The 284958-nt window shown below is 40.5% G+C and overlaps 3 protein-coding genes and 1 long non-coding RNA gene across 10 annotated transcripts; 2 read left to right on the top strand and 2 right to left on the bottom strand.

Moving 5' to 3' along the window:
- Positions 1 to 60188: 60188 nt before the first annotated feature.
- On the top strand, positions 60189 to 112431 carry CD44 (CD44 molecule (IN blood group)). Of its 2 annotated transcripts, XM_077784235.1 has the most exons (15): positions 60189 to 60364; positions 78399 to 78564; positions 81734 to 81870; positions 83290 to 83361; positions 83996 to 84232; positions 85097 to 85192; positions 95136 to 95240; positions 96926 to 97096; positions 98642 to 98803; positions 99940 to 100098; positions 101340 to 101573; positions 102447 to 102632; positions 105593 to 105697; positions 106952 to 107030; positions 109035 to 112431. In XM_077784235.1, exons 1-15 carry the CDS (start codon positions 60301 to 60303, stop codon positions 109249 to 109251), a joined length of 2190 nt encoding a protein of 729 aa, XP_077640361.1. In that variant the 5' UTR covers positions 60189 to 60300; the 3' UTR covers positions 109252 to 112431. The 2 variants fall into 2 exon arrangements, with proteins under 2 accessions (XP_077640361.1, XP_021410834.2); XM_021555159.3 differs by lacking the exons at positions 95136 to 95240; positions 96926 to 97096; positions 98642 to 98803; ... (1 more) ...; positions 101340 to 101573; positions 102447 to 102632.
- Positions 112432 to 118170: 5739 nt separating this feature from the next.
- Positions 118171 to 206476, bottom strand: SLC1A2 (solute carrier family 1 member 2). Of its 4 annotated transcripts, none has more exons than XR_013340184.1 (11): positions 200568 to 200701; positions 153419 to 153558; positions 152116 to 152268; positions 151238 to 151488; positions 147640 to 147799; positions 144521 to 144647; positions 141840 to 142073; positions 140174 to 140368; positions 136414 to 136548; positions 128192 to 130939; positions 118171 to 127283 (listed from the first exon to the last, which is right to left on the bottom strand). XR_013340184.1 is itself a non-coding variant. In XM_077784234.1 (11 exons), the coding sequence occupies exons 2-11, from the start codon at positions 153546 to 153548 to the stop codon at positions 127209 to 127211; spliced, it is 1692 nt and encodes a 563-aa protein (XP_077640360.1). In that variant the 5' UTR covers positions 153549 to 153558; positions 206458 to 206476; the 3' UTR covers positions 118171 to 127208. The 4 variants fall into 4 exon arrangements, 3 of the variants coding, with proteins under 3 accessions (XP_077640360.1, XP_021410856.1, XP_021410855.2); XM_077784234.1 differs by lacking the exon at positions 200568 to 200701 and adding an exon at positions 206458 to 206476 and having other exon boundaries at positions 130708 to 130939; XM_021555181.3 differs by lacking the exon at positions 200568 to 200701 and adding an exon at positions 205185 to 205649 and having other exon boundaries at positions 130708 to 130939.
- A 3573-nt stretch (positions 206477 to 210049) lies between these two features.
- Positions 210050 to 264523, bottom strand: PAMR1 (peptidase domain containing associated with muscle regeneration 1). 3 transcript variants are annotated; one of them, XM_021555126.2, is made up of 12 exons: positions 264317 to 264523; positions 255652 to 255828; positions 254991 to 255119; positions 248874 to 248988; positions 243369 to 243586; positions 238535 to 238642; positions 219999 to 220169; positions 217258 to 217470; positions 215639 to 215705; positions 213294 to 213526; positions 211644 to 211939; positions 210050 to 210687 (listed from the first exon to the last, which is right to left on the bottom strand). In XM_021555126.2, exons 1-12 carry the CDS (start codon positions 264387 to 264389, stop codon positions 210151 to 210153), a joined length of 2337 nt encoding a protein of 778 aa, XP_021410801.1. In that variant the 5' UTR covers positions 264390 to 264523; the 3' UTR covers positions 210050 to 210150. The 3 variants fall into 3 exon arrangements, with proteins under 3 accessions (XP_021410801.1, XP_077640359.1, XP_021410800.1); XM_077784233.1 differs by lacking the exon at positions 219999 to 220169; XM_021555125.2 differs by lacking the exons at positions 219999 to 220169; positions 243369 to 243586; positions 248874 to 248988.
- On the top strand, positions 262072 to 284262 carry LOC116183748 (uncharacterized). Its single transcript, XR_004148440.2, has 3 exons — positions 262072 to 262184; positions 264212 to 264354; positions 284166 to 284262. It is a non-coding gene; the product is annotated as an uncharacterized LOC116183748 (long non-coding RNA).
- Positions 284263 to 284958: the final 696 nt, after the last annotated feature.

The following is a 284958-nucleotide window of genomic DNA, read 5'->3' as shown; positions in this document are numbered from 1 at the left end:
GCCATTCTGTATTTCCAAGAGTTTTTTACAGATAAACCATGTTAAAGATTGGTTCCTGAGGATTAATTTGCAATATGAAACTTTTGACTTCCAATTTTTCCAAAGCTGGTTGTTAACCTCGTATTACTGTGCAAAAAAAAAAAAAAAAAAAAAAAAAAAAAAAAAAAAAAAAGGAACAATTTCTATATTGTCCTTAATGTACAAGAAGATCTCATTGCTGAATCTGCTCTGCCCAGGAGATTTTTCAGGCCAGTTATAAATCTGATTACCTGCTTTTCACTTGTGCACGAGTTGCTGCCCTAGGTGGTGCTCCTGCAGGTGAGGGCTGCATGGCTGCTGTGCGCCGCTGCAGTTCTGCATGCACTGCGATCCCCTCTTGCAAGCCAGTGCTTTTCCTGCGCCCTCGGAGCCACTGGAAGGCGCTGTTACATGTAGGGATGGGATGGGATGTGTGTCCCGTCTCACCCGTGTGGGTGTTCACGTCTATTGTGCTGTCCCAGCAAGGCAAGGCAGCTTCTCCAGGTTAAATAAAACTTTGGAGCTTTGGAACTGGGCAAGGCTGACACGAGGCTGAATTACAGTTTCTTTACACCTGCCTGCTTTGCCAGCATTGTTACTTGAAGCAGATAAAATTTGTCAGTCGTCAGTCTGTGAAGGAAATGTGTGGAGTTCAGATGTGTGACAGCAGTCAGATCTCCGTAATTCAGAGGAAATGCACCCTTTGGCAACATCTCTCACTTCAGCAGAAGTGAGACAGCAAATACCTACCTATGCAGATTAGATAGTCAGTATATTCTTGATGATTTAGGATAGGAACAATGGGTAATTTTACAGAAAGAGTAATTGGTAATGGGTATGCTTGCTTTTGAAGCAAATTTTCCTCAAAGTAAAATTTTCACAAATGAAAAATTCAGCTTTTTGTGTTTTATTCTTTCAAATGTCTTCTGGCAGCCTATTGTTTACATACCAAAACAAGAAATACAATGAAAGCATCTACTTACTTGAGTAATTTTTTAAAAAACATAAAAATGTTGTATACTAATATGTGCTGGAATGCGTGCCTTTAGGATACATACTATCTTTGTATCATTTCCCATTGCAGGAGGCATGGCTGGAAAAAAAATAGCTATTTTGGACTTCGTGATTGTTGGCAAATATTGAATTGCATGTCACACTTTAATCCCTAATTGCAATATCAGAATATTTGACTTTTGGGGTTTTTTTTTTGTTTTTTTTTTTTTTTTTTTTTTTTTTTCCTGCAATCTACTCCTTATAAAATAAAATTTCTGTAATTCCTGCTTGATGCTGTATCCTGCACCTCAGGATGCAGTTTGCCCTTTTGGCTGCCAGGGCACACTCTTATGCAGTGATGTTCTATTCTGTTTGTCCCTAAAATGTTGAAGGCATAAAAAGCAGATTCCTCTAAGCTGGCATAGCAGTCACATCCATAATAGATTAAACAGGAAAAAAACCTGATAAGCTGAAAGTATCTTTCAGCATGTCTTTAGTTAAGCATAAGTTTTGAACTTTAAACTTGGGATTTCTTTCTGTGTAGTCATGCTTGAGTGAAGCAGGAGGTGTTTGTGGTAGCCTGCTAGAGATGTGTAGAAACATGTCCAAGAAATACAAATTTAGGATTAAGCTGATTAACTGTTGATTAAACTGGGGTGAAAATCTCTTACTGGAAGCTTCACAGGCTACTTTACATGTTTACTTTACAAAATCTGCATCTTTCATCTTTATCAGTGAAAACCATCACTGTTTGCTTCAACTCCTTTTGTGCTCCTTCACTTTTACGTCAATTTTGTTTCAACCTATTGATGTCATGACACATAATTATTCAGACACAATAATCATAGTGTTCTTCCCTTTCTCCATAATAATGGCCCTACCTGTCAGGTTAAACATTTGTGTCATTGTGAGACAATAAGTAGCTGGAAAATGACGGACATTTCTCTTTGTTCAGTACCTGTACTAAGGAAAGTGATTCATGCTACATTAATGAATGCCGCTATTTATTGCCTTAAAAGATAAGAGAACAAGATTCCCTTTTATACTTTGGGAAGTTTTTCTCCTCTCTTAGTCCTAGACGGGAAGAAAGGGCAGCTGTGAGCATTTATAATTCTGCTCACTGTTGTATGAAGAATGAAGTTAATTGTTAAAGGAACATATTTCTCCTGCAGTTTCATGATTTTAGCATTGTCTGTGTGTTGTGCATTACAGCACACTTCACTTTGTAGGGATTGAGCAATTGGAGGATATTCTCCATTGACCTAGCCATCAATTTATTCCTGTTTCAGTTGCCTATTTTAAGAAATAATTATGCTTCATTTTGCAGCTTTGGTACACTTTTAATTTCTTCTCTGCCAAATAAATTATAAGGTTACGTATCTGAGGAGGCCGTTTGTGCAGATGCTTATACTTGCTCTGTCACATCCCAGTCTGCATTAGCAGCATGCACTGACTTTCTGGAGGTTTCCTCAGACAGCAGCATGCTGTTTCCTTCTCCTTGCCTGGAGAACAGAACTGCCACAGATCCTGGGTAGATCAAGAAAACTCTTCTTACACTCTTCTGAAGTTTGAAACTTTAGACTTACGGTGTGAATTTCAACCTGATATTCTGAGTGCAATGTTACTTGCTCATTCTAGGATACTAGTAAAGAATTCTGCAGCACCTTTACTATTCCTTTAAAGTGCAAATAATGCACAGATTCAAATGAAAATAACATTCAAATTCCACCTCCACCCCCAAGAGTATTTAGAGAGAGAACTAATTTGCAGTTATTTTGGAGTCAATTCAGAAGTTAATTGGTTGCACCCAGGGAAATTCATCAGATGTTTTAACACCTTGCATTTTTCTGTTGATAAATTACAGCTTCTTCTGATAATTTTGAAGTCTTTTCTCTGTTCATTCATATTTTGAACCTACTAAAACTATCCCAGTCTTCAAAGCAGTCTTACTCAAGCTCACAGCGAGGGCTAACAATTCTGAGTGACTCCCAATCTGGAGCAGAAGAAACATTTCTGGATATGTGAAGTTATCTGAAGCAATGCTCTAAGGTACATCTTTTGCTGCTATCCATATGTGTTTGTAGGTTATCTGACAGCTGCAGACAGAGGCCACAAACAGAGGGTCGAGGCCCTCTTACTAAAGTGGGTAATACTCATAGAAGAGAAGTGATTATTGAAATTCACCTGTCAGGGCTGTCTCAGGTACTCACATGGCTTAAATTTTAACTGTAGTCTGAGCTGAGAGAGACACTTTAGCCAAAGACTACATTTAAGCAGTTGCAGAAAGACTTCTTTAATTTTGAAGACAATCCCTATTGTGGAGGGTAGAAGAGATCAAAGAAAGTCAAAAAAAAGGAGTCTTTTTCACCTGTATATGATCAGCATTCTTTGTGTAGTATTATCTCTATTTTATTCATTATCAAGGAGTGCCTGGATTACTTTAAACCATAAAGTATAAGCAGATGATCTTTGACTGTGTAATTGTTGTAGGGAAACTAAAGGAAATAATACTTCAAAACTTTAATATTCCATAATGCATTTAGAAAGGGAATTTTACTTCTTGGACCTTCTTTTAAAGCAAATGCATAATTCCTGTGTGTGTGGACCCAGGTACAATCTCTGTATGTGCAGAGAAGGACAGGTAAAGACCATCTCCTGCTTTTTCAACCGTGTTTGTTAAAGCCTTTGAGATTTCAGCTACAGGATGAACAGGGGCAGGCTTCTGAATTCCCCTGCTGAGACTTCAACATTTCTGCTTTAATGTTCGTGTTTCGATGTGTGTGTACAGGTACAACACTGGGGGAGGCCTGGGAGAAACCTGCCCTGATTACATTTGAAGAGAGTAATTGCAACATTGCATCTGTTGCTCAAACACGACTGATGAGACAGGTGCAATGATAGCTGGGAGCAAATACTCTTGGCTAAGAGAGATACCCTGAAGAATCTGTGAAGCAATCTTTGGGTAAGAAAGCAGCCTTCCCTTGTACCTACCTCATTACAGTAATTTGGAGCTGTGGAGGGAGGAAGAGTTGTCTTGTGTGAGAATAATTTGTCCAATTGAAGAGGTTTTAAACACTTTTGTTTTTTGTTAAATAATAAAAAGACATCTAACCAAGTCAAACCTGCAATAATTGCATAGTATTCCACTTATAGATAAATCTAACAGTCTAGAAAAGATATAGTATTGGGATTGATTCAGGCTAAGCCATTATTTTTCTCTGTGCTTTTCTAAGCATGAGTCCAGTTTAATTCTTAAGCTGCCTAATATAATTGTCCTCCTGTGAATGTGCACTATATGCAGCTCAGTAGTGTGTGTCTGTGTATACCATTCAAATCAAACTGGTCATGGATGGCAATTAATTTACTTTTAATTTCAGAATTGTGACATCAGTGCCACAGGAAATGCCATCTCTAAAATAACAACTAGAAAAACAAACCAAAAACCAATCAACCAAAAGCCCCCCTCCTGAACAGCGGTAATGCTCCACTGAGAAAAGGGTTTGCCTACCTCGTGGCAGAAAGTGACATTTGGACAGGAGAACAATAACTCTGTGGAGAACTCAGTGACATAAGAACTCTGGATTCTTGCATACCTAAACACTGAGAGACTGGGGAGTGTTTTAGTTTTTTTTTTTTCCTTCAGTTTTTAGATTAGTTAAATACATAAAAATGTGGCTTTGTTATAAGTGACAATTTTTTTTCCCATAGCAACCACAAGTTCTAATTAAAAGTTCTACAGTATGTTCTTTTGACTCTGGAAGTTTTAGAGGTTTCTTCTGAAGTTCTTGTGGTAGTAAAAATAATTGTCTTCATGTGGTTTCCCATTATTTTTGTGGTAATTTAGAATGCTTGGCTGGAGTTTCATAAGTGAAGAACAGATTAAACAACCAGAGATTGCAATTTTCTTTGCTTGAAGTACGTAACTGCTAGGTAAGTTTTCTGGTGCCTCTGTCACCAACAGCAGAAAATGTAAAGATGGCCTTTTTGTAGGCTCCCAACCATGTGAGAACAATATCTAATTTTCTTCTTGCCCAATTTCCTTTTTTTTTCCAAGTTAAAAGTAACTTCAATGTACTGAAAGAATTAGTGACCTAGTTTACCAACACAGTTTTAAACACAATTATGTTTTTACAAAATTTTGAATTGGATATATGCATAAAAATGTTTTCATTAGAATTCTGAAGGACATTCCAAAGATGCTCAATTGCGCAAGCTTTGTTTCAGATGTGGATTTATGTAAGTAATAAAGTCTATGCATAAAAATTATTTTGGTACTGACCACCACTTTTAAAGTAAGAGGTCATTTAGTAATAGGTCATTTATGTGTCAGCTGTTTAAATAACTTGAGGAATTTCTTATCTGGCAATGTGTAATCAGTTTTTGCGACAATCCCAAAACCTTGACTCACCTCACTGTGAAGTCCTAAGAATTTGTGTTATCTCTGAAATCCTTATACAAACAGACTTTTTGACAATAGAAGTATATTTGGACTTGAAAGAAATCGTCAACTTTTTTTGAAGCCTGTGAGGAGTCAGCTTTCTCAGAAAGAGTTAAGTTTTTGTGAGTTTCTGTCTATCCTTTTAGTGACTGTTTTCTTGCTAATATGCAGAGAATGTAGATTTCTGAAATAAAAATAGTGCTGGGACTGTCCACAGAGGTGCCAAGAGACTGAAAAGATTAGGATAGCAGCTCCAACTACATCTTAAAGAGCTGCCTTTGGCTTCCAGTGATAATATGAAATATCAGTGAGGAAGCCCTTTGTGTTCATGTGTCTGAGGTCTCTTGGGGCTGCCTCACCTCTTTCAAATGATCAGACTGTGACGAGACACAGAAAACAACTACGCAGCAGAAAGCTGAAGTGCCTCTCAAATGTTTACTAGAAGCCCTGGCTAAACAGGGAGGCCTCTGCTGGCTGGAATTCAGCAGAAGAGTCACCCATCTATAAAATGGGTTGGAAAGAGGATTTGTGGAACTACAGCTCTGTCAGCCTGACCTCAGTGCCAGGGAAGGTGATGGAGCAGATTGTCCTGAGTGTGACCACACAGCATGTACAGAGCAACCAGGGGATCAGACTCAGTCAGCAAGGGTTTGGGAAAGGGAGGTGCTGCTTGACCAAACTGATCTCCTATGACAAGATGACCTGTTAGTGGATGAGGGAAAGACTATGGATGTTGTCTACCTTAACTTTAGTAAAAATTTGACAGCATTTCTCACAGCATCCTCCTGGAGAAGCTGGGAAGCTTGGACAGATGTTTACTGGGTAAACAACTGACTGTATGGCTGAGCCTGGAGATGGTGGTGACTGGAGTTATAGCTGTGCTGTCAGGCATTGGAACAGGCTGCCCAGGGAAGTGATTGAGTTGCCATTCCTGAAGGTATTAAAAGACATGTAGATGTGGCATTTAGGGACATGGTTTAGTGTTGGACTTGGCAGTGGTAGGTTTACATTTGGACTTGATGATCTTGAGGATCTTTTCCAACTAAATGATTCTATTATCTAGTTCAGCTACCTGGGGACATTTTAAAGATTCCAGAAATTAGGGTGAGAGATATTTTACCAGAGAACCTTTGTTTTCTATGTGTTGATTTCAACAGTGCTCCGCAATGTATCCTAAATTATAACAATTTCTCCACCACCAGAAATGTGAAGTCTGGTTGTTCCTGGGTTAGAGCTCATTCTGTTTTGATTGAGATAATCTAGAGGCATTTGGTTTGTGTTCGTTAGATGTAGGGCTTGAAATTTCAAGCAATTTGTGGATCTTATTTTTATGGCAAAAACCCCACAGCCCTGCTGCCTCCCTCTCTGTAAGCCCAGGCTGCTGTCCCTTCTCAGTCATTAGGTCCCTTCCCACTGGCTCTGGATAAACCTTGCTCATGCTGTTTCTCCCTGAAGCTATCTCCTGTCTTATCAGCACTCTGTCAGAAACTGGTTGATATTTATCTTCACAGATCTGCAAAAGGAGTAAAGCAGTGGCTTTAAGTAAGAATTGGTGACTATTTTCTATATATACATATGTTTGTGCTGTTGTATTCATTTGCCTAGCCAAAAGATGGCTTTGAGCTTTGAATGGTTTGTTATGAGCTAAGTACTGAAAGCCTGTGAAACAGGGAGAAATATTAAGATTACTTTATGTCCTCCTTTGTAAGCTGTTCATGTAATCCAGCAGGATTTGCCACTCCCTCTAAAGAATTCCTTTGTCTATCCATAAACTGGTTTAATTCTTTCAGATTCACTAAAGCAGGATTCCTTAATGACATAATGTGTTTTACATTTTAGAGCAGGATTCGCTGACTGATATATAAAATACATCGTTGAAGCTAGCATGGTTTATAATTTTATTTTACTGTTTTAATTTTTTCTTTACTCCTCAACCCATATTGTGATTGTAATGGTCCTTTAAGTCTGATTAAAAAAAAAAAGAAAAAACCAAAAGCTACAGGAATAGGGGACAATAGCTGCTTTTCAGCAGTGGCAGCTGGAGACCAGGTGGGATATCCAAAGGTGTGTAAAATAACACAGAGGCTTGCATGTAAACAACAAACTCATCGCTGAGTTACATCACTAAGCATAAAGAGAAACCACTGTTAGGTTTGGACTTGCCATTCCTTGCTTCCCTAGAGAATAAACTTGAATGATTTTTTTTATTGAGTGTTTGTTTTTTTGACAGGACTTTGTACTTTCACTGCAAAAGGTAAGAAGTCATTTTGAATGTTACTCTCAACTGGATAACAAAGGATTTGCTGGAAAACAGTTTAATTTTATTATTGTTCTGATAGGTTTCAGATCTTTCATAGCAGTGAACTAAATTTCAATGGAATAGAAACAAGAGACACTTTCATCTTCACTTTTGATTAAATTTCATCCAATCTTCAGCATCAACTACTGTTATATTTAACTTGGAAATTTGGATCATGACTTGAAGGGGAGGAAAGTTCTGTCTAGTAAGTCCTGGCACAAAACTGTATACAGATGACTGTTGAGATTTAATTTTAGGTGCCCAGGAAACTCCAAACTTCAGACGTAATATCACTCCAGATTTCCAAGGACTGCCTACTCACCAGGTGCTTACCAGATGATTTACTGATGCATATGAAAGAAAACACAGAAATTTTTGAAAATCGGGAACTGAAAAACACGTAACTGGTACGAAAACTTTATAAGGTATGTGCAAACAATAAATTAGAAGCATGCACTGATTTCATGATGAACACATCCAGCCAAGAAGACAATCATTTTTTTACTGAGTATTAAGAGTAGAAATAAAAGTTAAAATGTAATAGTTCTCCTCAGTGTAAGTGCATTACATAGTAAATTAATGTGAAATATAGTTATTTCTTCTGTATGATTGTTTTTTTTATTTTCTTAAATGAAAAAGCCCTCAACCTAGACATAAAAAAGACAAAAATATCACTAAAAGTATACAGACATTTTGCAGTGTACATCACTTTCCAAAACCTAAGGATAATCAGCTAGGCATCTCTTAAATACTTTGCATGTACGCAATAAAACATTTCTTTAGTGAATATAGGCTGGCACTGGGACAGGAGAACAGCAGGGGAAGAAAGCAAGAGATGCATGTACATGTTGGTGCTGATTACAACACACCAACTTTGTTGTCTTAAACCAAGAACATCATCAAACCAATGCCTTTGTTCTTAAACACCAAAGCAAACAAATTGGTATAAAATACCACACAAAGGATTTTTTTTCCCACTACCATTCCAGCTGATTATTTGGAATAAGAATTAACAATTAATTAACATTATTGTAATTCAAAGTTAGCTAATTACATCTGTAATTAGGCCTGATTTTTAGAACAGATGAGAATGCAATTCTGACTGTATTCCAAGGAAGATAAATTGTCTGGAGGGGGAATACATGATGGCATTTGAGACAAAATGCTCCAGAAAGAGACTTGCTTAGAGAGTTATGGATTTCCAAGAAGAGAAACATATGCCAGAGACTAGAGATGAATATCAAAGATGGAGGTGCAGGTGACCTGGCTGGCACTGTAGGAAGCAGAGCAGATCTGGGGAACCAAGGAAGAAGTTTGCCTTAGAGTTGTTCACTGTCCACTTGTGTATTCCCAATGAACACTGTGCTTCAAAGATTTTCTGCCTTTACATTCTCCAGCCATGTTATTAAATTGTGACATTTCAGAGAGTCAAATCTCTTATCCAGATAGCAACACCTTCTATGGAAGATTATTTTATAAAATTGCTCTTGCTCTTTAGCTGGAAGAAATAATAATCTGGATTTTACACAGAAGACAATCTTTTCAGAATTATTAACAGAAGGGTGGGTACTTGTGAAGGAAGGAGTTTCTCTATAATAGCTAAATACCTGTCATTGTATGTCATCCCCAAGGTAGAGTGATTAACCTCCAGTGGGGGTATCATTCATTCTTTCTGGAACTTTGGGAATGGTTGTAACTTTCCAGGCTGCATTTCAACAGTGTACTGTTTATCATTAACCTGCTGGAATTTTAAGCAGGCATACTCTTGTGTTCTGATTCTGCACCTATGTCACCAAGCAAGTTCAGTTTAATCTACTAGAAAGTAAGCTCTGTTTTCTGGCATGCACCAAAGGGTGTGGAAAAGTCTCTAAATATGCCTGCACCAGGGACAGAAAATGGAATTACATAGAAGGAAGAGAATTGCTGATACCTAAGACAAGTTAAAAAAATCCACCTACTAACTTACTCTATTACCCAATAACAGCTGGAGTGATGCAGAGAAGGATGTCTGGAAAATAAGTCATTTGCAATTAAGTATGGACATAGATACATCATTCACAAGTTTTCAAGTTCTAGTATGGAGAGAAAGAAACAGGAATCAAAGCCTGTAATGCAGCTGTTCCCTAGATTTGGAAGAAACTTGCTTGTTGTTGTGACCTAAGTTTTCCACAGCTTTTTTAATCTTCAGCCTATAATAAAATAAAAAATTTACTATCTTAAACTTTAAGAATGTCAGGATTTCCATCCCTGACATTTAGATCCACTGCCAAACCACCAAAGTAACCGTTATCCTTAAAACAGCAGATTAATTTCTGTGGCAGTAAATAAGCTAAGGAAAAGATAGCAGTGCATTAGAGAGCGCCAGCACTGCTGGGTCTTCTTGTGAAAAGTTCCATTGTGCTTCATAAAAAATAAGCTTCATCTGCGATGTTTACTACAGTGTTACTGTGTCTCACTGATTCATTATTTCAGTCTGTTTCTGAGAAAGAAAAGTGCTGTCATTACTCTCCTGTCTCAGCAGCAGAATTGTTATAATATGCCAATGTGTTTCTAACAGCACAAATGCCCTATGACCTGTGAACACCAACTCCTCTCTGCAGTTTTCACAGACTCCAGAAAAAGCAGAAGCTTTGCTGTGCTGGGTAAACTTGTGGTGGTCAACCACAACATTGTGACTGCTGACTGCAATTGAAACAAGGCAAGAGCTATCAACTCAATCTTCCACTCAGGGACCATTAAGTCAGGGGTAGATAGCCAGAACAAGGGTCACATTTCTGCTCAATGCAACCAGAGGAAGGTTCTTTGGTAGTTAATGTTTTATTTGTATGGAAGTAGCCATAAGGCCTCTGTTTGCAGATTGCTTTGCAGAATCTACCTGTCCTACCTGTTGCCAGCCTTTCCAGTTCCAGCAAGCTGTGTGCACTCACTGTTCTATTTTCCAGACGGCTTCGTCTTCTTTTCTTATATCTCTTTCCTTACCTTCTTCTCTTGAGGGAGTTTTCTTCCTTTGCTCTGTTTTGGCATCTGTGTTTTGCTGGATGGGTCTTATGCTCCAAAAGAACCATGGAAAATGATAAATGCAATATTGCTGAAACCCTCAGAGGGCTTCAACAAAAGACATCATGTTTATAAATTCGTGAAGAAGAGAGCTCTTAAGGAAAGCCACCCTTTTCAGAGGGCTTAAATGAATTTCTGAGGGTGTATGCTGCCTTGCAACAGCCTCAGGTTGACCAGGGAGTGAGTACGGAGAAAAGATGAAGAAAATAATCTTGTTGAGCATGTAACTTGCAGCGAAGTCCTTAGCTGGAGAAATAGCTCCAGAATAATTTAAATTCCTCATGAAGCTTCTCAGACTACAGAAAATAATTTGTTAAGAAAAGCAAATTGCAGACATTGGACCCTGGCTGTCGGTAGCTTATCTCCTGGAACAGACCCTTTGTACATTGATGTACATACTTTTAATTATGGATTTTCAAATAAAGATGTGAAAATGCCAGTTCCAAAGTTCAGGCCTACATTCTCCTTCTCTTGAGCCCATTCGCAGCTGTAAGAAAAATGAGTTTTTTCAGCTTGCTGTGGATGCAGCTGCCTTGATGCGGGCCAAAGGAACCCTATGACATCTTCAGGTGTTCTCCTGCCCAGCTGACCATGCAAGTCTGTGGTTGTTGTTTTATGCTCTCTCCACTACTTCCTTTTCTGACAGGTGGGCCTGTCTGCAGAACAACTGCAAAGCTCTTTTCATTCAAAGCTCTTTTTTTTCACTGCTATCCAGGGAATTGTTAGCAGCTTTCCACTGTCTGCAGCTCACCCATGTGCAGGCAAAAGCCTGATGCAGTGATCTGCCTGCTGGCAGTTCTGTGGATTCATCCAAACTGTGGGTGACCTTCACCTACAGGAATCTAGACCACGATTCTGTCTGCTTTCTTCTGTGGCATCCAGTCCCTGTATATAGAGGTAAATTAGGTTATCTTTTTGAAGTCTTTCTGAGTACAGAAATACTCAGGTGCAGAGAGCTTAGGTTCATTAGAGTAGGAGTTTCAGCCACTTGTTTGGGTCTCGCAATTCAGTCCGGGAGATAACAGTTCACCTCTGCATCCTATTCTCTGTAGTGTGGTATGACAGATGAGCTAAAGTAAAACAGGAACAAGACACATGAAGAATCTATTCAAAGTTATACATAGAGGTGGGGAGAGGGAGGGAATTTTCCAGTGATTACACCCTGGCTCATGAGACTTAATTATCCAAAACAGTCTGATAGCTAATGAAATTTGTTTGCATAGCTAACTCCCGTGATTAGTTTTGAGGAGGTGTGTGTCTTTTTTTCCACTTCAGGAAATTTCTTGTGTAAATTTCTTCTGAAGGTGGCAAATATCTTATTTCCCTAAATGCAGCAGGCTCAACTGAATTTTCAATTTCATATTGTTTAATATTTTCATCTGCTCTCAGAAGTTTTTCTCCTTTTCAATGCATACCTTGTACAAGTGATTAGCTTACATTTCAGCCCATGTTATAATATCTTTAAAGTACACCTTTTTCAGAGTAAACCTATTCACCTGTGAGACCTCTTTCCATAATTTATCCATTCAAATCTCTAGCATCATATAAGAAAAGACAGAATTATCACAACCACTAGTTTAAATGGCAAAACATCTTTGGAACACCAATCTTTCTGTCCAAAACTTAATAAGATTGTCATCTCAGTTTGGGTTTGTTTTTGGACAGATCAGCAAATTGTAGTGTTCATGCATGGTGATCTAGACTATAAATTGTTCAGTACACAGAGCAGATGATCTCTTGACAACATCAAACTCTACAGGTCAATTATTGTGAGATATCTTTGGTAAAGTAATTTTTAAGACCTTCTATTTTGATGTTCGTTTCACTAATCTAAACACATTTCTGGAGACTTAATGGAAGATTTTTTTTTTTTCCTTCTGAAAGTCAAGGCCTCAGCCTGGCATAGCAAACTGAGTGAAATCAGTAAGAAAAAAATTAGAACGTTAATAGTTCCTCTTTATTCTTGTCACGCCTCCTTTGAAAGTAACTATTTGAAATGTTGACTGCAGCTCCGTATTAACATGGGGAAAGAAACAGAGATGAGTAAATCCTCCCACTGACTTCATGTCATGCTGGCATTTTTACAAACAGAAGTCATATTTTCAGGATGAAATGTGCTGCCTCAGTTCACCTCCTCTCCAGACATGGCTGTTTGCTAGTTCAGACAATGCAATATTGGCTGCTGTGTGTGTGCTTACATGTTGTGTTTTCTGCTGCCTTAACAGAGCTAAGGGATCATAATCAGGAGAGCACACTCTAGTGATGTTGACTTCTCACCTGACATTGTCACTAATTGCGGATATAGAAGAAGGAAAGAGTATTGCATAATAAAAGCTGACAAAGCTCAGAAAGGCATTTTTCTCCCTCTCAAAGGCATACAGAGGAAGAATCCACTCATCATGAGAACAGGATGTAACACTCCTCAGACTGGCATCAGAAGTGAATGCAAGGAGGCTTCTCATTCCAATGAAATCTTGTGGAGTAAATGTTAGCTACACATGAGGGAAGAATGTAGGTTTTGGTCATGTTTTTATTATGATTGTAATGGTCTTGCCTGGTGAACTTTGAATGAAGAAGTTGATTTTTTTCTTGCCATCCAGCATCTGAACATTATGAAGGGGCAAATAAGACATGCTTGACTTTCAACACTCTGCTTTACAGATTTTGAGAGAATATGTGCTTCCAAACAAGGCAGTCAATTCACTGTTTCTTTCAGAAGGAAGAGACTTTGGTACATGCTTTTATAAGAGACCTTCCCACATATATTTTGCACACAGCTGTCCCAGTACTAACAATTATATTCCTGATTCATCCCCTAGGATTTCTTAGTCTCTTGGGCTGTCAAAATTACTGAAAATCTTGGACGCTAATAAGAGAAGTCTCAGATAAAAAAGGAACATCTGGACATTAAGCATCCTGCAACACATGGACAATTGGGCTAGAAGTCAGTCTGGTTGTTGAAAGCAGATTTATAGAGGCTAGTAGAGAAGTAATTCTTAAATCTGGCCCTTTTTTTCTGTGCTTGGAATCCTACCTTAGTCATTCCTTGAGGTATATGAAAACTTGAAATTCCTGGTTAGAAACCCCATTCTGGAGTTCAGAGGCCCATTTGCCCTTTCAGTCAGGATTCTGGCTCAGTGGGGTGGAGTTTTTAGCATGCATTCCTCTGAAAGGAAATCTGACAGACTTGTTCAGGAGTAAGTCCATGCCTTATTAATTATTACTTCCTCTAAAGAAAAATTATCTTACTGTTCAGTTTTGGTTGAAAAGTAAAAGTGGTATTTCCCATCCTTTTAACTCTCATGATCTTGGTGAATTTTGTAATTGGACTTCCTGAGCATATTCAGTAGTGGGAACCAAAATTATTTAAAGGACACAAGCCATAGATCTAATCTCTCTCCAAACTGAAATTAGATTGTTGGCAGTCACAGCCTTCAGCTGAGACCTCCCTGAATCCTTTCTGGTTTGTAAGAGTCTGTCTGGTTCTTTGTAGGCACACATTTCTTGGGTTTGCTGTCTAATGATGAATCAGTGCTCTGTCATTTCAGGTCTTAGAGAAAAGAAGAGCCAAACATTTATCAGAGAAAATAGACATAATTCTGCATGCAGCCTGGTTTTCAGTGGGAAGTGATGTGTCCTGCAAAAGAAAGGTGTAAATATCTTATATTCTTTCTTTCAGTCACAATGTTTGATGGGAGAAGGTGTAAGTGTTGTTTTCTAAATTATTCCAAAGGAATTGCAGCACACTGTGGCTTCACTATTAGTCTTTCTGGGTGGAATAATCCTGGCCAAAGATGATGTGTGTGTCAGTGAAGGAATTTGTCAAATACTGAGTGTGGTAGTTCACAGCAAGTGAAGCCAAGGGAAGCCTTGGATTGTGAGGAGCTAGACTGAGATAACTGCAAAGCCTGTGTGCATGGGTTACATGAGGATGATTATCTCCCTGCCACAAAGTTTTCCATGATTGTACTACATAGCTACGATCCACGCAAACGTTGTCCTGCTATAGCAACATGACTCATTTGTTCTTTTCAAGATATTTTTATTACATCAGGGAGACAATTTTTGGAAATCTGATAATTTTCACTGAGTCATTTTACTGTCTTGTCTTTTCCAGATGTGTCTGGTTATCTTCTGAGTAAGCTTGGAGAATGTGAGGCTGAAGTGCTATTGTTGGGGTCTATCTGTATACTGGCAGAAAATACCCAAAGTAAATACATGGTTTGTATGACGTGCTGGTATTATTCATGCACATACAAACTAGGAAAGAGAACAATTTAGCAAACCAGTAAATTTTTTTTAGTAAATTGAAGAACGCCCTTTAGGGAAGAGAGAACTCCTCTTTCTCAAAGGATTTTTCCAGGTTGTTTGTGCTTGAAAAAATAATTTTTAAATTGGCACGTAATCACTCCATGACAGAAGTCCAAGTACTTCTTTGTGTTTTACAAACTACACTTTATGAAAAAGCAACTTTGTATCATAACAGATAAATCATAGGTAGTAAGCTTTAAATAACTTTAAATGTTCATGAGATAAAAATATGAAGTTGTTTATTATCATGTTGTCTATTTCAAAATTATTTTTTATAACTACACAGTCCAGGGTATTTTCTCTGAATTTTTGGAAACTTCTTAGCTACAGTTTTTTTACCTGAAGTCATCAAGAATTTGGTTTTATATAAATTTTTATGCATATATAATTTTATGGGAGAAGTTTATAATAGAAAGCTATCTGTGTGAGAGCACACTGATATGTGTGCTATTTAACAGAAAAGACAGATTTCCTTTTTTATGAAACATTAAGCCTGCAGTAATCATTTGATATAAATCAGAGTAAGCAAACAGATAAACAAATCCCACTGAGTTAATTGAAAACATTCCTGCCTGCATGCTGCCCATATGACTTGTGTGTAAATGGACAACTATATACCCTTGTAACTGGAAAATATACAAATTAGAGTGATGCAAGGCTAGGTTTATTTTTTAAAATAAAGTGTTTTCTTAGAATGGCTGTAAGGAGAATATAGGCACTGATTTTTAAATACTGTTGTTGTTTTGTTGTTTCATTGACATAACTATTCTGCAACAACAACAAAAAAATGTGTGTTCAAGAGGAATTCAAGGAGTGGTTGTTGTACTTCTCATTTTCAGGTAAATCTCAGGCTAAGTACTTGTGGAATGGTTCGTGACTGTCTTGAAGCTGGTAAGAGTTACAGTATGGAAACAGAACAGCAGGGGAGTCCCCAGGCTTGGTGCTTGGTAACTTAGAAACACTGATTCCCTTTATTTAAATTGCTTACAAAGAGTCTCCTCCATCTCTGGAAAGTTGTGTTAGGCAAGCTTGGAACCAGCAGATCACTGCTGTATTGGGGTGTTCTGATGTGCTGCTGGCACTGCAATCACTCCTGCAACTGAGTGTGGAGCTACCAAGCAGGAGCTTTGCTCAGCATCACAGCAGGCTGGAGCAGCTGAATTAATAATTGCTCAGCTATTAATGCTGCTCTCACAGCATCACCATAACCAGCTCCTAGGAAATAACATGCCTCAGCTTGCTGGGCTGCCTTTAGTTTTCTGCTTGCAAAGGCAGCTCTTGCTGCAAAAATAGCAGCATTTGGGGCTTCAGTTTAATCTCAAAATACACATAAACTTTTAAATTAAATGATTCTTTCAAACTCTTACTTTATTTTAGGACTATTTATAAAAAAGTTTTTAATGCCCTTTGCTGTTTGCTGCAGCAAGAGCAAAATTAGATGAACCTGTGAAATTTGGAACAGAAGTTGCAACTGCTCACAGTTATCTGGTGTCTGCCTGGCATTTAGCTGCAGTTAAGTCAAGATTAAAAATAACAACAGAGAGCTCCTAATTAACACATAGGTGCTGTTTTGGCATCCAGGAGCTCTTAAAATATAAATTCACTGGATAAAGCTCTCTCAAATCTTGTCTCCCCTGTACTCCAGCTTTATATGAAAGACACAGCTGCAATTTGTTTTCTGCATTTATGCACATTTGTTTTCAAATGTAGTATGTCTAGTACCTCCACAGAATTTTGCATGCAAGTCACTTAAGATTCAATTTTTCTAGGCATTGATTGATCATGTTTATCAGTTGTTTGGACCTAGAGCAATTGAAAGAGCAAATAATGAGTTAAATCACTCTGGGTTTTGTTGGGAGACTACCACAAGCTTTAATCCTGCTGATGCAAGCCAAAAAACAAGCAAGCCTACAAGAGGACACAGAAAGCACCTGGGAAAAAATAGCATAGGGAGTGCAGGTACTAAAATGTCTATGCATATGGCTGGGGGCTGGTTTTGTATTTCTTCAAAGCAAACTTTGTTTTAAAATATTTTGATGTGGAAAAAGACCAGTTAGGATCTTTAACACTTGAGAAAACAATAATTTGTTTTCTACATATTTTCTCTTTTCTTTTTTTTTTCCACTCAATGAATCATAAACTTGTTTTGGATTTTTTTTATTTTTTTAATCATTACGAAAACAGGCCAGAAAGAAGCGGTAATTATATAATGCATTACAAAATAAGGTACTGTTGAAACCAGAAAAGCAGCAAAGCAACCTGCTTGTGGTTTATTTCCTGGGTGAGAAAAACAGCTTAGGGTGTGACTGGGAAGAGGAGGTTTGTGCCATGGAAGTGTAACAATTGCCACCCATGAATGAGGAGCTGTTGAATAATGGACAGTGAAGTTTTGGGGTGTAGGTGACTAACACTGGACCTTATTTCATTCTCTGCATCCTGCCCGTGGCTCTGAGAAGGGTTCTCCATATATTTTGCCCATCTGGCTGTGCATTAGGTTATAGCCAGGATTAAATCAGCTGCACACAGCGTACTGATGATTAACTTGCTGTGACTATACAATGAACATTCCTTTGCATCTAAGAGCAGGACCCAGAATTCTGATCAGATTTCAAGTCACCATGTTCTTCCTCCTTAAATTCTAGCATATATTCATCTGAAATAAACAACTGTCAAAACGATATGCTTTCAGTCAGTTGTTGTATTGCAAATTTATACTCAAATGTAGCCTACAGTTAGAGTAAGTAGATTATGATGGACTGCCAAATAAATAGCAATTATTGTCCATTATTAGTACCCATAAAATAAACATTGAGTAGATATTGCTGTGTAAAACTGGTGGATAGAGAAAATGAAATTGATGTGGTTCATATTTTACTTGGCAGTTTTAATGTTGAGATGTGAATTTTGTATCATATCTCTTATGAAAGCCAAACATCATCCTAAGTTAGTTTACTTCATGCCAGTCAAAAGGTAACAGCAAAATCCCGTGATCCATTAACTACAAAATATTAAGGACACTAAAATAAAGTTCAGGTCTCTTAAGGAGACAAAACTAGTGGTGCTTGGAACACAGTGATCAGAAAATTGAAAAAAAAAAAAAGAAATCTAGAAATCTTGCTAGAATGGAAAGTAAACCTAATAGGAAAATGAACTTGACTATTAGAGGCTACTTGTTAATTAAATTTCTGATGATTAATGCTGGATTGGCAGCTTGGAATACAAAGGGATTTTTAATTAAGAAAAGAAATCCTACCCACTTGAACAGTGCTTGAGAAATGGCATTAGATCAGTAGTGTTGAGCTCTATAAGTAGAAAAGATAAATAGCTGGATTGCTTGATTCTTGGTACTTGAAAGAATGTGTATTGCCAGGTCTTCTTCTCTTCCCTATTAGACTGCCACATTTTGCTCACTTACGATATTACATTAGACTGTCCTTTAACTTAACTCCTTCATTCCTTTAAAACTTCAGATTTTTATATATGCCCTGAAGAATTTTTTTTGAAAGTCCATGTGTATGTGAATCATAGGAATCTTTACTAGTTCGTGTTTTGGGCAGTTGTCACCGATATGTAACTTGATTGATCTGCCTTTAGCAGATGCTAATTAAGGGGAAAAACATTTAAAACACCTTCAGAACCCAGGATTTTCCCAGTTTGGTGTGATTTCCCACTGTCAACTTAAGATAATTCTGTTACAATCTGCTGTAGTAACAATCAGGTGATGTGAAATCACATAAAATATTACTAATAGTCCACAGAGCCTTCCTTAGTTTCTCTCTCTGTTTCTCTCTTGGCACATGTGATCTGCTGTCTCTCCTGTGACAATCTAAATTAAACTTTCTGCTAATTGTATCAGGACATTCCCCAGCTGATACGGGATGTTGGAACTGGAAAATATCCACTGTGGAGCAGGACAAGAAAATCTTTCACAGTAAGGCTTGGGTTTATTTCTTTGTCAAGAATTTCCTCTCACTGAGCAGTACAGAAAGAATATGTTTACTGGATTTATTTATTGAAGAGGCCAGATACTGTCTAAAGATACTCTAGCTGAGGTATTAAAGTGACATTTTCATTTGAATCGGCCTCTGCTGCTCTGCCCTGCAGTGGTGCCTCACTGTGAAATTGGTGTTTGGAGGAATAAATGAAGAAAAATTTTCTAGGCTTGCTTGGAAGTGGGTGTGTGCAGGCAGAGCAGTTTTAGCTCCTTAGCAAGAGGCTATACTTTATTCTAGATTAAGGAAATAAGAATTTTCTTGATGAGAGATGCTCCAGTGTGTGAAAGTTGTGTTCATTCAATTCTATCTTGTCTTAGAGGACACAGCCAGTTTGATTGTGATAGCTTCTTTGCCTAAATGTGAGCTTGGTAAATAATCCAGAAACTCCAGGGAAAATGGGGAATTCTGGAGGTGTTCTTTATTAATCTCGCTCCTTTCTAACCATATGTGAATATTCTCATCTCAAAAACTTAAAACTCATCACTCTCTCTCCCTGTTGCTTATTTCTGGTTTCCCCACTGTCACTGTCTTTAACCTGGCAATAAATGACCCAAGGTGCCCCAATAAGTATCCCAAGAAACCATTTGAAACCAACTATAAAAGGAAATGAACTAATAATTATAGACATTGTTTGAAGAGAACATTAAGACAGTCCCAAAGTCAAACATTGAAGCAGTAGAAAATAGCAGAAACAGGTTTGTTACACAGGTTGAGCTGTGCTTCAATTTTTTCAGCTTCTTTATACATCTGATTACAATTCTCTTTTTCAATGCATATCACATGTTTTCTTCTCTCCCAACCCTCCCAGGACCCCAGGGACGTTTACTGCATGGCATACAGTGCTGTTCACCTAACAAGCATCTTTTCAGCATTTTGCTTATGCCTCATTTTTCTATGATTGGTGTTTAGGGTTGTGTCTGATGGCCAAGATGAGCTTTGAGTTGACTTGTGCTTTTCTATACTGCCTGAATGCTTCAAAAGCAGTTTTTCTTCACAAAGGCCCCTGAGACAAGCAAATCTTATCATCTCCAGGAGGTTTTATGATTAAAAGAAACAATTAGCTTGATTTGAGACAGTGTAGTTCTGACAAATCTGAAACATGCAGGGAATCTTATTTAAGAATGTGTAGGAGTAAACTGAATTTCAGACTTTCAAAGCATAGCTTGCTCAAACTTCACTTGCAGCTGTGAGCCAATGAGATTATTTCTTTACTGGTGCTGCAGCTGCAGTTCAGATACCCAGAAATTAACATGCAGACTTCACTTGTTTTTAAAAAATAAAATATTAGATCAAGCCGCTTCTCCAGTTTCAGGCAGAAAATATGAGACAGAGAGAGGAATTCAGTTTAACCTTTAATTCTCAACCCTGAGCACACCTTTTTCTCCTACAGGCCCTTAGTCTAGCTGCTGCATACCTCCCAGTCTCTGTGAGGATTATGGGTGCCACCAACAGAGTAATCCCTTTTACTTCAGAGCTTTCCTGCCTTCCCAGAGTGTCCTGTAGCATGCATGCTGAGTAAAGCATTAATTGCGAAATTGTGAAGGTGGTTTCTTTATGCATATAAGGAACTGATCATCAAGACTGATTCATGAATATACACAAATGAATGCTAGTTTCCTCATTTTCATAGAATCATAGAAATGCTTGAGTTGGAGGGGAACTTAAAGATCATCTAATTCTGACACTCAGCCATGTGCAGGGACACCTTTCACTAGACTAAGTTGCTCAGACCCAATCCAACTTTGCCTTGAACACTTCCAGGGATGGAGATTCAGAACTTTTCTGGACATCCTCTTCCAGTGCATCAACACCTTCTGAATTAAGATTCTGTTCCTAATAAATAATCGAAATATCTTTGTTTCAAACTGTTTTCCTAACTATCTACCTGTGGGAATTGTCACTCCCTATTTTTATAAACCTCCTTTAAGTACTGTAAGGTGTCTAAGGGGTCGCCCTGGAACCTTTTCTTCCCTAGCTGAGTTGTTATCACAGTCCTTGCATTAATAGGACTGTTCATCTGTGGTGAGCTGATGCTTGTGACCAGACCATCACTGCAGGGAGAATGAAGGAGTGGTATCTGACACTGAGGCTGTACTGTAAAGTGACCATATTTCTGGAAGGCATTTACTCTACATCCAGTGGGACACAACTTCTGGTAGGAGAGAAGGGGTATGAGTGTGGACACAGCTGCAATATTTATTTATTTCAAAACAGAGAGGAGCTTTTCTACTCCTTCTGTTCTATGCTGTGATCTCCCTCTTGCTTTCTGCCCTTCCCCCTTACTGAGTCAGCCCAGGTTTTCTCTCCCTGCCAGGTCTTTCCACATGCTTCTTTTTGCAGTCCACTTGCATATAGGTCAACTTTTGTCCTCTCCTTAACCCTGGCAGCTCCTTAATTTCCCTGGAGTTGGTGTGGCTGCGAGGATTTCAGCAGTTTCAGGGATAGTTGTGCCTAGCCCTGTGCTTGGGCATGCCCTGTGGAGGTGCAATATTTGGTAATCATAGCTGCAAAGAGCCACGGGGTGTACATGGGAGTCAGCTACTCTTAGAATTTTAGCAGCACTTAGAGGATTGGAATATGGCATACTCCTGATGCAACAACCACTACCACATAAAACTGTGAAATATGTGGGTGTTAGAAGAATTGGGAAAAAAAAAAAGTCAAAATAAGGATATTTGAATAAAACACTAGATTATTCAAATGTTATGCTCTGAAAAAGCCCAGCTATTCTGGCTGAAATTTTCCAAAACCTATAGTTACTTTACACAGCAAACACACAAACACACAAAAAAATTTCAAAACTTAGCAGACCTAAAAATATGATTTTTTAAATAGATAGAGTTACATGACTTAAATAGGTAGAACTATATATATGGTAGCTACTAAGCTACCAGCACATAGAGCTATGCCACTGTCTACATAAGACTAACCTGGAAGCCAAAAAATAATCTAAAATTATAGGACTAATTTTATTTCCAATCTCTGAGCCTTAAAACATATTTATTTCATAATTTTCTTTCCTCACTAGAAGGCAATTCCCAACATAGCCAGTCTTGTCTCTTTCTCCTTTCTTCCCCTTTCCTTGCTGTAATAAATTGTTTTGCTTGATCTACAGTATTGAAATGAGATTGAGTCCTGCAGGCATCCTTCAAAAAGAGAGATGTAAAAGGATACTGGAGCTATTATTTAAACCTTGTATATAAAATTTCTAATTCTATTTTAGCTATGCTTTTTCATTTTCTTAGTGCTGTTATTATTTGTAATAATATAACCTAAACATACTTCACAAAAACCAAAACATATAACAATTAAATCCTTGATTCTTAAATGGAGGGAAAAAAAGAAATATTCTTGCTGAGTTCTGACACATACAGGCAAAGAAAATGAACTAGATTTCATTCTCCTTTGGTACATTTTGTTTCAAAGTGGCGGGCAAAGATAAAAAAAAGAGTCTTGTAACTTCGCCAGGTTTCTTAGGATTTCTGTGAGTAGCCAGTGTTTCCTTTAGAATGGCTGAGGCATTTTTAATAAGGTGATGTACAGCATCATACCAAAATAAGTCAAATACAAATACTGCTGACAGTGAATAGCTCAAGTAGCTGTTGCACAGTTATATGTACCTAAATGTACTTCAGTGTCAAAAGTCGCTGGAAGGATTTTATGCTTTCTCCCCTTGATTCCTATTCCTCCTTCCCTTATTTTCCTACATTTCTTCTTTTTTATTTATTCACTCTCTGTTTTCCACAACCCTCTAAATTAAAATATTGATAAGATTAGAACACTGAACAATTATGTCATTACTTGTAAGTCAAATGAGTATATCTTTGTTAAAAAGGTTAAAAAAAAGAAAAAGCCCCAACTCTTCACTATATGAAAATTCCCAGCAGATTGTCTCCTGGGGCGTCCAAAGTGATGGCAAGAGGGCTCAGCCCCACGCTCTCCCCGTTCTGTGTCTTGCAGGAGAAACGCCAGAGCCCCCCGGTCTCTGCAGGGCGGTGCTGCTGCCGGGGACGCGGCTGCAGCCAGGAGCTGCTGCAGCTGCAGAGGCAGAGCCGTGCCCTGATGCGGCTGTGCCTGCGCCTCAGCTCTCTGCAGAGGCCCGGGCAGAAGACAGCGGCAAAAGGGGGCCAGTGGAAGAGGACGAGGCTGCGCTTCTCCCCTCGGCTCTGAGGTCCCCAGCTCCAGCTCGCCTCTCAGCTGGCAGAGCAGAGCAAGGGGATGTGAGAGCAGTGCTCAGCCCGGGCACTGCGACGTCCCCCACTCTAGGTTTTAGTGATTATCCCCGTTTGTTAGACATAGTCTCCTGTAGGTTACCCGTAAGTTCCCCAAAAACCTTTTTCCTGAGATGAAGTTTTTCTTAGCATGCTAGTTCCAAGATGTTGTCAAGTTGTTTTAGGTATAAGGCTGTCCCCATGTAGATTTCCCACCCCATAGTTTTAGATGTTTGGAGTAGTCCATTTGAATAAAGTTCAGCTTTTTTTTCACCTTGTTGTTTTATTTTCTTGATATTCCATCCAAGTAGGGGCAGAGTGACTGATGGCCATACACGGCAGCTCCAGCCAAGCTGGAATGGGAAGCCTGAGGGTCCCAGCAGGGCTTGAGAGAGTATTGAGGGCATCTGGAAAGGAAAGTGGGGGGGCAGTATCCACCTGCCTACATCTTCCAAGGAAGCTTTGCTTGGAGCCCAGCCTGCCTTATGCCGGGAGCCCCAAAAGGTGAAGGAAGCTGTGGGGGGTGGCCTGAGAAGGTGCTTGCAGGACCAGTGAATCTGTCTGGGCTGGCTTAGAAGTGGCTCCTGGCCAGGCTCAGGCTGTGCTAGACATTGGTGCTGCATCCCCCCTGTTGATGTCTGGGCCCTGGAGGTGTCGCCCAGGGATCGGTGCAGCAGGGCCCAATCCTGTTGCATCTGTGTCCTGAGTATCTGGTGGAGGGTCTGGGTGTCCCATGAGGAAATGGGTGAGGGCACCAATTGGGCTGGGAGCGTGGCATGCTGGAGGGTGGGAAGGCTCTGCAGGGGCACCTGGCCAGGCTGGCTGGGCCGAGAGTGGTGGCAGGACGTTCAAGAGAACCAAGGGCTGGCTCCTGCACTTGGGCCACAAGAACCCCCTGCAGCTCCAGGCCAGTCCTTCCTTCCCGCAGGGCTCTGTGTGAGGCTCCAGCTCCCTCCTGTGCCAGGGCCACTTGCTCCAGCTGGCGCTGCCACCAAGGCTTCACTGAGCACCACTGCCGTCTCTGGACCTGCAGTGTGCTCCAAGTGCCAAGATGGCAGAGACATCAAAGAATAAGAAGAAGCAGCCCCTTGGGATGGCCAGAAGGTTGAGCAGCAATCATGGGCCAAGCCTCTTCTCCTGCCTAGAGGCAATTTCTGATGAGGCAGCGCCTGAGCATTCTCAGAGATGGGAAGGACATGAGAGAGCAAATGCCAGCAAAGATGTTAAGCTGTGACAAGGGACGTGTGGGTTGGACACCTGGAAGAACGTTTGCCCAGAGAGGGGCATAATAGATGGGAGCGGGCTGCCTGTGGCAGTGTTGGGGTCCCCATTGGGGGAGGGGCTCAAGGAAAGAGTGGGCGTGGCCCTCAGGGCTCTGCTGCGGGTGCCATGTTGGGGATGGGTCCCCAGCTGGGCTCAGTGACCTCACAGGGCTCTCCCAAGGCAATAGATTCCACGGTTCTGTGACACCACAGCCTCTGGGGCCAGCAGGGTGGCTGGGAACTGTCCCCCGCCTGTCGCTGTGCCCAGAGCACGCGCAGAAGCCGGTGTGGAGACACGGCCAGAGTGGGTGCTGAGGTGGCAGCTCAAGCCACAGCAGCACCATGGCTGGCGACGGCTCCCTGTGGCTTCTGAGCGTCTTTGTGCTCCTGATACTGGCCCTGCCCCTCAGCCCTTCCAGACATGCTGAGGGGGACATGGGCACCTCGGGCTCGCTGCCTGAGGAAAGGGAGCAGCCGGCCACGAGCCCTGAGACGACCCCCTGGTGGGTCATGGTGGCTGCACAGGCTTTGGTGGCCAAAGTCGTGGAGATGCTGCTGACGGCAATTGTCGACAGCCTTGGCAGCAGGCTCCGGAGCTTCTGGGGAGAGGTGAGGGAGGGGTGTCAGGCAGCTGGGATGGGGGCAGGGGTAAGCATGAAAGAAGGCCTTGAATCAAGGCTGCGTCGAGTGAGGGAATGGGAGCCGCCATGGAGGAGAAAAGCTGGTCAGATCCCAAGGGTCCTGGCCCTCTTGGGCAGCACTTTGCCCAGGCCCCAAGGCAGAGGGGGACTTGAGGCCCAGGGAGGGAATCAGGGCCAGGGGCTGAGCCCCAGGGACACCAGGCTGAGCTGCTCAGAGCTCTTCTTTCTGCAGCCTCAGCTCTTGGCAGCCTGGCCAGGCCAGAGTGTCTCCTGGGGCGTCCAAAGTGATGACAAGAGGGCTCAGCCCCACGCTCTCCCCGTTCTGTGTCTTGCAGGAGAAACGCCAGAGCCCCCCGGTCTCTGCAGGGCGGTGCTGCTGCCGGGGACGCGGCTGCAGCCAGGAGCTGCTGCAGCTGCAGAGGCAGAGCCGTGCCCTGATGCGGCTGTGCCTGCGCCTCAGCTCTCTGCAGAGGCCCGGGCAGAAGACAGCGGCAAAAGGAGGCCAGTGGAAGAGGACGAGGCTGCGCTTCTCCCCTCGGCTCTGAGGTCCCCAGCTCCAGCTCGCCTCTCAGCTGGCAGAGCAGAGCAAGGGGATGTGAGAGCAGTGCTCAGCCCGGGCACTGCGACGTCCCCCACTCTAGGTTTTTGTGATTATCCCCTTTTGTTAGACATAGTCTCCTGTAGGTTACCCGTAAGTTCCCCAAAAACCTTTTTCCCGAGATGAAGTTTTTCTTAGCATGCTAGTTCCAAGATGTTGTCAAGTTGTTTTAGGTATAAGGCTGTCCCCATGTAGATTTCCCACCCCATAGTTTTAGATGTTTGGAGTAGTCCATTTGAATAAAGTTCAGCTTTTTTTTCACCTTGTTGTTTTATTTTCTTGATATTCCATCCAAGTAGGGGCAGAGTGACTGATGGCCATACACGGCAGCTCCAGCCAAGCTGGAATGGGAAGCCCGAGGGTCCCAGCAGGGCTTGAGAGAGTATTGAGGGCATCTGGAAAGGAAAGTGGGGGGGCAGTATCCACCTGCCTACATCTTCCAAGGAAGCTTTGCATGGATCCCTGCCCGCCTTATGCCGGGAGCCCCAAAAGGTGAAGGAAGCTGTGTGGGGTGGCCTGAGAAGGTGCTTGCAGGACCAGTGAATCTGTCTGGGCTGGCTTAGAAGTGGCTTCTGGCCAGGCTCAGGCTGTGCTAGACATCGGTGCTGCATCCCCCCTGTTGATGTCTGGGCCCTGGAGGTGTCGCCCAGGGATCGGTGCAGCAGGGCCCAGTCCTGTTGCATCTGTGTCCTGAGTATCTGGTGGAGGGTCTGGGTGTCCCATGAGGAAATTGGTGAGGGCACCAATTGGGCTGGGAGTGTGGCATGCTGGAGGGGTGGGAAGGCTCTGCAGGGGCACCTGGCCAGGCTGGCTGGGCCGAGAGCGGTGGCAGGACGTTCAAGAGAACCAAGGGCTGGCTCCTGCACTTGGGCCACAAGAACCCCCTGCAGCTCCAGGCCAGTCCTTCCTTCCCGCAGGGCTCTGTGTGAGGCTCCAGGTCCCTCCTGTGCCAGGGCCACTTGCTCCAGCTGGCGCTGCCACCAAAGCTTCACTGAGCACCACTGCCGTCTCTGGACCTGCAGTGTGCTCCAAGTGCCAAGATGGCAGAGACATCAAAGAATAAGAAGAAGCAGCCCCTTGGGATGGCCAGAAGGTTGAGCAGCAATCATGGGCCAAGCCTCTTCTCCTGCCTAGAGGCAATTTCTGATGAGGCAGCGCCTGAGCATTCTCAGAGATGGGAAGGACATGAGAGAGCAAATGCCAGCAAAGATGTTAAGCTGTGACAAGGGACGTGTGGGTTGGACACCTGGAAGAACTTTTGCCCAGAGAGGGGCATAATAGATGGGAGCGGGCTGCCTGGGGCAGTGGTGGGGTCCCCATTGGGGGAGGGGCTCAAGGAAAGAGTGGGCGTGGCCCTCAGGGCTCTGCTGCGGGTGCCATGTTGGGGATGGGTCCCCAGCTGGGCTCAGTGACCTCACAGGGCTCTCCCAAGGCAATAGATTCCACGGTTCTGTGACATCACAGCCTCTGGGGCCAGCAGGGTGGCTGGGAACTGTCCCCCGCCTGTCGCTGTGCCCAGAGCACGAGCAGAAGCCGGTGCGGAGACACGGCCAGAGTGGGTGCTGAGGTGGCAGCTCAAGCCACAGCAGCACCATGGCTGGCGACGGCTCCCTGTGGCTTCTGAGCGTCTTTGTGCTCCTGATACTGGCCCTGCCCCTCAGCCCTTCCAGACATGCTGAGGGGGACATGGGCACCTCGGGCTCGCTGCCTGAGGAAAGGGAGCAGCCGGCCACGAGCCCTGAGACGACCCCCTGGTGGGTCATGCTGGCGGCACAGGCTTTGGTGGCCAAAGTCGTGGAGATGCTGCTGACGGCAATTGTCGACAGCCTTGGCAGCAGGCTCCGGAGCTTCTGGGGAGAGGTGAGGGAGGGGTGTCAGGCAGCTGGGATGGGGGCAGGGGTAAGCATGAAAGAAGGCCTTGAATCAAGGCTGCGTCGGGTGGGGGAATGGGAGCCGCCATGGAGGAGAAAAGCTGGTCAGATCCCAAGGGTCCTGGCCCTCTTGGGCAGCACTTTGCCCAGGCCCCAAGGCAGAGGGGGACTTGAGGCCCAGGGAGGGAATCAGGGCCAGGGGCTGAGCCCCAGGGACACCAGGCTGAGCTGCTCAGAGCTCTTCTTCCTGCAGCCTCAGCTCTTGGCAGCCTGGCCAGGCCAGAGTGTCTCCTGGGGCGTCCAAAGTGATGCCAAGAGGGTTCAGCCCCACGCTCTCCCCGTTCTGTGTCTTGCAGGAGAAACGCCAGAGCCCCCCGGTCTCTGCAGGGCGGTGCTGCTGCCGGGGACGCGGCTGCAGCCAGGAGCTGCTGCAGCTGCAGAGGCAGAGCCGTGCCCTGATGCGGCTGTGCCTGCGCCTCAGCTCTCTGCAGAGGCCCGGGCAGAAGACAGCGGCAAAAGGAGGCCAGTGGAAGAGGACGAGGCTGCGCTTCTCCCCTCGGCTCTGAGGTCCCCAGCTCCAGCTCGCCTCTCAGCTGGCAGAGCAGAGCAAGGGGATGTGAGAGCAGTGCTCAGCCCAGGCACTGCGACGTCCCCCACTCTAGGTTTTTGTGATTATCCCCTTTTGTTAGGCATAGTCTCCTGTAGGTTACCCGTAAGTTCCCCAAAAACCTTTTTCCCGAGATGAAGTTTTTCTTAGCATGCTAGTTCCAAGATGTTGTCAAGTTGTTTTATGTATAAGGCTGTCCCCATGTAGATTTCCCACCCCATAGTTTTAGATGTTTGGAGTAGTCCATTTGAATAAAGTTCAGCTTTTTTTTCACCTTGTTGTTTTATTTTCTTGATATTCCATCCAAGTAGGGGCAGAGTGACTGATGGCCATACACGGCAGCTCCAGCCAAGCTTGAATGGGAAGCCCGAGGGTCCCAGCAGGGCTTGAGAGAGTATTGAGGGCATCTGGAAAGGAAAGGGGAGGGGCAGTATCCACCTGCCTACATCTTCCAAGGAAGCTTTGCTTGGAGCCCTGCCTGCCTTATGCCGGGAGCCCCAAAAGGTGAAGGAAGCTGTGTGGGGTGGCCTGAGAAGGTGCTTGCAGGACCAGTGAATCTGTCTGGGCTGGCTTAGAAGTGGCTCCTGGCCAGGCTCAGGCTGTGCTAGACATTGGTGCTGCATCCCTCCTGTTGATGTCCGGGCCCTGGAGGTGTCCCCCAGGGATCGGTGCAGCAGGGCCCAATCCTGTTGCATCTCTGTCCTGAGTATCTGGTGGAGGGTCTGGGTGTCCCATGAGGAAATTGGTGAGGGCACCAATTGGGCTGGGAGCGTGGCGTGCTGGAGGGTGGGAAGGCTCTGCAGGGGCACCTGGCCAGGCTGGCTGGGCCGAGAGCGGTGGCAGGACATTCAAGAGAACCAAGGGCTGGCTCCTGCACTTGGGCCACAAGAACCCCCTGCAGCTCCAGGACAGTCCTTCCTTCCCGCAGGGCTCTGTGTGAGGCTCCAGCTCCCTCCTGTGCCAGGGCCACTTGCTCCAGCTGGCGCTGCCACCAAAGCTTCACTGAGCACCACTGCCGTCTCTGGACCTGCAGTGTGCTCCGACTGCCAAGATGGCAGAGACATCAAAGAATAAGAAGAAGCAGCCCCTTGGGATGGCCAGAAGGTTGAGCAGCAATCATGGGCCAAGCCTCTTCTCCTGCCTAGAGGCAATTTCTGATGAGGCAGCGCCTGAGCATTCTCAGAGATGGGAAGGACATGAGAGAGCAAATGCCAGCAAAGATGTTAAGCTGTGACAAGGGACGTGTGGGTTGGACACCTGGAAGAACGTTTGCCCAGAGAGGGGCATAATAGATGGGAGCGGGCTGCCTGTGGCAGTGTTGGGGTCCCCATTGGGGGAGGGGCTCAAGGAAAGAGTGGGCGTGGCCCTCAGGGCTCTGCTGCGGGTGCCATGTTGGGGATGGGTCCCCAGCTGGGCTCAGTGACCTCACAGGGCTCTCCCAAGGCAATAGATTCCACGGTTCTGTGACACCACAGCCTCTGGGGCCAGCAGGGTGGCTGGGAACTGTCCCCCGCCTGTCGCTGTGCCCAGAGCACGAGCAGAAGCCGGTGTGGAGACACGGCCAGAGTGGGTGCTGAGGTGGCAGCTCAAGCCACAGCAGCACCATGGCTGGCGACGGCTCCCTGTGGCTTCTGAGCGTCTTTGTGCTCCTGATACTGGCCCTGCCCCTCAGCCCTTCCAGACATGCTGAGGGGGACATGGGCACCTCGGGCTCGCTGCCTGAGGAAAGGGAGCAGCCGGCCACGAGCCCTGAGACGACCCCCTGGTGGGTCATGGTGGCTGCACAGGCTTTGGTGGCCAAAGTCGTGGAGATGCTGCTGACGGCAATTGTCGACAGCCTTGGCAGCAGGCTCCGGAGCTTCTGGGGAGAGGTGAGGGAGGGGTGTCAGGCAGCTGGGATGGGGGCAGGGGTAAGCATGAAAGAAGGCCTTGAATCAAGGCTGCGTCGAGTGAGGGAATGGGAGCCGCCATGGAGGAGAAAAGCTGGTCAGATCCCAAGGGTCCTGGCCCTCTTGGGCAGCACTTTGCCCAGGCCCCAAGGCAGAGGGGGACTTGAGGCCCAGGGAGGGAATCAGGGCCAGGGGCTGAGCCCCAGGGACACCAGGCTGAGCTGCTCAGAGCTCTTCTTTCTGCAGCCTCAGCTCTTGGCAGCCTGGCCAGGCCAGAGTGTCTCCTGGGGCGTCCAAAGTGATGACAAGAGGGCTCAGCCCCACGCTCTCCCCGTTCTGTGTCTTGCAGGAGAAACGCCAGAGCCCCCCGGTCTCTGCAGGGCGGTGCTGCTGCCGGGGACGCGGCTGCAGCCAGGAGCTGCTGCAGCTGCAGAGGCAGAGCCGTGCCCTGATGCGGCTGTGCCTGCGCCTCAGCTCTCTGCAGAGGCCCGGGCAGAAGACAGCGGCAAAAGGAGGCCAGTGGAAGAGGACGAGGCTGCGCTTCTCCCCTCGGCTCTGAGGTCCCCAGCTCCAGCTCGCCTCTCAGCTGGCAGAGCAGAGCAAGGGGATGTGAGAGCAGTGCTCAGCCCGGGCACTGCGACGTCCCCCACTCTAGGTTTTTGTGATTATCCCCTTTTGTTAGACATAGTCTCCTGTAGGTTACCCGTAAGTTCCCCAAAAACCTTTTTCCCGAGATGAAGTTTTTCTTAGCATGCTAGTTCCAAGATGTTGTCAAGTTGTTTTAGGTATAAGGCTGTCCCCATGTAGATTTCCCACCCCATAGTTTTAGATGTTTGGAGTAGTCCATTTGAATAAAGTTCAGCTTTTTTTTCACCTTGTTGTTTTATTTTCTTGATATTCCATCCAAGTAGGGGCAGAGTGACTGATGGCCATACACGGCAGCTCCAGCCAAGCTGGAATGGGAAGCCCGAGGGTCCCAGCAGGGCTTGAGAGAGTATTGAGGGCATCTGGAAAGGAAAGTGGGGGGGCAGTATCCACCTGCCTACATCTTCCAAGGAAGCTTTGCATGGATCCCTGCCCGCCTTATGCCGGGAGCCCCAAAAGGTGAAGGAAGCTGTGTGGGGTGGCCTGAGAAGGTGCTTGCAGGACCAGTGAATCTGTCTGGGCTGGCTTAGAAGTGGCTTCTGGCCAGGCTCAGGCTGTGCTAGACATCGGTGCTGCATCCCCCCTGTTGATGTCTGGGCCCTGGAGGTGTCGCCCAGGGATCGGTGCAGCAGGGCCCAGTCCTGTTGCATCTGTGTCCTGAGTATCTGGTGGAGGGTCTGGGTGTCCCATGAGGAAATTGGTGAGGGCACCAATTGGGCTGGGAGTGTGGCATGCTGGAGGGGTGGGAAGGCTCTGCAGGGGCACCTGGCCAGGCTGGCTGGGCCGAGAGCGGTGGCAGGACGTTCAAGAGAACCAAGGGCTGGCTCCTGCACTTGGGCCACAAGAACCCCCTGCAGCTCCAGGCCAGTCCTTCCTTCCCGCAGGGCTCTGTGTGAGGCTCCAGGTCCCTCCTGTGCCAGGGCCACTTGCTCCAGCTGGCGCTGCCACCAAAGCTTCACTGAGCACCACTGCCGTCTCTGGACCTGCAGTGTGCTCCGACTGCCAAGATGGCAGAGACATCAAAGAATAAGAAGAAGCAGCCCCTTGGGATGGCCAGAAGGTTGAGCAGCAATCATGGGCCAAGCCTCTTCTCCTGCCTAGAGGCAATTTCTGATGAGGCAGCGCCTGAGCATTCTCAGAGATGGGAAGGACATGAGAGAGCAAATGCCAGCAAATATGTTAAGCTGTGACAAGGGACGTGTGGGTTGGACACCTGGAAGAACGTTTGCCCAGAGAGGGGCATAATAGATGGGAGCGGGCTGCCTGTGGCAGTGTTGGGGTCCCCATTGGGGGAGGGGCTCAAGGAAAGAGTGGGCGTGGCCCTCAGGGCTCTGCTGCGGGTGCCATGTTGGGGATGGGTCCCCAGCTGGGCTCAGTGACCTCACAGGGCTCTCCCAAGGCACATGTGATGTTTTTTTTCATGTCCATGAAACAAAAGGTAGACTGAAAATAGTAATTTTTCTCTTTGGAAGAAAATAATTCCAAATGTTATATTTGTGTTTTCACAGCTGGTGACTACATGCTTCATGGTACATATCTTAGAATGTGACTTCCAGGTGTTGGGTTTGTACAGTAATAGAACTGCAAGGAAATTCATAACAATAAATGCTGTGTGAGAAAAGGACAAATCAGGGTGTTTCTAATAATGTCTTACTTCCAGTGCCTTTGTAAATAGAAATTAATTGCTATTTTTGGTCCTTTTTTCTGAGATTAAGGAACTTGGAAAACTTCATCTGCCAATTACCACTGCAGTTGGAGGTTAATGCAAGTCCTTAGGCCCCCTTTTTCTGAGCCAAATGGCCTTTGTGAAATGCTCTAAAAGCAATTTTTCTCTCACTAGTGTTGACTTTCCATTAAGATACCTGATATTTGTTTGAGCCATCATTATTATAATTATTTATAACTTCATGATAAGAACAACCTTTGAGATTTGAAGCATAGATTTAGAAATCTTGGATAATTGCACAGTAACAAACTCTTCAAGATCCTTTGTACTGTGTAAGTACCAAACCACCTTTTGTACGTTTTTCCATGACAAGGAGTTGAAAAGAAATAAACTCAATAAAAAAGAAAAACCAGTATTTTATTTTCTAGATTCATACAAGGTATTGTGGTGTGGCCACTGTATGTTCTTTTCTGATTAATGCTTGTTGTCCCTCTAATGTATCAAGGTGTCATTTTATCATGTATGACACAGATACAATCATAGAAAAAGATCTTTCCTCATCCCCAAAAGGTGCACTCCACTGTAAGAAACAAAGCTTGACTAAGACTGGGACAACAAAATCAAGCAGAGCTTTAGTAAATTTTTGGCATGAAGAGTATTACAATTATATGGTTTCATTCTGCAATGAGGCTGTACATCATAAATATGACAGAGGAAAAAAATCAGCATTACTTAAAAATAATGCATGTTTGCATAAGGCATTATAATGGTTATGCATTTTTGCATAATAAACTGTAAAAATCCTAGAGTAAGGCACGGCAGCAAAATTATTATTGTCTGTACTTGGAAGGAAAAAGTGAATGACAGCTCAGAGAGAATAGTGATAAGAGTCTGCAAAAGCTGAAACATATTAATGTCAAAGGAGAAGAATGTTCTATGATGTAGAGGAAGTACTATAAGGATTAATGACCTGGCTAATTTGGAGGAAGTATAACTCTAAGACTGCAAAATGCTCTAAAGTAGACTTAAAAAATAAGACTGGGCACATATCTAAAAATTACAGTTCAGGAACCAGGCTGAACATCAAAATTGGATATTTTACAGTCATATCTGAGCCTTATAGACTTCCTGCCACCACAGTGTTTTTCTACCAGTAACCTCAACACTCGCAGAGAACTGATATGTTGCCCTTCTGCCTGTTATATTATTGATCATGAACTGTTCTTTGTTAGGCCATGTAAAAAAAAAAGGATAAAAAACCTAAGGCCTGACCTACTAAAAATAATCTTTGATCCAATTCCAGGAGAAATCTTTGCAATGATAATGAGAAATATGAACTTTAAACTGAGGGAGAAATAAAGTCTTGTATGACCTTGAGGCTCAGTATTTACTCACCAAGGGCCTAAATCAAGTAAGTAACTATACAGCAAAGTGCAAAGGAATATGACCAATGGAGAGAAAGTCAGCAAAGAGAATGTGCAGTTGAAAACAGGGAACAGTATAGGTACTGAAGAAACTCCGTGTCATCTCAGAGACTGGGTGTAGTCAGTGAGAAACCAAATGTTTATGCACCAACACCACAGCATGATAACACAAGGGAGGAAGTTGAGCTGGTGGGGGAAATGAAACTAGACGAGTGGAGGACAAGAGGAACATGCTGGAATAAGAATCATGTTGGTACCAGTTGTTGGCACTGACGTGTGCCATATGCAAACCCCATTCTTTATACATTGTTAAGGCAGATGGAGTGCAACAGACTCAGAATATGATCAGAAATAAACAAACAAAAAAGTAGTGTGGCTTTAGTGAAATAGGTTTGAATCAAAAGTAAATCCATTTTAAAACAGTAAAATAATTTCTTGTGTGTCAATACGAAAATCTGTATAGATTTTTTCAGATTTTAATGGTGTTAGGAAATACATTTGGAAATTGTTGATTAATATTTTTGCTTTTCGTGATAGAGTTGGAAGTCTTATTTACAATGATGAGCCTTAGAAATTCTGAGATTTGATAGTAGCACATCTTGTCACATACCTGAATTAGAAAGGGATGATGTTACTTAGCTTGTTTTGGGGGCATAAAAAATTATGCTACAAATATACTATAGAGGAGTTGGTCACAGAATTTACTTGTGGCTTGAATTATGTCAGCTTGATCTGCTGTAAATCAAGGGAAAGATAAAAGAAGATCTGTAAATAAGACCTTCAGTTTTGAGAGAGAAAATGGAATAATTTTCTTGTATGAATGAATGGGGATGAGTTAGTCAAGTTATTTGAGCAGGAAAGCTGAGAATCTTGCATGTAGACAGTACTGGCACCTGCTTAATTAGAATGATGTGGAACCATCAAGAATTGCTATGTTGTACAAGGAAAAACTTAAGGCATTTTGTACCTAACTAAATTATAGGTACCCACAGAGAGATATTACCATTAATAGAACTGCAAAAGAATGGAAAATGGTCTGCCTGCCAAAAATATCCCATGTCTTAGACATGAAGTATATAGCTACAGTAAGAATCAACAGAAAGCCAGTTGAGACAGACCTTGTTAAGAGCGGGGTAGATTTCAAGAGCTCTTTTAGCCATACAAATTGAGAAGTTTATAGTTGAAAATGTTCAACACAGTGAGTATGTGGTCAGGAGTACAGCTATGTCTCCATTGAGATTCAAAACCTAAATCAGTGCCCAGTCTTCCACAGATTTCCAAGTTGGCCAGCATGCAAAAAATTGTCAGGCCAAGTTGCATCATTTTATTAAACAATGGTCAGGTTAACATTAAAGACACACATGGTTTTTTAGCACTTACAGAGGAAAGGGTATTATCTACATATCTGTAGGTGCATTAGTTTAACCTGGATTAGTAACAAGCATTTAAGAGCAAATTTGAAGGACGAGATTACTCAAAGATTGAAAACAAGGATGCATTCAAACAGTGATTTTGCAAACAGACAGCTGAAGAACCACATAAATATTTTCTCTCTTTCTCTAGAAGATCAGACAATGGGGAGAATATTATTTATTTGAATTAAATGCAACATATATAGGATCACATTAGAGGCTATCCATGAAGAAGACAATGTGTGCAAAATTTAAAGCTGAGAAGAAGCTGGTAAAGGAAAAAAATAGTTAAAGGAGGACCTTGGGAGGGAAGAGTTAGACAGATAATGACAAAGGTCTTAATCTGTCGTCATCACAATTACCCAGGTAGGCTTGATTGCATTGGATACTGGAGCAATAGAAATGAGATAAAATTCAACAGTACTGCAGAGAAAAGCACTTTATAGAGAGAGTAAGCACAAAACAACTCTGAATTGGCACTGCCACAAGGGTAGTGGACAATTAGGGCAGCTTACAAAGAATATGAATATGAGAGAATGGACAACTATCAGTTGATGACAAGATATAAAACCCTGGGAAAAGACAAAAGTCTTGGGAGATATCGTTCAGAGCATTGCTAGTAATGATGGAGGGTATTTGAGCAGCTGATGGAAACTGGAAGACCTGCAATTAAAGGCACAACAGACGCTTAAGGGAATGGAGAGAATCAGGAGAAATTTGCATTCATTGGCCTAGACAGACAAAGAGGAAATTGCTCTCTGCACATGAATGATGAGGATAACCAGTACCAAGAGATGACACCTTACCCCAAGGAACACATGATCAAATAGATAGAGGTGCTTTGTCTACATGGAATCTGAAAATGAGAACAAGAAGGCTCTGGAGGAGACCTTCATTAGAGATAGTCCAAAGTACTCATGGGACTTCTAAGACAAAGATCAGAATAATATGAAAAATCACTTTTGTGCCTTGGTGACTGTTTAAACAGGATATTGCTCTGAGTGAGCTTGGACATTGCTCTGAGTGATCTTATTTCTAAATTTGTAGTCTAAATGTGTATTCAATTATTTGTGAATAGTCAGTCTCTGCTTCCTCTCTCCAGTTCCCTTAGTCTACAATGTAGGAACTGTTTAGTTCTTTCATATAAACACACTTCTCAGTAAACATTTCCCAAGATTCATCTTTCTTAACAATGAAGTTATTCCTAAATGTAGTGGGTTAAGTAGCATTTCCCATAGTAGGTAAGATGAAAAAAATACTCTTCACTTCTATCAATGCTATGGAAGATCCTGCAAGTAAAAAACCCAAACCCCTTCATTTTACTTAATTTGAATGGCCTGTCAGCATTTTAATGACACCAAAATACTGTCTCCTCAGAGAATTGCTGGCCTGCTGTGTCTGAGGAAATGCACAGGTTAAAGTTTGAGAAAGGGAGCAACATGCAAATTTCATCCTGCTGAGCTTATCTGAATTGCAAGCAAAAAATGCCCCTCTTAAATATTAACTGTATTTATTTTATACTAGTCTTCCATTAATCACCTCTTTCTCCTCTCTTCCCCCTATTTAGTAATAGAAAACATTGTTTTACTCCTGCAAGTAAAACATTGTTTTACTCCACTCAGTGTGGCGCAGGACATCACCATGTATAAGTGCACAGGTGTGAAGTGAGTGGCTTTGCTACATCAGCAGTGTTGTTCTGAGTGGCCCAAGTGCATAGCAATTGTGTGCTAAACTCTTGCCTTCCACGACCAAGCTCTCTCTCACCTCTTTCATGTATGTATCTTGCTAGCGTAGGTATGTGCAATACCATTTGGAGATGTGGTGTTTGGGGTTCCAAGCGCAGCCAGGGTCCTGGTTGCTGGCAGCCTTAGGCTTGGGAGGAATTCAGCAAGGTTGTGGTTTTAGGAGTGGCACCTCACTGTTGGCCATGTGCAACTGGACACAAATGGTGGCCATTTTTCGTGGGGGAAAAAACCTTATTCCCCCAGTGTCTCAGGCTCAGCTCAGAGCTGGTATTTGGGACTGCAAGGGCAGTCAGGGTCTTGGTGGCAGGCAGCTTTGGTTTGGGAAAAATCCAGGAAAGTTCATGATTTTAGGAGGTGGCACCTCAATCTTGGCCACATGTGACTGGACACGAACGGTGGCCATTTTCCACAGGGGAAAAATCTCATTCCCCAGTGTCTCGGGCTCAGCTCAGAGGTGGTGCTGGGGGATACAAGGGCAGTTTGCCACTCTTAGTGTCTGAGTTAATGGTGTGTCCAGAGTGGCTATGTCAGCCAGGAATTTTTATGTGTTAATAGTGCATAAAATGATGTATCATGTAGGAAACAATAAAATACATGAACTGTTGATCTAGTAAAGTAAATACTACATTATTATTCATTATTGCTCATCAGTTCACGTTAGAAAAGTCTTGCAGAAGATTTCAGTTTGTCAGTGCATTACATTGTCAGGAAGTGGACATGTATTTATAGCCACAATTTAGTTTTGCTGTGCTGGATGTAGAATAGGGGAGACAATTGTAGCTGATAAAAATGAGAAAGTGGTAGAATTGCACAGAACTATCTTATGCCTTCAATGTAGGAAAGCCATAATCAAAGGGAAACACTCTAGGATGGTTGTGGAGAAGCTTGAACAATGCAAGATAGATAAAGAGAAGGGAGTATAGAACAGGGTACTTGGTCTCAGCTGCTCTGATATTTCACATCATGTATCCTAGCCTAGCAAGAGATTGAATAATTTCACTGGCAATGTCTTAATCTAAATGTTCAAAGCCTAAGTTAGAAAAAAATCTTCACTTCTACAAGGCATTTTATTTCTGAAAAAGCAACACTTAATGCTCCTTTCATATAGAGTATGAACTGACATAAAACTTTATTTTTCTCAGTGAAATTGAAAACTCTGAGATTCCTCAAGTTTCATTGTAATAAATTTTATACGGGAGAAGTAACTAAATTTGTATGTTTGAGAAGAGAAAAGCTGTGTCAGAAATTCAATAATTTTTCATATGTCTGCTGAAAATTTTCTGGAAACTATTTTAGAGGTTTTGAATGATGAAACTAAGTCATCAACTTTCTGCTCATTGGAAACTTCCCCATGCATAATATCAGCTAAAATGATGTAATTCTTTTCTGGAAGGAACACATCAAGGTTAATATACAAAGTGCACAAAATAATTTTTCACATGGTGATTTTCTTTTGTAGATACAAGTCCTACAGGATGATGACAGGTCATGATTAAATGAGAGTGGAAGAACTAAAAGGCAGGAACAAAAAAGTGTTTCCATTTCTTTGTCTCTGATTGCCATTCTAGTAAGTAGTCCAGGGGTAAGATCTAATATGATGATTCCATAGAGGTGTGGCAAAAACCGAGGAATGGAGAAATGAAGTTCTTGCGGATGAGGTATCTGATTCGTTCATATTTTTGTAAGTGGAGGAGGTTTAATGCAGTCAGAATGATTTCCAACCTGATTATTCTATATTACTCTTCATGAATTTTTTTTTGTTTTCTGGAATACTTCAGTTGCTTTTAGTACTTAAGCAGGTTGATTTCATCAAGAGCAAACAGTGAGACACAAAAATAAATGAAATGTTCTTGTGAACATGCAAGTTATAATTTCAGTGGGTTTATGTTTATAAATAGTGCCTAAATTCTTTGCACAAATCTGCATAGCAGTAGGATTTGATCATACTTTCAGCTGCTGCATTCAGACATGATTATTTGCTTTGTTTCCAAGGGGTTGCTTCACTATTCTGTAGTACAAGTGAAAAGTTGTGGTTTAAAATTGACCTTCAGTCACTCTCTCAGGTCCAGAAGAAGAGCTGATAGAACTGTTTATTATATATTTTTGAAAAAATTTCCCTATGTCCTTTCTGGGCTTTATGTCATATGAACCTGTTTCTAAACGTGGTTTTAAATGTGCCTTGGTTAAATGCCATCTGATCACTGATTATGTTCGTGTAAATTTGAACTTCTGTATGTGCAGTGACTGTTCTCTAGGTCATCTGACACAGAACAATCAAACATAATCCACATTGAGGCTTATCTCTGAGTTGCTATCCTACAAGACTTTGCACTTCTGTTGTTTTTAAGAAACCTGGTTGAGATTGGAATAGATCTCTTGAGATTGTTTAGTCCATCTGCCTTGCTCTCCTAAAATATGTGTGATGATGTGCATTTGCATATAGAGACATGGCACAAAGAGCCAGGCATGAGGTGTAACATATTAAGAAGCCAGCTGAGTGCAGAGCAGTGAGGTGGTGAGCCAGGCATGCCTTGCTCCTCAATCTCACTGCCTGTTGAAACATTGCCTACACCTAGAATGCCTGTACTATTGCCTGCAGTTTCCTACACTTTGGGGACAAACCTAATTGTTCTATTTTGGAAGTCCTACTTCCCAGAAGTGATGGAGTGCAAGTGCAGGGCAGAAGACACAGGCACCAGAATCCTTGAAAGAAACTGGCAGTGGAGGTATCACCAAAACACAGCAGAAGAGACTGAGTAAAACATAAAGCTTGTTCTACTTCCTGTTGCTTACCAGTCTGAAATCAGCCTGGAATAACTCAAAAAATGCAGCAGTAGACATGATCCAGAAGTGATAATGGTTTCTGGTTTCCAGACTCGGCTCCTATATAGTTGTTAAGGGATAACTTTCTAGTCTTGACCTGTACTAATTTTTAATATAATTTATTTGAAGGAGTTTTGCGTGCAAACCTTGCTTTTTTTTTTTTTTTTTCCTTTTCTTTTTTTTTTTTTTTTTTTTTTTTCCTTCTAAGTTGCAGTAATTTTTGAAAGAACAGTTTGGCATACTATTGAATCCCATTTAGAATACTATTCATTGGAATTCAAAGCATATCTGAATTTTGGAAGTTTCCTCACTAGTCCAACAGATGTGGTAAGCAATTATTACATGCTAAAAATTCTACCCTTAACCTTAACCCTCTGTTGTTTCTGGGTGGGTTTTTGGACAGAGGGCAAAAATTTTTTTTATTTTAATGCAACTGAGGCAAAGAACTTCTGATCTGTTGCCAGAACATTATAGTGTGTTCCTCCTCGGGATAGTAATCCTTTACATTTTACAGTTTATATTTTTGCATAAACAATTTGTAGTTGCAGAAGTGCACAAGCATAGTCATTAAAATCTGGTTAATATGGGGCAATATAAGTGTGAAGTTTAGACAGCTTGTGGTTACAGAAGAGATAATATAGATTGTTAATATAGATTGTACAAATGGAAATGTGGCATAAAGCTTTATTCTTTCTTTGTCAGCTTCTTAGTAACCTAATCCCATTTAATCAGACCTGGTAGAGATAGCACCACTTTTCACCAGTAATTTTTAACTAGGAACAAATTCTGCAGTATTTTTTCTATGCCTGAACTAAATAGGAAAATACAGTGTGAAGATTCAGTGTTTCCTGGGTAGCACGTGGGAGGTCAGTCATGTGGTGAAGGAGAGATTTAGCATCAGTATTTTGGTCCCATTCCAATGAAGGTCAAAAAAATGAATTACTTTCTTCCTTGGCACAGCACCACTACAACGAACAGCTCTTGCATGCATTTGTGGAGTGAAAACAAAAAGACTACTGGGAGCATTCTCTGTCTTCATTTAGAACACTGTCTGCCATTAGCTAAATCTGAGCTTCATCTTTGTGCTCCTGTTAGTGCTCCATGGCAAAGTTACTTGGTAGTTCCTGGGGTGGGAAGGACTGCAGTGACATAGTTCTGAGGATTGCACATCTACTGTATTTCTTCATGGAAATCTGGGAGAAAGCCATTGCTGTCCAGGTGTGCCACTATTGTTTTGCCTGCTGTAAACATTTTTAAGTTTCTTCTAAGATTTTTAATCAATAGAAACATGAAGTCTAGAGCTCAATGATCTAGAGCTTTATAGAGACATAAGAGGGGTGATAGGAGCTGTACCCAGATGTCAAGAATCAAACTTTTCCTCTGTTAGCTCTGAAAAGCCTTTGGTTGCTATGGCAAGGTAGTTTCCTCAGGAAACCTCACAAGTTCATTGCCTCCCTAGCTTGGTGTTCTTTCCAGTGGGAGCAAATAGTCTTTTACGTCATTCAACTTTCTTTTTGCTTGGTTCTTTTTGTTCAGCCTTACAAACCACAGAAACGGGAAGTCCAAAATCTGAGAGCAATTTTTTGAAGATAAGAGTTTACTGTGATATCATGTTAAACATAAATACACAGAGTAAAGCAAACCATCTTAATTATATCCTCAAATGTGTAATGTACTAAGTACATTTCTTGTAATAAATTTCTGGTGAATTCAACAACTGAAGAGAGTAAATAAGAAAAGGGGAAGTAAAGGAAGGGGAACTGAAACACAAAAATCAGTCAAAGAGAAAAGTTTTAGTTAAATAATCCCTGTTGCAGTTGAATAGATGAATTGTATGAATGAAGTGGCTTGTTTTAATAATAGCTGGCAGGGAGAAAAGCTGATCTACATTACTTTCTCATAAACAGTATTTAAGGACAATTTAATTGAGAACTTGCTGAAGGCTTAGCAGATAAAAGCACTCAAAAATAGTTTGAAAGTGTTTTTAATCTAGATTATCGCAATGTTTTAATAAAGTGGCAGTGTTGATTTTCAAACTGAATTCTCAATCCTTTTGATAAAATTGTAATACAACCTTTGCTAACATTTTTTCAGTGACTTTTAGAGTGAAAAAATCTGCTACATCTTCCACGGATATCTACTGAGTATGGGAGAGAGCTGATACCATCCAGTTCTTGTATTAGCAGATGGTAGAGTTTTGGCAATAGGAAGAACAACATAAAAGCACACAGACTTGAGATCTGTAGGAACCACTTCAGTAAAACTTGGGAGAAAATGAATGGAAGAGATCTCACAGAAGCAGAACATGTGTGAAACAAAATCTGACTAATTGAGGTATCAGAAAAAGTAACGGTAAAAAGAGAATGATTAGAACACGGAAAAGTTTCTAGAGGACTCTTTTTTCTTGGCTCACTTGTTATTTAATATTTTCCTCTTTAATGAGTATTAGAATATAAAGACATTTCCAATAAATTTTGTGGAAAAGAGGGTGCACTAAGAATGGTCATACAAGTCCATTATACAGAGTCCATTTTAGTTCACATGGTTGGCCTGTACCTTTTATTTTAGTACAGCTTCATGTGATATTTTAAAACTGTGAGCAGAGAACGTTTACTACACAGGAAACTGAATCCCACAAACAGCAATGTGCATTTCTGGGTTTTTATGATTGATGGCTAACTGGAAATGAGATTGTGGTATAATTTTTGTCTTAGACCACACCTACATCTAAACTATTATTCTCTTTTCCGTTTTTTCCTGCTCCTATTGATTTGATACTAAGATCTTCTAAACAAAAAATTCACACAGTGACATTTGAATTGTTTCTTCTTTCTAAATGTAAATATTTTTATTTTTTCCCTTCCTGTTTCAACACTACATTGTTACAGACTGATTCAGCTGTTTCATTTTGCTCAAAGTCTTGCTCAATTAAGTATTAGCTTTACTTCTAATGCAAAATCATCACTTTTTCAGAAGTGACTCTGTAACTTTCCATTATTAGAGCTGAATGATTAAGATTATTTTTCCCTGATTACTTGCAAAAACAATACAAAAAATTTAGTAGCTTTTAAAGACATCTACTAATTGTGGGAGGTGCTTGGTGCCCTGTTTGACATTCTAGGTAGCAATTAAGTTGACCTTTAGACCCCACATCGTTTTCTCCAGGAATTACAACAGCAACAAAACACTGAAAATAATGAGCAGACTGGGTAAATGAGACAATAATGTGCCCTTGTGTTGTGGTTTAAAGCCCAGCTGGAAATTAAACACTACCCAGCTGTTTTCTCAGACACCCTGCCCCCCACAACCTGGTGGAGTGGAGAGGAGAATCAAAAGTAAGGCTTGCAGGTCAAGATAGGAACAGTTTGATAACGGAAATCAAAATAATATTAATAATAACAACAACAACAATAATAATAATAAAGAAGTGATGCACAATACATTTGCTCTCCACCCACTGACTGGTGCCAGACCCAGCTCCTGAATCCAAATTGCCCTTTCCCCCAGCCCTTCATTCCAGGGCACTCCCCCAGCTTATGTACTGGACCAGACATTCTATGTCTATGTGTGGAACATCCCTTCGCCCAGTGCAAGTCACTATTCCTGGCTATGCTCCCTCCCAGTTTCTTTTCCTTGGTGTACCTCCTCTCTGGCAGAGCATGAGACACATAGAAACAAAAAAATCCTTGACTTCAGATAAACACAATTTAGCAAAATCCAAACCTTCAGTTTATTATCAACATTACTGTCATTTTGAATCCAAAATACAGCACTGTACCAGCTACTGAGAAGGAATGAACTCCATCCCAGCTGAAACCAGGACAACTTCCTGCAGAGAAGGTGAAGCTGTTGTGGGCTGCATCAGGCGAAGAACTGCCAGCAGATCAAATGAGGCAGCCCTTCCCCTCTGCTCAGCATTGGCGAGGCCACAACTGCAGTGCTGTGTCCATTAGCAGGTCTTGGCCTCATGGAAAATTACTCCCTTGTCCTGTATTTAATTCCGTGACAATTAAAGCTGAACAAGCTTTTATCTAATGTATGTCCTCCCAGACCAATAGATAAAATTAATGATGGACCGAAAATCAGCACTGATACATCAAGACATCAAGAGCAATACATTATTTTCAATTCACTTGAAATGGAGTGATGTGAAAATAAATAAGGTAGTATGAACTAATCTGAAGAAGAAATATAGAAATCCTGGAATCAAGATTGTAAGTAGATTATTTTCATTTGCATTGTTTTAAATTTCAAATAGAAAGATCCTAATACTCCTCTGAGATCTGCTGTTAGAGTGACTAAAGAAAGCCTTACAGATAATGTGTTTGACTGGTAGTATGATCTTTCAAATTACTTCAGTTTACCATACTGAAAGCAAATATGATGTAATTGCTACAACTGGTTAAACTCATAACTTTAATAATGTTCTGGGAAAAGTAATGTATCAGTATCATACACAAGCATTATTTATATTGAACAAGAATTCTAAACAAACATCATAGAATAGCAAAACTATGGCCATATAAACTATGAGAGCTGCTTTGAAGCAGTAGTTCTGCTGCTCCCATCCTTTTGGGTAACTGCAGGATCTTTTGACTAAAAACTTATTTTCATTCTTTAATTTAAGACCCCAAATGGATGTATATATTAAAATTGAGGTTTTTTGGGTGGCAGCCAATTTATTTGTGAGAGCAAAACGTGTGATGGAATTGGTGCAAATGTTGGATTTTCCTATAAAACCTATTATTTTTGGCTTAACCAAAATTTTCTGGGCTTGTTTGTTGTTTTTTCCTGAAATGAATATAGAAAGGGCTATCAGTGGCTTCAGTAGATGACATACTGAATTTTTAAATTATTACTGACTCTTTAAAATACGAAGGACATCTTCCTGTGGAAAGATCAGGTTTGTTCCTGAAACTTTTAAAAACAATTGTTGCATTCTCAGTCATTGAAATAATTTAGTTTTGCTTAATGTAAGCTGGTAGAAAAAATGTATGAAGATTGTCAAATTATCACTTGCATTAGTATTTATGTATATAACATAATCTGTTTATAAACCCCTGATCTTCTCTAACCCTGTGGAAATAATTTTCTTCATTATCATAGAGGTAAATATTCACAAACTGGCAGAATTTTTGCAGTGCATCTTCATATTTTCTCAGCAAAGTAGTCTATTTTAGGTCATTTTTAAACTGGACATCTCTGCATGTCACCAAAGCAATGTGGCTTAAACATGCAAATTAATCTGTTGGTCCTGGTGAAGAAGAGTATTTTCAATATTCTGTGTTACCCACTTCTTTGCTAGGCTCTATTAATACTGTCATTCCCTTTGCCACTTCTTGTGTAAAAAAATTTTTCTCAAATGCTGTGAAATTATTGTCACTATGTGCATTCCCTCTCAAGCCAATGGAGCCACATACATCAGCATAGAGCACAAAATCATTTTTTTACTTCTCTTTAATAGTGCTGTGAAGGATTTTTGCAATACTGACCCATCCAGTTATTTCCAGTTGCAGTAGGATATAATTTCCTTTCTCTGGCCAACATAGTAAGAGAGTTGATGAATAAATAATTTAACTACATCTCTTCAAATGAGATGGAGGAATGGTTTTGTTTGCATTGCACAGATAAATATCTAGGCCTATCCTTTGAAGGAGAAACTATTAGGCTCAACAAAACATTTCTGTACTGATTATCACTGCTTTACTTTCCTGTTTAATAATTTCTTCCATTAAGATCTGAATATTTATAAATGGGAACATAAATGTAAACACATATTCTTATAAACATAAAATCAAATTAATTTCTAGGTCACAATGGCAAAATTCCTTAAAATGCAGCATTCTAAGTTGAGAGATCCCTGGGAGGGATTTATATCCACTTTGCTTAAAGTGCTCAGGGAAATAGATATTCTATGCTCAGGTTTTGTGTTTTAAGCCAGAAGAATTGGGGAAATAATAAAATAAAAAGAAAGAATGTTGTAAGTAATGGAAAAGGAAATTATTTAATTATGGTTGTGATCTCACGGGTGGTGGAAAAGCTGCAGTCATTGCTGCTTTGGGAGTACACGTCTTACAGTCTGCTAAGTGAGGGGAGAAATAATCTCATCACCATCCAGTAACTCCCTCTCTGACCATGTATTCTGTACAAATACAGTAAATGGGTATGCCCTGATGTGCTGTGAGAAAATAAAGTGGGGAAAAAATTGTCTTTCTAAAAAATTATTTTGACTATGGTGATAAAGAAGGAATCTCTTTTTCTACTGTTAAATATTTACAAGTGTCCCAAATCATGAAGATACATTCTCGTGTATATCTCTAAAGAAAAGTGAGGGCATGCAAGAAGATTCTGTGTTTTAATTTTTACTTATCAGGAAGATAAAAAGGCAACAGACTGGGCAGAATGTTTCTCTAAACTAGCATATCAATGCAGCTTCTTTTTTTTTTTTTTTTTTTTTTTCTCTTTTGACATAATTCTCCTTAATCCAATGAGTAAATCACAATAAAAAAGAATTGTGCCATTGTTGATTGAGTGGAAGCACAGGCAGAAAGCACAGTACCTTCTTGTAAAAGGTGATAATATGAAAGGTAGCAAAGAGTTATGTTTCAGAGATTCTTTAGCAGGTTAACAATTGTCTTTCTCTTTGGGAATTTCTTTTTGTCTTGAGCACTTTTATTTGAATATCATGTACAGTCATCAAGGGTTTCTCAGCAGCAGTTACAAATAAATGAAGCTGCCTGGAGTATGAAATAGGCACTTGATGAGCCAGGATCATGAGGCATTGATGACTGTACGGGAATACAGGAAGTTGCACTCCAGAGGGAATGTGACAGAACATGTCTCTGTCACATGTCTCAGGGACATGTTCTTGGACAGAACATGTCCCTGCAATGATGTGCTATCAATCGTTGCAGGTATCTTGAGAATTACCACATGCTGCAGTGAGGTTGTTCACTGTGTGGAAATACCAGTGAATTCGGATAGCTCACTGTTGAACACATCTTCTCTTAAAAATTATAAAGAATTTTTCAAAGACTAGAATATGAACTCAATTTTTAACCTAACTTCCTGCCAGAAGAAAAAACCAGGCTTAACACGAGTTTGGTAAAACCTAAATAAAGACTAAAAAATTATGATCCACTGACTTCTTAAATCTAGGCAAGAGTGTTGGGTACTTTTTGTGATGGAAGTGATGAGATTACTCTTTCTTGTCACAGGGTGAGGGTGGACTTTTTAGGGCTAGAAAGGGGAAATTCAAAAATTAAAATAATGAGATATCAGAAGTTCCTTCAGTGAGTTGTTAAGAAGAGTCACTGGACAAGAATGAAGATTTTAGACCTTTTAGACAAAAGGCAAAATAGGCCCCAAACATGTGCTTCTGTATAGTTTGTATGGCTACTGCAGCATTATAAATTCTAGTGACAGGACTCAGACATAGGGACATTCTCCATGCTTCCCACAGCACTAAACACTCAGTTTTTGACAGCAGAAAAATGCAGTAATGTGATGTTATAAAAGGGAAACTTATTTTACTGTATTTTGAGTCAGCAGCTTAATCATTATAATTCCTTGATCTATGCAGGTTGGAACAAGCCACACCTAAGTTCCATCAGGAATTCAGAAAGCAAGGGGGTTCTACTCTGAACCTTGTGACTCAATGAGGGTGTCTTCCTTATCTTTTTGCATCTTTGTTTTTGTGTAAATCGTTCTACATTGATTTTCCTTTGTATGTTTCATCCATGTAGTAAGCAACAGATGGAACCTTGCCATCAAGCTTCGTTAAAGTTTCATTTTTATAAATTTCTATTAAAATCTTTTTTGCTAATACCTTTGATAGTCATTCTTTGAGCAACCTGAAACACTCTTTCATGACAAATTGGCATAGTTGGCAGCATCCTAAATGGGAATTCACAACTGATACAGAGAAGTGTTTCCTTGATTTGGCTTAATGCTGGATTCTAATACAGTCCTTCAGGATTTTCATGCATTCTAGTTTTTCTCTGCTTTTCTTGTAGTTTTTCTTTTTAAATATGTGATGGGCAATTCACAAAGTTTCTTGTTTTACACATACACACAAGCATACATAGTGCTAGAAATATGTACACATATATATACATATACAAGTATACTTGGATGAATGCATGCTACTGTAGAGGTTTCAGCCCTTACTTGCATCTCAAAATGAAAATAGATATGAAGAGACCTGGTATCACAATTGTATTTTTTCCTTTTTCTTTTTAAGGATCATTCATATGATGGGCAAACCTATTTCTGTTATAGTTTCGTTTTGAAAGAAATGTCTCCACAAAAATAAAAAACCATTAATAGTTGCATAGGAATTCAAACAGCACAGCAACAGTGCTATGAGCACAGAGAAATACAGAGCAATATTTAAACCAACCAATCCTTGAATGCCAGTCTGGCTCTCTCTGTAATTTACTTGCATAGCTGAGACTCTTGTCTCCCTTAAGAGGATGCTGAGAATATCTTCAAGTTTAAAGTAAATTGTAACTGAAAACCACCCAAATAAGCAAACAAACAAAAACCTAACTGAAAAAAAAAAAAAAAAAAAAGCCCAAACCCAGTGGTGTAATACACTGTTCTGCAGCTTCTCATCAGATGTGCAATTTGTTGACTGTAATTGAGAGAGTTCATTGCAAAATACCTGGCATGTTATTTATGACTTTCCTTTACTCTTCATGTAGCCACATGCAGAAGAAAGAAATTACTGGACTAAGGTGGTAGCTGAGAAATAAGTATTTGTTCCTTTGGAAACTGGAGTTTATTTATAAACCCCACACATGGCTTCTGATTCCAATTCAAAAAACCTTTAAAAATAACAAAGCAAATGTGTTTGATGCTGAATTAAAAAATAAAATTAATAATTGAAGTTTTGTTTTTCCAGAATTAGGGTGGGTAGGCGGTGGTTATATGCAAGTGATTACTGATAGAGACAATACTGTTTTAATTGCTGGGTGGAAATGAGTTCCATGTCCATATTGTAGTTTTTGTCTCCTTTATGGATCTTGAGATGTTATGACTTGTAGCAGGTTTCTGAATTCTCTCTAGGCTTCCTTTTTTTCTGCTTTGCACATCTCCTTCGGCTTGCACCTCTTTCCACCTCATAGCAATCACCAGCGATGCAAATTCACTCATGTCTTTGATTAAACAGAGAAGGCAAATTGAGATTTATAGTAACTCTTGAGATTTTGGAATTTCTTTTTCCCTCTAAAGTTGGTCAGGTTTTAGGACATACATAGAGAGAAAAGTCAACATAGTATCAGGCCTAATGAAGCAGATTGGTTTACTGAACATAATTCTGCATTTGTAAGTGTTCAGCCTTAGGCATAGGTTTCAATTCCTAGACAAAGCTGAACTTTACAACTGAAATGGGGAAAACAAGCTCCTTGATTTTAATACTTCCAGCATGGAACAGACCAAACTTCTAAGCCTTGAATTTATATCTTATTTTCCTTTTATTAAATTAAGTTTGAGGTCATTGACAGATACAACTGGTTGCCTTTTGGGTTGGTCGTAATATTTTTGAAGACAGGCTGAACATTTGAATTCAGACTGCTTTCCATGCTTGAAGACTGTCTGAGAGACAGTATCCAGATCTCAAAATGTTGAAAGGGTTCAAAGTGTCAAAAATGGTGGTGTTTGTCTTGGAAAAAAGGTATTTTTACACTGACATGGAAAAGGAATCTTTAGTCAAACCAAAAATTACTTTTCTAGCCTTAAGAAGACAAATCTGTCTTAAAGTTTTTACATTCAGGAGCCAAAGCCTAAACATAGATAGGACCAAATTCTGTCTCATTTTGGGACTATTTAGAAATAGGGAAGGCACAGGCTGGCACAAAAATTCTGGTGAATTTGAGTATCTGTCTGAAGGAAGGAAGGGCTGAGGACAGTATTGCTTTGTAAGCCTGTGGTCTATCTCAAGAAAAAGCAGCCACCGTCATGTGAACTTCTGTAATTCCCCCCTTTTCCCCCCTGTTTTTTATAACTTCTCTTGTGACTCCCAGATGCTTGAGTGTTGCTTGTATGACTAGCGTTGCATGGCTGAAGCTGTTCATGAATGACCATTGCGAAGAGTCATCTGAAGAGTGTTATATAAGTACATTTTGCTTCTCTCCAGACTTGATATTTTCAGTGACTGTATATCTCCTGACAGATCTTTTACTTTTTCCTTACTCTACTACCATACATATAGCAAGAGATCATTATATATTTCATGTTTCTGAGCTGCAGCTCAGAAGGGATTCACTGACCTCAGTAGAATAATGCTAATAAGAAAAGAATGTGTTCAGCCCAGTCTTTATTCCCTTGTTTCAAATCCTGTGTCCCTTTCATTTTTATTTTCTTTCTCTCTGTACCACTCCACTCACAGGAATTTCTGAAACAAGTCACAGCTGCAGAGTTATTAATTCCAATATTTCTTTAGCACTGCCTGCCATTCTAAAAAGCAAGTATTATTTGCAAAGTAATAGCTCAGCATGCAAAGCACTGACAAATGTGTAATAACAGCACAGCAATGAGAGTGTGCTTGGCCTAGGAGATCACTATACATCTCTTTAGAAGACCTCTTTTTTGTACAAATGTTTTTCTTTAAAATGCCTGTGTCTTGAACTCTCCATTCAGTCATGCAGCAACCCACAGGTTTTCTCTGTGTTAGAAGCAATTACTGAATCTGTGAGGGAGTAGAAATTATTCTAAGATCTTGATCTTGTGCGGTTCTAATGGCATTGCAGAGCCAAGAGCATAATGCCCTCTTTCCATGACAATGGCACTGAGTGAAGTGAAAATAAGTTGGTGTTTCTGTTGGAGTAAAAAAGTAAGAGATGATTAAAAATGAATCTCATAAATTAAATCACAGACTATTCCTAATTTTTCAGTCAGTAATTTGTTACCTACTGATAATATCCCATCCATCAGGGATGTTTAATTTATAGTTGAGAAATGTAAAAGTAGGATGTCTGTGAGACAGTTAATAACAGAAACAGAGATGGTTAAAATACAAATGTCCCTTCCCATAAAATAGTTAACCTGTGTTTCAAGAAACAGAAAAAGCTACTAGCTGAGTTTTAGTCTGAAAGCTGTATGACTGAAAGTACCCTGTGTCTGCAGCAAAGTCTCTGAGGAGTGGCAAATCCTACCATGGTGTGACTAATTCACAGTACTGGTTTCAGTGACTGTTCAGATATTCCAAGTATAGCACTTGAGATCTGGGATCCTCTTAAGTGAATCACAGAGTCATAGTTAAAATAGTTTAGGCATTTCATCTATTCCTCTTCAAGGGTGACCATGTTCCCAAAAGCTAATCCACTATGTAGCTGGTCTCACAACAAGACCTTCCTAATATTCAAATTAATTTTTTTCCTCTCTGAATTTTACCACTTACTCCATTTAAGCCTCAGGAGAAATTTTTCCTAGTCTTGCTTGGCTTCCTAGACTTGCTTCCTGCTTGGCAAAGAATTTATTTGGCAAGACCAAAATCTGTTACTGAATAGGCTTTACAATCTGTTGGCTTTAGGCTTTAAATCTGTTACTGATTTTGGCTTCAGTCGAAATCCATACTTCTGAAATCCTGCAGATCCTTGCCAAAGAAAAAGAGGAGGGAGGTGGGGGAAGCACAGACAGCTCATTTCATGTAGTCTTTCTTATCTGACAGGTCACAAGCTACCTTACATGTGACCTGGGACTAAATCCTGCAACGAGATGTGTTCTTTAGGTAAGCTCACCTCAAGGGATGAGGGACATGACTTCAGTTTGCAGTAGAAGAGGGTGAAAACCTGTACCCAGCTGGTACTCCCACATGCTGTAATTACCAGGTATGTAAAGACATGAGTTCCTGAAAGCCATAGATCGCTACCAGAGTGTGGCTGGTCCTAGCTAGTTAGGCTTATCTGCAAGGCTAATTAGCTCATCTGCAATGCCAAACAAGCGAGGCTACAATGTTTTCAGCTCTGAGGCAGGCTTGGCTGACAGCAGGCTAGAGCTGCCTTTGCTATGCAGATGTGCAAATACATGCTAAGCTGCCTAGTCCCTGAAGGAAGGAGGATCTTGATTCTCACACGAGTGTCAAACAAAGCCATCAGCCATAGGTTCAGTCTCTCTCCAGCCTAGTATTTCTCTGTTTAAGCAAAATGGAGCAACTTCAACGTGACTGCTCAGGAGACACCCAGGGGACCAAATGTCACTGGCAGTTGTGGTTAGAATGTTTATAGCAGGTAAAGGCAGCCCCAGCCTCCTCGGGCATCCAAGTAAGGGCTTTGGCTGCTTGTGACTAGCAGAGTGTGCTGTATTTTTGCATTCTTATTTCTCAGATTTCTATGCAGGCTTCAGTTAGTTCTCCAAAGCTAGTCTAAAGTATTCTGGAATGGCTAAGTTCAGCAAGGCCTGGGCCATGTGAACTGCATTTCAGATATATCTGTCTGTACAGAACTGTGTGATTAAGAAGAGAGGAAAAACTAGCTAGACTGGGATTGAAGAACTGAATTTGAATAGGGGAGGAGAAGTTAAAAAGGAATCCTTAAATAGTTGAGATAAGCTTTAGTATCCTTATATCTGTATTTGAACTAGTCTTTTGAACATTCATAGCCTATCTCACATCTGTGCCCCTTGAGATATGTCTTGTATAATTCATCACTTAGGGAGTAATATATTTGTCAGACATCATGTTGATGTTGATGCAGATCTGTCCTTCCAGGGCCAGCTAATACCAAGCAGCAACTCTCCTCCTGCATATGGGAAAGAATCTTTGCAGAAGTGCATTCAACACATTCCTTTTTGTCTCAAGACTCTCAAAAAACTGCATAGTATGATTCATTTTGTGGTCTTGTCTAGCAGTTCCTGCTTGCTAGATAGGGGTGTGTGGAGTTTATTATAGTACGAGATCTGTCAGACTAACAGAATAGATTTTTATTCCTTCTATTATCTCTGCCTCTCTGCTCATTCCCCTAGGGAAAATTTTCATTAAATTATTGCAACATTTATGAAAGGGTTGGTTATAGAAAGCAAAGTGAGGGGAGTAGGAACCTCAGATAAATCTTCATGTGTACAAACTTCTTAATCTTAATGCGTCTTGCAAAGGACAGGAAGAGGGCCCTTGTACTGATGAGACTTTGGGTACAATGGACAGCTGATAAACTACAGATTCTCTTGCTAGTTTTCATATCTGTTTGTCCATCACTGAATTTGGTCGCATAACATGTATCTTTGAAATATCTGGTGACTCAGAGATAATTTCTTGTAAATTCAGTGCAAGCTGGCTGAAACTAACATCTGAAGGAGTCTTAATAGCTTTCCAGATCTGACTTGTTCAAAAAGCTGTTCAGACATGACCTGCTTAATTCTTCCAACACTTCAGTAAAATATTTAGACAATATAAGTAATGTTTTAGAGGTGAATTAATAGCTTATAATATATTTATTGCCAGTTGTATTTCTGCAAATGAAATGGTTGTGAACACATTGCAAATATTTTAGACATGCACTGTTCTGAAGAATTGATGAATTAATGAACAAATATTTTCTTTATCGATGTAGCAAAAATTATTGAAAAGGCAGTTTTCAGGAACCAAAAGATGATATGGAATTGTTTAGCTATGGTGTTCATGTCATACTTTGTAATTTGATGATTATTTATATAAATCACCAGCATAGTGCAAATTTTGTAATGTACAATTGCATAAAACACTGAATTTCTTTTTTCTTTTTTCTATATAGAATTTCTGTCTGGCTAATATCTGTGGCTGATAGATCCTGCCAAATGTCCCTCAAAAGGTAGCCCAAAAGGACTGCAAGTGAATGCAAGCACATTTTCAAAATCATACTGAAAATAATATTTTTTATTAAATTTAGTTAGCTATTGTCACTCAATATTACTAAAGAAAAAGAAAATAAGCCAAATTTTGGTCAGTAAGAAAAGTACATTTTCAAACACAGCTGTGTTGTTCTAGGTATGAATTTCTTGCTAATGTGAGAAATTTAATCCATAACTGAACTTTTACCAACTACGTAATAATATCCCAAATGAGTGTTTATTTTTGGATTCTAAAATGTTGGCTTTCATTGTTGCTTAAGCCAAGTTGTTGAGCAGGCAATGAACGTGCAGTCTAGTGTGACAATTGCCAGTTCCAAGAAAAACTCATTATCTGGTAGCAGCACTCAGCTCCTCCCTTACCTATTTCTATAGCAGAGATTCAGGCACATGAAAATGTGCAAAACCAGAGTTTCTGTCTCACTAATTTTATGTATTCTATTTTCTGTGCCTCTGTCCCAGCCTCACATGAATCTCCTTCCTTCAGTCACCCAGAATTACCTTCCTTTGCTTGTTTACACTACAGAGAAGGGAACTTCCCTCAGAAGTCCAAGGATTTGCTACTTGACAATTCCAACATACATTATGTAGAGCTCAGAAATGAGGCTCCAAGGGGGGAAACTGGGAGGAGTTTCCTGCCTTGTGCATTCTCCATCCATGGAGGGGCACTTGGTTCCACCTGGACTTGAGACAGCTCCTTTGGCTCTCTGTTTTCCAGTTGAGCTCAGGGAGACAGCATTCCTGGCTTTGTCTGGGTATATCCAGGTGGAAAGGTTCAAACCTTAGGACATATGCAGCTGCTGCTGTTCCACCAATTCATTAAGTCTTGGCTATGTTCAACTTGCATAACTTACAGTGTTTAGGGGGAATGCTGGTTGCTGCTGATGTCTGCACATCCAACATGGGAAAAGGACTGTCCATTTGAGGAAGAAGATGCCACTGCTGGAGGAATTCCCTAAAAGTATACAAGTGCCAGGCTGCTTTGTGTGTATTTTCCCAGCGAGTTCAGCATTTCCAAACCTAGCACTGCTGTGCCTGTCAGCCTCCTCAGCCTGTTCACGCTATGATGTGTGCACACCTGCACCTTCCCTCCTAGAGCCACACTGGAAACAGCTGAAACTCTTGCCTCTGAAAACAAACATGCTTATTATGGTCTAAAATTAAGATGCTTTTCCTTCCCTTCCACCTTTCAAAGGAATCATAAAAGTGACTAACAAGGAGGCTACTGAAATTTAGTAAGTTTCTGTTTATATACAGATGGGCTCTGGTTTTACTGCTCTTTGTAACTGAAAAAGATAGGGTTAGCTGCTCATTCCCACACTGCTATGTTTAAGACACAGTCTAAATGTGGATATGTTGTGTGTGACTATGGCAAGAGTGGCACAAACATATCTAGTGTGAACAGAAACTGTTCCAGCTAAAATTCGGGGTTTACTTTCGTTAGATAGGAAAATATTTGGCTCTGGTCAGGCCTGTATTAGGCACAAGCGCCCCTAAGCATTTATCTATATATAACAGTTAACAGTTTGGTTATGCAAATATGAAGTGTTTCCTGAGTTTCCTGAATGTTTGCCTTTTGTAAGGCTCACCTGCTCTTCTGGAGCTTTAGATGTTTGATATAATAATTCCAATGTACTGTATGGAACAGAGAATGGATGAGAAAGAATGGGGGCTAAGAAAAAGGAGAAATTAGTGGACATGACAGACAGAAGTCAAGGTAGAAATCACAAAGCAAAATCAAGTAGAAGAAAATGGAAAGGCAGCAGGGACAAAAGAGTACATCCAGAAAGTAGCTTTGCATAAGCTCGATTCACCTCTTGTATAACTGCAAACAAAAGAAATAAAAGTGGGAATACAGAGCTGCATTCCCACTTTCGTTTATTTTGCTCGCGTGTATCCGTTCCAGCACTTCTTGCACGGTGTGTGCCAGCCAGGGGAAGGAGGGGCAGAGGCAGACAGCAGCCACCTGCAGAGAACGCGAGTGTTCTCCCCTCGCTTTCCCCGCACGCCCCACGCCCAGCCGCGCAGCTGCTGCTCACTCGGGCGGTCACGAAGCGCTCTGGTCTCTGCGGCGGGCTGGGACAGCTGGTGGCACTTTCCAGCTCCATCCCCAGCAGCAGCCGAGGGGGGACATGGCATTAGAGCTGTCCGTGGGGACCGGGGTGTGCTTTGCTGCACACGAGGGTCAGCCAGGGACTACGTGGCTGCGGTGGTGCTGCGGACAAGAAAGATGATGGGGCCGCGGACAAGAAAGATGATGGGGCCGCACGGGCTGGCAGGGCTCCTCACAGGCGGCTCGAGCCGTGCGGGCTGCGGAGGTTTCTGCCTGTCTCGGATTCAGGAGTTGTTTAGGGATCTGGGGCAAACCAGTAGAACAGGCTGATGAATCCACACGCTAGGTGCCAATCTGGGTTGCTGCTTTTTTTCGGGAGTAAACAACTAGGAGCCATTGTTCATCTTCCTAACTTTCTGCAGGACACAGGTTGTAAATTACATCCAGGAACAAAAGCTTGATGGGAGTAGAACCGGGCGCTCAACTTCCCAAGGGAGTGCTTTGCCCTCCAGCCAGAAGAGCAGCTTTTCTTGCTTAAACCAGCGCAGGCTCTTCTTAGGGCTTCCCATCAGCACTCAGAGCCCACGAAAAGTGTGCAGTTCAAGATTTGCCACACTGGAGCATTTACAACCGTTGCCATTACAAAGCCTGTTTTCAGGATTGATAATGAAAATTAAATCTACTCTGAAATTGAATCCAGTCTGAAATGCAGGAAACCAGATTGCAGTCTAGAGACATAGAGGAAATATTATTAAAAATAGCATATTTTATTGATATTACGGATAAGTGGGTATGAAATCCTCCCTGCTTCCCCAAATCTGATTTTCAGCCAGTCTCACAGATCACCCGTAGTCTACACAAAACATACACAGCCATGAGCAGAACTACCTAATGACATTTTGCTTTTTTTATATTCACTAAGACCAGTTGCTGTTCAGCTCCCCATAACAAGCTTGAAATATTCACCAAGTTATGCTCATAAACTTCTTTTTTTTATTTCAAAAAATAGTATTTCTGCTGATAATAGAAAAAAATTAAAATTAGGAGATCTGTTTCTTTAGAAATTTTAAGGCTTGAGAAGACAAATGCCACTATTTTCCAGAAACAGAATTCCGTTCTACTCTTCTTTCAATTTCTTCCATTCAATAGTGAAATCAATCTCCATTTCTACTCTTTTTTTTCCATCATAAGTACAGGTTCATTCAGGTACATCCATTTTCTTGTCTGTCCACAAAATAAAATCTAAATATTCATTCTAGGGAGAGGCTGTGTCACTGAGTTCAGTGGAATTTTGTTCTTTCAATTAAGCTAGGCCAGAATTTAATCCTCTATGTGAATTCCTGCAAAAAAAACCTACTTCTTATATAGTTGTAAGCTATGCATGTTACTTTTCTAGGACTCCAATATATGTACTTCCTAGTAGGAATTTTATCAAAATTAATTAGTGCTGGCTACAGTTCACATATGTGATAAAATCACAAATGAGTTATTTTGGTGTTCCTGTGCTATATTATACCATCACAGATTCAGTATTCGCAGTATCAAAGATGTCACAGAAAAACACTCTTTTAAATTCTAGGGTTTTATCCTTTTTCAGTCTTATTGTTTCATTTTCTTTTGAAAACTTAATTCATTAATCATTTTACAAAATTTTGGTGTCAGTAGTTTAGCTTCTTGTTGCCAAGGAAGTAAGCAAATTCCGGATCTCAGATATTTAGCAGTACTGACAGGCTCAAAAGGGATGCTCTGCTGCATTTTTTCAGCTGAAGATTTGCTTCAGGATTTTTCTGTTCCTATGTAATACGGTTTTCCCAAACTAAAGGAGAAGTTACGTATTTCTCACAAAGAAATCCCCCAAACAAAACCAAAACAAACCCTGAAAAACAAACCTCCAAACCCAACAGTTTCTCCAGAATTGTACATCTGCTTTGACTAAACCTTCTGGGCAGCATTTTGCCCTGCAGCCAGGCTAAATTTGGACTGCTGCTGGCTACCTGAGACCAACATAAGCTGACCATGTTTGTGTGGGAAAACAGGAAATTTTTTGTGCCATTTTTTTGGTGGAATGCACATGTGTGTTCTAGGCTGCCATGTAGGCAGGCTGATGGCACAAAGAATGGCCAAACTCACATGTCCCATACAAACAGCTCATTAATTGTTTTTGTGATTTATCACATGAAATGATGTAAAGTTATCAATTATTTTTCTTGTGTAGATCTATCTTTTCCTTTTGCATGAGGTACTAGCACCTCCATGCTGTGGTCTAAATGTGTCTAATCTTAGCCCAGTTTTTCAGGGCAACAACCCTGAGAGTCTTTCCAAAGCAGAATACCACCCACCCTTGCTGAACACATGCAGAAATTATTGAAAAGACTGAGATGAATAACAACTAATATTTTGGTATCTAGAAAACAACCTTTACATATTCAGTTGTCAGAAGGGCTATAGAATTAGAAACTTCACACCATGAAGAGACCAGGAATTTCCACTCCTAGTTATCTAAGATTCTGCCTCTATCCCTAAAATGGATGTTATTCTCCCTTTACCTGTACCAAAGAAAACTTTTATTTTTTTTTTAATTCTGTATCATTATAAATACAGGATATTAATGGAGAGTCATTTTATGTTCATAAAAAATAGGACTCAAAATTTCCTAAATTTAAATGAAATGTTTAACTATTCTGTTTCATCCATAGGACATGAGTTTTAAAAGTAACTTAGCAGTTGAAGAAAAAGATATACTTAGTAAATTTAAAGCATTTGTTAACTGTGTGCCAGCATTTTGAAATCCCACTAATCTTTATTCATGGATTTTGATGCCAAAACATTTACAGATATAAATACACAGGATTTTACAGAACTATTTATCTTTCCACTTTAGACAATAACGTATATAGGAGATTGCTTTCTAATTGGTTTTAAAGCCATTTCTTTAAAAAAATAAAAATAGCATATTAACTAAAGAAAAGGTGTTTTATCCATAATTTCAAAGTTGCTAGCTTCATAATAAAAATATACCCTGTGTTTAAAGGAAAAATTTTTACTTTAACTTTGTCCCATCAGATATTCTAGACCTGTAGGAAAAGCCTGTTGGAACCTGTTGCTAAAAATTTGCCTGGTTGAGGAAAGGATAGCCAGCCATCTCTAAGTCAAAAGGCAAAACAAAGGCAAAGTCCTGAAAACCTCTTTATGTGACCTTCTTCTGCTTGTGGCTGGAGATACTTGTCTGTATTTTTCCACTGTTTGTGTTAACAGAGATTAAATTAATGAGAAACTTCTTTCAAGTGGGGAGATCAACAAAATGGTAATCTGATATAGGACTATTCAATCCAGATTTGGCAAGGGAAGCTGAAATCCAGGCATTTATGGCTGTTAAAGGTGAGAAGTGCTGGCTTTGGTGATCCCTGACCAACCCCTCATCCCAGGGCACAGGAACCACTGTTCCAATTCTTCAGCTCTAAGAGAAGCCAGTGCATGGAGCCACCACAGGAAATCTCCAAGGCACACAAGAGACAAGAGACAAGCCTTTTGCTTATCTACAGAGGCTTTGGGGTTTTCGCCAGAGGTTTCATGAAGAGCCAAACAAAACCACACACTGCAATGAACATATGTCCCTCAGGAACTGAGACCTTGTTTGAACCTCAAAAATCTCGTAACTTTTCATCCTGCTTCTCTGCTTTCTGAATTGGGAATAGGAGGAAAAATTCCTTCTGTACCTTATTCCATCAATAGAATAAATATCAGCCTTAGTGCTCAGCATCACTCACTTCTGGCACTGGCATTATTCACTACTTTTTGTTCATTCATTTCTCTTCTTGGAGCAGCGTGTGCAGGGACACCAAGGGTAGAACGGGCTGTGGGAAACTGAACAGCCTCAACTTACCTTCTGCATGATGTTATCCTCCAGCAGTGAACAAAAACATTGCAGAAAGCTTCACTGCAGAGCAGGCATTTTACTTGCTCTTAATAGAACCGCACAAAGAGAAAATGGCAAGATAGGAATAAATAAGCAAAATGTTTTTGGAAAATATCTAGGCTGATAAGATGCTTTACCAGGGTTTAGAAACTCGAATGCTTTTATGTTCACTTGGTTTGCAATAATGAAGAGATTTTAAAATGCAGGATGAAATGCTTATAACAAACAGTGCATTTCTGAGAGAACTCAGGAGAGATGACACAAATTTTCCTACAAGCACACTAAGTATAACTTTTGACTAGCCTAGTGTAAGAAGAGAAGGTTTAGTGGCTCTTTAAAACTCAAGTGTGCCTGCTTAGTCAGTCCTAGCTCTCCTTCCACTCCCCCTTCTTCTGCTGCTGGGTAACTTTTGTTGCAATATGGGTGTGACTTTTGATGGAGCTTCCCCCTCCCAGTTATGTCATTACTTCAGTTCCTTTGAATCAGAATAAAAAGTGCAGCAAACTTCAGACTCATTGACTGCAGGCTTAACAAGCGTTGGTGCTTTCCTTCCTTCTGCAGCTTGCAAGGATCTTTGGATTTTGCAAAACAGTTCTAAGAAAACAATGGCCAACTTCTTACGGACAATTTTTGGATTATTTTTGCTGAAGCTCTGTCTAGCAGAAACAGGTAAGATTTTTATGAATGAAAACTCTTATGATTGTTAAGTTAATGCTTCAGACAGCAAGTGTGCTTCTGCTAGATAGCTAACAGCTTTCTTGCATCTATAAACTTTACTTATTTCAAGTGTTATCAGAGATGTTTTAGAAGTGTAATCTCAGTTGTGCTGGTCTGTACAAGCACGGAAAGCTGCGTATTGCTTGTAAAGGGCAATTCCAAATATGTAAAAACTGAATTGTAGAACATTAAAGAACGAAGTTTAAATTAGGAACAGAACTCCATCAGGGAATTCGGAATGGCTCTGGTAAAGCTCAGTTTGACAATGTGACTGCTGTTCCACACGCAGTTTTTTCTCCCAGCTCCTCTTCGGACGGCAGCGAAAAGGGGGCGGAAGGAAGGGGGTGAGCCCCCACCCCCCATCCAGTTTACAGCTGCATTCTGGAGTTTACATGAGCTGAACCAACAGCTGAAACAAGCTGCATTTGGGCACAGCCTTGCTGAACAGGAGAAAAACTGCAGGGAGCTCTGCTGAAATTTGGAGAGCTTTTATGCCAAGCATGCTTGCTTCTGACTTTCTAAGGTCTCTGTGGGGCTGACTGATGAGCTTTTGGAACAAAGGGGGTTAGAAGGGACAAAGTTCAGCTGTTTATCACTTACCTTCCTGTAGCTTGGTTATCTGCTTCAAATATTTGTATTTAAGTATCTAAGGTTAATACAGAGAAAAAAATAAAAAAATTATGTCCAAAGTGACAAAAAGCTTTTGAAATTTTACATGGTGTAGGCTCAACCATGTTTTAGGGGAATGACCATACTTTTAGCAGACTCTCACTGTGACTGTAACTGCCTCGAGGCATTTTGTGGTTGGGGATAACAGTTGTGCTTCTGTATTGTTTTTGTACTCATCAGTTTCAGGAGTCTAACAAAATGCATTTTTCATGACCATCGTCACCCAGGGCCGTGTGCGTGTCTGTGTATGTACAGTAAATATGTGTCTCATTTGCTTGAGCAGCAGGGGATACTTCTGTTAATGGTTGCAGCGCTGCCAGGCTGTGAATGGGTGTGTCAGAGGGAGCAAGTTCCCAGTGCTTCTGTGATAGCTGAAGCAGCCTCATAGCTTTTCTTCCTAAAATTGTGTGTCCATTGTATCAAAATGCTCTTGCTAAGATGAGGTTTATAGGCAAAGTCTTAAGAGCAAGGACAGGGCTGCTCTAGGCAAGTAAAGTATGTCTAAGATAAGTTTAAATCCTTGGCTTGGTCCACGTCTGTGCACTGTGTAAATAACTGCTTGACTGATTTTTACTTCTATGAGCTGCCTGAAGTGTCCTAGAGAGCAGGGTCTGCACTGACTCTGGGAGTAATGTGTTTTTACAGTGAGACAGAAAGCCCCATTATTGAGCCATCAGTGTAGTTACAAAAAGTGTGTCAAGCTCCACATATGCCCTCCAGGGAAGTTTCTTTACTGGCTTAGTAAGGTACTAGAATATAGCTACAGTATATTTAAGTTGGTATACAGTACATTCCAGCATGACTTTTTAGTCAGTAATTATTTCAAAACAGCAGTTGATGGTGGTGTTTTCTATTTTTAGCCAGTGATTTTGCTGTGTATCACAGACTAATGGCTATTGATGCTGGGAAACTCCTGAACTGGAATTTTGATTCTTTTAGTACAGAATTGTACAGAATTAAAAAGGACCTGGAATTACTGTTAATGTGATTTCAGAAGGAAAAATGAGATACAGAGAAAGCTGGAAAACTTACTCATCCTGATTTCTGTGCTGTTGTGACTATACTGTCACTGATATGTTTCTTACTCATAGTGTTGACATGACTTGTTTAAGGAGTCTGGATCCCAGAGAATATAGATGCTGACATCTTGGTTAATGATGTTTTGCAGGAGATTTTCTCCTGCAAACATTATGTATTTGTAGAAATATTTTTCTTAAAGTTTTCCTTGATTAATACAAATCCTAGAATTTTGACCCCCAAACTGGAAGGGGTGGGGCGCAAGAGAAGAGAAGTAGTAGTGGTAAGCATGAAATGGAAAGAGGGACAATGAGTCTGCCTGTGGGAGGAAGGAGCTTACCTGTTAGCACTGGAGAGGTTGCCAGAGCCCATTCCAAGGTAATGCTGTGAGACAGGGCTCCTGCAGCTGCTGGTCAGTCACAGAGGAAGAGACCTGCCTGCCCCTTGGTTTACATATCTATCATGTAAATTTGTAAATAAAGTAGTTTGAAGAAGCTCTTTGTGCTAGTTTATTTTCACTCGGTCCTTGCAGTGTCTATCTTGGCAGTTTCCCAAAGCTATAAAGTAAGGAGACTTTATTAAGAGTTCACTTGAACGTTCCATCATTGTTTAGTGGAAGGGTTATGGAGCTGTCCTGGAAACACTCGCACACGCAGAGCCAACAAAGCATGGTGGGGGATTGTTTTCGAGAATTTGGAGAAATGTTTGAAGATTCTTTAGGTACTGGTGTTCACCACAATGAAGAGCCATTACCTTGAAAATAGGAAGTCGGAGAAAGGCTTAATGAGGACAGATAGCATCGGACAATTGAGGAAGAACTTTTTAAAGTAAATGCTTTTAAAACCACTGATAGCTCTAGCCAAAGTTAAACAAAATGTTCATTCATATGTGGTGTATCTTTCTTTCCAGAAGAGTTCCCATTACTTTTATAGGTCTGAATTGAAGATAGTGTGAATATTGCAGTTATTCATCTATCACCTAAACATGCATGAGGTTTGACTGTATCAAGAATGTGCCAGGAGCCAGAGACATCATGACATGCTGTGATAGACAGATACACACCAAAGAGAATCATGAGCTCATTACGCCTAAAATACTTGTTGAAAAAAATGTGATAATATTTGATAATACTAGTTCTTAATGTAGTTGACTGATAGTAAAACACCTTGTAGAAGAGCAGAGAAAAAGCAATGTAGAGTTCCTTTATAAGGAGCAGATAAATCAGTCAAAGAATTTAAAAGTTTTTTGGTGTTCCAAAGCTGTAAAAAGGTTACTCCATCTGCTTTCTGGTCTTCTTGCATCATGTTTTTGTTCCAGAACTAAGGGGTAAGTGTTTGAAAATACAGTCAATATGTAAGATGATCATTCTTCCCTTCATATATCACTGTTTGGTCTTTATTTTCAAGAGAATACTATGTAAGAGAGCAAGGGAAGGAGTTCTGCAAAACTCGTCTCTAAAATTGGTCTTTCAGGACCAAGGCTAAATGTATGTAATTATCTGTGAACTATAACTTCATAGAGAGGATAATTGTGAAACAAACATGACCCATCACAGTAATCTTGCCTACTTTGAAAACAATGCAACATTGCACTGGAACAATTAATTGTGTTCAAAACACATCATATTTTAGAATCAGCTGGCATCTGGCAGTGTGCTGATTCAATTTGTCAGCATTAAGCTGAATTCTGAAAATAGAGAGATGGAAACTTACAACTTGCTAGCAAGTAGAACACATCCACAGCCTAGTTTGTTCTTTGCCTTTACCTGTCAGGGTTTCTGTGTGATAAACCTGGTGGTTTGGACCATTCTCTGCGTGTTATCCACGACTGTGGGCGGGAAGCCAGTTTGGTGTAGCTGCTGGTCATTTTCCAGGAGTCCATCATCTCTTAACAGACAGTCATCTCTCCCTCCCAGAGAGGCAATAATAATTTCAAAGCTATCAGACGCTGTAATTATCAGTGGCCATGATAGGTGCTGCTAATAGCAGTGGCAGAGAGGGTTGTGTCGGTGCTGTGTATTTATCATTTCCTCCCCGCAGTGCCTGGGCAGTAATATCAGTAGCAGCTGGCTGTGATTTCCCTCCCTTGCCGGAGCTGCCCCCGCCCAGGGGCGGCAGAGCAGCTCATGCTATGAATGAGTCTGCAGGCTGTAATGTCAAGTGAAGGCTGAGGAAAAGAGGGGATTTTCCTTGGAGAATCTTTCCAGTCAGACAGAAAGTTCAGCTAATTGCAATTTAAAGTTCAAACCTCCATGACTGTTTCCTGCATAACTAAACCTGCAGTCATTTTTTGAGTCTGTGCTTTCAATTAGGAACATAATTGAACTTTCTTTTGTAAGCAATGGCTTTGGGACTTTCCAGTTCCTCTACATGAGAACACTGGCAACTTTATGTAATGCAGCTGGCTTATTTTGGTACAATAACCTTTAATTCTCATATTGTGAAACATTAGAAAAAACCCACCCCAAACAACAAAAAAACCCCAAAAAACCCTAAAAAGAGTTGAAGGATAATCTACAGTTATAGCCCTTAAAAACACGAAAGCAGAAGCAGGGTATGCTAATTCAAAGTAAAAATCACAGAGGCGACCTGAATTCTACTTACATTTGGAGTTTGTATTTGAAAAATACTTTGCTTCACTTTTTTTTTCCTCTTGATGATTGATGTAGCTTAGTAGCTGGAAACTCTTTAAGAGACTGTGTTGTGTCTTTAAAAAAAAAAAAAAAAAGTACACGAGACGTGCAGCAGCTGTGTTAAAACTTCATCTCTCTGCTAGTGATACTGTTCCAGAAGCAGTATGAGAGGGTTGTAAAAGAGATTGCCAGGGTACATACTGACAGCTGCCCAGGAAAAGGGCATTAGCCTGCAATCCTCAGCTTCGCAATTAGTGTTTTGCTAAACACCTGCTTTCATAAATAAGATGGTGCCTCTGACAGAACGTATCATAGTGAAAAAAAAAAACCTACCATGGCACAGCTTTTGTTAATTATGTATGTCTCACAGTGACAGCATGTTAGCAAAACAGGTTCTCAGAAGTACATTTCCCTAGGGGGCTTTTTTATTGTTATTTTTGTTAATGGATAGGTGTCTGTAAAGAAGCAGGGTGTGGTGTGTGTGGGTAGCTGTAATGAATAGTTTCTTGCAGATTTCCCATACAGAAGTGAGAGGTGAACTGAAGCTCAGTGCGTGTTCTGTGGGCGCCCAGGCCCCTGTGAGCAGATGTGAGGGAGTGCACAGGCAGAGAGCAAGCTGCTGGCCAAAGGGGTGTCCAAAAGCTGAGCAGCAGCCTTGGCTGGCAGCCTCTCCAAGGGAACGCATCAGCGAGGGATGGGGCGATGCGTGCCAGGGCAGCGAGGCTGCGGCTGCTTGCTGGGAGCGCTCTGAGCCCACATGCCCACTCAACCAGACTGAACAGGCTGTGCTGTGCTCCTGCTGCAGCATGGAAATGCAATAGTTCAGCTCTGCTGGGAGTGCTTTACCTGCTCTTTGCCATCGCCAGCTCACGTCTCTTGAGTTGAGTATCCCTATCACGGAATGAGGAGACAAAGGAGTGACACAACATGCCACTGCTAAGGACGGCCAGGTCTTGCCAGCTCCATCCTGGTGCTCTGGATAAAGCTTCTGCACAAGGAAGATGGAGTAGTTAACCAGGCAGGTTCAAGGGAAAGTGGTATTTGCCAATTATAAAGAAACATGATCCATTCATGATGAAGCCACTGAAGGTGCGGCCTGAGCACATCTTTCACTTGCTTCCTTATTTTTCCTCCTCCTGCTTGATTAGGTGTCCTTCATTATTTACATATATATCCTTTCCCTTTTCCAACATTTACACAGGTGTGTAAATGTAGAAAAAAAGCTTATTTTGCTAATGAGTCTTCATATTTATAAATGTAGGGTTTTGTTCTCTGTTCTTATATGTTGTGTATGCATAAATTTGCACATATAGAAGCCCTTAGAACATGGAAGGGAAAAAAATACATATTTTGTTTAAATCAATATTGCCGGTAGCAGTGCTGTAAAAATCAGATAAAACTTTATTGCTCTGACAGTTTTATCCTGTTTACTTGTGTGTTTGTTATCTACACGCAGTGAGGACTGGCAGCTTTTTTCAGTTCAATAGCAATTGTTTCCTGTTAGACAACAGCAAATGCAAAGTAGAGCTTCCTTAAAGAGTTCTTATTCCATGCTTATCTTTTTATGATTAATGATGTTTGAAGCAGTTTGCTAAGTGAGAACTGACTTACCTCTTTTGCCTTCCTGTCAGAATGAATATTTCTTTAGGTTCAAGAACTTGAAAATTTCTTTAATACTTAGCTGAAGAATAGTGTCTTAAATTTAGTCAAGTTTTGCTCCTGTTTGAAGCAATACTCCTAGTGATAAATATCAACTGTCTTAATGCTTGATGCTCTGGGAAAGGCTGTAGGGCTGGAGTGTCCTGCGACTTTGGAAGATTGGTATTAACAAAATACTACTCTTCCATTGCTGTAGTCAGAGTAACTTTGTCTTGTGAGGAGCATAGTCTCTCCTAACACAAAAAATAAAAATGTCCTTCTTGAGGAGGGGGACATTTTGCTCCTTGCACGTTGAGCTCTAAACTTTTAAACTCCTCTTTTCCACATTGCAGCCAAATCATTTTATGGCCTACTGAGAAGAGATACTTGGTGGTTCCAGTTCATCACTGAGTGGGCACAGCTAAGGTTTTAGAGAAGCACTTATCCTGTTGACAATTCTTGTATTAAAAGCAGTAACTGCCAGACATTTTGAGCATGTGAGACACATTCCCATGGTGACTGCCTAGGGAAAGTTTCTTTCCTGCTTTTGTGGCTTGCCTCAGTAAAACCCTGGATCCATTTACTCCCTGTTGTGGTATAAAATATTGCAGAGCACTTCTAAAGGCGTCTGTGATGATTTTTGTGTCTTGTGATATTTCTACAAGATCAGTTCTATTCACTCGTTTTTTTCCTCCTTTTATTCTTATGGCTTAATTTCCTGGCTGCTTTTTGGATGGGAAAAGTTTACAGTAGTTTTGTTTTATTTTCTCAACATACTCTTGACCTGCCAAGTCTCACACATTATCCAGTAGTGATATTATTTGTGCTCACAATGAACGGAGCACAACATTATCTGTTTTTTTTTAAACAGCGAAGAAGAGGCAATCTTAGAGCATCACAGAAGAGTAAGATCAGCACAGTTTTTCAGGTGATTTTCAAGGGCATCTGTAGGCATATACACTAGACAGTGTTTTCAGTCTCTGTGTGTTCACGTGGATTAGAAAAAGCCCAGTTGTCCAGTTTTCCATATGATAATGCTTTGATGAGAGCTTATTTTAATTCAGGTAATACATGTAACAAGTACTTTGTGTTTCTGGAGCTGGAGATTGTTTTTCTTCTTTTATGTATCTTAACAACTTCTATTACTTATATATATGTCACTGGGGCCAGACCTATTGTACATTAGTGCAGCATAAATAATATATTGCATAAAGAATACTGCAAGACTGGTAAGATGTTTCTACAGTGCCCTTTCTAGAACAGTAGAATTTCTATCCAAAATTTTGTGTTTGCAAATGAATAAACTCTTTAATTAACTTCTTTTGCTGAGGAAAGGAGAAAAAAATTAAAAAGCTCTCTCTGCCTGACCAGGCTACCCTTCAAAATAAAATATGAACAAATGTTATTTGCTTCAGTTGCTTCTGTGTTATCACAAGCCCATTAAAAAACATAGTGACAGCACTGAAAGTCTTGGGCCCAGCAAGGTTTATATCTGTTAATAACCTGCAAAAGTATTTATTGATAACATTTACTTGATACACATCCACATCTTCAAAGCTCAATGTAGACATTAGTAACAAAAACAAATGGTGTCCCGTCAGTACCTTAAACATTCAAACATCTCAATGCCAGCACATGTCTGAGATGTATTTATTCTGTTTTTCTTCTGCTGGATTCTTCTGACTCTTGTAGAATTCTTGAAACAAGATTTGCCATATTAGGCTTTCTTAATGCATTACTTCAGAAATAGATGGTGTCTCTGTTGAAATTTTGTTCTGTTTTTTCTTTTTTTTTTTTTTTTCCTTCCATTGCATGGAGTTTACGTAAATATGACAACATTTGGTCAAGAGGGAGTTCCTTATCTGGTGGATTTCATCAACACCTTCAGCAGAGCTGGAGTTGGGTTGAATGTATTAAATTACCCTAGAACTTAAAATTTGAAGTCTAGATATAGTAGTATTTAACAGAGAAAGAATATTCCCAAGTAGTGAGAAAGAAGTGAACTGACAAACATGCTGCCAGCAGAAAATAATAATTTGTGATTTTTGTAGCCCATAGGAAAACATTGTTTTTATCCCCACTTCACCAGTAGGACAACAGAGAGACAGCAATGTAGCTGTAAACAGAACATCTTCTCCAAAGTCCCAGCCCCTTGTCCCATCAACAAGCAGGTATCATTTCACATACAGGGTTTTTTCAGATGAAAGAAACATTATGATTAATTGTAAGAAAAATGTTCTTGGGCAAATATTATTCTACTGGAGAGGAAGTGAACAAGAACACAGAGGACCAGAGCATTCTCTGAAAACTGTTACCGTAAAAATAGGAAACTCTCTTCAGTTACTGTTTGGCAATCCATCACTGAGTCTGGTTGTGCAATCCTTCCTTCAGCTGAACATAGTGTGAGAAAATACCCCTTATGAGTAAGAGTAAGTGTTTTCCTAATTTTTGAAACACCCATACTGATGCCTTAAGTTTTAGCTTTAATGTTTTACAGATTCTGTACTGCATTAGTATATAATGCTGAACTTCATATGAAGTGTTAGCAAGTTCTCCTCACAGTTTAGTTAGACAAAACAATCCTTTTCCAGCCTGAGAACCAAGGACACCATTACAGCTTCAGGCCCAAAAAGTATAAATAACAGCAAACTGAGCAGAGCGGTCTGGGAGGATGGGACTTCATAACCTAAAGCTGTAATTGGACAATTAACCCCAATATGTAAATGAACCAAAACTTATAAAAGTGTGAAAACTCGTGACTCAAAGTCCATCTTGGGTGTAGCCATGGCCAGGCTCTTGTACTGCCCAAGGTGTATACTTTGAAGGCCTTTTAATAAATACCTACTTTACTCCTTTAACACTGTCTAGCCTCTGTTCTAGGTAGCCTCTCAAGGCATCAATACACCCAACCTTTTGTAGACCTGAATTTCTTAACAGTATTAGTCTTCTGTCCGACTTTATTACTCATAGTGCTCAGGTCATGCCATTTTATCAGCACAGTCACAATCACATCACTGTTGACTCACAGCAATTGCAAGGCAATGTATTGACACCTTTATTCCACCCCTGATGTGATACAAATATATCCACAGTGATAGTCATGGCAACATGACTAATTGAAATACATCTTTTGCTTTTTTATGTACTGGTTTTGGTATCTTGAATTGATTTCTATATTGGGAAGTTGCCCAATATCTCCCACCCTTCCAGAGAAAGTAGTTTTATGAGTCAGGTCAATTAGCAGTTTGTTATAGCAAGGTGTGTCTAAGACATGTTTTTAGGCTGTTTGAGAAAGACAAGAGGATCTATGCACGGTGAATGGTAGTAAATCACCTGGAAAAGTGGTTACTTCTGCCTTTTTTAAGACATCAGAGAATCACAGTAGGGCTTGGGTTGGAAGAGACTTTAAAGATTTCCTTGTTTCCAATCCCCTGCCATGGGCAGAGATGCCACCCTCTAAATGAGGTTGCTTAGGGCTCTATCAAACCTCGTCTTGAATGCTCCCAGGAGTGGAGCTGCTCTGGGCAACCTGTTCCAGTGCTCCCCACCCTCACAGTAAGGAACTTGTTTCTAACATCAAATCTGAATCTTTTCTCTTTTCATTTAAAACTGTCCCCCCTTGTCCTGTCACCACCTGGCCATGCAAAAAACTCTCCCTCTTAAAAAAACCCAAAACTTTAATTACTGCTAGGCTGCAGTGAGACCTCCTCAGTGCCTTCTTTTCTCTGGGTTGAAGAATCCCAGCTCTCTCAGCCTCTCTTTGTAGGAGATGTGCTCCAACCCTCCAGTCAATTTCATGACCCTCATCTGGACTTGCTCCAAAAGGTCCATGTCCTTATGTTGGGGACCCCAGAGCTGGATGCAGCATTCCAGGTGGGGTCTTACAAGGGCAGAGTAGAGGGAAATCACTTCTCTGCCCTGCTGGCCACATTCCCTTGGATGCAGCTCAGGATGCTGTTGGCTTTTTGGGCTGAGAGCATACACAGGACTCATGTCCAACATTTCATCCATGATAAATCCCAAGTCCTTCTCATCAGGACTGCTCTCAATGAGTTTTTCTCCCAGCCTGTACTCTTATGTCCTGGATGGATGCTTTGTCTAGTGCTCTTGATAAACCGCTTGATGAATTTCGCAAGTACTGTCCTTGCTGGGGGAAAAATATTGTGGTGCTTTATTAATTAGTAACTGTCTCAAATTTTGTATTTAATAAGATAGCATATTCCCAAACTGATGTTTGAATTGACTCTTGCTCAGAATGAATCCAGTGTTGTAGAACTCACTGTACCTGAACTGAGGTCTGCCACTGTATTTACCATTCAAACGTGGATTTAGCTCTGGATCTTCTTGTAAAATCCAGCTATATCTCATGAAATAAAATTACTAGAATCAATGAGCATCACAACAAAATCACTGGCTTCACAATGATTCCAGCACTTTTGGAAAACAATGATGCTTCACTATTTGAGGATGATTACATGCAAGCAGTAGTGCATTGCCTTTATGTATCTCCACTGCCTAAATATAAGTAGTATTTGAAATCACAGAATATCAAGGCCCCACTGCCAGTTCTTCCCACAAGCAGGAGAATCTTCATTGCTTGTCATGAATTGTCAAATTCAAATAAACTTTTATTTTTAAATAGGAAAAATATCACTATTCCCACCTTATTTGTGATAGCAGTAGCATTGTGTACATCTAATGTTTATTGCAAACTCTAGTTATTAAACATGCCTTTTAATGAAACCAGTTGGAAAAGATTCATAGCTAAGACTATAAGAATTATTAAAGAAATTTAACTTTTCATGTAGCTTAGTGTATGAATAACCTGCATACATCTTAGGAAAGTTACTTGCTAGTCAGCATTTTTAGTATAAATCTCAAGATTCTTGAAACCCTAGTATATGCGTGGATAGAGCCACGAAGACTCCAAAAAATGGAAATATTTTGCCACCAAAAATTCCAGGAGAAGTTGCCTGCTGGCCTATGCAATCTGATTACAGGCTATGGGATCTCTGTCATTCTTGTATTAGGGGAAAAACAAAGGGAGTAGTGGATGTGAAAATATTCTCTTCCATCATCAGAAGCTTGCATAAGAACTTTCCCTTTGACTTCTACAGATCATGTCCTACATTGTAAGGCATATTCTGAGCAGCCTTCCTTTCTTAGGCATGTCTACCTGAGTACCTTTGTTTTAACTGGCTGGCTTTCAGAGCTTGTGAAAAGATTCCTGAGGTTCCTTTCTTTGATTGGATAAGTGACAGAGCAGTGATTAGGAGTAAGGTCCTTTGGGCTCCAGGCTGGGGATCTGTCTGCTGAGCCTCTCCATGCGTGTTGACTGCTTTTATCCCAAATAACTAAATCAGTCAAACAGTGAAAGTCAGACTCCAGCTATAATTCTCCAGCTTTGTTTCATGTGTTTCTTCACCTGGGTTGCATGGAACTGATCCCAGCTGATTCTCCTCACAGCCCTTGTTACTCAGCCTTTGGCGTTAGACTTCTCACTGTACAGCCTGGAGCTCTCCTCATATCGGCAATGTTGATTATGTTTTCGTCATTTCCAGGGGGGCATATCAGATAACTAATTGCAGACTGTGATATCACTGCCTGCAACTTTTCCCCCGAGGTGTTGCGCAGCTGTAGCACATTCTACTGGAGTCTGAAAACTTTCAGCTCCCTATTGGGTGAGACTATTACAAAAAGACTAATATTAATGTCAGCAGCAAGGAGGTTTATCATAAGTGATGACACAGTATAGGCTCACTCAGGATGTTTACCAGAGCAACAGTTGCCGTGCAGATAAAGTATGATTGGAAGATCCATTAGGAGATTCTTTTCTTCCTATAGCAACTGCTGAGGACTGAAGCATATTTCTTGTACTTACTTGCATTTTGAGTGACTCTGTGAATGCTTGATTTATTAATAGCAGTACCCCCACACCCCTTGTTTTAAAGCAGTAGCCAGGAGAGCTGTCAGTTAAGAGACTGGAGATTTTTGTCTGTCAGCAAACAGTGACTTCGATGATCAGTAGGCAGATTCCTTAGGAACAACAATTTATAAGAAAGCCAGCAGCTTGAGCTTTGTCTTACATCCCATTTCCAGTGTACACTGCCAGAAGTAAGACAGAAATGCAAGCAATACTTGTATGCTGCCCTGGCCTCTGTGCATACATCCAGCCACATTTCTTTTTTCACTGCAGAGATCCACGTCAGCCCACTTGGACCTCAAGGTTAGCATGGCTGTCTCATGACTTTTCATGCAGTTAGCAGCACAAAGGAAAGGGAGAAAGCTACACTCTTATTTGCTTTTTTAGACTGAATTACTAGGTACCCAAATATAACTGGATAATAGGAACAGCTTAGGCACAACTTCAAAGAAAGTTCTGACTTTACACCTTTGGATCTGTGGAGAGTCATCTTCACTTTCTTGTCACCACACCCAGCTACTAAGAATACTTTTTCTCTATTTATAGCAGGAACACCTTGCAAACATGGAGGTAAATCCCTTTTAAAATGTTTTCCTGGACATTGCTGTCTTTAAAAAGCCAGGTGTGCAGAGAATTTTTTCTTCCCTGAATATCACGTATCTATTAGGGATATAATTATGTGGGATTTTTCTCTCCCATTAAAATTGTCTAGGCTTAGAACATTTTTCTATGCCAAACTGAAATGAAAATATGATATTTTAAAAAATCCCTGAGGGAAACTTTTGTTTGGGTCCCTTAAACCATCTACATGTATTGCAGCCATGTAAACATTTAAACCTAACTTTATTAAGTAATTTTATTTTATTTTATGCAAATGAATTTTTTAATTTCAGAATTAAAGGTAGTTTCAAACTGAAGAACAAACCTCTTATTTTGCTTTATTTAAGTATCCACAAGGGATACTTTGCAAACCAAAAATACAGTGTATTGACACTAAATCTGAAAATGTATTTCCTATAAATCATAGTAGGTGTCATAATTTGGCAATACTCCAAGGAAAGTATTTCATTGGACAACTCCCAAGAATCTGTGAAGATTTACTTTCATTATCACTATTTGGAAAAGCCTTGCTTATGGTGCAGGTAGTCTATTTCTAGATTTATTTCTCTGCTTTCTTTAGAGAATGGTGGTTAGCAGAACAAGAATATCATAACTGGAAAAACACAAAACCAGCCACACTTAATGATGATACATGTGGCTTGATCCTTGGCACTTTTGTGTTGGGATGGTAAAGGACTGCTGGCTTCATTCACATGGATCTTGCAAATTTGATTTCTGAATTTTGATCAGTGTATAGTCATCCCAGTTTTGAGTCCTATTTTCCCAGCACAGTTTTCCTTTCCTCATCAAGCCCTGAGGGATTCAAGTATAGGTGTGTTTTAATGATGTCGACACGTGTCTATTAGTGACTGTGGCTGGGATTAATGAATCATTTTACATAACCTAGCAAACAGCTATCCAGTGGTTTTCATCACTGACTTGGGCTTTAGTCCAACTTCTGACATAAAGGTAAAAGCCCTCTGTATCCTGTTACAGTTGCCTGGGCTGCAAGTTACTTGAGTGAAGTTTTTTACTAATAGACTAAAAAAAAGGTAGAATACTCAGCAAATAATGCTTTCCAGGTCCATGTGTGTTGTAGTAAATTAGGTAATCACTGGACGATATTTTTGTACATTTTAAGTTCTAGCAGATGTCAAAATGGCAGTAATCAGACTTACGTAATATATACATTGACAAAATGTTTTGGATCCTGAAATGTTTTATGAACCCATCCTATGTGAAATTTTGTATTCGGAGGCCGTTTCCTCAACTCAGAAATAAAATATGCATTCTTATTTAGCCATGATGTAATTTTCTTGAGAAACAATTAGAAAACCAGGCATAACTAGAGATAGGTCTGAACTGAGAAACAAGATCTGTCTTGTCCAGACCTCCTCAGATTTCAGGACTCATATGGCCCAATTCATAGATTTGCCTGAAGAGGAATTGTAATGACTAGGATTTTCTTTTAAATATATTTTAATCTGTTTCCAGTATGTTACTTTTTGCTACTTCATTACTAGCAAGCATTTAAAGCAGGTGATGATATTTATAATGTAGGTATCAGTGCTAAGCTGGTGGTTGTTCCTGTTCAGAAGTGTCAGTACAAAATTCAGTAATCTGTGATTATAAGGAAACAATTATCCCTGTATATCTGCCTAGAGCTAGAAATCAGCTTAATAAATATAGAACCAAATTCTTACAGTAAATGTAAATCCTATATCTATTAAAACAAAGATAATTAAAACTATATGCACTGTCAAGCCTCTAGTTCTGTCCCTGTTGTCAGCCCCAGTTTAGCACATCCTGGTGAGCTATCAATCATCTTTAACCACAAACTGAAAAGGAAAATCCCCACCAAAACATCCCCCTAACATTTCCTGGTTGCTATGCAATTCAGCGTGTGGTTTTACTGAGAAGTCTGTTAACACGTACGAGTCTTACACTTGCTTTCGTTCAAGTGGGCAGGGTGTTCGCAGATCTTCCACTTGGTTTGCTTTGATGTATCTCTGCAGTTGCTAAAAGAACTGCTGCCTTTTTTTTTTTTTTCCCTCAAATAAAAGACAATGTCCACCTTGCGAATGAAACCTCCAGGTGGTGTGTTGAAAACAGTGAAAATTGGGGAGTAGTGCATGAGGCATCCATACAGTACACCAAAAATCTTAATGGAAAATTAATTCCAGTGGGAAGAGTTAGCATGAGTCAGTGTTACTCACTAGACATAAGGGTTGCAGAATCAGGGTGGAAATGGAAATTGCACCTGGTTTCTTACAGTGACAGTTTCTAACAAGCCTCTCCTATTAATTATCAGGGTGTAACTCACACTTCTCTGACAGAACAATGCTCTTTAGTCTATGTGAGGCAATTCTACCCCACCAGTGGGCTCTAGCTACCAAATTGTCTGGGGAATCAAAGTTAGTGATTTTGGCTGACAAGTATTAATTGAACCTGGTTTAGATAAGTGAATGAAGATATCAGAGAAAGGTTTGCATGCAGCTTCTTGAGAGAAGGCACCAGAAATCCCAGCAAAGATGGGGGAAAATGGCCTATGTGGAAGTTTATGTTTTCCATGCTCATAAAGCTCAGCACAGACAGGAGCACTTCATGGTCTGGGTGAGATTATGGATTATGACAATTCAAATGTATTTCGTACCGTTTGCCTGCTTCAAGGACTATTATTAAACAGCTCTAGCAAATCATGTGAATGAAGGAAGATAGGAAGGATTGTTTCCTGTCAGGCCCCAAAGCCAGACAGCTCTGGTGGGGGAGAGGAGGGAAGGTTTGCGTGCTGTTGGTGATTTCACTGTGAATCCACTCTGAGTCAGCCCCTTTGAAGCTTCAAAAATGTTAAAAGGATTGGCAATATTTGTCATGCAGAATGAGTTTTACATTGCCTTGGCTCTTGGAACAGAATAAAAATCCATCTTTTGCATAACTGTGTTAAAGCCAGCTAAGTAACATCAACAGAAAATTAATGGATTTGACCTCCCTGCCCTATGGGAAAAGGTGAAATACATTTTTTGATTTAAATTTGACAGTCATGTTTCTTCCTTACTTCAAAATTACACTGTAAGCCTCAGCATGGGAAAAAATATTGTGATTTTTAAAATGTGGCAATTACTGCCTTCAAAGAATAGATGCTGAATTTACACAATTTGCTTAGACTGTGAAGTTCCATGTGAGTTTTGGGTACTGTTTTGGTCCTTTTTCTGTACTCAGCTCTTCATGAACAGTGTCTCTGCTGCAGCAGTGGTACTTTTGAAATAGTAGGCGTAGAAGATACCATCGAAGAAAACAAAGATGCTGTCTCAGCATTACTTTAGGGCACAGTGCCAACGAATTGGATGGCCTTAAATCCAGTTTTGAGAGCTGGATTGCCACGTTTTTGCCTGGGGTTTCCTGGACACCCATGTGATCTCTCACGCTGCACAAGCAAGGCTTCCTGGGAGCTTTGGCTTTGCTGCTGTGCGTGCATGCAGTGCAGCTGGGCAGCACCCATGCAGTCAGCCTGGTACCTCCCAGCCCTGCCCTGGTGTGCAGGGTCTGCTCAGGGAGAGCATTTCCATGGACAATGTACACACGTTTGGGCATGGAGCCCATGTGTAGCTCCATTAAGCCTATCTGTGTAAGTACGCCTGCTTTTTAAACAGCAGAAGTCTAAGTAATTGGCTCTCTAAGTGGAATTCTGACTGTGAGTGAATCTCAGAGTGATAATAGAGCATAAATGTAGTGTTTAAAACCAGGAATGGGCTGAGGTTTGATGGTTGCTAAATCAACTCACTGTAAGCAAAAGTGAACTTCACTTTATAATTCAGTGAATCCAGGATTAACTGCAATCAAATGGAACCCAAAGGAAATGTATATGGCATCTGCTTTCACAGTGAAAAGCTTTTTAGAAATTAGCCTAAAATTATAAGAAAAGATGTTGATGATCCAAGAAAATTTATCTCCAGAATCACTGAGCTTGTTACTTTAAAGTAGTTAAATACAACTTTGTGATCTTAGCCCCTATTTAAGTCCTGGGCCTCACAGAGTATGTTTAGGAAGAGAGAATCAAGAAGGGAAAACTAAAGAGAAAACTTTTTCTTGTCTAGGTCATTTATGCTTAATACAGCTACTGCCTGGATGACTTCCAAGACAATCTCAAACTTCGAATATGAAATATTTGGAGCCAAAGTAGAAGTCACTTGCATGGCAGATGTGAGAGCAGCTCCATCCTAGCAGTAGTCAAGCAGTGACAGACAGGCCATATTTTTTAATTATATGTGATAATAAAAATATTAAAAATACTAAGAACTGTATTCAGCAAGACTGTTAAACAGCTCTGAAGGGCAAATTTTTTCTAAATTAAATATTTTTGTCAGCCAGTATACTGGAGAAGGTGGAATGATTGGAGAAGAGTTTTTTTCCATTCGTTTTGTGGGAAAGCTATCCAAGTAACAATAATTATTATTTCTGTTGCCTATGGTGCAAGTATTCAAGATTGGATGCATAGCTTTTGAGCTCCTTTGGACAAGCTAACATCAATGCTGTTGAACTCCTGTGCTGTGAATAGTGGTTGTCCTCTCATGCATCACCCAGCCTGCATCCAATCTGATGTTTTATCTCCTTGAGAGTTTCCTGTGAGCTATGTAAAGGAAAGTTCCTTGAGGATTACAATGAGTAGATACCCTGTACACAGAATAACATCACTTTATGAATGCACTAAATTAAAGGAAGAGTGCATACCTTGAATACTATAATTTGCTTTCGCATTTGTGTTATAGAACAAAATAGATTGTCAAGCAAAAATTACATTAAGAAAGTTGTTCATTGTTTATGTGTCAATGTAAATGTGCATGAATTGCTTTTTGTGTCTTTTGGAAAAACAGTTTTTATATGTCATCTTTTTATTTCAAATAGACAGTAAAGACACACCCTTTTAATATTAGAGAAGACTGGTCTATTTATCCCTTTCTTGCACATGGAACTTCCATTAAAATTAAGATAGAAATGAGTCATGCTCCTGTTTGCACTGGAAATAATATCTACTCCTATGAAGTGTGCTTTGCAGTTGTCATTCTAGTCCAGAGTAGCAACTGCTTTTTTTTTCTTGAGGGAAAGGTGTGGCAGAAGCAAAATTAATTAACATTGCTTTGAAGTGTCCAGTTGTTTCCCCATTTCTCTCTACACACATGATTATACTTACTTGTATTGATATTATTATTATTAACCCTTTCTTCTGCACCTTAGTGTTAATGGTACGTTAAATGTCCTAGATACCCTAAAAACCAGGTTGTATTGCTATTTTTGGGAAGGCTGGAGATTTGGCTCATGCCTCAGCCCAAAGAGGGAAAGTATGAAAAAGGTGATTGAAAGTGGCACTACTTTTTCTGAATGAATTGGTAGCTGGTACTTGTTGCGGGTTTGCTTTGAAAGCATTACCCTTGAAAATAAATAATTTCCAGGTCTTCAATGAAGCATTAGGTCTAAATTTTTTCCTTTTTTTTCTTTTCTTTTGCTAACAGAATTCAATGTAAGTTGCAGATATGGAGGAGTTTTTCATGTTGAAAAGAATGGCCGCTACAGTCTCACACGATCTGAAGCAGTTGAACTCTGCAGAGCTCTCAACAGCACCTTGGCAACACTAGAGCAGCTGAAAAAAGCTCATGAGCTTGGATTTGAAACTTGCAGGTAAAGAAACTCTTGAAAACATAGTATATCGTGACACCACTGGTGTAGTAATTAGATTTGACTTACTGTAGATGCTGTGATTATCTAAACAAGTTATATTCTGTAGTGAACAAAACATCTTTGTGCATGTGGATGTTTGCTATGCATCCAGTAATAAGTCCTTGATGCATATAATTTTTTACCATTTATCTTTAAAAAAATCATAATCTCTCACAGATAAAATCTAAAGGTAACAAAAGACTGACAGTATAATAAGCTAATTGGGAAGATGTTCAGATCCTAGCATGTCACTGAACAATTGGTAAGATAAGTATGTGGAAAGTAAAGCCCCAGTGTGAGGTCAAAGGCTGAGGATGGTGTGTGCAGTGTATGAAACTCAGTCTTGCCAAGGAACAATAAAAAGCAGCAGGTGGTACTGTGAGGGGTCAATCTTGACATCCCTGTGAAAAAATGGCCACTGTATTAGTGCATTCTTGTAATCTGTGAATGAAGATGTTTCAGATGACAGCTACAGTAGTTATTAAAAATCTCAAAACCACTTTGTCAAGTAACCTACTTACCTTCTGTAATTAGTGATATATAGGGCAATAAATGTGGGTGATGCACACTCCCCAGTTCCTCAAAAAATAACTAGACCAAGAGACTAGAAGTTACAGAAAACTTTTAATTCAAAAAAATTGAGTCCTAATATAAAAATATGTGAGGCTGAACAATCCAAATTTTCTCAGCGTTTCCTCATAGCAGAGGTGCTTTGTCCCTCTGATCAACTTCATGACCAACTTCATGATCAACTTCAATTGGACTCCAGCAGGTCCATGTCCTTCTTGTGCTGGGGACCCCAGAGCTGGACACAGCACTTCAGGTGGGGTCTCAGCAAAACAGAGCAGAGAGGGGGAATCTCCTCCCTTGACCTGCTGCCTGCACCGCTTTAGAGGCAGCCCAGGATGCATTTGGCTCTCTGGGCTGCGAGCAGGCACTGCTGGCTTGTGTCCAGCAGCTCATCCAGCTGTACCCTCAGCTTCTTCTGGACGGGCTGCTCCCAGTGCATTTATCCCAGCTGGTATTGGTACCCTGCTTCCACAGCCTGTGCGTTTCCTTCCTGTGCTTTAGTCCCAGCACAGCCACGCTGGTCTCTTGGCTTGGCCTGATTTTTTAAACTGGTATCAAGAGCTCTTTCACTCTATGGAAGGAATCCTTGAAGACCATCTCTGCCATCTCTGTCCTGTGCCCTTGTTCCTGAGGGCAGTTTCCCAGCAGGGCCTATTGACTACCTCCTTGAATTGCTGGAATTTTATTTGCCTAAAATTCAGGGTTTTGACTTTACTCTTTACTCACCCATTTCTCTCAGGATTTCAAACTCCACCACTGTATGATCACTGCAGCCCAGGAGATTCATGGTGGCACACCATTACGGAGTTTATATAAATATCAGCAGATTTTAAACTTTATTGGAGTCTAACTTAAACAGCAAACATGGAGAAATGGAATTTATCTTCTAACTGGCACTGGAAAAATCAGTAGACATTTCTCCAAAGTTTTAAGACTTTCACTCTGGTACCATGAGAAATAGAGCTGTCGTCAATACTGCTTGCAACTATTTCCTGTTCCGGCACGTTCATTTCACAGATATTGTAGAGGTGGAATATGTGAACAGAGAATACTTAGAGGATTCTTCCATCAGAACTGGAAAGGCAATTTAAATTTGTACCACATAAAGACTAGAAACAGTTCTTGACTCTGAGGGGAAAGTCCATCATAACTCAGTAGGCATGTTCTTTTTCTGACAATAGTACATGAACATATATAGCATTCTGAATTGCCCAGCATTACAGAATATATAAAGATCAAATCCTAAAAAATGCGTAGGGGTAGAGACTTCTATGCAAGCAATTATGGAAATACTATGGAAAGTATTTTCTAAAGCTAAAATATAAAGGCAATTGAAAGAAGAAGAGGGATTTTTTTTTCCCCAGGGGAAAGCTTTAGTTTTTAATTAATGTTACAATTTTCCCTAATTCACAAATTACCAGAGGGCAGATTTCGACATGTAAGCCATGTAGATAAGATTTCTTCCTCCCTTCCTTCTGGCCAACCCTCCCACCCTATTACTTTAGTTTGTTGATCCTGTGCTAGAAGTGGTCACTGTCAGTAAGCTCTTGCTCTTCTTAAACGTGAGTAGGAGAGGGAAAATATGCTGCATATAACCATCACATGCATGTAACAATCCAAATGTATGTGAATAAGATTAATCAACAGGACATAACACAAGTAGGTCAATAATGGTTTGTAAAGTGTCAGCATTGTAAGCTTAGTTGGGAGTGTAAGTAAAGTAATTTATAATTCCACCTACAAGAGTTTCAGAATTGCAAGTATCTGCACATTAGACATGAAACTCAAATGAGGCTCCTAGATAAAAAACTGCAAAGCTGTGACATTTACTCCTCCCTGATAAATCATTCCTCTCAAGAAGTAAAGCAAAACCCAAACCATACCCCAGATTTTGTTACCATTTTGTCACCTCTCTAGTTAAATATATTGGAATCAATCAGGTGATACAGGATTGCAAAATAGTAATAATGTATTGTACCTTATGTAACCACAGTCTTCACTGAATTATGTGAGCTCTGTGCACAATAATCACACTGTTCAACTGAAAGATACAATAAGAATTTGTGGACAAATGATTCTTGCATTTGAATATTTTACTAGGCCATCAGTTCATGCAGAAAATGATGTGTATTGCAATCATTCTTTAAACTTGCTCAAGTACCATAAACTAAGCCCTGGACATTTCTGTGTGAAATGTTTTGGTGTGTTATGTCAAAGCAATGAAAATGTGAATCTGTGAATCCCTAAAGAATGGGAATTTAGTGTCAGGCAATACAAACTCACACTGAACAAAAAGTGCACTCGCATTCCTCACTTTCACTCCTTTGATCTGAAACTGATCACCCCAGCTAGCTAATAAGACACATATTTAAATGGGTTTAGGTCTAGAAATTAAACACAAAATTATATTGTGATACGGGAGACTGATGTAGCTGCACGTGAGAAAGGAGCATTCAAATGGAAAAGGAACTAAAATAATGGCTTCTTTTTAGCTTCTTAATCCTTGAGGTGACATCTGCTATAGTAAGTAATATGGTTTATTTACCTCTGTTCTTGACAGGTATGGTTTCGTGGTGGGGCATATTGTTATCCCACGGATCAATCCCTATCATCTTTGTGCAGCAAATAACACTGGCATTTACAAACTTTCAACAAATACAACTGCTCGATATGATGCATACTGCTACAATGCAACAGGTAAGGAGATGATTTTACGATGCACTTTAGCAACAGATTAACTTAAAATAACATATGTAATCTATTTAAGGTACTGGAATAAGGGCTTATATAATAAACATAGCTTGGTTTTCAGCTAGAAGAAATACCTTTTGTCAACCTCTAGAAGTGTATCTGTCATGTCAGCAATGACCATTTTGTTATCAGTGTGTTTTGAGCTAAATCACTTTTCTGGCCTTGGGACAAATTTTGCAGCTCCAGAGCAGTTCATGATAATGGCTTAGTGAAGTGAACCACTGCAGCAGTGATTCTGAAAGACATAACTGTTGTCAGCCGTTGCACTCAGCTCTTCTGTTCATGCAGAGATGAGCTTTACAGCCAAGAGTAGTTTTTTGTGTTTTCGGAGTGGCTGCCACCTGCAGCAGCTCCAAGGCTTCTGATGTCCATCCCAGGCCCATGGACACAGCTGCTGCTCTGCTGTTTGCAGATTCATTCAGTATTTGCTCAGGCAAATCTCCATTTAGACATGAGGCAGCTGGACAGCAACATGCATCAGCAGCAGACCACTTTCATCTAAAGTTTTGTACTTTCTAATATTTGGAGATATTATAGTAAATTATTAGGGAAGTGTATATAGTCTGTGACAGATGCTGAACACACTGCTTGAAAATAAAATCCAAACTAACTTCAAGGAACTTGAATTTCAGTAGACTGTGACATTCCTAGTGGAAAAAGAGAGTTCTTACAGAAAGTTGTAGGAAAAGTTCATTGATGATTTGAATGCCGTGATATTTTTTTATTTTGTATTTGGTAGTGATATAATGAAAAATATCTGCATTGCTGTAGTATCATGTGAGTTGCCATTGTTTGTCACTCACAGATGAGTGTTCACAGATGACTACAGTGGTGATGTCCATCGCCTCCCAATCTCTATAACTCCTCCCAAGTATTGTTCCCTACCAGCAGCATGAGCAGGTAGCTCTCACACCAGCCCCAAGCGGGGCACTGCAGCACACAGGGGCCAGCAGTGCTCACCAGAACAGGGCACACGCTGCCTCTGTCGAGCCCTCTATAGAGGGGACAGAGTCTTGCCAGCTAAAAAAGATTAGAGTTCCCATTGCCACAATGACAGTGGGTCTGACTGCATTGAAATTGTGTCATAAGGCTGTTTTAACTGGCACTGATTGCAGACATTTTCTGGAATGGTTATGGAAATGGAAAATCTCATTGCTAGCTGATGGAACAATCTTGAAGTGCCTGGAAAGGCACTTCCACCTGGGAAGGTGGTACATCAGCGAATAATATTTGTTTGGAAATTTGCTTTCAGTCCTCCTCATCTGAAATGGATGTTTTGTCATTATGTACAATTGATATAGGTATACATGTGATTTTTTAAATCAATTTTTTCATATTAATGTTTTCTATTTCCCTTCTTCACAGAAACAGAGGAAAAAACATGTGAGCCAGTTGTAAAAATAGATACTTCCTTACTCAGTAATCAGGATGAAACAGGTACTGTACTGATTAGAAGGACATGCACTTGCTCAATTTTTAGTAACTGGTTATCTTATTTTATATAAACAATCAATAATATTAAAAAATCCAAGCCAAACATAAGAAGAAGAAGTTAAGAGATGTTCAATAGAAATTAACGCAACTAGTCACTTGTCTTCCCCTAAAGCCTATGGAATTTGGTTTATCTCAGGGTACCAAACGTTTTTTATATAGGTGTTTGACATTTTTGGTGCCTCAGAGCTGCTAACATCTCTTTGATGTAAAGGAATTTGCTTAAGACTGCAACCTTCATACATCTAATTTAAACTGTTTGTTAGAAAAGTTGCTGGAAGCTGAAAAAAGGCTCATAATAAATTATTTCTTCCAACTCTAAATTCTGATTGACTTTACAAATGCCAAGACATTATGTTAAAATCAATCAGTTTGATAAAACTAAGTGATTCAAGTCAGGCCCCACAAAAGTGAAAAATATACAAATTAGCATATATGCATTAGACATATTTTAGTGATGTGTTATCTACGTTAGATAGGAGGGCAAAAATGGGCAAACTGGTGTAAATCCACAGGCATTACTCTTTATTATAGCTGTGAAGCTCCTTGACATGAATTCCGTTTAATTCCGTTTCCACAGTCATTGACAACGCGGATGGCTCCCGTTACAATGCGGATGGCACACGTCACACTGGTGGAGAGTCCTCAACCTCAGGGGTGGATGATGAAAATGCAGGTAGTGGATCAACTCATGAGACAACTCCCATGGATGCCTCCATCAGCAGGTCCAGCCCCTCATATTATGGAAGTCCTACTCCAGTCTCACAGCTGCCAGATCATTCTTCTGGAGGAGATGGAATTCCTGGAAAAGACTATGGTAAGGACAGTAGGCTGACACTAATTTCATGGGGCTCTGCCAAATACAAATGCCATGTTCTTTTCTACTTATTTAATCTTTTATGTTGCTTGTGTGACTGAAATTATCAGAGGTCTGAAAGACTTGGTCCCATTTAACATTAGGGTTATAAATCATCCTCTAGTACAGTAAAGCTTACTGTGTGACTACAGGCTTTTTATCAAATCACCAATAAATTACCAGTGAAGGATACCAGTATTTTGCATCACTATCCTCAATACATACTGAAATTAATAAAAATAAAAAGCAAGAGCATTAGGATTATAAAATTACTTTTGGCTGGTGGTGTACTCATAGCATATTATGCTTGTTTTGACATGTAGCTAGCACCATGAACGGAAATCCTAAGACTGTCTTGCTAAGGAACTAGGATCAGAAACATTCCCCACATTCCCCGGGGTGTGTGCTGTGTATTTCTGTTCATTGCTGTTCCAACTGTTACAATCTCTGCTTGCATGCATAATCTAGATTTTTGGACTAAACCTCAGAATATATCTCAGCAGAGGAGAATATGAATAACTTCACTCACTGCTCTAGAATCCGTGTCCTCCTGTCATACAGATACAGTGAGATCTTGTATCACACAAACAGATCATTGCCAGAATGTTCATTATCACTGTAATACAGTCTCCTCTTCAAATGATCTGTTTGGATGATATCCTTACTGTGTGAGTGAGATAACTTATGTGGGGCCTCAATCTTTCTTCTCTCTTGGACCAATAAATGAAGGAATGAAGCTTGCAGAGTAGAGTAGCTGAAGAACTTGTGAGTATTGTATTGCAACTGAGCTTATGAAACAGTAATGATTTATCTATCACCATACAGATGATGAATTTACATCTGTATCACCTGACATCTCTCTGAGGACGGTGGCCAGTGATTTCCATGAAGGAGATGACGGAGAGTATCCCGCAAGTACTAGTAAGATTTATGTTTCATAATAACTACATTACACATAGATCACATTAAAACTGCTTTCTTCTTCCAGAAGGGCATTCTGGTAAGTGGTGAAGCATACAACATCTCAAAAATTGGAAAGACATTGAAATAGACTACTTTCTAGACTGCTTACGTGGGAAATGAACTTCAGTCTCTGAGACAAGGGGAGCAAAATCATTTACAGTATGTTTGCTTCAATGCTTGTACCTGAGTTCAGAAAGATTGCTGTTTTGGGTTTCCCACAGTTGGTTTATCACTTTATGAGGAATCACAAATCAGTACAACATATTATCACTAGAAGTAAATTTATTTCTGAGGTAGAAAAGGATATTTTTGTAGATTTGTGATGTTATTCTAATATGTTTATGGTTGTGAATGTAGATAACCTGTTTCAAAACCATGACCTTGCTAACCAAAGCTGTGCTTTATATGGTAGTTTCAGCTACGAAGCCATTTGTGCACTGCAAAAACTCATTTCATCCTTGCTGTTGGCAAACTGCATAAGAAAAAACTGGGGATGGGTGCTGGCTCCACAGTCTTTGAGGACCCAAAGGAACAGTAGCCATTTTCTTTTCTTTGTTCTTAAATAGCTTTACTGGGTTGGAAAAACTGCTTGTGAGGTTTTTATCAAATATGTAGTGCACAGCAGCTACAATAAATAAAAAGCTTTTGAAGTCCTCTTCCACATTTTAAAGTGGTAATAACATACATATGTTCACACTAGATCTTATGGTTAGAGTGATAAAGATCTTTGCCTAAGAAAAGAAAGTGAACCTAAAGGAGAACATTTTAATTATACAGGGGAAATCTACAGAAGCGTGTTGTAGTAAAGATCAAACTGATAGAAATGAAAGTTCCTTCCCACTGGTTCTTTTCTTTTTTTTCCCCCATCAGGGGAATCCATATTGCTTGATTGTTGGTTGCTGATAGTTGGTCAAATGACATGAGTGACTTGGGGAAATGATGCCCTCATCACTGGATTTAGAGGAAGAATGTTTGTATGCATTACCGATAGCAAAAGCTTTGCTAAAAGACGTAAATTATTAAATCCAAGCATTTTTTTTTCAGAAAAGGATTAGTAATGCCTTATAAGTATAGATAGAAAAAGAAATATTAGGTTGATTGTACCCCAAACCTTGGAAAAAAGTAGAGAATTTTCTGGTGCTTGTTTCCAGTGAAAGCTTTTGTTACAAAATGTTGCCTCTAAGGGGTGGAGAGTTCAGAAAATCCCACCTGGTAATAGTGGGGAGTTTGGTTGACTCTGGTGGTGATTTTTGCCTTCCTATATGTTTGCTTTTGTGTGCACATGTGACTTAATGTTTCCTTGTGCTGGTGTTTCTGTACCCACTGCAAAAGTCTGTGTATTGTTTCTGTACAGGAAAGCTTTCTGTTTTCATTTTAATACTTGATTATCAAATGTATTGGTCCTGAATATGTATGTTCCCTCCTCTTGCTAGCAGCTCTCTCTCATGGGCAAGACTGTTTTACAGAGGAAAAACTGGAGATATTTAAGATCTGAAAAGATCAAAGAAACTATACAGCAATGTGATAATATGTGTCAGTACTGATAAATGTGTATCGCAGAAGTGATAGCACTGGCATGTTTGTTTACAGGGTTAGGATTGATAAACTGGTTCTCTGGAGGAAAAAAAAACAATTATGAAAGTAGTGCTCCTGGGCTTTTCTGATAGCTTTGGTTTTTACCCAGCAACATCACTTTAACACAGAAGTGTGTAACTCTGTGTTTAATTTAGTTTAATTTTACTGCATTATAAATGAATCAGTAACCTAGCACTCCTTTTAGAAAGATGAAAATTGTAAGCTGTGCATCTCTCTGAGAAGTCATCAAATATTCAGTAGCACAGGAAAAAGTGACATGGAGAACAGTCCAAAAAAGAAGGAATAAAGCTATGTCCCAATATCTGTTACTTAGTTTGTGTTGCAGTGCAGGCTCAGTGGTATATCCTGGCCACAATTTAATTTTCCAGAGAAAAATCCCACAGACAAGGAAGTAGAAAATTAAGAAATAAGTAAAGAAAAGTATTTGTTGTATGTCTTCAGAGAGATGGCTGAAAATCTATCTATCTAGCTATCTATCTAATTCTGTACTATGTTAAAGTGAGAAACAAAATTGGTGGCTCTTCACTCTACTACAATTAATTTGTAAAGTTAAAGTTTTTTTAAAGATATCTAGCTTAATATAAAGAATTCTGTGCTATGGTTTGAAATGAGCAATTTGCACAGCTCCTTCAGATGATACACATTCATTCTTTCTCTGGATTTGGGCATCACTGGTGGTGTGCTCCATCAAGTGAAAGGGCCAGATCATCAACAACAACATCAACTCTTTACGACTGACTTTCTCTCCTTGCCCAAAAAGGTTTTACTCTTTATTATTAGCAAATTTTGATTCATATCTAGGTGTGCTATGAATCAGATGTAGAACTATTATTGGTTAATGAGAAACACACATGAAGAGTAACTCTGATATTTTTTCATCCATATGTGATAGACACATTTATATCTATTTTCATACCATTGCCATTTTGGATGCAGAGTGGAAGAAAAGGGTTGTAGATTTCTGTAATTTTTCAAAGCAGAAACATCTTTCCATTTGAAAATATCTATCACAAACCTGTAGAATTTAATATTTGATATGCTGTGTTCTGAGGAAATGTGGTGGATTGGTAATGTGAAAGGAGTAAAGCTGCGCCTCTCTCCCTGTGGTGTACTAATGCCGACCTGGAAAGTGGTTCTGGTGTAAAATTGGCTGCCAGCATGAGGACAAGGGGAGTGCATGTGCCCTTTGAATGGAATGGCTTCAGTTCTGAGCTCAGGTTCTTGGCTTTGTGGATAATTCTTTATTTTTTGATTTATCATTGTCTTGGTGGATGTTGCCCATTCTGGGCTCTATTTCATGGACTATCTACTCTCTCCTGCTGTCAGAGCCTGTGAGGTTCTCATTAACCTTATGGAATGTGGAGGCGTGAAAAGCCCCACAGGGCTTTCTGGTGGCTGTTCTCAAAGGAGCCTGTTCTTCCCTGGAACTGCCAAAAGTGCTTGCATCTGGCTAGGCATTGGAGGAATGTAATGACACCATGGATTCATACATTCGCCCTGCTCTCACATCCATCTCTGGGCATGAGCATGCTCAAGGTGCTGGTGCTGGTGGACTTGACTTTGCTGGAGGAAAAGTTGCTTCTCAAGAAATAACCACAAGATCATGGTTAAATGAGCCGTGTCCTAACAGCTCCAGGGCCTCATCATGACAACCTGGAGAAAATCACCACCCAAGCTTGGTGGAATCCCTTCCCAGACAACTGGTGGTGGTCAAATCCTGGAGAGAAGACGCAAGAACCCACGCCAGCAACCAGGGGTAAAGAATGTCATGCTGAGGTGCTGCTTTGATTAGGGGCAGAATGAGCAGAGAGCAGGGCAGCAGGGTGCACAAACTCTGAGTGGAACGGGGGATGAATGTGTGGCATTTCTCACTGCTGTTCATTGCACCGTGCTTGAAGTAGGAGAAGCAAAGTCCTGGGCTCTCTGTCACGGATTGTACACGTGGTAGCAATTGAGCAGTTGTCCACACTGCCCATGTGCCATGGAGGCATTCTGCCTGTCTGAAAGGGATGAGAATGGGACTCATTATGTAAAGCATGTTCCTGGGTCTTTCCTTCTTCCTGTTTGGAAGTAGTTTAGGAGCAGGATGTTCCAATGAGAAGGACGAGTAAGGGAAGGGGAAGGAATGGTTTTCACGCCAGTATGCTCTACTCTACTTGCTAGAAGAAGCTGGGGCATGGTCAGTGCTGTGAGCATGCAGAGGGGCCCAAAATGTATCTAGGAACTCTAGAGGAGCAGCTTCACCAGGGCCATGGCAGAATGATGAACCCCGTGTGAGTGAAAAGGCCAGGAGCAGCTGCAGCCCTTGGGCAGCACGGGGCTGTAAATTCTCCTGTGTGATTGTAAGGCTGTGGGTAGGGGAGGCAGGAAAGCTGAACTGCCACCAGCAGAAGGCCTTGTGGGTTAGGGCTTCATGGCAGATTTAACATCATCACAGCAGATGTGACCTCCAGTGGCAGTGATTCAGATGATGAAGACTCTTCTGAGGAGATGATGTACCCTACAGTGTTTCCAGACTGGGGCAGGAGTGTGGCCAAGGACGAGACTGCTCCGAGTACGAGTAAGGAACTTCTGCTGTCTTTGGTTGGTTTGCTCGTTTTTCTGTCTACCTGATACTTCTCCTCCTTAGATGCACATATATTGTTTGAAAATTTGATGGTTTCATCAGGTCTTTTTCAAACACATCTCCCATTTCACAAAAATGCCCAATTTAGAAAGTTTGGGCTCCATATAGCTGGAAGAGCCACATTCTATTGATTCTTGAATTGTTGTCTTAATTCTCATTTGACTTGTGGATTTTCCTTGTGACTTCTTGGGAGCCAAGGACTAATTTCACTTTGGAAGGGATTTCCATCCCCCTACAAGTGGCATGATTATTTCTCTTTGCCTGTGAACAACTAGTTGGCTTGCCTGGTATGGTGGATGAAAGGGTTGTAGATTTCTGTAATCTTTCAAAGCAGAAACATCTTTCCATTCGGAAATATCTATCACAAACCTGTAGAATTTAATATTTGATATGCTGTGTTCTGAGGAAATGTGGTGGATTGGTAATGTGAAAGGAGTAAAGCTGCGCCTCTCTCCCTGTGGTGTACTAATGCCTACCTAGAAAGTGGTTCTGGTGTAAAATTGGCTGCCAGCATGAGGACAAGGGGAGTGCATGTGCCCTTTGAATGGAATGGCTTCAGTTCTGAGCTCAGGTTCTTGGCTTTGTGGATAATTCTTTATTTTTTGATTTATCATTGTCTTGGTGATGCTGCCCATTCTGGGCTCTATTTCATGGACTATCTACTCTCTCCTGCTGTCAGAGCCTGTGAGGTTCTCATTAACCTTATGGAATGTGGAGGTGTGAAAAGCCCCACAGGGCTTTCTGGTGGCTGTTCTCAAGGGAGCCTGTTCTTCCCTGGAACTGCCAAAAGTGCTTGCATCTGGCTAGGCATTGGAGGAATGTAATGACACCATGGGTTCATACATTCGCCCTGCTCTCACATCCATCTCTGGGCATTAGCATGCTCAAGGTGCTGGTGCTGGTGGACTTGACTTTGCTGGAGGAAAAGTTGCTTCTCAAGAAATAACCACAAGATCATGGTTAAATGAGCCGTGTCCTAACAGCTCCAGGGCCTCATCATGACAACCTGGAGAAAACCACCACCCAAGCTTGGTGGAATCCCTTCCTAGACAACTGGTGGTGGTCGAATCCTGGAGAGAAGACGCAAGAACCCACGCCAGCAACCAGGGGTAAAGAATGCCATGCTGAGGTGCTGCTTTGATTAGGGGCAGAATGAGCAGAGAGCAGGGCAGCAGGGTGCACAAACTCTGAGTGGAACGGGGGATGAATGTGTGGCATTTCTCACTGCTGTTCATTGCACCGTGCTTGAAGTAGGAGAAGCAAAGTCCTGGGCTCTCTGTCACGGATTGTACACGTGGTAGCAATTGAGCAGTTGTCCACACTGCCCATGTGCCATGGAGGCATTCTGCCTATCTGAAAGGGATGAGAATTGGACTCATTATGTAAAGCATGTTCCTGGGTCTTTCCTTCTTCCTGTTTGGAAGCAGTTTAGGAGCAGAGTGTTCCAAAGAGAAGGATGTGTAGGGGAGAGGAAGGAATAGTTTCCAAGCCAGTGCACTCTGCTCTACTTGCTAGAAGAATTTGGGGCATGGTCAATGCTGTGAGCATGCAGAGGGACCCAAAATGTATCTAGGAACTCTAGTAGAGCTGCTTCAGCAGGGCCATGGCAGAGTGATGAACCCCGTGTGAGTGAAAAGGCCAGGAGCAGCTGCAGCCCTTGGGCAGCACGGGGCTGTAAATTCTCCTGTGTGATTGTAAGGCTGTGGGTAGGGGAGGCAGGAAAGCTGAACTGCCACCAGCAGAAGGCCTTGTGGGTTAGGGCTTCATGGCAGATTTAACATCATCACAACAGATGTGACCTCCAGTGGCAGTGATTCAGATGATGAAGACTCTTCTGAGGAGATGATGTACCCCACAGTGTTTCCAGGCTGGGGCAGGAGTGTGGCCAAGGACGAGACTGCTCCGAGTACGAGTAAGGAACTTCTGCTGTCTTTGGTTGGTTTGCTTGTTTTTCTGTCTACCTGATACTTCTCCTCCTTAGATGCACATATATTGTTTGAAAATTTGACGGTTTCATCAGGTCTTTTTCAAACACATCTCCCATGTCACAAAAATGCCCAATTTAGAAAGTTTGGGCTCCATATAGCTGGAAGAGCCACATTCTATTGATTCTTGAATTGTTGTCTTAATTCTTATTTGACTTGTGGATTTCCATTGTGACTTCTTGGGAGCCAAGGACTAATTTCACTTTGGAAGGGATTTCCAGCCCCCTACAAGTGGCATGATTATTTCTCTTTGCCTGTGAACAACTAGTTGGCTTGCCTGGTATGGTGGATGAAAAGGCTGTAGACTCCTGTAATTTTTTTTTTAAGTAAAAATCTTTTTCTATCTCTAAATACTGAGCCTATGTACCCTGCTATTTGATGTGCCATGTTCTGAGAATATGCTGTGCATTGGTATTGGGATACAAGTAAAGCTTCTCCTATCTCTCCATGCTGTGCTGATGCCTATTTTGAAGGGTGTTTCTGGTGTGCATTTAGCAGCTAGCATTAGGTAAAGGGGAGTGCATGTGTCTTTTGAGAGGAATGGCCTTAGTTCTGAATTCAGGTGCTTGGCAGCATTGGATACATGGGCTTATCAGGAGATCAGTTTGCTTGTCTGGGTGTGCTCATCTCTGGGTATCCTTTTTGCCTAGCATGGATACTTCTTACATGTTTTGCATGTGATTGTGTGTCATCTTGGTGGATGTTGCCCATTCTGGGCTCTATTTCATGGACTGTCTACTCTCTCCTGCTGTCAGAGCCTGTGAGGTTCTCATTAACCTTATGGAATGTGGAGGCGTGAAAAGCCCCACAGGGCTTTCTGGTGGCTGTTCTCAAGGGAGCCTGTTCTTCCCTGGAACTGCCAAAAGTGCTTGCATCTGGCTAGGCATTGGAGGAATGTAATGACACCATGGATTCATACATTCGCCCTGCTCTCACATCCATCTCTGGGCATGAGCATGCTCAAGGTGCTGGTGCTGGTGGACTTGACTTTGCTGGAGGAAAAGTTGCTTCTCAAGAAATAACCACAAGATCATGGTTAAATGAGCCGTGTCCTAACAGCTCCAGGGCCTCATCATGACAACCTGGAGAAAACCACCACCCAAGCTTGGTGGAATCCCTTCCCAGACAACTGGTGGTGGTCGAATCCTGGAGAGAAGACGCAAGAACCCACGCCAGCAACCAGGGGTAAAGAATGTCATGCTGAGGTGCTGCTTTGATTAGGGGCAGAATGAGCAGAGAGCAGGGCAGCAGGGTGCACAAACTCTGAGTGGAACGGGGGATGAATGTGTGGCATTTCTCACTGCTGTTCATTGCACCGTGCTTGAAGTAGGAGAAGCAAAGTCCTGGGCTCTCTGTCACGGATTTTACACGTGGTAGCAATTGAGCAGTTGTCCACACTGCCCATGTGCCATGGAGGCATTCTGCCTATCTGAAAGGGATGAGAATTGGACTCATTATGTAAAGCATGTTCCTGGGTCTTTCCTTCTTCCTGTTTGGAAGCAGTTTAGGAGCAGAGTGTTCCAATGAGAAGGATGTGTAGGGGAGAGAAAGGAATGGTTTTCAAGCCAATGTGCTCTGCTCTACTTGCTAGAAGAAGCTGGGGCATGGTCAGTGCTGTGAGCATGCAGAGGGGCCCAAAATGTATCTAGGAACTCTAGAGGAGCAGCTTCACCAGGGCCATGGCAGAATGATGAACCCCGTGTGAGTGAAAAGGCCAGGAGCAGCTGCAGCCCTTGGGCAGCACGGGGCTGTAAATTCTCCTGTGTGATTGTAAGGCTGTGGGTAGGGGAGGCAGGAAAGCTGAACTGCCACCAGCAGAAGGCCTTGTGGGTTAGGGCTTCATGGCAGATTTAACATCATCACAGCAGATGTGACCTCCAGTGGCAGTGATTCAGATGATGAAGACTCTTCTGAGGAGATGATGTACCCCACAGTGTTTCCAGGCTGGGGCAGGAGTGTGGCCAAGGACGAGACTGCTCCGAGTACGAGTAAGGAACTTCTGCTGTCTTCGGATTGTTTCTTTCTTTATTTTCCTACCTGGTGTTCCTCCTCCTTTGTCACACATATATTTGGTGAATATTGAATGTTTTTCTCATCAGCTTTTCCCTTCAGAAATACCTCTTTTGTGACTTGAACATTATCCCAGGTCCCTAGGATTAAAATAATGTCTGTTCTTTTACTGCTTAAAATTAGTATCTCAGTTTCATGTTTATTCAAATGTTTATATTTACTCATGTATTTCCAAGACAAAAAAGTTTATATTTCTTTCTATTAATTTATTTTAAGTATTGAAATAATTCTAGTTCATATTATATATAAGCTACATCTATTCCGTAGCTGACTTCCTTTCTGTGGAATACACTCAGGCACAATTTCAAAAGGCCAAACTCCAAGTCCAGTCCCTTTTTTCATTGGGAACTGTCAACAAAACAATCTCATGTTTTCTACCTTCTGCATGCTTCCCATTCAGTTTTCTAACATAATCTTATTTGTTTTGTGACCTCAGATGTCTCAGCATCATCCAGTATTATAACTAAGATGTTTTAATACATAGTCTTATTGTCTCATATGAATAGTCCCACAGTGATCATCTGAGAACTCTTTTTTAAATTCAAAAACCATCCATATATGAAATAACTTTGTCTGAAAACCAGAAAAACACCACATATGGAGGTCAAATATAAATGCCATGTATCAGTGAAGTAGACAAAATGCTACTTGGCCTTATGACCAGGGAATGGCCCCAGCCCTGGGGTTTTTTAGCATAGATGTTGCTGTTAATGACTACACTCTAATGCTCTTACTTATACAAAGATATTAATCTGTTCTATTTCTGTAATTTTACTTAATTTAAGAACATCTTAATGTGTCTGTTGTCTGTGCTCTTATTTAATCAGCAGCCACTGTTCATATAAGCCTTTTATATTTTTGAAGATAGTGCAGTATTTGTGGTTTTTTCTAGCAGTGGTTTCCATTTTTAGTCGAAAATGCAAAATCAGGAATTCATCTTGCTTTGGGACTTCTTATATTTCTTCCTACGCTTTGGATAGTTTCGGTGTTTATTTATCTTTGAGACTCTGCATTGGTAACTTGTCCCACAGCTGTACTGCATTCCATACCTTTGACAGCCGAGTGGTCTCTGCATGATCCATGGGTGAAACTGTATTCAGTCTCTGGTCACAGACTCTTGTAGAAGTTCTGTTTTATCTTTTTAATTGTATTATAACTTTCTTGACTAATACTGACTTCCTGGTGCTTGTCAAGGTGCTCTCATTTTTTTGCTGACCATGGCTTTTTTGCCCTGTTATGGATAGTCTAACATGGTACTTCTTGAGTACTTCTTGAGTACTTAGCAAGCATGTTTTACATGTATGGAGATATCTGCCATATTCATTAGGTCCAGCATTACTGCTAAAACATTAGTTTAATTTTATGCAACTGCTCTAATGGTTTTGCATTGCTTCTACTGTACATTATTCTTCTGCTGCCTGTTTTTTCCATTTTTCTTGGGAAACTTTGCATCTGTCAAATGCAAAGAAAAGAGCAACTGGTGTGATGTGGAGGGATTTGATAAGAAGAGTAAAGAGACTACAGCTAGGCTATGCAAGAAGTTCTGTTTTCCATCACCTTTATGGTACACCCAGAGAGTAGATTTAGAGCATAGTCAGCATTGAATCCTCCATTGTCCCAACAGCTGTGGCCTCACAACACAAAACACTTCTGGAAATCACCACCCAAGACCATTGGAACCCCACCTTTACAGATGAAGAGGAGCAGTATCCTAGCTCTGCTAGCAAGGGTAAAGCAATCAAGCATTTCAGATAATGCTCAGATTTCTAATATAATTCAGTGAAGTGTGACACTCGGGGTGCAGCTGTTTGTAATTCCCATACCATTAGCCTCAGCTTATCAGTTCAATGTAAACCCTTTACACTGTTTGTACTAGAGCCCTCAAAGGTGGCATCTGTAACATTCATCTGTCATTTAAAGTCTATCTTACGTATCTAATTTCTTGCTACTTTTCCTCACATTTCTGGTATTTTAAAATTTGCACTGCCAGTAGTGTGCAATAAAACTGAGCAGACTGTAACTTTTGGTGAGAAAAAAAATCCCTTTTTCCACTTCAAAAATTCTATTGTAAAATCTGAAGACAAAAGAAAAAAAAGGAATCTAGTGTTTTCAAGACATAAATTGTCCTATGAAGGCTAATATATTATCTCCAGATGAACGTGAACATTTTGCTATCAGTGTTAGTGCCAGTAGCCAACTGAGATACCAAAATGTTCAATTCTAAAATCTTTTGTAGGCAAAAGCTTACAGAGTGCATTCTCAAGCTATTTTTCTGTATCTTTCTGGTTCTGAGATTGTTTTGAACAGCAGTTTATACAATTGGCATTAGAACAGGTTCTGTAATCACACAGAAATGTTTTTTGTGATAACTTCCTTTTAGTGGTGAAGTATTGTTAGATCAGTTGTATTCATACATTTATTAATATTGACTCTTTTTTGTGAGATAATATGTATGTACTAGGTTTAATTTAAAAATAATGAACTACATTTACATGAGTGCTGTCTTTACAAATATTTCATTGCCTGAATGTGAAGATGAATGTTCCTCCAGTTTTTGTCTTCTTGGGAAATAGCATACTTTCTCTCTCTGGTAACTTATGACATATGTAACATATTCTTTGCATGCTCTGAATAAGGACCTTAGCTTTACTTTTATATACCACTTATGGAATTGTTTGATACTCAAGGCAAATATATTTCCAGCTGAGTTCTTATGCTCATCTTAGATGTATCTTTTCTTGATGTATCTTTTCCAAACCTTCATTAGAGCATCTCTTATGGTGGTGGTACTTCACCTGATTTCTGACTGCGTCTTCTGCTGTGTAAACAACAGCAAGTTAAAGAGCAAGCAATGAATTAATTTTATTGGTAAGAACTTTAATTATTATTGAGTTCAAAATAAGTATGCTTATCTACTTATAGGAACCTATTTATTTAATTCATCCAATCTCATCCAAATCCAAGAAGAAATTTACAATTTCCTTAGGGCCAGTTTTGTAATTGTGCAATTGAGATAACTCAAAAGAGAAGGTTCATCAGTGTTTTACTTTAAAAACCCAGAATACACAAACTCAGGAGTTAAGTTTGTATTAATAAATATGATGTAGAGATGCTAGCTGTTGTTTCAGTTGAGCTCTTCTGGTTCTTAGATATCTTTTATCTTCAACTGGTCATTGGGATCCTTTCTAGTGTACTTAAATCTTCTGCTGCTCCTGGTGATGCTTTTGTGTGGTGGGGTTTCCAAAGGACTTCTGTTTTCTTTCATCTTTCATTTCACATGAAATGCAACAACAACAGGAAAAAGCCAAAATGCAAAAGCCAAACGTGGTTGTTATGTAGACCATGATGACAAAGAAAATATGACAATGTGTATTTTGATCATTATTGATTCAATCACAATCTTACCATCACTAGTTACAAGTGAAAATGAAAAACATCAAGGACCAACCCAACATCCACTATTACACAGCGTTCATTCTGGAGAGATCAGTCAAGAACAAAATCCTGCAAATACCACTGGCAGTATTGAACAACATGAATTTACTACTGCAGGTGAAAATTATTTTGGAAAGGAAACTTCTACAGGTAATATTATAGGTCACATTTTAGTAAATTTTCAGGGTTCTCTAAAGATTTCGTTTTGCTAACATTTTTGCATTCTGAGACAGTAACACAGGTTCTGTGAACAAACTTTAGCAATTTTGATATTATATAATTATTTTTTAAAATTACTATATTCTTCAGACTTTTCCCAGATGTTTCTCTTTTATTTGTCTTGCATGTCAAGACCTTTAGTAGGTTAATTCTGTAACTGTCTCCTATGTTTTGTGTTGTGTGTCATGCAGTCGCAAGCTGTCTACCAGAGTTTTGTCCACAGGAAACAGAGAAGGTTTAAATTAAAAAAATATAAGGTGTTAAATTTTTCACTCCTTTGGGAACTGTGTTCACTTCCCTGTTGCAAGCCATTATTGGACCTGGGATTTTTTTTTCCCCAGTTTTTGTTAATCACAGTTATAGTGAAAAAAAAATTATCTGGAGTGTCTACTCATTCCACTTTTGAGCTATGGCAAGATGATACTGGTGATGAAAGGAAGAAAACAAAGCATAATGTAGAATAAGAGAGAGAGTTCTCATTTTCATTGGTTGAATAAATTGAAACATGAAAGATCAAATTATACTGTGAAGGTGGTAACTGAAAATGGATACATTTTAATTTTTGTTCCTGTGAGCATACCAAACTTATGAGTTAATGACAGATGTGCTGTACTAAGCACTGCCAACAGTGAATGCACCACAGTCATCATCTGCTCTTGTGAATTATCAAATACAGGTCTCTGATAATATGTTATACTACACTACTGCAGCAATACATATTGGCCTAATTGCAATTAAAATTGTAACAGTGTGGCAAATTTTCCTTTTTTCCTCCTCTTATTGGGTTGAAGGGGTTAAGAAGATTTATACTTTTTAGACAATTTGTGTACTCTTTTGCTATGATTGTGTAATAAAATATACAGGTTAGTTGACATGGATAGTGTTTTTCTAAATAACTACAAGATCAGATATTCTCCAGCTGAATGCTGTCTTATTCATTGTATGCACCATTCACAAATCTGAACCATGACCTAGCATTAACTTTTGTCACACCTCTTTGTCTGTTTTCCTGGAAATGCTGCAACTAATGAAACAGTGAAACTTTGAGGGCAAGAAATTGGATGTAGTCAACACACTCAATTTATATGTTTGAAATCTTACTGATGGGTCATATCCTTGCAGTTACTTATGTCTTCAGGGTTTTTAATTCTGCATCAGTGAATTTTGCTTTAATATTCAACAATACAAATTTGACAGCAAGATTCAGAGAAATATTTTTGAAAAACAGTAAGACACCTTGATTCTGAAAAGCATATGCTCAGATTGAGGAAGGAGTTGGTCCTACTAATGACAGTAGGCAGCATTTCTAAGTATAAACCAGGATGAGAAGCAAATCTGCTTTACTTCTCTTTGCCATTAAATGTAGTAGACATGTGAGCAAGACCTGTCATAGAGACAAGAACTGAAGAGAAGAATAATGTGAGAAATGGATCTTTATATACTGAGTTCATAATTGCTTCACCATCATCATAACAGCTATGGTCCCCAGCCATGGGGCCAAACAGAACAACTCAGAGCAAGACCCGTTGGTGTATCCAGGCTGGGATGAGGGAGAGGATTATGCCACACAGCCTGCTGTAACGGATAGAGATACTGCTTCCAGAGAGAGCCATCATGAAAGAGAGTCTTCCACTACAGGTACTAGTAATATTGTCTGTTATGTATGTTCCAACACTTCTGTCTCTCAGATGGCCTCTCCTGGAAAGATATTGCAAGAACTTGTAGACAGGAGTAATCACTGATCTCTTAAAATAATCTCATAAACTGTAGAGTAATTAATTTTCTCTGCACCCTGTCTGGATGGTGGTGAAACAGAAGATTTAAATTTTAGCTCTTGTTTTTTACTTGCCAACACCACTTATAGAGTTTTTAATTCCTTAGTGAAGCACGGCTGTGAAATTTCATCCAGCTCATTATGTAAGTTATATTATTTAGTGCTGCCAGACTGACTTTATCATGAAGTCAGATCCATACTTACATATATTTTTACCTCAAGAGGTTAATCCATACAATTTTTGAATATCACACCTGGAGAAAGAGTGTTCTTTTCATAGACTTTATTGAAATATTTATCCTTCTGCGTCATTCATAGAATGATGAAAGGCAGGAATCTATAAAACTAGCATGACACAGCATCATGATGCATTTTCATATAACATAGTATTTATAACATTAAAATAATATTCTAAAAACATGGTGTGATCTCTTCTTCTGGAGATCTCCCCTCTCCATCTGCCACTGGAATCTGTGTATTGCTAAACACCTTGCTCCAAGATGCTGAGCTTAAATGTGGAGCTTAAGGGTCTCTCAGAAGCCAGTGACAGTGTGGAGGAAGAAGCAGAGGCCTTCATGTCTTCTTGACTGTCGGTATTTCAGAACTGATGCCTGTAAGGTGAAACACACTGTAACAGCAAGTGACAGTGCTGAGGAAGCTGAGACTCTGTAGGTAGCCTGGGATGCAGTCAGGAGATCCTTCTGACTGCTGCCTCTGTATTTCCCTGGGCCCACTGCCCTCGGGAGTCTTTTTGATTAAGCACAAAAGCGGGCGAGGACAGCAAATGGGTATGTCTGAGCAGAACTGTGAGAGCGCAGTGACGATGCACACAAGGTCTCACTTCTCTGCCCTTTTTGTGGAGTGGAAAGGGTAGCAGTGCTTTAAGGGGAGCAGAAGGCTTGGGATGGTAATGGGAAGGCCACAGCAGCACACACATGGAATGCACAGCTATTATATATAATCTGTGTTTAAATCATCTGTTATTAAACCATGATAGCAGCTGTTGCCTCTCCTGATGAGACCCACCACAAAGAGCCAACTCAACCACCTCGGCCTTGGGATTATGAACCAGAAATGAGCACTGAAGGCATCATAAATCTCACGGATGCCCCTGGGGATGAAGATCTCCACAGGACCACAGCCACTATGATCAAAGATGGTAATGACCCTCCTCCGATGGGTTCCAGTAAAAATAATGGATTGTACTCATTTCTCATGTCTGGTGTGAAATGAGACATTATTTCTTCTGAAACTGACTTCTTTCCCTGTCTTTCTCATCTTCAAAGTGTGCATTCTTGTTGTGAAATTGCAGTGCAAATGCTTTTATAATTTTGTTGCATGTGGATATCCCAACAAGAATTCCTGTCTCTTTAAGGATATTTTTTTTCCTGTGTGCCCTGTTTCTTATGTCCCCTGACTTGGCTCAGGTGTATTTTTAACTGAGAAAACAGTTGCTTTTGGAGGTAGTTGGTAGTGTAAATGTTTGTTTTTCATGTCTGGTCATTTCTGGTCTTAATATTTCAATATATTCTCTTAATACTGTAAAATTTGAAATAATTTATTGGAGTTTGTTAATGTAGTTCTGCAAGGTTCTCACTTAAATTCTCAAACTCTGCATGTTATCAATTTAAAATTGTCTTCATTCAAAATACTTGGATTTTTTTATTCAATACAATAAGGTATTTTTTATCACACTGCAGTTGTTTGGAACTTCTTGCATCTTTTCTTCCTGCACTTTCTAGAAAAGACATTCTAAGGAAAAATTTGCTGTTATCCTTTTGCTTTTCTTCCTCAAAATCTGTTTTTATATGGATTATTTAATCCTCAACATTTAGGATTTGACAGAGAGCTATGAAAGCTAAAAATTGTGTGGATTATAAATACAGTCTGTAGATTAAAAAGCTTGTGTTCTCTTTCATCTGCTCATATTTTCTAAATATGAGTGAGATTCTGTAAAGTTTCCCAGTTCACTGTTTTCAAGCTTTATGAGGTTTGAAAGGTCAGTTGCAAACATGAAAACTCAAGTATGATTTTGCAATTTGTTCAAATGTTATTAATTGTCATTCCAATCTGATTCCTGTGTAACAACAGGAATTCTTATACTCATCCTGAAAATAATATTGCTGTTTTCTCACTTCTAAGCAGTATTCACTAGGTATTTTCAAAACCAACATTTTAGGCTGCATTTTGAATATTAGTGAAGGAAGAGACAAGAGTGTGTCATTTGCAAAGGATATTCTTTGCTTGTGGCTTTGTTTTGTTTGTTTTGTTTTTCTTACTGCATAGTCCATATAAGCAAATAAATTAAAAAGGTAGAGTATACTAAAAATAAAGAGGGAGTAATATGTAAGGTGCATTTTTAAAATGTTTTTGAAGTTAACTTGGCCATCACCACAACAGTCACAGCCTCCACTGACATTCTGGCACCAGAAGATATAACCCAGGGAGCGTGGGCACCTCACCTTGTGGTAACAGCTGCTTCCTCTCCTGAGGGTGCCCACCACGAAGACACAACTCAGACACCTCTGCCTTCAGATGATGAACGAGGACAGGGCACTGAAGGCATCACAAATCCCACGGATATGCCCAGAGATGAAGTGCTCCACAGGACCACAGCCAGTGTGACCAAAACTGGTAATGACTCTTCTGATGGGTACCAGTAAGAATAATGGATCATACTCATTTCTCATGTCTGGTGTGAAATGAGACATTATTTCTGCTGAAGATGACTCCTTGCACTATCTTTCTCATCCTGGGGAATCTTCATTCTTAGTGTGGACTTTCAGTGAAAAATCTGTCATAGGATCTGTGAACGAGGCATAAGAGGCTCCTTGCCGGTGCACTTGGCGGTTTCTAACCTTTGCTGAAGCGTGTTTTTGGGTGATCTCCCAAATGTTCTGCAAGACATGCACTTTGGTGATTCTGAATCCCCAGCCTCATCTTTCTTTCTTGCGCATCAGTGTGATCAGGCTGGATATGCTTTGGCACCTTGACTGGTGTGGTGGAGGTGCTTTGGCAGGTTAATCAGCTGACTTGGTCCTGCAACTCAGCAGCAGCACCATCACTGGGCAGTGGTGTCCCAGTGGTGAGGGCAGTGCATTCATAGAAGAATGACTTCCCTTAAATTCTGCCATCAGTTTCTTACTTCTCTTCCCCTGTGTACTGCCAGGAAAGACTGACAGAGCTGAGGCCACTCACTCCTGAGTTCCAGGGTCAGGTTGTTGCTGCTAAAGTCTCTTCTAAAGGTCTCCCCTTTCCATCTGTCACTGGGCTCTGTATATGTTGCCAGCATCTTGCTCCTACATGCTGAGCATAGATGTGGAGCTTAAGGGTCTCTCAGAAGCCAGTGACAGTGTGGAAGAAGAAGGAGAGGCCTTCATGTCTTCTCTCTTCCTTCTGTACTTTGCATGAGGAAGGTGAAGGTGCTTTCTGGCTTGCTGTAGCCCAGGAAATTATATTGGTGGTGGTTTTTGTGAGTGCTCCCTGATCATGCCACCATCATGGCAGTTGTAGAATCTGTGGATGATGCTGACCTAGAGAAAGCAACCAAGGAGCCACTGACACCTGGCACTGCACCTGGAAGGGACGGGGAACCAGCAAACACCACAGATGGTTTCCATGTCCATGGGATGCCTGGAGTTTTTTCAGACATTGAGGACCGTTTTATTCCCTTGCAGACTCCGCTTACTACCAGTAAGAACAATGTATTATAACAATTTTCATTTATCCGTCAGTAAGTTATTGTGGACAATGGCTATTTTCTAAAAATGTGTACTAAGCATAATTGTAAATTGTTGTCATATTATGATTTCCTTTTTGGGTTTTGTTACTAGTTTTAACCTGCTGATAAGATGTCATTAATGGTATGTCTTTCTAGTAAAAGCATTAGCTAAAGGCTGAAAATAGTATTTCGCAAATAAGCTTTTCTTATATGCTGATATCAGCATGTGGTAACACAACTGTTGAAATGAAGAAGTGCAAGCTTTCTGCTCATGCCCATACATTTGTGAGAGCATTTTGTCTTTCTTTTTTTCCTGGGCATGAATGACAGCTATGTAACCCTTAACTATCTGTCACTTTCCCCCCATTTGCAACCTTCTAAATTAGTTGAATATGTACAAAAGAAAGGTAATTCTCTGTAACACCATTTTTTCCCTAGCTATATGTGCTGTTGGCATCTTTCCAGTGATTAATTGTAGCTGTTACTGGGCTGTAACTGACTTTTCATTTGTGAACAGCCTTGTTTTTCAAAGGGTTATTCTTCTGATGAAGTTAGTGCAGTTACCAGTGTTTGCTTATGATACTACATGCCTTTGATATTTTTAATGTGTGGTCACATACCAATAATATGGGAAATTAAGGGATTTTTCCTTATTCCCAAATGTAGCTTCCATATGAATGACCATGCTAACAGTAAAAGGTTTTGTCCCAATTCAGCTAATCCAAAGACTGTTTTCATGCACTTTCTTGGAAGTTAGTGGAACCATTCCAGAGTAGAATTTCACCAATGCCCTGTGGACATTCATTACCTATAAACAAGATTACATACCTATATTTTTTACAGCATTATACAAAAAACACTTGAAAGGTGATTATTTTAATAATTCATTAGTATTGATTAATATATTGTGCAGTAGAACTTGGGCTAATTTTTTTTCAAGAATTTTGTACAAACCAGTAAATTCAGCTCTAACAAAATTGCCTGGTTATAGTATTTTGACATAGGCACAGCACTATAAATGCAAAGTACGTATTTGTCAGAATTTTATTGGAAAGATAAATCTGTTTTAAATAATGTCTTCCTAATAAAACTATTTTCTTTCATTTCACAGGCCCTATTCTCTTAATTCATTTAAGCTGCCTTTTTAATTTTATATGCAGACATTACAGACTGTGAAAAAATGTTTGCTACCTTTCTGTTTTATGCACATAAAACCTGTAAGAACTGGTTTGAGTCTTTTTCAGTGGGAATATTTTTCTCAGTGGGAACATTTTCAGTACCCTGGCAAAAGGCTCAGAAGGCCATTTTCTCTGAACTCTTCCTTTTGTCATTTACCTTCTCTTTGTGCGTTTTAAGAACACAGTAAACAGGAATTACTAAGGCACTACCATTGTTATTAAAAAGTATATTGAAGGGTTCATTCATTTGTAATGTTGCCCAGTATAGGTGAAATGGAATGGAAGAGATTCAGGAATGTATTGGTAAAGGCCTTCTCTGATCAAATGAATGGTTTGATGTACTGTAACACTTTTTTTTTTTCACTTGCTTTTTTTGTACAGCAATGTTTAAGTTGTGGTCAGACATCACTCTAAGTGTCAAGCATCCACAGAATAAAAAATCAGTCCACTGAAAACAAAAAATAATTTCCCATAAAAAAAAAAATGAAATCTTGAGATCTTTTGAGGTTTCCTCCCTGCCACTTGCAAGCAGCTCCCCAGAGCCAGAACAGCAGGGAACGTGGCTGACCCTTGCTGCTTCTTCTCAGTGCTCAGGGGAGCAGCAAACGTAGCAGGTTTTGGAGCACACAAATTTTAATAAATGTCTGAATGCCTTCCTAAGGGGTTTTGTGGTGAAAAAGATTGGCATTTTTCAGAGATGATACAAAGCACTGAAAAAAAAAAATCTGCTGAGATGTAGTGTAGACAAGTTAGTAGGTCCCTCTTGGTCAGCTTTCTTTGCTGCTAGATCAAGACTCTTCATTGTTGAATTTGTGTTCTATCCTTTGTTGTGAGATAGCACCAAACAACAAGCCAGTCAATAAGTTTCTTGTTAATAAAAATAATAAAAACATCTGGAAAACTCATGAACTGCTTGCTGGATATTCTTCACAGAGGGAATAAAACATGCTTGTCTGTTTTGCATTTGCCAGCTGTTACTAGGAAATGAGATCAGAAATACTGGACAGAAATTAGTTGTGTGTCAAAGAAAAATAACTTTACAGCTGATTAGAGTTTAGTTCCTTAGAGTCTGGAATAATTCAGAGAGGTGGAGATCTATAATATTTTTTTTTTGCAGTGATGATGAAGCAGTATTCCCAAATGAAATTACTGTATCTATAGTCTGCTGATAATTTTAGACTTGGGATACCCTTATGGCAATAGCATGTGCCAGGAATATAATTGCCTAAACGTTTAAGCAGTATGACCAGCTTAGAAAATATAAGAGACTTATTTAAGATTTAATACCATCTTGGAATCAAATTACCCGACTTCTTAAAAAGGGCAAGAGTATCCAGATCTAAGTTTGCAGAGAACAATTTTTTCTATTAGGAAAAAAATATTTTTAATTTTTAGAGTCTCACTCTGTAGCTCCCAAAGTCACAATCATTCAGAGAACTATTGTTCAATTTTATGACATCATTATAGTTTTAGGTGTTCAGTTTTATCCTGCGTCATAATAGAATTGAAACACACGAGACAAGAGAGGAAAGCCATTAATTTTTCTTCTCAAAATAATAAATTAGCTGTAGTTCAGATGAGTGTCATGCTTATAGTCTATGTGATAGTTTTCAGTATAAACACTCATTAACTGCTTCAGCATGGACTTTCCAGAGTTTGATTTTTACATTGTTTAAGTTGCAGTCTTCATACGTTGCTGTTAAATATCCATCAAGCAGATTTGGCCTAATGGATGGGATGTTTTTATTCTTTAGGCTCTACCCAAGGACCACACAAGGGACATTATGAATCCACTACATCCTCTGGAGAGACTGCCACAACAAAAATAGATTCACAACCAAGGTCGGCCCGTGTACCAGGTGGGTCAAATGTTTTAAAAATCCAAGGACAGAATTGTCTTCATATGAACTGAAGTAAGAGATGAAAATGAAGGTCTAATGCAGTTGTTCAGCCTTTGTTCTGAATCAGAAAATATTAAGCATTTGACAAGTAGTCTGAAAGACAGAGCATGTTTGACTAATAATTTTTCATCAATATTAAGATGAGAGAAATCATGCATTTGGGGAATAGGATTAAGATTCAATTAACTTTTATAAATTGAAATGAAATCAGGCAAAACTCAGTAAAGTTATATGCATAGTATCATATCCATGAGAATGTTCAGAGAAAATCACATCTGAGACAAGCTCTCCAGAAGAGAGCGTGCAGAACTAAAACAGGATAAAAAGAAGCCAGCACCATGATACAGCTGCAAAAGAATGCAAATATATTCTGGAACTTATTAGTGATAAAATCATTTTTAAAACAGAGAAAGTAATTATTCCACTGTACTTAGGCCAAGCAAGTCCAGAGCTGAAACTCTGTGTTCAGTTCAAGGCATTGCATTAGTCACATGGGAAAAAAAATGGAGAAGAGTACACATAAAATTTTGGGAAGGTAACCTTTGGAGCACCTTTTGAAGAACTCATCATTTGCAGGGAAAACTGAAGGGAGATATAAGAAGAGCATGCTACGAAAATAATGCTTATCAGTTTTTCACCATGGAGTACTAGTAATTAACTAATTAGAAGAGATAATTTGTTGCAAATTAAATGTATGAGTCTTGTTAAACAAGGAACAGTTGTTTCAAACAAAGAAAATACAGGACATAGCTCTTGAGAGAGGACCCCCATCTGTAATGGCAGCAGAGCTGTAATGGTAGTAGAGAGGAAGCTACTGGGAAGGTTGTGAAACCTTCTTTATTAAAAATGTGCTAAAACTCATCTTGCTTCTGTGCCTGAGATTGTAGGTGTGTCATGCTAAGCCTTTTCTTTTGCCATTGGGGTAAATCAGTGAAACAGCTCCTCTTCACTTATGCCCACCAAAGTGCTTGCAGGTGACAACAGTGATGGAGTATTTAATCTGAGCTGGCCTGTGTATGGCTGAGTGATGAAAATGTCTTTGATTTGCATGGAAAGACTTCATACACCAGACAAACATTCACGGGAGCTAGGAAAAGAGTGTGACAGCTGAAAGGAAGTAGAAGAGATGGTGTTTCTGCAGTTCTGTGAAATGGCAAACCCTCATTAGCTACATTCACACGCTCTCTTCCCCTCCCTCACCTGTCCCTGCAGACTGGCTGATCATCGTTGCTGCTCTGGTGGTGCTTGCATTGATCCTTGCAGTGTGCATTGCTGTTAACAGTCGCAGAAGGTAAGGCCACCCCTTTACATTTCCAAAACACACTGCCTTACTTTTTCCTTCCTTGAGAGTCTCCAAAGCTTTCTCAAAGAGCAGAGTAGCAAACCACAGGAAAGAGCATCCTCTGCAAAGTTCTGTGGCTTGTAGTGTGGTGACCCAGGTCACCATGTCCTGCACAGGTGCCTTCACAGTCACCTGGAAACACTCACATGAAGTCAGCCCCTATATGAACTGTTTAATCTTTCAAATGGAAACTAACTCTGTGTAGATCACAGGAAATTAATTACACTCTCTATTAGTTATTAATGGGAAAACCATGTTCACAGAGAGCGGAAGTTGTAAGATGAATATAGACAGTAACAACCACAGGATGAGCCAGGAATAATCCTCCACCATTAAAGTGTTTGTGTGCAGTGTGAAGGGCTATCTCAGACCATCACAACCTGTTACTCGCTTTCTTCTGAGCAGCTGCCAATATCACAGCTGGCAGCCACAAGCATATATGCTAACATTGCTCTCAGAGCTCTCAGTAGCTTTACATGCTCCATTTTACAGATGAGGAAGCCAAGGATGGAAGGAAATGCAGTGATCTGTGCAAAGTTAGCTGGGAAATTGGAAAAACCCTTGCCTGAAGGATGGGCTATAATATTTTTACCTCTTTCTTTTCTCTGGGGCCTGTTCTGAGGTTGCTTCCCAATTGTCTTCAACAGCCTTTTGCTGCTTGAATGTTAAGATTGAGCTTTTTAACAGAGTAACTATTTGCTACTTGAATGTTGGATTTTAACTCCATATTTTTCAGAATGACCATATAATATGTGGAGATTTTTGTGCAGGAAGCAGTGAGCACATTTTTTCCTAGTCTGTTGGTTGCGGAGCACTCTGAGCTGCTCTTTAAGAGGCTGTGGAGCTCCACAGCTCCTCACTGGCGTCTTTTGGCATTTTATGGCTGCAGAGCAGGAAATCATTCCCAAGGGTGTGTGTAGCATTAGCAGAGTGAACCAAGCTACTTCAGATAAAATCACCCTCATCTGTGAGTCAGTAGACATGAAAAAAACGGTATTTCAGAAGCATAATATTAAAATTGAACAGCCAGATTAGTCCTTCGGGGAAAAATATGCTTCATTTAAGAAGAAAGCACTTAAAAGTCCAACTTCACAGACATATTGTCCTTCTTAGGCATGCTGGGCTCTGCATATTCAATTTACACAAGGCTGTTTGAGGACAAGCAGGTTGCCCAGCACTGTGTAGCCAGAGAGTCATCTAAACAGTAAATCTGACAGCTGTGCAAGTGGTGCTTTTGTGCTATGCTGAAGGATACCCAGCCCATGATAACCAGTGCATCAGCTTTGGACTGGTGACTCTTTAAAAGATTGTGTGTGTGCGTGTTTTAATTCAGAGCTACATATAAGGTTTATTGGACAGCTCTACAGTGAGTGTAACTTTAAAAACACAGCACCTATTTCCTACCTGAACATCACAAGGAGCTCTGCTGCAAACAGCAGCAAGACTAGCTCTCTGTATTTCCTTACTGTTGGCTGGCTTCTAAGCTTGACATGCTAATACAAAAGAAAAAACAGTTGTCCTGTTGAACGAGATGAGAGCTTGATCCAGATTTCCTGCTTGTTTAAGAATTTGTGCATTTTCAAAGCTGTGGTCCCAAGCCTGGATTTTGAAGGTGTCCTCATAGTAGGGCTATTTACAAAGTTCATAAATGTTGATAAATTCAAATGATAGAAAAAAAAATTTCTAGCCTTCAGTAATGAATGTTATTGCTACATGTACTAACAGTAAATACAAATTACATAAGTGAGCTCCTGATAAATTTTATGCATATAATGATGGATGCTTTCAAAAATAAAATATGCAGTATGGAGAAGCTTTATGCTTTGTATGGTGTAAGTCTGCACTGGCAGACACAAGTTTAATTTTCAATCACCTTTTCCTGAATATTGACCTTCAGTTTTTTATTATTTTTGTTAGACTCTATTTGTAATATTTAATTTTTTTTCTTTCTAGATGTGGGCAGAAGAAAAAGCTAGTGATTAACAATGGCAAAGGGGCAGTGGAGGACAGGAAGACAAGTGAATTAAATGGAGATATCAGCAAATCACAAGAAATGGTGCACTTGGTTCATAAAGAACAGTCAAATGACCGAACACAAGCATGTGATGAATTCCTGACTGTTAATGAAACACAAAATCATCACGAGTTGGAGATGAAGACTGGAGTGTAATGGTACCACACTGCCAAGCAGATCAGGGCTGGGGAAACCAAAATCACGTGGAACTTGAACAGGAATTCACAGATGCACTGTGCTACTGATGTCTTTTGAACATAAGCATAAGTTCTGTTTCTTTTTAATCACTTTGCAATGATGCCTGAGTTTAAAAATTGACATGTGCTTTCTGAAATACACCCCCAAGAGTTGCATAATGCTTTCAGTTCCCAGTCCCTTCACAGAGGACTCTCACTGTGTCCTGGATGTTAGGAGGCATACAAGTTTACATCATTATTCCCCAGATGGAAGGTCTTCACTGTGTGGAGCTAACGAAGTATCCAGTCATTCCATCTTACAGATATTTAAAGTATTAAGCATGCCATGGCACAGAAGTAAGTGAGGAAAAATGTCAAGAGTAAAAAAATCAAATTTCAACCCAAAAGGCATCTTCTACAATGTCTGCAACAGCAGAATCCTTCAGAAATGCCTTCCAGCCAGGAATAGCAGTGGGTACATTGAGAATCTGCCTGGATAAACAAAAAGTGACATTTTATAATTATGTGTGGCTTGGTCTGCAACAAGAGAAACCCAGAAGGACAAAGTTTATTTATCTTTGTTTTTAAATATCTATGGACATAGTCCATATCTGTGGACAAGTCTTCTCTGGAGGGGTAATAAAGGCATGAAAACATGAGCTGAAACATAATAAACTTCTATTCTTTATTATCCTAGCAACCTGTACAATTATCCTTCCATTTCTGAAGTGTTCGTTGCTCTTCTCCCTCATTCATTGGTCCATGTTTGTGCATGTTTTTAATGAGCCTGTTAGTTAAGATAATGAATTAAAAAAAATGACCCCAGCTCTATCACATATGCACAAATCAAGCAATTGAGATCACTAGGGAAGCAGACAGTATTTTACTCCTGAAAATGGGTCTCTATATTCTGCTCCATTTTATTAAGGAGATGCTGAGCCTATTAAATTTTTTTCCCCTATAATTATTACATTATACAAGATTGCTGATATTATAAAAGTTGCTTTTCTACGATTTCCCTCATTTCCTCTGAATTCTACTTCATCTACATTTTTCCATCAGCTTTTTAAAAACACAAAAAAAGAAATATTGCTTGCATTTTGGTACCAGAAGTTCAATTTCTACAGAAAAGATAAAAGCAAATGAAAGGAAACTCTTCCCAGCCATGTAATATAGTAGAATAGCTGAGCTGCATTGTTACATGCTTTTGTTACATCCTTTTGTGTCTGTTATGTAAAGTATTTGTATTAAGCTATGATGCTGTGCATTATATTGATATGAATTGTCAAGAAAAAAATTATTTGCTACCAGTGATCTGTGCCATTTTTAAGAAAGCTTATTGGAATGGAGGGAGAATTGTAACTTCTAATTGGATTGCCCCCAGGAAATGAAGGGAAAAATCAGCCATGGGATGTGGATGGTCTGTAGCAGGGCTGTTCAGGAGTTCTGCTCACTGACCATAGCCCCTGTCTCTGAAACTCTTCGGCTAAAGTTTGTAATATTGTGTTCTCCAGCTGAAGCAGTTTGGAGGATGAACATTCAGCTGGCTAAATACTGACTTTAGCTAGCACTGATCTTTACTGGAACATAAAGCACAAGACTGTTGATTATATTTTTGAGTCACAGCCCTCCAGCAGTTTCCCATGTGCTTCATGGAAATGCTCAAGTGCCCTGGTATCTGCTGGCAGATCTCCTCAGGGCAATTTGCACCTGGGCAAAAAGTCTCAAGACAAGGTGATGTTTTAAAATACACATAGGATGTTTTCTGACTTTATGCAGGTCAGATATTTCATCTGTGAACAGATTTGTTTTTGTTCAATGTTTTTAAGCACACCTTTCTATTTGTCATTAGAAATCAAAATTATCTGCTGAAGGCTGTGTTTAAACTGCTGTTACGTACTCATTCCACTAAGTATGGAGATCCAGAGTAAGAATTAAAAATCTTTAAATCCTAACTGAATATAGGTCTTAGTGAGAAGGACATGTTTCACTGTCTTGGAGGCTGAACTTCTCTTTTAAAAAACCAAAAAATCGGTGTCACATCATTCATCTTCCTGTTCAGATGCTGAATGAAGAAGTTGGCAAACTTCTTCATAATTTATCTTATAATCAGTAGCTATAAAAGCACAGGCAACACTGGCTGAGTTCTTTGTATATTTTTAAATGAGAGATGCTCAAGAAGCAATGCCATTATTTTATATATGCTGATTCTTTCTAGGTTATGTCCTGTGACTTATGTGTAATTGTTTCATTATAGTTTCAAAACTAGATGGCCATTTCATATGTATAATACAGTACATATTTTTATTCATCTTGCTTTTATTATGAGGGTTTGTTTGTTGTGTGTATGTATTTTTATATAGAGCACTTGATATATTTGCATATTTATTTAACAGATTAATCAGAATTAAAGAAAATGCCATCTCTAAATTGTAACTAGAAATAGTATTGCTAAAAACACATTGGACTTTAAAATAAGCTTCCAAAATAAACCTGATTCCACATTGAGGATGAAATGTATGTCCAGCTGTTAGTGGGAGAGAAGTTAGTTAGTGGATAGTCATGTTGAGTGCTGTGATCATTTTTTCTGCTTGCAAAATCCAAGCCAGGCTGAGGTGAATGCTGTGTGACCTTGTGTGCTCTGCTGGCCTCCCCCGGGCTCCACGGATGCTCTGGGAGTTAGTGATGAGCTCAGCTTTACCCCAGAAGCAGACAATAGCTACAACAACTCGGTTCAGTTTAAGATTGACCCAGTAAGATCTTGACAACCATTCCTGGCTCACTGAATTAACAACATTTGAAGAGTGCAGCACCCAGCAAGATCCAGCCCTTCCTTCTGGGTTCTGACAGACAAATCAGCTGTGACTGACATATCTCACTGTGTCTTGGTGGATCCTTGCTTGGTGCCTAAGAAGAATGAGGATCTCTCCTAAAAATGCTAAGGAGCCTGCGATCAGCTTCTGTTATTCCTTTGTCTTAAAAAGTTTCAAATAAATGTGATCCAGAGCAGTGGAATACTGTCTAAAGAAGCAAGCATATTTAAGAGTCTCTGTATGTTTTATGGGAACGTGATATTTTCATGAAGCAATGCAGGCTGATTGTTTAATTTGTATTTTCTTAAAGTTCTGAAAAGAAATACTTGATTAAAGCAGAGAAAGGATTTACAGCTGTCATGTCTGCCTTTATGGATGTGAAACCCTTTTCACAATACCAGTTCCAAAATTGTACTTTTGCAGTTTTTCACATGGTAGGGATGTTTTTTGTGTACCCCTTGTCAACAACAACAGCCTCTCTACTAATTAGTTTGAAGCATTTTTCCTGCAATATTTTTAGGAGACAAATGCCAAGTGTCTCTTTAGCACATATCATTCTGCTTAGGGCTGGCCCTAATTATTCTTTCTGTAGATGAAGGAAATAAATCCTCTGACAACTGTGTTCTGCCTCCGCATACAAAGACACCAGGGTATTTTGTAAGTCAGCAGTTAATGGGTTTATTTTAAGCCATATTAGGCCATTAGACAACAATTATTTCTTAAGCTTTATTAAAAAGTTCAGGGGTCTAATGCCTCTGAGTTTTTGCAAGAGCTATGATTAGTGAAATACCAGCCCTTTTGGTAACCACAGGTTCTGACTATTTCTTCTCTGTGGAGGGGAAAAGGACAAAAGGTGGCAGGAAAAGGCTGTTCCCTGGGGCACGGTTCCAGCTGTGTGGGAGTGGGTGACAGAATTCCTGTTCCTTAAGGTGGAAAAAATTGTGCAAAGGTGTTTTGGGCATGAATCTGGGGGATTCAAGACAGAGGGAGAGCACAATTTCTAGGAAAGTATGTAAAGGGAGAGTGAAATTTCTGTACTACAGCTGGGAAAGTACCTTCAACACCCCCAGCACCCTGGCACTCAAATGTTTCACAACTCTGAGTAGGAAAAAAGAGCCTTTTCCTGTGAACCTCCCCATCTCCAAGTCATCCTCTACATCCACTACCTCATTTGCAAACTGAGTTTGAATTTTCCCCTGGTAGCTTATTTCTCATTGTTGCTATGCCCTGCTGCATGTGGCATCCCCCATGCTGGGGGCAAGCAGCTGTGGCAGTGAGAGGCAAAATTAAGCAAGATGAGTAACTGTGTTTTGTGCAGCACAGAGACTGCACTTTTTGTCTTCTCTTTCTCACCCCTGTGGAGTAAGGCTAGTAAAGGCAAGATTTCAAAAACATTTCTGAGAGGGACTGATTTGATTTTTATTTTTGCCTTAACATATACTACATGTGAGGTGAAAAATTACTACATGTGCTGAAAGCCCTAACACATGCCAGGTGTCAAGGATGCCTGGGAAAAAATGCCTGAGAAATGGAACTGTGGGAGCAGCCTTGGCAGATAAAAGCAGTGACTCTCTCCATCTCCCTTTTTCTCTCTCTGGTCTCTTTTCTATCCCACTCAGGTCAGAACCATATCCTTTCTCCATCAATAAATGGTTCTTGAATATTTGCTGCTTTTGGGCATTATTTTCATCCAAGAAATCTATCAAAATGAGTCCTCCCTGACTCCTCTTACAGTGGGATGGGACAATTCCACCTCTTGCTTATCTTCCTGTTCTGAAAGTGCAAGACTGATACAGATCTCACATTGGTCAAATGAGCTGCTGTGGAGGGGTTTTTAAAAGTTAAAACTGTAGAAGAGAATCTACCATCAAAGCAGCTCTCCTGACCTCAAGACAGTTGATTATTGTTAAAATGCAGGTAAAGTAAGGGCAGCAAAAGCTTTACCTATGCTTTAAACACACCCTTCCAATTTTGGCTGGATGGTTCCAGCAATCAATAGAAAGGTTTTGTCTGAGTGACACCTTCAAGGAGTCTCAGACTTTTTATTTAAAAAGTTTTATTAAAAGGAATTTATTTATTCCTACTCTACAGGCAAAAGGGTTTTGGATGAAAATGTGGGGGAATGAGACCACCTTTATATACATTCTCTGCCACCAAAAAGTATGCATTGAACACTGATGTGAATGTCTTTAGTTTTTCTTTAAAAGAAAATTTTAAAAATTATGAAGTTTTCGATCAAAATAAGTCCACAAAAACTGTCAAAAAAGATTTCTTTTTTCTCTCAGAAACAGACATGGTTTCAGCTAGTTTTAATATTCCAGATAGAAGGTACAGCTGTACAAATTTTTTTTTTTTTTTTTTTTTTTCAGGGGTTAGAGGAAGATTCTCCATGTCTAATACATAATACATACTATAGCTTTCCCTGTGTACTAAAATGAAATTCTTAGAAGTAATTTCTGGTCCCACTAGAAAACAAGATGTGCAAATTTACCACAGAACAGAATTGTTCAAATCTAAGATGTCATAAATTTAAGTGCATTTATCAGAAAAGCCTGCAGCATTTTTCAGAAAATTTAGGAAAAGTCTCACTAAAACACCCACTTAACTTAGAATTTAGGTCAACAGCAGCTTTCTGCTGCTGCTGAAGCTGAGGCACAGCTGAGATTAGGGGTACGTAGACTGGAAGTGGTAAATCAGCACAAGGCTCATAGGCAGTGGAGACTCTGTATGTCCAGAAACTTTTAGGTCTTCTGTGTTTGTCCTGAAGTCCTTGTGATTCTCAGAGTAACCCAGGGCAGAGGAGGATGCAATAAGGCATTTTACACTTCTCTGGAGGCTCTAAATTTTGTACCTGTCACCTGAAAGCCTTGTCTTGGGCAGTTGTGGTAGGATGGACTCAGATTTAACACCCATATTGGAAGTCTCATGTGGAAGTGTATTAATTGTTTAAATGGCTTTGGTACAGCTGAGTTTTAGCTTTAATTCTAAATTTACTTGTAGTCATGGTGTGTATCATCTAGTCATCATCTAGCTTCCGGCAGGGCAGAAGGCTTTTCTTTCCTGTGTAAATCTGAAAAAAGACCACTTAGATCATTTTCAGTGACCACATTTTCCTTTGCACGAATTGAGACTCCACACTTCCATTTTTCTCATAAGAAACAGTAATAAACTGTTCTGCCCCATGATGGGAGTTAAACTCTGAGTTAAATACAAATATTTCTATTTAATCAAAGTACTTTTTTTAAAAAGCAAGCATCCTGCTCAGGGCTGCTGCTGCAGATTGCTAGCAGCACCTCACCAGAGCTGGCTTAGGGAGACAATTTCCTGCAGCTGAGTTTATGACAGCTGAGCCCCATACACGAGACTCAGTGATCTCAGTTGACAACAGCACACCAAAGGGAGAGAAGAATGTTCCTGCATGTGCTGTGGACCAGAGCCATCAGTGATACAAACCTCAGAGCAAATGCTGGGCTCCTTTTCCTTTTTGGATCCACAAATTATTCTCCATTCTGGCTTTGTTCAAGCATTGCCTGTCTATCTGTAACCTCGTGTGCAAGTACATGGAGTTTGTCTTCCTGTAAAACTGTGCATGTTTTGTTTTCCAGCAGTCGATCTTCAGATTCACTAGATTTACAGCTCTTGGGTTTTTTCTGCAGTATTTTAGTGGTTTATTTTCTAGTTAATCTTTCTTTCATTAATCAAGTCAACATCTGAAATGAACTCAGGGTAGGGATGCTTGTTTGTTCAGCCAGTGATTTAAAAACAAACTTACCCTTTGTTCAAGAATGTTGACTTCCTCCCTCTGCCCATGAAGAGGACAGGTGTAAAGCCTGCCCATTGTTTACTGGCTGGTCAAAAATGGGAGAAGCCTGGTTCAGAAACAAAGCTGAAATGATCCAGTCCATTTAAACAACACCAGTAACCTGGGTGAAATAGTGGAATAAATTTTGAGTGCATTTCCTTGCTTGGTCTCTCTTCTTGTGCTTCACTGAGCTGGGAGTCAGCTGCCTTTTCTGCCTTGCACATCTGCACAGCAGCATTTCTCAAGTGGTGTCCAGGGATCACAGGAGAGTGATCCATGCAGCATTTTCAGGCATCCCAGTAAGAAAACAGCCAAATGGGAGATTGATCTGCTTGACAAATGACTACATGAAAAGCAAACATTTTTAGTTCAGTCACGAATGAGAATGACTGTGTAAAACAGACCCTATGTTGATTTTCTAAATGCCCATCCCTGTATTTCAGGAGCCCTACCAAGAGTGTGAGGCCTTGCTCCTCCAGACCTTATTCCTGCAGTTTTGGTGGGCAGCAGCCAGTTTTGTCATTTATCTGTGTACATGTACAGAATGTGCCTGCCCCAACCACCAGGACCACAAGCCCGTATCTTGCATGCAATCTGTTTTCCTCCCTGCCTCTGCTGCACGCTGCACAAGTGAGACAGCAGCAGTCACCTGCCCAGCCTGGGAAGCTGCCTCAGCTTTGGGTACCTGCACAGGGCTCTGCACACATTGTACATTATTGCAGTCCAAGTGCTTGCTCCAATAACTCCTTCCAGCCCAACTGAGTGTAATTTTTAATCTGTTTTCCTCCTAAAGCACTGTATGTTGGGGCCACCTGTTTCTTTATAACCTTGTCCCGTTCACCTGTACTATCTAACACAAAGGAGAAGATTGTTTCCGATCTAACAACCCCGAAGTATTATCTCAGTTGTTCTTTCATGCCTTAGATGAGATACAGAAATATCTCTTAATATGGGTCCATGATTCATAACTCACTGGCTTTTATATCCCCTTTTAGCAGACTATTTCCTGTAGAGAGGAACACATTCCAGACACAAACACACTTCTGAAATAATCCTTTTCTCTAAGGCTATGGACATGGAGAAAAGGAGTACAAGGAATTTGCAAGGGCTTAGAGAATCAGCCGTTGGTGTGTGCATTTTCAGAAAAGTCAGCTTCATGTAATTACAGCACTGGTTCCTGCATGGGTTGGTTATTTTAAGTAATTTTGCAGAAACATTGCTTCAAAAAAAGCAACGTACACTGGTTGGCATCAAGACTTTAAACTTTTATTCTGATGTGTAACAGAAGAACAGACAGATTCCTTTTATGGAAGGAATTTGAACGTACAGAGTGCACATGAAGTATGTGAGTGATGGGCATCCTGGAAAAACTTGAGCAAGGAATTTTATATTAGCAGAATGCATTTATTAACAACACTTGTTGATGAGGCCAGCTCAGGACATTTTTGCTCTGGTATCAAAATGGCAGCAGATAGATTTACTATTTCAGTAAATCAGATTTACTTTTTGCCCAAAGATTCTCCTAGCACCACATCAGGACTTAGTTCGTTACTGACTCAGAGGGCAGACTGCCAGCTGAGGCACTGCCAAAGCCACTTCCTGCCATGCCTGGATTTCTTTGGAAATTTCTCAAGTGGATGATTAAGAAGAAATAAGGGCTGTGCACACTGCTATTCCTCACAGCCGAGGTTTCGGTTGTGCCTTTATCACACACCGGTAGCTGTGCTATTTCCGGAGCGCTGCTATTCCGAGCTTGCATAAATGTTAGAGCTTTCTCTCCATACTTGGCAACTGCCTCTCCACTGGGCCACGGTTCACTCCATGAGATCTCTTAATTTATATGTTAAATACTGTCAATTTATTTATAAAGAACTCCAGGAGTTCCGCTACAGGCTTTGTTTATTTTTTTTTTTTTAGAAAGGCTATGAATAAAAGATTGATTTTTTAGCAGCCAGGGGAGGGAAGTAGGTTTCTAAAGCAACTGCAGCCATTGATTTGTGTCCTCCTACTCTTCTAACGTCTTTTCACTTCTCTAGGCTTCATTGCCAAAAACTGAAGTTAGTGAATCCTGGCCTTTGTGGAAAATGAGCTCATTTGCAGCCAGCATCCTGGAACATTTGGAGGATAAAGTGAGTGCTCTTTGGCAAAATCAGGTCCATCTTCTACCCTGCATGTAGTTCTCAGAACAGGGAGCCTCTCTCATCAGACTGCTGTATCTAAACTCTTACACAAAGCATTCCCATATTGAGCCCAGGCTGAAATGAAAACTCACAGATGTAAACCGTGAAAATTATGAATCAACATTTATTGATGATATGTACATAAGAGGTACAACACTTAGTGAAATATTATATTCATGACTATTTCCAGTATAGAAAGAATGTCTAGTTTGTTTTATACATGAAAGTTACAGAAATCAGTTCACTCTGTAAGAAAGCATTAAAAGCAAATGAGTAACAATCCTTGTAAAGAGGAAAGGATCTGAACTACAAAAATAGAATCAGTCTACAGGGCATTCCAACTACAATATACAAGAACAGAGCCCAGGGTTGGGAGAAATTTTGCCATCTGCATTTATTAATTTCTAAACAAACTGTGCTATAGATACTGTACAGTACATAATTTCAAAATCTCAGGAACTTTCTGAGTGTAAGACTAACCTTATCCCTCTTTTTAATCCTTTTTACAATAGAATGTATCAAAACATTCCAGTTCATTCCTGGTCACCTTAAAGAAGGGGAAGGGACGATGAGCAGGCAGCACAGAGTACTCCAGTGTGCAATTCATCCTAAAGCATCATAGTGAGGCTCACCAAGCAGGATAGTTTCTGTGCTTTGGGGCCTAATTTTTATTTCTTTCTGCCTAGAGGGGATGATTATATGATCCAGGTCCAGAGTATCTAGGAATGGATCAGCTTCCTGTTGCTGCAAGGTTCTATTTTCTCATAGATCTGAACTGTAGCTCTGATTTCAGATTTTTGCCACTGACTATATAGTTGATCTGTCTTTTTTTTATGACTAGACTTTTGTAAACAACAGGCCTGTACAACAACTACAGTAGCTTTAGAAGTATTTAGCTTGGCATTTATTTTCCAATAAATACTAATATCCCTTTTTAAAAATTAAAGAAACAGTGCCCCTTTGCCCATGAGTATTCATCTCTCTCAGAGACTGTTCCTGCTAGGGGGATGAAGCAGAGGCTCCTACTTGGACTCCTCAGGCACTCTGGAGAGAACTGGCAGCCCCTTGCTGCCTGCAGGCTTGCCCAGTCACAGCAGGGACTGCCCTGCTTTCCTGGCATCTGTGGTCAAGGAGTAACTGGAAGTGACTCAGAGGGATCCTGTGATGCCGTGAGTGACTAAGGGCTGAATGATGCTCAGAGCCAAAAGCAGTCTGGGCATCCAACAGGAATGCAGTTAGATGGACTTCCCCTCATTCACTGTGCCAATTTAAATGGTGACTTACTAAGATTCTGGTCATAAAGAGTCCAGACATTTGAAGCAAACAAGAATAAAATAAAACAGAAACTTATCATTCCAGGTGAACATTAATTCTTTAGGTCATAACAAGTGTATTCACCAGGCAGCAAATCTATGCTAGGATCACTTTCACTCACTGCCAGGGAACTACACACATGCAGCTTCTAACACCCACCATACTGATTAGATATTGAAAACTAAAATTAACATATTTACAATGAGCTGGCTGCATACATGATTCTGAATGTTATTAAAATTGGGTACTCCATAAGAGACAGATAAAGTAGTTACTAAGCTGTGGAATCTAATCAGTTGAACGGTCAAAAAGAAACAAACCCAGATACAAATGAAAAACAGAAAGTCAAACAACATTTTAAAACACAGTCTAATTTTCTACTATGGCTCAACACACGGATACCAATTAAATTAATTTAAAGCACAGCTACACATACTGTATATACCATTTCACTGAAATTACGTATTGATAGCTACATTATCTACACTAAGTGCAGAGAGGCACTGGACATCATGCTTCAACAAAATGTCAAAACTGGTATCAATAAGGTTTTACAGCTATTAGTAACTCAGCACTATTCTACCTGCAATTCCTATTAAGTTAATACCTGTTACATCTGATTTAAAATACAATACAGATCAAAATACAAGGGTATATCAACACACTTCCTACATATATATCTACTAAAAACTTAGGCTTCAAAACCTCAGTAGAATAACATGGCCCCACAGATTTCTGAATAGCTGAAGAGATACCCAGTATCAGTCACACTGGGACAGCAGTCCTTCCTATTCAATGTTTTCTTTGTTTTGAATTACAGTCAAAGAACTAGTAGGCCATAGAAGATTTTTTTGTTTGTTATATAGTTGTTATGAATATTTATATTATTTTATTTTTATTCCTCTAGAAACATTTGTTAATTAATTACGTTGAAATTATTATAGCCACGACCTTAATGCCAACAGGTATTTGCCTAATGGGAAGAAATTACCAAAATGAGAAGTAACTGTCATTTGGGTTGAAAAATATAGTGGTTATTCTCTTAAAAATACTTAAGAAAACAGGAGGTATTTGTATGGATGCTACCCAGTTACATTGGTCCCATGGTGGTTCTGTTGGTCCTTTTTCAAGAAGGCAAAATTAGGTGGCAAAATCCTGAACTTTTTCCACAGGCTGAACTCACACACAATGTATTGTAGCAAGATGGATGGGGGCTGACAACATATTTTTTTTGCCTACCCAGGTCTATTTTCTATAAACTGCATTCTGAGCCAGTCAGTTATACATTAACAGGTCCTAAGGAAGAACTGCAGGATTTGGCAAAGGTAACATCAGGAAAAATTATAAAAGTGAGGGACGATTGCCCAAGACAGTCAATCTAGAAGATTGCTCAGATTATTATAGTATTGTTCCATCATGAACTGCAGCATTTAAGGACATCTTGAAATTCCTATTTGCTTCTTGCATTTTGTGCTTTGTCTATAATTCATCACCAAACATAACACAAAAATATTTCATTGATCCTAAAGGTCATAAGAAAACTGATTTTGTTCTAAGGTATAGATCACATTTAAAGGATTATTTCCCTACCTAACATGATCCCATAGAAAACATTCTAAGAAAATATTTGTGTGTCTGTAAATTACAGATACTAGGTAATTTAATTCAGTCTACACTGTAGTTTCCAGAGAACAAGTACAAACCCCTAAAACCTGTATAATTCTTAATTAAATCAGTGTTGAGCACACAATATTTAACACTATAAATACATATTCAGCTTTTTCTGATGCATTCTACAAGCAAGAGTTCATACCGGGTCATAGGAAATAAGATATATTTAAGAAAGGAGCAGGATATACTGGATGGAAGTGTATGCAGTTGTCTTTAAGCATATAGGAAAACCTGTAGTACACAAGAACTCACAAGTCCATGAAAAATGCCTACATGGAAACACTATAATCTACAACACTGACTGCAAAATCAATATGCAAGCACAGTTTGCTTACAGTCTTTGAAAAACTGTAGAAAAAATGAATGGAAAAGAATAACAAAAGTTCCAGCAGACTACACTTTTGTACTACATTTATGTACAAAGCAATATACAGGTACAAGACAATCCAGGCCGTATGATGCTGCCTATGACAGCTTCCCTTTGTGCAATGGTGTGTGCCACAGAGCATCATTAAAAACAATGGCAGGACTCCTGAATGTTGAGTAGAAGGACTGGATGCTCTAGCATTGATCAGCATTGGCTCTGCAGCAGGATGGAGTTAGAAATGAAAGGAGAGCAAAGGCTGGGTTAAGTGAGAAATCTCACAAGTCTTCTTGTCTCCCCAGATCTTGCATTAGTCTGTTGGTTATTTCCATTGGACTAATAGAGACCTACTCAGTGGCTCAATCGTGCTCTAGGCTTTTCCAATGTTTGTAACCTGGCTTTTTTGTAAGACTCATAGTTGCAACTGCATAACCACTCTATCTGTTACATTTATATCATCTGTTAGTGGGAAGTCACTGGGTTTCCCCTAAACAGGAGATGTCTCTGGGATGGTGGGCACCTGTGAGGGACAGTTCCTCAAGATCCTTGTGCCAGGGAGGCCACTCAAAAGAGAAGTAAAAGAATTACCAGGACCTGGACACCAGCAGCGGTGTGACTCACTCATAGCAGCAGATTTCCATTGAACATAAAGTGTGACCAGGAGGAAAAACTGAGGGAGGTACTCACTGTAGAGCCTGTGGCAGGCACTGCTGCTGGGGGCTTCTCCAGGAGCCCTGCCCCAGGTCTGTGCATTGTCTGGGGGGAGACAGCCTTGGGGCCCATGGGGGAAGAAAGACTGATGACTTTGGAAGGAATATGCACCAAATACATTGTTTCAGGAAAATCAGGAGCAAGAACAGAACATTTTCAAAAACAGCATGGCAAAGCTGAACAATTCATTTACACCTTGACTGCCTTCTTTGACACTTCACTACTGTAAATACTTTGTTCTTTTTACTACTTGAAACTACACTCTCTATACTATTCTTTAGACAAAGGAAACTGGGTAAATATTTTCCTTTCAAAGACGCCAATATTATTTGAGAGAAGAAATTAACTCATCTTTCCAAGAATGCTTTCTGCTGGGAACAGGAACTTCTACATAATCTTACATGGTGAATTATAGCTGAGGTGAACTGTCCCAATAGACTACACACCTATCATAATGGCTAATATGAAAAATATCTTAATTGTGGCCTTAAAAGTCACAGTAATAAAATCAAGATAGTCTTCAGGCTCATAACAGAATAATATTACAGTACATTTTTATAAAGTGCTCTTATTCATCCTTCTGTAAATTAATTCAAATGCAGCAACAAAAAGAGCTGAATGGAAATTAGAAAGATGAGAAACAGTTATACCTTTATGCCTCCACAAAATGATTCTTCTGAGCCAGGTACTAAAGCTCAGAGCCTTTTTAAAGATAAAAAAGAGAAGTGAATGTTAGAGGGGAGGTTCAATGTTGCTTATAGTTATGGGGATTTGTGCAACTGCTCCTGTGTTGCTACAACAAGGCTGCAATAACACAAGTGAAGGCAAGGAAGCAAAGAAAATCCAGGCAAGTCACCAGAATAAATTTGTTCACATGCTGATGCCTCAGCTTCTCAGATGAACAGTCTGCTCTTCTGCGTGTCTGCTTCTGAAAAACTAGTGACCCTGGGAGTGACGGAAAACAAATTAGAAATTGATATTACTCCTACTTTAAAAAGTGGCATAAAGTCTGGAATTCCAAGAAATGGAGATCAGCTATATCTCAGAAAAAAACATGGGAAAAACCTGTAATGAGAATGTTCCTTATTTTTGTGTTGAGTTTAAATTCAGTGCTGGACTTGTAGCACTGAAATAATTAGGTATAAAAGAAGTATCTTGGCAGAAATCTTTGGATGTGAGAATCAACTTCATTATAAATAGCAGACAAAGACTATTCCCTGGTATGGGATTGTGAAATGTCTTGTAACTTAACAAAGACACGAAGGGACTTGACTTTTCCTGGAACATTATGACTCCCACAGATTTCAGTGGGGCTTTCACATAGTCAAAGCAATGCAGGCACAGTTTTTACTACTGCAGTTTTTCAAAGACATAATGAGTTTCTCACCAATTCAAATGGAAAGAGCACATCTTGTAATAGGTACCAAGTGGATTTTGCCCTACCTATTTGAAGAATCTTTGTGTATAAGACCCACACACATTTCTTACAAGGCTGGTGCAGACGTTTTTTTCCAAGGGAAGCAGTGAAGAAAGAAGTTAAGTGGCAAAGTGCTCCACCTCTCCTGCAGTTCTAACATACAGCATCTTTACTTTCAATGAACAGATACTATGAGAATACTGACCCAGCTTCAGCAGCAAATGCATGAAGCAAATGTGTAAGCATGTATGTCACTTGGCATGCAATGAACGGAGTCTTTGCCTGGTCTAGACGCTTCCATGTGCCAATGTGCTGCCAGCAATCAAAGGCCAAATAATATCACAGATACACAGACAAAGGTGGGGGAACTGACAAGAGCAGCAAATGCAAAAAACAATGTTAATATGAACTACACAGAAACCAAATGACTTTTCACTGAGCTTTTTCTTTAACTTTGCCACCCCAGCACTGTGAGCAGATACAAAAAATTTGCCAGATATAAATGAATGCATTGAGACTCTTAGTGAAAGTAAAAGGAGGCTGGCCAATAATCAGCACTGCCTGCTGAAATGTGAACCTTGGATTAGCTGAAGTGGACGGTCCCTGGGTTATTTTCTGTTTATTTAGTTAAGTAGCAACCCAGCCTCATGGAATGAGCAAATCGAGAAATGAAAGCCAAGAGTGAGTTACATTTTCCCACATAAATGGAAAGCTTTTTGATTATTTAATACAGTGCTGCACTGGAGTAACACTACATTAAATATTCAGTCAGGCTACAAGCAGAGGAATATATGAAATCCAACATTTCTCCTTCTCCCACATCCATATTTAAAGAGAGAAATACCGCCATAATTATATTTGAAAAATCCCTGAGTTACTGTATCTACAGAATTACCACTTTAAAATCACAGTCTTTTATTCTAATCCTATCAAAAGATCCAAATTTATCCTCCCATTTGTGGGTGGGGTTTCTCTAGCACTGCATTCCTTCCTTCCCTAGTCTCCATCCAAAGAAGCACTCTTCAAAGGGCATTACATCCCAAGTGGGTAACTGTAAGCATATTCTAAGTGTTTCTCAATATGTAATTTTGTGGAGCTGCCTAGTCACATGTTGCTGACATTCCTGTTTGTTTCCAATTGCTAAACAGTTTCAAATGACAGCTAAAAGTATATGGAGCAATTTTCTAAAGCTACTTTCAATGCAAGCAATCGGTGTGGCTGCTCCTAAGAAACTGCTGTGGTGAAGAGGACAAAAAGTCATCTATTAATGGGTGAGCTGTGCCATGAAACAGCTCAAGAATGCTGGATATAAATTGGGGTAAATGCTGTATGTTCATTCTTGGCTATAACTACCACTGGAGTGACAACAAATTTCACTTGATGAAAGCCAGGACCCTCAGAGCAAGGAACATTTTACAGTACCTACACACCATCCCAGGCACATTCCTGACCCATAACCCAGTGAATGCTACTTGGGAAGCAATTCCTAGACAGAGGTTAACTCTGGACATGCTAATAGCAATGCCTGAAGAAAAGAGAATACAACCTGCCCGCCACTTCTCTGAATAAGCTACAATTCCATCCTTCACAAAAAAAAAAAAAAAAAAAAATTCAAATCCTCAAGATCCATCAGGAGGCCTTTGGGAAAGGCCTCTCCCTCTAATACAATACATGTTAGAGGCTTACAGAATTCACAGTGGTTCAATATTGGTTAAATTATATAGGCCATTTTGCTCAGGATTTGCTTGGCCATGGCATTCAAGTGATGACAAAAATACAGTGGTAAGAAAAATATTTCATGATAAATGCTTAAATGAGGGATACACTGACAATGGACTTGATCTTGCACATCATTAATCATGCAAGTAGCCTTGGCTGGCTTAGGTCCGTGTGCAGTTTCAGAAATATTTATATTAATGCAGATGAACAAAAGCAGATTATATTTTTACTTTAATAGCTTCTACAGAGCCAAATAACACTCTACAGTTAAACACATTATTCCCCTATAAACCCATGACAGGTCTGAGCATAGACACTGAATGGCCTATTTCCATAAATGTTTGAACTCTGTTTCTTGCCATTTTTAGGTTCATCATATGCTTATATTATGATTCATTCTAAAAACTTCTGAGAGCTCCCCACAAAATTGCACAAAGCTTGTTCTGTGAGAAGAACCTTCCAAGACCACAGTGGCTCAGCTTTGCTATGGAACACTGCTAACAGTATAATGTTATTCACCAGTATCTTAAAATTGCTAAGTATTAACAAGCACCTTTAAAAAAATTTCACAAGGTGTTTCTTCTCACTGCAATTTCTTCTGACAAGTTGAGTCAGATATAGTCTGTTGATCAAACAATGTCTCATTAATTCAGATGCCATGTGCTCAAAGAAACATTTCTCTGACATGAGAGAGTTATATACTTATTACTCTGCAAAAAGAGACGGAGATGTAATTCAACATACTGGCCTAAATCCTGAAATTCCGGTTTCATTTTCGTTCAGTCCTAACCCTGGACAAACTCTCTCAACTTTATATGGAATTTGGTTTAGCAATGAATTCAAGATTTAGCCACTCTCTGCAACATGACATACTTGAAAGATGGCTTTCACTTCATAGCAAATGCTCCTGATGCTCACATTCAAAAATTCTGTAAGAATAGTGGATTCAGAACTTGTCTGCAGCTCATTATCAAGTACTTAATCATAACATCCATAATCAATCTTAGTAGTACCTTACTTGAGTATCTCATCCATGTGAGAAACCCCTCTGACATCAGTGGAGCAGGGTGAATAGTAAAGTACCACCTACTTTGATTAAAAATGGCAAAACCGAGTCCATGGTTTTCTGTATTTTGCACATCAGCTACAGATTTAGTGAAAGAACTACTACCCCTGTAATTATACTGACTTGTATTGCATGGTGGATCGTGGTCACAAAGCAGCACAGCCCCAGCATAAAATAAAGGCTGCACCTGCCCTGGGACATCTGATAAAAACACACCACATGCACATAGAAATTGAAGGTCTTCTCTTGATGCTAAGTTCTAGTTGTACTGATCTAACAAAATGTCTGGGACAATTTATTGATTTCTATGCATTAATCCTGCCCCCGGATCTAAGCTCAGTTTAAAGTACAACTAGGCACAAAAATACAGTGCTTGTTATTATCAAAACAAATGGAAATCTTTACAGATGTTTTCAAAAGGTATTTTAGCCATACAGTGATAAACAGATCAGGAATGCCACAAGAGTCACCGAAACACTTGAAGGCTTACGTGGTGTTATGTTTCTCTTGTATGTGTGACCCTGAGTCCCTGTAGTGAACTGTACTGGCACTTTGATCTTCCCATTTTGCAGCATTTACATTCTCTGTGTCTTGAAAGAAAGGGGAAGTGGGTGAGAGCACATTGCACTGCATGGAGCATTCTCCAGGTGCATCATCCAAACAGTAACACAAGGGAGACAGATGGCTATGGAGCATTGCTTGGCAAAGACACTACAATGACTTGATGAGATCTTTGCTAAGTTTCAGTTACAAAATTAAGCAGAAATTGTAGATGTTAAATAGGAAAAAAAAAAAAAAAGAGAAATCTTCTTAATCATGGTATCTTCTGCCACAAGATAGCTTCAGGATTTATTAAGGATGCAGCTAGGAATCTCTTCACTTAGTTTTCCCGTTTCCAAGGCTCTTCTTCAACAACATTGAAGTCTGCAGATTTGCCATTGGTTGCCAGTGTTACCTGCAAGTAATTATCATCAACAAGCAACTTAAAGGCCAAGGCACTTTGACAAGAAAAGTAGTGAGTTTTATATGGAAGATTATGATATTTACAGGAATTACATACACTGTCAATTATTATGTAAGTAAAATGTATTTATTCAGAATTCACAACACTCTCAAATAGTGAGACTCCTGTTCATTTATTTATTATAATGACTAGAAAACATCAGTAGTAGAAAAATGTTCCACATTTTCTTAACCTTCACTGCAGTTTTGGGTTTTTTTTTTTTAATAAATATGTCCGATTCTACCCCTTTCTGTCTCTTGTAGATTTCTCTGGATTATGTAAAAAACAGATTTTTTTTTAATTTAGAAAATAGTATTTTTTTCAGTGGAATTCCTTAGCAAAGCTGCATATCTGATGCAACATGAAAAATGTGCAAGGCCAGAATAATCATAGATGTGTATCTATACAAACTCACCTACAATTACACCACCTTTAAAGAAATGGAAGAAAAGACATATTGTGAAGGTATTGCTCATCATACCACTATTACAATGTAGTGAATGATTTTGACTACAGTCCAATTAAAAATTCATAGTAATGCTAAACTGGTCTCACATGATGTACAGCAAACTTCATTCTTTCCTATAAAGATATATGCTGGAAATTTTAGGCTTTAAGTTGGTAAAAGACCTATAGAGATCTACCAACTCACAGCGAACACTGGACAATATCTTCCATTCCAGAGACCAGCATAAATGAACCTGTGCTTCAAGAAAGAATCTCCAGCCAAATGACTTTAAAAAATCAAAAATAAAAAAAGTAAAATGTCAACTTAATTTTACAAAAGTGATGTAGATCTTAATTAAGTGAGAGACTCTTTCACTTATTTCTAAATGAATGCTTACTTTTTCCTAACTTACCTTGTAAGTTAACATCTTCAGCTTCAAATGAAAACTTAAAGACAGAGCTGAAATTCCCCATGCTGGATAAACAGGATATATGGAAGCATTGGGACATGGAAACATGACAAAATGCACTGATTTTTGAAACAAAGTCAAGCTTTTTCTTAAATTATTGGAAGAGGAAAACATGCAAGTACAGGAATGAACAGCTTATTCAGAAATGAAAATCACAGAGAGTCATGTGAAATATGATAAAAAAATACAAAAATATCATGCAATAACAACCACTCTAACCCCATACAAAGGTAAGCTACTTATTAATTATGTACATTGACCATGCAAAATTATAAACTACTGGTGTTATACATGGAATATATTACAGAAAGTAAATAGAAAGGGCATGCTAGTAGATTAGCTTTTCCATATCCTGACCAGAGTTGCAGTAAGCTTTTCAACCCACCAGTGCATTGGACAGGATGAAGAGATGACTTTTCAAATTTAACAACTGGCTCTTTTAAAGCCCCAGATCCTTCCTACTCTCTGTTGGCTTTGCAAGTCTAACACTTGGGAGTCGTAGACCACTTCAACATGATCCCAATGTTTGGCAAGTGCCAGCATATATTCATAGCTCATCAATTAGGTCACAACAACACATCCTTTTGGCAGCTTGCAGACAGACAAGAGACTCAAAGTCAGTCTTCTGCTCAATCTGGTAAAGCCTGGCTCTTTTCATGAGTTTAAAAGTGCAAACTGAGACTGTAAGCAGAGCAAACCTAAAACAATTAAAAAGAACAAACATTTCTTGATCAAAATCACTGGTCTCAAATTTGAATTAAAGGGTGTGCTTGGGATGACACACAGCACCATTAATCCATGGTTTTGAGACAAGCTATTGCCTCAGTTAGGGAAATTATATGAGAAACTGAAGGAGAAGAGTAAGTGCAGCAAGTATTGATTTAATCAACAAGCTACTACTTTTTAACTTGACTTGGATTTCTCCGCAAATCTGAGAAACTGTGAGCAGATAAAACTATCAGTATTCAGTTCCATAAACATAATCTTAAACCCAGCATTGTCTATTTAAATTAAAAACAGTTTTCAAAAAATTCCAAAAGAAGTTATCCAAAAAGTGTGTGTGTGCACATGCTCTTTATCTTTCTTTCCAGAGAGTTTCTTTTTTCTTCTAATTTTAATCTCTTGTGTCCTTGCCTTTTTTGAGAAATATAAATTAATGACAATTTTCAATTTTGTGTAAGCATGCATTCTCTTTCCATTTCAGAACCTATTTTTAAAATTTTCCAAATGGATAAAGAGTGGGTCTGAAGAGAAAGGGGAGAACCAGGTCAGAAAAAAGTATGATTTAAAAAAAAAATCACTTCATTGAAACCTTGAAAATTTTTTACAAAAATTAAAGATAAGATGAATGCTGTTTGTTTTTTTTCTGAATTCAGTATTATTTTTTCCCCTGAAATTTCAAGTTTGATCTGCATTTTCAGGAAGTAAGCATTAGGAAAAAAAGTATTTCTAAAGAACATTTCCAACCAGGCTAGAGACAAGTGAAAATGACAGCATAGGATTATATTTCCCATATAAATGGTGATCTGCTAATGAACTTAGTGCAGTCATTAACAGCTGGAAGATACAAGAGAATCTGTTTGGATAAATGGCTAAGGTAGGCTGATTGGCAAACCCACTGTCTCAAAGACAGCATACAGCATCAGACTGGAGGAAAAAAAAAAGACTGTGAAATTTGAAAAAAAGACTATGAAATTAGAAGTTCCACCTTGTTTTACTTTCTTTTCTCCCCCTTTTCAAAAGCCCTCTCTGGATTTTAAACAGCTCCATCCCAGTGGTGGGTTCTTAGTGAACTTTTAACCACTAACCTCCTGAGCTGTCTTCACATTAAGCTGGTGGGGTTGCTCAAGCTCACTTCACTCTGATCAAGACGTCATTATTAGTATTAATATTGCATGTTAGTTACAGCAAGGGTCACAGAGGGGAGAGAGTGTTTGTGCCTTAGTGCCTTGGGAAGGAACAGTGACAGAAGAGAAGCAGAAGCTGCTGTGTGAGTGCAGGAGCATTCTCATGCTAAAGCGCATTCAACGTGTTGACCTCTGAACAGCATATCATGAAAGCAGTCAGCAAGTGACAACACCTGCATCTGAATTGCAGCCATCCTTCATTTGGGCTGGCAATTAAGTTCTCTGTTGCCACAGAAAATTAAGTAAATGTCCATAGAAGGTGATGCCATATTCTCTGTGTCTTGGCATATTCCATAATACGCTGCATCTTGCCTTTTGATATGTAAACAAAGCACATGATTTTTTCCCATCAAATGACAAGTTTTAAGAAGAGTGCAAAAAAACATCTTTTGAACTGCTCAAACACATTCAAAATGTCTGGGGTTCATGGACCTTGTTGTCACATTGTTATTTGCAGAACGATTTGAAAAATACATGCAGGTTAAAAAATAAGATAAAATAAAGCATGCAGTGCTATATACATGTCTCAATATCCATAAATGTGAAAGGTACCTTGCACTCATCTACCATGACTGAGTTGTGAGCTGCAAAAACACATTGGTTTGAGTTGTTTTCCCTATGATTTTTCATGTCGTCATAGATTGACTGAGTCTTGGTCATTTCAATGTCTTCATGCCCTTTATGATGGGAATCAATGGTGTCAAGTTCTGCCTTGGAAAGATGGTAGACAATGCCAGCACCAAAAGAATCCCCCACTACATTGACTGACGTTCTCATCCGGTCCCTACAAAAGAAGGAAAAGGCAGAGGCTGAATGGCATGAGAGGAAGAAAAAGTAGGGCACAGCAGTCCTGTTTATGGTACAGTTACTGCATTTGTTTTAGGAAGCTTAAGGTATCTTTTGAACTGAGAGATGGGAGGCGATTTCAAGGGAAATGGGAGAAGTCTGCTTTCCAAGGGACTTTTTCAGACAGTGAGGATGCTCAAACTCCTATGTCCCAGCTGCTTATTCTCATGGAGCTTGGCAAAGAATGTATGCTAGATCACAGCCAAACTGCAGAGCTGTGCTTTACTGAGATACCTCATGCCTGCTTCTGGAGTTGGAGGTTTCAATATCAGGGTACCAGGCTCACACCCAGCCCTTTGTTTAATCTGAATTTATCAGAGCACTGAACTTAATGCAGCCAGAGAAAAGGATTTTGGTTCTGATGAGCTGTTCTCATTTCTAGTGAACAAAGGCCTCTCCCCTTGCTCATAGCAAACTATGGGGAACAAAAATGCCTGAAATATCTCCATAATGCTTAGGCCATTGAAGCTCCTCTCCTGGCACCATCTTTACAGATGGCCATCTGTTGGTGTGGCAGCATGCCCACTCACACTATGTGTGCCAGAGCTTGGCATATGAGCAACCCAAATATAGGTCATGGCCTACAAAATTATGAGCCTGTGACAGCATTTCACTAACGAGTGCCCCTTGTTGTAGGAGGGTGCCTACAGAGGCCAGCATGCTTCATTACAAAGAAATATGTTTGTTGGCACTTTCTGGACAGGATGCCATTAAACAGACATGCCACCTTTCTCCTGTCTTGTCTTTAGTGTGGCTCTATCTGACAACAGTGAAGTCACAGTTATGGATTTTCCCTGACTTCAGAATTCTGCCCCAAACATGACCAAAAGTGTGCAAAAATGGGAGATGGGTCTTGCTATCTTTTCTGCTGCAGCACACATGTTAAAATCATTTACAATCTCATTTGCCTCTTCCTATCTGCACTGAACATAAAACTCCTAAAAACCTTCTGACCAAGGGTTGCAAATTAAACCGACTGAAAGAAACCGAGTCTAGCTCTGCCAAATAGGTCAGCGAAGTGATTACACTGATTAATTCTCAGAAGTATATTCATGAAGATTCATTTACAGAAAAATGGCCAGGTTGAACAGTGTGGACATTTGCCAAGTGACAAAAGCTAGCATGTAAGACCTCATTTCCCAAGACAGTGATTAATTTCAAAACAATCTTTCTAGTATTTCTAGTACTAGATTTGTGTGACATCTCCTTTTTCTGTAAAAGACTGAAAAGAAAACATCTAAATATATAAAGCCTCAACCAGTAAACATTCATTATTCATGCTTATTCATGACCATATAAACCATATTTGAGCCCATATTAACATCTTTACTCTACACATTTCTAAGTCTTCCTTTCTCAGCTGTGGAATAATAGTCCCATTCAAGTTTCTCCTCTCCCTCTCAACATTATTATGCTTATGTATTTACAGATTTTGTGGTGTAATATCTTTGCTGAAGCAGTAAATTTTCTTTTTTTTTTGGCTTCAAAGAATACCCAGAAGGGGAAAACCTCTACAGTAATTCCCCCAAGAAACAAATCAACAACCCATAGGAGGAAAACGTCCTTCCAGTTTTGCTTCATGCAAATTAAATGCTTTATGCAGTTCTCATCCAATGCTTGTGAAGACTATTTAAAATCTGATCAGATGGTAGAATAGGAAAATAAGACTTTCTGGTGTGATTTTTAATTAAGACCATAAAATACACTGAACCTGGCAATACAACTCTACAAAAATAATACCTACTTAATTTTATTTGCATGAATGGTATTAAATTTTGAAAGGATTCACTGATGCCAGGTGACAGACTGATAGTTTAGCATGCTAAAAAACCCAAGGTGGAGAGAATACATATAATTGAGGCAGAATTCAAATTCTGAAAGGGTCATTTGAGGAGATGACATTTGAGGTCATGCACACGTGCTACTAGCTGAGAGATAAAGCAATACAAAGTGCACACTGATGCACAATGTGTTACACTGCGTGATCCCAAGGAAACAAGGAAGTTCCTTGCAACAGAAACAGCAACGTCCCAGCTGTCAGGAATCAACAGCAAAGTGCTACTGACCTCTTTTGGGGCAAAGAACACCCTATGAAGAACAAAGACAATTGTACATACTCTTTTGTTAAAACCAGCCAATCAATTAATTCCAGGCAAGTGGGATGATGTAAACAAAACAAATATAGGAAAGTTGCAGTCTAGACCCTATTCATAACATCCAGACTTCAACTGGGTCTGAATATTCTGAATCTAGATCTAAGCCAAAGCTTAGATCAGAGTTAAAATATTCAGACCCAGAGTCAGAACTGAAGCAATCTTTTTCTGAGTTACTGAATGAAGCTTTACCAGATCAGCTGCCCAAGCTCATTTTCCCTAATTTCTCTCTCTTTGCTGCAAAATGCCACTAATCTGGTACCACTGATACTTGCTAAGCTTGTCAGCTCACATCTGGAGAGTACCCAGTTTGTGGCTCAAGCAAAATAAGCTCATTTTATTCCATCTGTTGGCATACAATTGCTTTCCTATTAAATGTCACTGCTGTGTTGTGCTTGGTTTTAAACTGTAAGAGTTGTGAAATCCTGGGAAACTTGCCTGGTTGAAAGAGCTTACACTGAGTATGCAAGCATGGGAGGTAGAAAAATTGAATAACTCAATACATACCGCAGAGGCTTGAGAAAAAATCAATATAGAAATCTTTCAGCTCCAGTTTGAAGGAGAGAGTGCCAAGTCTTAGGATTTGACATAAAGTGATTTTTGTGTTACACAATAACACCAATAATTTGTTTTTGTGTAAAAATTATTGTTACACAATAATGACCAAATAATGCAAAACTGTTTTTGGTAAGACCACAATTTCAGATGGTGGTAGTACTGTAAAATCAGCTGATGTTCTGATATTTGCTTTTATCAAAATAATGAAAAACTCAGAGTAGAATATTTTTAAACCCTTTTTTATCTGAAATTGTAATGTTATTGAAGGGATGTTCTAAGTATTTGTACATGCTTGGTTTCATTTACTCATGGGTTCCAGAAAAGCGGCTGGTATTGGGTCTTAAATATTTTATTAACTTTCTCTTCTACATTCTGTTAGAAATACTGCTGTAATTAACATTATTTAATGTTTGTAGGTAAATAAAATGTGGTTTTATGACATTTCATTTCAGATATTCTTTATGCCTGGTTTGTGTGTGCAAAAGCTTGCTCAGAAGTTGGCCTGTATGCCTTTTCTTAATGTAGCAATATCAGCAGCATCATTTTTCATAGTTCGTTAAATCATTATGGCTACCACAACACAGCCACTGGAAGATGGAAAATGAAGTTCTTAGCTGTTGAACATAGATTAATAAGTACAGCACTTTCACCAACAAACAGCATCTTGACTTCACAGCACCAGTGGCATGACACAGAGCTTTTCACCTCTTCTTTTCTCACTTTTCCTTTTACCTCATGAATCATGCTGCACTGGCACTGCTGATCAGTAGGCCATGAGGATCCAAACCCAACCATTCAGGCTGAAAGTTCTCTTGCCTTTAATTTATTTTGGAAAGCTATCTTGAAGTATTTCTTTCAGAATTCCTATCCTTCCTCTTCCTACATTCATCATGGCTACAGCTCCACAGTACAGAAGTTTTTATTTCCTAAGCAAGGTTGGATTAGCCAGTGGGGACAATGCTGCTGAAATGCTACACTCACTAATGGATCAGAACTGCTGATAAACTTACAGCTCTGAGGCTTGCTAGTGTAGGCAGAGCTTCTCAGTCCACAGGAATATTTTAAAAATACATTTCCCTAAAAAGACCAAACAAACCACAGGCTCCTTTTGCACATCCTCCTACCAGCTGCAGAAACCTACCTATTTGCCTTACTTGGAGAGCAAAGAAACACAGATATTTAAAGTATATATTTTTTTTCTCTCCTTCTTCCAGCTGCAGATTCCTATAGCACTTTCCTGTTTTCAACTATGACATCATAAATATAATAAACCCACTATATCACATCCTTCCCTATGCCTGCACCTTCTCATTTCACCGTTCACCATCATGACATCATGAGATTCAGTTTTATATAAATAATCTAAGTCAGGTTTTCCCTTTGCCTCCTCAAGCTGTGAATTCCTTTTTCTTTCTTCCCTGAAGCAGAAATCGGAGCTGCATATTAGCCTTCAAAATTCTTAGTGACAGATAGACCATGCCAAAATACATGTGAGAGGATTGATTTAGTTCTTGAATTCTTCTCAATAAGCCAAGAGAAAATGACAGAAAATTAAACTTCTATTTTATCTGCACATGAACATTCTCAACTCTGCTATTTCTTCTTGCATAATTTTAATTGTGTATCTGGAACTGAAAGTTACCAGAAGCAGGCAGCTGAGGCTGCTAGTGTAGGAGAAAACACACAAATAGTAACTTATATTTATGTATCCCTTTCTGTACACCACAGCTGGAACAACAAAAACTAATGTCTTTACTGCTTCAAAGGATATTATGGGAGAGCTGGCTGTTGACCAGAATAAACCAGAATATACTGTGCTGCAGCAGTACAGGACAATGTGAAAGTTTCTCTAGAGGCAAGTACAACTTAAGGGCTACTGAGTCTCTTTCAGCTCTGCACAGGTGACAGAAGGATATCCCAGCTGTCAAATGACAGCAAGAGAAAGGATGTGGCCTGGCATATCCTCTGCCTGCATTTACAGCTTCTGTATTCAAGTGTTGAAGACCAATAGCTTCAGAAAACAGGCTTAGCTGTTTATTGCTGGAGGACCTACAATGGCACTGGAGGACTTTGATCACAAGTTCTTGGAAATTAAAGCCATTCTTTCTAGTCTGAATGATCTGCCAGTAAAATGAAACTAGGGAACTACCTTCTTTATTTCAGTTTTCATTCTTATTTGTCTTTGGTCTTTGTCCTGCCCTGGAACAGGCTCTTTTTAAAGGTATTTTGTTTTATTATATACAAAAAGAAACCAACTTTCCCCCCTACAAGTATAAAACATTTGATACTACAAATGCCCACATCACTCTATAGTCTGCTGGCAACATCCTGATGGAACTTGCATTTTCAGCGTTCATCCTTCAGAACTATAACAAATGGAAATATGAAAGCAGAGATTAGAAAACTGCTTTTGAGTGATGGAAAAGCAGCATTAGGGAGAAGATAATATAAAAGTGTGAGCTCACAAGTGTGCCAAGATCCTTGGCTCACAGAAACTGACTTCAGTAGCTCTGTAACAGTTTGTAACAGCTGAGAAGCTGCTTTCAGTGCCTCCTACTTCACTGAGTAGCCCAATTCCTCCTTTGATTTATCTGGAGAGGAGAGACTTACAGTCCTTTAAGACCGATGGCTGTAAAGCACTGTGGACAAACATTACTTCACTACCTTTTCTGCACTGAGCAGTGGAGTCAGCACAACTTACAAAAGCCAGTCAACAGCAACAAGCAAACTGATGTCCTGGGTAGGGAGCCCCACGGCAGTCAGGATCAGCAGCATAGTGACAAGTCCTGCACTGGGAATGCTGGCAGCTCCAACACTGGCAAGGGTGGCGGTCAAACTGCAAAACCAAAAATCAAATGGGAGTAGCAGGAAGAGAACACACACTTTACTTAAATACTCATGTCACCATTAGGAAGATCATATTTTTACTATGTTCTTCCCATTAAACACAACTATATGATAAATCAAGGTAAGCTCTGGTCATATTTTTCTCTCTTGTGTTTCTCTAGAAATATTTATTATGGGAGGTCAGATCTATGGGGTTTGTTTCAAGAGCTGGAAGAGGGCTGTCTGCAAGCTAGTTATGACACTCAAGTCTGTGTTCTGGTGTTTTCTGAACTCGATAAACTCATCCAGTGTTTTGAGTCTTGAGTTTTGACCATCCCAACATGCCAAAGTTTAGTGACTAGAGGTTGGATTTTCAGGGTGATTAGTTTCTGTTTATTTATGTTACCTGAGGACTGAATTGTGAGTTAAAGGCTGAGAGAAAGCAGTTATTATTAAATACAGAAGAATAAAAGTCTGGTATCCAAAACTCCCAAAATACAAGCCAGTGGTCTAACAAGCCTAGATACAAATCACCCTAGATGAAAAAGCACAATTTATCTGATTGTTTCATAAATCCAGACCTGTGTTTGTTTTTGCCTCATATATTTTGATGAAAATCAGTAGGATGAATGTCTGAGCTTCAAATATTTGTAAAAATACAACATGGACCATAACAAATATCAACATAATTGGGCAGTTTTATAAAGAATGGAAAATAAATTTGTCAGAGAGCAAGTTATGGGGAGAAAAATAGGAAAGAGGAGAGGGAGAAGCAGAGGGAGAGGATGAGGGTAAATAAGAAGGAAAGCAGGTGAGAGGGACCAATTTGATTTTTGTTTATGCCACAATATATGCTATACACGAGGTGAAAAACAATTACAGGGGCTGTACACATGCTGAGAGCCCTAACACATGCCAGGTGTTAGGGAGGCAGAAAATGGGGGGACGCTCTGTCTCTAGGGGGACTTCACCTGGCAGGCAGTCAGGGCAGAGAAGAGTTCCACAGCTGGGCTGCCCAGCAATAAAAGCTGGGCAATGGGGCTGTGGGTGGAGCCTTAGCACAGGGAAGCATGAGCTGTGCTAGTGAGTGCCATTTCCTCTGGGCTTCCTGGGAGAACCGGGGCTCACCCCTCCACTCGTACCCAACACATCTGAAAGTGCTTCCAATGCAGAAGTAGGGGAGAACAGACTCTACAGGAAACACATGCCCATTAGCCCCAGAACTCATCTGTTAGCCTGATTTAGAGTTGCCAGGTGCTGTCTGGCTGGGTCTGACCCAGGCTGCAGTGTGTTTGTCAGGTGTCTGGGTTAGAGTGCAGCCTGGCTCACTAAACATCCAAATAGGTCCAGCAGATGTGCAGGCAGGATGCTCGGCTCTGCTGTCAGGCTTTGCACGTGATGCCAGATCCTCAGGCACTTCCAGCCTAAACTGGTAGGGGATTCCTTCCAAGCTCCGTGAGGAAATGCTCCTGCCTGCCTTCCCACAGCAGCACTTAGAAACCTGGAGGGGAATGAAGCTAAACCTGGAGGGGAATGAAGCTCAACCTAGAGGGGAATGAAGCTAGCACCATTCAGAACTAAACAGAACCTGTCTTAGCTACCAAGATCACCCCTTCCCAAAGAACACAGAAAATCAGAAGAATTAAATGACCAGTATGACATAACTAAGGCTGGTCAAAGGCTAATTAAGTCTTTATGAGGTTATGTCTGGGTCATTTGAATATTGTCAGGATCACAAAGCGCATATTTCAGACAAAACCTAATTATCTTTCCTTCATCTGTATTGCCATCTCAAGAGATAGTTCTTGTCACATTGCTGTAGCAAAAATGCATGAAGAGGAAAAACAGTGGTTTTGCATATTGACCAAAATTGCTCCGTGCTTTGTAAATGTCAGTCACAAAGTCGGATACACCAGCCTTGAAATGGTGAGGTCAGGAAGAGTCAATTGCTCAACCCCTCAGAGGAAGAGAAGATGAGTAACTCAGGTTCAGGCCTACCAAATCTCCTGGACAACAGCAGATCCTCGAGTTGAATTTCCCTGGTCTCAATTTAGTTTAATATGTGGCATCTCTGAAATGACAGTTTCCAATTTTAGGAACAAATATGGATCATGCAGGTCTAGCATCTGCCTTCATTAGAAGCAGTCCTGAATACCTTTTACAAACTTGGCTTTACTATTTCAGGAGTCAGGGCAGGAAATAAATGAATGGAAAATATGGGACTAGTATAGCTGGGCAAGAAACATAAAATTAGACATCCCTTTGCAAGAGTTTCTTTAGTGTTAAAAAGGTTTAATAAAAGAAAACTGTGTAGGTGAAAATGACAGGAAAAAGACAAACTTGGCAGCCTTGATTTGTGGTTTCCATTTTAACTATTCAAAATGTTAGACTTGCTGTCTTCATCAAGTTAAAACTCCCCTACAGTAAACAATCTTCAATCACTCTTATCCTTTTTTAATGGGTACTTTCTTATGTTCTTACAGATGCTCAGCTTTCTTCTGGCTAAGAAAAATTTGATATGAAAAGACTACAGTTAATATTTGCTGGGTTAGAGATGAAAGGTCTGGGAATATCTAGACCATGCCACAGACAATCTCACCCTCAGGGTGGGCTATTCTCAGTTCATTATTTTTTTCCTGTTCATCAAAGTCACAGAAAAAGCACAGGCAAATATAAACACATAGAAAGATTTTTTAGGTATGTTTTTTTCTTCTACTATATTTAAACAGATATATTCTAGAAAGTGAATGGCCCATAGATGAGTTGTAGCATACCCATAACAGAGAATGCTTTGTATTACAATTTACATTGTTTTGTGTGCTGGTTTTGGCTGGAGTAGAGTTAATTTCCTTCACAGTGGCTGGTATGGGGCTGTGTTTTGGATTTGTGCTGAACACAGGGTTGATAATACAGGGATGTTTTTGCTATTGCTGAGCAGGGCTCACACAGGGCCAAGGCTTTTTCTGCTTCTTGAACAGCCACAGTGGTGAGGGAGCTGAGGGTGCAGGGGAGGAGACACAGCTGGGACAGGTGACCCCAGCTGACCAAAGGGACATTCCACACCACATGTGGGTGGAATCATCAGTGCATAATGTGGGAGGAGGAAGGAGAAAAGGGAAGCTTGGAGTGATGTTCTTTGCCTTCCCAAGTGACTGTCACGTGTGGCGGGGCCCTGCTCTCCTGGAGGTGGTGAGCACCTGCTCACCTGTGGGAAGCAATGAATTAACTCCTTGGTTTGCTTTGCTTGTGGGCACTGCTTCTGCTTTTCCTATTGAACTATTGCTATCTCAACCCATGAGTTTTCTTTTACCCTTGTGATTCCCGCCCCAGTCTTACTGGTGAGGGAGTGAGTGAGTGGCTGTGTGTGGTTTGGTGTCTGCCTGGGGTTAAACCATGACAATTGTGAACTGCAGAAGTGTAAAACACCACCAGCATGCACTATGGCTGCAAATGATAGACAACGCACCACCAGAGAGCCAGGAGCCATATATAAAACATTCATTTGCATATCATTATTAGAAACCCATGAATTTCATACTGAATCCAACTGAGACGACTCAGCTACTGAGAAGATATCCAACCCAAAGCATTCACATTTTACAGTCTGTAGAAACAAAGGACTCTTTTGAACTGACCTCACAGTAACTATCTGGCCTCCATCCAGGTCAATTCCATTCATCTGTGCTATGAAGATGGCAGCCACAGCTTCATAAAGGGCAGTCCCATCCATGTTAATAGTTGCTCCAACAGGAAGAACAAACCTTGTTACACGCTTATCAATACCAAGATTTTCTTCAAGACACCGGAATGTGACGGGTAATGTTCCAGCACTAGGGAGAGAAAGCAAAAAAACCAAAGAAGACATAATTAAAATCAATATAACACATACACAGAAGGGAGAAAAATCAGAATTTTTAATACCATTTTAATACCATTGTTTACATTTTTTACTTCCACTTTCTGCTGTGATTTAAGCGTTTTTTAAACAATTTTTAAATTAGGCCTACATTTAGCTGGAAGTGGGACCGAGGCCAAGACATGAGCGTGGTTTGATCTGTTCTTGGCCAGACCAGATCTCCTATAATCCAACATTGTTTATCACAGGGGACAGAACTACTGAGGTTGGAGTGTATCTCTGGAGCTCACCCCTCCCGACCACCTGGCTCAAGGCATGTGCAGCTAGGGCAGGTTTCCCACTTTTCCCAGGACTGTGGCCAGACCAGACAGGCTTAGTGCATCTCCAGGGATGGAGACTCCACAACTCCTCTGGGTAACCTATGCCAGCATACATGCACTGTCACAGTAAACCACAGCAAAAAAGAGTTTTCTTGTGTTCAGATGGTTCTTCCTTTCAGTGTGGCACCACTGAAAATGGGTATCGCTTTATCTTCTTGGCATGTGTCATCAAATGTTTATGCACATCAGTGAGATCCCTCAGAGATTCTCGTTCATCAGAACGAGAAGCTGTTCAGCAGAGTGGTTTGGATTGACCCAGAAAAACAGCTATATTACAGCTCTTTCCAGGCATTCTTCAGATCAAGAATGCTCAGTTTTCTGGTGGTCCATTTTGAACTATGTTTTTTTGTTTTCACCTTTTTAATTAAAATGGAAGATTAAATTATCTTCAGAAACAAAACACTGATTGAAGGAAAACACTTCTAAATATGGCATTTAGCTGAAAAACATTTTCAACTCAAGATCTACTGACTACCCCAATGCAAGACACACATTTTTGATTTTTAAAAATTTATTACTGAGGGTTGTGTTACTTACACTTTTTCGAGCCTGTTCTGTGCATTGACAAGTCTAAATGCTCAGTTTTTCACTGAAGTATATTTTGCCAAAATTGATTAAAATACAAACTGAGAGGTTTTTTTCCTTTTCTTTTGTGAAACCTAGAAATGTTTGTTTTTTCTTTCTTGAATGCAATGAGACTGGTCTTAACATGCTGTCAAAATAAATAGAATTACTACTTACCCTAGTTGAGGAAACAAGCACAGAATTAACACCATTTGCACAAGTGATTAGACAAATGTCAGAAAAGAAAACTAAAGAAGAAAGAAAACAAAAATGTAGGTTTCCCAGATGTCTGCAGGTCTCTGCAGAGATACAGCCTCTCTAGAGATTTCTGAAGGCAAGTGGTATTTTGATTTATTTAAACACAGTTGTATTAAAAATAGTTTTCATTCAATGGCATAAAATGATTTTGCAGTGAAGGTTAGAACAAGCAGATGTACCATTTCCAAAAAGCAGGTAATAATCTGCTAAAAAATAAAGCCCACTGGTATTCCTCAGGTGTACCTGGAAGCTGTGCCTAGTGCTGTGATCCATGCCTGGAAAATCCCAGCAAGGAAGGAAAATGGACTTTTCCTTGTTATCACAAAGTAGAGCAGAGGCAGGAAGATCCCTCCATGGATGACAAGACCCACAATCACAGTGACCATGTACATGCCAAGTTGTCTAGCAACTACTTCTAAGTCCTTGATTGCAATGATTTTTCCACAGATGAGGCAAGCAATACCCAGTGGGGAATACCTGGAGAAAGAAAACAAGCATGGACAGAATTCATCTTGGCAGTGCAGTCATAAAAACTGTGCTGAACAAAACACAGACAGGAGAAGAGTAGGGACCTCTCAGGCTCAACAGCAAGGTGCACATCAAGAATTGATGGAAATTCGAGGGATAGTTTTCACATCTTTTTTAAAAAAGAATGGCCATCTCCAGCAATTTCCCCATCAACTCCATTTTCCATCCTATCAAAAGGAATATGTCTTTCCTAAATAGTTCTCAATCCTAAAGTAACATTGTACAAGAATATGATAATGTAACACAGGCTTGTATCATTATAAAGAATGGTGCAGATTTGTTCTTAAAATGTAACTTTTACACCCCATTGTTTATCTGGTTTCAGGGGATTGCATTATTTACTTCAGTTAAACTATTTATCGACATGAAGTGTTTATATCTTGAAGGCTGAAAATGCTTCCACTATGTTCTTTCAATAATTCAGACAAGTGCTTTTTAATTTATGGATTCTTCATTAATTATGTACTTTTGTTACTTAGGGTAGGGTTTTTGTGTCCTCAATCATTAGAACAATACAAAGGAAACTGACTTTCAGAATAAAAGTGCTTCCTGGCTTTTGTTGGAATATCTCATGGTTTCTCAAGCAATGTGCCCAAGGCCTGGAAGCCTTCAATCATTTCAAATGCAAGGCCAGCTGTTATACCAGTTATCATAAAATGCCACGTTTCAATGAACTTGACAAAATGCAGTTCTTACAGAGAGTTACATGTTGTCAGAGCCAGATGTCTGTTTTGTTTTATGCTTGTGTAGCAATGCCATGCTCCTGAGAGTCTCTAGGTGCCATAGGAGTTGCAGATGTCTGTCTGAGCAATCACAAACCAAACAGAATGTAACTCTGCATAAGGAAGTGCTTTTTTCTTTATAAACACACACTAAAATCCCCTTCTTCTGGCCTCAACAAATCTTTAAAAATTCTAAACAGATATGAACAAAAGGAATTCCCAACATCAATTTCCTTTTTTTAACGAGAAGAGAAATAAAAATCACATCAATAAAAATAAATATTTACAGTGAATTTCTTGAAAATTGGAAGAATTCCTGCTGTTGCAACATTGACTACTAGAGAACGTTATATTGTAGGCAGGGTATTATGTCTTGGGTTTGCCAAATGGTGCTAAATAAGAGTAAGTTCTAGCTCCTGGAGGATTATGGGGGTATAGTAACCATCTCTCTATTGAGTGGAGATTTAGAAAATATTGAAAGATTTTTGAATGAAAACAGCTTTGATTTTATGCAGCAAGATCATCTAAGGATCTTGATGGATCCTTAGGAGAAGCATAATGAAACTTGAAGAAATGCAAGGTCATTGCTTCAAGTTCTTGCTGTTACTCTGCACATTCCCACACTGTTGTTACTGCCTGCATCACTCCAGCCTGACAGCGTCCCACTGAAACGTTGATGGTGCTGACGACTCGCGCTTCAGGCACCCTACTCCCCTTCCTCCACCCTGTGTCCATCGAGCTCTAGAGAAGGGGGCAGCCTTGGAACTCAAGGAATCACTCCCAGGGACACCAGGGAATCCCAGGAGCAATGAGCCACGAGATGTGTGTTATGTTGGAGTGGCTATTTCTGCTCTCAAAGATCTAGGAAACACACTAGCTCCATGCCAAACGTAGCAGTGCATTTTTATGTTCTGGAAAGCTGGCTTTATGTGGCCATGCTTGTCATACAAATAGCTCTGGGGAAACACTCAGAAGAAACACTTCAGAAAATAAAAAAGTGTCAGAGAGAGCCCTTTCTCAGAAGTTAAACAAGGGCTCAGATTTAATTGCGTAAAGCCACTTCCTTAAAGGCAAGTCATGCCCCATTATTACAAATGGGTATACCTCAAAAACAGGGCAGATATCTTCCAGTGACCCCACTGCAGCAAGGTTGTAAGACACATTCTGCAGAAACTGAGTGAAAGGATTCCACATCACTGAAAACTACTGGAATTTTATTTGATGCCAAAGTATTTTTACTAAAGACCATGAATCCAGTGTGCCAACAGGCTTTTTTTGTAATTATACCTCCTAGGTAATATCCTGGGATCATGCTAACCTCCCAGGAAGATTGGGATGTTCTTGTGTGGGCCATTCTTGCTTGCTTAGGTGTTCTCCATTATAATGAACTTCCATAGTTAATGTGGCATTTGAAGGGCTTTGCTGGTACATACATGTGTTTTATTTCAGCACACAAAAACTAGAATCTCTTCAGAAATGTTTCAAACTGGGTCCCAAATAATCTGCACCAAGTGGAAATAATGCTGCTGTGGTTCTAATATAACTTACAAGGCTTTAGAAAATCAACTATTTAATTACGCTGTTTACTAACAAACTGGCATCACTATATTAAGGTCTTATAAGGGCTTCTTAAAAATTACTTTTTTGTTCTGTGAGTTAGAGCTACAAACTTACCACATGATCATGGTTACTAATTTCATTACAATCTCATTCAGGATGTTGAAGAAATCCACCATCATCTTGGCCTGGTCTCCCATTTTCCCCATAGCAATGCCAAAAGCAATAAAGAATCCTATCAAACCTATTGAGAAAAATTGCAAGACAAAAAGAAGGCTCTTATGAATTTTCTGCACTTAGTCAATGTCTTGATGCTACCTGCAAATCCAGATTTCAAGAAGCACAGAATCACAGTTTAGGTAAACATGGAATGGACCACAGCTGGGTCATCTGGTCCAACCTCCCTGCTCAAGCAGGGCCATCCTAGAGCACATGGCTCAGGATATCAGAACTGTAGGGTATTACACACATCTTGGGACTTTCTAATATGTACTCATGCTCAACTACCATAATCAAATCCAGAAAATCTTTGATTCTTCAATGTTTTACTAAATTCCAATTTCACTGTCCAATTACAGTTTTGTTGGGCTTTTTTTCTATAATGATCTGACCATCAAAAAATGCATATGCAGTGATCTTCTCAGTGCCATTCAGCTATTAAAAACCTCACATGCCCTGGCAAATGGGAAAGGCAACACAGTGCTGCACTGTAACTCTCTTGTTCAAACAGTTGCTAGAATCAAAGAAGAAATTTTCTCAGGCTTTACAAAAGTGCCTTGACAGACCAATAAATCCTGGAGTGCAGAGAAAGGTAAAGTAGCCCTAGAATTTTTGTAGGCCAGGAGTATTCCTGTTAAATGAAGAAGGTAGAGGTGGGAGGAGAAGGTGGGTATTGCATTTAACCACAGAACTCCCAATAGGCAGCTTAACTTCACTGAAAGGGCTATCAGTTGATACAAAATTGTAGCATCCAAAATGGGTAACATTTGGCTCCTAAATGTAGATTTTAAGGTGTGAATATCTGGAGTATTGGACTATTAGTGTGGAAAAAAAATGGATGCATCTGTCATGGATTACTTTAGAGCTGTTTCTTCAATGCTAACCTTTTATATCCAGAAATTTTCAGTGTCCAAAGTTGGATTATTAACTGATAATGACAGATGGTTTGAATCTTCAGCCATTCTTTGAGGCCAAATTTTCAGTCATTATATGAGTCCAGTATTTAACAAATGTGTAAACTAATCTGGGAAATTCCTATGGAAAAAACCTATTGGGACACAAAAGTATTCAAGATAAGGCAATGTGAACTGCCAATACCCTGGGAAAAGACAGACTGTCCCATACCCTCACACTGGGTTTAGCAACCAGATTTTTTTTCTTCTTTTTTTTTAATCCAATTTCCTGTATACAAAGTCATTCTTTAGAACCAAGCTATCTTTGTTGAGTCAGTTGAATAGGGAAGTGAAGCATATGTTTGTGTGCTGCAGAGCATAGAGAAATGATGAAAAGCTTTTCAAAGACCAAGTTACTTCCTGGAATTCAGAATCTGCATTAGAAAATGTTAATAGGTAGTTGTGTTCATTAATTCCAAATGAGCTGTTATGTTAGTCATGAGAGTCAGATTGGTTCCTATTAGCAGGGATTTGCCTGGCTTGTACAGCTTATCCAAACTGGATGGCAATTCCCACAACATTTTCATTTCTTCATTCAAAATCAAATCCACAACAAACCAATCCAGAAAACTCAAGAACATTTGAGAATCATTTGTTGGTCAAAACACCACAGCAAATTCCCCAGCTAAAATGTTTATTTCTTTTCTGTAGGAATTGCATTCAGCCTTCTAGATCTCTTCTTATCCATGACAGAACCTACACAAAACAAACCCAGCATTAAATGTAAGGTATCTCTCACTCAGAACAACTGTTCCATTTTAATGCATAAGCAGAATTCCAGGAGAGAAAAAATCAGCTGAGGGTAAACAGCATTGGCAACGAGCTGCTGCCTCATGCCTGGTGCAAAATGCCAACTTGCAGCTCTGAAAGTGGCTCCTCTGCCCACAGATGCTGAATGGAAGGAGAGCCTTGAAAGCAGGCAGGATACAGGGCTCTTGTAGAGCAGGCTGCTTCACAGAAAAACAAGACCAGCTTATCAATGCTATCATCTCCCTTGTACCTAAGCAAAGCAGCCAACCAACTCACCAATACCTCAGGAAGGTCTGCAGACAGCACTGTATCAGCTGTTCAGCAGCTGTAAGAGGCCATTTGCCCTTCAAAGATTATGGCCTAGTGGTGAGAAAAAGCAGGGGATTAGGTACCCCAACATACTGTCCCCACTTTGAGGACACCTATAGACAGAGAGGTGCCAGCCTCAGCCTTGTGGACGTGCTGTCACAGAGCACCTTCAAGTGTAGGTGTGATGCTACAAATTGAGAGCTAATCTGGGACTGACTGACTTCACCCACATATAGAAAGGAAGGAGGTGAAGGAGGAGCACACTCCTCTCTGAGATGAAAAAACAGGGACTCTAGACGCAGAAGAGAAAATAGAAGTGGTGTGGAAGCTGTTTGTTTCTCATGTGCCTCCATCCCAGACTGAACAGTTGATTCAGGAAAGGGTGGGAGATGGGCAAAGTTTTCCTATCAGCTCCACTTGCTGGCTTGTCCAGACAAGATGGCATAATGGCAATTGCAGCTGGTAAAGGTCAGCAGCCAAGATGAAAGGAGGAGGGAGCTGTGACTCAGAAATGTGTCAAGCCTTTCTGGGATTTTTCCTGGGTGGTGTGGTTCACACTCCACCTCTCACTTCAGGCTCTGCCTCAAGCCAAATTAGTTCAGCACACCCGAGACACCTACTGGAAATAACTTGGATCCATCAGGGGGTGTGTGAAGCACTGGCTCTTGAAGCTCTCCCCCATACTGTTTTGCCAATATGCTTTAGTATTAGCCTAGGTCAGCTTCTTCTAGGATGAAAGGATACCTTGGGTAGCTCCTACACGTTTTGCCACTGTACTCCTCCAGTTCATAACCACAAAGCTGCCAATCCAGAACAACTCACTTGCTGATTTCTGTGATATCTCAGAGACCAATGGACAGCCAGTAGGTGATAACATTTGATGACTATCTAGACAGACTAAAGGTGCACTGAAGACCAGATCAGACAACACTGACTACCTAGCCACAGCAAAAAGTTGTGACATACCTATCATGTACATATTTGACAGGCAGAAGATTTTCTTACCCAGGACATTCATGCCATCCTTAAATTCAAGTCCCTTCTTAATGACCATTTGGGCCTCAGGTGGTGCTGTTTCATTCACCATAGCAATAGCAGAATCAGTGACATTAGGTGGCTCTTCAACAGGTAGTGGCACCAGCACTTTCTTGGTGACAGTTTGGATCTGAAGGCAATAAAAAGGGAGGATGAGAATGCAAATAGACTGAATGCATCCATATGGTAGATAAGAAATTAATAATAAAAGGTCTTCACTTGAAATTCCAGGGAATTATATTTTCAAAGGATTAGATATCCATTCCACAACCTCTTAACCCTTCTTCCAAAACTAACTTTATTTTTCAACAGTTTCAAGTGCTACAAAGTACTGGGAGTCTTCCTCATGACTGTAGTGTGAAAAGTATGGCAAATGCATGTTTTTTATCACTACAATGAAATATTTTGCAGATAGTTAGTCCCTTAGGCCAGGCAGTTCACAGAGTGCTTCCCATACTGTGTGTTACAAGCTGATACCATTTGTTTAGCACCAAAAGCCAAGTGCCTCTAGGATCAGTCATGGCAGCAATTCTGCAGTAAGGCTTGTTATTCAGGGTGCTCTGTGCATCTCAAGTCATGGTTGACTAGTTAATGGTTAACTAGAATAAAAAATTCAGGACCTTTCCAACATTTACAGCTTTTGAGCTCTTGACTGCAAGAGCACAGTCCCCTGAGCTCTCTAATTAAAATATTGTGTGGGATAGATAACAGAAAAATTACCAATGCTGTCACATACAAATCTGACCACCTGAAAAAAAAAGAAGGCATCAGCTTCTGAATGTATTTGGACCCTCTCCTGGCACATGAAAGTCAGGGTAAAGGAAAAGCTGGGAAAGAGTGGTAGGAGGACAAGTGAGATTCAGGTTACAGCCGGGGGAAAAAAGGGAGGAGGGAGTGGAAAAAGAGAGATCTGTGATTGGCTTCTTTCAGAAGGGATGTTTTCCTCCCACTTCACACCTTGACCCTTTTTCTGTCTCTTCATGGTCCTGGAACAGTCAAAATGGTTTGGAAGCTATGACTGGCTTGCCATGTTTTTCCACCTGCTCCCTACTCCCCTTGGACCTAGAAATACTGAGCAAGATAACAGAAACTGTGCATTAGCTTTTCAAAGAACATTTGCATCTCTTTCTTGTTGACACAGACATTGTAGTACTATGGATGATGATCCAGACTTGATCCATATGGCTTAAAGCCTTATGGTTTTAAAATATCTTACGTCTCTCTTTCTGAAACCTGCTGCCTAAATCTGGAGAGGAGGATATAGACAGAAAACCTACACAGCTTTGCATGAGTAGCCCTTCAGTTGTCCTGAAACCACCTAACATTCTTGCCTGTCTACTTTTTTTCAGAGTTAAAGTTTATCTGATTTTGTCAACAGAGTACTTTTCTATGTGTGGTATTTAGAATGTAAAGAGTAATAGAAATTAGAGAAATTAGAACTGAGTAATAGAAATTAAGGTTAAAATATCAACTCTTCACACTCACAAATTCCACTACAGTCACTTAAGTTAAAGGTCCTCAGCAGTCCTTTGCATAAGCCCACAATCTCTAAAAATGCTGAGTCTGACATAAAGCTTAGATTCTGACCACACCTGAGACTAAAAAAAACATTTAAATGTCATAATCATATTCACAGATGGTCACATGGTTTTTCTGCTGGAAGAGCAATTTTCATTATAAATTTAAACTTGCTTGTGGACCATGGGAAAATTCAGGAGAGGTTGAAATTTCATGATAGCCACAGTCCAGTTTGCAAATGAAGAGTTCCAAAGCTGCACATGAACCTTGGCTTTTGCTTGGTTGCAATGGAAGGCAAAAAAACCTCCCCCCACACTGTTCAGCACCATTGCTGTACACCCCTCAGAACCACTCTTTGCAGGATTACTGCAAAATATTTCTTCTATCTAAGGCTACCTGGAAACTCTGAGTATCTATGGAGAGACACTCAGTCTCAGAGACTCAGAGTCTCTCCTGTATGAACGTAGGAAAGAAAATATATGCTGACATCAGTAAAGCAGATTATTATCCTCTTAAAGAGAGAAGAAAGTAAAGCCTAACTCCTTACAGAGGAGTTAAGGGCTAACAAAGCAAAAGTTCCATCTAGTCACACTTCACAAATGAAATGTGGCTTTGTGGCAGATGTTTTCACTAGAAACTAGTCTGGAATCTGCTAAAATCAAACACTGAAAAACCAAAAAGCTCTTACTTTTTATTTACTAAATTAAAAATTAACAGGTGAAATTAGTGAGCCATAACTAGTGAAATAATCTGAACATAGGTTTTTTTAAAAATGTTAGTATTATTTTTTCAGTGTGTGTAATACTAATCTGACACAGGTAGCTTAATTCTGCTTTTTTTGCCCCTTTGTCAGGATATTTGACCACTTTTAACAGACAAGAAACTGAATTTTCCTCTCTTCCACAGTTCAAATGAGGGAGAAGAAGAAAAACCATAAGCACCCCACTTTCCCTCACTCAATTTTGCACAAATACATTTCACATTACATGTGATGTTTAGCCACCAACAGTTTGACCACATGACTGACATTCCCATAATGATTTGGAAATATTGAGAATGTTCTCCCTCTAAATCCCCAAGGATTATATGTTTTTGTGTGGAAGTCCATGTAAGAAATGAAGCAATCCAAGCCCTTTTGGCAGTTTAGGTCACCCTTCATTCTTCCACTCTCCCATGGCCTCTTCTCCCTTCCCCCACTTCTCGCTACGTTTTTCTCTGGCTATAACCACAGCACCAGCTATCACGCCATTTCACACAGGAACACTTAAGAACAGGTTTGGCAACAAATCCTGTTACATCAAAAAAACCCAAAACCAACCCAACCCCCAAAAAACCCTGTCTGCATTACTTTCAAACAATTCAGTTGAAGGGAAAAGCCGCTTATATACAAGAAATATGCTTAAGCATATTTTACCTCTTAAAGTCAACGTGTTTTGATTAAGCACTGGTGAAAAAAATTCAGGCAAAATTAACCCCCTACAGAGCAAGCAACACATTGTGCAAGCATCCTTCCTTCCCAGCATGCTCCAAAGCTGGTGAGATGGAGCCACCTGTAGGTGCATCAGCCCTTTGGATCTATTATCCCCACGTCATCTGGACTCTAACACAGCAACAGAGGTTATGAGAGGTTGGGTTTTGGGGTACATTTTTGGCAACAAGATGGAATGATGATCGTCCGTATAGTCCTAACAGGGCATTGCAGAACCATCATCTCTGTAATTAACAGCCAAATTAAAATTCAACCTGAGTGAAAGACCAAGCCAGCATTCATGACCATAGATACTGTACGAAAAGCATGAAGAAAATTAAAGATTACTTAATAACAAAATTAAAACAAACGTCATAAAAAACACTCCCATGAATTTAAATAGTAACTGCAACATAAACCAAGGCAGCTATAAATAATGTTGGTTCATTTACCTGCTCAAGACTTTATACCTGTATTCCTCTTTATATCATCATTTCTCTGATTAACCTGAACAATGACATTAACTCAACAGACAACCCTGACAAGATGTAAAGAGTATTACCAAGGAGCAGAAGGACTTACCTGCTGAAAGCATGCTTGAACCAGATTTTCAGGGAACAAGTTTCGGATCAAATCCAAGAAGGCATCCAGACTAGATACCTCATCATTCTTCTTCCCTTGACCAAGCTGTTTCTTGAGTTTTGGATTCCCTGGATGGATGGCTAAAACCAGAATCACGCCCAGCACAGCAGCAATAATAGTGGTGGACATGTAGTAGACCATGGCTCTTGTCCCCAGGCGGCCACTTGCTTTAGCATCTAATCCAGACAGTCCTGCAGGTGTTTAAGATACAAGCAAGTATATTGACACTCAATATCTAATTAAATAATTATAAAATAAAATCCTTCATAATTTTCAACATTTAATGACTACCTCTGGGTGCCTGCTTTCATCCCTGTGATATTCTCACCATTAGACAGATTACTGATGCTTCTAGCTCTAGTTCTTATGTGTGCAGTGTCTACTGCTAATAATTTGAAGAGGAGCATTTACAACTCCATCTAATTGCAGAGGAAGCATTGAAAAATAGAGAAGATCTCTACCATCTTTTGCCCTTGACTTTTGCAAACTGGTCACGGTCTGACTGACACCACACCTTCAAGAAGGGTAGGCTCACTAGTTTCCTGCCATTTTATTTGCAAGGTCTAATCCAGAAGTTAAATCAAACAGCACATAAAGAAATTTCTGATAGTAGCATGTGCACATGTGTTTGGAAATAAATTCACTGGAGCATATGCATACTAAAGCCAACCAAGTTATTCAGAAATTTACTCTGAAATACTCACTGCAACTGCAAAATGCTGTCAGGATCACACCATTATTCTTCCTACATCACAAAAAGCAAACCAGGTGATAGCTGTAGAAAGCATCTTAAAGTATTTATGGCTAATGGATCTTACCTGTGATTAAACTGGAGATAATTAAAGGGAGGATCAGCATTTTTAGCATCCGCATAAGTATATCTCCTGGGAAGGCTATTAACATGATGATGTCAGGGTCAATAGGTGTTGCTAGGCGAAGAAGACCCCCACACACTGCACCCAGGATAACACCTGGAAGAAGAACATAAAAAGGAGCAGGTGGGAATTGAAAGGAACTGCCTGATATGGAGTACTGCACATATCTTTGAAGAAAATTTGATTCTTAGGGCTCATGTCTTATTCCTTTTTTTGATGCTTTGCATCCTTCTCCTGTGCTGATGTTCTCAAACCTCAAACAAACCCCTCATCATTTATGTGGATAAAGGGATAAAACTTTAACACCCTGCTCAGGATTGACGCTGTTAAAGCATAGATTAGGGAAAAAAAGCCATGTCTACTTTCATTAACATGATCTTTGTGAACAGGTATTTTATGTTTACATCCAGAATGCCTTTTTTTCCTGATCCCAAGCCCAAGCATAATAAAACCTGATAGCAAAGCTTCTGTAGTGGTTCACAGTAGCTATAACTATGAAGTAAGCACCTCTTTGATACAATGAAAAAAAATATGTGTATTTAAAACTTTCTTCTTGGGCAGCATCAGGTACACCTTTGAAAGGTGATTCAAGGCAAGCACTTCAGCAGTGTGGGGTTTTCCAGGCTGAAAATATGGGGATGAAATTGCAGCTCAAGATCAGTTGCAGCTGTTTTTTCAAACAATAACAAGAGTATGTCTACAAATTTGCTGCATATGGCTGTTGCGCTTTCAGAGAAAAAGAAACAGGCAAAGAGCCAATGAACCACAATAAAATGTCAAACTGTTCCGTATATGGAAGCTGCTAAAGCCAGAGGCAATACTCAGGATGAGATCATGGAGCGCTGGCTTACAGCTACAGAAAGGGAAGACAAACCTTAAAACCAGTGAAGTGTAAACTGAGAGCTAAAAAGAAAATGTTGAAGTTTTTGTCTTTTTAATTTTTTTTTCCAAATCACTGAGAGAAAAACATGTAGCGCTTTCAGTTCTACTGGATGACACTGACCTGACTGGCCTTGGAGTATAAATCATACTCCTTTCCAAACCAGATTCCTCAGTGGTGTGGATTTGCTCTGTGTTGTGTCAGGAATACCCTGCTCACCTGAACTACACAAGCAGTGCCCATAGGCATCCTATCTACTCTCTGGCTGTTCAGCTGGAACAGCTGAAGACCACAGACAGGGGCTGTGGTGCTACAGGAACAAATGCAGATACACACAGAGTGTCCAGAGCAGCAGATGTAGCTTACCAAACACAGTAAGAGTCAGGAGCAGATTCTTGTGGAGGGACTGGCAGAACTGCACACATATGTTCCTGGATCTGTGCTCCACTGGATTTAAATGACTTTCATGCATCCGGACTTCTACTTGCTTAGGCATATTGTTGGCACTAGAATAAAAAGTGAAAATCAAGTAGAAGTTATAGCACAAGATGCCAAAAGGGAAAGTCTGGATTACTTCCATCATATATAACTGGGGAATCTGACGCATATTCCACCACCTCCCACATTTCATAAACACTGCATATTTACTGCTCCAAAGAAGTCTCTGAAATGGCAGTGGTGTTTCCTTCTAAAGGTATAGCCATCACAGTATTTTTTGTAGTTATTTCTCAAATTGTAGAGATACAATCAGAATTAATTCACTGGACATATCATCCCAAATGTTTCAAGGACTAAACTACTGGTATGGAGCTAGAAAATTCAGTTTCCCCAAAGATCATGGCTGTTTAATTAAGTAGAAGAGACAGCTGAAGAACAAAGTTTTTATTTGCAGGAAAATGCAGATTTTAATACCTTATTTAATTCCAACTGAAGATAGTAGTTTAAAAAATTAGGATTAATTTGCAAAAGAAAGCATTCAATAACATTTTGCCTAATCTTTTGAAAACATTTAATTTCAAGATTAACATTTTAATATAATCAGAATGCTGATGTCAAGAGAATACTTTTAACTTGGTTATAATGAGACTTGAACAATTGCCACTGAAAATTAGTTAGAAAACTATGGTTTCATTGAATTGGCAATGCTTAGAGGAAAAAGCTTTTTAATAGCTCTGATTTGTATTTGAGGAAGTGTGTTGATGCTGGCTGGATGCCAGGCACCCACCAAAGCTGCTCACTCGCTCCCCTCTGCAGCTGGACAGGAGAGAGAAAATTTAACGAAGGGCTCATGGGTTGAAATACAGACCAGGAGAAATGGTTCACCAAATTCCTTCATGGGAAAAACAGGCTCAACTTGGGGATATCAGTGAAATTTATTAATAACAAAGAGCAGGATAATGAGAAGTACAGCAAGTGCTTAAGAACACCTTCCTGCCACCCTTCTCTCCTACCCCAGCAGTGCAAGGAGACGGGCATGGCGGCTGTGGTCAGTTCATCACCCAAGGCTTCTCCCACTGCTCAGGGAGAGGAGTCCTTCCCCTGCTTCACCAAGGAATTCCTCCCACAAGAGACAGTCCTCTGTGAACTTCTCCAGTGTGGTTCCATCCCACAAGCAGCATTCCTGCCAAAACTGCTGCAACGTGAATCCCTCCCACGGGCACACAGTCTCCCCAAAACTGCTGTAGCATGAGTCCCTCCCATGGGCAACTGTGTCCCTCCTAGTGTTGCAGTGTAGGTCTCTCTTACACAGGGTGCAGTCCATCAAGGACAGGCTTCCTCACCATGGGAACAGGGCCCCTCTCTCCACAAGTCTCCCACGGGCTCACAGCCTCCTCTCAAGCTACACCTGCCCTGGCATGGGGCTCCTCCATGGGCTGCAGGTGTATCCCTGCACCCCAATGGGTCCCCATGGACTGCAGGACCTCACCATGGTCATCAGCACTGCCTGTGGAGGAATCTCAGCTCCAGTGGCTGGAGCACCTCCTCCTCGTCCTTCTCCACTGACCTCGGTGTCAGCAGAGCTATTCATCTTCTTGCATGTTCTCACCCCACTCTTCTCTGGCCACAGTTATATCTGTGCAATAAGGTTTTTTTTTTTCTTTTTTCTTTAATTTGTTATCCCAGAGGCATTATCACCATTCTTGAGTGTCCCCGCCTTGGCCAGCAGCACATTCACATTCACCTTCAGAGCTGCCAGGGCTTGACTCTGGGGGACATGGTGGAAGCTTCCAGTATCTTCTCACAGAAGCCACCCCCTCTCCCCCACTGCTACCAAAAGCAGGCCATGCAAACCCAATAGAAAGTGATACACACATGAGTGAAGGACTGCAAAAGTCATGCCTTTTATATACAAAATATTAAAATGTATTAAAAAAAATGTAAAATGCTACTATGAATCAGACATTCGCCCTAAAAGGTAAGGCTATGTAAATATGAGAAATAGGTAAAGAACAAAATTTTTATTATCAAGAAAATTATACTTTTTGAGATCTAGTCTTATGCCAGATTAGGGCAAAATTTTAGAAAATCTTCCTCTACAACAGTAGACTGAGGTTTACAGACCTCAAACAGGTTTGAAAATATGTATGAAGTTTCAGCGTTCTCAGTACTGAGCCGTTCCAAATGAAGCAAACCTTTTTCTTTTTTATTGTACTACTTGTTATCTTTGTAAAGTTTTTCAACAGAAAATTTGACTTGTAATAAGAATCCAGTTATTTTGATGCGAATATTTCTACAATTTTCCCTTTCAAATAGATATTCCATTTCTTTCCAATACACTCAGTGGTTAAAAAAATAGCACCACTTGAAAATGCATTAGAGAATACTTCTTTTTTATATTTTTTTAAGGGGGAAAACCCCTCCAAGTGTTGTAATCTTTATTCTGCAATTCTAAAAATATTTCACAGCAGTGGTCACAACAAAATGTGCTGCTGACAGTGAAATAACAAAGAATAACAGTGCACATTCTGACAGCTCAAGTGTGAAGCTTGCCTTCGTCTTGAAGACTTATCCATGCAAGTATCAGAGATACACAAGGATTAGCCAGGGGATAATGTGCACAACTTGAGGAATTACAAGAAAGATGAGACAGTGTCTGCAGTTTTCATGCACATGGGCCCCAAAGCCATGAAATCACTGGTGGAAATGCACCAAAACCCCAAGGAACTTGGGATTCAAACTTCGCAACTGAGGATTACAACTAGTTTCACTTGCATTCCAAACATGAATATATAACTTGTTCTGACCTATTATTCACTACAGGTTAATTATATACTCCTCAGAAACTCTGAAATATGGACAGCTGAAACTAATTCAAAAGAAAACCTTGGCATCTTGCTCACTAGTAAATAACTGGGTGGAACTGAAATGGATCAGTAAACAGAAGTACTTGATGATTTTACTTTGGGCTAATCTTAGATTGGTTTCCTGAACCTTTTCCACTTTTTACACTCTCCATCTCTTCAAGATGCCAATCTTCAGCATGGACTGAAATTCTGATAAATATGGGCTTTTATAAGAAAAAAGCAGGAGGAAAATACAGTAACTGTGTACCCATGTTACAGAAAGTGATGACAGATGAATATTAGAACATGAAAAATGGTACCACAAAGGAGTAAGCACTGCTTTTCAACAATGAGATATTTATCACTGGATCAGAGAGGAAGTATTGTTTTGAGGCTTTTGACTATGTTGTGGGCAGAGAGGAAGAGAAAAACTAGTGAAATATAAAGCTTCTGTGAAGGATAAGAGAAGCTTCTTGTGTAGCACATGACAAAATCTGAATTTTGCAACAGAAACTTTCTGTCCGATTACTAGAAGAGAAAAATCTTTTTATCTCAGAGTCATGGAAATTAATCTTCCTTATGCTGAATTTGTACCTCTATTTGCATCTTCTAAATGATGCTTAGCTCCAGAAGAATGTAGAATTTTTGCACCTGAAACATGCAGTCACATGATGAGATAACTGCAAGAAGTGCCTATTGAAGTCAATGGAAGATACACAGATATAAGTCAGGGCAGAGTATGGACCCTTACGAACCAGATCCCCCTGGATCTGTTCTACTCCTCTGCCCTCTCCCACTGACACTCCATGCTTTCTTCATATTCTGAAGACCACAGTGCCATGTTAAAGCATTCAGGGAAGGTACTTAAACATGTATAAGTCCTTCTTGTGCTTCACATTTTCATGCTGATGGAAAAAAAAATGAATGAATGATGGAGTGGAGCTTGACTAGACCCCAGCTCATGGGCAGTACTATACTCAAGTACAAAGCCAGAAGTGTACCAAGAACCAGAGGCCCTCCTACACATCTGAACATCCTTAATTTAATCTCAATGTTAATGGTACCTCTGTACATAGGTAAGAATCACAAAACAGTGAAGAATGCATTTTAGCAGCTGTGATCTCTCGAACATGCAAATTATTACCTTAGTTAAATAAATCATTGTTCCACTGTGCTGAGCTCCTATGGTTACTCAAACAAAGGGCCCATCCTGAATGTTTATCTGAAACCCATCCGACCAAAACATCTTTTAGTCTAACTCCACTGAGGCCAGAACATAAAGACATAAATTAATTCTGCTCATTATTTTCTTATGTCATTATGACAAGCAGCCAAACAGCTAAGCTCCGAAACAGGTCCACAGAGAACTTGTAAGTACTGAGACCTTTAAAGACAATAATATTTACTGCTAACTACAGATGCTTAATAACATTGAGAGGATTTATGAAAAATGAACCAAATATCAGAAAATAAGTAATCAAGTATTCGCACGAAACAGCAGCTCATACTAAACAGCACATACCATGAGCTAGGCATATGTTGTAGCTTTTGAATAATTTAGCAGGATGTTCTGCTTAGCTCTGTCATCTACCCTTCTCCCTTTTTGAGCACTTTTCCCTAAAAAAGAGAGAAACTCCTTTGAGATGAGAAGATTTGATTTTTATTCACCTTAGTAGAGTATAGAACTGTCCCAAAATTAACAGTGTGTATTTTCACGGATTTCAAATATGCTTTACCCTGACAAGGTGATACATAAGTGCATTAATAGAACTTAATATCAGAATTAACTTCAATTTTACTCCCTTTTAAGCAAAGAAACAACCTCTTGCCTGAATAATCAAAAAGTTAGCTACTGTCCCTCATTGTCACAATGTGCACAAGGTACAAGAAAAATAATTGGTCCATAAATATTTGAATTTACATTATCTAAATATTTAGAGATAGTTTTGCATGTAAGATATACAGTGCCATGAGATAATCTATTTATCTGAACTTTTTAGGCTGTAATCTGTTTCTCTTGCTGGTTGCTACCCATAATGTGCCAAAATGCAGGAAAATAATTTATTAAAGCACTAAGGTCACTGGTATTTTTTGTTCCTATTTCCTTCTATACCACTTTCTTAGGTTTTCTCTCAATTCCCTCTGGCTAGTCTGCTCTCTGTATCTCTTCAACTTCTTTCTTGTATTCACACATTCACACTGAAGCTTCTAGAACTAAAAAACTGGGGAGGTGGGGGGGTGGGGGGGAGGTGGGCGGGGCGAGGGTCTGTTTGCTTTTCCTTTACTACCAAATGTAACTCCTTTCCTCCCAAAAGTTAAGGGTTAATGATTTACAAAGTGCTTGAGTGACAATGCCCTTTTATTTTCAGTCAGTTAAAGGGAAAGAACTCTCCATCTCCAAAATACTCCCCCATCTTGGCATGAACCTGTGTGTGACCTGACTTCTTACTCTGATTTAGTTACCAGACTAAAGGGGAAAAATAATCTTTCATTTATATCAAAAATGTAGGCAAAGACCATAACAAGGCTAGTGAAAACAGATGCTAAGGACAATGTAAGTTAAGAGAGACTGTATTTATTTTGTTCAAGGTATTTCAGCTCTGTCAATTAATCACGCAGGTATTCTCAGTATAAAAGTCTGCTTTTTTTTGTAGCAATTACTTCAATTGGGGTAGCAAGAGCTGTTCTTGAGAAAACAACCTTGGACAGACAGGCTTAAGATCAGGGTTTAAGAACTTCTCTTGAGTTACATGTTTGTTGTCAAACCAAGTCCTGGTCTCTTCTGGAGCAATGAGTAAACACCAGCTACAAAAGTCCAATTGTTCCGAGAAGGACTGTTCTTCTTAAGGAAAGAAGAAAAAAAGAGGAAGCATAGAAAGTGGAATCAGCTTTTTTGACCTCAGAATAAAACGTGAACGGACTGCAAAGCTCATCTTGCCAATTCCATAGTACTTACACAAGTGGTTCAAAGGTAGTTGGAGCTGCAATGGTCTAATGAAGTCTGGTGATTCCTCACTGACAGAGCTTCTCCTAGCAATCAGTGGGATTGCATGAGAGTAAATGAGAGCTTAATATGCCCTGAAGAATATTTGCTAGCAGCTAATTTCTCCCCCCACCACTGGAGAGACAGTATAACATTAATTATTAAGGATTACATGCTGTGTTCATGACATGGAGAGGGAGTATGGATCTGCTCCACCCGATGATCAGTTCACTCCTGACTCCTATGTAGGAAATGGTTGCTAAATAAAAGACGAGTGACTAGGAAAACTTATGGAACATCACCAGAACAAAAGGGATTTCACCAGCTGGATGGAAGGCATCCAAACTGTTTGTTACAACTCTGAGGGCTCAAGCATGAGCTCACCAAGAAACTTCTAGTTTGAGTTCAAATAGTGTTTTCTGCTGCTTAAATTAATTATCACATTAACTAATATCACAACAGCTGCTGAGCTTCTTTAGGGAGATGGTCTGTATTTCCACTGTGCCATGCCATGTGCTATAAATCGGGGGGTTTATTTCATATCTTAGGTATATTTTTCAAACCACAATGGAACTGATAAAGCTCAGCTTATAGAGCCAAAATATGACAGGCCATGCAGGTGAAAGAGCTGAAATAATTTTATTGTGGAAAACACACATTAGCTTTGGCACCACTCTTGCTATGTAATGTTCAGTTGTTAAATGTTGCATTATGTATCAGGAAAATAAACTGGTCATGTCTCAGGTTCTGCACAAACATAAAAAAAAGAGTGCAAAACCAAGCACAAAACTCCTACAAACAAGAGTAACATAAGCTTCAGTGTGCAAGAAAGTCTGCATTAACAAGAGTATTAAACTGCTTGCTGCTGCTAAGCCCTTCTATTGAATTTTAACTGCATTGTGTAAGCTTTTTTCTTCTTAGTTCTGAGACATTAATGAATTCTGAATGGAGGTTTAATATGGAGCCTGATTTGGCCTAGGGACTGGTATCACAAGCAACATGCTGAAGTATGCCTTTTTGTAGCAGGAAAAAGAACTTTTCTCCCTGGAACAATTTACAGCCATGTTGTCTCCTCTGAGTTAGCATTTACTGCACATTTTGTGAGTTTAATATAGTCATATGAGTGAGTATAATCACAAGCATACCTGAACAACCAGGGGATCGGGCTCAGCCAGCATGGTCTTATGAAAGGTAGGTCCTGCTTGACCAACCTGATCTCCTTCTGTGACAAGGTGACCAGCTTAGTGGATGAAAGAAAGGCTGTGGATGTCATCTACGTGCACTTAAGTGAAATTTTTTACACCATTTCCCACAGCATCCTTCTTGAGAAGCTGACTGGTCATGGCTTGAGTGGGTGCACTGTTTGCTGGATTAAAAACTGGCTGGATGGCTGGTCCAGAGATGACAGGAGTTAAATCCAGCTGGGGGCAAATCACCACTGGTATTCCCCAAGACTCAGTGTTGGGGCCAGTCCTGTTTAATATCTTTATCAATGATCGGGATGAGTGTTTCCTCAGTCAGTTCCCAAATGACACCAGGCTGGGTGGGAGTGTTGATCTGTGGGAAGGCAGGAAGGCTCTGCAGAGGGATCTGGACATGCCGGATCAATGGGCCAAACTAATTGCATGAGGTTCAACAGGATGGAGTGCTGGGTCCTCCCCTTGGATCACAGCTTCTGCCAGCATGACAGGTGGGGGAAAGCGGCTGGAAAACTGCCCAGCTGAAAAGGAGCAGGGAGTGCTGGAGAACAGCAGCTGAATGTGAGCCAGGGTGTGGCCAAGTCTGTGCCCAGGTGGCCAAGAAGGCCAATGGCATCCAGGCCTGGATCAGCAATGGTGTGGCCAAGGGACCAGGGCAGTGATTGTCCCTCTGTACTCAGCACTGATCAGGCCACGCCTCAAACTTGGTGTTCAGGTTCAGGCCTCTCATTACAGGAAAGACACTGAGATGCTGGAATATGACCAGGGAAGGGCAGTGGAGCTGGGGAAGGGTCTGGGGTACAAGTCTTGTATGGAGAGGCTGAGAGAGCTCGATTGTTTAGCCTACAGAAAAGGAGTCTTAGGAGTGACCTTATCACACCCCAGAACTGCCTGAAAGGAGGCGGTAGCCAGGTGGGGGTTGGTCTTTTCTCCCAGGCAACTACAGATAAAACAATTAAAATGGCCTCCTGTTGCACTAGTGGAGGTTTGCAGAACTTTCCTCATCAAAAATCATTGGAACAGGCAATGCAGAGAAGTGGCTGAGTCACCACTCCTGAGTTAGTTAGTGTAGATGTGGTACTTAGGGACAAGGTTTGGTGGAGGAGTTGGCAATAAAAGTTTAACAGTTGGAGTCAGTGATCTTAAAGGCCTTTTCCAACCTAAATAGTTCTGTGATGCTTCAGTTACATATTCAAACAGCTGATCAGCAGCATCCTTACTGAACCTAAGAAGAATTGTGGTCTGTGTGACCTGACTTCTTACTCTGATTTAGTTACCAGGTACATCTCTTTCTTCTGATTTTTTTAAAGTATTGTTCCATGAGATCATTAAAGAAAACAACTCTTCATGATCTACCTGAGTTTGCAATCCTTAAATTTATGCTACATTTGTTTTTGCTTTTAAAACCCTATTAGAATAGTCATGAGATTTCTACTCATTAAATGCTTCCTTTAAGGGTTTCTCCAGCTTTTAAATCTGGCTTGGAAAACTAAATTGTCCTGTAGAGACAGAGTAGTCTGTACTTCATAGCAGGAGAAAAGGAAAATTAATATAACATCACACTAATTTTTTACAAGTGTATGATCCTTTTTTCCGTATCTATCCAGGTATTTTCATAAACATATATATCACTGTGAAAGAGAGACTTTTTCCCCCCTCAGGGTTTCTTTATGTCTGACTGACTAATGTACTGACTTATTTATTAACTAGGCTGCAGCAATACATCTGAATAACAAGAGAGGTAAAGAAGATGGATCTGCCAAGCAGGAATTCTTTTCTATGCATAATCACACATCCTGTGTATGGCCACATTTGTATGTATGTGGCTTTCAATAATCTCTTTAGACTGACCACAATGCATGGATAATACCTTTTCCTATGCTCAGTTTTTCTTATTGACTTGCAGCTTAGATTTCTTGGAGCATTTCATAGCATGTTGTGTGGAAAAGTATATTAGTCTCTAGGGAGAGATTGTGAACTGAAGTTCCCTTTTCATGGAACCCTGCACCATAAACCACATGAGGCTAACAGATCAATTGAATCACATGGATTTTGTTAGAAAGAAGATAAGTGTATTCTATATAGATATGTATGTAGCTCCATACCTAGGAACTCCTTGGAAGTGTCAGGTAGGTAGGGATAAAGCAACCAGGGTAACACCTAGGTGCTAGAAATGATGAGAGAAATTTCTGCAGTAAATTGCAAAAGGGGAGGTGTGTAACAGCACCTGTGTACTCACTGCATGGTGGGTCTGATGGAAGGGAGCCATGGGAAGCTTTACAGGTGTCCTTCCAATGTGGCAGCCGTGCAGTGTCTTTGGGACCCTGCAGAGCATTGCCTTCAGACATCTCCTACCTAATCTTAAGAAAACCTGACCTGAACACCTCAAAGAGAGTGTGTATTGGAGAGTATGAATTAACTGACTTTGTGATTTAAGTGTCGTGACAAAGCCTGATGGAAAAAGATTAAGCTACAGTTTCTAAGAACAAAGCTAATGTAGTTATTCAGACCTTACACAGGCAAGTGTCCTTGTAGGCTTCCACAGTCCTTGGCAAGATTCAGATTTACTCTGTATTTCAGACTTTAGAGGGATATCAGTCCTATATGCAAGAAGGGCCACCAGTTTGTTTCTTGTTTGGAATAAATGAGGTGCATTTCTATCTCCAGGGATTCTATTCTACACATCATTCAGAGTCTAAAGCAAGAAATTGTGGTTTAGACCAGACAGTATAATACCTACCATAAAGAGGATAATTTATTTATGTAATAATGCACATGTGGAATATCTGCCAATTTGCTCATAGGGCTTTATAGTGGTGTAACAACCTGGGACTGTGCATGCTTCATTACCCAAGAATTATGTACTGAGGCTGAGATGAAAAATTAAGGATGAATCATATTATTATCATCATGGAAAATTATACAATAAGAGTGTGCTTTGTGCAAAAAGTTATTTCCTTACATTCTCAGAAACTCTGAAACAAGTAAAATCATGACCTTGCATTTGCTTCTACTTGGGGTGTGCCAAGCAGTACAAAGAAAAAGACTATGAAATTACTGGGGATTAGCATAGTTTTCAAGAGCACTGAGCAAAGAGTAAGCCGGTGAGAATGTGAGAAGAACAGAAGTGTAGCAGCTCCTAGACATGCTGGCTAGGGACAAAAACGAATAGAAAGAAGAGTGGGGGGGTTTGTATAATTCAGAATAGTCCACAGAAATAAAGACTGATCAAGGAGCTCTGATTGAGATAGACAGTAGGAATTAATTTGTCATGACAAGGGGGAACAAAATGCAGTTTCTCCTATGAATTTATTTCTTGAGCAATGGCTCTTGAAACACCTTTTTTCCTGAAGTAAATTGTCACAGGTTTGTGACTGCAGGTGGCTGCAACAGTGATTTTTGACCACATCACTCACACTGAACAAGTTTCTAGTGGCCATGTAATTCCCCCCTGCCATCGCTGAATTTGTGCATCAGAACTCCACAACTAAGGAAGTCTTAACTAAATCTGAACAGCTATTACCATTCATCTAGACATCATTGTGGTAAAAGGATGCAATCTCTATTGCTTCATTATTTTCTCACCAAATCTGTGTATTAACTATTTATTTTAAAAGTATGATATGTACTAATGAGAAGAAAAAATGCAAAAAATTAGGAAAACCCTCTGTGGCCATCCCATCATGATGGCTTTTCTTCTTACCTACTTTGAAAATTGCCTATAATTTTTGTAGCAGCATGAAAATGCCCATCTACCCATCTAATGCCTCAGGAGTCTTACTCATGCTCTGCTGTAAAATTCCAAGTGATTTCAAAACAATTTCAAAGTATTTTCCAGCTAAAAACAATGATCACAGGTGTTACTGCTTTAACTTGCAAACAAAAGTTCCCTCTCATACCAAAACGTTGTATTTCTTTACCAATATGTTTTAGAAGCTACATATCCAACAAATTGCTTCTCAAAGTACTAAAAGCCCTTTATGTTTTCTGAGAAGTGACTGAGTAGTGCTAGGTTTGCCATGCACATTCAATCAGAAGACTAGAAAAATCAAGACAAAGAATCTCAACCATCAGAGCCACTCTCCGACAGCAAGTGGCAAAGGTCTGAGATAGCTGACCTTTCACATTTCAATATTTTCCTCTAAACCCTGCAAAGGGCACATGTAGATACAAGTTTGACAAGGCTTCAGATAATAAAAAGCAGCCAAAAATGCACTAAAAAATGCATTCATTTCCATGAGATGTTTGTCAATGGGCCAGCATGTAACAGTGCATCCAGCACTAATTCTGTTTGAAAACATTCCTCAGTGCTTCCTGTGGGGAAAAGCTCTAGCTCTCTTCCAGAAACTGTTGTGAATAGAGTCAGAAATTGCACAAAGAGCAACTACTAAGACGCCTACAAGAAAACAGTTGAACTTCTATGCAGAAAATGTCAGCATTTGAATTAGTGTAGGAAAACTCAAAGTCCCAATTTGCTCCTATGTACCCTAATGGATATTAATTATCCTCTGAGTACAGATAATGGTCTTTCTCAGCTGTTCTCCAAAATCTGACTTACAACCATAAAGCTAGTAATTTGATTACTGCAATCTCTGAGTGCCAGAAACCTCTACGAAAGTGCAGAAGTCTCATAGCATAACATTATAAACAGACTATATTTGTTCACCAGTACAATATTACCTCACAGGGTGAAAAGGAAAAAAAATTAAGCTTTTTCTCTCACCATATGAAATATTTAGCTTAAAATAATGCATCCCATTCAAGAAACTCCTTGCCATTCTCTTCTCTTATTTATTTTTTTTTTAGCTTTTCTTACCTAGAATGACAGCTTCTCTTTTAATGCAACTACACTTTTGTTGTAGTCAGACATTCAGATTGCTTTCATCACAACTATTTCTCCAACAAAATTGCTTTGGCCAAACTGCTCATGCTCTTGAAAAACATCTTAACATAAATTTCCTGGGCTGGGCCCTGAAAAATGAAGAAATTTAGTTTTGAAGATATACTAACTCTCTGTAGTATATTAAAGAGATTATAGAAATCACATGTAGCATAACAGAATACAGTTTGAAAAGTGGGATACAGTTTGAAGAGAGCTCCATGTGCTCCTTGGAGCAGTATTTGTGATCACACACAGCAAGCTTTGAAGAGTGTATGCCATCTACTGGAAGCAAAAAGACTTCTTACAGAGGAAGTCCTAAAAAGCAGCAATGACTCTCAGCCAGTGTAAAGCATCTTCTCTGTCTCATGTGCCTTTGTAAATTAGGGTTTGGAGCTTTTTTCCATATTGTGCTTTTAAAATAAATTAAAAACAGTAGTAAACACACTTTGACCACAATCTTGTAAAAGGAGGGAAAAGTTTCCTATTCACATGGACTAGTAATTTATTCTAGTAGCTGCATGAAATGGAATGGACATTCACACAAATAGGTTGCTTGGGTGATCTGCTTCCATTGTTCCCTCTTACCAATATAGCAGAGATGTCTGTTAGGAAACTACACCTAGAAAACCCATTGTGTTAATGTGGGAACTCATAAATACAAAATAGCTTTCAGAAACTAGCATATACTTAGGATTATGGATCTGAAGATGGGTGATTGGGTTTCTTTCTACCTTATACATGGGATGCCTTCAGGGCATGCACCACTTCATCAAAGGATCTGCCTGTCTCCCCCAGGTCTGCTTACACTCATTTTATAGATGCAAAAGAGTTGAGAGAATTTCATCAATAGCAGGAACAAGATTATTTTTAACATTCCAAAATTCTCTATCCTAACAAGTCATTTTATTGAACACTTTATTTTTTCTTGCTTATTTAATATTGTCCACTGGACTGTAGCACCACTTGGAGTAGTCTCAACTGAAACACTGAGTTGTGCCTGGTGTCTTCCTAGAGAGGTGTTTACCTTCAAAACAAAGCAGCATGGTTACTGTATAAGTGTTGAAGACAAGTATTTACATCCAAAACTTTTGAGGCTTAACAGCAGGTTTCATTTCTGTGAGCTGCTGAAATTGGTTTTCTGCATGATACAGCTACTGCCACTGCAGAAGGATCCAAGAGCTTCTGTAAAAACTAGGATGGATTTTCTAACCTTGGCCAAATTCAAACATGGAAACTTGAATTTTTCATTAATGGAGGCCTAAAATGTTTAAATTTCCAGTTATTCCATGGTGTTTTAAAATTAAGAGTGAAACAGGTGAAACTAGAAGGGCCATTTAACTGGGTTTGAAATCTCTGACACTGAGCAGCTCTAGGTACCCGGGACATGGCTATAAGACAAGCAGGTAGCACAGTATTTCCCCAAGTATTGTCCTGGCATTCATCAGCCTGTGGGTTGAGGATTCCAAGTGCTATCCCAATATAAATTGACTTTACTGTATGACTCCTTCAATACAAATTTAGAAAAAGGAAGCAGAAGCACATACCACAAGCAATTTTTCCCATTCTGCCTTGTGAGATTTATAATCTAGATTGCTTAAGGAGAGACCAAGCCTAAAATGGCTTTTCTAAGACAGAACCTCTGTAGAACATGCTGTACAAGTAGAAAGCTTGCAGACTTTTAGCTTAAATTATACTCATCTACATCTCCAATCATAAATTATAGAATAGAATTATAGAATAACCCAAACCACATGCACTATATATGTTTTCCATTGTGAATTCCAAAGCATATTATGTAAACATCATGCCTAGCAAAATGGTGATGTATGGCAGGTACTTTAGTCCAAGGAATAGAAAGCTTACGCCCCATAATGAACTCATCCTAAGGCTTCTGCTGAGTTTTTACAGACGTTTCTACTAAAGTCACTTGAATGTTTACCTAAAGTTGGAGCTATGGAAAATCTCACTCACTTTTGGAGGAAATTATTGCCAAGAAATAAAAAAAAATCTCACACCACTAAAAGTCTAAGCAATGGCTGTCTCCACATGAGTTTGAAACAGGATAGTAAAGCTGTGTGAAGCACGATACTGCTCAGCTGTCACTGGCTCGTCCCCAGGCCAACATGAGAGGAAATGCACACAACTGGAGGCTCACTTTACAACATATCACACCCAAACATGATCTTCTGGTCTTTTAATCTAATGAAAAGAGATCTCCTGGGACACAGCTGTGTTTTAACTTGGCAGCTCTCACACACGTCCTTAAAGTTAAGTATGTGTTTATCTGGCTGGCTGAACTGGTCCCTATCCACTGAACCACAGGAAGATACAGCTCTAGAATTTACTAGGTGACTTCTCATTAAAAAAACCCCAATTTAAAATGGAGTTTTAAACTGCAAACAACTGATGCCTAAATATCAAATTATAGCTAATCGCTGTACATATCCTAGCTTATCTTTTTAATGATGACCAAATATTAGGTTTCTAAGTATTTATGGACATTGAAGCTAATACTGCTTTGAAAGGGCCTAATGGTTATTTTTATTATATGCAGATCATCTAGAAAATTCTATTTAGTTAGGAGGCTTTAGGGAGGCTTTAGCTTATATTGCTTTCACTGATTGCATTTGTATTTACTTGCTTGAAAACTTTAATAGCAAAGGACACTTGAAACAATGATCCATTGCCATTGTCCTGTTGTTTGTAGCCAGGAGTGAGCTGGAGTCTCAGCTGGCTATACTGTCTCGGATTCCTGGCACTCTCACCCAAGCTCTGGTTGTCACTACAGTGACCACAGGGGTCCTCAGTGCAAGTCAGTGCATTTCTTGATCATTTACATTTACAGCTTCTTCTTCATCAGCAGATTGTTCCTTCAAAAACAACAAGGGGGAGAAGCAGCCACAATGGACACACTAAAAATACCAGTAAAGCTGTAGCTGTGTCCATTTAATCATGAACTGAAATTATGAGCAAAGTTTTATAGCACCTTATAGCACTTGTCTGCCACTTTCAGGTTCATGAAGAAATTGCTATTAAAAATCCACAGGGTACATGACCTAGCTTTGCATCCCTGCAAACAATACAGTATGTACTATGTTAATTTCTTGTCTTTGGCTACATGTTTAGTATACAGATTTCAGTGGGAACATTTTAAACATTGTTTTGCACAACAAACCTAAATGAAGAAGCACTCTATTCAAATGCTCTTTAAAACACTGCTGTCCTACCCATGTATCCTGCAGTTACGCATCTGTTTAATTTCTGCCAGATTAACTAACAGGTAACACCAATCAAAGCACAAAGTTTGTACTACTGAAATATTTTTAAAGTTCTGGGAATGAAATCTGTGACCATGCATTCATGTGTCTTTTCTGAAGCATCACAGAGTCACTGACATGAAGTTATCTCATATTTTTGTTCAATTCTCTTCCCCTCTCTCTGTTGCTGCCCACCTCAAGTCTCATACACAAACCCTGCTACTTTCTAATAATTTTAAACTACAGGTTTTCACAGTTGCATTTACTATAACACAATTAAACAGGTCTTGCAGTCTTGCAGTTCCTGAATGTCTTAACTCAGATTCTTCTGCTGCTAATACTTCTTTAAGCAATTGGTGCAGCCCAGAGATCGCCCCACTGCTCAGTGAGTGGCCAAAGCAAACATCTCCTGTGACCTTTTGGCCACTGTATCCTTTACATGGCACCAGTCAGAGATGTTTCAGAATACACAAGTGTCCCTTAGGACATTTACACAAGCACTGTGACCATCTCCAAAAATGATGAACAAGCTCCTTCAGCTGAGAGAAGCCAGAAGATTCATCAAAATCAAAGTATTTTCTCTAGAGAAAATATCAAAGGATTAACTTCTTGAAGAGAAGCCCTCAGCATTCTCTCTAACCAATTTCTCTCCCTGTCTCATCTCCTTCATCTGTCCCTACTCCTCCACAGCAGCAGGTGGCCATTCCCCATTCCTTGCTGTCCCCACCTGCCTGCAGAGCAACTCCAGCTGTGCCATGCTGCCCATGCAGGCAGGCTTCCCAGAATTCAGGTAAAAGTCACCTTCCAGAAATGTATGAGAGTAGCATTTTGAAAAATTTCAAGCCAGAACCAATGCATCACTCCTCTTACTATAATTACTATATTTATTAGATTCCTTGACAAATTCACTTGAACCTTCAAGGGGAAAAAGCAGAGTTTGTTTCAATTCCTTGCAGCAAACTCTCCCTACCAACTGCTGTAGAGATAAATTCCATTGGAAGAAATACTGTCTTCAGCTTTCCTAACATGTTATGAAGTTTTACTCCAAGCAGATTTCAGAAAGGTTTCCCCTGGCAATCACAGCACCACCCATAAAGAGAAATATCTCTTCCCCCTCTTGCTACACAGCAGAAGTCTACTGGAGATGAATGGGCACACCTTTTGCTGGTAAAAAAATGGTGTGTTTTTTCTACAACAAGCACTTTATGTATTGTTATATAGTGTCAGAAGGCAAACCAGGCTAAAAGAAAATCCAGTTTCCTAAGAACTTCATGGAGCTCAAATTTTATCCCAGACTAATGAAAATTTGGGGACACCCATTAACTCCTCTATAGTTTTTGTATTCTGGGCTTTAATTGACAGGTGGCAATGAAATAATTTTATAAAACATTTCACTTTATTTTAGCCTTGGATTTATTCTTATTCTGCCTCCTTCTTCATTGTTCTGCTTTAAACTCTTCAGCAACTGAAGCTTAAAACACTTAGTGGAAAAAAAGAATCTTCCACTGATGCAGGAGGCCGTGATTCTTTTTAGTAACCTGAACAGCACAAGGGCTCCATTTTGGAAGGAAGAAGACTTATCTGAAATGACCCAGGTAATCTGACATACCCACTTTTAGAGTGACAGGACCTAGAAAATATGGTTTATGCTGGAGGTACACTCCTTGCAGCTGTCTTGACTCCCCACAGTGGTTTGAGAGCTGGTGCAGACTTGCAGAAGGCAGCAGAGGCTTGGGCACAGCAGCACCTTACACCACTATCACTGGTGCCTCAAGTCCAAGTGACCTACCATGCCTTGCCTTCACAAGCCAGGCAGCTGGTGAGAACCACAATTAATGACCTCTGCATGTTTGCCTCTGGCTGTTTTAGTAATTTGATCACTTTCATGGCAAAGACTAATGCAAAACATTTTTATCACATAACCTTTTCCATGCATTTCAGTACTGCCTTGCTTGCTTATTTATTAGTAGCACAAATAATGACTCACAGGTGTTTTGCAAGGGATTATTTGTAACAGGAAGCATAGGTGTTAGATGAGAAAATACATTCTTCACTATGGTTAAAAATATATGAAACATGAACAGTAAAGGCAAACAAATACAGTATAGACAGGTAAGTGTAAAAATATATGAGAGCAAAGCTATAAAACAAGGCCTTAACCTCTTCTATTAATGTATGAAATCTGACCTTTGAATGAAAATATAGAACCTGTGCATTTTGACTGTATATTTTTAACAAATAAAAATCTTCTCGGATCTCGTTCTTTTAGTTACTCATCTCTAGAATGATGGAACTTGACTATCCACTCTACTAGCATTGCTTAACTCTAATAATATCAAAGGCCACAGGATACCAGAACCTGTTACCCACTTTCCTGTGTTGTTTATATGAAGTAAAAACACACTATTCTGATTGCTCTCCCTCCTCTCACACATGACTTGGGTTAAAAACAACTTGGCTTGTTATTGCACTTGCAGTAGTGTGCTACAGATTGCCTGGTATGATGAAATGCACACCTGCACTAGCAGAAAATCTACTTTTAAATTGTTAAAAGGAAATTGGTTTGCTTTGTTAATACAGTATTTTTATAGTATGGAGACAATTTTATGAAACTTGTAAAATCCAGTATTGTTTTTACCTTCAAATAAGATTTATCTGTATGCAGCATAAAAGAAGGTGAGAGTTGGGAAAATTGACCAGCATGTTACTACAGTTTTTAACAGTAAAACAACACACTTGGTATCCATTACTCCATAAATGAGTCTTCTGTCACTCATTTCAATGTCCCAGGTAATATCTACTTATTTTATCCCCTTTCTCATTTCCTGCTTTATATGAAAGAAGTGTTATTGTCATTACAACTGTATAAGATGGACATAATCTAATTGAAAGGGGATGTCTTTTATTTTATTCATGTGTGTGCCAATGACCACATTTCAACTCCCTTTACTCTTACCTTGGAACATAAACGGATGGTCCTCCATGCCTCCCAGTGAAAAGCTTTTCTGCTTAAAAGAGTCTAAGAACAAAATAACTCACAAGTTTTCTACAAAGTCGCTGAACTAGCATGTTGCAGTCTAGACCCACTTACTTCTACTAGAAATAATAGCTCTTCAGACCATTATTCTGTACAGTAATGTCCCAGACTTAATAAGCATCACCTAAAAGAAAGCTCACCTTCATGCTGAATCCTGAACTGTGTTTCTCCTCTTTATTAATTAGCTTTTCCAAGTTAAGCAAGGTCAGCACATCTCTTTTTTTGTCTCTCACTTGCCTGTTCCTTTAATCTCCTTAAGTTTAATTTATTTTCTGAGCTGCTACCTCTCGCACATTGACAGATATATATTTATACATTTTTTAAGCCCACTTAGGAATTGTCTTGGATTATTTTATTTTTTTTTTTTTCTGTCAGAGGAGAGATTTCTTTTTCTTGGTTGTACAGGTACTTATGGGAAGAGAAGACCTGGCTCTGTGAGTGACTAAAATTAGGAGTACATAAAGCTCAGAAATATCTTTCCCCAGGTAAAAAGGAATTTATCACATGGGACATTACCATGTCTCTCAATTGCCTATTTACTCCTAATTCAGAGTTTAGTCAAAATTCAGGGGTTGAGAAAAATTAAGCAAAAAGTTTGGAATGCATTCCCATTTTACATATGCTAAAACAAAGGTCTGTGATTTCCTAAGGTCCACACATATTTTCATCTTTGTAAGGGACATTAATAAGATTTACTCCTCCCAACACCAGACAAAATGCTTGCTTTAGCCCAGGCCATTAAGTATGGGGAGCCATCTGAGTACCCCAATGACAACTACTATGGCAAGACAGCAGCAGTACCACATTGTGACAGTTTGATAATCCAGCCGGGGGAGTTCTGATCTGAGTTTAGCTTGAAGTGATTGATTTCCATACAAGGAAAAGAAAGCCCAAGGCTAGCTCCAAAATCTCTGTCTGCACATTCGTTTCTCACACGGATCCTCGAGGCAGTTTCAATATCTGCTATAAAATCAGATTCACAAAATTAGTTCAATTTTCTTAAACTTCCTTCATCCCTGGGCCATATTTTTATGACAAATAAATAAAACATCATAGAATTCTGGAAAACCTATGTTTTAGTTTTTGACAGCATCATTAATGCAATTTAATGCTTTTCTTTTTGAATAATAAACCCCTCAGCTGTTCAACACAAATAAAGCAATATATATGTGGTCTTCATATGCTCTTTAAATAAAATATAAGCAAGAAAAATCCCAGGAGGTCCATCATATGCAAACATGCAATACTAAAACAAATGTGTCATCACTACTTGCCAAGATACATACTCATCCCACCACTCCATGGTGTATAACCTCAGAGAGCACTTAAATTAGCATCAGATTTATAATTTCTACTCTGCAGATTCTTGACTAGGGGTCACATTAATTATTACAAAGGTTGAAATGTGAAATTTTATACTAAAGCAAAAAAAGAAAATTACAGCTGCTGATTTTTTTTAGTCTTGCTAACAAATATATATTATAGATACATATTATGAGCATCCATATATAGGGTTGCACATAAAATCTATGAATTTTTTCCCCTCAAAAGCAAAATTATTAGAAAACAAAAGTGAAGTAACAGTAGAAATGTTTTAGCAGCCTTAACACAAAAATGGTTACATAAAAAAGGATAGTATTAGAAGTTGTTAAACCAGGTTTACTCAGGAAGAGACAAAAAAGGAATTCTAATATGTCCAAAGTATACTAACAAGCATATTTGTCATCAAATAGAAGAACTCAAATTACATGCAATACAATAAACAAAGTCCCAGGTCTGCATCTTTGAACATTTTTTCCCTAGCCAATCTTTCATTGTTGAGAAATATGAAAGGCATACTCTGCCATAGGAATTTTTTCACAGAAGCATAAGCTAGAAAGCACCAAGTAATAGAGCTGTATTCAAGTAGAATTTGACTGTGGACAGGAAAGGTGAAAACCCACTTGAAACAACATTATTCAACACAACACAACACTACAATCTGATGGTGAAACTTCCTCACCTCTCCTACAATTTGTACTTGACCCTGGCCTGACTTTTTGCAGGTAGTTTCTATCCCACATATCTCCTTCACAAAGGTGAAGCAAAATAAATATTCCATGTGTAACTGAAGGAAAGAACACTGAAAGCACGCTACTGAGTTATGTAAATGCAACCTGGGTCCTTCAAATCTTTGTCCAAGCAGCTGTGGGATTCAACAAAAACCAAAACTTTGGTTTCTCCTGGCCCACCACTACTTGCCAGAAAGGCAACAGAAGAACGCAATTTACCCATTGTATTCCATGGTCATTGTGCTGGATTATATGTTTTCTTGTAGTAAATGCTGCATCCTTTCTGTGTTAACTAGATTGAACTCATAGATAGTTATGAACTTAAAAGCAAACCAAAAATGCCAATAGCAATTCAGATTTAAAAATGAAATATATATTTATAAATCTACCATGCTAAACCTTATGTAAGTCCAGAAACTTGCAACTCATGCAGAAGATTGTGCTGGATGTAAACAGTCAGTTTAAAAAAACAGTATTCATTATTTTCATTCATTGTTTGCTTTTGCCTGCCTCCAAAGGTCAGCAGCCTAACCTACAGGCTCTTTTGACTATGAAATGTTTCTTACTTCCATTAAATGTAGAATGGGAAAAAAACTTCCAAAGAGGAACCTGGACAGTAGAAATATTCACACTTCTCAACACAGAAGTTGTGAAATGACAACTGGTGTTGTGAAAGTGACCCTTAGCATAAAGCTTGAAGCGGAATTTGGCCAGAACACCAACTCCCCCATGTGTCTCTTGCCAGTTGCTGATGAAGTCAGCATGGCTCCAGCCAGAGGTATGAAGAAAATGTGTATGTGAAAAAAAGAGAACTAATAACCAGACATTTCTTATTTATTGACATTTACAATGAGCAAATAGGCAGCCTTGGCACATCAGCCTGCATGCAGTGCTATTGGAACAGGAGAGCTTGTTCCTAAAATCCTTTACCAGGAGGCTGTAGGACACTGTAGTGATGAGAAAGGGATTACAGAAGCACTGCAACTGTACCACCCTGGAGTCATGCAAAGTCTGTTTTGCTCTCCAGACAGTTTTCTTCCCTTTTGTCTCTCCTGGCATGGGCTGTGAGACACCTGTTGTGCTAGACAAGAGAACAGTGGCAGAAGAAGCAGCAGCAGCAGCCCACTTGTTCCTTCTCTTCCCTTTCCATCACCTAGAAGTAGGCAAAAAGTGGCTTTAAAAAAAACCTTTTTACTGAGGCATGATCCTGAAACTATGCCTAATGATAAGGAGACACATTCAGCTGAGGAGTTTTAGCATATGAGGTGGTATTTGAAGCAGGAAAAGTAACATCTGGCTAGCAAGGGCTTCAGTATTTGTATAGCTCTGAAGGAAGATTGGATGCGTGGTCTGATCCTGCATTGCCTGTAAGTCTCACAATGCTCATATATTTAATTCTTCCTGCTCCTTGCGGGGGGTTTTCCACCCTAGTGTATCTATGGTCTGAATTAATATTCATTTTTTTACTTCAGTCAGTCATAAAAAGTGGTGGTGGTGTCAAATTATTTTTTAAACAGCTGAATCTGCTGTAACTATGCCAAGCAATCTGTAACCAAAGTGATGTATTAAATGTGGGATAAAGACTCAAGGGATTATTAATAAAGAAATACTGAAGTAGGAAAGAAAACACCCCAAACAACTTGAATGAATATCACCTTTGTTCTTTGCAAATGCATGTGAATGTCATAACTCCAGTTTCATAACTTTGCATTCTGATATAGAAGGAGTGTAAACAAGGAAAATAGAAAGAAGGAAATTTTAATGGGAGCTATTAACTTCTAAAGATAAGGACAGGACCTCATAAAGAAAGACACCTTCTCTTACTGAACTTTAATGTACAAGGAGAAAAAAATCTCTCCCAAACCAAACTTCCCTAGCTACACCCAAACCTCAAATCTTTGAGGGGCACAAAGCATGCACTATTGTGCAATTAAAAGTACTGGAGAGTACACAATGTTTTCCATGATGGAGTAACTATGGTTTAGCTCCTGTTCTAATAATGCTTCAGGAGGTGCATCTGTGACTGGCACTCAGGATAAAGGTTAGCAGACAGCAAACAACATACCCTCACTGTGGTCACTCTGTGCTTAGCTGCTGGTTTTTGCAGATTCTTCTCTTGTTTAGTTACTCATGGAAAAATAGGTACAACCTTGATTCACCCTTCAAAACTAACAACAGAAAAAACCAAACATGAACGGAAAACAACTGCTGTTTAAAAATATTTTGCTAGTATCTCTGAAACCTCTGATTTGATGTAAACTATTTCAAGTCTGAGTCTGCGCAGGTCCAGACCAGGTGAGCTCTAGAACTGATATATTTTGCTCCTGCAGACCTCTGTGTGTTCATTCAAAGGATGAAGAGATGACAAGATGCTTTTTTACATGGATGCTTGTGCTCTGTAATCTACACTTCTGCTCATGCCCATAGCAGAGTTTCACTTCTGGTTTCAAAGAAAAAAGACCCTTGAAAGATCTTCCTTATGCTCAGCCATTAGAGACTGAGCTCAGCAGGTGGAGACTCAAATTCTTGGGCTGTGAGCTGTGTGTAGCTTCCTAATGCCTGTACATAAGACACGGTGCCATGGTCTCACGTGCTTGTCTGAAATTATAATGCTAAAGGTTTTAGCAAAGGAGCCTGTCTGGTTACTCAGCCTGACCCAAACTGCCTTAAAGGTCATTCAGCTACCAACAGATTCATCCCTTTTTAGCAGATGCTTCAGGAGCCCTTTTCCACAGCCAATAAATAGAGTACAGACAGGAAAAGCAATTGAATATCACAATAATCAGAATTGATGATTGTCATGAAAACTGAATGAGATTTAGGGCATTTGATATATTTTAAAATATTATAGGAGTATAAGAGATTCAGATTATGCCATCCTTGGCTAGGACGGGCTAGGCCCCTCCAAGCCCCATCATGGCACTGCACTACCCAGACAGTGGCTGATTTGCTTTCTGAGCCAGCTGCATCACAATGATCAGATTATATTTTTATGAAAAATCGAACGCCATAGTTGCACCAGTTCTTGTTTTTTTTCAATCAGTAGTTTCTTCAAAGGAAGCAGAAAGAAGCTAAAATGAAGGCCCCCATTATACTGCCAGCCAGCTGAGATGACCAGGTGTAGAAGGCAGCTCAGCATGCACCCTCCTACAGGTATGAACAGAGTGTGTTTCCCTTGGATACAGTCCTCCAGAACTGCACAGTCATCTGGAGCTGCAGGGCTCCAACATGAGAGGTTTGCTAGGGGTTAGACAAGTTGGGACAGAACCCAGATCTCTGCTGTTGTTCTAAGACCCCATGCTTTTAAGCCTGAGCCAAACCATAGTCAAGTTAATGGGGGATTCCTATTTCTTTTAGTGATTTTCAGAGAAAGGACTCACACCTCAGGGCTGCCTGATAGGAGGATGTGGGCTCCTGGCTCTGAAAATACTGAGCTACATGCTAGGGAAGATTCCCCATAGTAGGAAGAAGGAGCTATCCCATTCCTGCTTTTGTAGATATAAATTTTATTCATTACATGTCTGTCCAAAAGGTAGACTGACTGAACTGCTAGGAGCAGCAATTCTATTCCTGTCTAGTATATTCCCTACAATCTCACAGACTATACAACAGTCCTCAGCTCCGTTTTCTCTAGCTCAGATATTAAGATTTCAAGCAATAAAAACCCCCTCCTTATTCAGTATTAATATGCTTCAGAGGGGAGCTTGAAACTTTTTGTTTTACCCCAGCAATTAGGGTCTACAATGCTATCAAAGAATATTTCTATCTCCATGCTTCTGTTACTGGAGCATGGAAATAATCTGCTATACAAATTCCTTTTGGGGATACTGAAAATACTGTTCAATGTCTTAGGGAAAAAAAGGTTACATACAATACTGTCAAACAAATAACTAATTATTTCCTTAAACTAGATACTTCCTGGCTTTTTGGGATTATAAAACTTAACTTCAAATGAAGAAGCAGATTTAATTTTAAAGCATGCAATATTGACATGAGCTGAAATAAACTCAAAAGAACCATCAGTCCCCTTGTTTCAGGGAACATTCTTGCAAACAGAACAAGAGGCCACAAATGCTAAAAAAAATCCTATTTAGTTGTTACACATATAGTGAGCAGGTTATTCAAAACATTGCCTTTAGAAATATTTTTAACCATAGCCTTTCGCTGATATGTTCTTTCTTTCTAGATTTCCCAGTCTGTGTTCCAAAAACAAACAGGATTTCTACACTTTTTTATTTTTTCATTAAACAATACAAAATTCATGAGAAGCTGTAAAAAACCCTTTATATATATATATATATGTGTGTGTGTGTGTGTGTATATATATATATATATATATATATATATATATGTATGTATATGTATATATATATATAAGTTTTAAGTTTGAAAAACACATAAAAACAACCAGACAACCAGTCCAGGAAAAAAAAAAAATCTAAGTTCCATGTTCTACACAAACTTGCTTTAAAAGCACAACTACAATGACTATAAGGATAAAACAGAGGATTTGCATTTCTGATCATATCCTCTTCCCTTTAAGGTTTGTGGCACTCTTCCCATTGGCCCAGCCTTTTTAAAATTTATCTTTTAAATCCTTTTTTTTCTTAAAAGAAGAAAAAAGAAAAAACACATAAAAGCTGACAACTGATGAATCCTGTGAAAAAATGTCAACCATCCAGAAAGAGATTGTGCAGCAGACTTGATAGGAAGGCTGATCTTGGACTGGAAACAGAAGCAGGAACTTTATGACACCTGGCAACTCTTTCAAAAGCCTAACTGAAGCCAGTTCATGGCAGGCATCACCAACTGCCTTACAGGAGACACCACATCTGCTCATACACACAGACAGGCACTACCATTCCTTTATCAGCGTTTTTCCTGTGCTGTGAATTTAAGTCAGGATTTAAGTGCTGCTGGCAACTATTAGGACAATTTGGCATATCTAAGGATAAAGTTAAACTGAATAATCTATCTCGGCTTTATTGGCAATAGTGGAGATAAGCCAGTTAATGATTTATTAGTTCAGTAGCATTTTGAAGAAAAATAACTCCTTTAGACTTGTCCTTGACTCTGTCATGATTTCAGTGTTACTTTGCTGATTTCCCAAACTTCCCTGTACCTTCATTCACCTGCCAGCACAGTAAATTAATGGAATGCTTCCCCAACACCATTATTAAGATGCTGAAGCATGTCTGAGGCCACTACAGGATTACAGAGGTTCCACTGTTGCTTTACTTTAGCTTCAACATGGAAGTCTGATTGAAGGGGTGCAGGAAGAGCTCCTCCCTGGCAGAAACCAGCAGCACACATGCTGGGGAACAATGCCAACCCCCATCAGTGCAATGACTCAAACTGCTCAGTCCAACACCAAATGCTGAGAGACTCACAGCAGGGCCTCAAGGCTTCTGCCACTTTCCTCTCATAGACAAACTCCTGAGCCTGAAAATCACACAAATAACAGCCTCAGAACAGAAACCCAGGAGAAAGCACAGGAGCACAGTCTTTATTTTGGGCTGGTGGTAGCAGACAAATTATTTTTTTCAGTAGTCCCTACCTAGCCCAAAGCTCTCCCCAGACTGTATTTCAATTATTGGCCACAACATTTAAGGTCTTTTCATAGCATCCCTTCATGATTCTAGCTGTAGAAACTAAAAGCCAAGTGAAACTAAAAGTGTGTCTTTTGCTTTTATTTTCCTCTTCCTCGTAGCAGTCTTCCAGAAAGTGAATCAGCTTGAAATACATCTTACTTATTTCAAGCACAGGTATGATCTCTGGAAGTTTGTATGCTACCCACCTTTTGCCTTAAGAGGGACATTAAAGGCTTCTATAAAAAATGTTTTATCAATATATGTTTTATCAATATATGCTGGTGAGAATTTCTGATATTTCTCAAGAATAATTGTCCATTTTTCACCTTCTGTCTCAACCTGCTGTGTTGGAATTGACGTAGGCATCAGTTCTAGATAACATTAATTTTACAAAGTTAATGTTAGACTCACATTCTTTATATCTCAAAGATCATCAGCATGGGAAGGTCATGCAAGGTCAGCAAGTGTGCAGTACACCCTTAATTTGCACTATTGTGCAGGTGTGGCCTGGCCTTCTCTTCCAAAGAATAACCTGAGATACAATAGATAATAGTACTTGAAGTACTTCTAGTACCCTGAAGATACTTCAGGTACCTTGAAGTACTTCTTAGTAACTTTATTCCATGACAACCCATCCAGCATCTTCTGTTTCAAGCTGCTTAATCCTAGCCAACCCAACAAAAATCAGAAAGTCTTCTCAGGAACTATGTTACAAGGACAATAACACTTTTTCTATGTCTTTCCATAGAAAAGACATTTAAATTCCTCTAATGCATTTTAAAACTTTTAAAAATATTTACCTTAGAACAATTACCTGACCCTCAGGTTTATTACAGCAGTGTTAGAGAAGTCTGATTTTGCTAAGCCTAATTCTCCTTAGGCTGGCATCAGAGATTCATCCTGGAGTCAAATGAGATCTGTAGTGAGAACATGGACCACCAGTTCACTGCATTCCCTCCTGGGATTGTAACAATGCACATTAAATGAAAATTAAAGCACTTTTAGGCCACAGGCTTTATTCCCACTATTTAAATTTTGTTATACCACTCATCTTAAGACTAAAGAGATCAACAAGTGATCAACAATGCAGCATTTTGCTGTTTTCTCAATTAGATTACTTAGATGCCAAGGATAATCACCTAAACATTCTCCTCTCATGCTTTACCACAGACTTAATAAATCACTGTCCTTCTGTTGTAGGATTCTAGACAGCTTTCATCAAAAAACGGGGTGCTTTAATTCAGACAATGTACTAAACTTTTATTTAGTTCTAATTACACTTCCTAAATGGTGTCTTTACTGAGAGAAAGCAAAGAGGAAAATAAGATAGTCTAGCAAATTAAATCCCATTTGTGGTTAAGCAGAATAACAAAAATGAAACTTCTTAGAAAATCAGGATGTGCTACCCAAATTTGCAAAAGCTTCAATGAAGTTAGACTCTGCCACCCTCTTCACAATAAAAACCATCATGTTTCAAGTCAAGACTCTTCTCAAAATGCAGCCATATTATTATAATGTAGAAACTTAAGGATAAAATAAGATATTTCTAGAAAGAGAATGACATCATTTGCCTTACTGTCCTAATGACAACACTCCCTTAGGTGAGCAAGCACTTCCTGACCCACTGAACAGTGCAGTTCATCCCATCTGACAAAGTTCTTCACTTTTCCTTTTCCTCTCTCCAGAGGCAAGTCAGTGATTTTGAAAGCATACAGTGAAGTGCAGAACACTGGCTGTAACCTCATTTGGTCCAAAGTATCAGACACATAAACACTATAGCAGAGCTCAGTAGAGACCAGTCACCAAAGACATCTGGACACCTTTCAGCAAGAAGCAAAATAACTTCCATTTGTGAGCTGGGAGCTAAAGGAGGCTCTCTGGGAGATGTTAAGGTAGAGTTCTCACCAAACAAGTGCTCTTTTTGAAATGTCCCACAAAAGAGGCCCTAAGTCTAACCTGCTGGTGACATGGAAAAGAGGTTATGCTGAATATAGACCACCATCATGAAAATAGCATCTTATAAATCCAAGTGACTAATAGCTTTATTATGATTGGAACAAAAATCAGTTTTATTCTGTGGTTGTACTGCATCTCTTGTAAGCTTTTATATAAAGAACTTTTTATATAAAAAGTTAGGTATTTAAATTAAGATATAACACCAAGTGGGGATCAGAAAAGCATTCCATTATGAAATAGGCTGCTCTATAGGACAGAAACTGTTTTTTATCTGTGGATGTAGTAGATGGGAGAAAAAAACATTTCTATTTAGGGAGGAAGCTAAGGTTAGGTGTTATGAAAACTCTTCTACTCAGGAGAAGTAAACTGAGGAGGCTGGGGGTGCTCTTTGCTAAGCCTCAAGTTTAAACAAAAAACAGAGCTGAGAAGGACTTAATGCACAGGCAGATAGTGAAAGAACAAGGGGGAATCTTTGTAAACTAGCAGAGGGGATATTTACATTAGATGTTAGGAAGAAACTTCTTACTGGGAGGATGGTGGAACAGATTGCCCAGAGAAGTTGTGGATTCCCTATCCCTGGAAGTGCTGAAGACCAGGTTGGATGGAGCCTTGAGCAACCTGATCTAGCAAATGCCCATGTCACGAGGATTGGAACAAGAGGATCTTTAAGGTCCCTTCCAATCCAAACCACTCTTTGCTTCTGTGATCAAAGAGCCTTGATTACTTGATTGCATTTAATCTCTTACTAATTACCAGTCTGCCTCAGACAGCAAATATGTTTTACAGTTTATGCTGGGAAAAGGAGTCATGGTGCTCCCTGTGAACCAGGTTTGATGTGCTAAATCCCTAACAGTGGTGTCTGGGTTGTCTGGGATCTAAAGCATCCTGTCACTTTTCAAATAACATGGCATTTCTAAGCACCAAGAATTTCAGTGATGCTCATTAGCAGGAAGATTCCAACTGATAGGTCTGTACACGTGCTTCTTTAATAGCATGATGCCATTAAGTAATTTAACATAATACTGGATTCCTGATTTCTTCAAAAAACCCAGGATACCACACGCCATCTAGTGCAGAGGTGTTAAAATTCTTATTTATCATATCTCAAGACAGCTGTTTCTTTGCTCTGTGATTGTGATTCCATGTTGTTTCAAGCACTGGTGTCTATTTGTAGTCCTTGTAACTATTCATGGATAAAAGCACGACAGTTTATTTTTAGTGAACTTTTTTCCAAGTAGTTTTATTTTAAAGCCTGACTAATCTTTGCTGCACCACAGACTAGGCTGATCTCTTGATAAATCTTTGCTTAGATTGGTGGCTGAGCAAGACGACACCAAGTGCTTTTTCAGTTAATCCTCTTTTATATCTACCTTTAGAAGAGGGTAAGGAAGACACAGAAAGAACTGCACAACGTGCAGCACTTTCCTGGCATCCTAGTGCAGCCTGGAAAGATGGAGCAGTCACTTGCATTTAGTTGTGTTCTCTTTCTTACCACAGTCTTTTTCAGCAGCTCTACAATGGATGATTTTGTTAGCTCTGTCTGCAATTACTGACTGCATCTCAAAGAGAGAGGAAAACATGAATCAGATTTACTTGCTCAGATTTTCTTACTTTTATCTTAGTTTCTCTAAATAGGATGTTGAAAATAAAACAGCTGAGGGAGAAACAAGTTCAATTAACAGAATGGTGCATTTTTGGATACCTATTCTTGTGGAGTTTTATTATATAATAAAAACAGTACCAAAGCCACCAACAGTCTTAGAAACCTTTCTCCTGGAGTCTGTGGCTGGCAATTACACAGCCTGAGCCTGTGAAACAGAGATGGACAGACACACAGAGAGACCTCTTTTGCATTCACAGCCTTGTAGCTGCTAATTCTGAGTGCCCCTTTCCCTTGTACTGGGAAACATGATACTATGATCATTGCAGGTGGCATAAAGGTAAGGGTCACTTGGACATCACACAATAAGAATTAGGAGAGAATTCTCAGGTGTGAGGGAGGTCCCAGAGGCAGAAATACACATGCATGTACAGCAGACATATGGGTACAAGAAAAACTATTGAACACACTAAAAGAGTTATGAGAAGGACAAACAGTTGACTCCATCTGTCCTGGAAGTGGCAACCTAGACCTTGAGTTACTCCCAGCTGGGTAGAGGTAAATACCCAAATATGTTTTCCCAATCTGCGCTGGAGTTGTGGCCATGTGGAAAACAGGGGAGCTCTGGCAGGCACCTCCCCATTTCACCATGTCTCAGGGCACAGACCACAGTCTGATTTTCTTCAGTAAGAAAAAAATCCTTGGCTTCAGCTTCCTGATGTGCTCTGCAGAAAGGAAGAATGCAGCCTTTATTCTTCCAAGTAATCTCACAGGGACTGCTTGTAAGAGGAGGCATTGCAAAACCAAGCTTGAACTCTTCTGCCCCATGCTTAAGTAATTTCCTTTCCATTTCACAGAGGGAACTAAGATACAAGAAAATACTGGATCATTCAGTTTTTGGTGAAATGACACCTAGATATACTATTCAACTCGAGATGTTTACTGAACTCTGGGCAGTGAAATGCCTTGAAAGTGCAAGTAAAGGTCTCTATAAATATTTGACTAAATCTTATAAACCAGTCTCTAGCTGTATCATTTTGCCTTTCTTGGGGCATGAATTTTGGCTCTTAAATCCCCTGGCCAATCCTCCTAATGCTTCTGCAGGGAAATCAGCTGAGTAGGGTAAAGCTTAATGCACAGTAACCTTCACAGAGCCTGGTGGCCATCAGCTGTCTGCAAGGGATGGCTAAACTGGCTGCAGGATAGAGGAAAATATACAAGTGTTAGGGATGGGTGGGGACTAGCAAAAAGCAGCATTGCTCTTGTTGCAATCAGAACTTCTGGGGTTTCTGGTAATTCTCTATATTTAACTCAGTCATGAAGCAACAACTACGTCCCAACCAGTATGTGTTTATTACAGCCAGCCCCTGTGGTAATCAACACAGAGCACAAAACACATATCATCCCCACACCTTGTGGCTTTTCATATAGGTTTACAGATACTTATTTTTATTTTTTCTTTTTTTTTCTTTTCCCTTTTTTTCCTTTTTTTTTTTTTTCTTCTTTTCTTTGCTTTTTTCAACCTGATTTATAATGTTTCCATTTTAAGTCACAAGCACGAGGAAGTTGCCTTGAATTATCCTGAATCAGGATTTTATCTGGGTTTACTGAATAAGTAAAATATCTGCTAAGGACAACCCCACTGCTAATGTTATGGCCCCACTCATTCCCCAAAGGCCACCTACTTCCCTCTCCCTATCCAGTTTTCAGTGGATTGCATTTCAGGGTCACTCCTTGGCCTTAGTAAAGAGATCATTTCCAGCACTGGACTGCATCCCACACGGGGAAGGAATAGTTTCTTTCCTGCTAAGAGATGGCTTTGGGGCAGTGGTGCAGATAATGAAGTGATGAAGAAACTGAAGATAAGCAAGTGCTCCCCTCTCTATTGTGTACACTGAATATGTCAAGTGTGGTGAAAGGTCTCAAAACCCTAGGGACAATAGGATCCCACTGCAGAAGAAAAAGAAGGGCTGGGTATTTTTTTTTAATTTGACCTTTCTTCTCTCAAATAAAACTCTTAACCAGATGTCTAGTAGGTTATCTGGGCACTTCCTGAGCAATTCAGGTGGTATGCCTTGTGACGTCAGTCTCTTGTCCAGCCTGCTCTTTAAAATTTTAGGGAATTTATCTTCCACTACTTCCCCTAAAAATGTCCCAAACTGTCTAATGAATCTTGTCATTAATACATAAATACATGCCTACATTTGGATCCTTTTTCAGTAAATTCAAGTCCATGATTCCCTTTTTTTTAATCTGGATATTTCTAGTTATATAAGCAAAATAAGTTCTTTCCTTTCTTCAGAGTGCAAATATTTGTCTCAACCAGCAGCATTATATCTCAGCTCAGAGCCCAGCAGTAGAATGTCCTCAGATAAGCACAGACCACTTCCTTAAAATATCAACATAGTCATTTCTCCTTCCCATGGCAGTGATAGTAAGGACTAACTCTTCTTTTCCCTCTAATTCTGTCAGCCTAGGACAGAAAACTGACTTCTAACAAAAACCTGACAAAGAGGAGGAGTCTATGCTTTGAACAACAGGTTTTTCAAAGAAACTTACTGTGCTGCCACTCATTTGAGGTCAGCTGGCTGGCCAGCTGAAGTCTTCCATTCCTTCTGAAATGGGATCACACATTTACCTCTATAGAGCTGCAGTGAAGCATGATCTGACTTGAACAACTGGCAAGAAAGTTGCCTACTCTTCAGTTTATTGCTTTTCCTAGAAATAGAAGAATGTCCTCTGATAAGCACAGGCAACTTACTAACAATGTTAATATCACTATTTCTCCTTCCCTTGGAAGCAACAGTTAAGGCTAGCTCTGCTTCTCCCTTTAATTTTGTAGCCTAGGATGGAAAATTTATTTTTAACAGAAACCTGACAAAGAGCAGGAATCTGTGCTTTGAAATACAAGTTTATCCAAGAAATTAATGTCAGCTGGTTGGCCTGATTTGCTCTCAGCTTTGTTGAACAGATGAGTTCCTTATTCCATCTGAAATGGGATCACAGTTTACCTCTATAAAGCTGCAAAGAAGCATGATCTGACTTGAATAGTTGCCAAGAAAATCATCTACTCTTCAGTTTATTGCTTTCTCCTGGAAATGATCAATGCCACCTGCCAGGTGTCTCGGTGAAGTGAAGCATCCCACAGCACTGATTCTTTGGTTCTATCTTTCTTTTTTCAAAGGCCTCATTAAGGACTTGTGATGGACAGATGGGCAGATACAGCTCTTGTCTGTTTGGCTGATGAGGTTATAGTATCTGTTCTAGACCATCAGATATGGATTTCAAACCCTGCATGTAAAACCTGTCATTGGTCTCATTCCTGCATATCAAAGCCTAGATGGAGAGTCAAGAAAGGACAAGAAAAGTTGTGGAAAAATCTGTGCTAATAAGGATCACAACAATAATTATCAGCCTACAGTGATGTCTGAGTATGCCAGACATCACAATGTGAAAAGTTGGGGTTGGAGTAGGACTTTGATTAAGTTGCATGTCCCTACATCATGCTCTGAATTTAACTCAAAGACACAAATTGCTGTTCAGGAGGCATAAGGGTGATGCACTGCACCCTACCTCAGCTACACATGTGGGAAAGAAAGGTCTCTTATCTGGAGTCATCAACCAAATCCCTTAGTGACTAAAGACCAAAGAAACATCTGAATAACCAAATAAACCTGACTGTACATAAATGAGAAAAATTGGTAAGTAGTTATTCAGAGCCTTTTTTAAAAATAGGCATTTTGTCAACAAATTCTGTAAGCTTAAATTAGTTGTCTGATCCTCTGGAGAGAAGTTGCTGTCCATGCCAATCCCAGAACACAGCAGTACACCTTGATTGTGCTATTAAAGGTTGAAAAAAACAGTTCTCAAATCATGACACTGGCCTATTTCATTTCCAAGTGAATTGTCTCCTTATCTTCATGATGATTTTCATACTAAGCCCTAAAAAGAATTTCCGGGAAATTTTATAAAAGAAAATGTTTTAAATATGTTTGGGAGAGGGCAGATCTGAGCAAGTAAAACCTGGTATGAAAACTCTTGATAAATAGTGCAAAACCAGAATTTCAGAGGTCATCAATACAGCTTCCATTTTCTTATAATATTAGAACACTACAACCTTTCCTTACATATGTATTAGTCAAAAAATAATTTGTGGATTACTGAATGTACAAAAACCCCCTTAAAATCTTCTGCAAGACTTTTGCAACCATGACAATTCTGCATAGAAAAGCTGAATCAAAGACTTTCAGGCATCCAAATATTCCCCTAAATTTTGATTTTAATAGTTACCACCTAATTTTAATTTAAAATAGTATTTTTTTAAATGTCAGGAGGTACCTTGTATAAAAAAAATTAAACCAAGCAAATTTTGCATTGGAATTTTGATGTTCGGAGGAAGAAACTCCCTTTTAAACATAACTCATTCTGTCTCTTAATGGTTAGAAAAACTGTTATAGCTGATTAAAGCTTGAGAGTAGGAGACAAAGCTCCAGGATAAAATATATAAAGAAAAAAAATCTTATCGCTTACATAATGTACTATGAAATCCCCTGGTACCAAATTCTTGCACTATTTTCTCATTAAAACACACGAAACCACAGTGATCAGGAACAGAATTTAGCATTTTCTGCTGCTGAAAACCAATAATAATTTGAACAGTGTACGTCTTGACAAAGGGCAGATAGATGTGTGCACACTGAAGCTGAGGTTGCCCCATAAAACACACAGCCTGCAATACCTGAATGATGGATGGTCTTTATAAATTGCAGGCAAGCAGAAGGTCACACCTCTGCTGACATAAGCTGACAGAACTGTACTCAAGTCAGTAGAATGATGATCAGTGGACACAAGCAGAAGATACATCTCACTGTCTACAAAGTCATCTGCCTGAGAGAAAGTAACAAGAAATACCCTTTGTTTCCATTTTTTGTCTCACTACACTTCCTGGAAAAGCATTGTTTGATTTCATGCTAAAATTATAATAGGATCTGTTTCTCCTGGTGAAGGACTATTTTATATAGACATAAATGCACGCACCCAACCACCTCCAATGTTGAGTCAGAACAGCTTCAGTGTGTCCTTTGGCCACAAAAGTCTATGTCACATTTTTACACAGCTCCTCCAGTTCCCTGGAGCACAAAAGCGAGTCAGAAGGAATGGTGACAGGTACATGGTTTGCTTTGTTGTGCTGACCATGATGTTAGAAGGAGTGTCTTGTAGTTTAGGTCATTTTTACCAGCTTGAAGCAATTATTATTTATAACAACACATAATTCATTACTGCATGAGCTGTGCACATGTTGTCAGCCTTGCTCCTCTAATAGGGCCACTCCTCTATGACAGATGGAGCAACACACAATGTCACAATGTCTTTTATTTTGGGAGAGGCAGAGTTAATTTTACATAGTGGAGGGGGTTGGTGTTGCAACTGAGTGAAACTGGATGCCTGAGGGGAATTGGGATCATTCTTGGACTCAGTCCAGCCTGACTCGGCTGTGACCAAAACACACAACCACGAACAGCAGTTTTGTGATAGATGTAAAAGGAGTGATTTCAGTTCCTAGGAAGCAGTCCCACAAACCACAAAAACATTACTTGTGGCACACACAGCAGGGAGAAGCCAAAGGATAAATGTCTGTTGGGACTAGATTCACTCCCTGCAAGAGGCAAAATGAAATTTTTCAAGCATATACAAATCAGATGCTTTTACTTTTGGAGGCCTCCTTAAAAGACTGTACTGAATCAGAGACCTTCCTACCCACAGAGAAATACCAACCCAAATCTAATCTTCTGGTTTGCTCATTTAGCATCCTTCATGAGCACTGAATTCACACTGACCCAGAGGAGACAACAAGCATGCTACCATGAAGTAAAGCCATCAGGTAACTATGGTTCAATTTAAAATCTAAGGCTAGGAGAGAAACAAGACTCAGAGAAACTACATATGACTAAGATCTAAAAGGCAAACAAAGAGTAAAGAGAAGCTCGGCAGGCACGTATTTCTGATAAACTGTGAATAAGACAGGAAGAAGAGAATAACAGGTAGGAGAAGTTATTTCATTATCTCTTTTGTTGCACTAGAATATGACCATCCACATTAAAAGTTTCAAGTGCACTATGGTACCTAAGTGTCTAGACAGAATTTTTGTTTGGCAAGTTGGCTTTTGCGTTCAGGTTCTTGTCTGAAGACCTGATGGAGATTAGATCTCAGGTCAGCACAACCACGTCCTTCCTGCTCCACCAGAAAAGGTGCTCTGGGGTCAGGCTGCAGAAGGGCTGCTGCACCCCAACCCTGACTCCCAGGGCTCAACAGCTTAAGACAAACGGAATCAGACTGCCCCTGCTCAGGCTGACCAGAATGGTCACCACAACACCGCACACAGGCTTATTCCACAGACAGGACACGGGGCTAACGAAGCAGCACAACTCTCCTGACTGAAATTGCCCTACATTCCTCCAGCCCAGAGCAGAGGCAGAGCTGTCTCAGCACAGCAAGGGGCTGAAAGATCTGCATCTTGAGGCTAATTGTATGAAGAGGCAATAGCTAAGTTTCAGCTCCCTCAATTAATTTCTGACCAAGCCCACGTCCTTCTGTACCTCAAGCATCCACCTATACATTCCAATATGCATTTTACCAGCATGTTACCCTAAAAGCAGCAGCATTAAGCAAACAGGAAGGAACACAGACTGGTATTTTTCCACTTCTTAAAAAATGAGATTAGCTGAGTTTGGTGATATGAACCACCTTTCTATTCTGCTTTGGGAAGCAAACAAAAAAAAATCACAGATATAAAGTTCAAACTATGTCATATTTTCTATTATAAAGCAGATCTGAGTATTATGAACTCTGTCTTTTTAATACAGTGAATCTTTGCTCTCCATCTGCTAGCAGAATTTAATTTCAGGCTTGTATTTTCATAAGGCAGGAAAAAAAATGTCATTCCACAACTGCAACTTAGAAGTTGTATTATCAGTGTATTGCTAAATGGAGTTTCATTTGCCTATTTAATGTATCTTATTACAGAAAAAGTCCACTTAACATATGTGAGCACTTTCCTAACAGCCTCACTAAGGAAGCATCTATTTGCCTTGTTTTGGTTTTCTCAAGTCATCTTTTTTTAGCATTAATTACACCCTCTCATATAGGCCTTTGAGCCCTTGTGATTATGTATTACTGTATGGCAGCATTTACAATTAACAAAATGCTCTGTGAAGGGATAACTGGGAAATATCACTTAAATGTTACTGAGCCTTACCTCTTTGGGTTGTGTTTTTTTTTTTTTCTCCACTGAATCACAAGCAATCATTCACTATTTTTCTTTTCGTAAGTGTCCTGCTCCTTTTACATCCATAGTGCAAAGGAACTGTGCCAAAGAGGGAACAAGGCAAAGTCTTGAAGCATGCAAAGAAAGGCTCTGACACTGTATTTCTAAGACAAGTATGAGTCAAATTCATTTAATGCATAACATCCAGTGGTTTTATTAGCTGCCAGGCTCAAGCTTGCAGCGTGCCTCATGCCTACTGTGCTAGCTGGTAGTCAAAAACAAGCAGAGTCAAAATCAATTCTTCAACCCCATCTCCTGGCCTCATCTGGCCAGTCCCGTTTAGGACCAAGCCAAGGCAAACAAAGCTGCTGAAACACAGTGCACTGAAAGAAAATGAGATTTTTTTTGAGGGAGGCAGCAAAGTCTTTCCAATTCTAAAGGCTTGCCTGCACTAGTAATGCATTGTGGTTCAGGCAAAGGTAGCATGCTGTGTCTCCTATACTTTCAAGGTATAGTCAGTTACCTTCCCCTTGCTTTGAGGTAATTGTATCTGTGTGAGGAATTACTGCAGAGTAGCTCATGCACAGCCCATTAGCAAATAACTTGCTTCACAGTAGGCAAGCTCATACATTTCCAGACAGAGTGAAGGACTTCTAAAGAAAGACTTTCAGATAACAGGTATTCCAGCAAACCATTAGAATTTACATGTGACACATATCATGTATCCTATGAAAGTCTGGGCTTGAGCAAAAAGACCAGCATGTTCCACCAACACTGTTTTTTTGTTGCCAGCCACACTGGCAATGGTCTCACTGAAGGAAGAGTAGGCCTGAAATGAAATTTTCCACTATTACAACTGATGAGAAATGATTGCCAGAACAAGGGCAAATATCCAGAGCAATCTGTACCGGCAAACCCAAATAAATGATGCAAAGCTGGCCAAGACAGCTGCAATTAAATGTGCACCACCTCCTTAATATTCCTTTGTAATTAACTTTTATTTGCTGTTGCAAAGAGTAAAGGTCTAAAAAGTAACCAAGAGGCAGAATACTTACCTTGCATCTAAAGAAAGAATTGTTTAGCACTGTGAAAATCCTAGAATGCATTTTTCCCTCACTTCCTTTCCAATTAACACCTGACACTTGTATAATGAATTAGTTCTAGCAACTATCAAGTCTGATTCTAGTTCAGATTGCCAGTATTCTAAACTACTATTGCCAGTAGTCTAAACAAAAATATGACAAAGAGGCATATAGTGTAAACAGAAGAGAGCAGGTAGCCAGCACTGTTAAATCCTACTGTGGTTTTTGTCAGGGGTCACTACTTGATCAGTTCAAAAAATTGAGACTGAAAAATGTTCATGTCTAAGGGTGCTAAAATGTGATCAGTGATGTGCATGTGAGTGTGGGTATTTGCACTCACAGTCACTAAGAACACACACTCACATGAAACAGTCTGTTTATGTCAAAAACAGTCAAAAACCACCAAGGAGTGCAGTGCAGAGGGGGTCTTCAGAAGAAGCTCTGTCCATACAGGCACTAAACAAGGTGTACAAAACTTCCACTTTGTATGTGAATGAGTGATTTTATGAGAGTACTGGATTTAAGGCTAAAATCTGGAGTCTTTTCTGTTCCACATACACAATCTGAGTATTTCAAGAGGAAATACAAGTGTAATTATTGAACAGAAGGATACTCATTTGAGTAGAGAGAAAGATAAAGATACAGCTTAGTTACTCCTCTACCACCTTCTCCAAACTCTGAACAAAGGAAATGCTGAGGAGGAAATACAAGATAAGGATGTCTAGTACACTCATTAGCCATTATGAACAATCTCGAAGTTTTGAAAATTAAAACACCTGCTAGAATATTCTAATTTTTACTGGGATGGGACTGTGAAGATTGCTTCCACAGTGCCCAAATACTTCTTTTACACTGAACTTGGACCATGATGAACAGAATTTGACAATAAAACCCTAAGAAAGGTGTTTTGAGGTCAGTAATACCCAGACACACAAACCAAATGACAGTTAGGTGCTCTTCACTTCAATGTAAATTTTGGAGCACATCAAATGGGACAATTTACAACTATGCCATGTCTGTCAGTTATGCCCTAGAGACACCTGACAATTTAGTGGCAGATTGCCACTTGGGATGTAACAGTGACTGCATGCTTAAATGTGTTTCTTTTAGTATGTGACTAGTATGCATCTTTTTTCATCAAGAAAGACCATTCACAATACTTGTTTATGGCCAATTTCAAGAAAATGCATTATTCTGTTCTTCTACTCTTTGTCATGCAAAAAAAATTTTCTAGGGTGTGATCTTTCTTAGTCAACAGATATAATAACTTTTCTGTCTCCTGCTACTCTGTCCTGCTAGACAGAATCTAAAGGTATGTCACAAGTGTAAGTTATTAGGAAGAAACTATATGTTGAAACATGACACCTTATTCCAGGAAACTGTTAAACAAACAACCAGCTTCAGATAGGTTTCTTTCCTCTTCCTGAGCACTCTTTTGTAATAGTCCACAAAACAGTGATAGAAGATTAGCAAAATGCAATAACCTGATCACCTGTCAATAGATATCTTTCCATTCCAGCTTTTGATGTACATTTGGCACTAGTTTATTTCCCATCACTGGTAAATGTCCTGTCTATCTTTCAGGTATGTGCTCTTCATGTCTAAAAGCCTAGATTTACAAATCAGCCACTGTTAATTAACCCATCAGTTCACAACAGTGCTTATAAACGGCAGTTCTGAGAAAGGCTATCTGCCTCTAAAAGTGAATCATGATTGTCAGGTTTACAGATAATTTAAGCTTCACCTTGGGGAAAAAAAAAAATAAACTGAGAGAAAGCAAAAGGAGAATCTAAGCTTTCCCAAACAATTTAACAAATGTGAAGACAACATGGTATTTTCAGAAGAGGAAGGGAACCACTGCAGGTCCACACAAAGAAGTAAGTTTAGCCCCTCATCTGGTCTCCATCTGCTCTAGTCAAGCAGAGCAAAGGCATAACCTACATCACCTGTGAGAAAAATATGGGAAACATTTTGCTTTGCCTGACTGGCCATGGTGACAAAACAATTTTCCTATCTACAGCTGCAGATTCTGGTGTGACAAGGAGCAACTTTACACCTTAACTCTCCATCTATAAAGACAAGAGTACATTACTTCTCCCAAGCTACCTCTGATTACTTTGTTAATGTAGGAATTTAAATTAGGAGATGTTGTTCTTCCTGTACATGTCATTTTAGCCACAAAGAGGCACATCCTAGACACACTAGTATCACAGCATAACTAATAAACAAACTGGAGAAATAACACCTCTATGTAGCCACTCTTGATATATCATGGATGAGAAGGGAGGTTGACCAAACTATCATCTTTCTTCATGGCAGAGAGTGTAAGTAGAGGGTAACTGGCTAGAAGTTAAAATCCTCCTCTTTCCTTTTTCTCCTCCTTGGAAATAATGAAGAAACAGTATACGTTATTGTGATATCCTCATGGTGTCCAAAATTATGAAAACACTTACAGAACAGTGTATGGTCAGTGAGTAACCCAGGGCAATTATGAGGCATTAACACACAGGTAAAAGATGGTAATTAATTTGTGCCACTCTTTTCAGTTCTCAGTCTTGCAGCCATGTGTGACCTCCAGGAACCAAAGTGCTGTTTCTGCAGCTTCAGTTTGATGTTTGACATGCCTGTCCAACCCATGCCCCGTTCTGCCAGGATCCTTCCATCAGCACTGACCAGCTTCCAAGTGATGGTGCTTAGTGCTCCCTTGCAGAAGTACAGCCAGTGGCTTTGATGCAAGAGCTCTAGCTTTTTCTTCTCACCATCTCCAGCACTCAGCAGGCTGTGGCTGCCAGAAGCAGCCTAGCAATCTCAGACATGTCCTGACTGCTTAAATCCTCCTGTATGTGCACGAGGAGGAGAGATACGGCAGCTCTTACACTGATTCAGTCATCACAGTGATTTTGTACCTTCAATGCAGAGCCTGAATTTAAGTATTATGAACTGTTACCACCCAGTGAAATTAAACTGTCGCTTAACACTTTTTCAAGTTCTTGTATCAATCCTACACTGTCGTTCCATCAATTTGTCAAGGAAGTCTAAGCAAGGAACAAGTTTTATATGCAGATCAAATAGCATGACATACAGCAGAAAATCATTTGTACCTATCAAAACAAAGGGCAAACCCAGACTGAGGGATCCAGACACGTGGGAGAACTTCATAAATTAAGTATTATTGATTTTTGTGGTTTTATTGTTAGGGGATACATAAGCTGGCTTCACAGGGTATTTTGGGAGCAAGTTTAAATTTGATAGAAATAAAGACAGACATTTGAGCTTTTCTAAGACTACATCTTTACTACTCCCTCAAGACATAAAAATGCATTCTCTTCTCCTGGCTTGGGCAATACATAATAATACATACATAGATTAACTAATCACTGATATTTTGAATTAGAAAAATTTATCTGTAGGTTAGTGAATAAATAATGCCTACAAATTGAGTTGGTTTGGACTCCCCCTTACTCCTTTCCATCACCACGACTGCTACATCAAAGGGCCGTAACAACCAAGGCTGTCTTTTTTTAGCTACAAAAATACATCACACAAAGAGGGTCTGGCGATACACACTGCCACACCTTTGCTGCAGCAACTTGCTGGAGCTCTGTAAGGCAGTGTAATTGTCCAGAACAGACAATTACCTGTCTTTCCACTGTAAACGTACATAACATTTACCCCACAGCTGGACTCTGACCCAGCCCAGGCTTTTGGACACTATCAGCACAGTGACAAAAGGCTCAAGTGGATTGATCTCCTAAGATGCAGAGGATTCCAAAACATGCACAACTGCAAAACTGAAACACCTAAATTCAACAATGTACCTCCTCTGTGGAAAGGCAAAATGGTGTAAGTATTTAAGAGCAGTTGGTAACACAATACCTCCATCTAAGCCAGGAAGCTGTTCAGAATCCAGGTGGCCAGAACGGGATTCCTTCAGTGTGAATTTAGCTGCATATGTTCTTGGTTTATGTTTCACTAAATCCTTAACTTCAACTGACAGTAACACCATCATTATTAAATACTATTAAGGAAAAAAAGAAGTGTCCTGGCAAAATTAATCACCATAAATACCAACCAACGTATCGGGATTTTCCCCTTTGCACCATGATCTTGTGTCTACTGCCAGGCTGTCAAAAAAAAAAAAAAAATGAGGCTTACACAATTACACTGTCCCTGTGGGTTTCATCATTTCTTGCTGCCCAGTAAGTCTTTCCACCTATTCACTGATTTCAAGCCAGACACAATTAGGGGATCAACATTCAAAAAGACACTGAAGTCTCAGTTATTGAGCAAGAATGAAGACCCCCCTAGACCTCTCTGAGACAGGCTGCAGTGGGAGTTCAAGCTTTATTTGGTTTGCAAGGGTGCCACCGTGTGACACAAACCCGTTACCAGAAAAGGTGACAGGAATGTCCTCCTCAAGGCACTCCAGCAACTCACTTGAAGAAACAGTGACTACTGTGAGGCCCTTCTGCCCTAAGTGTTGAGCCCATTAGTGTATCTTTCAGAAGATCCCCACCAGGCTCCCCTTGGAAAGGGTTACTGGGAACCCCCTTCAGCAGACTACCAGGGAATAGATGCCTGCAAATGGGACAGGAGCAAAAGCAAGAAGAACAGAAACAGCTAATCCTGGAAGCAGCAGAAGGCTTTCTACCAAAGTGCTTTGATATTGCAGTGAGACAGGTTTAGTATGTTTTTTCCCTACATAGCTGTGAAGGTTCCTCTGGCAGTTTTTATGTCAATAGGAATAGTATTTCCTACACAATTTCCACATGGGACACTGCCTATTCTAAGTCCTCCTAAAATGTTGGGTGAGCAATTCTGATCTGTTTTCCACTACCTGACCTAAATTCTGTGATATAAATAGCAACCAGGTGTTAATTAATTCCCAAATGCATGCATGTATGTGGATGACATGTGTTTATATACACGTGCTCTTTTCAGGACAAATATTTTCTCAGTTACCACAGCAAAAGTAGGTCTTACACAGATCAGGACCAGATGCTTAATTAATGAGAGAGCTTTCTGCCTCAAAGGAAGTGTACTAAACCATATATACTTGAGATGCTGCCTCTGCCATTGTAAGCGGCCCAGAACCCTCTGCACACTTGGCAGGAATTTGCAACAGAAGCCTCCACATTCTGGGTGAGTGGAGACCATGGTTTACCTCCAGCCATGCCTTGCCCTTCAGCAGTCTGTGCTGCTCACAGCGAGCAGCCAAGTGCTGGTCATTAGTAACTTACACAGGCAAGTCTACACAGACTGAAGGGCACGGCTGCAGAAGGAGCCGTGCTGCTAGCATGCACATCAGCAGCCAGGAGATGATGAGAGCCTGCCAGGAGCACCTGCCCACCAGGGAACACTTACCTGAGGTGTATCAGTGACCAACTGAGGGTAAACTTATATTAGCAATTTAGACCAAAATGAGCTTCTGAAGTGAACTTCCTGAAGATGCCCACCTTCTGTGCTCAGGTTCATGTTAAGAAGCTGAATTACGTTTGGATTTAGCTACACCAGGAATGTTCTCTAGAAGCATACCTAAGGCTCTTCACATAGTAACCAGCACAGTGTGGACTTAGCAGGTCTGGCTGTCTCTGTTGGGTTGGATTATTATTCATGAATAGATAGCCTGAATCCAATCTCATGAACAATCAGTACGTGGATGAGTATATTGCAGGACGGTGTGCCAGCAGTACATGGCATCACAGCCAGAGCCAAGATTTAGGGTATGAAGATACCACTGGGAGATGGCTGTATACCATGTATTTGTCATGCACAGAATCTCAGAACAGTTAAAGTTGGAAGGGATCTCTAAAGAGCCTCTAGTCCACTCTCTTATCCCCAGCTACACATTGCGTATGTGCTGTCACTTTCTCAATTAACGAAGCCATCCCAGGCAGTTGGTGGTTTGTAAAACCTACAAATGCTAGCCCTAATTTTTGTACTCATAAATAATGCTGATATTTTTTTTCCTTGCCTTGAGAAACAGGCTTTGAGACTCCATATGGGCTGAACCTGGGATACAAAGGGTACCTGTGTCTGCCTGTGTGCTAGCCTGGCAGATCCATACTAGTGCTCTCCTGCACTCAAGATAATTAGCTGGACTAAGAGGCTGTCATTAGCTTGGATACAATACCAGACTAATACAGTTACACCACCTTCAGGATCTAAACTGGTCCCTGTCACGTTGCTCCCCCAGATCGGAAACATGTACCAGAAGTGTTTGTCAACCCCTGTAAGAGGGTGCTGCATCACACACACTTGTCCAAAGGAGTAAGAACAAACAGGTTTGTTCCCTACACCTTTCAGACAGCCTTTGTGAATGATGTGCAGTGTCAGAAGCTTAGCAGTGCATGTGACTTGTTTAGCAGGGATCTGTCATTGTCCCTGCGAGAGAGCAAATCCCCAAGATCCAAACGTCATTCAGCTGCTGAGAAAATGACAGTACAGAAAGTACAAGGAACAGTTGGAAAGGTAAACATCAGGGGTTCCTGCCTCAAGGGAGATGAAGTCCACCATCTGGAAACCACATGGTATGGCTTGAGGAGACCACCTGTCAATCAGAAGTGCAGTCATTCCCAGATGTGAAGCACAAATTGGGTAGTAGGGCTAAGTGAGACTAACTTGAACCGCACAGAGATGTGAACTAGCAGGTGATGTAACCTTAGACCCATTTACCTGTTTTCCTTGGGATAAATTAATGCATTTACACTTTTGACAAGTATTTGAATGCAGATTTTACTTTTAAACTTTGTAAGTGTTCTAGTACCAGACTGACCATTTTCTAACTCACACAGATTTTACACTTAGATACATCTGTGATTACTCTCAATACACCAAAGACATGATGAACTAAATTTAAGCTTGCCCCAAAATACCTACTTCAGAGGTGCTGTCCTCTAATTAGGGATGCAGTTGATAGTGAGCTATCAGAGAATAAGAAAAAGTTCAATCCATAATTGGGGCTCAAGGACCTTGACTTTGGGAGTGGCATTACCATTCTGCTCACTGAACATTCAGGCAGGCAGCCTCTATGCCTCAATATGGTTACCAGAACTAAAAACCAATGCTGCAAAACTGCAGTTGTGAAAATAAACACTGCAAAACATACTTGCAGGGTGTGAGATTGACAGGAAAAAAAAAAAGACTCAAAACTTCCTGGAAATTTTGGAAGCAACACCACTGAACCAGCTGAAGACCGAATCATATATGCCTTTTCATGCAGCCTGCAGAAAAGGAAGTTGAGTGGGATCTTTATTGCTCTCTACAACTCTCTAAGAGGAGATTGTTGTCACCTTGAAAAACACAAAAAAAACCCCCAAATGTTGTCTTAGTCTACTCAAAACATTTCCTTAACACACAGTGAAATCTTTTCCTTTATACAAGAGGCTCCACCATTTTAGTGTTCTTAACTGAAGATGAAACTAAGAATTTATTTTAGAAAAGTAAAATCTAATTTATTTTAATTTTTAAAATCTCATTCTATCTTCTTTTCTTTAAAATCCTTCAATGAATTTGATTTCTCAGACATAGCAGTGAACCTGAAATACTGCATTTTCTTGAATTCAACACTGCTCTCCTAAAGTTGCCTGTAATTAGCAGGTGTATTCCTTAATTCTTTTATGCTTTGGTCCTTTTTTAGTTCTTCCTTGTAAGAATCCCAAATTTGGAATTGCTTATGTACAATCAAAGATGTTGAAGATAAAAGTTAGAAAATACTATGAGCTTTGAACTTAGTCTGTTTTCTTTCCTAAGGACTGAAATGTATTGTAGTTAATTGTCTTAAAACTTCAAGCACACTGAGAGCCCTAAAATTAATACAGAAGTAGGATTAAGTATAATAAAAGCACACTTCATTGCTTGTATGCCTCTGGTAATAACATTTTAAAGTAACAAGCTGGAGGCTAAAACAATGTGAAACATTGTACTGAGTTGGCAAAAGAGCAGTTTCATTAGTGGATGGATGATTACAGAGATGATGGATTTGACAGATCCAGCCAGTGTTTTCAAGAAATCATACAATTCATTGTTCCAAATAGCAATAAATTGTAACACATTCTGCAGGAGAAGAGAATTATATCGCACAGAAAATGGACAGGTATTACACAAGAAGGTACTGAATGTGTAGGGCCACTTGTCAGCACTACACCTTCACCCCACGCCCCTACACGCACAGGCTGCTTTGGTACAGAGACAACTCTTTACAGAGACAGCCCAACACTGCAGGCTCCTGTTGGTGTGGGATCCATGTGCACAGAGTCCCAGCATTCCCAGTGTCACCTACACCATGAAGGAACTCGTGTGCCAACCACACTGCCTCTGAAAGAGGACAGAGTTTTAATGTTACTCTTTTTAAACTGAAAAACTGTGACCCTTTAAACACTGCTCATAAATTTAAAGTTTTTAGCAGTCTTCATTGGGGCAGCATGTAGATCAAGGGGAAACAGGAAAATGAAGAAGAGAAAATTAAATGCAATGATTTGCCAGTACAGTAATACAGTACTGCTTTGTATGCTGATTCTTAGTGCATTGTATACAAACATCTACACATATGTTCACAGAGAAGGCTGTGCATATACATTTATCTCACAGAAACCTTTGGTAAGATAAAGCTTTTGAAAACTTCAGTCATTTTTTTAAGGAACCACACTATCTCTTCAGGCTTTAGCTATCTAATCCAATAATATAACCTGCTATTTCCAAAAAGTTCAAAATAAATAAACACCTTTAGATTTTACAGGAAACATATTAATCCCTGTGAGTCTATAAAATGATCTGAATATATATAAAAATTGAGGTGATGTCTAGGTGACAACTTCTTTTTGAAAGGGTATCTCAAGGCCAGACTGAAGGCTGGGGCCATGAGAACTATTGTGTCATTTAAGGATCACGAGTTATCTTCTGCAAAGCCTGTCTTTTACTGAAATTGATGAGAGATTTGCAATTGACAACAGTGAAATGAGGTCAGAGCCACAGGTGATATGACTAATTACCAAGCTACATTCACTCCATCTGTCCCACAAAATGTCTAAGAAAGAGCATAGGGTAAAACATCTCCATCCTATGCTGGTGCTCCTCAAATACTGCATAAAAATAACAGTGAGAGTATTTGGAAGATTTCATCCTCTGAACTATGTAAACATTTGTGCCAGAAAAATTCCTCAAGTTTCTGTGTAGAGGGATTTTGTGAGCAAATTACAGAATAAGAGCTCAGATGACAAGAAATGTGTGGGTGTGCTTGTTGTATATATTGTGGCAGATCCTGAAAAATCACTCTCCTATGCAGGTGTCTGAGCCCTACATGAAATGCCAAGTTAGTTTTCCTGACTCACCTAGGTGTGTCGTGTTGTCTCCAGGCTAGGTGCATAATACAAGCTGGCAATCTTCCTTTCAGGCTTTGTCTTGACAATGCAGCAAAATGCTTATGACTCCTGTTCCAAGATCCAAAACCATCTCAGCTGCATGACTAAAAAAATAATCCTGTGTAGTAAATGAATTCTTCATGTTCAAATTTGTTAAAAAAACTTTGGCAGGTTAACTTGTATTCACAGAGCTTTATGCCAGCAAGGTATTTATTATTTGTGCCTCCTGTGATAACTTATGTTGACTAATAACCATATGTCTACAGCCAGTAAAAAACCTATGTGGGTTCCACAGCTGTGGCTAATTTTGGAGAAATCAAATCACATGCTCTCTGGTCTGCACCAAACTTTTATTGTTTGATGATCTGGTAGCACAGACAAACAGTACAGACAAACAGTACTCCTGACAGTGAAACTGCAGTTTCATAGACAGTGCAACTTGCAATGAAGATAGGAATAGCTATAGACTAATGTAGAAACAACCAAGTTTGGAGAGGAGGAATGGACCTCAGATGAGATTTTTTTGTTTGTTTGTTTCCTTCTAAGTAAGATACTGATAAAGTCAAATACCAAGGTGGGAATCTCTGCACCTCCCATGCAGTTTATCTGCTAGTGTGAACAGAATGGGAGCACTGCATTTGTGCCATTTCATATCACACAAACACCATTTATATTGTGTACATAGAACTGAGAAGCACTATTTCATTAATCAAACCACAACACCACGCAATTACCCAGACTTCTGTCTATTCAAACATAGTAACATTTCATACTCTTCCACTTCACTGATTGATTTTGTTAGTAGGGTGCATACACACACACACACACACACACAGAGAGACATGCCTGTTAACTGTGCACCACAAATCTGAACAAGTAACATCTCTGTGCTTCTCATAAACCTTGCCTGGGACCACTCTCCAGAACTGAGACCAATGGAAGTGGAAGAACCCACATCAGTCTTATCAACCTCTACAAAATACAGTGATCACACTCCAAGTGCCACTAGGAATGGCCACTGTCCCACACTGACTCCCTAACCATGCCCATGGACTGGGGGAGGGCTGCCCAGCCAAAGGCACGGGGCTGCCCTGAGGTTGACCTGCACAGAGGGCTGAGTTCTGGGCTCACACACCTGCTCTGCCTCTGTTAAAGCTGCTTCTACAGATGCAGTGATAGTGTCTCCTAGTGGCTATACTCCTGAAGGAGCAGACCCTAATCCAAGCTTCACACCTGCAACTCCCACTCTTTAGAGGCATACAAAATACAAACACATCTCTAGATTTTTAGAGTACCTAAATCAGCACTCTGAAAGGTTTGGTTTTGACAAATAAAAAACCAGCAAAACAATAGCAAGGTACTTTATTCTTTCCCTCCAGTAAGACTAGAGAGAGATAAGAGCCATAATAAAACCACGTGAAGCACGGACTTTGCTCAGAGGTCTGAAGGCAAGCATGGGTATCAACCAATCTGAGTCAATCTAACGTAACCTTTAGGTCCTATCAAGACCCTGTAAAAGCAAAGGAAATGTTTAAATGCTCTGCTTGGGTAAATCTCCACAGATCAACCCACCACCTACTGAGCCCTATACCAGACACGATAGTCTGTGGGTATGGACTCAGGACCTGGGATTTTTGAAGCATGTTAAGCACTCATGAAAGGCAATGCCAGCACAGATCAGGAGGCCAGGTCTCCCAGTAGCATCCTGCCTGCAGTCATGGCCAGCAGAGGACATTCAAACAGAACATAAAAACAAGAAACCTTGAATTGTATCCATACTTGGTGCTAGCCCTTCCTCGAACGGGATATTTTCCAGTTTCAGCACCAGCTAAGTACCAAAAATCCATCTTAGTAATAAGATCTGACCAGGAGATTTTGTGAAAGAAAGACTAAACCCTCAATATACAGACAGCGTAAACCAAAACCCCACTAGCTGGAACTAATAAGGTAGACCCGGAGAGCACATGGGTCTGGTTTTTGCCATGTTTTTGAACATTTCCTTTCTCATTTTCTTCCAATTGAAGTTTCCCATTGCTGACCATCCTCTTGGAACAGAAAGATTTGTGCAGCAAATTTTCATACATGGATAACCTTAACCAAGTAAGATATTGAAAATAAAAAGGAAGGAATGGCTGAAAAGGCACAGACAAGGAAATCTTTCCTACCAAATCCTGTTTGCAAGTGATAACTAACTCTTAACAATGGAGCACAGATTCACCTTCCTCTATATATGTATCAGCGCCTTTTGTTGTTCATTAAACATCCTGTCACACACCTGACTTCCTCACTTTGAAGCTTTTACATAAGCTTCCCTATTAGAAGAGCAATAGGTCACTACAAAAATTATGGTAGTTGGAGCAGTTTTAACACCACAAAATAAAACTTTTATATACTTCTGATCTCAACTAACATATCTAGCTGAACATCCCAAGAGTGACTAGATGTAAATACGGAGTGTATCCCTTTGTTCCCACCTCCAGCAGGTCCTTTTCCATGTGCCTGCGTGCGCCTGTGATGGTGCCCATTGCTGCAAGCAGAGCAGTGTTTCTGCACCATTCTCACATTGTGCCAGTGCTGGTGGAAAGCATTTCTTGAACAAGGTCCAGTCAATATTCACTTTCCCTGATGATCCTTTTGGTGCCTCAGTTTGCTGACCTTTATGCCAAAGTGAAAGCTAATCTCTACGCTCAGCTTTTCACTTGAGGGAAGAGAAAGATGAGAATTCAGTTCTGGAAGAGGTTCTTACTGGTAAACATGGATTGACAATTGAAATGCTTCCCACTCAACTTCTTTTTCCGCACCTCCTTCAGCTGTCACAGACCGCTAACTGAATCATACCAAACAACAATTTCAGTTTGCCTTAGTCTAGGTAAATTTCCTACAAGGTTTGAAAACAAGACCTAAACTTTTTGTTTCTTTTCTCACCCTGACAATTTAGCTCTTTTCCATAAGAAAAACAAAAGCATGCATCTACTGAAGCCTTTCTGGTTTCAGCACTCTGATCTTTTGTAGCCTGCCTTTTCAGTCAAATTCTTTTAAAAGCACCTCTCTTTCTACACACATTTAAAATCTCCTTTCATCGAAAGGTGACAGATCTCTCTAACACAGCCACCTCTTATTTTTTCCACCTCTGGCCCAAAACAAGCACAGACCTCTACAGCCACCTCATGTGGGAATACAAGTAGTAGATGACTGCAACATCCAGAAGAGTGTGATAGTTGGGGTAGTCCAAGGATACAGAAGGGAAAGAGCTGCAACCTTAGGCTGGTCTTTCCGCCTCTGAGTTTCTTCCTCATGGCTCTGATCATTTGTTGACAGTATCTAGTTAAATAGAGGAAATGCTACATAGGGCAGATTAAAGTGCTGCACTGCCACCAAAACAAAAATGTACAAATTCAGTGCAGAAATTCCCTGCAAAGGTAAGGCAATAACAAATGATAAATTAATGACTTCTCTGACAGTCCTGTGAAAAGTCAAAGTGAGTCACGTATTTGCCCTCTTTTAGACTGGGGGATTGTCCTTTTTTCAAAGCAATGCAAACCAATACTTTCTAACCTCCCATTCCCCTCAAGCCAAGTGCTAGGAGGCCGCTGCATGGACAGCCAGTTTCTTCTTCTGACCAGGTAATGGGACACTTGTGTGCACACCCTCCCAGACATGTGTTGGGTTATTTAAATCAGCTCAGCAAGTCTTTTAGCCTGAGAGACACAAAGGCAATATAAACAGAGCTTCCTTTTGCACTCTGTCCTTAGAGAGTCCTATCTTGAGCAGATCATGCTGATACAACATGACAACATCCAGGGATAAAGGGGAGGCTCACACTAAACACAGTCTAATAGTGTTATAAGAGGGCAAGCAGAGATCAATGAAATCTTTTCTTTCCTACAACCAGCAAGTCTGTAAACTGAACAAGCCCCCTGTCTCATCAGAGAGCAATGAAATGAGCGACTCCTGCAATCCTGGCATGGGTAGAGACAACAGTTTCCTTCCAGGGGACACTAGCAGAGCTGAACTGTGTTTGCTTTTCTCTAAAGCCTCTTGTAGAACCCTTTGCCCTTCCCAGCATTTTTCTTGCTAGAACTTTAACGCATTTGGCACAGAACTGCAAAATTGCACAACTCCTCAAGAAGTTGGATTTGTTTGTTGCCTTTTGAAGGGATGGCTGGGGGGACAGGTTTTCGATTATTTTTGAAATTAATAATAATAATCATTATTATTATTATTAACACTACCATTATATTTAGGAAAAAGCTTCCTCCTCCCTTTTGCATGAATCATTCACTTGTACTCTTCTTTTAGGCAGGTGGTTTAAGCTTGATCTGCCCTCCAGGGGTTAAATAAAGAAGTGATGGAAAGGAAACCCAAGACCTTTTCAGTGGCTCATATTTGAAATTTTTTCCCTCGCTCTCTTCTATATGTGGATCGTCTGCTTCTCGTTTCCTTTCGCTCCCTAATTATTCTGTTAGGGAATGGCGAGGGGCAAGGATTAACAATGAAGCAGATGACAGGAAACTGTTACCAAAAGAACAATGCCGGGCATCTCCCCCATCCTCCCGTTCCTCCCACCCAAGAGATGGTCCCCCTCACCCTTCTGTCGATGCCATGGCTCCGAAAAAACCCCTGTCTTCTCAAGGGTCCAAGGGATTAATTTGGACAGCAGGGCGCGAAGGAGGTTGGTTCTTTGGTATAACCCTCGTTCACGTCTGGGAAGGAGCACGCAATTCCTTGTAATCCTGGGGGCTCGGCAGGGCTCGGATCCGGCAGCTCCGCTCCTCGGCTCTCCCCCACCCCGCCGTCCCAGAGCCGGCTCTCGGTGCCCGGGGCCGGCGCAGCAGTGGCCGGCGGGGCGAGGAGGCGCTGGCACCTGGGTGCGATCCCCGCGCCCTCCCCTCGCCGCGGGGAGCGTGTGCGTGTCTGCGCGGCTGTGTGCGAGAGCTGGGGGGCGACTTCACATCGGCGCGGCGCTGGCTGAGGCTGGATTGGGAGGTTTAGCCCTCGAGCCGTGGATTTGCAGTCAATCCCTCTCTATTTTAGGCACGGGCTGACATCACGAGCCGTTGTTACTCCTATAAATCCCCCCCACCAGCTCCTTGGCAGCAGCGGGGGGGGCGGCGAGCCCCTCGCAGGGGGAGGGCCGGGCGCCGCCGACCGCGACCTGCCCCGCTCGCCGCGGCCGCCACCGCCACCGCCTCCCGGGGCAGGCTCGGGACTGCGGCGAGCCGGCCGGGAGCCGCGGGAAGGCGCGATCCCCACACACTGACACACACACACTGACACACACACACGGCTCCGCTCGGGGTGTCCGGCTGCCGCCGCACACCGCACGTGTCCCGCCGAGCGGGTCCCACAGCCCGGCCGAGGGGCTGCGCCCCGCGGCCGCGGCACCTGCCCCGCCGCGCCGAGGCGGCAGCCGCCTGCCGGGAGGCCCGGCCCGGCCGGCCCTGCCCCGCCGCGCTGTCGCCCCGGGACGGCCGGGGCTGGCCGGCGGGACCGAGGGGCCGCGGGAGCGGGGCCCGGCCCGCGGGGACGCGCGGCGCGGCGCTGCCCCCTGCCGGCAGGTGCGCGCGGCGCGGCGCCCGCGCCCCACCTGCCGCCGGCGGCCCCGCAGGCCCGGCCCGGCCCGGCCCGGCCCCGGGGAGCGGCCGCCGTCCCGCTCGTGGCCGCGGCCTCTCCCGCGCCTCGTCCGGGCCCGCCCCGCGCCCCTACCTGCGCCGCCCGCCGCCGCCCCGCCCCGCCCGGGCCCGGGGGTCGCCCAGGGCACTTTCGCAGCGCAGGGCAGGAAAGTCCTGTCCTGTTGTGCACCCGCACTCAGGTGCTGGGGCACGGAACGCTCGTGTCATGGCCAGACGCTGCCACACACCTTCGCTCCTGTTTCTCCCAGCTGGAGCTCTGCCCGCCAAGCTCAGTGCTGTCTTTTCATCCAAGTCTGACCAACCTGATGTCCCGTTTCACAGGGAACAAACATTGCTGCCACAGCTCCTTCCCTCTGCACCGAGGAGGTGGCACAGAAAGCCAGCAGCCATGAGGAAAACCCCTGACACGATAAGGGTTGCAGGGATTGCACAGCTGAGCAAAGCCTGCCTGACCCTCCGCACCACTCCCACTCCCCCAGGATGCTTTTCCTGCACCGAGCCAATTCCAGTTACTTGCCCTTAAAAAATGGCAGGATGCAGCCTATCACGCAATCCCCAGTCCTAATCAAATACACATTTTTTTTCTTGTAATCTTACCATGAACGTAGGCTTTCAACAGAAATATTTTACAAGGGCAATTCTATGAGAGCAACTGAGGTTGCCTGAAATGAGCTTGTATTTCAGTATGTCCATTTCCTTTCAGTGCTATTTTTCAGCTGAGCACCCTGGTTTTTGGAAGTAATTTAATGAAGCCCTGAAACATACAAAGGGAAAGCGTACACTCGTTGGAGGGAATAAGAATGCAGAGAGTGTTTTGCTCTGCTCTTTCCATAGCAATATCCTTATGGCCTTTCCAGAATGCACAGCTCTTTTTCCTTGGAGGGAAAATGAGCTGCTATCCATGTTGTGCTATTTCACACCCCTTCTCCAACAGATGGCACAGATCCTCACCTGTTTAGAAAGAGATGTTTGAAATAGTTCTGTACCTTAAAAATAGAATCAAGCTATCAAAGATACTAGCAATTTCAGGTCACACATTGCTTTTTTTGAAACATTTATCCCTATTTTTCCTCATTATTGGCATTAGATGCTAATTCATGCATAGTTCTCTTCAGTCTGTAAACAAGAAACTAGTGTGGGTAAGCCTGACAGAAAGGATGGACAAGCTGGTTTGTAATTTCTGGGAATACTTGACGTTGTGCAAGTGCTTGGGTATGTTGATATGACTGCTCACTTGTATATGTGAATACCTGTGTCATACAAGCAGAGAAATAAAACATTATGTGGGCATTTAGAGATAGCCAAATTTGAATCTAGGATTCAAACATGACTGAGGTCCAGAAATAGAAGCAAATGCTGCAACCTCATCCTTCTCCGGTAAAGGGCTGTGCTAAAATCTGAATCCTGGGTTTGAGAGGTGTCTGGCTATTTTCTTGCTTCTGCTTCCTTTGAAGAGCATCATGGCTGTGAAAAGAAGAGTTTGAATAGTGTTGTGCATGCACAGCTATAGCAACCTCCTGAGATTTTAATTCCGTGAATTCCTACAAGTTTATTTTCAAGAATGTACTTTTGTGTGATATACAGCTAGTGAACAGCTATATTGCTGCTGTCCAAGCCCAGAAACTTTCAACTGATTTGAAGCCAAATAGGGATGGGATTCAACACTGAGGAGCAGTTAAAGGATCAGTGAATACTAAAATATGGTTGATCTTTAGTAAAAGGAGAAGAGTGAGGTCTAAGGCTGGAATTAAACCAGAATTTTGCAGATCTGTTTGGACTGGACAGAACCTAAAGGGAGAAAAAAGCATTTAGAACCTTGTCTCTATCAGTTGTAGCAGTGGAGAGCAATAATGCTACGGAAAGCAGTGCAGTCATGGTGTCCTAACTTAGAAGACAACCAGTTTGTAGGTCTTTATAATTTCTATTTACCATTAAATAATACAATAATTATTTAGAGTATAGAAACACTCATTTAATGTAATCATGAAAGAACTTTCTAATTTCATTCTTTGTCATTGGTGTTAGGAAGAAACACATGTTGACTTTCTGCAAGTTTGTGCTTCTCCAAAACTGACACCTAATTTACTCTAACCCATTCTGTCAGCAGGGGAGTACCACACATTCATTGGCATGTGTTCCTCCCGGCAGAGGAATAAAACACATAATGTTTTTCACATTTAATTCAGGATTTTTGTTGCTGTTGTTGCCATGCACTTTGTCAGCCAAGCATAATCTCCTGGCAGGAGAAGGCAGACAAGATAAAGAGAAGCAATATACTTTGATTGTAGCCTTTAAACTTTTTGATTTAAGCAACATGATGTGGTCCTATTGCCAGTGAAAACAAGGAAAGTGCAAAAGCATAACCAAGTATTTCTGCCAAGAAAATACAAAATAAATTACATGGAATGATGTTCAATACTAATTGTCCTTTTAGCAGCAGTTTTCAGATTCAAAAGTGGGTAGAAACTACTGAATGCTAAGAAACTTGTAATGAAGTTTTACAGCAGCAGAGAATCAGAACTGAAATCAGATTTGCTAACTTCAAGTTGCCATAGCCATGCAATAGGCAGAACACAACTTCAGGATCTGAATCCTTCTTGGTAAGAGCACTAAATCTTTTCATCATTCCAGCCATCGTTCCCAGCCTTCACATCCAACTACTGCTGTAAGCTGTTCTGGGCACTGTAATAATTTGAAGGTCCTAAAAAGTCCAGGGTGTCATATATGACTTACCAAGAAAGCATTAGTGATGGAAGATAGTAATTACTGTCTCTTCTCCCCAGCTTTTATAGGGTTAATCCCTAGTCTTTAGCCATGACCAAATAGAGAATAGAGATGATTTAGTGAAAGAGCAGTGACTAAGGACCATGAGGACACCCAAGTGTCTCCCTGGACAACATGCCCAGTGGGAGAATCTTACCCTCTGATGTCAAACAGTTCGCCTCAGTTCAAGAAAAGTGCCTGCTAAGTGTGAGACTTAGACATTATTCTTCACCCTGAAGAGCTACAGAGGAGTAGTTTTACCACAAATGTATGGGGACTAATGGGAACCAAAATTTTCCTAAGGTTTTCAGAATTCTATGAAACAACCCACTTGGAAAAAAGGTATTTAAAATATTTTTCATGTTTTCATTTGTTTAGAATACAAGGTGAAAGAGAACTCCTCTGTACATTTCATTGTAGTGGTTCGTGTACAATAACAGGACTGGGTGTATTAAGAAGAAAAACCCTTGTTATTTATATATATAAATACTCCTTGAATTTTGTGCTGGTTCTACTTTTTAGTGTTCTTGAAGAGTCCTCTCCTGAAGTGAGAGTGACATGCAAAGAGACAACGGCTGTAGAGAGTTCTGAGAGTGTGACACAGATAAAGCAAAAATGGATCTAAATAATGTCAGACATGAGTATGTAGGTTAAAAAAACAAACCATGGTTTATTTAAATGTGTAAAGTACTTGGGAGGGAAGAAGATTACATTGTACTATGGCAATACAGACAGCACATACCACAACAAGCTCATCCATTGTAGTGAATTCAGGCTACTATTTCCAGAGTCCTAATCCACTCAGTCACACAGATCTTTGGGAAAGGCTCACCATCAATTTCTCCAGGGAGCTCCACACTACAGATTAATTTCAGACAGAATTTACTGTCCTGTTTCTGCATGTCAGACTCAGGAGCAGAGCATCATCCTCCCACCAGGGGAGACAGAAAAATATGGCAAAACTTCTCATGCACTAAGACCCTCTGACATGGGTTAAGTAAAAGTAGCCCGATGAAATATCTGATCCTAGGACAAATTACCAGGCTGCCTGCCTTAACCTTATCCCAGATGTGTCTCATCACTGGGATGAGAAGCCTGAAGTAGCAGAGACTGAGAGAGATATTATATTATAAAATGCCATTTCCAGACTCAGATTTTTATTTCATGTTCTTCTCAATCCAGTCTTTGAAGGGAAGAGCTTTGGTGTAGCCACTGTAGAGTTCTAGGCTGCAAGTTTTATCGTAACCCCAGCTCACTAATCCCATCAGGTGCCACCTTAGCTCAGGAGATGCTTTTCCTGGCAAAGTTATGGCAGCAATCCCACCAGTCTCAGCAGGGCAAATATTAGAAAAAGTTGTGCGGTCTTGTTTGGCACAGAACATGTTGTCAGTGATGCTGACTTGTATCCCATTATCCTCATACTGTTGCTCACACAACAGTGAATCCACCATCTGAACAACTCCCATGCGGATTGTGTCATTCTTGTATCCGAGATCTTTAATGTCAGCCAATACCTTCCAGCCAGTAACCATTATCTTTAAATCCTCTGTGGATGAAGTCAAGTCATGAGAAGATGACAAGCAAATGGGTTGAACACGACTGCTGATCCTGGCTTTGTCCAAGAGTTTTATGACAGCTATATCAGAATCAAGTAATATAGGATCATAATTGGGGTGCACTATGATGGCAGAAATCTGGAGAGGAAACAGAGTAGGAAGAATTGCAGGGTTAACATCAATGGCAGGTCAGCAGCACGCTTTCCAACTACTAAAATACATTTTAGTTTATCTTGCTTACTTCTCCTCTACCCCCAGCTATGGTATTCTTTCATTCAAATGAGAAATATGCAGTACATTACATAATATTGGGGCCAAACCTTTACTGCTCATTTCCTTAATGAAATGCTATAAGAACAGATAGGATTCCTATGAGGAAATACTGTTTTTAAAAAAGTAATATATTTTCTTACAGGAAAAGAATGAAAACTATGGGATTAGAGAAAGAAGCTAAAATGGGGTCATGAGGGAAAGAATCAAGTTAATTATGATATTTTGGATAAATTTCATTAGTTAGATCAGACACACATGCCACACTTCCCCCAAAAAAGAGACACATATACCCAAAATTGCTGTATTTTTCATTTTGACTTCAGCTTTTCTAGTTCTGCTTGAAAAAAGCAAATCACTCTGGTGAGCCCAAGGTGCTATTTTTGGAGCTGGAGTCAGATATAAACTTCTTTTCAGTTAGAGCTGTGTGGCCTTGGGGCTGAGAAGTGAAATGTGCTCATGGCATCAAACCAGGATTTAGAGCACAAGTGTTTCCCTCATAAATTATGCTAATCAATTTTGACAGTAGCTGGCATCTCTTCTACTTTCTTACTGGCAATATCACTCAAGACATTATGGCCCACAGAACCTGAACTATTTTCTTAATTAGGGGTGAATGTATGAGTTGGATAGCTTTGAGGAATTCAATAAACTACAGTGTGTGCCCTTCTTATGCCACAGCACTTGAGTCTCTACACATACATTTCAAACAACGTGTAAGAGAGTGCATTGCCCAAAGGGTCACCTTTTTCTCCCCATACAAGACAGATGTGATCAGCATCTACCTGTGCTCATCATTTTTCACTCCTGTCGGGCTTACTCACCCTCAGGTTCTGGATGGTCTTTTCATCCCTGTCATCATCTCTGTAGAATTTGCCCAGAACTACCTTGAGCTCTGCTGTCTTGAGCACGATGGTCTTGCCCAGGTCAGTGACACAGTGGGCTGCCACCACCACGGTGCGCTCGTTCACCAGGGCCCCGCTGCAGATCAGGATCCAGGAGCCCTTCCGGAGGCTGTTCTCCTTCACCCCGCTGGCTGTGCGATAGATGGCTGCTTGCCATGGCCACCTCATGGAGCTCATTGCCTTCTTAAGAGTGATGTTTTCTGCTTTTCCACAGACTGAGGAAACATGTAGCAAAAAGTAGGTAATCCTTTCTCCCCAAAAGAATCTGAGTATTACTCTTGATTCCTTCTTAGAATGTGCCAAAAGAAACTAAACTGCAGTGATGAATATGAAGTACAGTTGTCTAATTAGCCTCTGTCTCTAATCTGCAAAATTATAGGGGTATTTGATATAGCTTTTAAAAAAATACTCAAGTTTTCCATTGTTATCTGAATTCCTGGGTAAAGTAGGAATTTGGATTTAGCACTTGAGCAGTGAATTTTCACAACAATTTTATTGAGTTGCTCTATTATGAGATGATTGCAGAAAGAAATAGAAAGAACACCCCTGGTTCTTGTTTATCATAAAATGCTATAAAGTCATCAGTGGACTAGAATTCACCCTAAGCAGTCACAATGTATTTTTGGGGCCTCTCTTGGCACAAATCTTTGCACAGGTCAGCTCATTCATAGACGTGCCTTGTGATAAGAATGTTGAAGCAAATGCATCTAAATCAACAGTCATCCTGGGGAAAAGAAAAAGCTCTGCCTTGTTGTAGGAATATGCTATCCATGCTTGGACCTGGGGTAAAATCTCCTATATCATGAAAGGTTTAACTTCTGTTGAAAGAGTTACATTGCTTTATTGCATTTTTTAGTCTCCCTTAGGAGACTTTTTCTTCCTGGTAGTGTGTGCATGTCCATACTGAATGCAATCCTTTTCAAAATACATTTTATGATCTCAAAGTAAAACCACAAACAAGAACAATAAAAATTTGTTTGTTGTTAAACTCTACTTTTCACAGTTTGCTTGATGTCAGTAGTGGAGTTTACCAAATATTGTGACATTCTTACCCTAACTTACTTTGTACACTACCTTCAGATTATATTTTATTTAGACTTAGAGTTTGCAATATGAACCCTTCCTTAGCAGGGTTTATTAAAGGAAGAGCCTATTTAAAATTGCAGACTCTCCCTTTTATTGCTTAAACTTTGATGGTTTTGTCAGCCGTGTGCCAAAGTATACAAATGAAAGAAAAATCCCATTTGTAGTAAAGAATATAGAAAAACGTGAAGTGGTAGTAGAAAGCTATTTCAAATCAGGAGAAAGACTTACTATACATCTTGTTCAATAAGAGAGTAGAAAAATTAATGGCAAATTACAGTGCTGAAAGCCCAATCACTTTACCATCAAGTTCCAGTGGTGGATAAAAAGACACATATATCCTTCAAGCTTTATTGCTTCCTTCTCCCAGCTGGAAGTATAGACAGCCTACACTGCTGTGACTCCCTAAATATCTAACATGAATACACATCCTGTTCCCTCATTCACCCAAGAGATATGCACATTTTTTTCCCCTTGGAGACTCACTTGGAATACACACAGGGGCTCTCCCACTCCATTTTCCTGTCTTCAGGCAAGTCCTCCTGCTGCTGCCCAGGCGGCGGTAGAAGGGAGAAACACACTCATACTGGAGCTGAGTGTGCAAGTGCTGGTACCCTGGGGGCAATTCTCCAAATGGCAGTGCTGGCTTCTTGGTTGGATAGATTTGAAGCTTTTGCTTGCTGAATGCAGAAGAGTAAAGTTGATGCAAAGGTGTTTCTCTGTTTCAAGGCACAAAGAACACAATAATTACAATATTATAAAAGTAATCATTACCATAACTTTATCACCAGTTGTGTTAAGTGTCACTTAAAATCACATGAAGTTTGCTCGTGAAAGAATAAAGAAAAAACATAATTCCAGCATAGTTTAGAAATACATCACAGCTATAACACATCCCATCAATTTAGTTTAGCAATACTTCCCATCCATTTACATCCTAGCTATTTTATTTACACATATCCACACATATATAATTACACATATGTTTATACATATCCTATTTGTGTCTCTTTTTTCATTTTACAGTTTCTCAATTGAAATCAACTGCCTCTGAATGTGGAAGTTTTTTGTATTCACAAAAGGACTGAGATACCATTTTTTAAATAAAGAAATTATACCTGAATTTGGCATTGTCATCATTAATTCTCAGTAGAGGGTAGAGATAGGCACGTCTTTTCTCTAGTGGATATTTTAATAGACAGTATTAGAAATTGATTCAGATTAAATGATGTTGCTAAAATGGCTTGATTTAGCAATTAACAGAGATAATTGCCTCACCACAGAGTTTTCATAATTTCATAACTGACAAGCTTCTACTTAGAAATTGTACTGATTAGCTGAAACAGGGCACTTAATTAACAAATAAATATATGCACCAGCATAGATATGGACCATAAGCTTGACTACAGTTATACTAAATTTTTATAATTTAAAATGTGTCCCTTGCTTTAATGCTTAAAAACTCATATCTAAAAAAAAAAAAAACCCTTTCTTAAGCCTGAAAAATTAAGCAGGAAATCAGTTTCCCTGGAAATGTTTGGTACTGCCTACATCTAGAAAAGGCTTTTTTTTTTTTCCTCATGACGTGATTTCATTTTTTATCACAGTGAGACACAGACACCTCCATCATATCCAATCTGTGAGGCAATATATAACAGGAAAGTAGAGTTACAAAGAACAAGAGCAATGGCAAATCTCTTGTATTTTGGAAGAAGGATGAGAGCTGCTGCGGTCATGCTTAGTCTGCCAGGGTACCATTCCAAACTCACAGGTGACATGCAATATTGCATAATCTAGACTTTACCTCACTATTGACCTAGTAAATGGTCATTCTACTTAAAGGGATTAAAAGCAGTCTACAAACATGAGATGCCATCATCTCATGGCATCTTCTGGATGGGAGGGCATGTATGTTCTCTCAATACAACTGGTCTTCATATTTGAAACATAAAAGACCTGTATTCAAAAGTTAATAGAAAAATTTAAGCAAGAAAAGTCCCCTAATGGCTACTGAAGCCTCATGTCAGCTTCTCAGGGCCATCTATACAATCACACATCACAGACCTGGAGAATGGCAGAGTGATGGGGAAGTAGAGTGACTGGGAAGCCAGAGATTGGATATGACTTGAGCTGGACCTTTATTCTGACCTAATATGACTGTTCTTAAGATCAAAGATGAGGACAGTTCTTGCACTGAATTGAAAATTAAATTAGTCATGTACTTCAGAAATAACCCTGAAATGAGAAATTACTACTTGGACTAAATGAACCAGAACATTGCAACATATCGAATTCTGATGGAGTTTATTTCAAGAAATCATCAGAAGGGTAAGTCCAGGAAGGGTCTAATCTTTCATTCCTTCCTCCCCTCCTACTATACTTGCTCCTCTCCCTCATGTCCAGCCTATATAAATTGTGCTATATTGCTTTGGATGGTGAAACTTACTGGAAACAGGTTGCATTGCCATACCCTCCTCTCTCCTTGTGCTCTCCCTGTGCACTAAGATGGCACATGTTCATATTTTAACACATCATTAGCCCCAGGGAACTGTTCTCAGACTGTTCTCATAGTCTGGCACAAGCTTGCAAGCAGAATTCCAGCATCATCCTGTAGTTTGTCTGTCTCTGTGTATTTCTTCCTGGCTGCTTCCAGCAACTGGCAACCTGTGCTTAATCAGACTTCCCCTCCCAACAGCTCTCATTGCTCAATTATCAGTGGATTTGTACGAATCACTGCTCAGGCAGGCTAAACACATGGAGTGAAAAGGAGAGGAGGGGGAAAGCAATCACATTTATTTCTTTAAACTATAGTTGAGATATTGCATTCTCACCTTGACTGAACCTGCATTGGAAGCACTTTCTGTCTCACCAGGTCAGAGATCTTTGGCTCTCTGCAGGCTAGAAAAAATATAATGTTGCACAGTACTTTTTCACATTCACAGCTCAAGTGGTGTGGTTCATACACATTTCCAACCTTTCCTCTTACTAACTGTAGTGGACTGGATTAAGAAAAGAGGCAGTTAAGTTATTTGCATTAAAATAAAGATTGATCCTAAAACCTAAAGCCTTGGGAAAATACTTCTTCACAGTTCACAAGATGTATCCCATTTACAACAGTGGAAGCTACTGAACTGCTCTGCACTGGCACTTTCAGGCATGGAAGAAGATTTTTCCACCATTCAGTGTGTCTGAATGCCTCACTTGCACCACTACGGATGATGGTTTTGTATCAGAGCAAACTCTTCCAGTAACAGAATTATGTATAAAAATATTTCATTTCCATCTGTGTAGCCCACATAGCTAATCCCAGCGACTTGGCACACAGAGAAAGGCTGCAGGATATTATGGACTTCTCAGTCTGTTTGTACACTTATGGAAGGAATTGGAGGCTCTGATTCAAAGGAAGACTTCAGAGTTACCTGAATATGTGTAAAATAACAGAAAAGAGATCTAAGATTTCTAGTGTTGCATATTCAGTTTACTTACTTTAAGATTAGGATAAAATATTCAAGTTCAAATAACTCTGCCAGGGTCTCCTTCCTGCTGCCCAGAGTGGCAGAAAGGAATCTTGCAGGACGGATTTTATCTATATGCCTGAGCACTTGTTCTCTGTGTAATTTAAGAATATCTAGTTCTTTGTGATTGATATATATGTTAACCATTATATCAATATCACAGTAAAAATCCATAAAGATGCTTTCCCAGATGACTATACGCTTCAGGGAGAGATTATTTTCATCTAAAACAACAGAATAAAGCAATTTGCCCAGGGGACAGACATATTTCCTTATCATCATTTCAGTTTTTAAAAAATCCATATGTCAAGAAATTACATTCATAAAATGAATTTAGCAGTTCCTCAGCCCAAATTAATTCGTTCATTCATTCATTCATTCATTCATTCATTCATTCACTCAGGGTTCTATACACACTCAGTAGAATAGATTGAGATCAAGAGCATAGGATTTAAAGGTGTGATTCAGTGTTTGGATGAATGCATATAATTTAATAATATCTTCAAGGCTGCTATGTACAGGCTCTGCCTTTTGCATTCATGACTGGTCCCATTGTTTTAAAATGATTGTGAAAGGACAGTTATTCCCTCTGACAGCAACAGATTGTTAGCTGTCTCATGAGACAATTATTTCATTCTATTTCAATTCCCTCTTAATCTTCTTTGATTTTGATTTTACTCAGGCTTAGTCCTAGAACAAGGATAATAAGGGTTCTAGGGAACATTCCTTTTTCTGCTTAAAGATGGAATCTTCTGGACTCTGTCTGAGTATAGCAGCCAGCAGAGCTGGCAAGCTACAAAACTCAGTATCAGTTATCAGCCAGACAGCTTACTCTTAGCAAATATGATCATTTGTTAAGTGCAAATAATATTAAACAAAATCCAGTAAAACCATAGCAGCTTGTGTGAGTTGTGGTAAAAAAGTTTGTAAACTACCTTTTATGCAGATTGGTTGCTTCCCTGACCATTCTCCATCGTCTTGGCAGGTCCTTTGTTCATTGCCACTAAGAACATACGAGTTGTTACAAAAGAAAGCAATGACTGTGCCAATTTTTGCATAGCGTCCATTCAAGAGCCCAGTGTCTTCTACTACTCTTCTGTAGCCATTGAGTGGGCCACCAGGATCTGAGCAGTTTTTTTCTTCTAGAACTAATGATAGGGGAAAAAGATAGCAACCATTTTATCAGGTTCACTACATTATTTTCACCCACCAAGTTGCTTGGCATTTTATTCAGATGTTACTAAACAATCTGCACTTTATTAAAGATGTCTTTTCAAGACCCATCTGGGATCCCTGTCTTTGAAAATGTCAAATATTAAAGAAGAAATTATAATATAGAGATGTCTGTTTATAATACACACTTCAGTCTCACTGAAAGCTTCTAAAATAAGATTCTAAAATTGTTAAAACCTCAGCTGACAATCCTGAAAAAGAACCTTGACTTTCCGTTATGTTAATGTGCCATTAATATTAACAAGGCTTCTTCAATAGCATGAAAGGCTGCACTTAAACTATTTGCAGGAAACAGGCCCTTGGCATTCTTTTCCCTTTTCTGTATTTTCAATACTTCACTGCACTTGAATAATAAAACTAGACTACTTAATTTTGCTTTTATGTTTGGTTGCATGTTGTTTTCTTAGCACTAAGAGAGATATCTCAATAATCCAGGGAAATAAAGGAATTGAAAGAGAACATATGTATGTATTTACTGACAATAAAAATTTAATATTAAAAGCTTACTCATGCTATATTCTCCCTATAAAACTGCTTTTGGTTCCTCCTTCCCAGTATTTTCCACTTCTTTTAATTCTTGTTTTGTTTTGGGGTTTATTTTGGTTTTTTTCTGAATAATCTTAGATTTTTGGCCTAAATCTAGAGGACAGTATTCACTATGTGATGCTAGAAGATGATTTTTTTCCTTTATTTTTAACTTCTCTGCTCTTTCTATTTAGCAGCTGACAAGGTAGTGGGTTTTTTCTCTTTGGATTTCACCTTGGTTTTCTTGTCAGGACAACACTAACATGCAATTCTGTTTAATTTCTCTGCCTGGTGTCTCAGTGCATGATAACCAGTGCACATCTAGTTCAGACAGCTGGTGTTGGTGCTGCTCAGACGGCCCAGAGGTCTGGGACATATCAATTGACCCAAAATTACCTCTTCTTATCAGTGCTTCAGACTTGGCTGCCTGCTGAACCTCGATTCACAAAAGCACCGACATGTAACAAAGCACTCAGACATTTATTTATATTGCTGTGAAATCAGCACAGTTACAGTGCAGAGGTATGGCCCTGTCCTGTCACAAAGTCATACCTCGTGCCACCAGACAAAGCCCAGCTCAGCAAAGCGTGTGAACACACAGCCAGCCATAACAATGTCACTTCAACGAAGAGCACGTGCTTTTAACAGTGAGTATAGTATTTCAACCAAGTTGAACAAGTATATTTTAGTGTTTTCTTTACAAGCATTGGATTTTAGCATATGCTTAAGACTATATATGTAGTTAAATATTTTTCCACAAGCTATATTCAGTAAACAAGGATTTCTGAACTTCCTCTCCACAAGAGGGAAAAGCAGATCCCTGTCTCCTTTTCATTTGGCTCCATTTTCCTTCTGTGTACCTCACAGGCTCTCTCAGTTGTGAACCATAAGTGACTGATAACTTGATAGCAACTAAAGACTACAGAGAATCCCCTACAGAATAATGCTTTATTTGCAAGTGGCTCTCTGCACTGATGGCTGGCCTGGAGGCACCATCTGATCACCACAGTATGTGTTTCCAAATATACCCAAAGCTCAACCACATAAGTCACTTAAGGCCTTCTCTTATTTCAGTACTTTGACAGTAATTGTCTTCTTCCTTAGGTTCAGGGTTATGACCTTTTTGATTTATTAAAAACAAAGAGAAAACATCTGGGAAGGAGAGACCTAGCACTTCAGTGACTGCCAAGTCTAGAGACAGCTCTTTCTATAGATGTCTAGCCAGGGCCATCATGCAGCAGGGACTTGGCATGATCTTGAAATTACATTTACTGCAGTTGGAGACTTCTCTCTACATAGAAGAATACCTACTGCTTGCTCTTTCAAATTAATTTATATACAGCTGTTGTACAACACTCCCCCCAAAATGTACATTGTTCGGCATAACACACTTATAAAACACTTTATCAATTGAAACAAATTATTCTGGAATACAAAAATGAAATTGTGCAATGCAAATCAACTAAAGGAAATTTAAAGTCTCTTTAGATGTCAAGAAGGAATTTTACAGGTGAACAGCTTCTATTCACCTCCACAGACTGCACCAAGCTTCTGCAGAGAAAGTGTCAGACACACAGAGTAATCGAGGTAACTATTCATTGTTGTACTATGTCCCTCACTTGGCTTTGGTCCTAGACGTTTTCTCTCTATGTGTAAGAAGGATACATGCCTAAAGACTTTGAAGTTATTAGTTTTCAGTAAAGTGATGTTTCAGTCAGACCTTTATATAAAAAAGTCTTTCAGGCTGGGGTTCCAGCAGAGTAAAATAAGAATTCCTACTCCTTCTTAAAGACAGGAAGACAAAAGGACATGTTATGTCGTAGACCTACCAAATTCAAGCAAGATTTAGATAGTCTAGTTTCATGGGAATACATTGGCCAAAATATTTGATAAGAATTGAAACTTAAAGTGACCTTACCACATTCAGGATGATGTGTTGACCAAATCCCATCAAGCTGACAGTAGGCAACACGGCTGCCTTTTAAGCTGTAACCTGCGTTGCACTTGAAGTAAACCCGGGCCCCGTATTTAAAGTCATCTCCTTCCACAATACCATGAGCAGGAGCACCTGGAGTCCTACACATCACCACTGACAGTTCAGATATTTCAAAAAAATCCACTTTATTACAAAAACAGGACTGTGTTAGGATGATTCTTTACTTAGAACATAGAAAAACCAATTACAATGGACACAGGATCAAAATGAAAAGACCAGTATATGTTGATCTTTAGAAAGTTGTTTAGATGTCAGCTCTACACACACATCCCACTTTTCAAAACCTATCTGGATCCATAAGGTTCAATAGGATTACTCTGAAGTGTCACATGATCATGTGCATAAGTTTGAATCATTAGGGCTCACTTGCTTAGAATATTAGTACTTGAAATATTTTCCATCTTAACAAGGGTTTTGAATGAACTACCATGAGTGGTCAAAAAAAAAAATCTAGATCCTTAAAAGCCTTATACTGAATTTCTTTCAAACACCTCTTTACATTTTATAGATTTTCAGATAACACCTCAGAAATGATAAAGCATCATTATCTGTGTAAATCAAACATTAACATAATTACATTTAAAAGGAACCTTGATTTTTACTAAACTGGGATTTTTGCCCTTTCCACAGGATATTGGGAAAGTACAGATAATGTCCTATATAATTACTGCAAGTAGTAAATATGAAATTAATTATCAAAACCAAGAATTTATCTGATAGCATCAAGCCAACCATGCTAAGGTCCACCCATCACATAAACCTTTCCAATTGTGGCAAACAGTAGATTTGAAGAAAGAACTATAAAATCAGAACAAGCATGTAGAATACTTTCCTGACGTAATCTGTCAGCATTCAAAGGTCTGAAGCTCAAGGACTACCTGAACTACAATGGTATTTTTGGTATAACATACCCTGCTGACATTTTTTTAACATTTATTTGTCTTAGTATTTTTTAAACCTGACCACATACTTGGTGTCCACAGCATCCTGTGACAATGAGTTCTACAAACTAAGTGCAAAAAGTGCACTGCCTTCTTTAGTTATGTTTCTAGTATGCCACCTGATAATTTTATTTCATGCTGTACTTGCTTCATTATGAGAGGCAGAGAAGGTCCATGCCTTATTAACCTTCTCCAAGTCACTTTTTAAGTCCAGTTTCCTGTATGTAGAAATTACATGTGTATTTTTGTAGGTAATGTACAAAACACATGGTTTATTATCTGCACAGTTACCCATCTCTTTGGCTTTGCCTGGGCCATTTAAACTGCATGGGAGAGGATACGGTGCAAGACAAAGATACGCATATGGATTTTTCACCTGTCACCTGTGGTATTCTGCTGACAATAGATAGATGCTAAAGAGATCATCCTTACTTTATGCTTCTAGAAATTGACTTTTCTGTTTTGCCTCATAGCCAGTTGCTTGCTAACCTGCAGCCAAATTTTTATGCTTAAAACTTTCGGAGAAAAACTTTTCTAAGTCCTCTGCTATGTAATCCTTACACAGAGCACACATAAAAACATCCATTTCTATGGATTGTTGACCATCCAATGATTCACATAAAGAAAACACCAAACAATGAGTTGGAAGACTCATTTGTGCACTATTGAGCAAAGGTCTTGGTAAGAAAAACTGTCTAACAATTAAGCATTAGAGTGGGGCCTGGACTATTATGCTCCTAATCAAATCACACCCAGTTAGGTGAGGTCAGCATTTCCTCTTGGCTTCAAGTATTCTTCATTAATGTCATCATTAGCAAAATAATAATGAGAAAAAAATTTTAAAAATTAATTCCTAGCCCTTGATGTTTCTCATGTGAAATATAGACACACATATATATATATACATAGGTGGATATGTGTATACATAATGAAATGAAACATAAATAATGGGAACATAGGTGTTCAAGGTGTTTTAAATTCCCAGAACTCTCATCTTCCCACTTATGATCTCTGTATTCCCAGTCACTCTCTCCATATCTTTCTCTGAGTAGCAATCCATTTTCCTACATTTGTTTCTCTCTTTCAATGTAAAATCACACTCAGCTTGTCAAATGAGAAAAGCAGACCAACCATCTGTGCACCTCTCAGACTTCTACTTTTTGTCATAAATACAGGTTTTATGTTTTGCTTATGGTCCAGTTAGCTCTGCAGAACAAATGTTTTGGTGCTTTTGTGTTCTAAGTCCATCCTGGAAAAAATGTCACCAAGCTACACTTGCTTACTAACTACAAGTATCTGTTCTTCTTCACTCCCTAAGTGCTGAAGAGATTTAGTTTCTCATCCTTTTGATTTGTTTGTTGCCAGACTTTTTTTAGATTCCCTGTGCCCCGGGAGCCAGCTGGAAAAATTCTGTTTTGTTTATGATGTAAATTCAGTATTTCATACACAGATTCATTTAATACTGAACTATGGCCTAGAGCAGAGGACATGGAGGTAGAAGGTCATGAGATCTAATCATAGCTAAAGAAATGTGATCATAAATAGGTTGCTTCATATGCTGTATGTGACAAATGAGAGCACCTCTTTCATCACAGGGATATTACAGGCATTAGCTCATACCCACTTGTGTCACAGAGCCACTGTAGGGTTTATCTGATGGCAAAACACCTTAGCATTATTAATAGATGTGTCTATTTTGTTACCCATGCCTCTAGCTACTGGTTGTTCTTTTGTAACACAGGGATGAATTTGCCACTGGAGACAGAGCCACTCCATTAATCTCTTTACTATGGATCATTTTGTAAGCTCATTCTTTCACTCTACAAATTAAATGTGGTTTTGAATCTTAAGATGTTCCATGCATCTCAGTCCCACAGCTGAGCTCTCTGTTTTCAGTGATATTATCTAGTCTGAAAATCTCGTAGAGTTACTCCAGTACCTGCTTTTACTGCTTTGGTTTGAACTCCATAGGCTTTTTCTTCTTCTGTTTGACTTGCATTTTATCCCTTTCACCTAATGTGTTTCCCAGAGCCTTTTTGCCTTTTTGCACCTTTTCCCTTTACTTGTGAACACTTCAGGCAATGGAGTTTTGAAGAGTTATTATGAAGGGAATCCTAGCCCCTATGTGTTTCATCCCAGTCTATCTTATTTTTTTGTGGATAGCTTCCCATCAAGAGTGAATTTGACTGGTTCTTACATTTTTCAGAATGGGCAGTGTATTGCATTGAATTTTCAGGTAGCCTTCTTTGTTTGAGATATTTTATTGAAGTCTTTCAACATTCTCTCCTGGTGTACAACTAAATCCAACTCTCCAACAGACATTTCTCAGAAGTCAAAAAGAAAGTAAAAGAACATTTTGTAAATGTCATTCATACCTAGCTCTGCCCTCTGGATACACATTAGTCATAAAATCCAACCACATGATCTGACCCACTTCTCTTCAGGGTATTTGATATGATTTTGAGATTCCCTTACTTAGGCAGGATGGACTTTATCCTGCCATCTACTGAATATTAGTCCTCCTTCTGTGCATGGTCCAGCAGAGAGGGCTGGGTGCCCCTCACAGCTCTCACTCACCTCCAGCCACCCCTATCCCAGCTGTACCTGTGCCTGGTCTACCCTGACTGCCAGAGCACAGACAGGGCTATGAGCTGTTTGGACAGCACTTCCTTGGGAAGCACATGATGGGCTGGCCAGGAGCACTCCATGAGCTTCAACCGTTCCTAGACCACTAGTTAGACTGTTCTGCTCCACATGAGAAAAACCAAACACCATTCCTACTGCCCTGTGACTCTGGTTTCCTGCTTTTGGGGCAAGTTGGGCATGTGTCAAGTGATCGACCTCTGATCCTTCCTCTTGGACCAAATCCACCAGGAACCCAGAAAATTGACTAGTTGTCTAGAGAATTCTACTATGAGATGGTAATGGACACCCAAATATGAAAGACATTCATTCAGGTTCTGTCAAAAAACATCTGAGCAGAGCAGAGACTCCATGAGGGTCAGGCTGACCCCATTCTTCCTGTCAAGATGTCATCAGATCTACAAAGATCCTGGTGAATTTATATCTAGAAAGGTGAAACTAATGTTAGGGGAAAATAATGCTGAAAGTGTTTAAGAGCTAAGAATGACTACCCTGCTCATGCAAAAGTTAAAAACTATAATGACTAAAAATGTAAAAAGTGAAAGGATACAATAAAATGTTTAAAGGAGGACAAAGTATATTCAAGCAGGATAAAATTAGGAACAGGATAATTCTTACTCAAAAAGAAATTTATAAAAGTCTTCTTGACAAATGTTGGAAAGGCATAGTGGGATGTAAGTAGAAATTGTATAAGTCTTGTAGTTTGACAACTGAAACTTTAGCTAAAAAAATGAAACAGAAATGTAGGGAACAGAGCAACACCAGCAAACACACCATGAGCAGAGATATTTTTGTTTATTTTTTCCTTATTTTGCTATACCGTATTGTTCCTGGGAAGTTCCACAATTAATCTATACAGCCATGTAGGCAACCTTTGCCACTTTAGGGTTTGAGGTAAATTTTGGCTTGATATAGCTCATAAGAAAGCAAAGTAGGAAGGTGTGTGAGAGGGTGGTTACAGGCTCCTCTGGCAGAAATGCTCAGTTGTTAGATAAAAAAAAAACAGAGTTGCCTCAAGTGTTTATATCACAAACTCATACATTCCTGATAAAACTTATTCTACTTCTTGCCTCTTACTTTGGTCTCTTGGGAAAAAGAAAACAATTTCTGTCCCATATGAGACATTAAATTGGCTTCACATTTAATGGATAACTTTCCTCAATCTGAGAAAACTTGACTAGATGAACAGTAAGTTCCTGAATTTTTAAGTAAAATATTCTATTATTAATAATAACAGTATAAATTCCTTTCCCTTTTAAATTATATGTAAGAGACATTCCTTAGATCAGAATTATCTGCCATTCAGAAATAGTCTTCAGGCTCATTTTATCATCAGTGAGATAAATTAGATGATCTCTTGAGCTACGCTTTTCTCTCTCCAATATCCTTCAAATCCTGCCTGATGGAATTATCATTTGCTTTTGTCCCAGAGTCTCTTCATTAAATGAAAACTATTTTTTCTGATGCCTTCCTCTCACCCACTTTGTTAAATAATATATAGCCCTTCATTCATATAATTTATTATCTCTATATTCTGCACAACCTTTCAATAATATATTGCATGCCTGAAATAAATCTCATTTCTCATTGCTGGCACTAATAAAAGGTTTATATTTTCCTTTTTGTCCCTCCCTGAAATTAGGTGCAAGAATTTACATGGAATTTTGTTCTTAATTTGCTTACAAAATTTTTTAATATTGCTACTTGCATATTCCCAAGTCAGAGTTTGGCTTTCAGGATGACCCATGCTAATTTATATATCACATTTTGTCTATGTCGTATAGCTCTGAACATTTTTTTATAGAATCATTGTATGGTTTGGGTTGGAAGTGATCTTAAAGATCATCTAGTTCCAACCTCCTTGCCATGGGCAGGGTACCTGCCATTAGACCAGGCTGCTCAAAGCCCCATCCAGCCTGGCCTTGAACACTTCCAAGGATGGGGCATCCATAGCTTTCCTGTTTCCTGGTCAATCTGTGCCAGTGCCTCATCACCCTCACAGTAAAGAATTCCTTCTTGATTTCTAACCTACATCTACCTTCCTTCTGCTTAATGCCATTCTCCCTTGTCCTATCACTATCTGCCCTTTTGAAAAGTCTCTCTCCACATCTCTTGTAGCCCCCTTTAGATACTGGAAAGCTCCCCTAAGATCTTCCCAGAGCCTTCTCTTCTCCAGGCTGAATAGCCCAGCTCTCTCAGCCTGTTCTCATAGGAGAGGTGCTCCAGCCCTCTGATCCTCTTCCTTGCCCTCCTCTGGACTTGTTCTAACACATCCACATCCTTCTTGTGTGGGGGCCACAGAGCTCTTCTAGGTGCTTGAAATGTTGCTTTTGCATAAGCTGTGCTGGTATGCTCAGGAGGCTAAACACTGAAAATGTTCACAGAAACTGCATTTTGTAACCAGCAGAGGAATGAGAGCAGCTTCTGCTGTTAGGAATTCTAGCATCTTTCTGCAGAAAAAGAGAGTTATAGACTTATGTTGGAACCCCTGGGGCCACCATGCTACCCAAACCAGTCTAATGACTCTCAGAGAAATCCTGATAGACTGAAACCGAAGAAATTTAAATAACTATCCTCAAAAAAAGGACATTTTGTCTGCCTAAATTACATTCTGTTCCCCAGTGAATGCTGTCATTACTCTGAGTGCTGCTAAAAGTTACAGCAGCCCCTGAGCCAGAAAAACGCCTGCACAAGGATCCAGTGCATCAGAATTTGGATCTGAGATTTGGATTTTCATGGTTTCACAGCAGTGGCCAACAAGTGTTCTGGAGCTAGAGCACCTAGAAGCCTGAGAAATGTGGCTCCAGGATCTGGTGGCTGGAGGGAGCACACTTTCACAGAGTATGTGAAAGTGACTTTTTTTCTTCCTTTCTGTGATTAAGAAAACAAAAATTAAAGGTACAATCCAGCAGAAAATACACATTTCTTTGAAATTCACTGCTATGAAACCATTCTAACAGAAAACTCCCCGCCAGCTCCACCTACATGCACTTCATACAGCTCACTGATATTTGCAAAGGCTGCCTACAGCCAAGCCTGCTAAAGTCAATAGTAAATCCCATCATGTTTGCCATTTTGACTGTAAGTCTGATTTGATCAAATTCTTTTCCTTGGTTTAAGTTTTGTTTAGAGGGCAAGCCTGATGACTTGAGTATCATTGCATAGCAGTAATACCTGTTTTTCCAAAATTTGTAATGGCATTAGCATATCTGCATTTTACTGCTGAGGAAGCTACAGCATGGAGTTATCAAGTGCTTAACCTGAAGGCAAGCAGTGAGTGATTGTCAGAGCTAGGAACAGTCCTGACATCTTCTGACATTCTTACTACGTTTACACTTAAGCTGACCTGACTTTGTGCAGAAATCAGCAGTAATTATAATACCATTTAGTAGTCGACATACTACTCTCAGCAGCAGGGTTTTTGTCCAAAGGTGATGGAGCCATATGGGAGCAGACAGTTCAGAGTGTCTGAACACAAAGCATGTGAGTTACGGAGGGATCTAGCCATGAGCAGCTCAGCAGCTAGTGCTGGGTATTGTGATTCCTTTTGCAAAGCCCCATGTGTAAAGAGCTCTTCTGAATTCAGACTTACAAATCCATAGTCTTCACTCATAACAGAGCTTATTTGGCCCATGAGCTAATGTTGGCTCCATGTCTCTGATGTCAGTCCATGTCTCTGATGTCAGTCCAAATCTCTGATATCATTAATTCCTATGCTTATCCCTTCTCTCCCCAGCATGCATCCACAAGGTGAAGACACCCCAGGTTCTCACAAGGTTTGCTGGCAGAGAAGAACTGCCCTGGAGGAGGACTCAGATGGTTCTCCAGAGACATCCTCCTTTTGCAGCTTGGCATAACAGCCAGAGATGGTTAATGCCTAACACAGAAGCCCACAGAGACTAACTTTAGCCAAAAGCATAAGGACATAATGTCAAAATATTTTTTAAATGGCTGTATCCTCCAAGAGGGAATGAGGTGAGGGATTCCTGGAGCCCATGCTCAGACTTGCTTTTCTACTGCTTGTCATAAGCAGTGCACAGGGCTTTCAAACGGGCATGTGAGTTGTTTGGCAATGGATTTGATAAAATAATCTACACTGGGAGGTGTCAGGCCATCCTGCCATCGTGAGGCAGTGTGTCTGTGCACTCTTCTCTGCTCATTAGAGACATTCTGGTATTAGGTCACACACAGAATGAGGCAGAAACCCCAACTCCAGACTGATTCTTAAGGAGTCACAGTGTTCTTGTCTGCCTCCTGTCTGCCTTCCAGATACTCTGCATTCTGGGATTGTGGGCATAAGTCTGCTGATATCAACATAGAGTTTGTGAGGTCCTGTAGTGCCTCACAGAACAAAGTGTGTAAACTGTAGTGGGAATGTCCTCTCTGTAACACTCCTGACACTCTCTCTGAGTCTACAATTGTTTCAGTACAGGCTTTGTTTCTACAAGGATCTTAACTCACAGTGATGGTACTTACATTCAGGAAAGAGCCTGGCATCTTCTGATGCTGCACTCAAGAACAACTCTCAGCTCAACATCTCCTGAATAAATGGAGCAAACACTGCAGGATCCAACATAAATGAACTAAAATTCTTTCACCACCTCTCTGAACATCCCACCTCTCCTACACTGGAGAGCACTGATGACTAAGAATCCACATGAAGGAGCCCAGCTGTTCTGCTCCAGAGTCTGGCAAGAGCTGGATGTGAATAGGAGCCAGAGCAGCTCGATGGCATTAGCTTTGCAATGTGATCTTCATTCTTCTCCACAGCAGGAGCAGACTGCTGGGAGCTGAACAGCTTTGGAGGACAGGTGGTCTTGGTCAGGACTCTGAAGAAAATGCTTTCTGGGGGTGGTGTGTGTTTCCACGGGCTGTGTATGAGGGGGCTGGTGATGACTAGAATGCTCGCTTGTCTTCTTTGATTCCACTCAAAACTTTTACTTCTTGGAGCTGACAGGCTTTGCACTTTAGATGAAAAAAGAATGTGTCTGCAACTTTTAGAACCAGAAATTAGAAGGGGGTGAACAAGGAAAGCCAAGAGTGCTAAGGTTGGATTGAAAACTAATTTTTTTAAAGCAAGACTGTCATAGCAGAGAGCAAATTATTGGAAACACCACACTGGATCCTATATAGGAAAGGTCATGGAAACTAATGTGGTAAAAAGGTGTTCACAGTGATGGCAGTGTTATCTGAACAGCTAATGCCACATATCAAAGGAGCTCTGCTCTACTTGGTCATGCCAGTCACCACAGACTCAGTAATGAGTGGGTGAGGCTCTAGGCAGGGGCCTCAGAGGTACCTCAGACCTCTGTGTTACCACAAGCACTTAGCCAAGGCTAAGCTCCACACAAGTGCTCATGTCATGGTAATTGCAATAGCTAAAAGATCCAGTATCTCTCAGGAACTTGGCCTTCAGTATCAAGTAGGAGTCCTGAAAGAGTAACAATTATTCCCCAAAAGTGTGCATGTGCATTACAGTAGCCTCCATTTACATTTTTGGCAAGGGAGGACTTTTGATAAACCATCTCTGCCCTCAGTCACTTGTGTTTCAAAAGAGAGGAAACATTCTAACCTCCTTCATGCCTTTTGTGATGTCCCAGGACACAACCACCCAGCTCCATGCCCAGCTCCAGACACAGCTCATGCAGAAGTGCTGGGAGAGGTTATTCATTACAAATGTCTTTGGCCTTGATTTATTCCCCATGAAAGAGTCCTGGAGGTTCAAATCACCTGTCATTGTTTTATTTTGCCAGTCCTCACATTAATCTTGGAAACATCAAAGGAAATCATAACAAGAGCAGCTGATCAACCAGCTCCAAGAACCAGAGAGTAGGTTTCCAGTCCTGCTCTCTGGGCCTCTTTGCTTTTGCAGTAGTTCCACTAGCTAGGAATAATTACACAAAATTATGACGTAATCCCTACTGAAATCCAAATCTTTTCATTCCCTTCCAGCCAATTGGAAGTTGCCCCTGATGTTTTCTAGCTCCCTGCCTCTGTGAATGAGACCGTATCCATGAGAAAATATGCTTGGATCACTCACTGTGATTTATTCATCCGGAGGCAATTTGGAGGCTGTTGCTTACAATTAGCCACTTGATCTTTATCAGCATTGTTCTTAGCCCTTAGAAGGCTGTGTCTCTGGATACAACCTTTCCGGTACTTGGATGGCCTATTTAATTATACAACTGGACCTGTTTGTGCATGGGATACTGGAGTGAATGAAATCCTAACAATCCTCAACATTCATTTTCTCTATCAGTAGCAAGAAGTAATATTTATTGTAAGTTCCCTAATGTTTCCTTGGAAAAAAATCACAATATCATCCTGCAGGGGAGAGCATTGTCTGCTCAGGGGGAAGATTATAGGACAAGAAAATATCAGGTATGCTCATTGTTATATCAAATGAGAGAGTAAATAATCCTGAGGTGTTTCATTGTGGAGATGTCACCTTTCCAAATAAACAAGGACAAGCCTGAGCAATACTGGATGAAAAAGGCACTCTAAACAAATGCATATTGCTATGAAAAAAAGTTTCTGAATGCACATTAACTGAACCAAGAGAACAATATAAAATGATACAGATTCACCTTGGCATAGACAACAGAATATTTCATTCATCCTTTTGCAGGGATCTGAGCTGAATTTCACATAGGAAGGAAGACCTGGCATTGCCCATTTTAGAAAAAGAGATGGAAATTACCAAGCGTTGAGATGAGAGTATAGGGAAATAAAATGAAGGGAACTGAAAAGCAGAAGAGTAGTAAGGAAGTAGCAGGGCAATTTGATTGGCTGTGGAATGCAGTTTCTGAGCTCTTGAAGAAACCAAAGAGGAAAGTGGGAGTAGTAAGAAAGAACAAGTGGGATTCTGCCTGGTCAATTTTGTCATCATTCCTGCCTCCTGGGGCCATTCTGCCTTGGCAGTGTTTTGCATCACCAGCAAACAGTGTGGAAGACAATGCAATGATTCCCATGAAGGGAAGTGTGTGAGGCAGTTGCCTCAGAGATGTTTGAATGTGTAATCCTCAAGGAAGAACAAAACCTTTTAATGAACTTGGGGGGAGGGGAAGGGAAAGAACAAAACTGTAAGCATTGAAGAATGCTGATTATTTCTGCAAACTTTCACATTTTAAGGTTACCCCAAAGCACTGCAAGAGTTGCAGTCTCTATGCTTGCACCCCAGAAGTACAAATGGTGTGTCAGTAGTCTTCAGAGAGGACTGAATAGAAGGGCAGGAGGGGGAAGAAAGAAAAAGCAAAGTTGTATTTTGGGAGGGTTCCTGCAATTGAAGCTTACGACAACGTGTTTTCAGGCCATAGACAGTGGAGAGAGGCCAAGCAGGAACAATAATGACCTATTTTGTACTTTTCTTAGGGCTGTGCTTTGTTTTGGGAGTGTTAGCAATTGCATCTAACCCATCACCATATTCTGAACAGGTAGGTTTGGTGTTGGCATCTGTTGCAGGGTGTGGGTGGTTGTTGAGTTTAGGGGTCTCCTTTATGTCTTTGTTGCTGTTTATGGTTTATTTGGGTGGAATGTCAATGGATTATGTTTATACTTTGTCTTTAGTGGCAGATCTTTTTCAGACACTTGCGGGGATTGGTTGTTATGGTGTGGGACTTGTTTTAGTTCTTGGAGAAGTTTACTGAATGCTGATAGTTTGGGGTGGCTGCTGTTGATAGTGGGATATGCTTTCTGTTCAATCAGATTTCAGTGGTGGAGCTATATTTTATTCTTGCGAGGTGGGGATGGTTTTACTGGGGGCTGTTACTGACTTTATTTGTTGTTTTGGAACTTGTACGAGGGTTATCTGACAGGGTCATTCAAGCAGTTTAAGTGTAGAAATCAGAGAATATTTAATGTAAAATACCAGCTTTGGGAATTTGAGATAGAGGTTTAAGTCCTTTCTTTCTGAGATTATTTGTGGAATTCTAAGAAGAGGTGTAGTATTCACTCATTGGTTCAGAAGATCAATGCTTTTTTCTAAACTCTTAGAGTATTTTTAGAAGTTGAGTATTTTGTTTTTCTACAGCTCCAGTAATGAGGAAGTAGGTGAGGGAGGCTAGCTGGCCAATAATGATGAATGGTTGATGTAGGCAGAGATCCCAAATCTATAATCTACTCTGGGCCCTTTTCTCAGTTCTTCTAACTCCAGAAAACCCAAAAGTTACATCTCCTCACACTCAGCTCAGAGGCAGAAAGCATCTCCATCAGCAACTTAACAACTGTATTCCAGCCCCCCTACTCTGTGACCTTTGCTAAAGGTGGGGGTGAGCTTGAAGTGTGCCAGTGATGCAGACTGGTTTTTGGGCTGCGGGCTGTCATCCTGTGCTGAAGAGCTGGTTTATGCCATGCCTCCTCTAGGAGGCTTTTCAGAAAGACTCAGCCTCCCAAGTGATTCAGTAGTGAAATGACAGCAAAAGTATCTTTGTCCCATCCAGTGTGGCAAAAATACCTGAGATATAGCTTGGTCCAACTTGTCCTCCTGACACTGATTCATCCTTCCATATACCAAGTCATACCAGGGAAAATCCTATGGATGGTTTTATCTCTAAGATGTCCTATCAGGCTGAGGAAAAAGTTCAGTATTGTTTTGGGGTGGGCAAGAAGAGATTTCTATGAATATATTTAATGTAGTTTAGAAATACAATTATTTTCCTATGGTGGGCTATCCTTGGATAGATTACATTTACAAAGAGACATTTTCTCATTTATTTAGGTGTTGGCTATGCCTGGGGCTATGCTCTGGGCAGAATACCATGGGGTTTTACCAGATATGTTTCACTTTCTGAAAAACTGAGAGAACTGTCTAGTTAATTGACACTGAGGAAATAACAAAGCAACAAGAGGAGTTGTCAGTAAAGCAGATGTTCTGTCTCTTTCAGCCTTGCTGTCAGTGACACGCAACTGGAGTTTCAAGACACTACAAAAGTATTATGAGATCGAACACTGGTAAGTGGTATAAGCACCTTCCTCCCAGAGAGTGCATGACCTACCCAATCCAACATTCTTACTGACAGAACCAAGGGAAAGGCCAGTCCTAGGGACCAGGTTTTTGAAGGCTGATTTACAGCAGCTGTTGTTTAGTGGCTGCTTCAGATGTTTGTAGCAATATCCATCCTCAGCCATCGACATCATTTTTCTCTTAGGTGTTTCTGTCCTCCTATGAGACATCTTGGCTGTTTGTGTAACACAAGCTGCACAGCTTTAGTTTATTGCTCAGTGAATTAAGACAACCCAGAACTGATGTTAGGTTATGTTAAAGCATCACACATGGTGTTTGGTGGTTTGGTAGTTCCTCTGTGAGCATTTCCAACATCCTTCTAACCAAGGGAGAAATATCCAGGAAATGTACTGAAGTGAAAACTGGGAGCAGAGATCTCTACCTCCATCTCAACCCAAACCCTTCAAATCCCTGCACTAGGCACTAACCACTACAGATTACCTTGTAAACACATGATTTTCCTGGAAAGGAGTGTACTGCAAGACACTGGATATGTTGTGAAGCAGGATGTATGTTTGCTAACATCCTAGCAATCATCTACACAGCATTACAATGTCCTTCTGATGAGCTCAGTAAAACAAGAGAGGGCATTATGCTACCAGAACTGAACCCTGAAGTGACTTATTAAAAACCTCTCTATCTTATGTTGCCTCTCAGAGGCAGTTCCAGGAAGGTTCTGGAAAACAGAAACCACCTCTGAGACCATTCTGTGGTCACACTACAGAGCTGCTGCATGACAGCCTAAAGGGTGGTGCTGTGTTAAACTTCAGCCTGTAGCCCCTAATGATCTTCAAAACCCAAGAACTGCCACGCTGAGTGAAAAGTTTTTGTGTGGGTCTCAAGGCAGATGGGCCCTTCGATTGTAACAATGAGGAAAAGCCACTAGCTCTACTCCTTAGCAGCTCTAGGTATGTATGTCCTTCAACAGCAAGAGCAGGGTTTTTATTTCCCATCCCATACCCATGTGCCAATAGGAAGGACAGTGGAAATGTCATGGAGTGGAAATGTCAATGTCTCATATCTTTGACATAGCCACCCTAAAAAAGTGACCTTGACACAAGCGAGGAAGAACTCTGTCCCTTTAAAAAAATCTGTAACAAGCCATTTTCCACTGCAAAATTCAAGCAAAGCCCAACAAACAACAACAACAACAAAAAAACAACAACAAAAAAAAACCCACCAAAAAACCAAAAAAACAGCCAAACAAACAAACAATCAATAAAAACCAAACAAAATCAAAGCCAAAACTAGAACACAATGGCAGTCCCAGGAGCAGGGAAATTAAGAGTCATAATTTTATTTGCAACATTTTCCCTAGTTGGAATAGGAACTGATTTCATGACAGGGTTGCAAGAAAGGACTCAGGGGCATTTATTTAATTATACCTGATGTTCTGCATTGTAATCATGCAGTATAGATAAGATGTAACACATGTGAGCTGCAAATTGCACAGTGATTGTACATGGATATAATGTAATTATAGTCTTACACAGTGATTATGGCAGCCCTTGAAATCTATTACTGAGAATCTTTCTGACAAAATTTTAAAAAAAACCTCCAAGCATGCTATTAGAAAACTCTGCATTACATAGCCAAGGTTAGGTAAGAACACTAGGTTCAATGCCCACAACCTCTCCCCAGTGCCTCATCCTAAGCTCTGCTGGTTTCAGACTCTGTCTAGCTTATGCGAAGTACTGACAGCTGGGCTCCTTCTCCCACAGCAGAACAGGGGGTGAGGTGTGGCTGGTGGGATGTTAATGCTTCCTCCCTATTTTAGATATAAGGAGGCTCTGATAGGATGAGCGCATCCCTAAGAACCAGCCCAAGTCACAGATGTATGGGGCCAAAAAGGATGGAAGTGGATTGTATCAGCTGTGGGGAAAGGCCTGAAAGCTATATTCAGAGGCCTGTTGGCACACAGTAAGGCCAGCCCTAGCAACATCAAAGGCTACAGCAAGGAGTTAGTTTATACAGTTTTGTCAGTTGGATTAGACTCTTCATTAGGATGCAGAACAAACCTCTCCTACTTGGCAGACAGGAGCAAGAAACAGAATAAAAATGGAAATCAGATCTCAGCCCTGAATTCCCCATTCAGTGAAGCTCTTCTTATTTGCGTAGGAACTCCAGTTTGCCTGGCTTTGTTTGAAATAAAGGTAACAGGAAATTTCTGGGCAGGATGAGGTCAAGGTCTCTTGCTTTGGGGCCAGCAAGCCCTGGGAGGACTCTTGAGTTAGAACAGCCCGTTCTGGGAGGAGGACAAGCAGAGGGCAAGAACATTTGCTATGGGGTACCAGCAATACTGTCTCTACAGCTGCATCCTCAGCAGGCAAACTCAACAGGGAGACTTTGGAAAAGACCTTTCTTAGTTTGAGTTGAACAAGTAGTTGTCACACTGCAGAGAGTCAGGGACATGCTGACACTAGAGTGGATGGCTTTTAGCAGGCAGCTTGTGCACTAGTCAGCTTCTTACTTTTCCCCTGCATCTTTTGATGAAGTTGCTGGTTTGTCTCAGTGTATTTGTATGCTAGGAGAACAAGATTATCTGATTTTGTGCATTCCTAATGCCTCTGACAGCATTAGAATATACAAAGGTCAAAGAGAAAAGACTGAATTTGCTCTCAATCATGTCAGCATGGCTAAGGGGTCACTGGGAAGGGTATGTAGGTATACTGCAAATTCACTTTAAGGTCAGGAAGAAGCCCAAGTATTTAAAACAGGAGTTAGTTTTCTCTACCTACTCTATCATGAGAGCAAAGCATGTTTATCTTTAAGAAGGTATTTTTTTCTATCCTTAGGATTTGTCTTTATTGTGTATTGGGTCAGAAGATAAAAGGTGATCATTTGTTTTACAATTTCATATACATTTTTTTAACAGTCTTGGGAGTGAAATCAGACATATTTATATAAAATATTCGATGCCCTGAAGGATTGACTGAAATATATTAGCAGCTGTCAGAAAGGTAAATACCTACATTTCACTCTATGCTGTTGAAAGCTTTAAATCACTATAGTAGCCCTTCTAATTGTAAACAAAATGTTAATTTCTTGGTTGCTATAGTAGAAGATAAAAGAGACTGCTAGTTGTAATCAACATGTACCTTGGATTACTTTATTAATATTGCAAATTGTAAGTGACAGAGCAATTAGGGTTAAATATGACCCCAGAAAAGCAGCTTGAGCAATGTTGATCATCCTGCTGAATAGATGGAGTTTAATTTAATGGAGGAAACAATAGGTTCCCTGTGGTTTATCTCATTAAGATGATTTCCATAATTCCAATAGAGATTCCCACATCTTTAAAATTAAACTTGGTAATACCAAAAAGATAGAGCTGCATTGGGATTTTAAGGGACTAAAAAAATTTCTGATTCTGTCATTAAATACTCATTGGTAAATTTGTTTAATTTGGCCTTAACTTATTCCTCAATTAGATAATCCCACAGGCTCTCTTCATCTGAACTATGTCCCTTGGATTTCTTTAAAACCCTCATGTATCTCTGGGTACCTTCTGTTGCACCACTACAGAGCTTCTACATGCACTTAACATTAAGGGGCTCTAATTTTCTTCTCTCTTATACCTATTTTTCATCCATTAACTTTAATGGGATTGCACCTGACTTCAGGAAAACCAGACTGAAAAAAAGTCAGTTTTATAGTGTCCAAAGTCATATTCAATACTCCAAAAGTGACTATTTTATGATGGTTTTCTGTCTGCAGAAACAATTTTATTTCCCTTGGCTCTACTTCACAAGACAGCACTTTTGCTGGAAGATCTAACAGAAAGAAAGATTCTGAGGAAGACACAATCTCTAACATTTAAACTTAAAGGCCGTTCAGGAAACTACAGCTAGCTTTTAAAGAATTACAGCCATATTTTTCCCAGTTCTTCCTTTGGTTCTTAAAAAAACAAATCAAACTTTAATTTTCTGACTTTTCTCCCCATACATTGGAAAATACTTAGGATGCATTTTGGCAAAACTGAAGGAAATATCTTCAGAAAAAAAAACCACTTGAAGCCACAGAGACAAAAGATTTTCCATTATGTTTTCCAACTGAGAAGTTTTCTATTCACATAGAAGGCAGTAATATAGGTGCTGAAAAACAATATTATGCCTAGCATGAGCTTTGAGGTATACAGGCAAACATACAGCCACAAACATCATAATGTAACATAATTTTATCCACCGAAATTGTTCTTTCAAGCAAATCAAATTACAAGATTCCCATCAAGTTAAAAATCTTACTGCATATATGTTTAATGTCTCCTCTCTTTCATCCTGTCAGTACCTTTACCTTTCATTGCTTACAGTGACAGAAATCCCATCCCATTGTTTTTCAACTATCTCCCCTGTTGTTTGCTCTGTGGGTTGCATGGGTGAAGCTTCTACACTGGAATTACAAAAGAAAGTCAGTAAAAGAATATGAGCTTCATTCCTTGCCTTGCCTGCACTGCAGAGCCTGCCAAAACTAGGGCTGAAGTTTGCTGGAAATGTAATTATTTGAAATTTTGGTTGGTTCTGAATCAGACAGGAATCTTTTTTTTTTTTTTTTTTTTTTTTTCCCTGACTCCATTCTAAAGGAGCAGAACTAATCTTGCTGAGCAGCTGCAAAGAGCTCAGGAGTTTCCAGTCCCTAAATGACCTGCCATACAACTACTCACAGGAAAGAGGCTGTTAGCAGAAGAGCCAGACACTTAGTCCTGAGGTCAGGAACCTCAAGTTTTCAGCAACCTCTTCCCTACAGAAAACATACCAGGAATCTGTGCAATCTGTTCAGAAACAATTTTTTTTCAGGTTTATGGAAGATATGAAACAATGTCTCCTCACATCTGAGCTACATCTGGATCTGTAGAAATTGAAAGGTCTTTTACCTCAAAATGACTCATCAAAAAAGGTATCATGCCACTATGATTTAACTCCCCTGATGAAATAAAAGAAATTCCAGGAGATAATTCCACTCCTAACAATGGTATATGTGCGGGAAAGATTTTGAAATGAAGTTTGGTGTGTATTGGTTCCTCTGACATGAAAACTCTGCTAGCAAGCAAGACATTGTGTGCTTATGGCCAGAGGAATGCCACAGCAGGACAGAGTAAGCCATACTTTCTGTCTTGGGCCAAATATGACCACCACTATCAGTGAAATCTTCCAGGATCAGCTCTAGCTCAGTAACTTTATTGCAGAATGCTCCTTTCAGCTAGTATAGCTGATACAGCTTTTATCATGGCATATATTGCAAAATTCTTACTCCCTCATGCTCTTTTGAGCCCTGTTAGAGGAAGATTTTCTCATGCATGAAGAAGTAAATCACTGGAACAGACAATTGATTTGAATCCAGTAATTTTACAATTCACTTGTCAGGACAAAACCAGGTGTATGACTATAGGTACAGATATGAACAGAAACTACCCTTTTCCATTTGTTTTGATCCCAAATCTCTTTCATTCATGGTGCCAGAAATCTACTTTCCAGGTGACTGTGAGGAAAGATGAATTTCCTATGACTAACTCAGTCTAAAACATTAAGCACAGGGCTCAGCTGGGGTATGTTTTCAGTAGAGAACAGCTGATGCACATAGTGGAAAGCAGCAGGCAGGGATCTGTCTGATAAGGCTAATCCATTACAAAATTTCTTGTGTGCAGTTTCCCAGCTCCAAGTCTGTTTTACCTTTTCACACATTGACATAAAGCTCCAGAATGACTGAGGGGAAATCTTCATGAACTGCAAGAAACATATCTTAAAAAATGCCACAAGAAACTCAGTGCATTCTCTGGCTCTATGACTGACCAAACCTACACACCAACAACACTTCTTACAATTAATGCATCAGTGACAACTCTGGAGGCTGGTCATGCACACAGTGCCTGTACTCACAGTTTTCACAGCGATTCCCTGTATAGCCAGCTAGACAGGCACACTTGTAGGTGCTGCTTTTGTCCAGAATGCATGTCCCATCATGAAGACATGGAGATGAAGAACAAGCTGTAAAAGAAAAGCAAGAATGTTCATGGTCTCTCATAGGGTGGGGAACCTGCCTGTCTTTCCTCATGGTGGTTGTGTCTTGGGGTAAATTACATATTTTGGTTAAAAGTTAGAAAGACACGGTAAAGGGCCTGATGCATGCCATTCTGCTCTTACTTGCCAGAGGAGGGATCTAATAGGGATAAGCAGTTCTTTTCCAGCATTCATTACTTTTTCTATTTTCCTTTAATTGCAGTCAAGTTGTGAAAAATATTTAGGGAAAAAAAATAATTGACACCAAGTTCAATTAATGTTTAGAGCTTAGACTAAATTAAAGAAGTCTAATAGCAATCTACATTTTTCCTGCCATTCAACACAAAGCTTAGGGATGAATTATGGGATCCATGGTTTTTGTGGGTTTTTTTGTATCTTGGATCTTGTTGGTTTAAATTTTGAGAGTTGCTTTGTCCCTGGGAAACTCTTGCATACCACAGTCTAACAGTGATACATAGCAAACTATTATACATATTATACACCAGCATAATTTAATATCAGAATGTGTAACTGTGCATTAAATACCAGAAAATTCCATTGTGTAATAACACACACATTTTTTGGTGCCTGCACTAAGAGGAGATGAGTCAATAGAGCTATTGTGGTATGGCATATCCCTTTGGTCAGTTTGGGTCAACTGTTCTGGCCATGCTCCCTCCGAGCTTCTTGTTCAATTCCTCACTGGCAGAGCAAGAGAGACTAAAAAGTCCTTGATTTAGAGTAAGCACTACTTAGCAATCACTAAAACATTAGTGTGTTATCATAAAAAATCCAAACCACAGTATGGCCCCCTGAGGGACACCACTTGTCACTGATGTCCGCTGGGGCATTGATCTGTTGACCACCACCCTCTAGATCTGACCATTCAATCCACTGCTCATCCACTGAACAGGTCACCCAGAAATTCCATCTCTCTCCAGTTTAGCCAGAAGGATGTTGTGGCCATGCCCAAAGGCCTTATGAAAGTCCATAGACACAACACCTGTAGCCCTTCCCTTGTGCACTGGTGTAGGCCCTCCACTGTAGAAAGCCACTAGATGGATCAGGCAGCACTTGTCCTTGGTGAAGTTGTTCTGGCTATCCTGAATCACCTCCCTGTGCCTTAGCACACCTTTTAGGAGGATCTGTTCCATGAACTTCCTAGGCACAAAGGTGAGGTTGACAGGTCAGTAATTTCTGGGGTCCTCATTTCTATCCCTTTTTAAAAATAGGGGCATTTTTATCTCTTTTGCAATCACCAGGGACTTCACCTAACCGCCATGACTTTTCAAATACCATGAAAAGTATTCTGACTTAGCAACAACATCAGCCAATTCCCTCAGGACTCTGGGGTGTATGTCATCAGGTCCCATAGATTCATATATGTTGAGGTTCCTCAGGAACAACACTGATCATCTCTTATAGTGGGAAGGATTTGCTGGCCCAGTTCTTGTCTTGCAGTCCCTCTGCTTGAGGAGTGTGGGAAGAGAGGTTGCCAGCAATGACTGAGTCAAAAGAGCCAGGCTCTGGCCCTCCCTGCAGCCAGAGCTGCATGGCTCTGTGTTTATGTGGCAGCCCTGCCTGGGTCATCACCTCCCTCCTGGTGTGTGCAGAGTACGTGGCTCCTGTTGAGGGGACACCAGAGCTGGGCTCGCTCCCGGAGGGTGCTGACCCTGCCTGGGCTCCACTCTGCAGCTGCAGCAGGACCTTGCCTTCCCTGTGCTCCCAAGGTGCCATGAACTGCTTCATACCCCGCCTGCAGCCTGTGCTGCTCTGAAAGGCATGGGGGTACAGAAGGGTGCTTGTTCTGGCACTGTGCAGACCTCCTCAGTACCTCCCAAAAGCTGCTCAGGTGTCTTCCACCTCAGGAAAAGTCCCCATGTGGCAGGATCTGTCACTGCCACCATATGGACCGACCTCAGAGCAGCTTCTCTCAGAGAAGTTTCTTATTATCCAGATGGCATGAGGTAAGAAATATATAGATGCCGCATATAGATTTCTCTGGAGGCTTCATGTGGTGATGTAAGAGCAATTTATTCATGGCCAGGCAATGAATATCTTCCATGTCTCGTTGAAGATTAAGGCCTGAATAAGGACAGTAATTAATTTGTTAAAAGAAAATATATATGTGGCAATTGTACTGTACACAGCTAATGTAAAATATCACTGAAAAGGGAAGGAGAAGACTCCTTACAGACTGATACTTTGTAGTCACTGGTTAAAGCTAGTGAACTTTTGTCTTTGTCTTTGTCCCAGCTTTGTCTCCTGATTTTGGAAAAGCAAGCAAGTCAAGTGAGTAAGGGTAAGTGTCAGATACTGTCCTTGAAAATGCCTGATACTAAAAACCAATAAATATTTTTTATGTTTTAAGGAGTCTTAATTCCCTGGCTTAAATCAAACAACAAGGGACAATACTATAGGCATTTAAAGCCACTAGCTTGGGTGCACAGAAAGGAAAGCGTTATTGAAAGTCAGTAACTGGCTTTCATCTAGCTGGATCCAGCATATGTCTAATCCTTAAGACACTCTGATAGCTCCCCATCTGGCCTCCCATGCTTCTCATCTGAATTCTGTTCAGTGACTTCTAGTCATTCATGCCAATTACTGGTTCCCATTTCACACTTGGCATGGGATGGGACCTAGCACCTGCTTCCAGACTAGGCAGCACAGGAGGTTGTCTGGTTTCATCCTTTAATAACTATACACACAGTGACCTTTCCTAAAGGAGATATAGGCTTTGCAGCTTATTTTGTATCATCAAGACCTTTCTGGAATTTGACCAAGTGATCTCTGTGCAGTCAGTGCCCCTGCTTCAGCAAACTATGGCTCCTAAGCCAGTACAGAGCTCACAGGAAGAGGAGGCAGAAAAAGAAGGAATTCACTTTTGACATAGTTCTTCAGTCCTTTCCACCACCCCACGAAGGCGCTGGGGATACCAGATCACCTTCATGTCTTATTCCACATCCTGTCAGCATCTCTGTTGCTGCTGCTCTCACCTGCAGCATAGGGAATTGCTTTAGTAAGCCCCGTGAAATCTGTTCTGGGGACCTTGGCTCTTCCACAGTGCTGTGCACAGAGAGAAATTTCAGGGCAAATGCTTAAGTTTTCAATGTGCTGCCAGAGCTTTCGATCCTGTGCTGCCCCCACTTTCAATTCTATGCTGCCCCATGCACACTCTATTCTTTACTTAAATGGTCCTTCTGGCCAGGTTAGTGCTTCACATAAAAAGACACTGGGAGTGTTTGAAAAGCCTTTCACTGCACTACACATTAGACCAGAACAGCCTCATAATAAAGTGCACAAATAGAGCTCCTCACAAACTCTGAGAAGCCCTTTACAATGTGCTCTGTGTGTATTACCACACTTGCAGCCTCACAGCCTCAGAATAATTACCACTCAAAACAGGGCGGAAATAAAGTGCTCAACAATATTCAAATACCGAGTGTTCCCTGCTGGGCAGAGAAAACAGAACCAATTCAGCTTGCACCATATGGAAAATGTTAGTTCCCTGAGTGTAGGCAGCCCTTATGCAACATAGCCCACGCCACACTCATTTGTTCTATATCACCTCTCCTGCTGTAAGCCCAGGCAAACTATCAATAGCTAACTGCTCCTGCTAACAGGTACTAAAGGTGACATTTAAAGAACAGGGCAGGCTGAGAAATGGCATAGGTGCTACATCCAGAAGTATGAACATTTCAGATTGCTAAATACACCTCTGATCATTGTTAAGAGCTAGGTTTGTGTGTTTATATAAGGATTATATAAACTAACTAAATTTCCTGAGCCAGATATAGCCTGGATGACCTCATGAAATGTGGGTCACCAGGGTGTACAGAAGGCAAGTTATGGTGAGTCATAGATCCTGCAGGGTTTATCTATGGCAAAGCAGCACAGTCTGATTAGCCTTCGTGCCAGGAGTTCTGTAGATAAATTTGACCAAAATTCCTTACATAGCTAAACAAGGAAGACCCAGGAAGAGTGTGGAGGCTGCCACAAATCCAATAGCAAAATGATGAGCCAGCTACACTTTCAGTGCTATTTTGAAACTATGGAAAGCAAGGTAGGGGACTAAAGCACTGAGTAGTAACAAAACCAATAATTCTGGAGCCCCACTTCTGTCATTCATAACACTGAGATTATCACAGAATAGGAAATGCCTTTTCATCTTTTTTCTTTAAGAAAACAATTTGTTCTTTGTACACACTTGGGGATATTTGTTTGTTTTGGTCTTGGTTGGTTGGGGTTTTTTTTAACTCCTAAAGGTCCATAAGCCAACACAAGAGTTCTGTCAGGGGACTTTCACTGAGTTATCTATGAGACTTTGCATCATGTTTTTCTGCTTGAGACAATGACTCTGCTCCTGCATACAGCATTGAGCAATTCTGCCACTGCAGATACACATGCCCCTTCCTCTACTTCCTCTGTGCTCTTAATTCTTCAATTCAAACAGAAAATTCACACAAAACAGCAGCTTTCCTCTGCTGGCTGATGTGCTTGTTCTTCACACAAGTAGAAGGAGTTCAGTCTTTTTTAGAAGAGCCTCACATTCACATGCCATCTGACAGCTTTTGAATCTTCCCCACACTGACTTTATGTAAGTTGCTGTTGGCAACACAGCATGAAAGTTTTTAATGGAGCAAAACAAGGAAAGAGATTTGTGAAATTGAATTAATGAGAATGAGTGGCCTGTTCCACTTTTAGATTATGTTACCTGTAATTTCTTCAAAGACAGCATGAAATCCATCAAAGTTCTTGGATCCATCAGACTGGAAGAGGACATGGAGTGAAGACCCAGTGCTTCGGATGGGAGGTGGCCTCTCATTTCCACAGAATTTCTTTATTATTTGACTGTCCAAATTGTCCCCATCACGAATCTCCACATAGTCATACTGGCACATATAGTCAAACTCCAGGCTCAGCATGGAAAATCTTGGAGAACAAGGACAAACAGTCAGAGTGCTTACCTGTGTACCCTGAATACTATTTATTTGGACATTTAGGTATTTAGGGCCTACCCCCCTCAGTGAATCAACAAGTCCCTAACCACACAAAGACCCCTCACTCATCTCAATTTTTGCATCATGATGCTTAGAAGCTGGCTCAGTCTATACAGTTGCTCCATGAGAACATACAAGTATCAAAATAGTGAAGTCTAAGCTGAAGTTATACAGTCTATACACGTGCATCGGGTCCCTAACCATAATACAATGTCAGAACTTTCATCCAGGCTCAGGCACTGCAGGGACCATATTTCTACTGTCATTTGCTAAAAATTGTTCTAATTGCCCTAAATAAAGTTCTAAGTACTGAAAGTTACAGTATAAAATAACAAGGTTCAAAAGCTGTTTACATTGTGATGTTCAGAAGTCAACAATTAGGAATACAAGGAAAGCTTGGGGATGTAACAGAAGCAGAAACAGCCACAGAAACAGAATCAAAATACTACAGTATGTTTTGCATTAGAAAGCAAAATGGTAGTAAATCCCCAATGTGTGGCACTTGCCTGTCTTTTGAGAGCAGAAATAAGGCACAGGAATTAGTGCAGAAGGGAAATACTTAAAGCCTTTTCCCACAATGTCTGCCCTTTCCTAGCTTCGATCCAGCCTCTGTGCAAGGCTTTTGTTCATTAACAGCCATGCTATATGCTGCCATTGGAATTCAGGTGGGCACAGAGCCAAAGCACCCCACCAGAATATGAACGAGAAACAGAAGGAGCAAGTGCCTCTGGAGAATGTGCAATGGTCAGGGGGCTGGGCTCAGCCTTGGTACAGCAGGAAAAGGAGGAGAAATGGGCCTGGGAGAACCCATGCTGCTAACTGTTCAGCAGGATATTTTATAAATTAAACTCATTATGTACTTGGTCTTCCTGAAGATGCCTTACACTGCAGATGTGTATTTAGGATTACACTGTATCTCCCACATTGCCTATTCCAGTGTGGGCCTAGTGGTTTGCAAAGACTGCATTTTCACACCAAAGACGTGAGACAAATTTTGGATCTGCTCCTGGACCTCACAGACTGAAGGGAAGAGAATTCTGGAGCCTGTTTCATACTCTCTCATCTTGAGACTCGGGTGCCCATGTTAAGGAGGCCTCCATGTTCCTCCACCTTCCTTTGATAACTCATGAGCTGACTTAAGAGGCCTCTCCACTCAGTCACCTTTGTTCAGGTGATATGGCTGATTTTTGAACATACAGAAAAATGAGAAGTTTTAGTAAGCTGCACCAATGGAGCAGAGCCCCTCATTTTTTTCAATCATCTGATGGAATGTAGAAGGGAAAACCCAACATCTGCTTTAAATATGCATTAGAGAGAGATTATTCAACTTTACTTTGCATAAAATGCATGAGCTGAATTCTACTTCTGTCAGGTCTGTCAGAGACATCCTCATACGTATCAGGTTATACACTGCATTTTCAAAACATTCTTTCACTGGTGAAACATACCCCAGGGATTTACCCTTATGGAAGTTACAAAGCAATACAAATTAACCCACTCATCTTTGTCACACTTATCAGGCTACACTTTATTGTGACCCAATCCTAAAAATACTTTCTGGTTTTCTGAACTGGTACATTTCTGATTAAAATTAAGTATGTGTGCAAGCACAGAAGGAAAATTTCTGGAATGCCCACCATGTACTGGAAGCAGTATTATTTATAGATGTAAAGGTAAACTGTGTCTTGATATGTGTCCCTGAAGAAAGAATATCAAGACATATGCACAGAGAATGATAGAACCATACACAGAATACTGGTTTTAATTGTTTGCTTTCTCTGTTTAAAAAAAAAATATGAAAACAGAGTGGAAAATATAAAGGCATAGGGGTTCTGACTTGAATTTTATTTAACTTGGCAAAGAAGCTCATACACTGTACTGACGACATGGGATCCTGTGATTGAGACTCAGAACTGGCAGGTCAGGAAACCTGCCAAAGCTTTTAAAAACCTCCTGGCTAGGGCTCAGCTGACAGGACCCTTTACAGACTGTGAGGTCTATTGCTGTTTAAGCTTCAGGTATGAACAATTCAACAGACCTCAGTTTCCTCACCAGTGAAAGTGTAATTATATCATCATTCTCTTGGATATTATAAAACTAAGTATGCTAATTCTGTCCTACAGGTCATCAGATACAAAATGGAATGAAAAGTATTGTCTTGATTTCATCAGTGGCTGCAGTGGGCATATATTGACCAACCCCTCTGAGGAAAGCTTCTAGCCAAAGGACATATTTAAAACTGCATCTCTGCTGAGGCACTAAAGAAAAGAATTGAAAGTTGTGAGTTACTTTCACTGTGGTATGACATCCTTGACATGACTCAAGCTGAGGGAGCCTATACATCACAACCGAAAAAAACCCTAGGCTGGTAAAAAAAGCAGAGAAAACAAACTACCACCACAACATGGACACTATTAATCAAAACAGCTCTCCTGAGCCAACCCCCAAAGGACTGCATGGCACAGCTTAAAGCAAGGGAAGATTTATCTGTGCTCCTGGGAGTTTTACTCTTCCTGCCCTATGTAAGCAAAGACAACCCCTTTGTTCGCCTTCTGTATTACTCTGTCCCCATCCCTGCCCTTGCAAGCCAGAGTGGCAGCAAACAGGATTTGTGCAGAGAGAATGAAAAAAGGAGTTCTTTTGTTGGCAGTTGTGCTGATTCAGCACAGTGTTGGCTGTGCATTACAGTTCTAAGCAGTTACCACCCACAGAGGAGATCAGCATGTTTATATGAAAATACAGTGAAGGAAACGTGGATGGCAGACTCAGGAGGCAGGCTCTGTTGGTTAGCTTAGGTGAACCTGCCCTTCTGTGTAGGAGTAGCCTAAAGGTGAAGTTTAGGTTAAATGTACATGTTTTCCATAATATCTAACTACTGAAGTATCTCAGTGGACAGCTCTGAGGTGGTGCATCTTGAAGATGTCAACTGATTCAGAACACACTACAGGGTTACCTTCTGTTCCATCTTTGCCATTCCTCTATGTCTACTGCAGGACTTGCAGGGTGGCAGAGTTAAATGTGGACATTCAGGAGAGCTCCTGATCTTTCACTGGGAGTGCTCTGTCATCTGCTGAGCTTTCTAGGCATTCAGACATTAGGCCCATCATCAGGCTAGGCAAAGGGCTTTAGGATTCTCCAACATACCCAGCTCAGATAAATTAGATGCTGACGACAGAAGTTTGGTAGTACAGGCTTCCCTCTTGGAGACCTTCACAGATGAAATGCAACATTATTTCACATCAAGGTATACCTAGTATGTTTATTTGATTGCGGGAAGGATGAACATAGGGAGGAAGAGAAAGGCACTCTTGTGTTAAAGTTTTCCATCTTCTGTAACAGCAAAGTTGAACAGTGAACTGTGAACCATACCATGAACTGCATGGATCTCATGTGGCACATCTTCCTAGTCTGTGTGTGGGTGACCCTCAGGGTCTAGAGTGGAGGTCTGATTCTCCAAAGAGTTAGTACATCTGTTAACTACAGCACTCCCCATTCTACTGCTTTTAAACAGATTAGAGTCTCCTTCATGAAGCCACAGCAAGTTCTGCTCTTCTGTATAGTGTTCTTTGTTAAAATAACCTTTGGTCCCTTTCTTGCATCTTGTGCCTGATGCCATCTGGCTGTTAACACTTCATCCAGAGACAGGTGCATTCAATAGTTACGTGCAGGCACAGGATCCATTTCCACTCTCACATCCATCCCCACAACAATGAACACAGCGTGACACCTGTAGCTCTTGAAGCACTTTTTAAGCCTTCCAATTGAGAAAGCCCTCTTCAGAAGTGTAGAAAAACATCACCACCCTAAGCTTGTGCTGTGCAAATCATACACCTCACCAACAATATCTCTTAAAAAGAAGGCAGATACAATCCATGCTGATTGACACTGATGCAAAGTTGTGTCATGTGGACAGAAAACTCTTCCTCACAGCATTCTTCCTGTGTCTTCTGCACAAGGGTATCTAGGCTATAGCAGCTCATAACTGCACAATAGGCTTGCATTTGCAGGGCTGAAAAAAGTGCATTAGTGTGGGAAAACCACAAACTCTTCTTTTCAACTGATTTGTTGTTCTTCCTCCCATTAAGTTTCTCTTCAAACATATTTAAACTGTTTAAACATATTTTAACTGTTTATGTATCTGGTATAGTTTTTTGCCTGGGCTCCAAAGTCAGTGAAATATTGATGTGAAGGGTTAAGCTATTCTTTTTATTATATTTGCTAGTGTGGTTCAAATACCATCCCCTGCCATACTTCCTGCTGCATGTGTGAGCACCCTGCTGTGCACATTTGAAAACATTATTAATTACCCCAACAAGAGGCTCTCCTGCACTAGGCAGGAACTGTGAGCTTGAGTCCTTAGTGTTTGGTTAACAGGTCTAAGCATACACAGCTCAGAAGAGCAATGACAGGACAACAGGACTCAGTCTTAGGCTGTGTGAGTGGAAGTTTAGGCTAGACATTAGGAAAAAATCAATCACTGAAAGAGTGATGGGGCATTGAAATGGGCTGCTCAGGAAGGTGGTGGAGTCACCATCGCTTAAGATGTTTAAAAAAAGACAGGATGTGGCACTGAGTGCCATGGTTTAGCTGATAAGGTGGTGTTAGGTCACAGGTTGGACTTGATGTCCTCAAAGGTCTTTTCCAACCTAGTTAGTTCTGTGATCCTGTGATTATTTGACTTGAAGAAAAATCAATCACATCCTCCAGGCATAGGAATGGTGAGAGGAATAACAGGCTGACAGAAAACAAGGTTGGTGAAAAGAGTGAAAGAAAAAAAAGAGGGGAAAAATGAAGGCTAAATACAAGGTAGGACTCATGGGCAACTCTCTCCTTGCATGAGACATATTAAAACATTCTTACATCTTTTCTTCAAAGAATGTTTTAGTTCAGCCTGTTACAGCTTAGTTCAGAAAATATTGGTTGCTTTGCTGTCAAGGTCTTGAAAACACCTCTAAAGAGACAAATTGTGCCCAGTGTCTGAGAAACTCCTCTTAGCATCCATCTGTCCTAACTGGGAATTAAAAGCACAGCACTGATCTGTCCAGAGCCTGTCCATCATAGGCCAGACCAGGGGAAAGAGCTGTGATGCCAAATGAAAGTGGTTGCTATACCTTCACTGTCCCAGGGCTCACTGCTGCTGATCTTCATTGACTCTTGGTTACCCACATACCCCAATGCCCACCTGAAATCAGTGCTGGCTAAAAGTCAGCAGGACCCACCTTAACTCAATGTTAAATCCAGCTTGAACATGGATAGTCCATTCACATCGTGCATTCAGTGGGTAACCCTCCAGCAAAATCTGACCTCTAGAAGCCCGAAGAACCTGCCCGCACCCTGGGGAGAAAAAGAAGAAAAAAAGTTGTGTGAAGGACCTTCAAGAGACATTTGAAGAAAATATATGTAGAAATAACATCAGAAGGAGACAACAGAATGACTTAGGAAGATACATTCTTTCTTTCAAGGCAGTGTATAAAGTACTAGGACAGCCATACAATGGTTGTAAAGAGTTATGACTATACCGGAGTATTGTCTAGGCTAAGAGTACCCCCAGGAAAGCTGTAGTTGATTGCTTCTCCCTGGTTTACAATGTAGCCCCATGAAACCCTTCCTTGCAGCTTTTGTCTCTGTGTTAATGAGCCAACCTACACACCTGGCTGATGCTCTAGCTCAGAAGTTTTGATGGAGTCCATGCTGACATTTGCAACCACTGAAGCTGAGGAAGCTAGTGGGAAAGTGACAAAACTACAATGAACACCTGAGTTAGCCCAAGTGAGCAAAAGAATGAGACAAAAAATCTGTTGCACCCAACATCATGGTTGCTAGTCCTTCATAAGGAGACTCTGGAAGGAAAAAGAGCCGATATATTCCTAGAGGACAAGCTTGTCCTCAGGATTCACTACATGATCCTTGCATTTTAATGCCACCATGCCAATGAAGATATATAAACATCACAGCTCCTCTATCATCAGTGTGACACTGATGACTCAGTGTGACACATACAGACTCTACTTCCCTTATCCCTTCTTTCAGGTTCATTCTTATCCTTCCTCTAGTCTTGCTCCACTCTGCCTGTGCTGATCTCAGTTTTTCACCATACTATGGAAAGTACTTCAGCACCAGGATAAGACAAAAAGCTCCAGTCATTTGTGCCCAATCTAAGAAAACCATCAGAGGACAATGAGCTGAACAAACAGCAGACAAGGTCACACCAGGGGGAGCAATATCTTTTCATGACTATCCTGCAGCTGTCCTTAGGCATCTGTCCAGGGATAGTTGTCCTAATTTCTCATCTTGAATGCTGAACATTTTTAGCCCAGAGAGTTCTCTCACCTTCAGTAACCTCTCCCTTTTCCCCAGCTATAAAATAATTATATTTTTGCCTGTGGAAGATTCAAAGTTTTTTAGTGATTTTTGCAAAGCTTACTGTGATCGGCACATGCACATCCTAGCAAAATGCACACTTAGATCACTATGTACCAGACAGACCTAATTTTTAAGTTCCTACTTTCCTGACTACATCTTTCTCAGTGGAGTCTTGCATATGGCTACATCCCCTGGTAAGCCTTCTGTTGCTTTATTGGACTATGAGGCTGTATCTGTAAGCCAAAAATTGCAATTCAGTCTAACAGCATCACCTAATCAGGAGAGTCTACACACCACAGATGAGGATAAGGAAAAACATGAATGACCCAAAAGACCTCCACAGCAATTCACTCACTTCTTTTTACCTCTTCAGTCTGACAGAAAGCTCTGCTGCTTCCATCTGTTTCCCTAGAGAAACCCTAAGCTTTTAACGAGTAACGCAGGATGAATGGTTCCTACTGAAACAGAGGGTTTTAACACTTGCCTCCAGGCCCTTCCTTCCCAAGGGAGAAAGGGTGACAGTGACCTGATTTGGTGAAGTACCGAGCATCTGTGGTTCCCATTGATCATAGTGTCTGGAAATCAATCCTGCTGCATCTGGTCTATAGGGAAACATGAAGACTGCAGGTCAATTCCTCCTCTTTCTTCTTAAGAAAGTGTTGCTCAAATGAAATACCCTTTGTTCATTTACCCTCGGTTACCCTTAATTAACCAGGACCCAAGGAAACAGAAATCCTGCTCAGAAGAGTTCCTCAAAAGTGTTTCATCCTCTTCTGTGACTCACTCAGTTCCCTCTGTAAAAGGTGAGGATTAATGAGTGTGCCCAGCAACTACATTAGGATTCAACGAGTACAGCAGGATCTGCTGTGGTGAAAATTATAATGCTCCTTCCCACAGCAAGAAACAGGCCCTTGTGCTGCCATTGGCTCCTGCCTCAAAAACAACCTGAGACAAAGCTGCTAGAAATCTTCAGAGGGTTTGACAGGGGGCTTGGACCACCTCAAAGAAAGTTTCCCTTTCGTCCTGAAGGGCTTTTGAGTTTTCAATGCCTTTAACAAAGGAAAGCCAAAGAACTGGTGCAAAGAGATACTTGTATGCACGGCATACTAAACACACTTCTGTGTTTGCCATGGTACAGCCTGAACTCTCTGAACACTGGCGCCAAGGAAGTAGGTTTGGCCAGCAAAGCAGGTGGTCCAGGGACTAAAGAGAAGCCATTCAGTGACCCTCTCCAAAAGAACGTTCTCAGGTTTGCTCCCACCCTTCTCTGCACGAATCACCTTTGCAATCACATCAAATCTGTGCTCTTTAATCTCCAGCGCTTCTAGAAGTTAGGCTGACGCCCCAAACCAACAGTTCAATCGTATGTTGATCAAAAGGAGACTCTCTCTTCCTATTCTAAATCTGCGGGAGACCTGGAAAGCTCTCAAAAATAATTTACATCATAAACACAAATGCTGGCAAATTCTGCCTCATTTACAAAAAAATAAACCACTTTGGCAGAGTATCAACATCCTTGTTCCGTTCCTGTTCCTGAAAAAAAGGCAGCTTTCAGGGCCACAGTAAGATTTCCTCCAAGGCTTGTTACTAACAGAGAATAAAAAAATTCAGGAGACCTCTGAGTTGTAGCCCACAGAGACCCAGGGGTCTATGGAGGGAGAGGTCCTGAGACGACCTCTGGTAAGAACACATTATCTTCTGTTTGAGTGCTGCATCTTAGATGTGATGCTCCTTCAAAGGTCAAGATGACTGAAGAGAGGAGAAAGACAGTACAAAGGTTTCTGCTATACAGAAACAGGCTGATATGGGAGGGCAGCTGTCACTTATCACAACTTGTTGCTTCCTGTGGGTTGTTGGTCACCAGTATTATGTGAAACAGTAATGTTCAGAAAGTTTCAAAAACTACCAGTACTACAAGTACCCTTGTCTGGCACAGGGTCCACATTTGGACAGCAGAGCTGAGAACAGCTGTTAGAAAACACCACTTTCTCCCCTGCTTTGATGGAGCCTGTGCCTTGAAGCAACTTTACAACTTGGGGCTGGCAAAAGTTGTTGGAGTGCAGGGTAAAGAACAAAGGGTTCTGCAGGGTCGGTTTTCTTCTGTTTTTAGAGCCTGATGTGCCTTCTAGATCATGCTAATTCAATCCAAAAGAAGTACCATTAGGAAATATCCTAGCAACAATTAAATCTAGTCAGTGTGCTTATTTCCTAATAGCATTCCTCTGGCCTACACTATATTATTTGTTTACCAAATGATCTGGTATCCTTTGGTGGGTTTTCAGCCATATCCACGCTTCCAACGATGCCAGCAGACACTATAAGCCTGACAGACCCACGGACCATCCCGTCGTACTTATTCCTTGCCATGGCCCTCCATCATCCCTGCTTTTGCTGGCAGTTCCCACAGATCTCTCCCGGGGGCTCACCCTGCGCTGGCGAATGCCCTCAGCCCCTGGAGCGCTGCCGGGGGCTCGGCCCCGCTGTTCTCGCGGAGGTACCAGCCCGTGCCACGCCGTACAGCGTCAACAGGCACTGATCCTGCCCGCAGACCCTCCGCATCCCCGCAGACCCTCCCGGCGCGCATCCCGCGGGGCCCCGGCCGCCCCCTACCGCCCGTGCGGCGCCGCTGCCGCCGGGGCCGGGGCTGCCGCGCCCGCGGGGCCGGGTGTGCCGTGCCCGCGGGGCCGGGGCTGCCGCGCCCGCGGGGCCGGGTGTGCCGTGCCCGCGGGGCCGGGGCTGCCGCGCCCGCGGGGCCGGGGCTGCCGTGCCCGCGGGGCCGGGGCTGCCGCGCCCGCGGGGCCGGGTGTGCCGTGCCCGCGGGGCCGGGGCTGCCGCGCCCGCGGGGCCGGGGCTGCCGTGCCCGCGGGGCCGGGGCTGCCGCGCCCGCGGGGCCGGGTGTGCCGTGCCCGCGGGGCCGGGGCTGCCGTGCCCGCGGGGCCGGGTGTGCCGCGCCCGCGGGGCCGGGTGTGCCGTGCCCGCGGGGCCGGGCTGCCTCAGCACGGCCCGGCAGCGCGGGGACGCGGCCGGAGCGGCGCTGGCCCCGCCGGCCGGCCCGGCGCGGAGCCGCAGCACGGCGGCAGCGCCCGCCGGCGCCGCCAGAGGGAGACAGAGCCCGGCGCTCCCGGCCGTGTAGGATAGGACGAGGTAGGCACATTATATCCCGCTGTTAACGTGGTGGCGCTTCTTTGTGATTCTGGGATTTCTTGGCCCTCTGCCGCTGGCGAGGCAACCATGGCTGCCTGCAAAGTTTCAGCTGTGATGCCCTATGCGGGTACCAGAGAAATGGCTCCTCCTGTGCTGTCCCAGCTGTGCTGTGTTAGCACATCCACGGCTCCGGCAGCCCGTGCCTGCTGGCATTCCAAGGCTGCTTGCTGGCCACCCTCCAGAGCCAAAGCCACATCGCTGTGAGGTGCAGTCCATCACCCATCATGGTTATGGGCTGCTTTCCAGACATGCAGTTCTCTGCATGCCTTAGCACACCAAAATTGAGATAGCCACAAAAGGGGACCTCAGGATGTGCTGGGGTCACAACTCTCCTGCGTCCCCACTTTAAGAGTGGAAGAGACAACAGCGCTCACTGTCTAACCTTCCTACCTCACCTCTCAAGCACCACAGAAACACATGAAAGAGAATACACCCACAGTGTCACACTGCTTCCTTTAAAAGAGCAAGTAGTAAGAAAAACGTTATAAGACAAAGCTGTCCAAAATTTCAGTGCTGCAAAAATGTCCAAACAGATCTCTGTGTGAAGGTGTATTTGCTTCAATACAAGTTGGAAATATAAACTGAAATATACAGTAGGCGACCAATGTATTCAGGCAGATGGAGGAAAAATTAGATGAGTTAATGACTCTTTCTTGGCTCTGCTTTTAAAGAAAATTCCAGAGAAGCTCGAGCATGCACGTAGAGAAAATGTATCTTTAAAGTGTCCTCAGAAATCACACCGTAAACAGCAAGGGACTCAATCAACTTCCAAAGCCTCAAGACTGAGTTAGCTCTGTTGCTGAAACATGTTTATTCCCAATATTCTGCTATTTAAAGCAATGATTTGATTTTATGTGCTTTCACCTCCTGAATGGTCATGGGCAGTGTTGTGAAAGCAAGTTAAATTGTTGCTTTAATGACTAAGAGGACACAAGCCTAAGGTATGTAACACAGAACAGAGTGGGGTAAGCAGACTCTGCTTTTATCCCTTCCAGTGAAATATGAATAAAGAAGCAGTCAATAAAAATTGATAGAGAGCTTCATCTTCAGTGGTGGGAAATTAGTGGAGGAAATGCCAGTCTTAAACACTATACAGTTAGCTGGTGGAATTCATTATTCAAAGACAGAATTGGGATTAACAATTTAGCAAAACTAAAAAACAAGAGCTTTTGTACACTGTCAGGAACAAAACTTTTAGATACTGCTGCCAGAGCCTGAAACACTCATTGTTGTGACAGGTTATGTTGTGACACTCATTGTCGTGACAGAAGTTGCAAGACAGTGTTTTCTAGAGGCAGCTTGCAGTGTGTTGAAGATGTGTGGCAGAGGAAGGAAACACTGGGATATCCTTGGGGCTGGCAGGGCTTGAAGGAGGACAGAGGGTAAGCTCTGAAAAGCTGTTGCCCTTGTAAATGTTTATGCTGATGCTCAGGGGCTATGGTGACACGCATCCAAGAAATGCAGATTACAGGACATTTCTGGAGTCACGGTAGTTAAAGTTTTAAAATAAACCAAACCCAAATAGACATTTAATAGGGTTCTAACTCACCATGACATGAGGCCAAATCCAATTCTTCTCAGACAAGCACTAGGAGAGAAGCTTTTTTCCTAATTGTAGATCTGCTTACTGCCTGGTTGTGTTTGCCTTCTGCTTGTGCCCTTTTGCAAGAGTCCCTGTACAGGAACAGCTGGCAAGGCACAGCATGGCCCTGGCTCTGTCCCACCACTCCTGTCCCTGACACCCCTCCCTGCCCGTGCAGGACACTTACTCATGCAGTCCCCTCCATACCAGCCAGCTCTGCACTCTGCACAGTAGATTCCTTTGATGTAGAAGTCGTCAAGCGTCCCTCCCCAGGAGCCATTGCGACAGGATTTGCAGTTCTCAAAGATGGTGCAGCCTAAAAAGAGAGCCACTGTGTTAGATGAAAGCCAAGGTGGATTGTCCTGCAGGAAGAGGAACAGCCCCTCTATCTTTTCCACAGAAAATGCCAATGACGTTAATGACTGCAGAGGTGCTGACAACTTTCCCACTGGGAACCATACCCAATCTCCCTGCCCTAGGCAGCTCAGACTCTGACATTTGGAACCAAACTCCCGGTCTGACTTGCCCAAACCTCTAAATCTTATTGCTCCAACTGTAAATGCCTCTCTCAGGAGTCTGAATGTGGCAGCTTCCAAGTATGCCCAAGACATGCTACAGCACTGCTAGTAGAAAGTGTTAGGGTTTTTGGCCAGTAATGCTGCCTGCTTTGGGGGAACCTTGCCAAGTGTCTTGCTGCTGTCAGCTGAGTGGCAGATGAAGTTCCTGAGGAAATCCAGGACAATCCCATGCCTCAGTGAGATGTGCTTGTTCACTACTGCCCTGCCCAGCATCTGCCATGGTGCCTTGGCCAAAGATTTGGTGTAAACACAGCATAACCACAAACATACCTGGATGGATTAAACAGGAGTCACACTCGTTCTCCTCGTTCCTGCAGCAGGGAATGGTGTAGCCTACTCTTTCTTTCTGTCCTGGGCAGATGCACTCGATTTGGTCATATTCACAGCATTCCCGACACATGATATTCCACTCAGCTCCTGGGCAGTTTTCATTGATCACAGTGTACTCTGCAGAGAATGGAGAGGAGGACACACGGAAATAATCCATTATCTGATGAGGACTGGCAGGATCTATTATCCACTGGTTTGTTAGATCATGAATGGCATGAGGCTGGCCAAGGTCTTCAGCCCAGAAACACCCAAACTATGTGGCAACATGCACCTGAACTGGCAGCGTGGTTTGCGTGTCTAAGGAACATGAAGGAGTTTCACAACGCCAGCCAGAGGAAGCAAACAGACCGGAGGGAAGGAATATGTTTGTTTTCTCTGCAAGGCCTTCCCACTTCTGTAGTAAGAAAAATAGCTTTAAAAACCCACAGAGGATGATATCATATGAGAAAGTTTCTTCAGATTGCAGGACAGATTTAAAGCATCATCTATAGTATAGATTATTTAAACTACGATAGTATGTTTTGGTTGTCTTTCTGCTTGTGAATTCGCTATTCTTGAAAACTAGGGGGCCCACCAGTAACGGCCACTTTTCAAGTTGGATTTTAGCTGGTTTCACTCCCTATTTTCACCCAGAAGCACATGTTGTTACATTTGACTTCACTGCCGAAGGAAACAAGATTTTTTGTTATTTTTAAAGGTTTGTTTTGCCTGGCATTTCTAATATGGTAACATCTTTCTATGTGTTTATTTAGCATAACCTCATATGATATCTAAGCTGTGCTGCAAGTACCCTTTTAAGAAACAACCTCAGACTGTGACTCAGGACTGCCACAATAAGTGCAGATCCTGTCTTTCCCCCCGGTGTGCTGTCTAAATTCTACAAAGAGAGATCCAAGGAGTGCACAGAGCTGTCAGCATGCCTTCTAAGCAGCTGACAGCCCTGATGACTGCTTTCATGGTTTTTGATAGTAAAAAGAGAGAGCAGACTAGAAAGATGAGACATGAAGGAAACTTAATGAGACTAGCTCTTTTTTTTCCCCTTCTATCCTCCTTTTTTTCTTTTTTTTTTTTTTAATTGTGGTTAGGTAACAACCTTTTATCTTGTGTATTAAACTCTGAGTCACCGGGTTGCCTTGTCATGAAACAAGCCATACATCTCCAAGGTGAAACTCCCATCCATACTGTACCTGTCTCCCTTCTCACCCAACTGTTTTTTGTTTCATTGTCGCTGATAACCTAATTACTGTGCCTGCTGGAGCTCCTTACCACTGAGCCTTGCTGCTCTGTCTCACTTGACCCTCCATGACCTCATGAGGCCTGGTTGCTGGAAGCTTATCTTCTCCCCTAATGATTTTTACTGACTTCATAAAAAAGGACCACCAAACTGTTTCTTTTTTTTCCCCTTTGGCTGGGAAATGAAATCCAGCCCTTTGTGCTCCTCAGAACTGAGCCTTTCCCTTGTGCCTGGTCTACTGACCAGGGAGTCTGCTGCTGCTCTAAGTTTAGGAATGAGGCTGCTGTTTCTGCTGAAACCTTTCCATCCCCCCTCTCTACCCCTATAATCACTCAAAAAAGAAAAAGCTGTTCCTTCCATCCAGTAAGATTCTGTATTTTTTTATTCCAGTAGTTGAATCTTGCATTAAAATAATCTTAGTGTTCAGCAGTTATACAGTTGAACAGTTTTTGCCTGTAGATCTTGACATGCTTTACAAAGTTCTCTTTCCAGATAGGAAAATGAAGCACAAGGGAGGTGAAGTGACTTTGCTCAAGGTCCCAGGGAAAAACAATAGTAGAGTCAGGAATTGAACTCATGCCTTCTAATTTCCAGAATGGCAGTCAATCATCCTGGCCAGGCTGGAGCTTCTTAACCTATGGCTATTATTCCTTTTTAATTAAGCCTTTTATCTATGAATTGTATCTGATTCAGATTCCAGAGAAAATTAATTTCACACATCTAATTATCTCTGTAGAACTGACACTCAGTTTGATACATCTCGCCATACAAGTCAGACAATAGCTGTGTCTCTGGTGTATGGGGTGGGGGTCTCACTCCTTCCTGAGCAGTACTCTTTAAATGACTAATAAATAACAACCCAACACTCAGAGCTTTTGTAAAGCATCCTTTGAATTCTCAGTTTTCTAACTCAAGATAGAAATCTAATTTATCTCAAGGTTGCTAAAGCCTATTAATAAAGTGGATATATTATTCAAGAGGTTTTTTTGGTCTGTAAAATTATCCAAATATTCACAGGCAAACTTACATTGGGATGACAAAAGAATGTCACCATCCCTGCAGGAACTCAAATCCTGGCAAGATAAGGCTGTGAGCAACACAACTTTCAAGTCAGCACCAAGAGATGAGCTGGACTATGTGACATCCAGATGTCCCTTTCAACCTAAATTACTCTATTCCTCCCTAAAATATTACACATGTATTTATATGTAAGTAGAGAGTGTGAATGTGTGCATATGTATATTTGTTTTCAAATGTTGAGTTTATGTACACAACAGAGCCAAAAAGCAAAGGCCACATTTTTCTTGGTGGATCAAATGTGTGTATTTGTAGAATAAGTTGATCTTGAGGTAATATTTAGTGGTAAGAAAGGAGCGGCTGCTACCGGCCCTTAAAAAATTGTAGAAATATACTTGCTGCCACCTAGAAATGCTGTTTGCTCACTTCTTTTGTCTCAGCTTAGACAATGAAAATAAACTGTCTTTTGACTTCCTGACAATTTAATTCCCTTTCAGGTTCTCAATTTCTGCAGTTTGGGCAATTTATATATCCTTGACAAGGAAATATGTGGATTTGAGATTTTTTTAAGTAGCCATTCTGGGATTTTCTTCACAGAAATCATGGAATCTATTATTTTGAGGCTCTGTAGAAGCTATTCTTTAAAGAAATGTTTGAAGAGTTTATGCAGCCCTTTAACAGTAGCACGATCCCTTTTGTTTTATCTCTGGGCTACTGAAAAAAAAAGGCAAATAAAACCTTTGCTTCAGACATTTAAGAGGGATATGCAGAGAGTCACTTATGTGTATAAGCAATGTTTGTTTGTGTGGCTGAGCTCAGCCTGTGCTCCAGGGAGGCAGAGGCATAACCCTGCTCCCCCTTGTGTGTTTGGGGATGGGCAACCACTGGCAGCTCCCACACACACACTTGGCCGTTATTACCCCAAAACAGAAGAGAAAAGTGGGGGAAAATTTATTGACTGAGTAAAATGCTGAAAGTAAAGTCTCAGCCAGTTGTGGCAGAGATAATTGTGGGGTGTTTTGTGAGCTTCACTTTGATAATCTTCCAAAGCAGGCAGTCTGGCTTGCAGGCAGTGACTGTGTCTTTGATTCTGGGACAAGCCGGAAGAAGCTGCTTGACAACCCATGCAAAATATTTAACTGCAAAAAACAAACAAGACTCTGGACAGCAAATAAACAGTGGATTAATTTATGAGATTTTAATGATGGAAGAAAAGCCCATTAAATCCAGGCATAAACAGCTCACATGGGAGCAGCTCAAGACCATGGAAACCAAGCAAGAAATGCCTGTGTTGAGAACACGCAAACATCCAGGGCATGTGGTGAAGGGAAGACCTGCTTGGCTCAGGAGCCTGGCACAGCCAACACAACACTTCACCTGATGCTTTGGGTCCAGCCTGAGCAGGACTGTGAGGTGGGAGATCAACATTTTCAGGTTCAGATTGCAGCACATTCATGCTTACTACCTACATCTGCACCTAGCAAGACCTAGTCCCTACAGCATGTCAGATCCTAGAGGCTGTCAGTGATGGGCTTTGTAGGACACCAGTTGGAGGCGATGCTCCCAGACAATGTTCTCTTTGTTGGCAATATCAGTCCAACAGCAATTCCCCTCAGTGATGCTGCTGCCTCCCCTCATCCCCAGGGCTGAGATCAGGCTTAAAGCTTCGGTGATTCACGAACAGATTCACAAGCACAGTGTTGCCTCAGGGGTGGGTCAGGCTGCTCATCATGGTGAAATGTCAGGTTCAGGTGACTAATCTTCTGCCGTAGTGAATTTGTATATGATAGATACCTCGCTAGATGGAAAGGGATTTCTGCTCCCAAGATCTGAGCTGGGAAATCTGTGTAGCTAACAACTAAGGTGAATTGAAGCAAGCCCAATTAGACCAATTATCTCTTGTGTCTTCCACTTCTTTGGAAGAATGAGAATTTTTTATAGTACAGTCACTTTAAGCTGATATAAGCCTGTGCTGCTGCTGAGATGGGACATTTTTCTCCCTCCTCTCCCTGACTTCCCATTCCCATCCCTGTATTTGTGCTGACAGTAGCTGCTATGTGGAGGCATCAGACAACTGATTGAGCAAAAAACCAGTTTGCCATATTTGTTCTTGGATGGAACTTCCTATGCTATGAGTCCATTCTGTTATCCTGCAAAAGTTTTCCTTCCATGTCTCAGTTTATCCATCAGTACATTGGCAAACACTACTTAAGCTCAAAGAAATATTATTTCAAGTTGCTTTGAAAAGTGCCATGTGCAGTAACAGTGCAGTGTACATAAGACCAGATACAAACAGATAGATATATCTCTAGAATTTGAGTCCATAGAGGATGACTTTTTCAAAGTGATTATTTAACCATTTTGTGCTCCACAGATGAGAACATGCCCGTTTTTATTTGATTTCATCTTTATTTTTCAACATGCTGCTCAAAAACTGCTGTATTGAAGAAACAAGCAGTCAGATTTGAAGGAGCAATTTATTAAGGCTGTTAGTAGGGAATGTTTGGCCATGTAATAATTCTGAAAGGATTCTTTAACTTCTCATTAAAGAAAAGCCAGCTTCAACCAAGATGAATCCTAGCAGCAGCTTACACTTTCTTTAGGTTTGTCTCATTTTTCTGCTCCTTTCTTACTTGGCTCTTATACCATTGTACAAATATGCAAGTTGGTGTATCAGGTGTGATGCAGTGATCAGGTGTATGGACATTGACAACAGGAAATGCTCTGAGTGCAACACTGGCTGAAACAGTGGCTCCATTGTGGTGAATGTAAAATTCTCCATTTGATTTCAGTGAGGCAAAAAGGAAGACACTTTGGAAGGGAAGAGGGATGTTCCCTTTAAGAGACTTTTACTGGGGCTCTTGGAAAATTATGTACCCCAAACCCTTAATAATAAAGGAAAGTGCAGGTCTTTATTGTTAACCTTTTTGGCTCTGATAAACTACTGTGCAAATTATGTCTATTTGTCTCTTTGATGTGTTAAGAGGATGAAAGGGATAATGCTTTCTCTAAAACCACTTGCTTCTCTTTAGAAATTATGTGCCTATTACTCTTTTCAGCAGCTGGGCTAATTAAAAGAGGAGCTAAAATACATCCCTGTTTTAGTTTTACTCAGTGTGCTTACTTTACAGTCACAGACATTTGCTGAGTAATTAGACTGCTGCTTCTACAGAGTCAGTTAACATCCTTTTCTGCCTGTAGTGTGTGCCTTCACACAGTGGCAAGTGGGCAGAGGCAAAAAGAAAGGATCTCTATTTTAAAAAAGAATCAAAGCCAGTGGAAGAACACAGGAGGAAATCTACAATACTAAGTGGAATCTGCCCACTTCATAAATGCACACTAATTCAACTGTCTTTTTTAAATACCCTTCTCCTTTAGTTTATTCTCAATGTTTATTGACCTGGCATTTGTGATCTTATCGGAACTGTGGCCTTGTGGCTTCATTTGAGAAAAGCTGTGGCAGGAAGAAATAGCCAGGTTAAGGCTCTTCAGAGGTTGCCACATCACCCTTTAGGCTTTGATTCTCTCTGGGACAGAGGATCATATTCTGGGCAGAAAAATTGTATTAGTATGATCAGGAAGAGAATTTGTCTTCTCTGTGCTGCAAGACAAGGAGCAGGAGCAGGTAATGAATGTAGAACTTTTGAGTAAGTGACAGCATTGATGATGTTAGACTTCTGCAATAGGGGAGAATGTTTGGAAATCTGCGGAGAAACAGCAGCTGCAGTATTGAAATTCATGACCACATAACATGAGAATGTGCTCGTGTCCTAAACGTAGAGGAGTGGCGCTGGACCTGTCTTGAGGACTTGCCACTTGCAATTGTGGAGACCCACAACACGTTGACAGCTTAACTTGGAGTTAATGTTGCCCAGATAGAAACATTTCAGATGGGCAGCAGCAACCCTCCTCAAATTTTTAGTCCTTACAGCTCCCATGGAGTGTGTAGTCCAGCCCTAACCAAGGACTGAAGATGCTCTCAGTCTGCCAGGCCTCTGTCCCTGCTGATGGCTTGCCTCCCTCCCTGGCCTTCCTTCCAGTTTTCCCCTTACCATGTCCCTATTCTTGCAGGAGGGAGAGGGGCACCCACACACCCAAAGGAGGTCCTGCTGCTGTCGTGTGATGGTCAGGCATCCTTCAGGCTGGTGGAAAGAAAAATCCTGGGCATTGGCAGGCTTGCTGGGACTCCTGGGAGCTACTTGAAGAGACCTCAGGGTCAAAAGTGAGTAACCCCAGCTTTTTTTCCCAAAATAAAAAGCAAGTCTCTTTCTCTTTGTCCATGCTAGAAACCTAAACATGTGAACTGAAGTAACCCATTTGCTAAGATTGAATGCATCTGGATGTGTCTGAGTGCATCTGGCCTTCACTTCTCTAGACAGAGGCTGGAGGGGGAGGGGAAGAGAGGTTGGGAAGGGTTTAGATAGGCAGAAACACACAAAAACACATATATTTTTAAGGAAATATGAGTCACTTGCACTCCAAGTTTATTCCAAAAAGTAAATTCCCAGACCGCCCTGACTCCTGCCCCCAGCTCTCGAGGCAGGCCCTGTGCAACTGGGTGTGATAAATATGGATAAAAATTGGATACATCTGTGGGGAGGAGACAAAACGCTATTTTCCAACCTGCCCTGACATGTTAAGGCCACTGCACTTCTGAATCGCTCCCCTGTCTCTGAGAGCCCCTCCTGCTGTGGCTGGAGGGGGCTCCTGGCCCCTCATGCTGCCAGCTGTGTGCCCAGCAAGAGCCAGCAGCTGCTCCAGCAGCAGCAGGGCAGGGGGCAAGGGGGACAGGGGGCAAGGGGGACAGCTGATGTCCATGTGTCCTGCAGGCTCTTCTCACGCTGTTCCTGGTGTGCAAGGAGTGCGTGTTGGGGGAATCAGCACCCTCCCTCCAAAGCCCACAGCCCTTGTGTACCACTGGCCATTGTTGTCCTTTCTCCTGCCTCCCCTTGTCACTGCTGCCTTGGGGATTAACTGCTAGATTACTCTGCAGACCAGATTCTTGCCACGACAGAGATGTGCTGCCCCTGCAGCAGGAGGGGTTTATGCCCACCCAGCTGCCTGACAGCCACAGCCTGTGCCCAGGGATCCTCTGCCACTGGTGGGGCTACTTCTGTGCCACTCCAGCACGACACATGCCAAGGAGCCACCTTGCCTGGCCAGTGTGCAAGGTGGCACGTGTCTGAGGGACACTGCAGGGACAGGTCAGTGCATGTGGCACAGAGGTGAGGAGAAGCTCTCTGTGCTTGTGGCCCAGGGGGAGCTTTGGCAGGAGCCCAGCCTCCCAGGATGGCTGCAGGTGCTGGTGGCCAGCCTGGTGGGCAGATGACCCTGGTCATCACCCGATCCCTGTGTTGTGAGGGCTTGGCAGGGGAGAGCACTGCAGAGGCAGACTCTGCTGCAACCCCTGCTGAGGGGGGCTCTGAAGCACCATCCTTGACACCAGTTCTTTACAGTCATTGAGATCTGAGTGCCTGCAGATCTGACAGCTCCCCTGGTAAGAGGAGTCAGCAGTGCTGAAATATGCAGCAGCTTCAAGAGTGGGTGACTTGAGGGCACCTCACCTCCCAGTCCTTAGGGCTGCAGCTCCCAAGAAAGCAGCCCACGATGCTGACAGCTGGCTGCTGCAAGCAGGTCTGGACACCTCCAGGTGTAAACAGCCCAGATTCGTGGCCATAACTACAGCAAATTTGCACTCAACAGTAAATGCTTTTTGCTCAACCTTATCAAGATAATACTTGCTGGTTCAGCAGAAACTGGGATGGGGCTTGACTATAAAAAAGATCATTCTGCTTTAACAAGGCTTTCCCTTTGAGAGAATAATATTGGAAGAGCTAAATCCCAGCTTGGAAACAATGTGTGGGTTTTGTTTTCTTTTTTTCCTTCACTTTTTTCTCCCTTGCGTTCATTCTTGGTGTTGGGGCTGGAGAGGAAAATCTCTGTCTTGCCAAACTAAACAAATTACGCTTTACAATTCAGAGACTTAAATGTCTCTTTTTATCATCATTTCCGTAGCACTGAGTGTTGAGAAAATAAAAGGAGCAATAAGAAAAGTGATTGCATACATTTTTCTTAATGGCCATTGGCAAACAAATTCAGCCAGTTGTTTCTCTTTAAGGCTATTAAGTTTGCCTGAAAATCATTCCTGAGTAAAACACACGCACACACGCACACACATGCTCTCCATGCTGACAAGAAAAAAAGTACATAAAGCAGAGCCCCTTCTTTCTGTTATTGCTGTCCCTGCAGACCTCTGCTTCCCATGACAGCGCATGAGATCAAACCCCTGTGACCACGCTGAAGGGAAGGGGCTCATTCGACCATGCCGGGAACACACACGCTCTCTTACAGTACCTCTTGGCAAGCAGGAGATGAGCAGGAGCTGGAGAAGGGTGAGTCCTACAAGTGTCCAGGGTGCTCGCTCCATACTGCCCAGGCCAGCAGCGGTGTGACTGCTCGGGAAGGGAAAGCAAGCAAACAGCTTTTACCGGGACCTCACCAGCTCCAGGCTGCGAGGGATCTCGGATTTCAGACCTCAGCACGCTCCCATCCTCACCAGAGGGGAACTACCTTCAAGAGACTTCTCAGGCGTCCAGAAGCACACGTCACCCCAAACCTCTCCAACTGCTGCCTTAACCCTTTCTGGACTCTGGCAACAGATCCCTTTTGCGATGGCTTTATTGGCTCAGTGCTCAGAGCAGAGATAGCAGCTTTCCTTATGTAAAGAAAGATGTTTTAAAGCAGGGAGAAAGAGGAATGCTGATATCTCTCTGTATGAGCCATCCTGGTTGCTGCGGGTGAGCTGAAGCTACGGACACCTCCAGAAGGAGGCACTTTGTCCTTGCTCCCCTTGGGCTTGTGGGGGCTGATGCATCCCCGGGGGTGGCAAGGCTGGGTGTGGGATGGGTGCAGAGAGGGATTCCTGTCCCACACTCCTGCAATTGGGCAGCCTGGCCAAGTAACATGGTTCACTTTACAACGTGCTTAAAATAGCCGTGCATTTTTATGGTGGGGCAGATGAATGAATGAGGCTCAGTAAAAGTTCACTCCACAGCGGATGAAAACCACAACACACAAAAGGAATCACTTGGCATACGTGTGCTTGTGCTAGTCAAAACCTTTTTAGTGTCCGTTTTTTGCCAGGAAATGCAATTTTGGCAAAATTGAAATGTTTTGTCAGAACATGTTGATATTGAGGAAATTTTTAATCCAAACAATTGAGACCATTTAGTTTGGATTTTATCTTTGTGTCATATTCTGTTTTGCCTTTTCTGTTAGCACATGCTACTGACTTTTTCTCTGGTCTTCAACCCATATTTCATAGCAGCATACTTAATTTTCTCTAAAATTTTTCTTGAACAATTTTTTTAATATTTTCCAAAGGACAGTTTTTACCTCTGAATCAGACTTTCTCAATTTGATTTCTATAGTAAGATTTCAAAATTTATATATATTATGAGGGGAGAAAATTGAAAAATTGGCATTTGCTTTGGAGTAGGAAATCAAGTAACCAAAAAAGCTTTAACAAATACCTACAGTTTGGAAAACTCAGGCATGTTGAGCAGACCCAAAAATGTGAGAGGCATTGCCAATGGAAGCCTTGAGTAGTTCAGTGTAGTGCAAAATCCCCTATACCTTCAGGTGGTCTTTCATGGGGTGAATTCCTTTAACCAGACATCTCTCTAGTTTAGGCTTGTCTGTGAGCCAACCTCTTTTTATACTGTGAATGGTCTTTTCAGGGTTTGTGCACCTTCCATATAAAACAGTACCAAAGTATTTTTTTTCCCAAATCTTTAACACTACCATTGGGAATACCAATAGAAGAAGACCTGAGATAGGTGCCAAGATTTTATGGCACATAATCCTTGCTGAGCTAGCCTGGCTGCTGCCCTGGGTGCTTTGTAGCCCAGGAGGAGGTCACCAAAGCTCTCCAAGTCCCACTGGGCCTTATTATAGCTCAGTTGCTACTTTCTCCTGGAGTCCTTTGTGGACATATCTTGCCCCAGGACCCTGAAACTCTGCCTTGGTGGTCCCTTGCTCCTTGTGATCATTCATACATATGGTCTAAACTCCTTCCTAAATCCAGCTTTGGGCTCCTCTAACAAGCCATTTCTGCTCAGTGGCAGGAGGAAAAAAACTGAGGATAAAAATGAAGCCCCCAGGAGTAGATGAAAACAGTGAAAATGGGAAGCTCTTACATCTTCACAAATAAACACTAAGCTATTTTAAAGCCTGTGTAATCATGATTAGTTTATTTCCTAGCCATTCTTTCCAATAAGCAATTAAATTATTTAAGCTAGTAAGACCTTTTTGGACTGCAAGTTGACTTACAGATGTCTGAGGCTTAGATGTCTCTGAGGGGGACTGCTCATGGGGATGTAAGCCAAAATCTGGGTTTGGTGTGTAAAGTGAATGGAAATCACAGCACTGAGTGAGGCTGGACACAGGGAAGCAGAGTTTTAAAGCCAAACACAGAAGATTTAATACTTGGTTTCATAAAGGCCAGAACCACTGGGGAAAATATGCCCACAAGGGCCACAGTTATTCATTTGGATCAATTCCTGTGGTGAGACATTCAACATGCTAGAAAAGGAATAGATGAAGTTGTGTCTGCAGGAATCAGCTCTGCAGGGACACCTTCTATTTTAGGGTGGAAAAGTGGCCCTTGTGTACTAAGGAGGTGTGAACTAAAGAGTTAACTGGTAGATTTATGACTTTTTTTTTCCTTTTTTGGTCTCTGAGGGAATGTAATTATGCCACCAGAAGATATAGCCACACTCAGCATGACTCTACAGTGCTTAGCTTAGCTCGGCACCTTGCAAAATCAGTTTAGTCGCCTCCTTAGAGAATGGTTTCAGCAGCCAAACAAGGGAATTCAGTCATGAGCCCACAAGTTTGCACATGGCCTATTTACATGGGCTGTCTGTTGGGATGTAGCTTTAGTCCCAGGAATGACCATGGGCAACTTATACAGTGCTCCTGAATGCACTTCTTGCATTCCTATTAAGAGGCAGGGACCAAACCAGGCACATTGCACCAGCCAAATATTTCAGTTTGTATGTAATCCCCCATGAAAGAAAGCTAAAAGCTCTTAACCATGTGTCTGTGCTGCTGAGGAATCTCACTGTAGCATTTGGCTTCGATGCTGAATCTGCCTTACCATTGAATGTACAGGTTTGGAAAGTACATTCCACTGAAACTGAATTGTAAAAGGGAGTGCTGCAAAACTGATAGAGTTATTGTGTATTAATAATAACTTCCAAGTACCTAGCAATCCATTTCAACCTAGAGTAAAGCAAGACCTTTAACAATTAATAATTGACCACTGAGTGAATAATTAATGTGCAATTAATAGCACTAGTTCCTGTTTCTAATAATTTGCCATGAAATCTGAAAAACAGTGTGTGGTCCAACCTGCAAAAACAGAAAGAATGCCATTATTTTATACTGGGGGAAGTGACATGCAGAGATGTGAGCTGAGGCACATACCCTGAAAAACAGTGTCAGGTCCAGGGTGGAATACAGAAACTTCATCCCATTTGGTACTTGTAGCTCTGGACTGTCCTGCTTGAGAGGACTCAGTGAAGAATAATTCAGGATGGATATGTAGTTATGTAGTTCTGAATAAATTCAGTTTGGACTTGAAATAAAAAATATTGCTTTTCAGTCTTTAAAATTTTAGCAAACTTTTTATTTCCCCCCGCCCCCCCCCCGCCTCTAAATCTCTTGTTTCTGTTACTGGAACATTGCCAGAAAAAATTCTACTTTTGTGACCTCTGTTCAGAGGATTCTGTCCCAAATGTTCCTGATCATCATCCAAAGCTCCAGAGGTTCTGCTAGGAGGAAATCTGTGATTTTCAATGTTATTCGCTTCTGCTACTACAGAATAGATGCCTTCACAGGACCTCCTTCTTACAAGAACATTTGGAGCCCATTTCTTTTTTACGGGCAATATTCCCATTTAACTAGAGGAGTTTTCTGCCAAAAAAAAGGTTGAATCATCTGGACTCAAACATGCTCCCAAGAAGATTGTTGGAATTAGGTTTTGAACTTTAGTGACTGCCCAATAATACCCATGCCACTCAAACAATATATGAAGAAACCACTGGAAAGACATCATAAAAGAAAATGGACCCATTGAGAGGGTAGAAAGGATTTGTATCTCAGGGGGAAATGAAGTTCAGATGAAACTCAGATCTGGCACTTCAGGAGTAACAGCAAGAGAGGTTAATGAAAGATTAGCACTAATATTTTGCTTCTCCCTTCAAAGCATTGTTGTCCAATATGGAGAATCCTTTTAGAGGAGCGATTATAAAGTGTTTGCCTTTAAAATAAGGCTTCTAAACTAAATTCCAGACCTTGCTGGAATATCTGAGGACCATTTTATAAGTTCCTAGGATTATCAAAAATATACTTTGCCCTTTGGGCTTCAAGTTCTGCTGAACATGTGCAATGCAAGTATCCAGTGTTATGAACTGGAGTTGTGGAAGCCTACCCACACAGGCACCTACAGATAAGGGCCCTTTGTTTGGCTTTTTCTAGCCAGAGCTCTGCAAAATATTCCCATCTCTCTGTGGGGTGTTAATCTTATGACTGAAGCATTACAGTCCAGGAGAGCTAACTGGATGTGAATAGAAGGGGCCAAAGAGGTAGGAGCTGCAGTGCCAGCACACAATACAGCCCTTGACCTAATGGGACATCTAAAGAAAATGATAATGCTTTGTTAGAAAGCATTTGTATTTGATAATGTATTTGTTAGAAAGATTTTATCAGGAAAATTGAAACAGTTTAAAGTTCACAATTCCGAATATATTTCTGGACAGGTCAGCATCAAAATATGGTCAGAAAGATATGACTGCTTAATGGCACCTACCAAGAAATATGCTTTTCTTCAGTTATTATTACATGTCTTTGTCGGGATGGTTTTTTCAGTGATCCTTCTGTGTTTCACTTTTGTATGCAGTCTATGATAATCTTCACCATAGCAACATGCTTGAAATTAAAACTAGCCAGTAGTCAATCCTACTTAACAATCAGTCAGACACTGATATTATTGTCTAAGGGGATAATAAAAATGGGCTGCAATTATTTATTTCCCTGTGTGGAAATTTAACAGCTTGTAGATTCAGTCATTCTTGTGATACACATTTTTCGTTTGAAGGTTATCAAATAAGGCTTTCTAAGTTAATGAATACAACTTTTAGTCAGTATAGCAAATTCAAACTGATCACCAAACATCAGAGACACGAAGATTAGGAATTATTTTGATTTTATTTAAGTTGGACTTATATTTTATGGTCTTGGGTAAATGAGAATTTATGTGAATCAGGATGGAAGCCAAGAAAAAAAGTAAGGTTTTGGGACAGAAACCTAACCATGTTCCACCAAGAAGGCCAACTGCAGCATAAAGTCCAGTCGGATGAATGTATGCATGAAACAAAGGTCAGAAAAATGTATGTGGGAAACAGTTGGTGGAAGGTCAGCTTTTCATAGGCGCTCAGTATCTGATTTTTCAAATTGTTAATGTAGAAATATAACAGTTCTGGAAGTACACTTCACAAATTGTAACTGTATTGTGGCTAGGTGATGGAGATAATGGAGTGATGTAGGACTTGTCTAACAAATTAAGAGCTTAGTCTGAAGTACTGCTTTTTTTGTCATCTCCTTTTCTCCCTTCATTGATTCTCATAAAAACTGAAATTGAGGCTTACTTTTTCTGTCCCTGTAGGTAAAATTTGCCAAAATGTCCTTAGGAAGGTTCTGTGAAAACATCTATCTGGGAATAACAGTGAAATCCCAATAACAAGGAGTAACAAAACCATTCACCCTTTATGCAGTTGTTTTACATGTCCTACAAGTAAATAATCATGAAATGTATAATAACACACCATTTATTTTCCTGATGCAACTTTTGGGAGTTCTGCTGTTCATTATTTTACATCATCTTACACTAATCAGTTTTTAGGTTTTTTGTACTTCTCTCTTGGTTGACTTGACTGACCTTGACAAAGAGGGAGAGATTGAAATAAGATGACAAAGATGATAAAAAGAATATATATAATGATTCAGAAAGAAAGAACAAGATTACTCCGACTAATAGATTAAGTGACTGAGATCTTTCAGACCAGCAGTCTGTTCTGAGAACAGTTGGACAAGTCACCAGGGGAATGCAAAATTTGATCTCATGTTATAAAAATATATACTGCTCAAAATCCCAGACCAATGTGCAGTCATGTCATCAATTTTTATTAAAAAAAAGTCTTTGCCCTTTTCAGCTACTGTAAAACCAAGTGCTGGGAAGCAAGTTGCTGAAAAATATCATTTTACTCACTTTTTCTGTCCCTATCAAGCACTGATGTGCCAAGTTGACAGTCCTGATGGTCCTGCTCTCATATAGTTATCCTCCATGTCATCCTTGTCATCTTTGAACTCTGGTGTGCCCAACCACAACTGCTGTTTCATTTAAAAACTTTTTAAAATTTCCTAACAAATTTTTAAAATTATTTTTAGGCAGTGACATTGGGATATGAATTGGATCATACATTGTTAAATACTGTCTCTCAGTATTTAACCTGTGCATAATTCTGAAGCACAAATCCTATCCACTGCCCTTGTATAATTCTTAGGGGAAAAATTGATTTGCATCTGTAAAATCACCAACTGTGGCACTTTTCAGGAATGCCTCCTCAGCAAGTATAGCATATGTTTGTGTCACAAAATCCTCCTCTGTGTATTGAATACCACAGAAAAATGCATCTTGGCATAATTCTGCTACTTACATAGCTATATAAATTGGGGTGGTTTAGAAATCTTATAAGCTGTTACTCAGGTAAAAATGCCTTGTATAGAAAAAGTGTGAACTGAAGAATTTATTCAAGTTAATAGAAGACCTTGTGTAGCTCATAAGATGTCTGTTTAAAATATCCATGAAGATACTGCACAGTGATCACAATGATATTTTAAGCTATGACCTAGTAAAGATTAAGCATATGCCTAACTTTGGTTACATCAGTAGTCTTATTGAGTTCAGTGGATAGCCATAACTGAAACTGGGAGAAGTGACAATGCCAAGGTGACATGGAAAGTTTTCTGCCAAAATCCTGGGGTGGATGGGCTTCCCTCACCTGCAGAGATGTGAGGCATTGCTATCAGTACTGCAGTTGCTGCCCTTGGCCCTCATTTTGCAGTGTGCTGCCTGTTTGGTGCAAGAAATAAAAATAAATAGATTCCATCAGTGCTGATTTCTCTCTGGGTTTACCACCAGACTAGCACCAGAACCCTGCTTCAAAGACACTAGAAGAGTGACAGGAATTCTAATTTCTAAATCCTTCAGCATACACTGCTAATAAGTGTATCAGAGTTTTTAGCAAGTATTTATGTAGAAGACTCCAGGATTAGAGATCAACACTGCTGGTTCACTTTAAAGGTTAAAAAAAATCAGTTGAAACAAAAGTAAAAGATTTTTTTCCACAGCGTTATTGCTCCCCTTGGCTCTTAGCATTCACTGGCGTGCAAGTTGACAGAGAGGGTATTGATTTTTACTACTTTGAACATTTCTTCCTAGAATAGGAGCAATAAAAAGGACTAGAAAATAAATAATAGCAATTCTTGTCTTCTCCAGCAGGGTTTTGATCTTACAAGTTTGAGCAGTAAAATAAAGGAATAGTTTATTCCATTGCACTCTGTCCTGCTTGAAAATCCACCTTTCTCCATCTTTGTTATTATTTCTCTATCTTGAAGCCATGATAGTACGTGCCTCATGGCAGCACAGGTTTAAATTTCCTTTATGACACCTTCACAAACTCCTATTGCACTAGAGCACAAAAAACTTTCAAGAAAAGAAAAAGTCTATACAGAAAAATCTACTTCAGGTAGTTTTAACTGCTAAGGTCCAGAAGGACCTTAGAAGGGCCAGTCTTGGATCCAGTAAAGAATTTTTAGTTTCTGCTGCAAGATTATTGACTATTGTGAGGGGGTTATTCCTGTCTATTTGGTTCTGTCCATAATACCATTGTTTGTATTCAGACACTGTTTTCTATGTGAAGATCTCTTAGCCATTGACATTTGGTTTAGATTTCTTTTCATGTATTTTTAATCAAAGGAAAACGTGATCCAAATCCAGGCAGATTGTGCTGGTTTGGGTTGCCACTCTTCATGAAGCACAATATTGTCTGCTTCTGCAAAGTGCACGTGCCAGAAGGGTGGCTGGATCTGGCCTTTGGTGCCAGCCCTGCTCTGCTGTTCTAGCAGAGTAAAGCTGCTTTACACGTTTTATGATTTTATCAAGCAAAATAAGCCACATAGGCCTCATTGTAAACCAAAATAATGGAACAATAAGTAAGATGAGTATGAAAAAGATCTGCATATTCTCAACTATCTGGAGTATATTTGGTATTAACCTCTGCCTCCCTGTGATCATAACTAAGATGGACCCACTACTTTCTTTAATAGCTTTTCTCTTTGAAGTATGACCTATCAGCTGCAAAAAGAAGAAGAAAACATAAATCAAAATGCCTTAATAAACAGTACTCAAAAATAAGTAGTTGAGACTTTTTTTCCCTTGTGTGTAGGCACAGAGTAAAGATTTTAATCAGTTTAAGATTCTTTTATAAGGTCACAGTGCTCAGTGTGATTAACTAGATATGAAATTTGGCAGGCAATACATTCATAATATGATCTAATAATGTTTGGTAGTGTGGGGAGGGAAAGAAAGAAATTGGCTGAGAGAAGATTGCTTAAAAGTTGGCAACCTTGCAAATACTGTGAGTTCTCTATGGAAATATCATCAGAATGATGAGCCAGCCATCTTTTCCAAGCTTGTGCAGAAATTTTCCTTTCAAAATATTTGTGCCTGAGAGATAATGGATGACTTCTATTACTGGATGGCTCCTGCAGTGCACTTTCAGGACTAACCTGAAGTATCCCCTGCTATTTCATTTTTGGACCACAAACTGCTTTGCCAAAAGCCTCACTCCTCAATCTTTCCCTTTTTTTCAGGCCTAGGGCTCATAGATCTGCTGGAATATTGTCACATAAATGCAGCCAGGCCAGAAAAGATTAAGTACCCTCTTTGTATAGCATTCTGCCTCCAGAAATGAGCAGATAATTCCTTATTATTTCAACAGATAAAACCAGTAAACTCATTGGGATAACCTTTCTAGCTCACAGTTCTATCTTGTTCTCTACTAATAAAGGCCTAACTCAGCTCCTGAAGTGTTTTTGGTTTAGTAATTATGCTTCTTACCTCTTGCTCTCTCTTTCTATATGTTTAATTCATCTTTAAAATGTGTTAAGGTTTTGCTCCCAGAAGTTTGTGGTGGAACTGATCGATTATCTAACTTACTTTGTACCAAGAAAAAATTCTCTAATCAGGTTTGAACTTCCTACATTCTTTTTCATTAAATTACCCTTTGGTTCCCAAAAAAACAAGACAAACAGTTAAACCATACCTCTCTAACATTTTCTTGACTAACCAGGTTGGTATTTTTTGTTAAGAAAATGCTCACCAGCTTTTTAATTGCCACCAAGAGACAAGTTTAGTATTCTTTACCCTGCTTCTCCTCTTTTCCTCTCCATCCTTTAGTTCCACAATATCCATTTGAAATGCAGTGATTGGGATGAGGTGAGAATCCCACAGGGTACATTCCACTGATTAAATCAAAGCAATGCATCACTCTCTTGATCCTGTTCTTCTCTGTCCACACTTGCTGGTGTGCTAGAATGCAGCTGCCACTGTAGCCACCACCTCTTTGAGCAGGATCCAGCAGGGTCCAGCTCATTTGCCTGTTCTTTCATCCTATCTCTCTGACAGTTTTGACCCATAAACTTTGTTTCTGAGCCAGGTTGGTTTAAATTTATTTCTGTCCTTCTATAAGGCACCTTAGAAGAGGCTGTAGGGAAGTCTGAGCTATGACAGCCACCCATCCTCTACTCACTGCTTTACTCTCCTGCAAATTCATTGGTGTTTTGTCTTGCAGTGTCCTTTACTATTCTGAGCCCAGAGGTCCTCCCAGCAGCAGCACAACTGCCACCGTCCTCATCTGCTGCAGCCTCAGATGGTTCCTGCTGAACTTCTGTTTTCACATATGCAGTTCCATTATTTATGATGTGGATCTCCCATACAGCCCTATTGGTATGAGCAATCATTGTGAACATCACCTACTTTTACCACAGAAATATTTTTTTTTTTAATTTGTCTTCATGCCCTTTTTTTTTAATATGTCTTCCTGCCATCCCCATAGGCTCAAATATGCAAGCACTAGGTCCCATTGTAACATCAGTATCAAGTGTCTGAAATTCTTGCACCAAAAATATTGCTTATATTACAAATGAGAAATAATAGCACTTGTGTCAGTAAAGAATGATTCATCATTCTGTAAGGCTTTGGCAATGTGACAAAGGGAAAATATTCAGGAAAAGAGAGTATTTTCCCAGTGTTGGTAAAATGTTCAATAAAATAAATATGATTTCCCTAGAGATCACGGGCAACGAACATCTAATTTCAGCCTTTACAGGAAAGTGTCACTGTTTCTTTTATTCTTTGTAACTCCACAGAATAAGGGATGTATTTATAAAAGATTAATATCTAGATAGTGGGTTTCCCAGGAAAGATATTTACCATTGCTACACTTTCTTTTGACTCTTCATAAATGTACACTTGTTCTCAGTATTGATTGCCAGACAGTTATTTGGTGCAGCCTTGGGCACACACTATTCATAGAATAATGGAATCATAGAATCATAGCATCACAGTATATGCTGAGTTGGAAGGCATCCACGAGGATCACCAAAGTTCACCTCCTGGCCCTAGACCACAAAAACACACTATATGCCCAAGACTGTTGTCCCAAAGCTTCTTGAACTCTGCTAGGCTGGGTTCTGTGACCACTTCCCTGGGGAACCTCTCCCAGTGCCCAAAGACCCACTGGGTGAAAAACCTTTTCCTAATATCCAACTTAAACCTCTCATGATATAGCTTTATGTCATTCCCTCAAGTTCTGTCACTGATCACCAAAAAGAAGATTCTCACTATTGGAGACATTCTTTAGCATTGCAAATTGCCTTTAATTCAACCATTTATCTGCTGTTTAAAATAACTCTTAATTTATGAAGCACAGAACTAAATTGGTGATGAGCCAGTGTGACAGTGAATGCCATACCACACCAAGAGTACTTTTACTGGAAGCAGAACCCCTGCTTTGGAGCAGGTGCTTCAGTCCCAAGCATGAACCCTGGTGTCCAGAACTGCTCTGCCATGGAAAGTGGGGCTGTGAGCATCTCAACAAGTGCCTGCCAGAAAAAAAAGAGGTGCCACTCATTCAGACTTACTGATAGACTACCTAAAGGAAACACTATGGGAGGAAGGGCTGGCTAACAAGTGTTCATGAGCTTCTCCAACTTCTCTGCAAGAGAAAAGTGAAACACGCTTAACATCAGATCAAAAGGACCAGATGTTGGTGGTGGGCTGTATAAAACTGAGGAATTCACAAAGGACAGGAAATCTTAGCAGATGAGAGGATCAAATAAATGTTTTTACAGCATAAAGTCTTCCCCTAATGTGTGAGAATAGGTAGTCAAAGCAAGCTGTTCTTCAACAAGGGAGAAAAGAGAGAGAGAAAAACACCATTACTGAAGAACAAAGTAAATTTTATTTATTGCTCAATTCAAATATCTGTCAAAGATAACTAAGATACATGTTTTCTACTTTGTTCACTACTTTTCTTTTTTATGTTTGCTTTTATTTAAGTAAGTCACTGTATTTCACAAGGTTTTGCATCCAAAGGGTTTACTTTCTCTGTCACAGAGTAACAATATTATCTCAAACACCCTCCAGGCAGAAATGCCAGAAGGAGAGGCTCCTACTCTTGTGGCTGGCTGGTTTGGGCAGCTGCACCAAAAGCAGGGAAACCCATCCTGTGGTGGAGCATGCACAGTCAAGAAACCTCTCAGAGAGATGCTTATCTTCATAAGGATGTTTGACATTGAATGGGTCCTGAAATGCTTTCTTCAATGGAGATGGACTGGAATATCATATCAAGACCATAATCTGGTTTAAATTGGCCTATCAAATGTGAGGTTTAAAAAGTTTTCAGATGTCTCCAGAAGTGTGGTCATTTCTGGCATAAGGGATTGGCTGTTGGTTTCTTTTCCTTATCCTTTGCTTTTTGTTTCCTAACTCAGCCTCTTATCCCTGTGTAACGGAAGGAAAAGACATGATCAAAATTTCATGGCAAATGATATGACACAGTTCACAGGTGGAGGAAAATTGTTGATCAGGCCAGGTTATATAGCTGGAAAAAACAGACAAGTTTTCAAGCACACAAGCATAAATGAGCCCAGAAGCTTGTCAGTTTTCCCCAGCTGTGGAACTTGGTATTACAAGAGCTATTTCCTCTCTCTGTGACTGGTTTGTATGGATCATCTGGCAGCACAGTATGGAGAATGTGCTGGGAGCAAGGGAGCCCAGGGAAGTGTCCTAGCATCCCACTTTATAAACTGACACAGCCTTGGCTGAGAAGTGTCTTGTTGCCCTGAAATCACTCTTAATTCAATCCACAATAAAATCAGTACAAATAAAAGCATTTTTTCATGAGATCCAAAGTAGATAATGTCTCAAAATTTATGAAAGGCAAAGCTGAAGCTATGGAAGGAAAAACTAATTTTAGATTCATTAGGGAGAGACTCCCTCCTACAGACCTTTCTCTGCCTTTCCCCAGCAGTTCATTTCAGCCTTTCCCCATGCCCACCTGGCAGGAGTACTCCTGTCCATTTGCCTTTCCCCTCAGATTTAACTCAGAGTAGAGTTCACCTGGGCAGATTACCACAGGCCTCAAGCCTGATTTCTCCTTGAAGCCTTCCAGAGAATGCAGGCAGGTCTGATCCCACTCCCTGAAATCTATTTATTTATTTTCTATCCTGATTATTCTTCATTAAAATATGGGTTGTTTGACTTTCCCTGCAGTGCACCAGGTGTTATTTCCCGTTCTTCTCTGACCACTTGCCCATGCACTGTGCTTCCTTCCACATCCTCTCACAGCCATAAATGTGTATAACTTTGCATTTGTGACCTTACACTGGACCCCACACATCACAGTAATTGTGCATTAACAAATGTGCTTGATGATAGCATCTCTGTGAGATAACCCCACACATCTCCTGACTGAAACAAGACACAAAAAGGAATTAAACACTTAATGGCAATTGAAGATTTGGCATTGTTGACTTTGAATACGTTTCTTAACATACTCAAGTAAGTATCCCACTGTCACACCTCATAACAATAATGAAAGCTTTCTCACAGCTCTGAGCAAGGAGATGATGACTATATATCATTTTTTATTTGAGGGGCTGAGACAGATGGGCTGACAGATTAAGCTCACAAGTGTATTTATCAACATGGTCCAAAATTAGATGCTTAGACAATTTTTTTTTGTTTCTTCTTTTGTTTGCTTTTAAACTCTGTTGTTTCTTCTAAAAGCACCAAAGCAGACTCCCACTGGCTTTCATTACTGCTGTCAGTGATCATCCTTCTGGCAGTCACATCTTTGGATGCCAAGTGAGGAATCCTGAAAAACCAAATTCAAACAGGTGAAAAGTTTAGCTTAAGAAACCCAGATGAAGTGTTTGGGTTTTCTGTGTTACTCTTTAACAGAACTATGTATTAAATCTGCTGGATTCTGCCTGTTAGAGCAGAAGGCATTCTCTCTTTCTTGTATTCCTTGATTTAATTCTCCACAATACTGCCAATTTCTGCAGGCTGTAAGGCAGATGTCTGGCTACTTCCTACTCTTGGTTAAACACCAGAAGGCAACATTTTACAAAGCTCTCTCCCTTTGTGTCATTTTGTGCAAGATAAGCAAAGCAATTGGTAAAAATGCTTGTTTGGATGATGCGCCTTTGTTCAGGACTTTCAGTGCTCCCAGGAAACCCTGCTGTCTGAGCAATGCTGTTTTGTTTTTATTCCATTATTTTAAACATTCTGAGACATTTCAAGACCAGAATGAGCTGCAAGGTCGGCTTCTTAAGGCTGAGGGTGAGACACACAGCTGGGCTGCCTGTGACTTGGTGACTCCGCAGCCAGAAAGTTCTGCCTTGACTGAGGCACCTTGCTGAGATATAAGGAGAAGCAGAAAGGAGAAATAAGGAGAAATGGCAAAAGAAAGTGCAGGGTGAGTCTGTGCTGTCCTTGCTCCTTTCAGAGACAAATAAGAAAAGGCTTGAAAAGTGGGACATTTTTTCCCTCCTGAAAAACCTCCATGCTTTTCTTGTTTTTAACCTTTCAAGCATCAGAAAGGTCAAGATTTATCAGAAATGCTTTTCCTTGTGGAAATGCAAGGATATCTGTGTTACTGGCTGTATAGAGCAGACTGAGATTAGTCTTCAGCAAACTGATCTTTTTTTCCTCCAGCTGTCTATAGTAGTGTTGAATTAAACATGTACTAACAAAAGCCAGAATTTTAAACAGTCAAGGTATAATTTACTTTTTCTCTAAGTTATTTGTGCCATACCTTTATCATAGTTATCATAATCCTATTAGTTCTTAAGCTGTCCAGAGGGTTTATCAGGAAAAAGAATAGAGACAAAATGTGAATTTTTCATGTGCAACGTATCTGCTGAAAAGTTCTCTAAGAATATCTGTAAAATGCAAACACTCTCAGGCTTTCTTCATAGATAGAAGAATGCAAAACAAAGGCATGGGTTCATTTCCAAGAGCTGGGAAAAGCTGTGGTTAAGTCACCATGGAGGTATTTAAAATGTGTGTAGACAAGGTTCTTCAAGACATGACTTAGTGGTGGAGTTGTCAGTAGTAGGTTTATGTTGGACTTGATCTTTTACAAGCTAAATGATCCTATAATTCTGAGTTTTCTGATTTCTCCTGCTCTGGGTCTGTAGTCTGCTTTCCATGTGCAGGAGGCACACAGCTGACGCAGTGAAAACCAAAAGCCTTTCAGCCTTCAAAATGTGTTCACCTGAACAATAATACCTCTGATCCCACTGTTATTTCAAAAATCTTGGGTTCTACTTCCATGCAAAACGTACCAGGGCTGCCTCAGGAAATGGTGCCACAGGGATCCCCAGTGCTCCTTGAGCAGCACTGATCCAGGGTTTATCACAGACAGAAGCTGTTCAAGTGTGCAGAAAACAGGCAGCAGGTGAGGGAGAAACACTGCACTGGGTTGTCCTCTAAAAGCTGCTGTAGCACGAGAGCCCTGGCTCTGAGCAAAGCTGTGTGAAACGAGCTCAGCTAAAATACAACATTGCATAGGATGAGTGTTACACACTTGAGAACTTTGGTCAAAAAGGATCCCTTTGTCTGGAAGGTACCTGGCCTCAGTTCTGAGGAAACTTGGATGTAATAATGAAAAACAAAAACTGCTTTTTTTTCTTCTTTTCTTTTTTTCGTTGGTTTTTGTTTGTTGTTTGTTTTTTTTTTTAACTTGAAAATTGCTGAAGCTGAGGGAAGAGAAATCCACTGAGACAGAAGCCAAATAAAAAGGTTGTCATTATTCTCATTTACTCTTTTACTCTCTCCTCATGATGCCATGCCAGGACACACACTGAAAAGTTTACTGGGTCCTTGAATGAAGGAACACAACTCTCTTTCTGTACAATGAAAGCATGTATATTTCAGTGTGACACCAGGGAGAGATACTCAACAATGATGTCTTTTGTACAAATGAGAGTCTTTATTCAAGAGGAAGATAGCTGTGATGCTGATAAAAATAATAATTTGTAATTTCAATATGATGTTTTTCCTCCAAAAGACCTCACAAAGAAGAGCATTCTTATCCTATCATTATATCAAAAGAGAACTTTTACAACAAGTAATGAAGGAGCTAGTCTAAGATCAATTGGTAGATCGTGGGAGAGAAATAACCACTGTCCTGTTCCTGTCCCACATGTTTAGCCTGCCCTGGGAAACATGCTGAAGGTAAGAGTTGCTTCCTCTGTCTGATCTTCTGAGGGAGGAATTAACACTCATGAAATTTCATCTTCTCCCTCTACTGCTGTTGCCACTCTTCATGCCCTCTTGCCAGCTTGGCACGTTTTCTCCAAACCCTGAGCAGCCTGGCCACAGACCCAGCATGACTGAAGAGGGCTGGTTTGCTGTGGCTCTCATGGCTTTTCTGCAGGGCAGGCAGTGCCCTGAGCAGTGAGCTGCACAAACCTCTTGCACACACACACACACACACACACACACACACACACAGGCACAGCTCACACCACACACACTGCAGCTCCCAGCAGCCTTGCTGTGTGGGAGTAGCCCATCTTGTCCTCAGAACAGCAGATGTCCAGGCCATATGTCTCCTTTAAGAATCCTCTCAGCCTGGGACAGTCTTACAGCAAAGGCCTTGTGGTAAGGGCAAGGGCGGTGGGGAAATGCAGTATCACCTTACAGGAGGAGAAAATTCCAGTCTGGGAAAGAGATGCTCAGAGCAGCTGAATAAGAAACAGATATGTAGTCACTTGCCTGAGATTCAGGTGTTATTGCCATCGAATGCTGAGAAGCAGTCTTATGATGTAATTTTTAAAAATTAAAAAACAGTTAAACCTGATCCATTTTTTATAAGGAAGTGTGTCTTTTTCACAAAGATGACTTCCAATTTATTGTACATACATCATTAGGACACAGCAGCTACAGGAGCCTGGAAATCCAGGTGCTGAGCTTTGCAGTGCAATGTGCTGCAAGGGAACAGCCTGGCAATACTTTACACAACAAGTTCACCCAGCGATTATATGGAAGTAGCTTCCCCAGATGAAGCCTCATTATGGCAGATGCTGTGCATGCACAGGGAGAGAATCCTTTCCCAGATAGGTTATGGTCTCTCTAACACAGACACTTCAGAGCTTGAGGCATAATGAAAGGGGATGTGTTGTCAAGGATCTCAAGGGAGTTTTGTGGCAGAAGTGCAAACACAATAAATTCAGATCTGCTGAGCTAAAGCCTGTGTCCCGACTTCAAAAGCCCCTGCCTTTCACTGAGCAATTTCATACTACTTTCTTCTTGTCTCTCCTCTCCAGATGTTTACTGGAAACTACTGTGGCATGGTGGCTAGAGGTTCAGATCCACAAAGGAAATAAAAGAAACAAGAGAAACCTCCTTTGGGCTACTCTGGATAGAACTCAGGAGGTTTATGTATGGAAAATAACTGTTTGCCAGGGATTTAGGGGTTGAAGGGAGACCTGTGAAGTGTCATCACTAGGGCCAGGATAAATGGAACAAACCCCAGCACATCCTGAACAGATACATCAATTTCAACAGAGTTGTCAATTAGCACAGAGCAAGTCAGATGTCACTGGAGAAAAATCTCTGCTCTTCAGGGAAGGGAGGAATCTCTCCGTGACTCAAGAGCAGATGGTTTGGCAGCAGCAGCACAGTCAGCTCCTAGCACTGGATTAACAAATTACAGAGAGATATGCTCCCTCCTTTGTGTTTACAGCACATGACTGGAAAGAGGGCTCAGGAAAAAAGGATAATGTGAAAAGAACTCACATGTAATGTCAGCTGAGTGGCCAGAAAGGATTCTCATGAAAGCCAGCAGCCTGCAGCAGGATGCTGCCTGCCTCCCTCTAGCAGATACACATTTCTGTTGGGCATAGGACCCTACCTTCTCACTCAAAATAAAACACAGCATTATGAAATGCTGATATTTCCCTCTCTCTAATTCTCAGTGCTTAAATTAATGCTGAGCCTGTGTCTTTAAGCCCCGTTTGTTTCTTCTCTTGTTGCCATAGAGTTTAGTGTTTCCATGTTTGAGATTTCCTTTTTTTTTCCTTCCAGACATTACTCCATCAGCACAATTCCAGACCTGGGATTCCAGCCACTTTGGGCTAAAGGGAAACTCATTTTTGTTGCTATAAAAAAATCAAGCCATGTAAATGCCTGTGGCTCAGATTTAGGTCCTGTGTCTAGGAATAGCACAGGGTGAATAAGAGAGGTGAGGAAGAAGCAAACATCTCTGTGCATCTCCTCTCGTTTCTCTAGTTCTACCTGTCCTTTCAAGGACAGGGAGAGGAAGAGACCTTTGCCATCCTCTGGCACAGTAGCAATCCTTACGCTTTTGTCTGGATGATTTTTAGTATGCTTGCCTCTGATTGTCTATCTGAAAAACAGAAGTAGTGAATGGGTATTTAATTGCCTTAGTAAAGTGTCTGCTGGTACAGGGATGGAAGATATGAGCTAAGCACAAAGTACCAGTAATATTAAGCTATTTCTTACAGCACTATTAGCACTGCTGTCTGCAAAACATTGCTGTTGACTCACCCTGGCATGCAAATTATTTAGGCTGTACAATGTGTCAATCTGTTAGAGTGCACTACAGGTTGAAAGAATAAGATAAAGTACTCTGAGGAATATAGCATTAAGTTTTAAGTAGCTCTAAATAAGTGCTACAGCTAATTATTAACATTATACATTTCACTAAATTGCATTAAAATAAGAAAAAAATCTTATTATTTCAGTAGCTTAATTAGCTACTGTATTATGTCATACTGTAATATATTATGAACAGCAGTACATGCTAGCCATGTATTGAGAAATTATATTAAAAATGCAGATCATTTTAGAAATGGGGAAAATTTAATTGGGAGTAATTTTTTTTTTTGCAAACGGAACATTTTCTACAGTGCTTTTTCTAATTGTAACATTTTTTTCATTCAAATTCTATTTTTGACCCTCATGAATTTCAAGGAGAAGAAAATCTAATCTCAGTCCTGGGACTTTTCATGAGATTAAAATAAGAAGTGTGGTGCCAAAAGCAAACAATTTTTCTGGTTTCTACCCACTTGTGATTTTTTGTGGTTTTAGATGAACATTTCCTGAATACTCACGGGTTATGTTGCTCAGGGAAAACCCCTGAGAGAAAGGAATTTCAATAAAGAGCTTGTTGGCCATACTATGGTGATTTATTTTTATTACCACTTCTTGAAGCAGTATCTTTTTGTGTTTTTCCTTTCTTTTTTTAACTTCACACATGAAAGAATGTTTCTGGCAAAGGGGAAACTAGTAAAATCCTCAGGGTGAAAGTGTCTCATTTGGGCTGTCTTGAGAGTCCAAAAGAAAAGAAGGCTAACAATAGAAGCAAGGCTGAGAAGTTGGGTAAGTCATGGTTAGGGAAGCAAAAAATGTTGATCAGCTGTGGGAATTCCCAAGCCTCACTGCCAGAACAGTGTGCAACAATGCAGGAACTTGTTGCTGCAGCAGTGAAGATCCACTCTGTGCTCTGGAAAAGCACAGGCAAAAGTTCTGGCTCCCCTGTGGAGACTCTTCCCAGAGGCTGGTAAGGCTGGCACAGCACAAAGCAGCTCTGCAGCAGAGCAGGAATTATAGGTCCATTTGTTAGGCAGCCCAGACAAATGAATGGTGGACAATACCTGACCTTTACAAAGAGTCTCTAGCTGGGATTTCTGTTATCTCAACATTTCCCATCCTCTCTAGCTTTGCTAGGATCCACAGTGAAGCCAATTAAGCTATCAACCAGAAGCACAAGTAGCTAGTAAGGACCAACAGGTAAGGTGATCTGGATCTTCTCCTTTTCCAGGTTCCCTGGCTATCAGAGAATGTGCACATTTCTGTCCAAGTCAAATTACAGCCTGCAGTAAAAACCAAGAGGGATATAAAAACATTTGCAAAATCAAGATGTGCATTCAAGCAATATTGTCTGATGCTGCACATCAGAACTGCAGTTGTGAAAATCAAACCATGGCTTGGGAGGGGAAAAGCTCAAGCTGCATCTAAAATCCTAATGAGGATTTGAAAAGATCCTAAAGACGATCCTAAATAAAGATCCATACAGGCAGATTCTCACAAAGGTTAGAGATGTACAACCACATATAGAAACTGTGCATTGGAAATCCCGAGCTCAAGCTTCTTATTAGTACAGGGCTGCTGCCTTATCCCTGCTAGGGCCAGGGGGCAGCTGTGGATTCATCTTCTCTTTCCTGAGCTCCCTTCTGTACATGACAAGCTAAAAATTATTTTTTGTTCCTACCTCCTTGCCAGCAAGCCTAATTGCTCAGCTAATTGCCCCCTCACCAGCCAAGTTAATACATAAGCTAAATTCAATGTTTGAATTTCCACCAAAAGAAATATTTTGGAAATTTAATAGCACAGCTGTTCTACTAAGGCTGCCGGAAGGGAACTCTCACCAACTTTTCTGGAGCAAAGATTTATTTTATCTTCTGCCATTTTATTTTAAAGGTCCAGATCCAGATGATGTCATCTTTTTGCCAATTACACTCCTGTGTCAGCTGCATCCAGTCAGCTGCATCCAAGAATACAGAATGTCAAAGGCTCTGAGCTCCAAGAAATGTCTCAGCTGGTACTTGACTCCCCTTGTTTTCTGAACATCTTGCATGTGTGCACAGAAGGCTTTTGCTATTTCATCTCAAATCTGACATCCCAATTTGTAGAGCTCTCATCATGATGGCTGATTTTGATTGTGTGGTTTTGACTTCCCCACTCACAGTAATAGCCACAAACAGGAATGTCCAGCTGGACAAACATCATGTGATGGGTGAGCAGCTGGCTCACAGGGTGGGCACAAAGAGTTACAGGAATGGGGTGACATCAGATGGTCACCTGTCACCAGAGGGGTTCCACAGGGCTCCATCCTTGGTCCTGTGCTCTTCAATATCTTCATAAATTATTTGGATGCAGGATTTCTTCATCCAAGGTGGTGAAAAAGTATCATTGAGACAAGTTTTGAGAGAGCTGAACTGTTTACTGCTATGTTGGCATTCAGACCATCAAGCCCTACTAAAAACAACAAACCATGGAATAACTTGAATTTCAGCAGAGATTCTTAGTGATCCACTGTGAGCATCTAAAAAACTTTTGACATTTCAGAGCATTTGACCATGAGCAGATTCAACTTTGATATTTGAAAATAATAAAGCAAGTATGATGGGTGTTGCACATCAAATATTGTTTTGTTTCTCGGGCAGAATTCATAACATGAGCTCATCTGAGCATGTCACAGCTGTAGTCTAAA

Source organism: Lonchura striata, chromosome 6 (assembly GCF_046129695.1).
Source record: "Lonchura striata isolate bLonStr1 chromosome 6, bLonStr1.mat, whole genome shotgun sequence".
Classification (NCBI taxonomy): Eukaryota; Metazoa; Chordata; class Aves; order Passeriformes; family Estrildidae; genus Lonchura; species Lonchura striata.
The sequence above is the reverse complement of the archived record's forward strand: the minus strand, read 5'-3'. Positions and strand labels throughout refer to the sequence as shown.

What these genes read in the sequence shown, in the direction of transcription:
- SLC1A2 (XM_021555180.3), bottom strand. Translation starts at nt 200,602, where the DNA reads ATGCACCTAGCCTGGAGACAACACGACACACCTAG. An exon ending in TTCAAGCATGCTTTCAGCAG is followed by an intron (nt 147,800 to 151,237) that starts GTAAGTCCTTCT and finishes TATTGCCTTCAG; the next exon opens with ATCCAAACTGTCACCAAGAA. An exon ending in GGATGGCATGAATGTCCTGG is followed by an intron (nt 144,648 to 147,639) that starts GTAAGAAAATCT and finishes TTTTCTCAATAG; the next exon opens with GTTTGATAGGATTCTTTATT.
- PAMR1 (XM_021555126.2), bottom strand. Translation starts at nt 264,389, where the DNA reads ATGGAGCGAGCACCCTGGACACTTGTAGGACTCACCCTTCTCCAGCTC. An exon ending in AGCCCCTGTGTGTATTCCAA is followed by an intron (nt 211,940 to 213,293) that starts GTGAGTCTCCAA and finishes ATGTTTCCTCAG; the next exon opens with TCTGTGGAAAAGCAGAAAAC. An exon ending in AGACCATCCAGAACCTGAGG is followed by an intron (nt 210,688 to 211,643) that starts GTGAGTAAGCCC and finishes TTTCCTCTCCAG; the next exon opens with ATTTCTGCCATCATAGTGCA.
- CD44 (XM_077784235.1), top strand. Translation starts at nt 60,301, where the DNA reads ATGGCCAACTTCTTACGGACAATTTTTGGATTATTTTTGCTGAAGCTC. An exon ending in ATACTGCTACAATGCAACAG is followed by an intron (nt 81,871 to 83,289) that starts GTAAGGAGATGA and finishes CCTTCTTCACAG; the next exon opens with AAACAGAGGAAAAAACATGT. An exon ending in GCAGACTCCGCTTACTACCA is followed by an intron (nt 102,633 to 105,592) that starts GTAAGAACAATG and finishes TTTATTCTTTAG; the next exon opens with GCTCTACCCAAGGACCACAC.